Source organism: Macaca nemestrina, chromosome 17 (assembly GCF_043159975.1).
Source record: "Macaca nemestrina isolate mMacNem1 chromosome 17, mMacNem.hap1, whole genome shotgun sequence".
Taxonomy (NCBI): Eukaryota; Metazoa; Chordata; class Mammalia; order Primates; family Cercopithecidae; genus Macaca; species Macaca nemestrina.
This window is the reverse complement of record NC_092141.1, coordinates 89,240,329-89,478,338: the sequence shown is the minus strand read 5'-3', so window position 1 is coordinate 89,478,338 and position 238,010 is coordinate 89,240,329. Positions and strand designations below refer to the sequence as shown.

At 52.0% G+C, this 238,010-nt stretch overlaps 3 protein-coding genes across 8 annotated transcripts; 1 reads left to right on the top strand and 2 right to left on the bottom strand.

Annotated features, from left to right (window-relative positions):
• The first annotated feature begins 5,447 nt into the window (after positions 1-5,447).
• On the top strand, positions 5,448-11,290 carry LOC105469278 (neuronal pentraxin 1). Its single transcript, XM_011720140.2, has 5 exons — positions 5,448-6,043; positions 6,331-6,538; positions 8,555-8,799; positions 10,066-10,245; positions 10,938-11,290. The coding sequence occupies exons 1-5, from the start codon at positions 5,600-5,602 to the stop codon at positions 11,157-11,159; spliced, it is 1,299 nt and encodes a 432-aa protein (XP_011718442.1). The 5' UTR covers positions 5,448-5,599; the 3' UTR covers positions 11,160-11,290.
• A 36,249-nt stretch (positions 11,291-47,539) lies between these two features.
• LOC105469277 (endonuclease V) lies at positions 47,540-66,787 on the bottom strand. 3 transcript variants are annotated; one of them, XM_024788948.2, is made up of 10 exons: positions 66,627-66,787; positions 66,051-66,222; positions 60,112-60,246; positions 59,829-59,868; positions 58,287-58,399; positions 56,472-56,540; positions 55,951-56,079; positions 52,537-52,601; positions 51,422-51,483; positions 47,540-51,212 (listed from the first exon to the last, which is right to left on the bottom strand). In XM_024788948.2, the coding sequence occupies exons 1-10, from the start codon at positions 66,785-66,787 to the stop codon at positions 51,136-51,138; spliced, it is 1,023 nt and encodes a 340-aa protein (XP_024644716.2). In that variant the 3' UTR covers positions 47,540-51,135. The 3 variants fall into 3 exon arrangements, with proteins under 3 accessions (XP_024644716.2, XP_011718440.2, XP_011718441.2); XM_011720138.3 differs by having other exon boundaries at positions 47,544-51,483; XM_011720139.3 differs by lacking the exons at positions 47,540-51,212; positions 51,422-51,483 and adding an exon at positions 51,510-51,994.
• Positions 66,788-88,593: 21,806 nt separating this feature from the next.
• On the bottom strand, positions 88,594-222,658 carry LOC105469385 (ring finger protein 213). Of its 4 annotated transcripts, none has more exons than XM_071081789.1 (69): positions 222,529-222,658; positions 219,531-219,665; positions 214,642-214,805; positions 203,849-203,995; positions 194,501-195,049; positions 194,118-194,240; positions 193,009-193,187; positions 192,183-192,341; positions 191,044-191,246; positions 187,872-188,155; positions 187,071-187,321; positions 184,315-184,512; positions 175,385-175,607; positions 174,680-174,735; positions 172,484-172,637; positions 168,717-168,872; positions 166,768-166,857; positions 164,719-164,841; positions 158,181-158,361; positions 155,366-155,539; positions 154,881-155,030; positions 150,741-151,366; positions 149,084-149,249; positions 146,967-147,184; positions 145,617-145,757; positions 145,346-145,510; positions 142,619-143,774; positions 138,857-139,050; positions 138,182-138,340; positions 133,909-137,520; positions 132,286-132,422; positions 131,799-131,894; positions 130,059-130,177; positions 128,830-128,949; positions 128,239-128,384; positions 127,736-127,883; positions 127,329-127,464; positions 123,917-124,108; positions 122,267-122,412; positions 120,640-120,794; positions 119,214-119,426; positions 118,740-118,921; positions 117,968-118,088; positions 114,658-114,758; positions 114,363-114,545; positions 112,836-113,005; positions 112,640-112,739; positions 110,535-110,646; positions 109,768-109,981; positions 109,337-109,527; positions 107,990-108,112; positions 106,650-106,760; positions 105,981-106,223; positions 105,562-105,643; positions 104,743-104,777; positions 102,809-102,903; positions 101,567-101,723; positions 100,505-100,685; positions 99,167-99,258; positions 98,316-98,567; positions 97,067-97,199; positions 96,578-96,661; positions 95,712-95,892; positions 95,247-95,448; positions 93,748-93,825; positions 92,994-93,188; positions 92,446-92,535; positions 92,173-92,351; positions 88,594-89,592 (listed from the first exon to the last, which is right to left on the bottom strand). In XM_071081789.1, the coding sequence occupies exons 2-69, from the start codon at positions 219,625-219,627 to the stop codon at positions 89,439-89,441; spliced, it is 15,747 nt and encodes a 5,248-aa protein (XP_070937890.1). In that variant the 5' UTR covers positions 219,628-219,665; positions 222,529-222,658; the 3' UTR covers positions 88,594-89,438. The 4 variants fall into 4 exon arrangements, with proteins under 4 accessions (XP_070937890.1, XP_070937891.1, XP_070937889.1 ...); XM_071081790.1 differs by lacking the exon at positions 222,529-222,658 and adding an exon at positions 221,927-222,168; XM_071081788.1 differs by lacking the exon at positions 222,529-222,658 and having other exon boundaries at positions 219,531-219,920.
• Between the last annotated feature and the right edge of the window lie 15,352 nt (positions 222,659-238,010).

Genomic DNA, 238,010 nt, shown 5'->3' with positions numbered 1-238,010 from the left:
GAAGCTCCTGAGCCTGGGATCCACAGCCCCACCTGCCCTGCCCACTCACTGGACGTGGGTGGCTGGGGCACCATCCCCTCAGGGCTCCTCTCCTGGAGCTCTTTTCCTTGCAGCTCCTGTGCTGGGCAGAGATAAAGTGGCCATGGAGTGCAAAGGCCAGGGCTTGGCCCCAGCTCTGCCTTCGCTGGGCGACGGTGCGACCTTGGCTTCTCTGGGCTTCCCTCTCAGGTGAGCGAGGACTAGAGCCCAGCTGTGCCTTTGAAAGGCACATGCGTGAATGTGGACAGAGGACTCGGAAAGGTCCAAACTGTGTTTGTAAGACACAGTTAGGTTACCACTGCAGGGGTGCCATGTAGAGGACAGAGGGGAAGGCTTGGGTGGGGTACCTCCCTCAGCAGAGCCAGGGAGCAGGGACCTGTCCCTTATCACACAGAGCTGCTGGGCGGGGCTGTCAGGAGTGACTCCAAGGCACAGGTGGGCCGAGGCTGTGACTCAGAGGCCCCGTGGGGCTCGCTGCTGTCAGAGTAGTCCCACACCCACCCCTGTGGGTCCAGGGGTGCCTCAGTTGGGGGGAGGGTCACGTGGCCTGACTCTGTCCTGAGGACTGGGCTGCCAGAGGTCCCTGTGCCTTCTCCCCTGGTGTGGCCAGAAGCCCCCTCCTCTGCCCAGGACAACCTGTGGATGCTGTCCCCCCACACCTCGTGTGAGGCACAGAACCACAGAGAACGGTGCACATATTGCACATGGACAGCCCAATGAACGGTCACAAGACAAACGCCCCAGGAGATCAGCACCCAGATAGAGAAACAAGACGCCGGTACCCTGGGAGCTGCCGAAAACTCAGATGCAGATGACAATGACGTTGAACATCTCAGGGAATGCCCCCCACACTAAAAACCCCAGCCACTCACCTCACCGCAGACTGTCGCCCATCCTAGACCAGCTGCCAATGCAATGCATCTCCAAGGGGTACAGCCTGTCCTCCAGAGGGGCATGTACCTAACCCTTGGCTGAGGCACTGTGTCCCAGGGCCATGATCATGCTCCCCGAGGGCTACTGCTTCTCTTCTGTGGGTGGAGGACCAGGGCCTCTCCCACCCCACCATACCCTCCCCTCTCAGCCTCACCCCTCCAGAGGCAGCGTGGAACTTCATGCAGGAAGGGTTGAGGCAAGTGGGGGCAGGGAAAGGTCCCTCTGCCTAGCACTCCTCAGTGCCCTCAGGCCCTCCCAGCATTCTCCCAGCACCTACCCATTGCTCACCCTCCTTCCTGCTCACGGTGGAGGTTCCAGACAAGCTCAAGGCACAGCCTGGAAGATGAGAGGCCGGGGAGATGCGGCAGGATGAGTAAGGGGCGCTGGCACCCACCAGGCTCAGGCACACCCCTGCATGAGCTTCCACCGTCCACTGAGTAAAGACCCTTGATGGGCACTGAGGTCCTCCTAATACCTCCCAACCTACCCGGCTAGCCTTCTTTTTTATTTTATTTTATTTTATTTTATTTTATTTTATTTTATTTTTTTGAGACAGAATCTTGCTCTGTCGTCCAGGCTGGAGTGCAGTGGCACGATCTCGGCTCACTGCAGCGTCAAACTCCCAAGCTCAAACAATCCTCCCACTTCAGTCCCCAGAGTAGTTGGGACTACAGGTGCATCCCACCATGCCTAGCTAATTTTTGTAGAGACGAGATTTTGCCATGTTGTCCAGGCTGGTCTCGAACCCCTGGACTCAAGAGATCCACCCACCTCAGCCTCCCAAAGTGCTAGGATTCAAGGCGTGAGCCCTTGCACCCGGCCTGTCTAGTCTTCTTATGCCTGCCCACTCTCTCCATACTGGCCACTAGCCAGAGCCTCTCCTGGACACCTGCTCCCTTTGCCTTCTCTACATTCGCCCTCCCACTACCAACTAACGTCTGCAGGCCTCTCCATGCCCTTCCACCAGGAGTGTGCTGAGCCCGCCAGTATGCACTGATGGTTGCATTTGCAGGAATTTTGCAAAGTTTGCAAAAAGGTCGATGGTTAAACACAGCCACCATTAAATTTTAAACTAAGTAAACTTATAATTAAATAAATTATATTTAAAATTGGCAATAAATATTACAAACTCATCACTTTCTAATTATTTTGTTATATTGAACTATTGTCTATATATATATATATATTTTTTTTTTTTTTTTTTTTTGAGACAGAGTCTTGCTCTGTTATCCAGGCTGGAGTGCAGTGATTCAATCTCAGCTCACTGAAAACTTCCGCCTCCCAGGTTCATGTGATTCTCCTGCCTCAACCTCCCAAGTAGCTGGGATTACAGATATGTGCCACCACACCTGACTGATTTTTCTATTTTTGGTAGAGACGGGGTTTCACTGCATTGGCCAGGCTAGTCTCGAACTCCTGACCTCAGGTGACCCAGCTTGGCCTCCCAAAGTGCTGGGATTACAGGCATGAGCCACCACAACCGGCCTTGTCTATGCTTTTGAGGTGTATTCGAATCTATTGCACTATCATGGCGGGAGTAGTATAACATATACTATTGTGCTAGGCTGGGTGCTGTGGCTCACACCTGTAGTCCCAAGACCAAGGCAAGAGGAGTTCAACCATCTCTACGAAAAAAAAAAAAAAATTAACTGAAGTGTGGTGGTGCAGGAAGTATCGCTTGAGCCCAAGAGGTCGAGGCTGCAGTTACCTGTGATCGTGCCACTGCACTCCAGCCTGGGCAACAGAGCAAGACCCTGTCTCAAAAACAAAACAACAGTGTGCTAGTGTTCATGGTTTCCCAATGAGTGAGGTCGTGTCACAGGCAGCCTCAAATGCACCCAGCTGGGAGTATTACGGGATCGCCTCCCTCACCCCAGCTGCATCTGGGGTGTGGGACTCAGGCAGGGCCGGGATCACTGGCTGTTCACAACACCATCCCCCCTCTTCTGACCTGGCAGCCAGACACCCCGATGAGTTCGGGCAGGGCGGCCCTTAGTTTTCTTGCTCCCTCCCTCTCAGATACTTGCAGAACACTAGGGAGGCCGAGGGAACCCTAAATACGAACCTCAGCTTGTCCAGGGTCTTGTGATGGAGAAATGTGGCGTGGTGGCCCTCGCGTGTGTGTGCAGGCGCCTGCAGGTGTCCCGCCCAGCGCCTCCTGCACGATAGTTGCAGGCTGGACCCGAGGGTCCCGGCCCATCCACCGTGGTCTCCTCCCCGGTGCCCCTCAGTACCCAGAGGTCCCGCTTGCCCCAGACATTGCCCCAGGCTCCCCTCCCTTTCTGACGCCATTGTGCCAAGGTGCCAGGCCGCTGAGGTCTGGAACCCCGGCGGAAAAGCCAGGGTCCCTGGCTTGGGTGGCCGGAAAGGCTCCGCAGCTGCTGGGGATAGAGACGCCGGGCCAGGCTAAGGGCTCCCGCCCCGTCTAAACAGCCTGCCCTGGGGAGGGCCAGGCTCCTCTCCCCCGCCCACGCGCTCTCGGCAGGGTCCGGCTCCAGGCCTGGCGGGCGCGGCCTCCCTACCGGACGCGTGCGGGAGGGCGGCCAGGCTAAAGCGCTGGGGCCAGGAGGGCACCCGCCGGGCTGCTGCCTACGGGAGTTGGGGCAGAAGCCGCCGCGCCCGCGCGCGGGTAATTTCTCCCGAGGTGCGTTCCAGCCCGTAGAGCTGCTGGCGCAGACCCCGTGTGGGGACCAGCAAGGCTAACCCCTCCCGCACCCTGTGGTCGGCAGAGCACGCGAGGGGCCGCGAGCCGCGTGGGTTTGGGGGCGCCGTGGCAGGCGAGCGGGGCCGGCAGAGCGGGAACCCGCACACGCTCCGCGCGGAGCCGGGGACAGGCGCGTGCGGGCCGCGGGGTCCCTCTGGCGCCAGGAAGCGGCGGCCGAAGGACACAAGAGCTCGCAGCCCAGGCTCAGGGAGGCCTAAAGGCTGAGACGCTGAATGCAGACGGCGGGAGCTCGGGGGCTGGGGGGTGGGAAGAGGTCGCTGTTGCTCAAAAAAGTCTCCATCGAGCCGGCCTCTGCTCCCGCCTGCCGGGCGGACCCCCGATCCCTGCACCCAGGGCTGCCCGTGGGTCTGTGCGGGCTGGGGACCCCCTCCCGACACCCAGCCCACGGCTGCGCGCAGGGAAAGGCTGCAGAACGCAGGGACCACGGAAGCCGGGGGCGGCGGGGAGGGGTCGGTCAGGTGGCCCCCGGCTCTAGCCCGGCCCGGCAGTCTCGGAGCCTGTTTCCTTCTCTGTACCACGGGAACGTGGACGGAGGGATTTGCGAGGCTTTGACCGCACTAATCGCCGCGGGGCGGGGCGGCGGCGCCAGCCCTGGTCCTGAGCCCCCAGCCTGGCGTGGGAACCCGGACGGGGATCTCGGGAGCAGAGTCCCGCGGTCCAGAAGGCGCGAGCGCGCGGGTGCCGGGTGGGGTGTCTGAACGAGCGCGGAGCTTCTCAGGTGGACGCCCCCAGCCACCTCTGGGACCCTTCCTGCTGGCCTTCGAGCCTGAGAAGTGGGCGCGGCTGGACGGAAGGGAAACAGCCCCCCACGCACAGGTGGACACCCGGGGATACCGGGCGCGCGCGGCGCCTGGCAAGGGGAAGCTGCTGGGGACGCGGGCGGCTGCTCCCGCGGGGCCGCCTTCCGAAGCGCCGCTGGCTCCGCGCCTTCCCGAGGCCGCTACGAACGTCCAGCGCCGGCGACGCCACCTGCCCGCGATCGGCCGGCTCCGCGGACAGGAAAGGCTCGATCCGCTAGGGCGACCTCCGAGAAGTCCCCAGCGCCCCTCCCGCACGGAGTGGGGGCTGAGAGACCCTGGGGACGGGGCCGGGTCCACAGAGCCCAGGAGCTGGGGGAGGGGAGGCGCCGGGGGCCCCGAGCTGTGGGAAGTCCCTGGACCCAGGCTGCCGGGCGGCTTCTCAACAGCACACGGACATCTAAGAAACGCGGAGCGGCCCGGTGACCCCCGCTCTGGACTTAGTGGCGCCGCGAGGCTCCACTCCGGGCCTCTGACCACCGGGCACTCGGGTGTTGATCTGGGTCCTTGGGGACCCAGCCCGGCTCCAAACGCCCCCGGCCCGAGGGTGTTCAGAGCAGCCAGGAGGGCCGAACCGAATTCTGTCTCCCGGACCCGCGGTGGTTTCCCGCCCGCCTGGAGCCCCGTCGGAGGTTCGGGGACACCACGCAGGTGGTCCATCCTCGAGTCCCGGCCGGAGCCCGACCTCCTTCCCCCTGAGCTCTCGGAGCCTTCGGGGCAGCGGCGCCGGCCCAGACGGGGGCGGGGGAGGAGGGGGCTGCGGCAGCGCCCAGAAGGGCGAGGGGACGCGAGCGGAGGCAGCCCCGGTGGCGCGCTCGTGAGACCCCCGCCGCGCCGCGGGCCCGGGCCGCAGACAATTAAAGCGGGATTCCTCCCCCGCTGACGTCGGCGGCGCGAGGCCCCTCCCGCGGCGGCATAAAAGGCGCGGGCTCCGCAGCGCAGGCGGCAGTGGGGGCCTGACAGCGCGGCGGTGTGGACCGCGCGGCCGAAGAGCGCGGCGCCCAGAGCGCGGTCCGCTCGCGGAGCCACAGCCCGAGCCGGGTGCCAGTCGGAGCCGAGCCCCAGCCGAGCCGAGCCGGGCCCGGAGCGCCCGGTGCCCGCAGCCATGCTGGCCGGCCGCGCCGCGCGCACCTGTGCGCTGCTCGCCCTCTGCCTCCTGGGCGCCGGGGCCCAGGATTTCGGGCCGACGCGCTTCATCTGCACCTCGGTGCCTGTGGACGCCGACATGTGCGCCGCGTCCGTGGCCGCCGGCGGCGCCGAGGAGCTCCGGAGCAGCGTGCTGCAGCTCCGCGAGACCGTGCTGCAGCAGAAGGAGACCATCCTGAGCCAGAAGGAGACCATCCGCGAGCTGACCGCCAAGCTGGGCCGCTGCGAGAGCCAGAGCACGCTGGACCCCGGAGCCGGCGAGGCCCGGGCGGGCGGCGGCCGCAAGCAGCCCGGCTCGGGCAAGAACACCATGGGCGACCTGTCCCGGACACCGGCCGCCGAGACGCTCAGCCAACTCGGGCAAACTTTGCAATCGCTCAAAACCCGCCTGGAGAACCTCGAGGTCCGCGCGCGCCCTCCGGCTCCGGTTCCCCCTCCGGCTCGCTCGCCCCTCTGCCCTACCCTACCTCGTTCCCTACCCGGCCAAGCATCCCCCACCCCCGCCTCAGTAGCGCGCGGGTGCCCGGCCGGTGCCTCCCCGCACCTGCGAGGCCCCGCGGCGGCCACTCGCCCCAGCTCCCTGCCAGGCCGCCCCCGCAGTCGCCCTGAGGGGACCGCGCCGCGGGCCTTCCAGCACGGTCCCCGCGCCTCGCCTAATGGTGTGGTTTCCCCCGCCCTTGCACCCCGCAGCAGTACAGCCGCCTCAATTCCTCCAGCCAGACCAACAGCCTCAAGGATCTGCTGCAGAGCAAGATCGATGAGCTGGAGAGGCAGGTGCTGTCCCGGGTGAACACCCTGGAGGAGGGCAAGGGGGGCCCCAGGAACGACACCGAGGAGAGGGTCAAGATCGAGACCGCCCTGACCTCCCTGCACCAGAGGATCAGCGAGCTCGAAAAAGGTACTGGGGCCAGGGGGAGCCGTGCTGCCTGCCCCCGCCTGCTTGCCCGACCCTGCCTCTGTCCTGATCCCTAACAGCCCAGCTCTGCACTGTGCAAGCCCCAAGCCGCCCCCCTAACTCCGACCCCTGCAGCCCTTTCTCATCCACCGCACCCCTTCCCAGGTTCTGGGCTTCTCGTCGGTGTTTCTAGCAGGGCTGGGTACCCCGGGCTGGGGCTGTCTCTAGGAAAAGGGAGCAGAGGAAGGGATTGCATAGTGCCCCCTCCCCCATCCAGACACACTCACACACTCGCTGGATTTTTCAAGTCTGATTTGTTTAATCCTCAGTAACTTTGCACAGTGGCTGTTGCTGGCCCAAACCCTCCCTGCTTAAGAAAGGCTCTCTGTCACTGGTCCCCAGCCTCAGCAGACAGCAGGGTACAGGCTGGGGCTGGGTGCTCTGGGTCCCCCGGCCACTGAGGCTAAGCAGGTTTCTTCCCAGCTACCATGCCCCTGGTGTCCTCTCAGGGTCTCCCGCTCCTCCCCACTTCTGCCCTGAACCCTTACCCTGAGGTTTTCTCTTCTGAGTGACCCAAGCCCTGGCATCTTTCAAACCCCTGAGGTTTCTCAGTCACCAACTCAGGCCAGTCGGCCTGTCACCCGGGGCTCCTCAAACAAGGTTGTAAAAGAGGGGGGGTGCCCAGTGCAGAGCAGGGCCATGTGACCCTGCTCAGACCGCAAAATGTGCCGGACAGATTTAAACAGTGCCATCTTAAGGCTTGTTATGTAACTGAAAAACAGATCAGAAGAAGGAAGGACCTCAGGAGGGAGGGAGAGGGAAGGAGGGGAGATTGGGGAATGAAAAACACACCAGAGAAAGGCCAGGGGCTGGGTCCCTCCCCGTCCCCCATTGCAGGCCTCAATGGGTGGGGGGAGCCGTGGGGGTGCTGCACTGAGGGGGCTTGCCCTGCTCTGCTCCTTGCCAGTTGGTTTAGAGGAGGGGTGGTTGCTGGCCGGGCAGGATGCCTTCTAGAAATAATTTTTGGCCTGGGGAACTGGTTTCTTTATGGGCTTCCTGGGAGAACCACGGCCGCTCACCCAGGGGTTGGCCAGGGGGTGTGCGTTCCTGGGCTCTGGGCCTGGTACTGGTGCCCATTGCTGGCTAAGAATGTTTTGCCTGGAGTCAGTCACACCATACCCAGGGTGCCACAGTATATGGATGGGCTGTGGGGGCTGGCGCTTACTGGAGAAGTGGCCGGCAGGGAAGGGGGAAGATGGGCCTTGTGGAAGGGGAGGCCACCAGGCCTGGAACCTGAGCTATGAGGATGCTTGCTCACCTGAGAGTGTGGCGGCATCCCAGAGCAGTCACCTTGGGGAGCCCTGGCTCCCGGAGTGCTCCCAGCTCCTTGCTGAGTTCCAGGCAGAGTCCCTGGAAGGGCCTTGGAGGTTGGGAGCTGCCCAGCCTCACACCCTAGAGGCATTGGTGGGTCCGATGCACGTCTGGCCTGGAGGGAAGTGTGTGGGCATCAGGGCCTGGCTGCTGGGTGGGGAGGCAGGAGCAGAGCCCGGATCAAGCGAGGAGGGGCTCTGCGCCCCACCCCGTCCTGGAATCAGGTCGGTTACTCTCAGGGTAGCTAGCCTCGTTCCTTCTCTGCAGCCACCCCTGCTCCTTGGGTTGACTGGGTATGCCCTCGCTTGGCGGCTGTCCCCATTCCCTTCTCACGCCCACCACGCAGCCCAGTGTAGATGCAGCAGCCCACCAGGCGCTGCACCCCACCCCCACCTCCGCAGGGATGCCAGTGTGTGGGAGTGACAGCCGGCCAGACCCGGAGTGCGGAGAGCTTGGGTCAGCTCTTTACGGATGGCCCTGTGCCTTGGGGCAAAGTACTTGACCTGGGACGCCACCCACTCTGCGTCTCCAGAATGGAGACCGGAGCCTGCCGTGGCCACATCACAGAGCTTGGTGGGGACCGAACTCAACTCAGACACCGATAAGCACTTCACGCAGGTGCAGATGTCAGGACTGTGTCCTCCGCAGGTCAGAAAGACAACCGCCCTGGAGACAAGTTCCAGCTCACGTTCCCGCTGCGGACCAACTATATGTATGCCAAGGTGAAGAAGAGCCTGCCAGAGATGTACGCCTTCACTGTCTGCATGTGGCTCAAGTCCAGCGCCGCGCCAGGGGTGGGCACGCCCTTCTCCTATGCTGTGCCCGGCCAGGCCAACGAGCTGGTCCTCATTGAGTGGGGCAACAACCCCATGGAGATCCTCATCAATGACAAGGTAGAGCACCCCCCGGCTCACAGGATGGCAGCGCGAGGCCCCAGGGCCCCAGCTGATGTCGCATGCTAGGACGGGGCTATGGTGGCCTCAGATGTTGATGGGACCCCAAGGAAAGTGTTTGCCAGCTGGTACTGAGGGAGGGGGAGAGTGAAGACCAAGAGAAGTGGAAGGAGCACCCTCACCTGTGCTGGGAGAGCAGGGAGAGCTGGACCTTCCCAGTTGCCACCTGGGGTGGGTATGGGAGAAGGCAGAGAATGATCCATGGGGCCTGGCCCTGCCTGATGATATGGTCTGGACTCCTCCACCAGCTGGTCTTGGAACTGGCTTTGCTCCTTCATAGCAGGGGCCCAGGGATGCTCTAGGCTGATGAGGGGGCCTTAGAGATTTTGCCTGAGTCCAAGTCTATCCCACTCAGCCCCCTAACTCTTGGGAGGAGGACAGGTCTGTGTGACCCCTTGGAAGAGGACAGCACGGGTGGCCTTTCCCTCTAGTGAACCTTCTCCATCCTCCCCTGTTAGCTATGAAACTAGCTGCCAGCTTTCAAACTGCCTCGGCTGCAGGCCAGCAGTGGTAGTCAGTGGCTAAAACCAGGGCTGGGAAGTGGATTCCACGTCCTTGTTCCTGTTGCTCTTCCCCACAAAGGGCTGTGCCGTTCTGGGCCACCTTTCCCCAAGCAAAAAGGGTGTGAAGTTTCTTTCCTCGCTGCTGGACTGTCATCCTTCCCCCCTGGAATGGCAGCAGGAGAGTGAAATTCCAGGTCGGAGGCTGGTCTCAGCTTTAAAAGGCGTCGTACTCCATGACATCTCTCAGATCCTCGGCAAAGGCTTGCCGTGTTGTAGAGCGAGAGGGTGTAACAGCTAGAGATGGGATGTTGGAAGAGAGAGGAGAGGCCAGCAAGCAGGCTGCACAGGTGTCTCACGGAGGCCTGAGAGGCAGCAGTGAACTCAGACACCAGGGACAGCTCTCCCTCCAAGGGCTTGTTGTGTAGACTAGCAAAGAGGGAGGAGGGTGAGTAGGAGTGAAGACTGTGCAACCACATGGCCCTTGGGGGTTCCCTTGGTAGAGCATTACATTTCCTGTGTGATTCTGTACCCCACTCCCAGGCGGGGCTGATGGACGCTGAAGTCTGGGGCAGTAGGTGCTGTGAGAATTCAATAATAGTTCTTGATATTTACTTTGCAAGTAGAGATAGGAACAACTGAGGCAGTGAAGATTACGGACTCTGGGCTGTACCCACCAGCCGGCATCTGTCATTCTCCTTCCCAGGTGGCCAAGCTGCCTTTTGTCATCAACGATGGCAAGTGGCACCACATCTGCGTCACCTGGACCACCCGGGACGGGGTCTGGGAGGCCTACCAGGACGGCACGCAGGGTGGCAGTGGCGAGAACTTGGCACCCTATCACCCCATCAAGCCCCAGGGCGTGCTGGTGCTGGGCCAGGAGCAGGTACTGTGCTGGATGTGGTGGGGAAAGGGAGAGAGCTCCGGAACCAGAGGCTGGGAAGGGGAAGAGGAGCAAGGAGGGAGAGAGGTGGCTGGAGAAGTGGTTCCCCTGAGAAGCAGCCTGGGGATCAGGCTGGGCAAGGCCTGTGCCCTGGGTGGACTCGCGCTTGAACTTCCTGAGGGAGTGAGCTTTGGTTTCAACGCTCTCATAGCTGCAGCAACATTTTCTTTGGCATGGGAAGGCCAATTCTGCTTTTAGTGATGAATAATTTAGTTCCCGTGAAGTGGTTTGTCTCCCGTTGGGCATCTAGGAGGGAGACGAAGGGATGGAGAATCTGGGATGTCCATCCCTGTTGAGCAGCTTTAGATGGCATGGAGTGATGTCTGGGCAGGGACCCCCACGCCCTGCTGCTATAGTGGTCCGTGGCTGAGGGACCAGCTGCAGGAGGGGCAGAGTCCCCCCAGGAGAAGCTCCAGGGCAGAGGTGGTCGGTGCCATCCCTTTTCTTGGGTCCTCTCAGGGGAGGGACGGATGTAGGGCTGGAGAGTCGGGGACAGGGAGACGAAACGGCACTCAGGAGTGGCCGTGAGAGTCCGTGATGGGGCAGGCACAGAGGCGCTCAGACCCCTGGCCTCGGGATGGGCCCTCAGATCACCTGGCGACCTCTCTACCCTCATCCTCTGTTTTTCTCCAAAGGACACTCTGGGTGGTGGGTTTGATGCCACCCAGGCATTTGTGGGTGAGCTGGCCCACTTCAACATCTGGGACCGCAAGCTGACCCCCGGGGAGGTCTACAACCTGGCCACCTGCAGCACCAAGGCACTGTCCGGCAATGTCATCGCCTGGGCCGAGTCCCACATTGAGATCTACGGTGGAGCCACCAAGTGGACCTTCGAGGCCTGTCGCCAGATCAACTGAGCGCGGCAGGCCAGGCTGAGCCCGCCTGCCCTCACCCCCTGCTTGTGCGGCGATGATCTGTTTCGTGCGTCTCTTCTCTCCCTTTTCCCTAGGAATGAACCGAGGCCGTCGCCCCTGCACATGCACACGCACACAGCCTGGTTTTGTCCTCATGCACACGAAGCAGCCCCTGCTCCCATCTGTCCCTGAGGAAGCCCCACTTCTCTGTAGGAGCCTGGACTCTCTCAGGCGGGCCCCGTTCACAGCTAAAGTGGGCGCTGCGACGTTTTGAACGAGGCAGAAGTAGGTGAGAGCATCTGTGTGTGTGTGTCTACATGTGTGTGTCTACATGTGTGCGTGTGCGTGGCTGGGGGAGGCCTTTTCTTAGAGGACGTACTTCATTTCCTTCTTTCTTTTGTCTTTGGAAAAATCTCATGATGAAAACTCGTATTTGCCAACTTTGTTAGCTGCGTGTGTGCCTTGGGGTTGCTGCAACCTCAGTACACGCATTTGTCTTTGTTTGCAAACCTTTTTCAGAGCGACATATCTTTATATTGATGTAATAAATGCCTTTTAGTGCGTTGTCAAAGGCCAGGGGCGGGGTCTCTCTACAGAGAACTTTTACTTTGTAATGGAAGTGAATTGTCTCTGAAGGGTGAAGGCGGGCTGTCCTGGGATGTACCCTGTACTCTCCCGTGGAGGAGAGGGGATGGCTGAGGACACTGGCCCTTACCCCAGAGCCAGGCAGCATCCATCCCTGCTGTTTGCATCTGAGAGAAGCACAGGGCCTGGGAGGCCGGCCTGAGTGCCCAGCTCAGTCTGCTCTGCCCCAGGAAGGCCTTGCCCTCGGCCTTCCCACCTGCTCAGATCCTGCAAGGCTGGGGTCTGCCCCTTCTTTCTTGCCTCTGGAGCTGTGCTACTTCAGCCCGGACAGCCCTGAGAGAGGAGCCTCCCACCCACAGCCCAGGAAGCCAGGCCCCAGGGCCCCTCTCCTTTGGCCTCCGGCAGTGCAGACCAAAGGAGACCTTTTAAGGAAAGAAGCTGTGTTTCGCTGAAGACCTGGCCACGTGGGACCACTGGGACTTCAACCCAGCCCGTTGGTGGGAAGGTCCTCTTCGGGGACCTTTGACAGCCATATCCCTCCCAGCACACCAGGTGCCAGGTGAGCTGGTTCAGACCCCTCCAAAGGTACTCCGGAGACCTCACACGTGGAGCCAGGCCTGGCCAGGGTAGGGGCCTGAAACCCACTCCTCCATCTCACGGGGCTCACGGCCTACAGCAGCCTGCAAGCTGACACTGGCCGGTGACACTGACACCTGACCAGTGTCCAGAACCTTTGCCTTTTTTTGTTCCCCGTGAAAAGCAACATGGACATTTCCTTCTAGTCCTTCCAAGGAGGGGAGAGAAGTATGTGTGCGTGTGTGTGTATGTGTGTGTGTGTGTTTGTGTGTGTGTGCACTGAGTGAGAAAGAGAGCAGGCTCGGGAGACCCTGCCCAGGGTAGGGGAGCTTCCTGCTTTGCATCATTTGGTGGTCGCACGCCCCGAGGGCACCCCGACTCTGTCTCCAGGAGTCTCATCAGCAAGCGGCTGACAAGTCTTTCTAGAAATTCTACTGCACTGCCTGGCTCAGCTGCAGCTGCAGACATTTCTGCAGGAGGAGCAGGTGTTTCTGTCTTCTGTTCCTTCTAGGGCCACCTGTCCCCTTAAACACAGGTCCACGTTGTGTCAAGAACCTAGCATCTGTGTGTGTCTGTCAGTGTCTCTGTGTCAGTGTTCTCGTGGGTGTCTGCACGGTACCCGGCCGCCGTTCTGCAATGCATCACTCCCGCGGAGGGGGTGCAGATCAGGCGCCGCGCTGCGCGTTGTTGTTCAACAGTAGCTTTTTCTTAGATAATCGTGCTTCATCAGCGCCTGTCGGGTTGTGGCATCCTTGGATCTGCAGGGATCTTCTCTGTTTGCATGTTCCTCGGGGTGGCGTGTTCCTTGCTCCCTGGGTCCGACGTGTGTTCCCGCACCTGCATGGACTGCCCTGGTTCTGTGTTGTGTGCCGAGTGCCGCCCAGTGTTCTGTGACCACCCGTGTATCTACTGAAAATGGCTGGGTAAGCAAGCCAAGGGTGTTGGAGGAGGTCAAGAGAGAGCTCAGTTTCCCTCTCCCCCTCCCCAAACACACCAAGAAGCATTTTTAAGGTGTAGGTTGAGAACAAGCCTAAAGGATTCCCGTAGCTGGGAGCCAGCGAGAGAGCTTGGAGTCGCCTCTCTAGACCAGATCTAGCCCCACCCTCACTCCAGCCATCTCGGAGCCCTTGTGCAGGCAACACCCAGTGCGGGCTATGTGGGGTGCTCCCCTGCCAGCACCTCCCACCAGCCCCACCCCTGCCGATCTACTGGACCGCAGACCACCTTCTGCCCCCGTGGGCCAGGTGGGAGCTGTCCGTTCAGGACCACGAGCCATCCTCTGCCCTGACTAGCGAGGGGCAGAGCACACCCCAGTGCTTACGCCTCCACCCCTGCAGCCTCCTGGCCTGCTCACCTTCCTCACCCCTCCTCTGACCCACCCATGGTGCCAGGGCCGAAGCTGACCTTTAGCTCCCCCCCGCCCCTTGCTAGGGTCTGAGCCAAGCCCCTCGACTCCCTCACTGTGTTGACACTTGGCACTTTGCTGGCCCCGAGAAAGGTCGATGACACAGCCGCAAATCTAATCCACGTAGTTCCCATCTACTCCTTAATCTGATTGATGTTCCCTCTTGCACTGAATAATACATGCCTCTCTCAGGTAAGCCATTTTATAAAACAAGAAGATAAAAAGCACTGTTGAGGCAGTGTTTGCTTTTGCCGAGCTGGTGTCCGACAGCTCCCTGGGTGTCTGGGGTGGGAGAGCTGTTGACAGAAGCTCTCCGGGCCCTCAGGGGCTTAGATCCCACTTGAGTCGTAAGCCTTCTTGCTTTTGATAACACAGTATTATTTCTCTTACTGTAGAAGAAAAAGTTTATTACCAAACAAGAGTATTTTTATGAAAGAAAAGGACAAACCTATAAATTAACTCAACCTATTTCTCCCTTGAAAATACTTTCAGGCTCCACCAAAATGTAGAACTGAAAGCATGTATTTTGGAAGAAAGAGATACATTTTGTATGCTTTCTTTTCCTTTTGTAGATTCCCAGTTTATTTTCTAAGACTGCAAAGATCACTTTGTCACCAGCCCTGGGACCTGAGACCAAGGGGGTGTCTTGTGGGCAGTGAGGGGGTGAGGAGAGGCTGGCATGAGGTTCAGTCATTCCAGTGAGCTCCAAAGAGGGGCCACCTGTTCTCAAAAGCATGTTGAGGACCAGGAGGTAAAACTGGCCATTTACGGTGAACTTGTGTCTTGGAGCTGACTTACTAAGTAGAATGAGCCGAGGATTTGAATGTCAGTTCCAACCTTGATAGAAGCAGCTTGGGTTACATGTGGTTCACATTAAGAGGATAGAATCCTTTGGAATCTTATGGCAACCAAATGTGGCTTGACGAAGTCATGGTTTCATCTCTTAAACACAGTGTGTAAATGTGTTCAACTACCGATGGGAAATGTATTACTTCTGTACACAGTGGACTGAAGCGCAATTTGTTGAAAGGGAACAAGTCATTGAAGAGAAAAAAAAAAAAAAAAGCCCAATACTTAGAGTCCCAATTTTGTCTTATTTGCCAAAAAAAGAAAAAAAAAAAAGCAAACCCCCTAGAGTTGATATTGTTATAATGTATATACTGTATAATATGAAAGAGAATCGATGTATCTTACTTTTTCATTATTTGCTAACCAAAGCTGTACATTTTTCATATGATCTGCAGCCTTTTGGGTATCAAATGGGTCAAAACCATGGGACCTGCCACCTCCCATCAGCAATTCTGGAAATGCACTATTTCTACTGGTATTCTTGCTTTTTTTTTTTTTTTCATTTTTCTTGCTGAAATGACATGAATTGTTGAGTTTATTTTTACACAGTAAAGAGTGGAGAAAGACTGTGGTCTCCTTAGAACGTCTCTTCTTTTCCGAGGCTTGCCAATGCCACCTCCCCCTGCAGCCACCCCTCTTCCCCAGCCAGGTGCAGGTGACCCTCACCCGCAGGGGGTGTGTGCCTCACTTGTGCATTGCCCTGTGCCCTTTAACAACCCCACACCATCTGGTGACCCTGGATGTTGCATGGAGGGGTCTCCATTTCACAGGGGCAGCTGACAGAGGCAGAGAGTGGCTCAGTGATTCCCCAACTCAGTGAGGCGGCTCGGCCTGGGATATAGGGTCATTCCCCATTCTCTGTCCTCTCCTGGGTGGACTCGCGGTCCATAGCAGGGTCCGGGGTCGAGGTGGCCCAGGCTTGTGCCGAGGCAACTCTGGCAGTCCTCTGCCCCAGCCTGCTAGCAGGTACTTAGCCACGTCTGGTTGCCTTCCCGCTTTGAGAGTCCCAGGAACCTTCCCTGCACTTGTGTGAGAGTGTCTGAGAGTGTCCCTACAAAGGGATAGATGGCCTCAGGAACGCTGGGCCTCGGGCTGAGCTTACCTCCCTGTCCCCCTTGTGGACCTGGCTTGACTCTGGATGTGTTTAGAGCTTGCGAGCTGTTGCCTCCAAGGGACAGAGTGACCAGGACCCAAGTGCCCTGGGGTGAGTGATTCTAACACACAACCTGAAGTCAGGGGACATGGAGCCAAAATCACCTGCCCAGTGGTTTGGTTGGTGCCCCCCACCTCACACACACACACAGATGCGTGCGCGCGCGCACACACACACACACACACACATACACACACACACACACTGGGTTGGCAGAAGTGACTGGTCACTCTGGCTTCCTATTGGCATCGCCTGGGGATTCCCCGCCCAGTGCTCTGGTGTTCCCTGGCCAGGAGTCAGGAGTGGGGGTTTGGTGGGTGTGAGCGAGCCACCTGTCACCTGTGGAGGGAGAAGGTTTGGCCTCAGCAAAGCAGGCAGGGAAGCCCCTGTATCCCTGCAGGAAGAGCCTTGGTCAAGAGAGAGAGGCCCTGCCAGGCGGGAGGCCCCTGGCCTGTGTTCCCAGAGCCATTCTCGCTGGGTGGTGTTCACCCCAGGGTGCACGCTCATGGTTGGGCCCAGGATTATGCCAATTCCAGCGGCTCCAATGGACACACCACCTCATACCTCCCACTCAAGAAAGTGCAGAGTTATGTCTGTGATAACGTCACGCATACATTTCTAACTTCTATGTGAGAGTGCATTCAAACACTTAGGTTCTTTAACTATCATTAGATGCGAAGTACTTTCTGCACTTCTCACACCTGATTTTGGCTCATCCATGAATGCCTTCAGGGGGCCGTGGAGCTAAGAACAGCTGCTTGGAAGGAAGCCACGGGCCTTGCAGCTCGGTGGAGAGAGGTGGGAGTCTGGGCAGTGGGACATGGGCGCAAGAGGTCAAAGCCAGAGGGTGTCTTGGAAGTCATTGACTTCAGCAGCCTCTCGGGTGCCTGAAACTGTTCTCGGCTTGCACACTTCTGGTGATGTGGAGCTCATTACCCCAGAGAGGCATTCTGTCCTATTTTCAGACAGCTCTGACTATTGACAAGTTTTCTTTTGCGCTCCTGTCTCTTCTTTTTCTGACATTTCGTGCTTGGTTCCTTGCATTGAGCTACAGCTCCTGCCCATCTGTCCTGACACGGGAAGACGGGGATCCCTGAGTCTTCACCAGTTCTGCCCCACACAGCAGCCTCCTCAAAGTGCGCTGGGCCAGGGGCGGCACCTGCATGGCAGGTACTTCTGTCCCTGTCCCTGTGGAGAGGGAGATGGTACGTCCAAGACCTGTAAGACGTCAGGGCCTTGAGGGTCTGGGCTTTGAAGAACCTTGAGGGTCGTCTAGTCCAGCTCCCCCACTGTTCAGATGAGGGGACTGAGGCCCAGAGGGGCTGTGTGGCTCGTTCAGAGTTGCGCAGCTTAACATCCAGGAATCAGAACCCGGGATTCCTGACGCCCAGCTCAGTGCTCTCACCTGCCTGGCTAAACAGCAGGGTCCTGAGCTGTGCTGTGGGGCTGGTAGTACTCTCTCTCAGGGCTGTGAAGATGGGACGAGGAGCTGTATGCACAAAGCCTGGTATGAGCAGGTACAATTGGGGGCAGACCCCCTACTTTGTGCCATACCAGGATACCCTCCTCCAGCTTTGTCTCCTGAAGGCCGGACACCTCCCCTCACTGCCCACGGCCCTTCCCCATGCATCAGTCCCTCCTGGGACGTCAAAGACCCAAGGGGAGCTGGGAAATGTTGCCTTCAGGTTGGACCATGGGGCACCCCACCTGCAGCCCCTGGACCCCAGTGCCCCCCATGTCATTCACACCAGGAAGCTCAGGATGTCTGGGGGTCCCCTTCTCAGCTCCTGAAGGCTGCATCCCCCACCCCCATGTGGGACTGCAGGGCACCTGTCCTCGGATCTCTCCCTCCCCACCCACTGAGCTGCTCCAGGACTTGTCAAATCCCCCACCCAAGCCCCCTAAGCAGCAGCAGGGGAAGCTGGACCAAGCCCTGGAAGGTTTGGGGATGTGGCTTGAAGTGGCCCCCTGCAAATGCAAGGCCTCTGGAAGCCCCTGCATTTATCCTGGGAAAGGGCCTCTGGCTCCAGGTCCCCCAGCTGCCCTCTTCCTGTTTTTGGTGCTCCAGGAAGCCGGACACATGCCCAGCTGTGGGCTCCTGGAGCAGAGGCATCCCAGTTGAGGGAGTCCTGGCCTGCTTTCTCCCTGTGCCCATTACCTGTGAGGTAGCCGGGGGTGGGCTTATCCCCAGCAGCACCCTTTCGCTGGCACACAAGCTCCTTCAGCTCGAGGAGGTGGCTGCTCACACACCCACACTCACCCACAGCTAAGTCCCTGTGGCCTCGGCTTGCTGAGACGTCTGCCCCACGGCCTGAATGTCCTTCCTCTTCCAGATGCTCAATGCCTGGCCTGGGGTGCTCCCTGGAAATGCCACAGACTCTCCCTCTGCACTCACTGGTCACACATTACTGTCATATTGGATTTTTAAATAAATGTTTCTAACAGTTTAACTCTTAAAACCTGGAAATTGGCTGGGCATGGAAGCACATGCCTATAATCCCAGCACTTTGGGAGGCCGAGGTTGGAGGATCACTTGAATCCAGGAGTCCAAGACCAACCTGGGCAACATAGTGAGACCCCCATCTCTACAAAAAGTTTTAAAAAGCTGGGAGTGGTGACCTGTGCCTGAAGTCCTACCTACTGGGGAGGCTGAGGTGGGAGGATCCCTTGAGCCTGGGAGGTGGAGGCTACAGTGAGCCATGATCCCACCACTGTACTCCAACCTAGGTGACATAGCAAGTCCCTGTGTCAAAAAAAAAAAAATGCCCCCACATTGGTTTGTTATGGTTTGAACTGTGTCCCCCGGAAATACAGCTCCAAGTCCTAACCATGGTGCCTGTGAATTTTACTGTATTTGGAAACAGGGTCTTTGCAGATGTGTTGTCTTTATAAGAAAAGGAGAGGCCGGGTATGGTGGCTCACACCTGTAATCCCAGCAGTTTGGGAGGCCAAGGCAGTTAGATCACCTGAGATCCGGAGTTCGAGACCAGCCTGGCCAACATGGTGAAACCCCATCTCTACTAAAACTACAAAAATTAACTGGGTATGGTGGCACATACCTGTAATCCCAGCTACTTGGGAGGCTGAGGCAGGAGAATTGCTTGAACCCAGGAGGCAGAGGTTGCAGTGAGTCAAGATTGCACCATTGCACTCCAGCCAGGGTGACAAGAGCGAAACTCCATCTAAAAAATTTTTTAAAAAAATAAAAAGAAAAGAAGAAGAAGAGACACAGAGGAAGAGGGACAGCCTGTGATGATGGAGTCAGAGGCTGGAGGGATGCAGCCGCAAGCTGAGGAGTGTTGGAGTGACAGAGTGAGACCCTGTCTCAAAAATGAAAACAGCCGGGCGCAGTGGCTCAAGCCTGTAATCCCAGCACTTTGGGAGGCCGAGATGGGCGGATCACGAGGTCAGGAGATCGAGACCATCCTGGCTAACACGGTGAAACCCCGTCTCTACTAAAAAATACAAAAAAAAACTAGCCGGGCGAGGTGGCGGACGCCTGTAGTCCCGGCTACTCGGGAGGCTGAGGCAGGAGAATGGCGGGAACCCGGGAGGCGGAGCTTGCAGTGAGCTGAGATCCGGCCACAGCACTCCAGCCTGGGTGACAGAGCGAGACTCCGTCTCAAAAAAAAAAAAAAAAAAAATGAAAACAAATCTGAAAATCCTTTTGTCTCACAGCTCCTCTAAGAAGGACACTTACATTCCTGAGACTGACCTGGTCACATGTGGAGTGGGCAGTGGCCTCCCAAGCCTCCATCTTCCCCACCCCACCCCAGCACAGAACAATAGGTTAGGGCCAGGTGTGGTGGCTCACGTCTGTAATCCCAGCACTTTGGGAAGCTGAGGCAGGCGGATCACTTGTGGTCAGCAGCTCGAGACCAGTCTGGCCAACATGGTGAAATCTCATCTCTACTAAAAATACAAAAATTAGCCAGGTGTGGTGGTGGGTGCCTGTAATCCCAGCTATTCCAGAGGCTGAGGCAGGAGAATCACTTGAACCTGAGAGGCAGAGGTTGCAATGAGCTGAGATTGTACCATTGCACTCCAGTCTGGGCAACAGAGCTAGACTCCGTCTTAAAAAAAAAAAAAAAAATTAGAACAACAGGGTAGGATCAGATGGCCTATGGGGTCCCTTCAGGCTCTCTCTGGTGCCCAAGGGCTGGCCTCCAACTCATGAGGACCCGTGGCATCCCTCTGTGGAGGCCACCAACCCTCCCTGCGCCAGCCCCCTCCTCCCTGCTGGCCCTGGAACTCGGCCCTGACACACCATTGGTCTGGTGGGCCTAGGATGTGCCTTCGCCAGACTTTTCCTCAATGGTGACTTCCCCACTGGAGACCCTGTTGCCCTTCCTCAAACCTCAGGCCAGACTCCTGCCCACTGACCACAGTGTGTTTAAGGTCTGGACTCCAGTGGTGGGCCAAGGTCAGGCTGTCTCCCGGAAGTTTCTCAGCTACCATGTAAATGGGGTTGAGGCAGGTGCTTGTGGCGGGGTCTCCACACTGGAGGTCAGTAGCCCCTGCCAGGATCCCCTCAGCATTCTCCCACTAGGGACAGTGGAGGGACTGGCCGAGAGGGCAGGTGCAGGAGACGAAGTGCCCCGGTCCCAGCCTTGGAGACATGCAGTCATTTGCGCCCATCCCAAGCAACTGCCTGGGCCAGGCGTCCAGCGGCTGGCCAGCAGCCGAAGAGGAGGGGCCTCCGGAGGCCGGCTGCAGCCCAGAGTCCGTGAAGGCAAGTTGCGGGGGGCGGGTATGAGTCTGCGTGCTCGTGTGCCTGTAAGACATTGCCAAAGAAGCCGTCTGTCCCCTGCTTGATTTCTGTGCTTCCCAATTCAGGCCAAGGTGGGGGCCATCTGCTAAAGTGGGCACAGAAAACATATTTTCACTGTGCAGAAAATTGGCTTCCAAGGAGAGGCTGTGCTCAGCACAGAACCAGCCGGGAGCAGTGCAGGCAGACAAAGCGGGGGCTGCTGCAGAACCCGGGGCAGGGCCTGCCCCTCCACACACTTCCCTCTGCTCCCAGCTCCCCAGTGGCTAGGCTCCAGCCTGCTGGACCACCCAGCACCTCCGATGCATCAAGCCCCTTCTTGGGGGCCCGTGCATGGGTACTGCGTGTGGGGGCTGCTGCCCCTCTTTCATTTATTTATTTATTTGTTTATTGAGATGGAATCTTACTCTGTTGCCCAGGCTGGAGTGCAGTGGTGTGATCTCGGTTCACTGCAACCTCCACCTCCCAGGTTCAAGCGATTCTCTTGCCTCAGCCTCCTGAGTAGCTGGGATTAGAGATGGGGTTTCGCCATGTTGGTCAGGCTGGTCTCAAACTCTTGACCTCAGGTGATCCACCCACCTCAGCCTTCCAAAGTGCTGGGATTATAGGTGTGGGCCACTGTGCCTGGCCTCCCTCTTTCTTTCAAACGCTCCTCTTCTAATGAGACATAATTCACAAACAATGCAATTCACCTATGGAAAGTGTGTAATTCCACGGCTTTTGGTATAGTACAGTACTAATTTTTTAAAATTGTGGTAAATATGAATAACACCAAATTTACCATGTTAACCATTTTTAAGTGTACAATTGAGTGGCATTCAGGACATTCACAATGTTGTGCAACCATCACCACCGTCTATTTCCAAAACTTTTTCATTACTGCAGACACTCTGTCCCCATGAAGCAATAACTAAGTCCCCGTTCCACCCCAAAGCCCAGCCCCTGGGAACCTCTACTTTACTTTCTCTCCTTACGAGTTTGCCTGCTCTGGGCGCCTCACAGCAGTGGAATCCTACAGTCTGCCCAGGTGCCTGACTTCTGTCACTTGGCATCGTGTTGCCAAGGTCCATCCGTGCTGCAATGAGCTCAGGTGTTTCTTCTTCTTTTTTTTTGTTTTTGAGACGGAGTCTCACTCTGTCGCCCAGGCTGGAGTGCAGTGGTGCAATCTTGGCTCACTGTAAACTCTGCCTCCTGGGTTCACGCCATTCTCCTGCCTCAGCCTCCCGAGTAGCTGGGACTACATGTACCCGCCACCACACCCAGCTAATTTTTTGTATTTTTAGTAGAGACGGGGTTTCACCATGTTAGCCAGGATGGTCTCTATCTCCTGACCTCGTGATCCGGCCGCCTCAGCCTCCCAAAGTGCTGGGATTACAGGCATGAGCCACCGCGCCAGTGTTTCATTCCTTCCCACAGCGGAATAAGATTCCTGTGTGTACACAAACCGCGTGTTGTTTATCCATTCCTCTGCTGAGGGACACCTGGGTCATGTCCAGCTTTTGCTTTTGTGAATAATGCTGCTAAGAACATGGGTGCCAGTGTCTGTTGGCGTCCTTGCTTTTGAGTATATACTCAGAAGTGGAATTGCTGGATCATATGAGAATTCTATGTTTAGCTTTTTGAGGAGCTGCCAAACTGTTTTCCATTCCCAGCAGCAGTGTACAGAAGTCCGATTTCTCCGCATCGTCGCCAACACTTGTGATTCTCTGGTTTTAGACGGTAGCCGTCCTAATGGGTGTTAACTGGTTCTTCATTGTGGTATGTTTGTTGTTGTTGTTTTCTTTGTTTTTGGGATGGAATCTTACTCTGTCACCCAGGCTGGAGTACAGTGGTGTGATCCCAGCTCACTGCAACCTCCCACTCCTGGGTTCAGATTCTCCTGCTTCAGCCTCCTGAGTAGCTGCGATTACAGGCGCCTGCCACCATACCTGGCTAATTTTTGTATTTTGAGTAGAGACATGTTGGCCAGGCTTGTCTCGAACTCCTGACCTCGTGATCCACCCACTTCAGCCTTCCAGGGTGCTGGGATTACAGGCGTGAGCCACCGCACCCAGCTAATTTTTTTGTATTTTTAGTAGAGACGGGGTTTCACCATGTTGGCCAGGTTGGTCTCGAACTCCTGACCTCGTGATCCACCCACCTCAGCCTCCCAGGGTGCTGGGGTTACAGGTGTGAGCTGCCGCGCCCAGCCTCTCACTGTGGTCTTGATGTGCATTTCCCCGGTGGTGAGGGATGGTGAGGATTTTTCATGTGCTCGTTGGCCATTCGTGTGTCTCCTTGTGAGAAATGTCTGTTCACATCCTTGGCCTTTTGGATCAGGTTTGTAGTTGATGAATTTGCAGAAGCCCTTTATATAGTCTGAATATTAATCCCTTATCTGGTAGATAATTTGCGAGTATTTTCTCGCATCCTATGGGTTGTCTTTTCACTTTATTGATAGTGTCCTTAGATGCACAGAAGGCTTTCATTGGGATGAGGTCTGATCTATATTCCTTTTATTTCCTGTGCTTTTGATGTTGTGTCCAGGAAATCATTTGCTTCACTAAATCCTGCTCATCCCTGACCCGCGCCCCCTAGTATAAAATAGTCCTCCTGGCCATTCTGTCCTGTCACACCTGACCTTCCTTTCCAGGGCGAGCCATGCTCTCTGGGTCTGTTCAGCCCCGTCTCTCCACTCGGGGTTCTGTCCTGTCGCACCTGACCTTCCTTTCCAGGGCAAGCCACGCTCTCTGGGTGTGTACAGCCCTGTCTCTCCACTCGGGATTCTGTCCTGTCGCACCTGACCTTCCTTTCCAGGGCGAGCCGCGCTCTCTGGGTCTGCACAGCCCCGTCTCTCCACTGGGGATATGCACCCCGCAGGCAGAGGCCTTGTCTATTTTGTTCCTCATAGAAATCCCTTCTGGCTTGAACATTCTTGGCTCTGGGTTTTGCTCTTCAGAATTTTCGTTCTCTAAGAATCACAGAATGTTAGCGCAGATGTAGAAAGAAGAAAAAAACAGGAATGCTCTTTGCAATAAGAACGGACTGCTTCACATCCAAGGGAATCCGCATGACTCTTACACCCCAGGGGTGTTTTTGGATCTTCTGGATCTGAGAGGCGATCTCTACCCTCTCCCTTGCCTTCAGGGGTCCAGGCTGGAAGGAGAAGGTGAAGGGCAGAGAGTGCTGAACTGCTTGGACAAAACGTGAAAGGGTTTTCTCAGACATCCTGGGAGAGAGGAGGTGAGAGCCCATGGAACCAGAAGTTAGGGGAAGAAAAGAGGTGATGGGGTCAAGAAGGGCAGAGAGAGACAGCTGAGGTCACAGCTGGGGTCACAGGGAGATGCCCCAGGTTGTCACCGGTAAAGTGCTGTCCCCATTACTCCAAACAACAGCAAATGCCTGCTGCCCAGACGGCCCGTGAGAACGATGCTTCACAGGAATGAAGGAACTAGGTTGTGTCTAGCTTAGACCACCCACTGAGTCCCCCTTGGAAGTTGGAAGTGCACAGGGAGCCAGCAGGGGGAATGGGGATCCTCCCTGACCCTGGGCTTCCACCACACGGGTGGAATATGTCACCCCAAATCCATGCCCACCCAGAACCTGTGACTAGGGCTTTCTTTGGAAATAGGGTCTTTGCAACTGTAATCAAGTTAAGATGAGGTCAGGCTGGATTGGGTTGGGCCCTAAGTCCAGTGATTGGGGCCCTGATGAGAAGAGGAGAGGACACAGCCGCACGCTTGGGAAGGACACCGCAGGACGACAGAGGCAGAAGTTGCAGTGATGTCTCTGAACCAAGGGACACCAAGGATTGCCAGCAGCCACCAGAAGCAAAATGGGAGGCGTGAAACAGACTCTCCCTCCGAGCCTCCAGAGGGAACCAGCCCTGCTGACCGCTTGACTGTGGACTTCTGCCTTCCAGAACTGCCAGAGGATGAGTTCCGAGGCACCTAGTTGGTGATATTTGTTTCGGCAGCCCAGGACAGTGGAGCATCCTTAGGCCGGGGGAATGGGGAGTACTAGGCGGCTGACTGGGCTGGCCGTGGGGTCTGTCTCCAGTTGAGGGCTGATCCTGTTTCAAGAAGGGGCCAGACCCACTTCGGGTGGGGCAGAGGCCAGGGTCGGAGCTCTCCAGGGCTCCGGGGTGTCCAGGCTGCTGGCCCCTCGGCACCTGGCGGTAGAAAGGGGAGGCCTAGGGGCTGTCTGGTCCAAGCCTCGTGTGCATTCTGCACCCACCAGCAGCCAGCTTTGGTCTTGGAGCAGAACCAACGGCCCACAGTGGGGTCACTGACACCAAAGAACATCTGAGGAGCCCTGTGGGAACCATACGACCCCAGGAAAAATGCACCAGCATTTCACCCACTCTCCCTGTTGTGGGAATTCGGTGGTAGATGGGCAGAGGGACCAGAAGACCCTAGGGTTCCAGTAGGTGGAAAGGTGGAAAGGAAAGGGGCAGTAAGAGCCACCAAGGGGACAGTGCGGGGATGGAGAGACAGTGGCAAGGCCACAGGGCTGGACTCAGCCACATGGGTCCCTGAGGCGGAGGCTCCAGGCAGGGACCCGGTGACCATGAAGGGTCCGAAGGAGGAAACTGCTCAGCCACACAGGAAACCAGTTTGTCAGGAATAGTGTGGACAAGAAAGGCAGTGGCAGGTGAGTCAGAGGCAGCTGAAGGTCAGGTGACACCCAGGTCTTGAAAAAGAGAAGAGCCACCTGCCCTGGCATCACTAGTCACTGGCCTGGAGGCAATTTCATGGCTAAGCTATGTCATTGAACACCAACACCAGACAAGACCGCTGTGTGCCCGAGATGGAGCAAGATACACAGGATCATGTCGGAGCATAGGCAGAACACAAGCATCAGCTGGACCTCAAGGATCACCAAACCACCCTGTCCTGGCTAATTTGAGTGACCGCTGCTGCTTGATCAATTTCAGCTTCAGCTGCGCTTTGTTCTTCCTGCCTTCTAGATAAAAGTTATCAAGACACCCAGCTGTGGAGTCAGCCCTGCTGCCTTTAGCCTCTCCCAACTCCTCCTCCTCCCTCCATGTTCTCCCAACACGAGGAGCCTTGTGGGTCCTTCCTAACACCCTCTCACAGCAACCAGTCAATAAACGTGGCTTGATTTCACTGCAGCGCGTTCCTGGGGTCTTTGGTTGGATGGTGATGGACACTTTGGTTTTATTCTGAACGATAATGAAAGCCACTGGGTGGCTGTGAGCAGAGGAGAAGTGGAAGTGATTTTGGAGACACTTTCTGGGGAGTAGCCAGGAGGCTGTGTCTGGGGGTGGAGGTGAAGGCAGCTGCGGAAGATCCTCTGTGGCTCTCGGGGTGGGGCGGGCAGGAGGAGAACACGCAGATGGCCTCTCTGTGCCAGAACTGCTTTCCAGGAGCTTCTGACAGGAGAGGGCAGTTGCAGAGAGCTGGACAGGGCTGTTGCTCCAGCAGCTCCAGGCAGCCTGGCGAGGCTGAGCAGCCAGCCAAGAAGGGAAGAGGCGCCCACTGCCACTGCCACTGCCACCCCAACTCCCTCTGGGCAGAGGAGCCGCCACACTCAAGCTAGCCTTTAAGACAAGAGTTGAAGGAAAAGGCAAAATCAACCCGGCTCTGCAGGCACCAAGGAGCCAGGACACGTGAAGGCTGTGCAATCCATTCCCCAGATGTCTGATGTGGGCGGCAGCATGAAAGGCTGCTTGGAGGGGCGGTGAGGTCATTCCCACAATTCTGGAGAAGGGTCAGGGGACTGTGTGCTCAGCAGGTGGTGCTGAGGGGCCAGACTTGTGGATCGCTGACAGCTGGGTCAGAGGGGGTGCTCACCGGGAGGGGTGTCCCCGACCACCCACCCCAGTTCACACTGCTTCTGGCTTGTGCCCAGGAGAACAAGCTAGCCTTCCAGGGGGCCAGGGCGACAGTGGGCATCCTCGTGCTGCCTGCTACGGTGAGACACGTGGGACACGTGTGTAGGCGCCTCTCCTCCTTTGATTACTAGTGCTGGGGGGGCTCCCCAGAGGTCCCCAGGAAGTGCAGAGGGAAAGGCTTGGCATCCATCCTTGCTGCCTCTCTCCTCCACCAGACTGCTTCCCCTCCTTCTCCCAGGACCTGGCCGCACCTGGAGGGTGGAGCCCTCCATTGGGCCCGCTTGCTCGAACTCCCCTTCCTCCCCTGCACTAGTAGGCCCCTCAGGCCTCCTGGGGACACTCTCCCCCAATCCCCCACCTCACCCCCTCACTCCTGACCTAGAAGAAGGTCAGAAGAATTTGGTACCATGGAAAGGAACATGGGGCATGGAGCACTTGAGGACACTCCCGGGACCCCCTCTGCAGTGGAAGGTGGAGCTTTGGGGCTAGAGGCTACAACAGCACCAGCCAGCTCAGTGCACATTTGTCTGAGTCCTGAGTCCCCGTGTTGCTGTGAATGTGCTGAAAGGGTGAGGCAGGGATGTGCTGTTAGGGAGGAAAGGGAACTCTTTGTGAGTCACATTTCAGACGCCTCCATTCCCATTCATACATTAGGGTCTGTGGGGGACTGGGGCACGTCAATATATTGTTAGACAAAAAATGTATATGCAATATAAATGCATTAAGAAAAAAAGACTCGAGGAAACTATTCTTAAATGTTAATAGTGGTTCTATGTGGCAGTGGGATCGGATTTTTATACAGTACTTTCATGTTTTCCAAATTTTCTACACCAAGCACGTGTTAGTTATATAATTTAAAACTTAATTATTTATTTTTAAACCAAATTCTCCAGCCAACTGTGCTTTTCTCCAGTTGCAGTAACTTTCCTTTCAGTCAGGTTTCTGGGTGAATTCAAAGAACAAGGCGGCCTCCCAAGCCCACATCATGTCACGTTCATATTTTCATTATTCCTTCGTTGGGCCGGCTCTGTGGAGGCCGAGCGCTGGGGCTGGGGTGAGAATGGTGTCCCTGTACTTAGGGAGTTTCCAGCTAGCGGCCTTCTCCGGCTTCTCAACCCATCCCCTTCCCTGTCCACCGAGGTCGGGCTCTGACGGGAGCGGGCCGCCCCCTGCCTGATAGGTGTGGCCTAGGGAACCTGGGCTGCCCAATCGCCCTCCTCCTTTCCCCTGCGGCAGACCCCAGCTCTCAGCTTGGGGGGCAGGGAGGCCGAAGGGGCCTGTTAAACGCTGGGTGCTGGGAAGCCGCCCCCTCCAGGGAGCCCTCCGGACCTCAGGCCAGGGCTGGAAGCGAGGTGAGGCTGGAGACCAGGGAAAATGGGCGGCCGGGGGCGGCGCGCATCTCGGTAAGGAGCCGGGCGGCGGGGGAAAGAAGCTCCGGGAGGGCGGCCGTGGCTTCTCCGCCTCCAGGGCGGCGGGCCGGGGCGGGTGTCAGAAGGCTCTGATTGGGCTTTCTGCGGCCCCGCTTCCACCGCCCCCAAACTCCCCAAGAGCTGCGGACAGCAGCAGAGCGCCCGCGACACAGGGGCGCGCCGCGCGGGAGCGGAGGAAAAGCTGGGGCCAATGCCCGAGCGCAGAGGCGCCGCCGCGCGGGCTCCGGGAACGCGGACGCAGGGCGGGGTTGCCACGGCAACGCAGGCAGAAGCGCGGCGATTGGCGGAGCCGCGGAGAGGCGGGACTCGGGAGGCGTCTCGCGAGTGTTAGGCTTCGCGGGCTTCCGGCCGGTGCTGGCCGCGGGGACGGACGAGTCTAGGCTTCCGGCCTGGGCCGTGTGGGTTTTCCCATCTCCTCGCGTTTCTGGGCGCCAGGCACTAGGCGGGCCGGCCGGGCTGGCGCGAGGCCGCTGGCGGGGAGAGTGCCCGGCGACGGCCCCGAAGCAGCCCTGGAGGTGGTAGCCGGGGACGCCGAGGTCAGGGAGGAGACCAATCCGAGCGCGGCCCGTCGGGGCCCTGTCCCCTCTCCCGCCTCGTCCGGTCCCGTCGGGCCGCCTTTAAATGCCCGGCGCCTCGCACCTGCTAACAAAACGGCCTTTAAATGCCCGGCGCCTCGCACCTGCTAACAAAACGAGCTCCTGCTGTTCCCCAGCTCCGTAAATGGCGCCCCTGGCCCTCCCCAGTTCTCAGGCAGAGCCTTTGCGGCCTCCCTGACCCCTAACACCCCGCATCCAGCCCGGCAGTATGTCCTGTTGGCTGTGCCTTCGAAATTTACCCAGACCTGACCTCTCTTCTCCCACCTCTGCCACCGCCCTGCTCTGAGCCGTCTTTTCCCGCCGAGATGACTGCAGTAACCTCTCAGCTGGGTCTCCCCGCCGCCACCTTCCCCTCCCGAGTCTCCTCAACACAGGAGCCTGAGCGATCTCGGAAAGTACAGGAGGTCATGCCCCAGTGTGGTTCCACTTCCCTGGGTTTAAGTCAAGGTCCTCACCGTGCCTTCCGGCCTCCCTGGTCTCTGTGCCGTGGACTTCGGTCCTCCCTGCTCCGTCCTGCCTCAGGGCCTTTGCACCTGCTGTTCCCGCGGCCTGAAACGCTCCTCCCCTGAAATCTGTGACTCTCACTTAGTGAAGCGACCACCTATTAAAAACCGTGCCCCCTTCCTACACAGATGCCTCTGTCATACGGGGTTACATCCCCATAAACCCATCATAGGTTAAAGCGTTGTAAGGCAATTTACGGTGTGTTTATCCGGATGTAATCCCATCCGTAAGCGGAGTATACTGAATGTGTATGGCGTTTGCACCACGGCAAAGCCAAAATGTAAATCAAACTCGAAGTCCAGGGCGGCCTGTGGCCTGTACTCCCTTGCTTTCCCTCCCCAGCTCTTAGCGCCATCCAACATCGTTGATAATGTAATTTGATGTGTATTGTCTGAAAGCACCAAGACGGCACAGTTTCTCTCTTACTCAGATCCCAGTGGCTGCTCGGTAAACACTGTAGACTGAGGGGGTGTATAGGAGTCTTTTCCTCTCCCTCTTCCTCCTCCTCAGGAATGGGTGAAGATGAAGTCCTGTAAGGCAGGAGCTGGATCAAAGAAATGTCCCTGGTCTTGTCTGTGTGCAGGCTGTTGTTTGAGGACTCTGCTCCAGTTCTAGCAGCGATCGGTGGCTCCCTTAGGTGACTCTCCAGAAGGAAGGGTGCCAGCATGGACTGGTGCCTGCTTGCCAGATGCCCCGAACAGCTCATTCCTCAGGAGGCCAGGGGCGCCTCAGGAAGTCCTGTCAGATGCAGTCACTCTCAGAACCCTCTGGGCTGAAAGATGTCATTGATTTATGCTGGCAGTCCTGTGCAGCACTGTGCTAGGTGTTAAATTGACTGAAGAACACCTGCTATTACCCTCAAGGCCCCTTAGTCTGGTGGGAGGGAATGATGGGGAAGAGGCCGTGTGGAAGGCACAGAGAAGGAGAAGAGTGGGATCAATTTCCAGGGTGGGGTCTCTGGAAGTCTTCTCAGGGGTCCCCGGGGGGCATTTCTGCCTACAGCAGCAGGTGTAAGGTGTGAGCCATGGATGGGAAGGGAAGGAGCCAGCCATTGTTGATCGATTCCTCCGTGCTAGATGTGGCTCTAGATGTCAAGCTCACATTTACACAATTAGCCTTCCTTTACAGAGCAGAAAACAGGCTCAGAAAGCCCCTGACCCAGATTACACCGCTAGTAAATTCAGGATTCAGGTCTTCAGTTGAGCTCTTCGTGGCCGGGAAGCCCGTGCTTTTCCCAGGGCGCGATGCCACTTTCCAGGCTGGAAGCCAGACAAGTATCCGGGGCTGCCTGGAATTGCATGCAAATGTCCGGACAGCCGGCTTCCTCGTGGGCCCTGGCACTGGCAGAGGAGCTCTTTGCCGGGCATGTGGCTTGGGCAGGCCAGGGCAGCCATCTGCCAGCCAGCCTTGTGGGGAGGAGGCCATAGGCCACCCTGCAACCAGATGCTCCTGGGCCAGTCCTGGGCCCCCAAAGGCACTTCCTTCAGGAGACAGAGTCACCTGGCTCCTCTCTTCCCTCTCATCCAGTTCCAAAGTCAGGGGTTCCAGGGCTGTGTCAGCAAGGGGCCATTCTGACCACTGTCCTTCTGTCATGGAGCATTGTGGCCAGGGATGGACATCTGGTCTGCATTGACCCCCATGGCCAGGACATCTGTGGCCCCACGGAACTCAGTGGCAAGGAGAGTCGGCAGCAGGGAAAGGCCACGCTCTGCAGTGTGCCTGCCAGGTGGCAGAGGATCCCTGACACAGCCCAGCTGGCATCTGCCCTTGCCACTGAGGCTTCCTGAGGGCAGCCCCCAAGGGTCCTGCCATGCAAGGGCTCCCCTTCTGCCAGGCAGTGGCTGCTTAGACTGAGGGAGGGAGGAGCTGGGAGTTGACCATGACTGATGGTGCCAGGCCGGTGGGATCTGGAGCCCACAGATGGTGGAGGATGGGGCACAGCTCCCACCCCTTGCCTGTGACGTGCCCTGCCGGTGGGCAGAGCCATCCAGCCTGCTCTGTAGGAGTTGGAGATACAGACTGGCAGAGGGAGAAGCAGAAGAGACAGCGTCATTTTACAGAAGGGAAAGCTGAGACCCTGAGTGGGGGTGGATATGCATGGATGCCCCGTGGGCTTCTCGTGTTTACTCCTCGGCACAGGGCCCTGTTTTTCAATGGAGGAATTAGGGCTTGAAGGAAATGAAGTGATGTTTCCAGGGTCCCCTGGCTAAGCCAGTTATCTGGTCCTGGCCGGTGCAAATCTGAGAGGGGGACTAAGCAAGCCCTCAGGCCAGATCCCGGGTTTGCTCCCTCAGCCACAGCAGGGAAGAGTTGACCTGAGGCAGCAGGCCCAGGATCGAGGGTGATGCTCCTCCCAGAAGCAAGACGTGGTGAGGTCCCAGATGGGCTGGGAAGGTGGCATGAGGGCTTGATTCAAGGGAGCCTGCTGGCTGGCCTCCAATATCCACCTGGGAACAGCCCCCCAGGTGTGCCCCTTGAGCTGCTAACCCCTAATCTGGCCACCCCCCAACTCGCTCCTCAGCACTCCAGTGGTCAGGGTGTCCCCTTCCCTGCTCCCTCCCTGCCCCTCCTCTTGGCAGCAGCAACCGAGGCCTCCAGCAGGCCAGAGGTCTTCCCACAGTCTCCTGGGCTTCCTGCCCAAGGCAGGGGCTGATCTCTCAGGGATGGGTGGGACTTCCGGCTGTGCCGTCGGCAGTTCCTGGCTGTATCAGTTAGCTTTGACTGTGTAACACATCACCCCGAAACCTAGAGGCTTCACACGACTACCATCTCTTATGCCTCACAGATCCCTGGGTTGCCTGACCAGTTCTGGTGTGGGTTTCCCTGCTCAGGGGGCAGCTCCCTGAGCCCGGAGCCCTTCTGCAGAGCTGCCACCTGCAGTCTGCATGCCGGTTCTCACCACACTGTGTCCCCGCCCTTCCAGCCCATGGAGTCACACATCGCCACCCAGCCCCCAAGGACACACTCGTGGAACCCCCAGCCAGGCGTCCAGACTAAGCCACCAGGGTGGCTCCTCTCAGCCCCACTCCTGACCAAAGCTTCCTGCCTATCAAGCGTGGGGACCACCTGCAGGCATCTCTGTCCTCAGTGCCACTCCGGATGCAGAGGGGAGCCTCCACCTTCCCTGGCATTGTCACCGTCAGCCTTAACAATAGTTTGACTTGGTTAAGCTCCTCCAAGGGCCAGGGAGGCCAGGCTGGGGCAGGAAGGAGCAGCCTGCACCAGGTAACTGTGACAGAGCAGACAGCCAATGGGCAGAAGAGAGGTGCCCTCTGTCGAGACCAGAGAAGGCGTCATGGGGTGAGGAAGGGTCTGATCCCAAGGTAGGAGGAAGCATCCTGGGTCCCAGGGTCCCTTGAGCAATCTGCATTGTAAGGGAGGGTCCCTCTGGGGCCAGGAGATACATCAGGCAGTGGTGGAAAGACTGCATTTGGGGGCCAGATCTGAAGGGCCCTGGAAGCCAGGCTGAGTCGTCTGCCTTTGCGAGCGATGGGGAAGCGTTGACGGGCTTTGAGCCCGAGCCTGCCAGGAGCACAGCGGAGCTTCAGGAAGCAGCTTTCCAGTAAGTGCCGGGAGCCTTCTTGGAAGCAGGCAGAGGATGAATTATAAATAAACAAACCAGAACCCTGCAGCGGCGTGGGCCGGGTGGGAAGAGGGGAGAGACCGGAGGCAGGGCCTCACTTAGGTGCTAAGGCAGCCCCTCGCCTGGCCGCCACCAGCCTTCCCACCCTGCCCTGCACCCCGGCCTCGGGGACTCAACGGCCTCCCTGCTCGGGGCATTGGCAGGGACCTCAGGCTTCTAGGGCCAACTTTGGCCAGGCTGCAGAGGGGAGGCCTAGTGTAGACCCCCTCTGTGGGATTGGGAGGCCCCCCTGCCTCTCACAACTCCAGGGGTGCAGGCCCAAGTCTCTCTCACACCAAAACAGGCCCCGTGGCCACTCATCCGTGTGGGAGGTGTCTCACCAAATGTTTGAAGGGGAAAAAAAATCCCATTTTCTAAGGTGTTTTTTTCCTTTCTATTTTTTGATTATTTTTCTAGATGACTTCATTTCTAAGAAGGGGGTAGTGGAGAGAAGGAGGACAGGGGGAGGGAGGACTTGGGCCCTGAGGAGGCCGCTGGGGACCGGAGCAGCGTGGGGGAAGGAGAGCGAGAGGCAGGCCCAGGGAAAGCCCAGGCCTCTTCAGTCTGGGGAATGGGGGGCTGGTGTGACTCAAGCCCAGGTGTGTCCCAAACCCAGGTGTGTCCCGAGCCCAGGTGTGACTCGAGCCCAGGTGTGACCCAAACCCAGGTGTGTCCTGAGCCCAGGTGTGACCCAAGCCCAGGTGTGTCCCAAACCCAGGTGTGTCCCGAGCCCAGGTGCGTCCCGAGCCCAGGTATGACCCGAGCCCAGGTATGTCCAGAGCCCAGGTGTGTCCAGAGCCCAGGTGTGACTCGAGCCCAGGTGTGACCCAAACCCAGGTGTGTCCTGAGCCCAGGTGTGACCCAAGCCCAGGTGTGTCCCGAGCCCAGGTATGACCCGAGCCCAGGTGTGTCCCAAACCCAGGTGTGTCCCGAGCCCAGGTGTGACTCGAGCCCAGGTGTGACCCAAACCCAGGTGTGTCCTGAGCCCAGGTGTGTCCCAAACCCAGGTGTGTCCTGAGCCCAGGTGTGACCCAATCCCAGGTGTGTCCCGAGCCCAGGTATGACCCGAGCCCAGGTGTGTCCAGACCCCAGGTATATCCTGAGCCCAGGTATGTTTGGAGCCCAGATGTGACCCAAGCGCAGGTGTGTCCCAAGCCCAGGGGCCTCCAGTGCTGGCTGTGAGCCCATCTCCCTCCTGATCTCCCACGGGCCTGCTGACCACCTGCGCTCCCACGAGGCCCTGTGGGGAGGTCGGCTCTCCTCCAGCAGGAGGGGAAGGGTTTTCAGGCCTTCACCCCAGATTTCTGGCGTGTGATGCCCCCACCCCCAACCTGTCCCAGTGGCAGAGCTGAGAGCAGTTCCCCATCCCATACACCACCTGGAACCGGCAGAACCTACTCTGGCCGGCTTAATGGAACCCAGTACAGGATATTAGGAGGCTCATAGAACCTTCCAGAGAGCCTCGGCAGCCACACAGCCAGGAACAATGGCCCGACCGTGCAGTCTCCCCCACCGGGCATGGACCCAGCAGCCCACACCTACTATTCTGAAAGCCAGGGCCCCACCACCATCCCCACTGGTCAAGGTGTTCTGGAGGCATCAGCTTCCTGGCATTGCGCACCTCTGAGGCCAAGGCTGGCAGGGGTGAGTGGAGCTGGCTCCTGTGCCTGGGCTGAGGCTGCAAGGGAGGCAGGCCCAAGCACAGGACAGTGCTCACAAGGTGGTGGCCACCCCAGCACTCCCTGAGCCCTCGAAAGACTTTCCCAACCCCAATGCCCAGCAGTCTGCCGGGCTGGAGAGACAGGGAGGGAGGCTGTGTCCCTCTCCTGGGGCTGCCATAACAAATGACCATCACCTTGAAATCAACCGACATTTATTCTCTAACAGGTTTGGAGACCAGACTTCCAAAACCCTTCTGGAGGCTCTGGGGGGTCCCTGTCCCAGGCTGCTTTCCCAGCTTCCATGGGTGCTGGGGACCTCGGCACTCCTTGGCCTGTGGATGCATCTCTCCCACCTCTACCTTCCCCTGTGGGCCTCAAATCTCCCTCTGCCTTTCTCTTTTGAGGACACTTGTCATTGGATTTGGGGTCAACCCTTCATGCAGGGTTATTTTATCTTGAAATCTTTAACTTTATTCCATCTGCAAAGACTAATTCCAAAAAAGGTCACATTTTGAGGTTCTGGGTGGACACCTCTTTTTGGGACCACCATTCGGGGCCCTACCACGGGCATGAGAAATGGGCACAGGACAGGCAGAGGGGGAGGGAGGAGGAGAAGAGGGAAGGACATGGGTGTTGGCTGGGACTGCTGGGGCAGGAGGAGCCAACTGCCTTGGGACTGTCGTCCTGGACGTGGGGTTGTCTGTCCTCTTACGCCTGGGCCTGCTCGCCACTGCCAGATGGTGTTTCCCACCACCCTGGCCTCCTCACCATTGCCTGGCATGTCCCAGTTCTAGATGCCATGAGCGCCCCACTCCACCCTCCAACAGCTTCCAGACCCCCTCCGAGCCTCAGAGTCCTGGGTTCTCCTGAGTCCCACAGGCAAGAGAAGCTGCCCCATTCATCCCACCCAAGCCAGCCTCTTTCTTGGGTCACTGAAAGGAGAGTAAGCCCCACCATCCCCTCATCTCCCAACTCCCCATAGCCCAAGACTCTTCTTTCTCCTCCCCAAATCTCCTCCTGTGGTGTTTAAGCCATTTCTTCTGACGAGGCTCCCAGGGACGGAGACCTGTCAAGGTGCACGGGGCCATGGGTCAGACTGGGGCATGAAAATGTCTGCACACACTCTGATGTTCCTGTAGTCTCGCCTTTGAGGGAGACCCAAATTCCATTTCAGGGATGAGGAGAGAGGTTTAATACCTTGCTCCAGAGTTCACAAAGACAAACCTGGACTTGAACCTGAAATGACTAACTCCAGCTGTGACTGTTTTCTCTGATTCCACCACAGGGGCTCAGTCCCATGAGGAATACTGTCCCTGCTGAAATCCTTCTGGGGACAGGGAACTCGCCACCTCACAAAACACGGGCTAAGGCCAGGTGCGGTGGTTCATGCTTGTAATCCCAACACTTTGGGAGGCCAAGGTGGGAGGACTGTTTGAAGCCAGGAGTTCGAGACCAGCCTGAGCAACATCTCAAGACGCTCTACTATATATGTGTGTGTGTACACACACACACACACTAGCTGGGCGTGGTGGCACACACCTGTAGTCACAGCTACTTGGGAGGCTGAGGCAGGAGGATTGCTTGAACCTAGGAGGTCAAGACCAGCCTAGGCAACATAGTGAGACCCCGTCCCTACTTTTTTTTTTTTTTTTTTAATTAGCTGGGTGTGGTGGCATGTGCCTATGGTTCCAGATACTTGGGAGGCTGAGGCAGGAGGGTTGCTTGAGCCCAGGAGGTTGAGGCTGCCACGAGGCGAGATCGCACCACTGCACTCCAGCCTGGGCGACAGAGTGAGACCCCATCTCAAGAAAAAACAAAATAAAACAAAACAAACGAACGAAAAAAACTGTGGGCTCTACCAATAGTCCCAAATGCCAAGAAAGCTTCCTTCATGGAGGGAAAGCCCTTCTCTCTCCATGGAACTCAGCCCACTGGCCTTGGCGATGGGCAGCGCTCCTGGCATGCAAGTCTTCTCCAAGACAAATTCTCTTTTCTTAGCCCGCCCTTAAAAAGTAGGGCTCTGGGCTCCTCCCCCCAGGAGGGTTTCTCTCCTCCCAGGAGGGTTTCTCTCCCCCCAGGAGGGTGTCTCCCCCCAGGAGGGTTTCTCTCCCCCCAGGAGGGTTTCTCTCCCCCTAGGAGGGTTTCCGGCCCAATCTGCAACGTCAAGTACCCGCCGTGTCTTTGGGTTGTGAGGCAGCTGGGGAGGGTGACTTTGGACAGGTGTCCCGGGCACTGTGCCCCAGTCAGGTGCAACTAAGGGATGGGCTGTGCCTACTTTGGAGGTGACAGAATCTGTCTGCCTAGGGCCACAGTCCAAAGGTGAGGCCCTTTTGGGGTGCCTGTCGTGGCATCCGGTCATCAGCCACCTTGGCCCCTGCAAGCTGGGGCTACCCATGGGCACTCCTGAACAAGGCCTGAGAGGGACCTGCCAGTGTCCGGGAGCCACTCTGCCAAGACTCAGGGGCGATGTCATACTTTGGAAAAGAAAAAGGAAAAAAAATAAAAGGCAACCACCAACAAACTGAGAGGCTGAGTCACAGCCAGGCGGAGGCATCTGTCAAATCCAAGAGAGCCATGGTGGGGATGGGGGCCCCCTTAGGCTTGGAGGGGGAAGGGGTACAGAGGGGCCACCTGCCCCGCTTTCCTGCACTTTTGGAGGCACCAGGCAGCCTCTCCTGGAAGACATGTGCCCTTCCAGTGGGGTGCTCTGGTCAGGGAGTCCAAGGGGTTGAGCAGACCTTGGGCTCAAATTCCAGCTCAGCCATTCATCGGCCCCTAGCCGGGGCCAGCCACCCCAGCTTGCTCAGCCTCAGTCTCCTCTTCTGTCTAGTGGACATAAGGGTGGCTCTCAGAATTCTTGTGCCAATTACAGAAGAGCTGAGTGCTCAGAGCACCCTCCGGCATAGGACAGGGACCGAGCACAGACAACCGTGCCCTGTTTGCTGCCATCAGGAAAGAAAAGCCCCTCACCCCCGGAGCAGAGATGCTGGAGGGTTTGTCCGTGGGGTCCTCCTCTCTGCTTCAGGCCCTCCTGACACCCCAACAAATCAGCTTCCAAAGCTGTTGCTGGCCTTGGGCTGTTTCCTTGCCAACTCTCCCATACTCCCTCCTTCCTCGGGTCCCAGTACTCCTGAGGGGACTTGGATAGTGTGATGGGCTTTGGGGGCAGCAGGGGCAGGGCAGGATCTTCTACCCCGACCAGCATCCTGCCCAGTCTGGCAGGTCCCCTCACCATGGGGCTCCTGCTGTGGCCAGGCAGGGCCTGAGGAAAGCTGGCAGGCTCCGAAGTGGCCTTACTTAACACACAGCATGGCCCCAGCCTTTCCGGGAGCCACAGTCTTGGAGCAAGGGGCGGAGGTGTAGCCCACGTGCCCCGGATCAGTCTGGCAGGGTATGCTGGCGTCCCCTGAAAGGAGGCCCCTGCAGATGGCAGGCATCTGTGCGTGGAGGACGCCTTCATCCTGCCAAGGCACAGGGCTCCGGAGCGGGAAGGCACCCTCCAGACCATCCACACACACTCCTGGGGCCCGAGGCCTGGAGAAGGAAGGGACTTGCCCAGGGCCACCTGGCCAGGGGTGACAGGTCTCCCAGCTCTGATCAGGACCTCTAAGGCTCTGCATCCTCCAAGGCTGAGCCCAGGTCCCCTGAGCCTCTGGTCCAGGAACCCGCTGCACGGGCCTCTCCCCAACCCTGGAGCCCATGTGATCCCAGCCCCCCTCCCTCTGATGGCTCCCGGCTCCCCCACCGGCGGCGGGTGCCTGCCTGTCCCGCCCCCGCGCTCCCGGCGGGGAGGGGTTCCTATGGCACCCCTTCCCCCGCACACACTTAGCTCACTGGCAGCCCATCTGCCCCGAGACGGCAGCAGCAGATGCTTGGATGCACAGCGGTGCCTGCAACTTGGTCGGCCCAGCGCTTGTGGCGGGTGTGCACGCTGCCAGCCAAGGTGGGGGCCTGGGCCCTGAAATGCCCACCCAGCTGGGGCAGAGGCCCCTCATCCAAGGCCAGGCTATAGAAAGATTAGGACACCCAGGTGCTTGCCAGTGCTGGGGACAGGGTGTCGGCAGAGCTGGAGTCAGAGCTGCCCTTGCAGCCCCTCCCCACCAGCTGCACCCTCACCTCCCTGACTCCCTGGGGAAGGCCCAAAGCATGCAGATTCTGCTCCCAGGCCCCAGCCACAAGGAGGAGGCTGGTGGGCACCACCCCACAGGGGCTGCCACTGCCCGAAGTGCATGCCAAGGTTGGTGGCAGAGGGTCTGGAGCTTCCCAGCAGCACAGAGAGTTAGACCCTCAGCTGGGACTCAGAGAGCAAGCCCCTTACCCTTAGCCTGCCTGAGCACCTCAGGCTCTGGTACCCCAGACCCACCCTCCAGGTTCTGCTCAGAGCCCTTCCTCTCTCTCCTGACTTCTCACTCCCACGAATGGGGGTGGGGGGCAGAGCTGGGTGCTAGGAGGTGGTGGCCACGGCCCCTGGATGCACATGGCCAGTGGGTGGATAGGCCTGGTTTCCATGGCAGCAGCCTCCAGCCCTGGGTTGGAAGAGGAGGGTGCTGAGGCCCCCAGAACCTGACCTTTGGCCGGGCTCTCCCCACGCCCTCCCCTGCTGCAGCAGCAGGGCTTTTCATGTGTGGGTCCCCAGCTGGGCCTAGGAGGGCGAGCCCAGCATGGGGCAGGGGCCTAGGGGGCCATGCACTGGTGGCTGCAGTGCCCCCAGTGATATGGGGGTGGCACCACCTCCAATAAAACAGAAGACTCTGGCTAAGCCTGGAGCCCTGGGGACTTGGGCTTGACACTGGGTGGAACGTCCTGATTCCAGAAAGAATGAGAGCATCGCCAGGATCTGCTCCCAGGGCTGTTCACAGCCTCCAGCCCGGAGTCCCGGGTAAGAGGTGTGGGGAGGTGAAAGAGGCCTCAAGACAGGAGCGGTACAGCCTGCGGGGCGGAGTGAAGGGGGCACCTCGTCTCCTTAGGACCCCAGTAGCCGAGCCCCCAGAAGCGTCTGAAAGCCACAGACTCCCAAGGAGCGGGCAGCCTCCCCTCCTCCCGGCACCCCCGCGGTGTGAGCTGCAGACACACAGGCACACCCGCACACATGCGCACGCCCCCGGGCCGCCTCTGCTCCCCTCGCGGCTCGCGTTTGTTTTGCTCAGGCAGGGCTGGAATGGGGACACGCTGCACTCTCGCAATTGGCAGTTTCCTCCAAGCCCCCCATGGAGGTGCCATATGTCTGCATCATGAATAGGCTTGAGGATCCGTGCCATGGCCTGGGGGGCTGGGAAGAGGCAGCTGCCAATCACCCTCAAGTAGGCAAGGGGAGGGGGCTACCAGAGGGGCAGGGTGGGGGCACAGGCACAGGCAAAGGCCAGGGGACAGGGTGGGGCCAGGGCTTGGTCACTGGTTCTCACCAGGGTGGGACACATCCCAGGTGACCCAAGGGCCTTTGCTGAAGACAAAGCAAAACGCAAAAAGTCCTGGGCTTTGACCTTGATAAGTGACCAAAGTCCCTGAATCCTGCCCCTCGGCCTCTGGCCCATCCATGTGCCAGCCGTCAGCCCAAGCCACCTCCTCCAGGATGCCTCCCTCCTCCCTGCGCCTCTGCGCTGGCATGTGCACCCTGTGAGCCTTCACCAGTGAGGCGGATCCAAGGCCTCCCTTGCAGGGAGGAGGACGAGGAACCAGGTTCAGCCAGCACCAATAGGGGCCACACTGTTAATTCCCACAACACTCCGAGAACTGGGGATTATTATCTCCATTTTATAGATAAGAAAACAGGTTCAGCAAGGTTTTACTAAACTGTTTCAAGATCTCCCAGTGCAGCGACGGCAGAGCCGGATTCTGCTCAGGTCCCGACAGTGCACGGTCAATGGTTCCTTGCCTCAAGCCTGGAGCAGCCCCGTCCCCTGCTGTGCCTGGGCACCCTCTGCCTGGTGGCCACCCACCCTGCCCCTCGTCTAGGGGACCTGGTTCCTCCTCCTCCACCTCCCAGCTCGGTGATGCACTCTCTGTCCTGCCCCCACCCCCTCACTCCCACTTAGATGAACTCTTCTCTCCTCCTCCCAGCTCTGCGACGCTGCACCCCACCCCCACCTTTAGAATGAACTGTCCTCCCTGTCCTGAGATGCTGTTACCCACCTTGCTCACTGCAGAGACCACATGAGACAGGGTCACCTGTCTGCAGTCTGCACGTGTGTCCCTCCCTAACCCCAGCCCTCAGTCACCTCTCCCACCCGTGCCCGGTCCAGGTCTGACATGCAGGTGACTGTGGAATGAATGAATGGACACAGGCAGGTACAGGCAAGAGTGGTGAGCCGAGCCTGCGAGGCATGGCCGCAGAAGCCTCCGCCAGTGCAGCCGCAGCCAGCGTCACACTGTCCCTGTGGGGTGGAGGGGCCGCCCCGCTCCGGACTCCACAGGTCCTTTCTCTCATTCCTGGCCCTGCTGGACGCAGCAACGGTGGGTCGGACGAGCTGCTCTGGGTTAATTGGCTCTCTCTTCCTGCCAGCATGATGGATCCTGCTTGACATTTCCCCAGATAGTTACTTGATAACCAAGTAATTTGTCATGGAGACCTCGTTATATGCCAACTGGGTCCCCTAAGCCGTTAGCGTCTGTGCCCCAGAAACAAGATTGGCAAGTTAATAATGGAGCCTTAATCACGCTGTTCCCTGCTGGCACTGGAATAGAATTACCTGGAGACAAGATGGGACGCTGTTGCTCTCCTTGGGCCTTGGAGATGAAGCTTCATGAGAGATCCTGAAGCCACTGACCCTTCTTGAGAGGGTCCCCTGACCTCGGTGTTCTCAACCAGGTGTTCCTTCTCCTGGCAAGAGTGCCATTCTGCTGAGAAGTCCCCCTCTACAAGGTGCTCTGAGGCTGGTTCAGGCTCTAGCTCTGCGCTGGGCACTTGGCCCCCCGGCCCCAGGCCATACTGAGGGGTTCAGGGGAAGACGTGACTCAAGCCTGGCCAGCCAACAAGTGTCAGTCTTGGGCCTTGGCTGGGGCCGCTGGGGCCGCTGGGACAGCAGGGCTCACTCTGCCGAGGATTGTTATGTGGGTGAGGAAGCAATGTTGGGCTGATGAGGGAGCAGCCTCCCGGAGAGGAGGGGAGCCAGGGCCAGGCCGCGCAGGGCAGTGCTGCCTCCTGGAGTGAACTAACGAGGTCCCAGCTTTGCTTAAGTTGGTTTTTGTCACATGTAACCTGGAGAGTTCTGATTATACACAAGAGATCACCACTCAGACATCCAGCTGCTGCAACTCCAGGATTCAAGCTGTCTGCCAGGGCTACATGGAGGAGCCCCCTGGGGAGGAAGACCACGTGGTACACAGAGGCAAGGCCTGGGAGAGACGGCCTGGGCTGGGACGAGGGCTGGGATCGGCAATCTTGAGGAGGGCCTGGGGTCTGCTCCCCAGGTGGTCTTGGGCAGGAATGGAGGGGAAGCCTGGTGGAAGCTGAAGAGGAGTGAGGCTGGAGGAGAGGCTCCAGCCCCAGCCTTGACTTCAGCACCAAGGACAGCAGCAGCGCAGTCCCCTACAGTGAGGCATGCCCGGCGCAGTCCCCTACAGTGAGGCGGGCCCGGCGCAGCCTGGCCTGGATGTTTTTAATTTTAAAAATCTTTTATTTAAAAGTAAATAGGGATGGAGATGGGGTTTCACTATGTTGTCAAGTTGGTCTCGAACTACTGGGCTCAAGCAATTCTCCCGCCTCAGCCTCCCAAAGTGTTGGGATTACAGGCGTGAGCCACTGTGCCCAGATGGGCTGGATGTCTTTAATGAACCAAAAGGAGGTTTATACTTCCATGGCAGGGTTTGGGATAAATAAGTAATGGGTACACAGAATATCCACCCAATCCCCTAAATGAGGCAGTTATTAAGTCCAGGAAAAATAAGAGGTTGTACAAGAAAGGAAATGTAATTACAATACATTACTCAGCTGGGAAGAGTGTATGCTGAGAAATAATAGTGCATACATTGAATTCGGATTCAATCAAAAGGAGAAGCTGGTGGGAGAGTGTGGGGGGGCATGTGTGAGAGAACAAGCCTTCAGCCGCCATCGTGGGAAGGACATGGGTAAATTTCTCAATCTGAAAAGGAGAAAAAAAAAAAAGCAGCAGCAGCAGGAACATGAGCATGGCTATTCAGAAGTAAATACCAAAAAGAATCAGCTACAATCACATAAAAGTTTGCCTCTGAGAAGGGGGAATCAGGAAAGAGGTGCTGGTTTTTCATCAGAAGCCTTGTATTGTTCGATTATTCAAACTGTCAATTTATGATGTTGATTAAAAGCATACATGAAATGTAGGCCAGGAGCGGTGGCTCACGTCTGTAATCCCAGCACTTTGGGAGGCTGAGGCAGGTGGATCATTGAGGTCAGGAGATCGAGAACAGCCTGGCCAACATGGTGAAACCCTGTCTCTACTAAAAATACAAAAATTAGCTGGGTGTGGTGGCGCGCCTGTAATCCAAGCTATTCAGGAGGTTGAGGGAGGAGAATCACTCGAACCCAGGAGGTAGACATTGCAGTGAGCCAAGATTGCGCCGCTGCACTCCAACCTCAGTGACAGAGCAAGACTCCATCTCAAACAACAAAAAATACATGAATGTAAGTAACTAAAAAACAAAACCAAAAGTTCTCAAGCTGCTCCCTGCTCCCAGCTCTCTGTCAGGCCCACACAACTCCAGGGTAGGGCCCCGAGGCCTGTCCTGTCTTCCTGGATTCTGCACCTCCTCCCCTGGCCCTCTCGGCTCTCCTGTGCTCCCTTCATACTCCTCTCTGGGCTGCTCTGGGTCTATCTGCAGATCTGTCCTGGTCCTCCTCCCTCCTGCCTTAGCCTCCCTCCCACCTTGCCTGCCTCTTTCTGCACTTTACTCCCTTTTGGGTTCTGCCCATGGCAATCAGAGGGGAAGGGGTGCCTGTCCCTGGGGGAGGAGCCCAGCCCTATCTACAGGGCCTGTGGCACCCGCAATAGCTGTCAGCTGGCTGCTTTAGCCGCACCCGCAACTGGCCCCACACCAGCCGTCCATGGTGGTAGGACACCTCCTGCTTGCCGGGGAGGTGAATCGGGGATAGCAGGCGGCGCTCCATCATCTCCATGACACCTCGCCTAATTACACCGCGTGCTATTCATTTGGATGTCAGCGCTGCCGCATGGCTTTGCCCTTAATTAATAATTTGGTAAAACTCCACTCGGGGCCTGGCCAGGGAAGTTCAGCAGGGACTGTTAAGGCTGGGCTGCCGCCAGGGTTGGGGGCCAGGCTGGTGAGCACCTCCCCCACTAGCAAGTGTGGGCTCCCCCAAGCATTCCCAGGTAGCACCCCTCCACCCAGAGTTCCTGTTTGAAAGACCAGAGCCTGGGGGGTGACAGGGGTGGGTGAGGGGTGTCTGCAGCTTGGGCACTGTCCCTGGAGGAGAGGGTGACTCAGGCCTCAGGGCACCTGTCAGATACACCTTCCTGCCCCAAACACCATGGCTTATTCTAAAAGCATTGGCAATCCATCCCACTGATAAGGAAAGAGGCTCAGAGAGGTGAAGTGGCTTACCCAAGCACACACAGCACACAAGTACAGAGGCCTTGGTCTGGAACCCAGGGCCCTGGTTGCCTGTACACAGCCACTTCCACCAGGACAAGGAGCCCCAGGCCAGGCCCTTCAGGGACTCTTCCGCAGAGGAGGCAGGCACAGGCCCTGGGGTGGGCGTGTACCAGCCACTGGGGTGTGAGGGGCAAGGCTGGCTCTCCTGGAGCCCATGCTGCCCTTGGCCCTGGAGGACAAGGTCCCCATGAGAGGTGCGTGGCTCAGGTCAGATGCTGTGCAAGGGGCCAAGATCCAGCTCAGATCCAGATTCAAACAGTCCAATGCCTGTGGCCAGAGTAGGGGTGGGGCTTGGGACAGCTAGGACCACCAGAGGGGCCCCTCCCTGGGGCCTGACCTTGGCCAGATCCTCAAGGACCACTCCAGTCCTGGTGTGTCTTCTGATCCTGAGTGCCATAGGAGAGGGGACGCAGGACCGGCTGGGGTCTCAGAGGCTCCAAAGGCCAGGCCCATGCGATTCTTAGAGTGTCTCCCTCCCAGCCTCCAGGCAGGGTGGGGGCCTGGGAAAGGGACACAGAGGCCCACAAGTGAACAGGAAAATCTATTTGGATCCGACTTGAATTATTAAGTGGTTCAAGAATATTCTTAGCTCTGGGACGGCTGTGGTCTGTAGAGACGGACTTTACCACGGCCCTATTTTTAAAGTTCTGTGGATAGGAGTCGAGACGCCACTGAACTTAGAGCCCCCCAGCACGCCCCTCTGCCTGCTGCCAGGGAGTAGGATGGGGACTGGGCAGGGGGGCACATGCCAACCCTGCAGGGGAAGGGCGTGTGACGCAGGGACGGGAAGTTGGGGTTCCCTCACGTACCAGGTGCCCAGGTCCACCCCTGCCCAGCCCCTGGCCCGTGAACCTGCTCCCCCAATTCTAGCCCCCCTTGACCCGCACACCCTGTTTCCCCTGCTTCAATCCCCTGCACTCTACTCCCCCAAACCTGCCCCCCTCCCCCAGAGCAGCCTTAGGGAAAGGGGCTGGGCCAGCTCAGGGCTGTCACTGTACATCCCCAAGGTGGGCTGGCATCTCAGCAAGCTGCTTTTGACTGAAGGAAAAAGAATCAAGCTTTTCAAGAATTCAAATTAGTTTTATTCAAAGGTCTTACTGAGAATCCTAGACCCAGGCCCCAGCCCAGGAGCAGCCTTAGAGAGGTCCTGTCTGACTGCCCAGCTCAGTGTCTCGGCCCACTGCTTGGATGCGGGGGCTGGGGCTCAGGACCTGCACAGTCAATTCCATCCAGCTGGCTCCGAAGTTACATGACAGCAGAATCACACCAAGGCTTGGGTGTAAGAGCACTTCTGGTTACAGATTACAGAAGCATAATCGCTAACCTCGGCCAACATTTTCTCACGTGCAGGAAGAGCCAAGGACCAGGGCCCTTCATCTTTTAAGGAATACAGTGACTCAGGCAAAAGACGTGGGGCCACGTGTTCTTTCCTGTTTTGTTTTCAAAGCGTCCCTCTGGAGAGCCGCAGTGTCACCGAGTCAGGGCCCACGGAAATGAGCACACACTTAGGGTTGCTGCTGACACGCCCTGCCTCTCCTCACGCGGTTCATGTGGCCATCAGCCAGGGCTGAGGACCCCTGGCACGCACCTGCACCCCAAATGGACTACAGATGCCGCTTCCATTTCAACTCTCACCCCTTTAGGGTTCAGAGCTCCACACCCACTTAACCCCAAGCCAGTGGCAAAGCTTCCTGAGAGGCCGGGAACTGCCAGACGTGAGTTCCACACCACCTCTGCCATCCTCCTGAGACCCTGCTTCCCCAAAGACAGGCCTTACTGAGGACTTGGTGGGGTGCTGTTCAGGAACTGCCCAGTCTTTGGGGAGGGGGTGCTGGCTGTCTGTGTGGGGAGAGCCTGGGAAAGGCATGCAGGCGGATGTGGTTGGAGCCCTGACTCTCTGAATCTTGGGCCTAGGTGAGTCCTCAGCAGGTGCCCTGCACTCCCGGTCCCCTTTCCCAGCCAGGTCACTGCTCAGCATCTGCATGGTCAAGGAAGACTCCCCCAAAACCATGCACAGCCAGACGGCCCAAGCTAAAAGAAGATGCCAGTGACTAAAAGCAGGAGTGAAGTCAGGGACGTTCTCAGAGACCTCACACACATCAAGAAAATCCCGTGAACAACAGTATGCCAACAGATTAGATAACATGGATGAAATGGAAAAATTCCTAGAAACACACAAGCTAGCAACTGACTCAAGGATAGACAATCCGAACAATCTATAACAAATACATAGACTGACTCAGAATCAAAACTCTCCCAAAGACCCGAGACCAGATAGGCTCACTGGCAAATTCTACCAAAGGTTCTAACAAGAATTAACACCCATCTCTCTCTTCTAAAAAAACAGAGGAGGGAACACTTCCTAGCCCAATCTATGAGGCTAATATTATCCTGATATCAAAACCAGAGGAAGACATCATAAGAAAACGCCAGACCAATATCCCTTATAAATACGGATGTAAAAATCCGCACCAAAATACAAGTAAATCACATTCAGCAGCAGTCAATGGATTATACACCATGACCGAGTTGGATGTATTCCAGAAACGGAAACTGGCTCAACATATGAAAATCAATCAATGTAACACCTCACACTAACAGAAGAATACAGGATCTTTTCAACAGAGGCCAGAAAAGCATTTGACAAAATCCAGTACCCTTTAAGGATAAAAACACTTCATGAATTAGAACTAGAAGGGGACGTCTTCAGCTGGATAAAGAGCATCCTTGAAAATCTAACAGCTCACATCATATATAGTGGTGAAAGACTGAAAACTTTTCCTTAAGATCAGGAACAAGACAAAGGTATGTGCTGTCACCACTGTGTTCAACAACGTGCTAGAGATTCCAGCCAGAGCAATTAGGCAAGAAAAAGAAAGAAAAGGCATTCAGATTGGAAAGCAGGAAGTAAAAATAGGCCAGGCACGGTGGCTCACGCCTGTAATCTCAGCACTTTTGGAGGCCGAGGTAGGAAGAAAGCTTGAGCCCAGGAGTTGGAGACCAGCCTGGGTTAACATGGTGAGACCCTGTCTTCACAAAAAAAATCTTAAAAAATTAGGCCGGGTGCGGGGACTCACGCCTGTAATCTCACCACTTTGGGAGGCTGAGGCAGGTGAATCACGAGGTCAGGAGATTGAGACCATCCTGGCTAACAGTGAAACCCCGTCTCTACTGAAAAAACAAAACAAAACAAAACAAAAAATTAGCCAGGCGTGGTGGTGGGTGTCTGTAGTTCCAGCTACTCGGGAGGCTGAGGCAGGAGAATGGTGTGAACCCAGGAGGTGGAGCTTGCAGTGAGCCAAGATCGTGCCACTGCACTCCAGCCTGGGCGACACAGCAAGACTCCGTCTCAAAAAAAAATAATTAGCCAGGCATGGTGGCACATGCTTGTAGTCCCAGCTACTCTGGAGGCTGAGCCAGGAGGATTACTTGAGCCCACGAGGTCGAGGTTGCAGTGAGCTGTAATCACGCCCCTGCACTCCAGCCTTGGCAACAGAGCAAGAACCTGTCTCAACAACAACAAAGCAAAATGGTCTGGGACAACTGGCTACTCACAGGTATGACATAGGACCTGCTCCCTCACACCATACCCAAATTCAAGTCAAAATGGATCAAAGACGTAAAGGTAAGCACTAAAACTATACCTGTCTTAGAAGGAAATGTAGGTGTAAATCTTCATGGCCTTGAATTAGTCAATGGCTTCTTAAATATAACATCAAAAGCATAAGCAACAAAAGAGATTAATGGACTTCATCAAATTTAAAAACTTTCATGCATCAAAGGACACTATCAAGAAAATGATGACAACCCACAGGAGAAAGTATTTGAAAACTACAGAAGTGATCAATATCTAGGATTCAGAACATATAAAGAACTTCTGCAACTCAAGAAGATGACAACCCAATTTTAAAGATGGGCAAAGGATTTGAATAGATGCTTTGCTCACGAGGATATACAAATGGTGACTAAGACATGAGAAGGCGCTCACCATCGTGAGCCATTAGGAAATGCAAATCAAGCGCACAATGAAATACCACATTTTTATTTTAGTTTAGTTTTTATTTTTTTTGGAGACAGGGTCTCATTGTCACCCAGGCTGGAATGCAGTGGCGCAATCACGGTTCACTGCAACCTCGACCTCCTGGGCTTCAGGGATTCTCCCACCTCAACCTCCCGAGTAGCTGTGATTATAGAAGTGCATCACCATGCCCGGTTAATTTTTTAGTTTTCTGTAGAGATGAGGTCTCACTATGTTGCCCAGCCTGGTCTCAAATCTCAAACTCCTGGGCTTAAGTGATCCTCTTGTCATAGCCTTCCAAAGTGCTGGGATTACAGGCATGAACCACCGTGCCCAGCCGAAATACCAGCTTCTACTCCATGGAATGGCTAGAATCTAAATGGCAGCTAATAGCAAGTGGTGGCGAGGGTGTGGAGAACTTGGAACCCTTGGGCATTGCTGGTGGGAATGTGAACTGATGGAGCTGCTACGGAAAAGTCTGGCAGTTTCACAGAAAGTTAAACACAGGGTTACCACATGACCCAGAAATTCTACTCCTAAGTATATACCCAAGGCAGCTGAATACATGTTTACACAAAAGCTCGTACATCAGTCTTCCCTGAAGCATTATTCACAACAGCTCTGAATGGAAAAAACCCAAATATCCACCAAGTTCAACAAAATGTTTATCCTGATCCACACGATGGAATATGACTCAGCCGTAAAGAAGAACGAGGTTCTGACACCTGGCACAAGACGCAGGCGCACCTTGAAAACATTAGGCCGAGAGAAGGCCCCCGTCGCCAGCATCGGCTCTGTCCACTCTTTGCCTGAGGAGCCCCGTTTTTCCAAGGACCATGCAGTGGTCTCACCTATGCCTCAGTGGGCCTGGGGGCCAGCATGAGGGTCCCCAAAGCGATGCCTAAGCCCTGGACTCATGGGCAATGATGCAGGACCTCGGATTCCGTCCCCCAACCCGGGCGGCGTGCCCCAGGACCACGGCTGTGCTCGGGTGGTGTTACCCCCGGGAGAACCCTGCCCGGCCTGCTGGTGCCGGTGACATTCAGAGATTTTAGGGGGACACCTCTGGAGGCTGTCCACAGCCCTGCTCTCCCTCCCATCCAGACAGGACTCCACGGGGGTGCTGGGAGGCAGATCCTTGCCAAAGCTGCTAGGTGGGCAGACGCCCTCCCCTCTGACCACTGATGCCTCGTTCCTGGGCCCAGCCTGGTGCTGGACTCCACCACCCCATGCCTCATTTATCAGGAGTGTACTGAGTGTCCACCGCTGGGCAAGAGACCTCACGCGTATCCCCACCTTTAAACCCCAACGCTTCTGAAGCAGGTGTTCACGTTCCCGGTGAGGAAACAGGTTCCAGGTAGACACAGCTGCGGCTCTCAGCTCATCAGGTGCTGCCCTGGACTCTCCCAAGTGGACCTTCAGTGCCCACCAGACAGACACATCTAGACCGGTCTGGACCCCACGCGTGGCTGTCCCTGGGGCCCACATGGCTCCACGGCTGACACCTCTCAACTTGAGCTAGAGGTAGACAGGGTCCACACAACCTCAAAGCCGGCCTTGCCTGCTGTCAACTCCACACCTCTCCCACCTCAAGGACTCTCTGGGGACACTCTCCCCACACTGGCCCAATTCCAAGGCCCTTCCTGTCTGTCTCCCTTCCCAAGGCAAGTGGAAAGGGAGGGCCGTGAGCCATCCCCATCCACTAGCTGCTGCCCCTTTGGGTGCGAAGGGCAGAGATCCCTCTGCCACAGTGAGAGGAGCCTCGGTCCACTGGTGGGGTCCTCAACGAAAGCTAGATCCCCGACAGGCCCAAGTGCCCAGGGCTGGGTGAGGCCAGTCCGGGTCCACTGACACCCTGAGGCATGGAGGGCCTGAGGGGCTGTGCTGGGGCTCCCTCTCGCCCCACACTGCTCATCTGGTCTGGCCAGCATTGCTGACGGACAGCAGCCGGAACAGGCCACCTAGTTCCCGCTCTCTCCTGTGTCCCTGTGACTTCAGGCACAACACCCAGGTGCCCACAGAGCCCCCAGTATCTGCGCCTCCCAGCCCCACTTGTCCTGGAGTGGGTCTACTTCTTATAGAAATTTCTAGAATAGAGTCTGCTCCATCAAGGAAGGGCAGCTCCACAGCCTGGGCCTCTTTTCCGGAGCCTCTGTCCCTGCAGCCCAGCCCTCCAAAGCAGCTTTCGAGTGAGAGCAGGCGGGTGGGGCTGGCACTTCCAGGCCCTGCGTGCTGCTGCCTGTGCACCTGTCCCCTCAACTGTGCACCTGTCCCAGGCCCAGGCTCGCACTGCTCCTCAGGAACACCAGGACAGCACCGTCTCGGAGGGGCATGGCGGGGCGCCAGAGACCCGCCCTCCCTGGATTCTTGTCCCAAGCTGTCAAATCATGATCACCGGCCTCTTCTTGTAGAGCTCAGGTGAATGGCAGGAAAGGATTCCAGGAACTTCTTCATGCTCTGTGGCAGATTCCAGCGTCCTCAGGGAGCCTGGGGTCTGGAGGCCAGCCGGCATGTCAAGGGTTGGGGGGTGCTTGGGAGGCGCCCAGGGGCTGGGGCCGGGCTGCAGGTGGGCCGTCCCCTTTGCCCCCACTCCTCAGCTGGCACCTCTAGCCCACACCAAGAGGAGAGGAAGTGGCCAGACAGGGGCCCAGGGCTGCTTTCCCACAGTGGAGACAGTTTTGAGGTTGTGCCTCTGGGGCAAGGCAGGCAGGGACAGAGGACAGCGATAAACTCTCAGAGCCTGTGGGGGAAGGAGCCACCCCCTGATCCTAGCCCCGCTGGGCGCAGAACCTGGCACCCAACCCCTCAGACACCAGTGACTCCCTGTCTGGCCTCCCACCCCGCAGCCCAGACTGTCTGTGTGTGCTGCCCCCACCCTCAGCCCCCTCTAGGCTGAGACGAGGCTCTCTGCTCCCTCTTCCCAGGGCAGGCTGGAGGATGGCCAGGACTGGGGTCAGGGGGCATGGCAGGCAGTGGGTGGGTGCTAAAGCCCAGCTACCCCAGCTAGGACCCCTCCCATGCCAGGGCAGAGATGGTTCAGTATGGCTGGGGCTGGGGACCTGCCTTAAAAATGAACCCTGATTCTGCGAGTAAACCTTACAGTAAAGAGATCAACAGAAATAAATAATCAAACAAACAAATAAGTAAAATAAAAAAATGAACCCTGAGAAGAAAAAAAAAGAGCAAGCAAGTCCTATCTATCGAAAGCGGCGGGCAAAGCAGAGGCTGCAGGGCTTGTGCAGGCTGTAGTCTGACTCCCCTTTGTGGGCTCCAGGAAAGCGTCTCGTGCACTCTCAGGGTCTGGTACTTGCCCCCGTAGAGATCTGTCCTCTGAGCACCGTGACCACAGCTGAGCAGCCGATGACGGGGCGAAGAGGGGCTGTGGTCACCTCTACCCCACCTGGCACTGGGCTGTGCTGCGGCGTCCCCCAGGGGCGGTGCGGTCAGCCTGTCTCTGGGGACTGGGTACTCTACCTGCGGCTGAGGTGAGGTTCCCCTAAGTCCCTAGACCACCCCCAGGGGTGGTCAGTGTCCTGAGGCCAGAACGAGGTGGCCAGTGGCCTTCGTGTCTTCATGGCGCCCAGTTCCACCCTACTGCCAGTCCTTGCCCTCCTGCTCCTGGGAACTTGGCCTTGGGGCTGTCCTGGGGCCTGGGCTGTGGTCCTGTGGGGGCCGGCCCTCCCCTGACGACTCTCCAGAGTCTCCTCTGGGGCATGCCACTGGCCTCTGCGTTGGGCTCCTGGTGATGACATTGAGAAAGGGACAGCATCAGACGCTAGCGCCCACCTGACACCCCCTCACACCGCAGATGGGGTCTGGAAACTGTGGCTGGCCTGGACACTCAGGGCCTGCTACAGCCCAGCGCATTGGGCCGGGTAGGGCATGCTGCTCAGACAGAGCTTGCATTCAAGCTGGCCAGTCCCCAACTCTGGGAGAGCTTGGGGGTCCCTGCCACCTGCTCCTTCAGTTCTCAAAGCAGCCTAGGGAGGCCTGGGAACAGTCCCTGGCTTCGAGGGAAAATGAGCACAGAGGAACCGCAGCCCTTCAGTAACTAATCGTGGGTGAGGGCATGGTGAATCCCAGGCCTGGGGCCTCCTGCGATCTTTGCCCAGGGAGTGGGGGTGTCCTCTCAGCCTGGAGGCTCAGATGCAGGGCCTGGAATCCAAACTGCCCACTCCAAGAGGAGAACAAGTGGCCAGACTGAATTCGGCTTTACTCCTTATCAGCGCTCAGCATCCCAGGTTCCTCATCTGTAAAGTGGGGTCACAGTACCTGTCTCACAACAAGGTTGCTAGCAGGATCAAATCATCTGCAATAGTTTTAAGACAAACCCTTGCACTGTTAGCTGTGACTGTGCCAGGCACACTGTCACTCTAACAAGAACCAGCGGGACAAGAATATCTCGACAATGAGGAAGCTGAGGCTTGAGGAGTGCAAACACCACAGCTGGCTATGCAGGGCTGGGTCATGTCTGACTCCGAGGCCACACCTTTTCTGCAGCACCCATATCCTGGTACCTCACAGGCTAAGTGGACTGAGGAAGGCTGAGGATAGTCCCAGGACTTTGGGTGGAAGCAGTGTTGTTTCTGGAGAGTTCCCATGAGAATAGGAGTCCACCCTACTCCACTCTCCTCCCTCTTTGAAGACCTCTCCTGTGGCCCCTGCATGCCCTGGCCCCGCACTGTCTGTTCTGAGCCACAGTATTGCAACAGACAGAGGCTGAGCCACCAGACACAGCCTATGCAGGTGTCGGAAATGCCCCTTTAGTGCCCCAGCCTCCTCTGGTGCTCACCTCGGTGTGGGTGGCCTGGGGAGTCCCAGCGACTTGCGGATGTGCTCTCGGGAGCAGATGTCAGCCTGGAGGAGACAGACGTGCTGCTAGGTGCTGAGCTGGCCTGTGGACCAGTTTCCCACCAGGAGCTGCTGGTGGCAATGCCTCCATCCCCCATAGAAGCCCATTCAGGACACACAGGTCACAGCCAGCTTTTCAGGCTCAGGAGCAGCGGCCCTGTTGGCGAGTGTGTGACAGGCATGCCTGGAACTTTGGGGTCAAAGCCCTGCAATGGCAGCTCTCACACCGAGCTGGGCAGTCCCTGACGGGCCTGAGTAGCTGGTGAGTGGACAGGCTAAGCAAGCGGGTCCTGGGCCTCCTCCCCACCAGTGGCAGTTGGAGCTGCTCAGCCTTCACTGGTTTCCAGCCTGTGCTTCCCTGTAGGCTGTGTGCAAGCTGAGGCTTCCCTGCTAACACTTGCTTCTCTGGGGACTCCGAGCCCAGCTGGTCTGTCCCCTCCCTGACGAGATCAGCAGTAACCCCTGTCGTACCTCCAGAATCACCAGGACAAAAGAGGGCGGTGGGCCACAGGCTGAGATGACGGCAGACCCCAGCAGGGTCTCACAGCAAGGTTGCTAGCAGGATCTAGCAACCTGAACAGGGCTCAGGTCTGAGTGGGAACTCCTGAGGGCATGGGGGGTCTGGCCCTGGGAAGTCCCCCTGATCCCAGCTCAGATGGGCTTAGATTAGCTTCAGGGCTGCACGACTCATGGACAGCAAGGGCTAATCCCCCAGCCTGCTCCTGCTTCTATTCATGAGGGAAGAGGGGCAGTGGTAGGCGGGGCCAGCACCTCTCACCTTGCCCTGGAGTGGCCCAGCCTGGCCTGGCAGGAGAGCCTGGACCTGGCAACCAGGAGCACAGCAGCGCCTGTGACCACGGGGCCACCAAGACAGCTCGGGGAGGAGCCAGGGAGAGAGCAGACCAACACTAACCCTGTCTGTGCTCTCCCAGAACCTTCTGGAACAGAGTCAGGAGGGGAGCCTGTTGAGAGGCGAGTGACCTCAGGAAGGAAACGGACCCAGAGACAGAGCCAGCCCTGCAGGACTCGACCGTCGGCTCCCGCCCAGCAGTGAGAAGCTGCGGGCCCCTGGTGCGGAACAGCTGCATATCCCATCTGGCTGTAGCTTTCCTTCCTCTGGAGGGGGGGCCCAGGATTCGGCAGGCTCTTCGCCAGTGCTAGGCACAGATCCTTGTTCTGTTTCTAGATGCTCAAGGTACTCACAGGCCAGGTGTCCCCTCCCTTGCAAGGACGGGCCACTGTCCTACTCTGGGGCGTGCTGAGGTGGAAAAAGGTCTAGGAGCTCCAGGAACTGTGTTGTCTGTAGCAGCACGACCTAAAGTTCCTGGGGCTGAAGGCCTGGGAGACAGTTTATTGGGTTCTCTCTTGGAAGACCACACGGCTGAGCTGGAATGGAGGAAGAAAGGCCTCTTTCCTGGGGGCTGGGGACACAGCTCACGGGCTTGAGAGTCCACACACCTGTGCCCTGAGCAAAGCCCTGCAAGGCTGCGGAGTCCGCTCAGATGCCACCACTAGGCACAGCTCCCCAGGGCGAGGGCCACTGTGGTATGCGGGCTGCTGCTGCCCCCTGGAGGCCACACTGCGCGCCAGCAGCCGGAAGGCACCGGCCCCATGGTGGTGGCCTGGGGGTTTTCCACTGGTGCTGCTGCTGCCCCAGCACAGGCTGCGGGGCAAGCAGTGGGGGTAAGACGGGGAAGCGGCAGACACCAGGGAGGCTCCAGAGCTGGGCTGCTGGAAGCAGCGTGGCTTGTGCAGACCCGCGTCCCTACCTCCACCCCATAGCCTCCACAGCACGCACAGCGGCCACCTAAAAAGGCCAACCTGCGGGCATCCCGCTGCCAACTCAGCCATCCAAGTCCCTGTGGGTGACGTCTGACACCCTGGAGCACCCCAAGATGCTCATGGGCTCCCGCCCACTCTGTACTTCACTGCCCTGGCTCCAGCCACACCTTCCTGCTGTTTCTTTTTGTTTTTTTGGAAAGTTTTTTTGAGATAAGGTCTTGCTCTGTCACCCAGGCTGGAGTGCAGTGGCCCAATCACGGCACACTGCAGCCTCGACCTCCTGGGCTCAGGTGATCCCTCCCGCCTCAGCCTCCTGAGTAGCAGAGACCACAGGCGCGTACCACCACACTTGGGTAATTTGTTTCTACATTTTTTTTGTAGAGATGGGGTCTCACTATGTGGTGTAGGGTGCCCTCAAACTCCTGGGCTCAAGTGATCCTCCCACCTCTGTCTCCCAAAGTGTTGGGGTTACAGGCGTGAGCCACCCTCCGGGCCCCCCGTTTCTTGAGCACATCAAACTCCTTCCTGCCCAGGGCGGCCCTTCCCCTAGCGGGTCTCTTCTAAGACTGACTTTTCTTTCTTTCTTTTTTTTTTTTTTTTTTGAGACGGAGTCTCGCTGTGTCGCCCAGGCTGGCGTGCAGTGGCCGGATCTCAGCTCACTGCAAGCTCCGCCTCCCGGGTTTACGCCGTTCTCCTGCCTCAGCCTCCTGAGTAGCTGGAACTACAGGCGCCCGCCACCTCGCCCGGCTAGTTTTTTTGTATTTTTTAGTAGAGACGGGGTTTCACCGTGTTAGCCGGGATCGTCTCTCGATCTCCTGGCCTCGTGATCCGCCCGTCTCGGCCTCCCAAAGTGCTGGGATTACAGGCTTGAGCCACCGCGCCCGGCCAAGACTGACTTTTCTTGTACCCTCACTCTGTGGGCTTCTCTGGGACAGGATCCACCCGTGTCTTGTGGTCCCCTGGTCCTATCGAAGCTGGCTGTGGGCATCTCGTGCCAGCTGTCTCTCCCCTGGCCCGCAGGCTGAGTCCTTTCTCAGCTGAGCTGACCGTTTCAGCAGAGTTCTCACCCTTCCCGGGGGACCGAACAGCAGTTCTGGTGCTGGGTTCTGGTGCAGGCATACCCGAGGCCCCAGACCAGCATCTCTGGGGCCCGCACAGCTTTCCTGCAGAAGCCTCCCGGCTCAAGTTCAGCTGCTCCCTCTGGGACCTGAGGGGCTGGCTGGGAATTGGCAGGACACCTCACCACCGGAGCTAACATCACTGATTCTCCAGGCTGGCCCGTATCTGGGTGCAGGAGGCTCAGAGAGGCTGGGAGGCTGAGCGCATGGGGCACAGGGCCTGGGGATGAACTCTTGGGAGCCCTGCACCCTCCGGTCTACTGTTCTGACTGCAGGGCCTGGCGCAGGCCAACCAAGCTCTCCAGCGAGGTGTCTGTGACCTGTCCTTGGCCCAGGAACCCCTGTCCTCACGTCACTGCACTCTGACCCCAGCTGAGCTGCTGGCGAGCCCTGAACAGCAGGTGGTAGGAAGCAGAGGCGCCTGTGCTGCCTCCCCACATCCCCGGCCCACCCACCTGGCGCACGGGCTCTGGGATCCGGAACCTGCAGCAGCAGCAAGTCAGGCGCACAGCTGCCTCCAGGCTCATCTTGTGGCCCACGGAGATGTAGAGGGGCCTGGTGCTGCGGTCGTGGCTCCTCAGGGCCTGTGACAAGGAAGGTGAGGGCTGTCCTGTGGGCTGGGCCACTGGGACCAAGGTCAGGACAGCCTCAGCGGCTGGAGCTCTGACAAAATGTCCTGGGGGCAGGAGGGAAGGTGAAGGGGGCAGTGCTCTCAGGGGCCAGGGCCTGCCCATCCTCAGGGCACCTTCCTACTGCTTGTCCCTGGGGCAGGGTGGGCTCCCTCAGCACAGCTGGAGGAAATAAACACAGATATCACACCCCGGGCTCAGTCAGAGGCAGGAGGATGGACGGACGGGCAGGTGGGGGGTTGATGTGGGTAAGTGTGAGGGCACGCGTGTCTGCATGCACCTGTGTCTGCCTGCAAACGATCCCCTACCCCGGGGCTTTGGAGGGGCTCAGGGTCCTGGCCACTCACCATTCCCAGGACAGTCCCAGAGTCTCCCAGCAGAGGGAACGAGTCTCCTCGAGTCTGCAGGAGTCGGATCTGGAAAACGGGAGAAAAAAAAATGGGGAAAAAAATCCTCTTTTCTTGATGAAGGGCTGAAGGCAAGTCTCTTTATTTTATTTTTTGAGACGGAGTCTCGCACTGTTGCCAGGCTGGAGTACAGTGGCGCGATCCTCGCTCACTGCAAGCTCCGCCTCCCGGGTTCAAGCAATTCTCCTGCCTCAGCCTCCCGAGTAGCTGGGACTGGGACTACAGGCGCCCATCACCACGCCTGGCTAATTTTTTGTATTTTTAGTAGAGACGGGGTTCCGCCGTGTTAGACAGGATGGTCTCGATCTCCTGATCTCGTGATCCACCCACCTCGGCCTCCCAAAGTGCTGGGATTACAGGCGTGAGCCACCGTGACAGGCCCAAGTCTCTTTATTTTAAAAACCCAGTCACTGGGCCAGGACAGGGAAGGGGACTGATTTTGGAGGTGAGCTGCGGCCCAGGCAAAGCAGCACCACCTGAGATGCCACTGAGCGTGCAGGCGGTGACGTGGTCTCGCCCGAGCTGAGAGTGCTGCCCAAAAGACCCTGTCCAAACCTGATGACGCGGCTTAGAACAAGGGCAGCAATCTGCCCAGGGCCGCTGTGCCAGGCTGGCAGCCACACAGGTGCCGCCACTGCCCAGTGACCAGTGCTGAGCCCGCTTCCTTCCTGTGGCTTGTCTCCTGCTTTGGGCACATTTGACTCAGCTCAACAGGCTGGTATTTCTGGAGGCAGTGGACTGGATCATTGAGTGGATCTAAGGTCCCCATCAACTCAACAGATTTTTATTAAGCAACTGCTCCATGCAGGCGCCTGAGAGCTGGGAGGAATGAGAGATGCAGTCTCTGTTCAGAATCTGCCATCCAGTCAAACAGCTGAGGGTGTCACCAGCTCCCTCCACTGCAAGTGTCTCACTCCCAGTGCCAACATGGGGTCCCAGAGGAGAGTGTCTCACTCCCAGTGCCAACATGGGGTCCCAGAGGAGAGTGTCTCACTCCCAGTGCCAACATGGGGTCCCAGAGGAGAGTGTCTCACTCCCAGTGCCAACATGGGGTCCCAGAGGAGAGTGTCTCACTCCCAGTGCCAACATGGGGTCCCAGAGGAGGACGGTGCAGGGGAAGGTGGGGTAGGAAGTGTGGGTGGCAGCTCCAGGCAGGCCTTGGTGGGAGGGGGGCCTGGAGGCTGGTGTACCTGAGCACGCAGGGGAGGAGACGGGGTCTGGGGCGAGGTGGGGTGGGAAAAGCACCAAGTGCACCCGGGACAGCCTGGAAGCCCATCCTGTCCCCAGTAACTGGGGGACTCAGCCCTACTTGGTGTGCCACGGTGGCTCAGAGGCGAGGGGACCAGAGAGGCAGGCACACCCAAGAGGCAGAAGAGGAGCTGAGCGCGCCCTCGGCTGAGACAGGCACGGCAGCGCCCGGAGGACAGAGTGCGCCCTCGGCTGAGACAGGCACGGCAGCGCCCGGAGGACAGAGAGCGCCCTCGGCTGAGACAGGCACGGCAGCGCCCGGAGGACAGAGAGCGCCCTCGGCTGAGACAGGCACGGCAGCGCCAGGAGGACAGAGCGCGCCCTCGGCTGAGACAGGCACGGCAGCGCCCGGAGGAAAGCAGGTCTTCCTTATTCCAGGCCACAAGCTAGGGACGAGGAGGGCAGCGTCTGCAGGCAAGGGCTGGTCCAGAAGCGTCCTCGTGCCCAGGGCCACGGCAGCCCCGCCACTGAGCTGCCCGGCATGGCCTGCAGCAGGCTCCTCCTCACCTTCTCCTTGTGCAGGGCGTTGTTCTCCAGCCCATCCACCTGCAGAAGTTTCTTGGCCACCCCAACGCAAGGCAGGTCTGTAAGGACGCCAAGGTGGCAGGCCACCCCAAAACCTGCCAGGGAGAAAGGAGGGTGGGGCTGGGGAGGTGGGGCTGGGGCCTGGCACAGGGATTCAGGACAAGCCAGAGTCTCACCAAAAGCTTCCCTAAGTGAGCAGAGGTCTGTGGACGGGCAGAGGGCTGGGGAAACCAGACCTAAGTCCCAAGCTGACCTGCGCCAAGGCCCCCTGTGCCCGATTTCCTGGGTGCCAGGCCAGAGAGGAAGCCTCCTTCCCTCTGTCACGGTCAGTGCCAGGGCCAGCACCTCACTGGCATGCTGGGATACTGCAGCCCAGCTCTCCAGTCATTTCCTGAACCTCCCGGCCTCCTCTTCCCTCGACGGTGGCCTGCCAGCGCTGGCATGAGCTCTCCGGTCATTTCCTGTGCCTCCCGGCCTCCTCTTCCCTCGACGGTGGCCTGCCAGCGCTGGCATGAGCTCTCCGGTCATTTCCTGTGCCTCCCGGCCTCCTCTTCCCTCAACGGTGGCTTGCCAGCGCTGGCACTAGCATGTGGGTCGGCACATGACCACCCTTTGGCTCTGCACCCATGTGCGAGGGCAGCAGCCCGGGCCCAATTACACTTGCTGGCCAGGAAGCTCCAACGTCACCCCTCCTGGGCCCTCTCTGGGTGCTGCTGTGCCGCCTTCAGCTCTGTATGTGGGGGTAAAAGAGCCCATCTCCCTTGGCTGGGCGCGGTGACTCACGCCTGTAGTCCCAGCACTTTGGGAGGCTGAGGCAGGCGGATCACGAGGTCAGGAGATCGAGACCATCCTGGCTAACACGTGAAACCCCGTCTCTCCTAAAAACACACAAAAAATTAGCCGGGCATGGTGGCGGCGCCTGTAGTCCCAGTTACTGAGACGCTGAGGCAGGAGAATGGCATGAACCTGGGAGGTGGAGCTTGCAGTGAGCCGAGATCACTGCAAGTGCCACCACGCTCCAGCCTGGGCGACAGAGTGAGACTCTGTCTCAAAAAGAAAAAAAAGGGCCCATCTCCCTAGGCCAAGGTTTCCGGCATCAGTGGGGGCCTGGGTGCACCTGTCTAGTTGTGGATAAGGGCCTGACGGGCCATGCAGTGTGGGTGGCTGGCAGGGAGCGTGGCTGGCAGGGAAGGCTACTCTGAGCCCGGGCCCTGGGACATCTTTTGGTGATCAGGTCAGAACTGGATAGTGGCACCTGGAGATGAGCCAGTGCAGGGCACTGTAGGGAAGGCAGGAGCGCGCAGGAAAGAGGGGAGGGGTGAAGCAAAGACAGTCCTTTTCTGGCAGGGTTGGAGGAGGGGGGCAGAGCACACTGTGAGTCCCTGTTGCGCCCAGAAAGGAGCCGCTGGAGGGGCTGGCGGCAAAGGCCGAGGGGCCGGCGTTTTGTGTCGGGGGTGACAGAGGCGCCCTCTCCCCCATCTCTTCCCCACAGTGCCTTCCCGGGACCTCCGAGAGCAGGATTACCTCGGTGGTGGAGCACCCCGTTTCCATCCACAAGAAGGACCTATGGAGCCATGGGGAGAGTCACAGTCAGCTGAGCTGGCCCTCGGCACTCAGGACAGGGCCATCCCTGGGGCAAGAAGGGGGCACTGTCTCTGGGGTCCAGCTTTTTAGAAACCCTCATTCCTCTCTTCCAGGAAGCTCACGAGTCTCTCCCGGCCACTTCGGTGGTGGCGACCTGCAACCGCCTTCCCTCCCCCGGGGGGAAGGAGGGATCTTTCTCTTGTCCTAGGGATGAGACACCTGCCTGGGGCATGAGGCCCGGCTCCTTCTCCCGCAGCTGCTGCACCAGCTCCAGCAAGAAGGGCACCTCTCGGAAGGCCAGGAAGCCCGACACGTAGGGGGCTGTGAGGCTGACCATGCGGCTCTCCTCGTACACCACCTGCCACCAGGCACGCAGCTCAGTGGGCAGCACAGCCCTCGGCCACCTGCCCTGCAGCCACTCCCTCCATGCTGCACCCCCGCCACCCCGCTCTTCATCCTTCCCTCTCCCTTACCTCACCCTCATGGCTCCCCTTCCCTGCCTCACCTACGAGACGATGGGTTTGGCATAAGGAACTAGATGATGTACCCTGCAAATTGGTGGTGGGCAGTACCCCCCGTGACCTGGTCCATATGAGAACCCCCCACCCCAGACCTGGTCAACTGGAGGAGCCCCTCCCACCCCTGGGACCTGGTCCGTATGAGGAGCCCCAACTCCCAGACCTGGTGTGTTACAGTAGGAGCCCTGGGACATGGTCTGTAGGAGGATTCCCTGGTCCGTATGAGCAGCCCCCCGGGACCTGGTCCATAGGAGGAGCCCCCTGGAACCTGGTCCATACGAGAAATCCCGTCCCAAGACCTGGTCCATAGGAGGAGCCCCTCCACCCCCGGACCTGGTCTGTAGGAGGATTCCCTGGGATCTGGCCCATACGAGGAGCCTCTGGGACCCGGTCTGTAGCAGGATTCCCTGGGATCTGGTCCTTAGGAGCCCCCCGGGACCTAGTCTCCATCAGAAGCAAGGCTAAGGTTGCTGGCTGCATCACCTCTGCCTGCCCCTTGCTTTCCTGGTGTCTCCTCCTTTGTGTATTGAAGCGGACGCCCTGCCCCACCCCTCCATGGGTTGTTGGAGGCTTAAAGAAGACACAGTGTTGGCCAAGACTGGTGGCTCACACCTGTAATCCCAGCAATTTGGGAGGCCGAGGCAGATGGATCACCTGAGGTTGGGAGTTCGAGACCCGCCTGACCAACATGGAGAAACCCCATGTCTACTAAAAATACAAAATTAGTCGGGTGTGGTGGCACATGCCTGTAATCCCAGCTACTTGGGAGGCTGAGGCAGGAGAATCGCTTGAACCCAGGAGGCAGAGGCTGTAGTTTAGAGCACAACATGGCAGGCCTGAGTCTCCTAACCTTGTGTTTTCCTTAGTCACACTAGCCTTAATGTGGGGACGCGTTTCCCACTGTATCACATTCTCCAGACCTGTCTACCTTCCTGCAATTTTGTTCCTGAATCCCCCACATCTCTTGGTGACAGCTTTCAAATCACAACTTCCACTCCTCACTTGTGGCTGGATCAATAATTAAACACATCAAAGAAAACGGAGTGCTCCGTATTAGCACCGAGGGCTGGGGCTCGTTCTCTCGACATCTTTATCAACGACTCAATGGGGAAACTGATCAAATCTGCCCATGACCCAAAGTGGGGAGGGTCCATTCTGATAACAGAATCTAGCTGGATCACTGACATCCCCACAGAGCAAAGTCACTTTGCACAGTGACACGTGGAATTAAAGTGTGGCCTGAGTTCCCACAGCAGGCGGGGGCTGCTTACGTCTCAATCTCTCTCATAATGCTATAATTCAGGTGACGTTATGGGGTGACTATGATTTGTAATCAGTACGCTAATGACACTGAGGCTGTGGAGGAGAACGTCATTCTCAGGACAGGCCTGCTGATGTCTTCTGAGCTGAGCTGTCACAATCGCGGGGATGTATGGTACACACACACACAGCATGCACACGTGCCAGAGAGACTATTCCAGAGCAGCAACAGCTGCACGTAAGTAGAAGGAATACAGCTGTCCGATGCATCCTTTTTCAGTTTTTGGGGATGTATGTACATTTTCAAGTTAAAAATCTGGGAAAAGAAAAATCACTGTATGATTAGTGTGGGGGGCAGGTCTGGATGACCAGCAATCTCAACATAAGCCAGTGACCTGGTGCCCCTCAAAAGTTACCAGTGTTTCCAGCTGCACCGACGGAAATGGCGTGGGTGAGTGGAAGGTCTAGGGACTTGGGTAGACCACATCCGAGTTCCTGCATTTGATTCTGAGTGCCAGATGGAAAGATGGACCCTGTGAACAGAGGGCATGACCAGAGGGCCACTGGCCAGTGAAGAAGCTGGACGTCATCACAGCCTCTTGGGACCATGTGGTCAAGGAGCACGCAGCTGTTTCCAGCAGCGGAAGGGCTGACAAGCAGAAGGCAGGGAAGATCCATTCTGTTTTGCTACCTGAAGGCAGAACTGATCGATGGGAATCACAGACAAGCAGGGGTGAGCTCCCTGCAGAGCCCGTGGAGCAGCACACACTAGCCAACACTCAGCGTCTGGCATGGAACAGGCTCCGCCGGGAGGCCTGTGGAGCAGCACACACCAGCCATGGCTCAGAGTCTGGCACAGAACGGGCTCCACCATCGTTTGTCAGGGATGCTAAGGACAGTGTTCTTCATGGTGGGAAAAGCAGGCCAGTGGTTCTCCAACCCAGCTCTGCTTCAGAATCACAGGAAAGCTTATTTTAAAAAGCAGATTCCCAGGCCATACTCTGGGAGAGTTTTTCCCCCAGTAAGTGGGGTAGGGCTCTGGAATCTGTTTTTTGTTTTCTTTTTTTAGACAGAGTCTTCCTCTGTCACTCTGGCCGGAGTGCAGGGGCGCAATCTCGGCTCACTGCAGGCTCCGCCTCCCGGGTTCAAGCCATTCTCCTGCCTCAGCCTCCCGAGTGGCTGGGACTACAGGCGCCCGCCACCACGCCTGGCTAATTTGTTTGTATTTTTAGTAGAGGCGGGGTTTCGCCATGTTAACCAGGATGGTCTCGATCTCCTGACCTTGTGATCCGCCTGCCTCAGTCTCCCAAAGTGCTGGGATTACAGGCCTGAGTGACCGTACTCGGCCTGTTTTTTTTTTTTTTTTCTAACAGCTTTACTGAGATACAATTGACATACCATAAAGTTAACTTGTTTAAAACATACAATGCAATGGTTTTGGTATTTACAGAGTTGTGCAATATCACTATAATCTAACTTTAGAACATCTTCCTTAACCTCTAAATAAACCTCACACCCATCAGCAGTCACTTCCCATCTATCCTACCCCAAGTTCAAGGCCCAGGGATCCACCTTCTGTCTTTGTGGATGTGCCTATGGAATCTGTTTCTCAACCCACTTCCGGGTGATTCTGCTTCTGCAGGTCCACGGTCGGGCATTCAGGAACCAGTGGACCAGACTGTTCCAAGATCCCTTCCTAGTCTAAGCTTTCATAGCCGGAACAATGAATACCGACGAAGTAGCAGGTGCTTTGCTTGGTGCTGGGGTTATAAAAGAAGTATGGTACAGCCCTATCCTTGAGAACCTACAGTCACTGGGAAAAACGGAATCATAAATGACTAACTTGAATACAATGTGAGAAGTGCTACGACAGCATGGGCATTAAAAAGAGGCTCAGGATGCAGATAAAAGGGTGATTAATTCACCGCCAGGGAAAGTTGGAGGGGGAAGGGAATGCTGTGTTAATTGCTTTCCATGCATTTCATATACGGCTCATCACAATTCTGTGGGCTGGATATTAATACCACTATCATCCTTAAGTCAGAAAAAAGGAGACAGAGGCCTAGAGGGCAAAGTGGGGAGTGGCAGAGCTGGGTGTGAGCATGAGCAGTCAGGACCCTAAGACTGTGCCCCCACTCCCAATGCTAGCCTACGAAATGGCCAGGGGTCCCCTTACGGTAGGGATTGCTGAACATCCCAATCTTAGCACACAGGAGGCACTCAGTACAGTTTTGCTTAGTTTGGACTGAAAAGGGCCTCCCAAGTAAAGCACAAAGCCATGGAAGCAGGAAGACGTTTGTCATCTTCGGGAGCCCCAGAGGAGCAAGGCGAGTGGCGCCAAGAGGCTTCGGAGCTGTTGACTCTTATGTGAATCATGAGCCCACTGTCCATTCACACACATATCTATTGAAGGAAGAGTCCAGCATCTTCTGCATGCTACCCACGGTGGGCAAAGCAACATGGTTTCTACCATCACGGAGTTTATATTCCAGTAGGGAAGACAGGGCAGTTCCATTCCAGCAAGACAAGAGGAAGCAGAGGGTTGCTATGGTCTAAGTGTTGGTGTCCTCCCCAAATTCATATGTTGAAATTATAACCCACAGGTTACGGTATTATGAGGTGTGGCCTCTAGGGAGGTGAGTGGATCACCATGTGAGAACGTGGTTAAGAAGCTGGCCCTGTGCAACCTGGAAGAGTGCTGGCACCACAATCCAATTGCGCTGGCACCCTGATCTCCAGCCTCCAGCCTCCAGCCTCCAGAACTGTGGGAAATAAATTCCTGCGGTGGGTAAGCCACCTAGTCTAAGGTATTCTATTACAGTAGCCCAGACAGACTAAGACATGGTGCTGGGGGACAACTCCTGGTCTTGTGGGATGAGAGGGAGCTTAGTGGAGGAAGTCATGTCTAAACTGAGCCCGAAGAGATGAGTAGGAGTTAGCCAGATGGAAACCCTTCCAGGAGAGGAAACATTACTGCAGAGGTCAGGCCGCCAAACCCAGCGTGGCACACGTGTGAAGGATTCAAAGTGGGCTGTAGGGGGTGCGAAGAACTGAGAATGGTGGTGAGGGCTGAGCCTCCAGCGTCACATTAAATCATGCAGGTGACAGGTCATAACGGGCCTTGAAGTCATAGTCAATGAGAGTGAACTTCATTCACCATGAGGTCATGAGAATGGCACTTTGATGTTCTAAGAGGACTTGTGGGCTGGGTGTGGTGGTTCACACCTGTAATCTCAGCACTTGGGGAGGCGAAGGTGGGAGAATCCCTTGAGCCCAGGAGCTGAAGACCACCCTGGACAACATAGTGAGACCCTGTCTCTACAAAAACTGAAAAAATAAGCTGAGTGTGTTGGCTCACACCTGTGGTCCTAGCTACTCAGGCTCAGGTGGGAGGATCACGTGAGTCCAGGAGGCTGAGATTAGATCTTGGCAGTGAACCAAGATTATGCCACTGCACTTCAGCCTGGGACACAGAGAAGGGGAAGGGAAGGGAAAAGGAAAGGGAAAGGGAGGGGAGGACAGGACTTGTTGCTTTTGAGGAAAATACCTGTTTTTTGGGAAAATCGGTCTGCTGGCAGTATGGAAAATAAACCACTGAGGAGGAACACTTGAGCCAGGGCACCCATGAAAATGCTGCTCAGGAACCCACGGGAGTGACGGTGGCACAGCCAGGGAAGAAGCAGAGGAGAAACAGACAAGGGGATAGATTCCAGCGCCATCTAAGAGGCAGGAAAAAAGGGAGCTAGTGTGCAACTGGACGTGAGAGGAAGGGAGGGGCCCAGCAGGACACAGATTTCCAGCTTGGGCAACTGAGGGTGTGGTGTCCAGGTCACTGAGATGAGGAACCCAAGATAACAATCAGACTTGGAGATAAAGCTCATGAGCTGATTCTTAACAGTCACAGAATTCCTTTAATTTTTGCCTTTTTTTCCCTTCCCAAACTCCCCAGACTATTTTTTTTTTTAATTGAGATGGAGTTTCGCTCTTGCTGCCCAGGCTGGAGTGCAAAGGCATGATCTCGGGTCACCGCAACCTTCGCCTCCCCGGTTCAAGCGATTTTCGCGCCTCAGCCTCCCGAGTAGCTGGGATTACAGGCATGCGCCACCACGCCCGGCTAATTTTGTATTTTTAGTAGAGATGCGGTTTCTCCATGTTGGTCAGGCTGGTCTCGAACTCCCGACCTCAGGTGATTCGCCCATCTCGGCCTCCCAAAGTGCTGGGATTACAGGTGTCTGCCACCGAGCCCGGCCAACTCACCAGACTATTAATGACATCCTACAAAACGAGAAGCCGGGTTCTAGGCTTGCACTGCTCCCTGCCCCGGAGATCCCACGCCCGAGCCCATTGAGGGGCCCGCCTCGAGCTCGGCGTCCTCCCAGGTTACCTCGAGCTCAGGGTAGCTGAGCACCACCAGGGAGGCACAAGCGCGGACACTGTCCCCTTTCACGAAGGACACGTCAACGCCCCCGACCCTCCGCAGACCCGAGAAGGCGAGGTCTCGCTGCCACGCCTCGGTGTCCCTGTCTACGACGCGGGCCTTCAGCCGAGCTTGCTCCCTGGGAGGACAGAAGCAAAAGCGTCAAACTTGGTCGGGGCCACACCCCCGACTCTGCCTCCTCCACCCGTGCGGCTGCAGCGGCCAGAGCGTCTCTGCCGGGTCTTCTCCGCTTCAGGGGAAAGCAAGGGACACACCGGCAAAGCCACAGTCCCTAGGAGCCCAGGCGGCGGAGACCCGGCAAGGCGCAGCCCAGGCAAACGGACCGGAAAAGAGAACCGCGCCCACCCCGCGGACTACAACTGCTGAGGCCCCGCCCCTGCCGCGCCGGAAGCTGGGCCGTGCTTGGGGGGCTCGGGCGGCGGCCGCCCTGACTCCACAGCCTGAAGACTACGAGCTCGGAGGGACCGCGAAGGGCCACGCGGCCTCGGCCCTCGCCTCCTGCGCGTCGCCCGACAGCATTACCGTTTCCACAGTGACAGCGTTTCCTCCGGCGGCCATTCCGCCGCCTCCTGGGCCATGGTTTCGTCCCGAGCACCCTTCTGCACGTCACTTCCGGAGGCGAGTAGCGCAAGCGCCATCCGCCCTCGTTGCCATGGAGACGCTTGCGCTTTCCCGGGTCGCATTTCCCGCCCGGGTCCTCAGACGTTCCTGGCCGCTGGGTGAGCTCCTGCGTGACGCACACGCACGCTCACGGCTTCACGTTGCCCCGCGGCGCCGCGCGCGATATCGACTCGGACCCCGAGAGGCCGTCCGCCCCGTTTTCAGCGGATAGCTGGGGCCAGGTAAGTGACCGCGCGAGGACCCGGGATCCCGGTGACGTCCGTCCCGCCTCTGCTGTCCCCGCCGCGAGCGCTGCGCTCTGCAGGGCACCTCTGCGCTTGGAAAAGGGTGGTCCTGCACTGCGGGTCCCACTCCTCGGCCCGGTCAGCGTCCGCCTTTGCCGAACCCCGAAAGGTTTCACCAGGTCCAGGACGGCCCGGCGGTTGCCTCAGGAGCACTTACTGGGCGCCTGTCGTTGACGCCCCCCACCTCGATGGCAGCTCAGGGGTGTTCGCAAGCTTTTGAGGGCAGGTGTCGTGTCTTTAAATTCCTCACAGCCTAGCGGGCTGAACTCACGGGAGGGCTGCAAACTTGTGCTGGGTTTCATCTGGGTTGGACCTTGCTGGGCAGAAAACTTCCCCTACCAGACAAAGTACGGGCGACCTTGGAGATCTTGATTCTTACCTCGTGCTCCTCAATTGAACTAGCTGGGTTCAGTGCTCTCGCTGTGCCAGGTGTTGTGCGAAGTACTGTGAGGGAGAATATTTATTTGTGGGGAGCCGGCTTTAAACCGGTGGTTGGGAAAGGCCCGAGAGGCGATACTGGAGACACCTGAAGAAGGGTGAGTGAAAGAGCGTGGCGGGTGAATGGAACAGCTTTTGCATGAAGGTCCAGGGGTGGGAACGAGGTTGGTGTATTTGAAGCACGGAAAGGCAGCCAGTGAAACTGAAGTGTAGCAATTTAACCCGTGGTTTTGTATTCTACTGGGAGGATTCAGAAAGGTGCGTGTGTATGTGTGTGTGTGTATATATAAACGTCAAGGATGTTAGGTTTTGAAGGGAACGTGAAAGTTGAAGGATGACGCACGGAGAGTGGAGAGTGCAGGCGGCTCTGCAGCAACACAGGTACATTGCAGACACCTGTGGGGGGCCGGCTTCACGCCAGAGCCCGCCAGCGATTACAGGCTGGGGTAGTCATAGGCCTGCGGGAGGGGTCTACAGTATGGCTTGCTGCCCGGGAAGATGTTGATAACGTGTTCCCAGGATGAGGTGGTTCCGGCGGAATGTGGTGTTTCTGGCACTTTGTCCCAGCAGAATATGTTAAGAGCCAGGCTGTTTGTCATGGCTCCAACCCCCGTGGAATGTTTCACTTTGACCAAGGTCTGCAAAATGGAAGGGGGCTTAGAAAATGGCGCAGTTTGGACTAACAAAGGGGAAAATATAGACGACGAAATTAGACTCTAAATAGAGTTTGAGGCTCAGGAAAGGCTTTACACAGCTTTAGGAACTGACAAGGCTTTGAAAGCAGGGTCAGTTTTCAACGAATGAGCGTCGCCCACTGCACCCCGCGCACCCTGGTCTGCTGCTGCGACATCTTTCCCACCAGAACACTGACAGATATTTCACAGATAAGGAAACTGAAGCTTAGAGAGCTGGAGCCGCTTGCCCACGGCCGTAGAGCTGGCAAATGGGAGAGCCGGGACCCACATTCAGACCCGTCTGAGCTGGGCTGTGTGTCGGCTTTGTTGGGTTCCAGAGTGGTCGGGGGAAGGAGCCCTTGGATTTGGTAATTAGGGGTCACTCATGGACCCGTGGTGATGGGGCAAAGATCGTGGGTTCTGAGGAGGTGGCTGTCTCCTGGGTTGAGGTTCTCTTGCACTTCAGGGCACAGGTAGTAGTGGTCATGAAGGAATACTGGGGAAGGTAGTGTAGCAGGACGAGCCGCAGACAAAACTCCTCAGACACTGAGTTAAGGAAGGGCTTTATTCAGCGGGAAGCTTTGGCAAGACTCACGTCTCCAACAGCTGAGCTCCCTGAGTGAGCAATTCCTGTCCCTTTTAAGGGCTCACAACTCTGAGGAGGTCCATGTGAGAGGGTCGTGAGCGATTGAGCAAGCACGGGGTACGTAACTGGGGGCTGCATGCACCGGTAATCAGATTGGAACAGAACAGGACAGGGATTGTCACAGTGCTTTTCTATACAATGTCTGTAATCCATAGATAACGTAACCAGTTAGGTCAGGGGTCGATCTTTAACTACCAGGCCCAGGGCGCGGTGCTGGGCTGTCTGCCTGTGGATTTCATTTCTGCCTTTTAGTTTTTACTTCTTTCTTTGGAGGCAGAAATTGGGCATAAGACAATGTGAGGGGTGGTCTCCTCCCTTATTCCCCCACTTTGAGAGTCTCACTCATTTTATTAGTGGGAGTTCTCACCTTCATTTTCACTGCCTATGTCTTTCTGCATGACAGATCGATAGTGATTCATGTAGCACACTTGCGCTGAAGCACTCTGGTGAACTAGAGTAGCGATGAAGCCTTTTACCATTTGAATGAGTACAGGTAGTAAATAAGGGATTAGTAAGCAGGTTCCTATACTACTATAATTTTTATAACGTGAGTTTTAAATCCTCTTAGCGCTGGGAACCATTTTTAAACATGGCCTCAGTGTCAAATCCGTGCCACACTTGTACAGGCACATGCGCCAGTTTCGTCATGTCTTTAACTGTCTTTGACTACTTGCGCCGATCATCTGTGTGCAGGCAGCAGTTAGTAAAGTTAAATTTTCCACAGACTTCTCCTTCAGCTGCTAGCAAGGAGTCGAGAGCCAATCTGTTTTGATAGATAGCATTTCTCATCTGAGGTTTTTTTTTTTTTTTTTTTTTGAGACGGAGTCTCGCTCTGCCGCCCAGGCTGGAGTGCAGTGGCCGGATCTCAGCTCACTGCAAGCTCCGCCTCCCGGGTTCACGCCATTCTCCGGCCTCAGCCTCCCGAGTAGCTGGGACTACAGGCGCCCGCCACCACGCCCGGCTAATTTTCTTGTTTTTTTTTTTTTTTTTTTTTTTTTTTTTTTTTGAGACGGAGTCTCGCTCTGTCGCCCAGGCTGGAGTGCAGTGGCCAGGTCTCAGCTCACTGCAAGCTCCGCCTCCCGGGTTCACGCCATTCTCCTGCCTCAGCCTCCGGAGTAGCTGGGACTACAGGCGCCCGCCACCTCGCCCGGCTAGTTTTTTGTATTTTTAGTAGAGACGGGGTTTCACCATGTTAGCCAGGATGGTCTCGATCTCCTGACCTTGTGATCCGCCCGTCTCGGCCTCCCAAAGTGCTGGGATTACAGGCTTGAGCCACCGCGCCCGGCCATTTTCTTGTATTTTTAGTAGAGACGGGGTTTCACCGTGTTAGCCAGGATGGTCTCGATCTCCTGACCTCGTGATCCGCCCGTCTCGGCCTCCCAAAGTGCTGGGATTACAGGCTTGAGCCACCGCGCCCGGCCTCTCATCTGAGTTTCTTGCCAGGCCCGAATAGTCAAGGCTCTGCTGGTTTTATTAGTGATGATTTCTAAGACAGCTTGTTAACCGTATGATTCAGTTGAGCACGTAAATGGGGGTCCGGTATCCTCATGAGCTGTCTTGTGCCTAAGTAGCAGGCCTGTAATATTGTATGATTTTCTCAAGGGGCCGTTTATTACTGTTTTTTATATTTTTTAATAGCTATGCTTCTCTTTTCGCGGGAGGCATAGACAGAGAAGCTCAGGAGTTCGCCTGTCCTCATGGGCAGTAGGAAGAAAGATGGTTTAATAGTGCCAATACCATAACTACCTGCCCACTGGTCAAGTAATTTGGTGTAAGCTCTATGCCCACATATCTAGTATAATCCAGTGGGGGCTGTCCAGTCCCGGTGGGACTCCGGGTGGGTCCACACGGTTCGCAACTTTGGGCATTTACTAAATGGATTTTTCTTAGTATGGTGTGAACTCCACTAGGTGGCTGTTTTTGTAGTACTATTACACAGTTTTTGCCCAAGGCAACTGTGTCTTCCCACAAGAAGGGTGGAGTCCTTTCCTACTCTTGCCATACAGTGTTGTCTAATGATTGAGGCTTTTAGGACCTAGAAGTTATCAGGGTGATTTTTTTTAAGCTGGGAATTCATTAGGAACTGTGTCTGTAGGTACTAATTCTCAGGCTTCCCATGGCCATTGATCTCCTATTACAGTTCTTCCACATACATAACATGAATTGACATTGAGAGACTGGGCTATATGCTCGGCTAATTGCAAAAGCAAATTTCTGTTTTTCCTAGAATTTCCGGTACTGGTACATTCAATTCATCGTAGAAGATTTGAAATAGTGGCTCAGGAGAGCGTTTATAAACTTCTCAAACCACGATATTTACTTGAAGATCCAGTCCAGCCCCATCAATTTTTAGGGTTACACGTTCCTCTTTTTTCTAGTGAGGATTAAGGGGGTTGGTTATTACTAGTTCTAAGGGGTTACACTGACCACTAGTATGGCTACTTTTCCCTTTCTGAAGGTGGACAGGATTTTTTAAATTTTTTATCCAAGTAGCCTAAATGACACAAGACCAGTATCCACATTTATTTTTATACAGTCCTAATTTATCATAAATGTACTTATTTTCTGCCATATAGCCTCTTTTGTAATTAAGAGAACCACATGCTATTTTTAACTTACTACTATTAATGACAGCACAGGCGTCAAATTTCAAGGTGACTTGTTTGGGCACCTCTTTTTTTGTTTGTTTGTTTTGGCTAACACTTTACTTGTATCATTTATGAGCCCCCACCAGTCTTCAGTTCTTAATCTTATTTTAAAAACTGTGGTCATGGGAGGCTCAGATGGGTCATAACACACATCAGGTTGGTCATTTCCTGGGCTACATATTATACAAATAAGTTCTTTTTAGAGTTCCAGTACACTTATAATAACCGTAAAATAATAGGACCTTAGCAACCTTTTGTCCTACCTCAGTGATTTCCATAGCAACCTTTTGTCCTACCTCAGTGACTTCCATAGCAACCTTTTGTCCTACCTCAGTGACTTCCATAGCAACCTTTTGTCCTACCTCAGTGACTTGATGTATACACTGGGAACAGCCTTCAGTCTGAGGAAGGTCAGTTGAAGTCCTTGTTGTACAAGTCCAAATTTTAAGGAAATGAGTCCCACGATTAGTTTCCTCATGCTTCGGCCTTGCGTGGACCAGTCAGCTTCCGGGCGTGACTGGAGCAGGGCTTGTCGTCTTCTTCAGAGTCACTTTGCAGGGGTTGGCAAAGCTGCTCCCGTCCACGTACCACTCACAGTCTACTGATACTCAAGGATGGTCTCGGAGGTTGGGCCTGCTAGAATAAACTGAGTCCAACACCTCTACACAGTTACGTTCAACTGGGCTCTCTGATACTGGGAGCAAGGTGGTGGGGTTTAGGGTGTTGCAAACTTCAGTAGTTATGCGGGGATTTTCACACAGCAAACTTTTGTACTTGGTTAATCTAGCGTTTGTTAACCAATGATGTCCTTTGGTAGTCATTAAAGTTACCACAGCATGGGGGGGCCTTTGTATTCAGGTTTTGCCCGAGGGTTAGTTTATCTGCTTCTTGTGCTAACAGGGCTGTTGCTGCCAGGGCCCTTAGACATGGGGGACCAGCCTTCAGAAACCCCGTCTAGTTGTTTGAGAGATAGGCCACTGGCCTTGGCCAGGGCCCCACAGTCTGGGTTAAAACTCCAACTGCCTTTTTTTTTTTTTCCTTTTTGACACAGAGTGTGAAAAGTTTTGTGAGGTGAGGTAGCCCCAGGGCTGGGGCCGACCTGAGTTTTTCTTTTAACTCATGAAAAGCTCGTTGCTGTTGGTTGTAATAGATGTAGTTTATCCAATCTACATTTTTGTTGTCACCTACTAAAATATTGACTTATATCCTGTAGCTATTTGATTTCAAGTTTAAATTAATCTGGTATTCCTTGTGGGGCTCCAATTGCATCTAAATAGATGTGAGAGTCTAAAGACCCATAAGGGGCTTCTCTCGCTTTACAATGTCTTATTTTTTCTCCCTCTGGTTGATGAAATGCCAGGGTGAAAGGGATCGCGAAATGGACTAAAGCACAAGTGCCACTCCAGTTATTCAGCAGAGTGCCCAGTAAAGGTCCACCACAACGCCACCACACATCCGCTCGGGAATGAACAAGGGCTGACTGATTGATAAGCTCTTGAAAATTCTTAAGCTCATCCCATCTCTTCAGGTCTCCAAGGAACGCTAAGTTTCCTCCCTGTCGTGAGAGACACAAAGTGAACTTAGTGTTGGGAGATGGAAGCTGGATGGCCCTCAGGGGCTGACCCGCAGGGTGCCGGACTTTGGGGTATAGCAGAGAGAGCTTGGCATGACTTATCACTCCAGACTGTAGAATCCTGGAAAAGAACTATCATGCAGCCTACACCTGGTCAACTGGAGGACCACCTTAGTGGAAGGGGGACAGTCTGGGCCTCTGGCCTGCCACGTGCACAAACATAACAATTGTTTTTGTTTAACGTACAGATGGAATATTTGATCCATTTTAACCAGGATCTTTAAATGATCCATTTAAAGAGCAAGGGGCAGTCCATCCTTGCTCTTTAGTGGTCCACAGAATGTTGGACCAACTATGGCATGAAAGCTCTACATTGGGGAACCAGACTCCTGGCTGACACTGGAGTCTTTATCGAAATTTCTCTGGATTAAATGGTCTTAATTTACTAATGTCCAGTCTGAGGACAGTCAAGAGGGACAGAAGTACTTTTCTGATGTAGAGAGCTGTCTTTGACTTGGCAAGTCCCCACAGCATTAAATGCAATAGTTTGAGGCAAAATTGACTTGGTTATGTTAATAGCTAGATGGTCAGCAATAGAGTGCAGAAAGAAGAAGAGTAATAGAATAGATGAAAAGAGTTAGATTTTTCTTTTTTTTTTTTTTCTTTTTTTTTTGAGACGGAGTCTTGCTCTGTCACCCAGGCTGGAGTGCAGTGGCCGGATCTCAGCTCACTGCAAGCTCCGCCTCCCGGGTTTACGCCATTCTCCTGCCTCAGCCTCCCGAGTAGCTGGGACTACAGGCGCCCGCCACCGCGCCCGGCTAGTTTTTTGTATTTTTAGTAGAGACGGGGTTTCACCGTGTTAGCCAGGATGGTCTCGATCTCCTGACCTTGTGATCCGCCCGCCTCGGCCTCCCAAAGTGCTGGGATTACAGGCTTGAGCCACCGCGCCCGGCCAAGAGTTAGATTTTTCTTAGCTTTAGTTCGGTAGGGTTTTCCCCTGAGACTGTGGCCCACGACTCTGGAGGGGGTGCTTTCTTGACTCAGGTGTGATGAGTCCATCCTTTTTTGGCTGTACAAACAGCAGTCTAGGTGGTTAGCAGCACAAGGTAGGGTCCTTCCTAGGCTGGCTTGAGTTTCCTTTCTTTTCACCCTTTGATGAGAACACGATCTTCAGGCTGGTGCTGGTTTACCGGAAATTCTAGGGGTAGTACCTGTGCTAAAAGACTTTTAGTTTTGAGGGAAAGCAAAGTGGAAGATAAACCAAGTATATAGTTTCTAAGAAATTGACCTTTTGTTTTAAATGTGGGGACATCAACAGTGGACTTTATAGTCTTTGGTGCCTTCTTACTGAGAAATTACCACCTAATTTTATTAGTTTTTGGACCAAAGAAGCCGAACACCTTTTTATATTTGACAATGCTTTCTGTATGATTTTTATACCAGACGAGCTAAATTTTACCTTTATATTAGTGTGTTATTAATGTTAAACTTAGTTTTAATAAAACCTTGTAGACATTTATGCAGTTTTTAATGTTTGACTGTAAGGTAAGATTTTTTACTCTTTTTAACCTTTTCTAATTTTTGCTAAAGAGCAGGTTGGTGCTTTGAGAAAAATCTGTTATGCTTTTATTTCGATGTCCAGTTTACACAAAAACTGGATGATACCTCTTTAGCCATTGTTTACACACAGAATTTTCTTTCCAATTAACATTTTAAAACTTGATTAAACCTTTAAAACAAAACATACATATTTTTAATCTTCTAATGTAGGTAAAAATTTATGTTCTTATGCCTCCTCATAATCCTTTTACCAAAGACATATTTTACTTTCCTTATACACCTTGCACATAAACTTTTTTTTTTTTAGTAGTTTTACATTCAGGCGGCCTAGTTACTTTTAAATTATACAACATTTCTTGCATAAATTCTTTTCTATAACTTTTTTCTTTCACGACTTTCGCAGACAATTCTTCAACATGCCTCAACTTTTTGACTTATTAGAAACGTTTCTTTCTTTTTTTTATTTTTTTAATTTTTTTTTTTTTTTTTGAGACGGAGTCTCGCTCTGTCACCCAGGCTGGAGTGCAGTGGCCAGATCTCAGCTCACTGCAAGCTCCGCCTCCCGGGTTCCCGCCATTCTCCTGCCTCAGCCTCCCGAGTAGCTGGGACCACAGGCGCCGCCACCTCGCCCGGCTAATTTTTTGTGTTTTTAGTAGAGACGAGGTTTCGCCGTGTTAGCCAGGATGGTCTCGATCTCCTGACCTAGTGATCCGCCCGTCTCGGCCTCCCAAAGTGCTGGGATTACAGGCTTGAGCCACCGCGCCTGGCCTTATTTTTTTAATTTTGAGACGGAGTCTCACTCTGTCGCCCAGGCTGGAGTGCAGTGGCGCAAACTCAGCTCATTGCAAGCTCCGCCCCCTGGGTTCACGCCATTCTCCTGCCTCAGCCTCCTGAGTAGCTGGGACTACAGGCGTCCACCCCCACACCTGGCTAATTTTTTGTATTTTTAGTAGAGACGGGGTTTCACCGTGTTAGCCAGGATGGTCTCGATCTCCTGACCTCGTGATCTGCCTGCCTCGGCCTCCCAAAGTGCTGGGATTACAGGCATGAGCCACTGTGACTGGCCTAGAAACATTTCTTTAAACAACAAGTTAATGTCTCACGTGTCCATGTGAAGAGACCACCAAACAGGCTTTGTGTGAGCAACAAGGCTGTTTATTTCACCTGGGTGCAGGCGGGCTGAGTCCAAAAAGAGAGTCAGCAAAGGATGGTGGGATTATCATTAGTTCTTGTAGGTTTTGGGACAGTCGGTGGAGTTAGGAGCAATGTTTTTGTGGGCAGGGGGTGGATCTCACAAAATACATTCTCAAGGGTGGGGAGAATTACAAAGAACCTTCTTAAGGGTGAGGGAGATTACAAAGTACATTGATCAGTTAAGGTGGGGCAGAAACAAATCACAATGATGAAATGTCATCAGTTAAGGCTATTTTCACTTCTTTTGTGGATCTTCAGTTGCTTTAGGCCATCTGGATGGATAGTGCAGGTCACTGGGGATATGATGGCTTAGCTTGGGCTCAGAGGCCTGACATTCTGTCTTCTTATATTAATAAGAAAAATAAAATAGTGGTAGAGTGTTGGGGTGGCAAAATTTTTTGGGGGTGGTATGGAGAGATAATGAGTAATGTTTCTTAGGGCTGCTTCAGGCGGTATTAGGGGCGGAGTGGGAACCTACAGTGGGAGCGATTCAACTGAAGAAAGATTTTGGGGTAAGGAGTGATATTGTGGGGTTGTTAGAAGGAGCATTTGTTGTATAGAATTATTGGTGATGGCCTGGATGTGGTTTTGTATGAATTGAGAAACTAAATGAAAGACACAAGGTCCGAATAAAAGAAGGAGAAAAATAGGTATTCAAGGACTAAGAATTGGGAGTACCCAGGACGTCCAATTAGAGAGTGTCCTAGGGGATTCAACGTTATTGTTTGCTTGGTTGGCGAGTTTTTGGGCTCTATCCTTGAGTTTTTTTATGTTGTCATATACCAGGCCAGGTTGATTTAGGTAAAAACAACATTCTTCATTTAAAAATATACAAAGTCCTCCTTTTTCAGCAGTGAGTAAATCGAGGCCTTGGTGGTTCTGGAGGACAACTGCAGCTAAAGAGTCCACCTGGGCTTGGAGAACAGACAAAGTTCATGATACATCTGTAATGCTAGCAGAGAAGTCATTCGAGAGGCTGCGGAATGTTGTGGCAGTGATTGAGAGGCCTGCTGTTCCAGTTCCAAGTGCCATAGTGGAGGCAGAAAGTCCTAGACCCACAAGTAAAGGGATTAGTGGGATGACTCTTTTTTGTCATGTTGATGTCATGAGGGGGACAGGCAGTTGTTCGTTCCCATCTGCAAACTGGGTTGGGGGGTTAAGGAAGTCTACAGTACATGTGCCCGGCCAGTTGGCAGGCAGGCAGGCACATGCAGGTGGAAGAGCCACATAAAAAGAAGGGACCTTGTGCCAGGCAGAACTGGAAATGTAATGTGAAAAGGTGAGAGAGGGTACTGACAGAGGAGTCCTGCACCCCAAATCCTAGAGCTCCAGCAAGGGCAGCAGCCGTTAGAGGTTGTCATGGGGACGGATGGTGCACCTCATAGAGGGAGGGGTTCGGTTCTCATGGTGTACAAGAAAGCGCAGAGTATCTACGAGTAGCCTTTCACTACTATGCATGGGGCTGGGTATCAGCCAGCAAGAGGAGGGGCCAGGAGGAGATTCAGATGAGCAGGGGGAGGGTAGCCAAGGATGGAGTGAGATGCAGGGTAGGTCTCTTCCTAGACAATAGTGACTGCCAGTGTTTTTGAGTTTGTCAGTAATGACAGAGGGCTTATCAGTCATGTGAAGCTGGAATGCTCCCATGTGTTTGGTAATGTGTGTGGCTGGGTTCTGGAGATAAAGAGTAAAGGAACATTTGGACAGTGGAAGGTTGCCTAAAGGGATTCCAGCAGGCTGTTGTCGGGAGATACATAAAGGAGCGGCAACAGGGATAGTTGTGTGGTTGGGGTCCAAATATGGAGGGGGGTGGAATTGACATAAGGAGAAAGGTGCTATAGGTAGGTGCGGAGAAGGATGGCAGCTTGTTGGTGTGAAATGTCTGGGGAGTTCTCACCAGATCTGTCTAGAAAGTAAAGAAGTTCCTCAGGCGGGTAAAGATGAGGGCTGTTGAAGGAGATTCGGAGGTGCAGGAAGACAGGAGAGGTAGCCCAGTCGGCCTGTAGAGTGGGGATGACTGTAAAAGCAGGAGGAAAGGGAAATGCATAGCCAACAATTCTTTGCTAGAGAAGGGTTGGAGGCAGTGAGGAGAGAGTGGGCAAGATTGATAGGATGCTGGAGGTAATGAGGTAGAGGGTGGCATAAGAATGGGAATGAGGGCCGGGCGCGGTGGCTCAAGCCTGTAATCCCAGCACTTTGGGAGGCCGAGACGGGCGGATCACGAGGTCAGGAGATCGAGACCATCCTGGCTAACACGGTGAAACCCCGTCTCTACTAAAAAAATACAAAAAAAACTAGCCGGGCGAGGTGACGGGCGCCTGTAGTCCTAGTTACTCGGGAGGCTGAGGCAGAAGAATGGCGTAAACCTGGGAGGCGGAGCTTGCAGTGAGCTGAGATCCAGCCACTGCGCTCCAGCCTGGGCAACAGAGCGAGACCCCTCAAAAAAAAAAAAAAAAAAAAAGAATGGGAATGAGAATAAGAGTGAGTATAAAAGTAAGAATGGGACTTCATCAGGGTGAAAGTTTTGGAGCGTACTTTGTCACTGAAGATCTTCTATTCACTTAAAGAGAGACTTAAGGGTGGCAGTTTGAGGTAAAACCAGGCGCCACTGAATACAAGAGCCTGAGAAACTGCTTGGCTGATTTGACTAATAAAGGCCTGTCCGTTATCGGATTGTATAGAGGTGGGAAGGCCAAATTGAGGAATTATATCTGACAGAATAGAAGAAATGACCGCGGTGGCCTTCTTAGACCCTGTGGGAAAGGCCTCTACCCATCCAGTGAAAGTGTCTACCCAGACCAAGAGGTATTTTAGTTTCCTGACTCGGGGCATGTGAGTATAGTCAATTTGCCAGTCCTAGGCAGGGACAAATCCCCAAGCTTGATGTATGGGGAAGGGAGGGGGCCTGAACAATCCCTGAGGAGTAGTAGAATAGCAGATGGAACACTGAGAAGTGATTTCCTTGAGGACAGATTTCCACGATGGAAAGGAAATGAGAGCTTCTAAGAGGTGGGCTAGTGGCTTGTAACCTACATGGAAGAGGTTATGAAATGACGACAGAATAGAATGGGCCTGTGAGACTGGAAGGAGATATTTTCTTTGGTCCAAGAAATATTTGCCTTGTGTGGGAAGAGATAGGTGGAAGTTTCAGCGGGGGAGTAGGTGGGAGTGGTCAGATGAGGAGAAAAAGTGCCATGAGAGATAGAAGGTGGAATGCTAGCTGCTTTTTTAGCTATCTTATCAGCATAAGCATTGTCCTGAGCAATGGGATCTGGAGCCTTTTGATGACCTTTGCAGTGAATGACTCCAACTTTCTTTGGAAGTAAAGCGGCCTTGAGAAGAGTTTTCATTAAAGAGGCATTAATGATGAAGGACCCTTGCATAGTGAGGAAACTTCTTTCTGCCTGTATAACAGCACGGTGGTGCAGGATATGGAAGGCATATTTAGAGTCAGTATAAATATTGACTCGTAGTCCCTTTGCAAGAGTGAGGGCCTGAGTTAAGGCAATGAGTTTGGCTTGCTGAGAGGTAGTGGAGGCGGGCAGAGCGGTAGCCTCAGTGATCGATGTGGAAGATACTATAGCATAGCCTGCCTTTGCTGGTGTATGGTGATTAGGCCTGGTGGAACTGCCATCAATAAACTAAATATGATCAGGGTAAGGAACAGGAAAGAAGGAAATATGGAGAAATTGAGTGAACGCCAGTTAGATTAGAGAGATACAGTCATGGGGGTCAGGTGTGGTAGCAGGAATAATGTGGGGGGCTAGCCTAAAACACTAAGGTCAAGTTGTTTGGACAGAAAGGCTACAGGGCGCGATCCCGGCTCTTGTGTAAGAATTTTGACTGCACAGCCCTGCACTTCAGCTGTGTGTAATGAAAAGGGTTGGGATGAGTTAGGGAGAACCAGTGTGGGGGCAGCTTCTAGGGCTGTTTTTTAAGGAACGGAAAGAGGAGTGGCGAAAGGATTTGGGATCTATGGGGTCAGCTAGGTTTGCTTTTGGGAGTTTACGTAATGGTTTACTCAGGATGGTGAAACTAGGTATCCAAAGGTGGAAGTAACTAACCATGCCTAGGAAGGAAAGGAGTTGTTGTTTTGTAGAAGGGGTTTGGGTTTGGGAGATTAACCGGACACGATCAGCAGGGAGAGCACTTGTGTTTTCATGAAGAATTATGCCGAGATAGGTAACAGATGAGGAAGAAATTTGGGCTTGGCTGAAGTAATGGGGGCTGTCCGTGAAGCCTTGTGGCAATACAGCCCAGGTAATTTGCTGAGCCTGATGGGTGTCAGGGTCAGTCCAAGTGAAAGCAAAGAGAGGCTGGGATGAAGGGTACAAAGAAATAGTAAAGAAAGCATGTTTGAAATCCAGAACTTCTAGAATACTGGGTTGTGGAGAGGTTGTAGAGGGAGGTATTGAGGATAGGAGAGTATATGGGTTTGGCACCATGGGGTGGACAGGCAAGACAATTTGGTTGATAAGGTGCAGATCGTGAACTAACCTGTAAGACCTGTCTGGTTTTAGGACAGTTAAAATGGGGGAATTGTAAGGAGAGTTTATAGGCTTTAAAAGGCCATGTTGTAGCAGGTGAGTGATAACAGGCTTTAATCCTTTTAAAGCATGCTGTGGGATGGGATATTGGCATTGAGCGGGGTAAGGGTGATTAGGTTTTAATGGGATGGTAAGGGGTGACTGATCGGTCGCCAAGGAGGGAGTAGAGGTGTCCTATACTTGTGGTTTAAGGGGGGGAGATATAAGGGGAAGATGTGAAGGGGGCTTTGAACTGGGGCAAAAGGCAGCAATGAGGTGTGGCTGTAGCCCAGGAGTAGTCAGGGAAGCAGATAATTTAGTTAAAATGTTTCGACTTAATAAGGGAGCTGGGCAGGTAGGGATAACTAAAAAGGAGTGCAGAAAAGAATGTTGTCCAAGTTGGCACCAGAGTTGGGGAGTTTTAAGAGATTTAGAAGCCTGGCCGTCAATACCCACAATAGTTATGGAGGCAAGGGAAACAGGCCCTTGAAAAGAAGGTAATGTGGAGTGGGTAGCCTTCGTATTAATTAACAAGGGGACGGACTTCCCCTCCACTGTGAGAGTAACCCGAAGCTCAGAGTCCGTGATGGTCCAGGAGGCTTCTGAGGCGAGGGGGCAGCGTCAGTCTTCAGCCGCTAAGCTGAGAAAATCTGGGAAGGAGTCAGTCAGAGAGCCTTGGGCCAGAGTTCCAGGGGCTCTGGGAATGGCTGCCGGGTGAGTTGGACAGTCCAATTTCTGGTGGGGTCCCGCACAGATGGGACATGGCTTAGGAGAATCCTGGGCTGTAGGCATTCCTTGGCCCAGGGGACAGATTTCCAGCACTTGCAGCAAGCTCCTGGGGGAGGAGGTTCTGGAGGAATCCCTGGCAGCTGTGGTTCAGGCGTTTGGAGTTCTTGTGTGCTGGAGATGTGACTGGGGTTTATCTCACAGTGGAGGCAAGGAATTGCAACTCAGAAATACGTTGCTACTTGGCTGCCTCTACTTTATTATTGTACACCTTCAAGGCGAGGTTAATTGAGTCCTGTTGTGGGGTTTGAGGGCTGGAATCTAATGTTTGGAGCTTTTTTCTAATGTCAGGAGCTGATTGGGTGATAAAATGCATATTAAGAATAAGGCAGCCTTCTGGCCCCTCTGGGTCTAGGGCGGTGAAGCGTCTAAGGGCTGCTGCTAAGCGGCCATGAACTGGGCTGCGTTTTCATCTTTACCTTTACCTAAAGAGGTAGTTTACGTTTGTCATAGTTAACAGCTTTGTAAGCTGCCTTTTTAAGCCCTTCAACTAGGCAGGAAACCATGTAATCTCACGTAGCTATACCTGGGGAATCTGCCTGATAGTTCCATTGGGGATCCTCTCGGGGAGCTGCTCTAATGCCTTCCTGGACTCTGGCTCATGAAGCCGGTGGTTATCAGCATGAGACTGGGCTAGAGAAAAAACTCTTTCCCGTTTATCTGGGAAGAGGGTAGAAGTCAGGATGACATTTAAGTCACTCCAGGTTAAATTGTAGGACAGAGTTAGATATTGGAATTCCTGTATATATTTAGTGGGGTCTGATGAGAAAGAGCCTAAATGCTGGCTGATTTGGGGAAGGTCTGATAGAGAAAAAGGCACATGTACCCTGACTGTGCCTTCAGCTCCAGCCACCTCTGTAAGAGGAAACTGTTGGGCAGATGGGGAAGGGGTAGTCGCAGAACGAAACTGTAAACCAGACCAGGTGTGAGGAGGGGAGGTGAGAGAAGGATTATAGGGTGGGAGAGCAGAGGCTGAGGAAGAATTGGGGTCTGGCTTGGCCTGGCGAGGAGCAGCCTGGGGAGACGGGGAGAGGTCAGATGAGTCCGTAGAAAAGAAGAATTCAGAGGACTCAGAGCTTGGGGTGGAGACTGAAGGAACAGACAGAAGAGAAAGAAGAAAGATTTGGGACAAGTCTCATTGGGGGCAGAGACTAGGGAGGGACCAGTGTGTAAAAGAATGCCAGGACGTCAGGCACCTCAGACCATTTGCCCATTTTTTAACAAAAATTATCCAGATCTTGTAGGATAGACAAATCGGAAGTGCCATTCTCTGGCCACTTGGAACTACTGTCGAGTTTGTAATGGGGCCAAGCGGTATTGCAGAAGAAAATAAGACGCTTAGATTTTAGGTCAGGCGAGAGTTGAAGAGGTTTTAAGTTATCGAGAACACAGGCTAAGGGAGAAGGAGGAGGAATGGAGGATGGAAGGTGGCCCATAGTGAAGGAGGCAAGTTTAAAAAGGGTAGAGACACAGAGAAGGGAGGTTGGGAGCAGCCCTGGGCTGCAATGTGGGTGAGCAGCCAAAGCAGGCATCCCCACAATTGACTTGCCACCAAGGGAGTGTGGGTGAATGACCAAGGCAGGCGTCCCCGTGGAGATCAGACACCATTGCAACGTGGGTGAATAATCAGAGGGGCATCCCCCGCAATGATTAAACACCAAGGGAAGGCTGCCTTCCCGAGTCCGTGACTGGCGCCGGAGTTTTGGGTCCACGGATAAAATGTGTCTCCTTTGTCTCTACCAGAAAATGAAAGGAATTGAAATTAAGGGAGAGATTGAAGGGTGGTGCCAAGATTGAAAGGAGAAAGAGGTTGAGAGATAGAGAGGTTGGAGAAGAGAGTAAAATGAGGTTGCTTATCCAATTTAAAATCGGTGAGATGTTCCTTGGGCTGGTTGGTCAGAGGACTCGAGGTCGTGGGTGGATCTCTTCACGGAGTGAGGGTGAGGACAGGGGACTGGTCTCCCGAAGGAGTCCCACTGACCAGGGTCTTCAGCACCAAATGTCTAACGAGTCCATGTGAAGAGACCACCAAACAGGCTTTGTGTGAGCAACAAGGCTGTTTATTTCACCTGGGTGCAGGCGAGCTGAGTCCAAAAAGAGAGTCAGCAAAGGATGGTGGGATTATCATTAGTTCTTACAGGTTTTGGGATAGGCGGTGGAGTTAGGAGCAATGTTTTGCGTGCAGGGGGTGGATCTCACAAAGTACATTCTCAAGGGTGGGGGAGATTATAAAGAACCTTCTTAAGGGTGGGGGAGATTATAAAGTACATTGATCAGTTAGGGTGGGGCAGAAACAAATCACAATGGTGGAATGTCATCAGTTAAGGCTATTTTCATTTCTTTTGTGGATCTTCAATTGCATCAGGCCATCTGGATGGATAGTGCAGGTCACTGGGGATATGATGGCTTAGCTTGGGCTCAGAGGCCTGACAATTTATTTCAGGACAAGAATTTACCATATAATAATCTTTTTACATAAATTCTGATCCCCCTTTTTTTTCCTTTTTTTTTTTTCCGAAGATGATAACCATTCTTTTCCAAAGCCAACTTCTTTTACATTTGTGAACTAGACTAAGGCCACAAGATTAGAAGTTACTATAATACATGTTACACTGTTCACTTTTAGCAAACTTTACTTTTGTTGAAAACCTTGTAAGTTTGGGATTTTAATTATCCTTTGCTATTAATAAGACTTTGTTTTGTCCAAATTATCTTAGAATTGGTATAGATGGCTTTTTGTTTGTTTGTTTAGTTACCTGGGTGGAACCATCAATCCTCCTGCCCTGAAGGGAGTTCCTCCTAGGTCTGGTTGGACCTTTGTACAGTAATTAAGATTTAGATCCCCCGTTAGGAAACCTGCTGGGTTAAGGGAATTTTCAGTGGTTAATGTTAAATCATCTTTTTTTTTTTTCCTAACAGAATAACCCCATACTTTAAGATTTCTGACTTAGTAAGCTACTTTTTTCATTTTTTGATTTAGGATAGTTCTGAACCGAACTAGTGAGGTGTGTTCACAATGAGGTTTCCTCTAAAAGTTATTTTTCTACTTTTTTATGTTAGCAAAGCAGTTGCCGCTGCAGATTGAATGCATTTGGGCCATCCGCGGGTTACTGGGTTAAGGATTTTTGATCTGAAGGCTACAGGTTATCAGTGGCCTCAGTGCTTTCGGGATATGCCCTTGTTTACACTGACAACAAAGTGGTATTGAAGTGTTATAGGGTTACAGAGAATACCTTGGATTATCAATTACAGGTTTTAAATTTATCTTGGCTTTTAAAGGAATAGGGTACACTGTATTTTCTTAACTACTTGTATATCTGTCTCTCTTTATTCTTTTTCTCTTTGACTTTGTCTCTCTTTGACTTTCCTTTTGCCTCTGTCTCTTCCTCTCTGTCTCTGTCTCCTTGTCTCCCTCTGTCTCTCTGTCTCTTCCTCTCTCTCTTTGCCTCTTCTCCTCTCTCTCTCCTCTCTCTCTCCTCTCTCTCTCTGCTGGTCTTTCCTTGCCTCTGCCAGCTGCTTATGCTGCTATTCTCTCAACCTCTGTGGGAGGGGTCTAAAACCAGCTGTAACCAAGTGTCTATGTACGGGAACTGGTCTGGGTGCCCTGGCTTACAGGTTACTTTGTGTTACACCTTTGAAACAAGGGACCTGTCCAGGCTTCCTTCTGATGGCCAACCCACCTGTAATGCTGGCCAGTCTATCTTACACAAAGTTTTAAGTTTTCCTGGTGTCATAGTACTCCATAGTCTCCCTTACATCCTTTCTTGAAAATTTTCAACATAGTTCCTAGTGGGGTGGGCTTACTTTGTGCCTCACCCATGTCTCCTCGAGACAAAACACCATACTGACACCAGAAAACAAAGAACAGGTAAAAAGGGCACACACACACTTTTACAGTTTATGCCAAACCAGAATCAAAACCAAAATCAGAGTGTCAGGAAATCGAAGCCAGGTCAAAACCAAAACCAAAGTATCAAGCAATCCAAGTCAAGTCAAAAACCAAAACCAAAGTGCTGATAAAGGCACACCATGGGTAATCAGGCCACGCTTCCACTCAAATGGAGTGGGCAAGTTCCCAAGACTGGTCCCGTCAAGCAGTTCAAACCAAGTCAAAACCAAAACCAAAACCAAAGTGCCGATAAAGGCACGCCATGGGTGATCAGGCCACGCGTCCACTCAAATGGAGTAGGCAAGTTCCAAAGACCAGTCTTACCAAGTTTTAGATGTCTAGACTCCAAGTGCCCATTCCTTCCCGGTGTTCAGCCACTGTGTTGATCCTCCACGGGGGCCTGCAACGCACTGCTCTGACGAGGTGTCCCACCGGGGCAAATGCCTACCCAGGAACGCTCTCAGGATCCGCGTCACTCGAGCTGGTCGGAGTCCCCCGCAGGGATTTTCCACAGGGCAGGCTTAAGCCGTCTAAGGAGCTGCCTTGACCATCCGCCAATCGCCTCGCTTCCCGGTCAGGGAAACAAGAAATGTAGCAGGACAAACTGCAGACAAAACTCCTCAGACACCGAGTTAAAGAAGGAAGGGCTTTATTCAGCTGGGAGCTTCGGCAAGACTTACATCTCCAACAACTGAGCTCCCCGAGTGAGCAATTCCTGTCCCTTTTAAGGGCTCACAACTCTGAGGGGGTCCATGTGAGAGGGTCGTGATCGATTGAGCAAGCAGGGGGTACGTAACTGGGGGCTGCATGCACCAGTAATCAGATCAGAACAGGACAGGGATTTTCACAGTGCTTTTCTATACAGTGTCTGTAATCTATAGATAACATAACCAATTAGGTCAGGGGTCGATCTTTACCAGGCCCAGGGTGCCACGCTGGGCTGTCTGCCTGTGGATTTCATTTCTGCCTTTCAGTTTTTACTTCTTTCTTTGGAGGCAGAAATTGGGCATAAGACAATATGAGGGGTGGTCTCTTCCCTTAGTAGGACCCTTTTAGTAAGTTTAGGTGTGAGGGGAGGTGCAGTAGGGCTGAAGGTGTTTTTTATGGGCTGTGGAGCACCTGAGCAGGGGCAGCCTGGTGGAGCACTTGCTGGACCCAGGGCCTCTCCTCCAGCCTCTCCAGCTTCCCTCTGCTTCAGCCCCAGGTTGCCTCCCCATACACCCTCACCTCCTCAAAAGGGCTGTCCTACAGCGAGGGTGATTAGGTGTGACTTTTGACCAAAGTTGCTCTCTTGGGGAAAATGCACTTTCCTGGTGCTTGTTTTTCCAGCTGGAAACAGGATTCATAATGCTAATGGTTGAACTTAATGAATGAACGTGATGGGATGAGAATAATGCAGAATACAATATAAATGCTAATCATGGCTTGTATTGTTATTCAGCTCAAGGCTCAGGTTTTCTCTGGCCACCTCCTCAGTTATGTAACCTTATTACACTTCACACTTTATGTATCAAATCAGAGGTGTTTTCCTTAAGCACATTAGTGCATGTGGGCATGGCTAGACTTGGGTGGCTTTACCTACTTGGCCCTGAGCTGACATTTTCTTCCCAATATTTATCACTGGAAGTTTGTTTCTAAATTGGAATTGCCTGAATATATAGGAATAACTGAAATAGCTCATACCCGTCTCAGCTAACACACGACAAAGTCTTGTAACTATTAATGAAAGGTAAATAATTTGCACACACAATAATGTCCTTATGTGATTTTATTTTATTCTTTTTTTGAGACAGGGTCTCACTCTGTCACCCAGGTTGGAGTGCAGCGGTGCGATCATAGCTCACTGCAGCCTCAAACTCCCAGGCTCAAGCAATCCTCACACCTCAGCCTCCCAAGTAGCTGGGATTACAGGTGTGCACACTCGACTAATATTTTCACAGTCAGGTCTTGAAGAGGATATAATCAGTTGTGAAGATTTTTAGGTAAATCACCACCAAGGTAGGGCTGAAAGCAGAAAGAACTCTGCAGCAGGGAACTGTCCAGGGAAGCGGGTATGAGCCGGAGTGAGGATGAATAAAGGGTTGGGAGGGGGAAGGTCAGGGTCGGTGATGAGGCATCCATGGCGGAAACAGAAACTGCAGGGTGAGGTGAGGCTGGCGCAGGGCAGACAAAGCGAGTGTTCCCGTGCAGGCCAGCATGCCTCTTCTTCTCGCCTGGAAGAGCCTTTCCTTTTTGGAAGAGAAAATGCAATTTTCCCCCTAAAGGGGCATTTTTAGCACTCAAACGTAAGTGGGCTCCTGGAAGGCTTACTGTTTATCTCTCACCCCACAAGTGGACTCATGAGTGAAGTTAGTTAGCTCCTACCTGTACTCCTGTTAGCTGCAGCCCTGCTGTTTCCAGTGAAGTCATTTTAGGCAGGGCACAGGGGACTCCTCTCTGAGGCTGAGCTGTAAGCATTTCAGTCCCAGACTGGCTCCAGGGAGTGGCGCTCAGCTCCACTGTGGAGTCGCCGGGCTGCTGTCATCTTGTCCAGAGGAAAAGTTTACCATCTCGCATTCGACGGCAGAGCGTGCTTTCTGTCTGAACAGTCTGGACATACTTCTTCATGGGTGCTTCTAAAGGACATTTCCACAAACAACAGAAACGATTCCCAAAAGCCTCGTTGATGTCTATGTGCCATAAATAGAAGCTCTGCCCCCAGAGAGGAGGGTTCTTTAGCAGCAAAACTCTGGTTTATTAAGACAGGTATGACAAGTAAAATAAAATTCACTTTGTTTTGCCTCTGCTAGGCCAGTATATTTATGTACAAACAACATAATGCAAGATATGACAGTTAAGGCTTTGAAGCACAGCGTACAAAATGAAACAGTTTAAAACTCTTCATAAAAATGGGAAAAATTCCCAGGCCAAAGGAAAAACAAAAGCCTTAACAGAAAGAGGCTGACAGTGGACTCCCTGCTGCTGAGGTGTGGCCAAGCGAGTCTGGGTGTGAGCTGCCACCTCACGGCCAGCCCTGAGGTATCAAAGGAGCTCCGAGTGCAAGTTTGAAGACTTCAGCAGGCCAGCCCCTGGCCCCCACACCCGCTCACAGGCAGTCGGAATGCAGATCTCGGTGGCAGGTGGCTCTGCACAGTCCAGAATGATAAAACAATCACGGATGACTAAATGCCAGGGACTGTGTAAGTCAGTTCCTGCCTGCAGTCTGGGTCACTCTGCCCTTCATCAGACCCTGTGGCGGCACCATCACAGTGAGGAGAACGGAGCACAGCTCCTTCCGTGCCTCCTGCCAGCGCTGCGCAAGGTGTGCATGGCTGAGTCCTGAACAAGCATTTTCTATTTTTGTAGCTCTCACTCCTTGGGCCCAATTTCAAGTTAAGTCGTTAACTCGTTTAGAATGAATATTAAGGATACTGCCTCTAACTTATCAACAGCTGTGCTGAGCTGTCTAGGAAGAGAAATTAGTCCAGAGAGGTTCTAAGTATCAAAGCAGATTTTGGAAAGAAAAAAGGCAACACTTCAGTGAGAAAAGCAGCACGAGATCCGGACCCGGGGACTCTTCCCTCTTTCGGAAATGTAACTGATTTTGATGTGCTGAGTCTCAGTTTTTATGCCATGGCCGAGAACCACACAAAGGACTACATACTCACACAAGCGAGAGCACGCTGAGACTGCATGTTTATTTGGCATAATGCCACAAAAACTCCCCAAAGAACTGCCAGAACCAGGCCTGTGACCGAGTTTACAGTCATCTAGTTTTCTCTTACAATTTCAAAATATTAGATCAGAAGAATCTTTGGTGATTAGTCCACTCTCCATTTTAAGCATGAGGAAACCAAGGCCCTGATGGTGTCCCTGGTCCAAGTCCAGTGCTTTTCACAGTGAGGCTTTTGGCTCTGACCCTCTGAAATCAGTCTGTGACTCATTGGGAGGGCGTGGGTCAGATCTGGTTAGTTTGATCTTAAGGCACTCACAAAATGCCCTGATTTTTCTTGTCTTTGTGAGAAGACGAAAAACAGTCTGGCAGTTTTTCACATCATCTTGGAAACCCAGAAGTCTATGTACAATACTCAGAATTTAAGGGAATAGAAGAAAGAAGAAAATGAGATTTTCTTCTGTGAGTACAGAGTTAGAAAAAAAGGGGTGGGCAGTGCCAGAGGCGAGCGGGCACAGATCATTGCTGCGAGTGTGGCTGAGCTACTTGTCTCTTGGAATGTAAACAATATTGGTTTATTTCCAATTTCATCTAATCTTCATTGTCATCTCCCAATGAACAGTACTCATGAGAAAGTTTCAGAAGATGTACACACATGGTCCAGAAACAGCTCGGCCTTCAAAAAGCTGTCAGCTCATGTAGCACGCCTTGGTCTTGAATTCGGTACTATGCTGACAGCTTTCCTTCTGAATGCAAAAGCACCAGTCCGTGATGAAGTCCACACCGCAGGAGAGGAGAGAGGAGCCTTCTCTCCCACGTCATCCGAAGACAGCTGAGGAAATAATTCTATCTCATTTGTCGATCCCGTTTCAGCACAGCAGCTGTTTTCCACACTGAGACACAGCTGGCGAGCAGTATCTTTTCTGGGAACTGAGATTCCATTTCAGGAAGAATTTCATTTTCTTTAGTTTCCATGTAACTTACCAGAGTGTCTCTCAGGCTGAAAAACGAAAGAATAAGAGAGCATTTAAAACAGTCTCCTCAGCACAGTGGCTCATGTATTGTAAGCCCAGCACTGTGGGAGGCTGAGGTGGGTGGATCACTGGAGCTCAGGAGTTCAAGACCAGCCTGGGCAACATGGCGAAACCCTGTCTCTAGCAAAAGTACAAAAATTAGCTGGGCATGTGGTTGTGTATGCCTATAGTCCTAGCTACTTAGGAGGCTGAGGTGGGAGGATCACTTGAGCCCAGGAGGTAGAGGCTGCAGCGAGCCGAGATTGCACGACTGCACTCCAGCCTGGGCCACAGTGAGATCCTATCTCAAAATAAAAAAAAAAAAAAGTCTCCCATATAACATAAGGGGACCAGTCAGTCCCCTCATGTCAGTTTTTCCTGTTGTCATCAGCAGAACCAAAATGCTCATTAAGACTTAAAATCCTAGGCTGGGCGCAGTGGCTCACACCTGTAATCCTAGCACTTCGGGAGGCTGAGGCGGGTGGATCACTTGAAGTCAGGAGTTCCAGACCAGCCTAGCCAACATGGAGAAACTAAAAATACAAAAATTAGCCAGGCATGGCGGCGGGTGCCTGTAATCCCAGCTACTTGGGAGGCCGAGGCAGGAGAATCACTTGAACCCGGGAGGTGGTGGTTGCAGTGAGCTGAGATCGCACCACTGCACTCCAGCCTGGGCGACAGAGCGAGACTCCGTCTCAAAAACAAAAAAACAAAACAACAACCAAAAAAAACAAATCCTGAGGAGCAGTTTAAGGTCAATCACCTGAGTTCCTGAACTGAGACTAGCATCCTGGGTTGAAGGCTCTGGTTCCTGACTGCTGCTTCCCACATGCAGTACACAAACACGATAGAAGCCCGCGGAGCACCCTGTGCCGGCCCCTTCATGTGACTTTAGGCCCTCTAGCAAGGTGATGTTTATTTATAGGGTTGCTAAACAAGGCCTCACCATTCAAAAAACCTTGTATTCTATCACATGTTTTTCATTAACAAAAGATGGGAAATTCTCTAGGAAGGGGATCTTTTTTATGTACATGAAAAGTACAGGCTAGTAAAGACTTATTGAATAGGTTCAAATAACATACATGTATATAGGTATATGCCACATAGCATAATGGAGGAAAATAACAAATAGGAAACATATTGGTGAGGAAGACTGGAGTTTGATGATCTAGTCAGGAAAACGTCAAGTTAAATCCTTCACACCTAAACTGGTGAACAAGTGTGTGAAAGCACAAAAAGAGAGAGGACAGGCCGGGTGCGGTGGCTCACACCTGTAATCCCAGCACTTTGGGAGGCTGAGGCGGGCAGATCACTTGAGGTCAGGAGTTCGAGACCAGCCTAGTCAACATGGTGAAACCCGTCTCTACTAAAAATACAACGAAATTAGCTGGGCAGGCACATGCCTGTAGTCCCAGCTACTCAGGAGGCTGAGGCAGGAGAATCGCTTGAACCCAAGAGGCAGAGGTTGCAGTGAGCTGAGATCATACCATTGCACTCCAGCCTGGGTGAGGGTGAGACACTGTCTCAAAAAATGAAAAATAAATAAAGGCAATTCAGAGGATGATATACAAATGGCTGATGAATATAAAAAACGTGTTCAGCCTCACGGTAAATGGGAAAATACAAGTGAAAATGAGATAGCATTTTGGCCATTAGATTGGCAACATTGTAAAACATGGATAATATCCAATGTTGAGTATTCTCATACACTTTTTTTTTTTTTTTTTGAGACGAAGTCTCCCTCTGTTGCCCAGGCTGGATTGTGGAGTGCAGTGGTGCGATCTCGGCTCACTGCAATCTCCACCTCCCAGGTTAAAGCAATTCTCCTGCCTCAGCCTCCTGACGAGGTGGGACTACAGGGGAGTGCCACCACGCCCGGCTAATTTTTGTGTTTTCACCATGTTGGCCAGGCTGGTCTTGAACTCCTGACCTCAGGTGATCCACCCACCTCAGCCTCCCAAAGTGCTAGGATTGCAGGGTAAGCCTCCACTCCCGGCCTAGTATCAGATTTAAAATGTACCTCTCTTTGACATGGTCTACTTGTAAAAATTAGAATATATGACTTGTAGGCTGGGTGTGGTGGCTCACGCCTTTTCATTCTAGCACTTCGAGAGGCCGAGGCAGGCAGATCACTTGAGGCCAGGAGTTCAAGACCAGCCTGGCTAACATAGTGAAACTCTGTCTCTACTAAAAATATAAAAATTAGCCAGGCATGTTAGTACACACACGTAGTCCCAGCTACTTAGGAGGCTGAGGCACGAGAATCACTTGAACCCAGGAGGCGGAGGTTGCAGTGAGCCAAGGTTGCAGTGAGTTGAGATTGCTCCACCACACTCCAGCCTGGGTAACAGAGCAAGACTCTTGTCTGAAAAACTTGTGTACTTGCTTAAAGAAAACCCAGCAGAGATTAAAACCAAAAAGCTAGTCCTAAGGTGCCCCGGTAATGGCAAAAAGCAGGAAATGGGATCTTGTGGTAAGAAAATAACTACTTTTGTGTCTATGGAAGATCACAGGAGAGACGGCAGAACATTGTGTCTGCCCCACCCCACAGGTGTGCAAATCCATACCTCCACTTAGGGTTGAAGCTCCCCTCAGTTTGGGGGTTCTTTAGTTTCAAGATGATCATTTCGTGCAGCTCCAGCAGGAAGGCGTCTAGGCCAATCTGATTTAGGAATGTGCTGAGGAGCTTAGCATCGTCTGCGTTCAGATCTGCTTTGTATCTTGAACTGATTTCCCCAAATGGCTCCTAAAACGACGGAAGAGCAAATGAAGCATTAAAGACTGCAGGGAGAAGGGAGCGCAGTCCCTCTGTCCGGCGGAGAGGAAGAGACCAGACTTACTTTCTGCAGCCGCAGCAGCTGTTCAGACTTATGAGCAGACAGGAACTGCCAGAGGGCAATGGTGTGTTTTAACTGGCATCTGTCTAAGGCCTGCAGAAGGAACAGAATTCCTGAATGAGGGCTGAGGTCTCACACCCCCACTCATGCCATGTGCCAGGGAGCCTGAGTGCTCTCCACACAGGCATTCTTCTCTTCGTTCTGCCCTGTACTAATGTGATCTCCCTCCTTGTGAAGGCCATCTCTGTCCTATCTACCTTCCCTCCTGTGGCACCTCAGAGTCCACTCACATCACACAGTTTGCAGGGGCCTCATGTACTCGGTCACATTTGGGCTCTATCTAGACTGCTGGCATTTCTAGCATGTGTCTGTCTCTGCTGTCCCTGGTGTGTCCTGTTTACGCTGGACTGACTGGGTGAGCGGTTGTTCTTGTCTCCCCGTCCTTTTCAGGAGCACCTAGAGTGGCACTCCCTGAATGCTCCTATCCCTCGCAGGAAGCAGGAGACGAGGGTGAGGGGCTGTGCTGATTTCTTTTTTGGCGTGAGACCCACCTTTGACACGTGAGTCGTCTGATCACCCATTCTCAGGACGTCTTGAATATACATATTCAGGTGCATGTTTGGATCCCCACCAGCTGTGCTCAGAAACCCCAGAGTGACTTCTACGACGGACAGCGCTTCACAGGCATCGCTGTAGGACTGCAGCTGTCCACTGATGGCACTAATGACCGAGCTGGGGAGGGAGTCCTGGGAAATGAAAAGCAGGGAGGGATGTCTGTGGGCTGGGTTTCTGGTGTCTCACCCCCTGGTAAGAGAGCTGAGCCCCTTCACTGCCCAAGCCACGTGTGGGGTCAGCTAACAGGTGACACTTGGGCGCACTGTGTACAGGCAGTTTTCCAGACTTTCCATAGAAATAGATACAAGGGCAGTGAATCTTCAAACAACCCTGGAGGCCACGGAGACACACAGGTCTACCTATCAATACTGGCATGCAGAGAGCAGGAACAAACTGGTTCCATGGACTTTCCGCTTCAGCAGGCATGGCCATGACATCATTTCTGAGAATCAAACCCACAAGATGTCAATCTGCTTTTACTCTACAAGAAAACCTGCTGATTTGCTGTCTTGCTTGCCCTCCGCAAAGAGCACTGGGCTCTTAAGGAGCACCCTGGGGTCCTCAGGGAGGCCGCAGAAACTGCGGCTCACAGCAAACACCCGGGGCAAGGCTGGAGTAGGCCTAACATGGAGGAAAACACACTGAGAAGGCAGAAAGCCCCACGCAAAGGATAAGGTTTATCGGGATCACCTGCGCCATTTTGTTCTTGATGTCCATAAAGAGATGTTCGTAGTTCCAGTCGTGTCTGTATACCAGAGTGGGTATTCCCTAAATTGAGAAAGAAAAAAGGTTTTTAAAATTAAATCCATTGTGGACATTTCCATCAGATGACAAACAGAATCTGCGGCCGGAACTCCAGCGTAGTGCCGCACTGCCCAGTGTATCCCTCGGCAAAGAGCGCCCCCTGTCATTAACCCACCATCTATGGAAATAGGAACACAACCGGGAATCCAGCGAGCCCCCACGGCCAATTACATGACAAGATATTGGCACGTCATCGTGGCCGGCTTCGCCACAGGACGTGCTAGGGCAACAGGCATCTGTGCATATCCCATTCATTTATTCATTCAGTCACTAAAGGCACAGACCATGCACAGGCAATCACTCTGCCAGAGGACACGGCTGTGAGAATGAATGAAAAACAGCCATGGGCTCTCACAGTTCCTGGCCTAGTTGCAGGTGGTACCGTACATAAGTACAGTAGATTTGACTGTAGCTGGAAGGAACAAGTGCTGTCCAGGTGAAAGAGCAGAGATGGGAAATTGCCTGCCGTGTGGCTCCAGTGCGTGAGGTCACGGGATGCAGTGCAGGGAAATGGGCTACGTGGCTGGAGGCAGGGCTGGAAGGTTGGGCTAGGCTGAGCTACAGGGCCTCCCATACCAGACAACAGTGTCTGCTTTATCCCGTATGCCGTGAGAGGCCAGGCAGGGCCATCTGGCACAGAAAGAAGAAAGGCAGATGTGGGTTTTGGGCCATGGACTGAAGAACCTGGAGGTGGGGACCAGTTAGGAGTGGCTAGCAGTCCAACTTACAGGATGCTTTTAACTGCAGAGTGGGCTTTGGCAGTCAGGTGAGGACACACAGAAGGCACAGCTAATCGCACCTGCTGGCAGGTTACCCATGGAGGCTGAAGGAGGAGGGGCTGTGGGGGTGGTAGTGCCATTAACTGATAGAAAAACCTAGATGATGAGGCCATCAAGACCTCAACAGTCAGCCAGGTGCGGTGCCTCACACCTGTAATCCCAGCACTTTGGGAGGCCAAGGTGGTGGCTGGATACCTCGAGCCCAAGAGTTCGAGACCAGCTGGGCAACGTGGTGAAGCCCCATCTCTACCAAAAAATACACAAATTAACTGGGCGTGGTGGTGCACACCTGTGGTCTCAGCTACTTGGGAAGCCGAGGTGGGAGGATCGCTTGAGCCCAGAGATGGAGGGGGGTTGCAGTGAGCCAAGACGGCACCACTGCCCTGCAGCCTGGGCGACAGAGTGAGACCCTGTTTCAAAAAAAAAAAAAAAAAGACTTCAACAGTCCCTTGGGGGACTGAGGTGCAGATGGCCCTGGAGGAGAGCCCTGCAGACCAGACTGCGGGGTGAGGTGCTTCTTCCCTCTTGTGAGAAACACACCAAGGGCTGCTTGTTCACAACAGACACACCGACCAAATGAGCAGCAGTGGCGGGAGTCAGCCCTACCTTGAGGCTCAGCCGGGGCTTGCCCTGGAGGAAGCGGCTGACGATCTGCCGCTGAATCTTCTCCAGGTCGAACTCCTGCAGGGTCTCTCTGCCCTGCTCCACCTGGTACTGGCAGTTGGAGAGAATCAGTGGAGTCAGGTCCCGCTCTACTTCGTAACTGATGACATGCAGGTCAGTGACATCGGCGGCATCCACGGAATAGCTGAGGGGCAGAAAGACAGCGTTCAGCGTCCAGGCTGGGCTTGCGGGCCGAGGGCTCCACATTGCAGGGAGCTGGCTCCTACTTGATTTCTCACAGTTGGAGCAGAGGAAAACCATGCCCAAGTATGGGGTGGGTCGCTGGTGAGGGCGGCTGAAGGAGTGAGTGTCTGTTAGGGAAGGGGCTGAAGCTTGCTTATGTCTGCCCACTGGGCTCAGGGACCCCAGGCTGAGCAGGCACCATTTCCTGTTGGCTCGTGCACACACCTATTGTTTCCCTCGGAGAGTTTTTCCACCGCGTAGACAGTTTCATTGTGTAGGCGAATCAAGTAGCTGACAAGAGCGGTAGCACAGAGGCCCAGGCCCCGTCGGCGCGGCAAGAGGATCTCAAAATCAGCGTCCAGATCCAAGTCAGTGCTGCAATAGTCTTTGGGTAGGTTGATCTCGCCTTTAAACGACAGGATTATTCTTAAGCAGAGAGGAGTTCCTACCCTCACAGAATCCAGGCGTGGGGAGGAGGGTGCAGAAGCCATCAGCTCCACAGAGAGCTGGGTCTCGGTTCTGCCCCCAAATACTGATAGAGTTTCAAATGCTTTCAGCTCCCTTTTGATGTCATATTTAGGGACTGAAGAGGACTGAGGGTTTATTTTCCTGACACGTTATTTTACTTATCCAGACACCACCATCAAAAGAGACACACGTTAAGCATTAACACAGTGCTGGCTGGGCGTGGTGGCTCACGCTTGTAATTCTAGCACTTTGGGAGGCCGAGGCAGGTGGACTGCCTGAGCTCAGGAGTTTGAGACCAGCCTGCACAACATGGTGAAACCCCATCTCTACTAAAATATAAAAAAAAAAAAAATTAGCTGGGCGTGGTGGCATGTGCCTGTAATCCCAGCTACTCTGGAGGCTGAGGCAGGAGAATTGCTTGAATCCGGGAGGCGGAGAGATTGCAGTGAGCCGAGATGGAGCCACTGCACTCCAGCCTGGCAACATAGTGAGACTCCATCTCAAAAACAAAAAAACAAACACAATTCTGTGTGTTGACAGGGATGGGCCGAGTCAGGCTGGTGAGAGCCTTCAGACCAGGCTCTCCTGGAATGCTTAGTGGTACAGAGGGACAGGACACTAACCGTTCGTCTCAAGCGATCTCCTCAGTTTGTTCCATGTTGAGAGGAAGATTGTGATTCTCTTCTGAAGTAGCTGCCTCAGCCCCTCTGTTGAACAGAATACTTTTTAAGAACCGTGACAGCGCCCCCCCTGCAAGGGCCAGACCACCCTAGTTACATGCTCTGCCGAGAGCCCGTCTTTGCTGCTTTGCACAGTCATGAGCACGTCTGAGGTGCTGTTTGAAGCGGTGAGCCGAGTTTGAGGAGCTAAAGAGGGAGGCGCTTTTCAGCTCTGGTGAAGGTTTCTAATATGTTTTTGGGGTTCAAGCACCCTTTACCGCATGCTGAGAGCTTAGGCTGTAGAGCCTCCATCAGTACCTCCCCACCCCCAGCTTAGGCTGTAGAGCCCCCGTCAGCACCTCCTCCCTCCTCCCCACCCTGTCCCCCTATGCAGTGATCCTTTCGAACCACCAGACGCGGGACAGTCCTGGTCTTGTCAGAGCAGAGCCACACCTGAGCTGTGGCTGCTGAGGAAGCCTCTGATGGAGCTGTATTCAACTTGCGGGACGTTCTGGAACCGCTTCACTAGACCTTTTTGCAGGGCCAAAATCTCAGGCAGGAACTTTACCAGCCTCAGCTCTGCTTCCTGGAGAAGGGAAGACCACCCGGTAACAATTTTTATTTACCTAAAAAATGTTATTGGGGATACAGACTTTGAGACTGGCTGGGAGACTTGTATTTGTAGCTTCATCTGGTCAGTGTCATTTCCTGTGATACAGCATGGAGCTTGAAAATGGGAAAAGGTCCTCCCATTCTTCCCACAAGTCTATGGACAGTGCAGTGTGTCAGAAATGGAGGACGGAGAAGAGGGAGCCCAGGCTCTATGGAGCTGACGCATCAGCGGCGTCCACCAAAGGCTGATGAAGGAAATCTGTCCCTTGGGCCCATGGTGCGGAGAGAAGCTGCTGAAAGAAGAGACCCAGAGCTTCGGCAGCGAGGGCTGGCCTTATTCCTGGGTGTCCTCCCGAAGACCTAGGGTCTAAGCATCTTTGATGTAATGAAACTGCATCTCAGAGAGACCACAGCATTGATAGGAAGTCCTTCCTGTCATTGTGAACTAATACTCCTCAACTGACCAACAGAAGTTTCCAAATCATCATCCTTGCGAGACAGCAAATACTAGTCCATGGAGAGAAATGATTAGACAGTCTATTGTAGAAAATGAAACTGCAAATGGATGAAAGTTAGAAAAGTACATTTCTAATTCCAGCAAATGCGACCAGTACACTTGACTGCTCCCCAGTACCCCACCACCGCCAGCGCACACCCACTCACTCCCATCTTCCATCTACGCCTTGATGCTTGGGCGCAGGGAGGAGTTTTGTTTGATCTGCCCATGCTCCGGCACTGCGGACAGAGAGGAACCCAGCGGCTGGGAAAGAGCTGCATCCTTTTCTGTCTGGCTGAGTGATGAGGGGAGGTCCTCTCCTAGCCTCCAGCTTCCCCACAGGTCACTGCTAATCCCAACCTGGGTATGTATTTCGTCTGGGACTTTATGCTTCTGGCAATCGTATGGTTTGATATGTATGAAAATCTCTAGCCCTGAGTCTCCTACATTCTATTCAAAATCAAATAATTGAAATAGACTGTTAAGATGTTCTGTCTTTAGGAATGATTATACTATGTAAAAGCCCAGGGCCTTCAGGTCTCCTGGGGAACTCTGCACCGAAAAAGGGAAGGAGCCACAGTGAGCCAGACATACCTTCTGCAGGAAATGCCAGAGGATGGGCACTCTTTCTTTGCCATTTTTCTGTTCCACAATGTGCTGGAGGTACTCAACTGTAATTCTTTTTCTGCAGCTCCAAATCTTAGAGCAATGGACCACACTTTTCCGGGGCAGGTGGGGCAGGAAGGTCACTGGGTCACCATATATTATTTTGGCCACAGGGTTAGAGCTGATACGCTTATCTTGGCTGATGAGAATATTCATGGTGGGAAGGGTTTTATCTAGATGCTGGATGGAGAAAATGAAACAGAATTCTGGAAGTGAGGTATTGCTACAAACAGATTGGAACACCCAGTAACTCCACCGGTGGGTGTCTGCATATTAGGGCATTTATCCCCTGCTCTGAGCATGTAATCAGGTATTCCCTTTGATCTAATTTCAGTGTTCTTTGTTTATAGATGTATGTCTCCCCAAACAGAATGAGATTCAGAAATCTATATTACTCTTAGTAACATTCTGGCTGCTAGACGAGTAATTAATCTATGATTGTCAGTTCATTTTTAGTGGGTATATATATGTGATAGTTTATTTCTCTACCTTGTACATTACATTCTGCTGTAAAAAGTAATGGAGAGAAAAGTACTGCCTGCACTTGCTGGATTCCCGGGAATTCCTCGGACTGGCTTCATGACCAGCTGCAGGAGGGAAAAGCACTTGGGGACAGGAGGAGGACGGAGTGACTTGAGGTGGGGAGCATCAGAATCTGGGGCTCAGCCAAAGGTTCTTGCTGGCACCGCTATGAGGGGCAACAGGCTTGGAGCATTCAGCAGACGCCGGGACCCTTCCTTTCTGGACAGAGCAGCAACACAGCTATCCTTACTGCTCACCTCCAGTTCAGGAGAAATCACAGCTGCGATTTCCTTTTCCCAGTTGTTCCTCATTTCTTTGGTTGACAATCTTGTGTCAAAATTTAAAAACCCTACAAAAAAACTCCAAATGTGTAGGTTACCCAAGGCACAAAGAACACAGCAGTCTGCGTATAATAAACACTAAATAAGTGTTTAATAGAAATACTCATTTTGAGGTAAGAGATTTCTAAATTAAGTATTTTGAAATAGTTCCTGCTGTTACCACCAACTTAATGACCTTTTGAAGATAACGTCAATCTCTAAAAATTCCTCTACCCTACATAATTGTAATCTTAGAACCATTTTGAAAAAAATTACTGAAAGAACAGAACTGAAGCTCCAAAACCCAGGGCATGGTAACGGTGGCCGGGCCACCGCCAGCCATCCTAGCTGCTGCCGCCCAAGCCCTGAGGCCGACCACACAGATGCGGAGTGCTGCGGAACCCTCCGCCTGCTTCCGGGATTCTGTCATTTCATCGGTGTGACTGGGTGCGCTCACCTCGCTGAAATCCCACCAGAATAAGAGGCTTAAAATAAAATCAGATTGTTCAAAATGGAAAATAAATAGGAAGGCCAGTTTCGGGCAAAGAAGTAGCTGAGGTGGGAGCAGATTTTCTTGTCGTGCGGCAGGACTTATTGCTATTATTGTTGTTATTTTAAATTAATATTGTCCTCACAGTGGTAATTGTGATTTTTGCAGATTAGCAAAAGAAAATCACTTTTAATTCCACCACTCACAGATAACCATTTTACTAAGTTGTCTTATAGACCTTCTCTTTCTGTATGAATTTAAATTTTTCAAATAGAAAGTTAGCTCGGTGAATACAATATTTTATAGCTTTCTTTTTTTTACATAACTGTGGACATATAAACATTTAATCAGCACACAACTGTGATGGTGATTGATCCTTTGACACACATGCTCTGTGTGGACAACACGTGCTTCCAGCGTGGCAGGGGAATGGCCTACGGGGCTGAGTTCAGCACTGAAGACTGCCCATATATGCACACTGAACACTTGTGTGCAGACGCTCCCGAATACTGCAGGTCTTAGCCAGGCAGGGGTGAATGGAGAGAACAGAGCAGCTCCTTCCAGCCTCTGGGCAAGCAAAGTGCTTCCTTTTTCCAGCTCCAGGCATCGCCTTCCCTAGACACGGTTTTCTCTGTGTGTTCTCTCATTCTCTCCAGCAACAGCACAGACAGAGCTCAGACTGGCTGCGTGTGGGGTGGCCCGCAAGAGAGCGAGCCTGCTTCTGCTGTCGTCGTGCTGTGTGATCCCCGCCCAGCCCCTGCCTCTGCCCCTGCCCCTTTCCTCACTTTTGCCAGAGAGCTGGTGCTGCTCTTGGAGAAGCCTGCGCAAGACGAGGTGGACCACACTGATGGTCTCGTCGGCACTGTGTCCCAGCATCTTGGTCAACTGCTCCAGGTCCTTCAGGATGTGCTGCTGCAGAAAGCCTTTTGGATCCCTCACTGGAGGCTTAATGATGTTTATCAGAGCCTGTGGGGGCAACGGAACAGAGCGTTTAGCGGGATCTGGTTTGTAGAGAAGATGGTGAGCCTGTAGAGGCCATGGGGAGTGGAGCACCAGCACAGAGGCGGAAGGCGGTTTCTAAGATGAAAACTGTGGAGTGATCCACACGTGATTCGAACAGGTGAAAGGAAGGCTAGCAAGCGGAGCAGCTGCTGGCTTTTCTGTTATTACAGTGAGATAAAGAATCTTCAGATTGTACTGTTGGCCATCTTGGTTATACAGTGTGTTCTTTCTTCCCTAGAGCTACAATGAAGACACAGGTAAAATAATGAAGATGTCAGCCTCTCTACTCCCAGATGTGGACCAAAGACACAGAGCGTTAATTTGACATGGATAGGCCGGGCGCGGTGGCTCAAGCCTGTAATCCCAGCACTTTGGGAGGCCGAGGCGGGCGGATCACAAGGTCAGGAGATCGAGACCACAGTGAAACCCCGTCTCTACTAAAAATACAAAAAATTAGCCGGGCGCGGTGGCGGGCGCCTGTAGTCCTAGCTACTCAGGAGGCTGAGGCAGGAGAATGGCGTGAACCCAGGAGGCGGAGCTTGCAGTGAGCCGAGATCGCGCCACTGCACTCCAGCCTGGGCAACAGCGTGAGACTCCGTCTCAAAAAAAAAAAAAAAAATTGACATGGATTGTATATAATCTGGGGAGTAGTTCCCCCATATACCATCATGTGCCACAGGGGGAAACATGGAGATGTGTAACCTGGATATTTCTTTGTAGACGAATGAGCTTCAAAATGCATAGATGGCAGCTAGGACTTGAGACAAAAGGACTCCCCGGGAAGAAGCAAAAGCTGGTTCTTCCTAGAGTAACTCAGCACATCATTTGGCAGCACCGGGTTATACCTGGGAACTCTGGGAAGCTCCCAGAAGCAGAGCCAAGTGAGTGAGTAGCCGGATAAGGATGAAGACCACTGGGGGCAGCCCTCGGTCACACGTCACCACGTCTCTCTGCTGCGGGTCACCTAGCACGTGGCCGGTCTGCGTTCTGTCTGTGCTGTTGCTGGAAAGAATGAGAGAACACAGGCTGAGGCTGGCCACTTTGGCAGGCTGCACATTCTCAGCACTCGGAGTGAGGCTCACAGCTGAGAAGAGAGTTATGTCAGAAGCACTTGCTGTTCCACTAAGCCTGGACCATGATCCTAACAGTCTCTCTCACGACAGACTCGCCTGTCCGGCGGACCAGACCCCACCGCGTTCTCAGCACCAAGTGGCTGCGCTTGTGTGGTATTGATGCTGATCCCCAGGCAGGGTGTTAGGATGCAGGCCTGGACCAGTCTTTTCCACTGAAGCCTTTGTCGGGAGAGGAGTGGTTGGGCTAAGAACAGCTAGAGTGTGGGAGGACAGTCGGCATCCTATGGGTGTCCATATTGTTCTCATTTCCCCAAAGGAAAAACTAGGATCCAAAGTCCAGCAGACAGGAGATGCAGTGTGGCGGATACTTTCAATGGCAAAACTATTAGAGGTTGGAGGACACTGTGATAGTTTCTTAAGCTGTGACTGCAGGGAACAGTCAGAATGTGAAGCCCCCATGCAGGTCCCACTCACTCTCTGAAAGGAGCAGTTAGAACCACACTCATCCCAGCATGGGATTGTGGGGTTGGATTTGTATCTGGATTCTGAAGTCTGGTATTTCATAAGACTATGTCTCCTTCATTTTTCTCAAAAAGTAAAAAATGGAGGAAGCTAAGATTGCTAGCAAGTGAGATGGCATCTGCTGAGACAGACGGATGCCCAGGTTTTGGTCCTGCAGACATAGATGTCCCCATGAGTTAGATCATCTGTTTATGTCATGCATATTTCTACAGAGGCCACACCCAAGGCCCAAAAGGAAGACATCTGTATTCATATTAACAGGTATGAAAGTGTAGCCTGCTTTGCATTTCAGGTCCCAGGGAGCCAACAACAGATCAGAAGCCTCCCTGCTGTGTGACTGCTGGGACTTTGGCATTGCTATTCAGTATGACACAGGTCCACGTGTACTGGAGTAATTAGTACTATCTTGAGTATCACTTTATCAGCTGGAATAAAAACAGCCCAACACCCCAAGGTTTGAGTACTTAGGAAATACAATCCTGACCCACATACCTGACCAGGTTAAAGCCGTCCTGAGGTCTGTGATTAATGCCTCCAATCGGCGCATGGCAGTCAATGCAGGTGCTCTGTTCCATCGGCTTGCCACACTACGGTGAAGACAGAGGGCACTCGGAACCACTTCTGGAGCAGTACCATTTTATACACAAGCGCCATCATGCAAATGAACACCTCCTTATCACTGGCGAACGTGAGCACCCTTGGATTGTCTGTTCCGGTGTGTGCTTGTTTCGGGTGGGTGGAGAGCCCATGGGGACAGGGTAGGTCCTCACTAATGTTGCACATGGGCAAATTGGAACTGTTTTTTTTTTTTTTTTTTTTTTTTTTTTTTTAAAAATAAGTGGGACAATTTAAGCTTTATTCCCAGAGTGATACTTTATAGACAAATATATAAAATTCAACCTTCCTTTCTCATATTCAGCACTTTTTCTATTCCTCCATCTATCACACTAGCCTGTAGCACTTCATGATCTAATACCAAGAATACTAGAATAGCTTCCAAACTGACTTCCTTATATCCATTTGGACTTTTTCATATATTTATTTTTATGAGACAGAGCCTTGCTCTGTCCTCCAGGCTGGAGTGCAGTGGCACCATCACGGCTCACTACAGCCTTGACCTCCTCAGGCTCAAGCAATCCCCCTACCTTAGCCTCCCAAGTAGCAAGGACCACATGCATGCATGCATGCACCACCATGCCCTGCTGATGCTTTGTGTTTTTTGTAGAGACAGGGTTTCAACGTGTTGCCCAGGCCGGTCTCAAACTCCTGGGCTCTAGCAATCCACCTGCCTCAGCCTCCCGAAGTGCTGGGATTACAGGTGTGACATACCACACCTGGCTTGGACTTTTTTATTTAAAAAAGTCCAATCATATAATCTACTTCCAAAGGCTCATTTTTCAAAATCAGATATTGTGCTACTGTATACTGAAAGTCACAGCTGATAACACACCAAACCAGTCACAGAATTTCAGAGCTGGGATCATTCTTGGATAGAATCTATTTCAGTCTCATTTCTTGGACAAGGAAGTGATTGAAGCTCAGAAAAGTGTATGTATCAGTTTTTCTCCCTCTGTGTCTCTTATATATGTTATTTAAATGACATGTATCAGGCTGGGCACAGTGGCTCATAATCCCAACACTTTGGGGGGCCGAGACAGGAGGATCACTTGAGCCCAGGAGTTCAATGTTGATTGTGAGCAATGATCATGTCACTGCACTCCCGCCTGGGCAAGAGGGCCAGACACTGTCTCAACCAACTAACTAAACAGCACAAATAACTACCACGTATCAGCTCAACCCACCAGCCTCTTGCTCTGCAAGTACAGATACCATGTATGGAGGGCTCTGGGCTAGATGCTTGGGAATCCAGAGAGGAAACATCAACAGTTCTTCCCCATGGCGCACAGTCTACACGAGGCTTTTTCCTTTGGCATCTGGACCACACCTCCTCTGAGGGCTAATAATGCAGCCTGTGGTCCAGGCAACACCTTGCCATTCTATCAAGAAAAGGCTCACTGAGCCCATGCTGCAGTGGCTAGAAAGAATGGCTAGCAGCAGTTCCCAACCAGTAGCAATTTTCTTTCTCAGGGGACCTTTGTCAATATCTGGTTTTAGCTGTCACACTGGGAGGAGGGGGTGCTCCTGGCATCCAGGGACTCAAGGTCAGGCATACTGCCAGACAGCCTGCAGTGCACAGGACAGCTGGCACCACAGAGCCATGTCCACAGTGCTGAGGCTGAGAAGCCCAGGGCTAGAAACCCTTAGCGCCATTGATGTTGCCCTGCTCAGAGCACCCTGGGCAGTCCTCGGTGAGCCCGTGCTCTCCTGGAAGGCCGAGAGCCTCACTCTCCTCCCCCATGATCCCCTTCCTCCAACCCAGGAGTGCACGCCACCCCTCCAACCCTATCTTAAATACCGAGACTCACCTCTCCCACGGAGCAAGGATGGCCGTTGGGACAAGCTGTGAAGAGAACAGGACACACATTGGCTGATGAGGTTTCACCGAATGACCCACATTGAAAAGGGAAAGCTAACTACTCTCTGGCCCTGACCAAAATATGAGAATGAGTGTCCAGAGCACCCCACACTAATTTGTTAAATTATATGACACCTGCCTGAAGCTTAATAAATGTATGTTGTCAGTGAAAAATGTCTGAGTCTAATTTTATGAAGTAAAAAGCAATTAGAATATAGGCCACACCAGCAGTACTTTTGGAGGCGAGGTGGACAGGATTCTAGACCTTTCTATTCTCTGTGGGTTTTTTTTTGTCATGAGCATATTTTATAACAACTTTAAAAACTAGTTTTAAAATATTTACTGAGGCAACAGCAAAATTTACATGTCATGGGTTATATGAGTCAGTCTCCCAGTTCTATATTTCATATATTTCAGAAGAGCTATCTTTGTGTCAAAAACTTTGTTTTGTGATGGGCCTTTGAATGTGTCTCTGATGTGGTTCCCAGTCCTCCCTACTCCCAAAATGGCCTATTCCAGAAAACAAAAGTGCATCACAGAGCGCCTTTTGCACACAACAAAGAAATGAAATGGTTTGGATCATCTAGCCAGCAGAGTGCCAGCTCCTTCAAGCCATTCATCTTCTGCAGATGCCACGGGTAGAATGCAGGTGGTTTTGAACCCTGAGTCACAAACCACATGGACCCCAAGTCGAACCCACTGCTTCATAGCATCTGGACACCCTTTGAAGCTGAGAGGAGTGTGGGGTCATCCAGACCCCAACACTTACTGTACCAGTGGACTCCCTCCAGACCCTTCCACCTCCGAGCTTGAGCCAGCAAGTCTTCAGGCATGGTTGGAAGAAAAGCATGCTGAAAAACAAGAAAACACAGATAGCGCTAAATAAGTGAGCTTGTCGCCTGGGTGCTGCTGCTCAGCAGGAGGCCTGGAGGAAGAAAGGGAACTCTGCTTTCCTTCTACTGGACTTCTGAAGCGATCTGTGAAGAAAAGAGAACAGCTCCCTGTGAAATAACAAAGGGCAAGGCAAGTCTGTCACTATCTTGTGTGCTCAAGAATCAAGTGACACAAAGGCAGAGAACTGAGGAGATAAAGATGCTCAAGGGTTCCCACGGCTGCAGCTCAGTCTCTACAGTGACAAGCTCTGGGGGTGTTCCGGTGAAGGCTGATGGAATTGTGGCCTACTCTTACCGCCATGTTGGCTGGGGAGAAGGCCAGATTCTTTAGGGGTTCCAAGACTTTATTCTGTCCACACAGAAGGATGGCTGCAGCATGAATGGCCATTTCTGTCACTGTTCCCTGAAGGTGGTTGTCACTGGGGCCCACCCTCAACAATGGCAGAGAATTGTCCACGAGCGATGTTGCAAAATGGCTGATCTCAGGAGGTGAGAGGATCTTGCATTCGCCAATGAATTTGCTCACAGCTTCACATTGCTGACAGGAAAAAAAACTTAACATTAAGATATATCAAAGAATATTGTGTGAACTGCTCTTAGGCATACACTGACACCAGATATACATCAAATATCGAGGTAAATATGGAGAAATCACCACCATTTGAGGGGGAGATTGCAGAGAAGAGAATTGTGCATATACAAACACAGCATCCACATATGTAAGCATTAATTTTGACATTCTATTTTGTTTTACATTATCTTTTATTCTTGGCTTTAGTTTTCATTATAATTCTACAAGCTTTGGGTTAAACAGAAAATAGTTCCTCCACATAACAAGGTTGAAAGTCTCTATCCTAGATAAAAAAAAATTATGGCATGATTTGTGTTGATAAGTTTCATTCTATTGAATAAAGTCCCTCCAAACACTGAGACTTTGAACACAGCCCTGCAGGCGGTTACTCACCTCTGGCGTGGGGTGGAGGCTTGCATTGTGGGATCTATACAAAATAGCCACCTCTCTAAACAGTGTTAACAGGAAGTAGGCTGACTGCTGGCTTTGGGGGGTCTTGCAGGCCTGCAAAATCAAGGGTATCAAGTGAGAATTTAAAAGCTCAACAGATTTCTTTTTTTTTTTTTGAGATGGAGTCTTGCTCTGTCACCCAGGCTGGAGTGCAGTGGCACGATCCCAGCTCACTGCAACCTCTGCCTCTCGGGTTCAAGCGATTCTCCTAACTCAGTCTCCCGAGTAGCTGGGACTACAGGCGCCCACCACCATGCCCAGCGAATTTTTTTTTCTTTTCTTTTAGTAGAGATGGGGTTTCACCATGTTTGCCAGGCTGGTCTGAAACTCCTGATCTTGTGATCTGCTCGCCTTGGCTTCCCAAAGTGCTGGGATTATAGGATTGAGACCCGCCCCCACCGCCCCAGCCCGCCAGATCTACCTAAGGGCCAGAGGCCCGCGAAGTTTGCCTGTGAAAAGAAAAGTGTCTCAGCCCTCAACCCACTCCTTGGGGAAGGCGCCTTTTCAACCCACCCACCGGGTAAGGAGCCTGTTCAACCCACCCCTTGGGGAAGGAGCCTTTTCCAGGCCTGGACACCTGGGGTCATGCCCCACATAGGCCATCTTCTGGCGAGCAACTTTTGGGCTACAAAGTTCCTGAAATACTCTCAGATTAAACTCAATGCATATTTAGCAGCCAGCTTAATGACAGAAGCAACGGAATCACCATCTGTTCTTCTGACTCCTTCACTGGTCTTAGAAACTTCTCCTGAGCAGAAAGAGGATTTTCTATTTCCTCTTTTCCTGGCACAGGGACTCAAAAAGGAAGCAAGACCAGACCAATTTAAAGGTTAGATTCTAAAAACATCTTTATATTTTTTAACTTCCCACACTACACCAACATATGTATTTTTATTAAACACACAAGCATATCTGAACTATGAATACATATAGATGTGAATTTGCTATTAATAGTTGTGTCAGCATCTTTGTTTTCCAGCAGGGTCTCAAAGGAAGTAATGGACATAAATCAAAAGATGCTGCTGATGGCCTTGGCAGATCAGCAAGACACAGCAAATCTGTCAACCCAGCTCAGCTGCCGTAGCTGTCCTGTTCCAGCCACTGGTTCACACACATCGGACAGGTGCACCCTGGAGGCCGTGGGCACGTGACTTCCAATACAGTGTCACATGATGGGCCACGTCAGTGGTCCACCACCCTGCATCATTTGACATAAACCAGGGAACACGCAGGCCCCAAGGGATGCCACCTGGTATCAGAGAGAAGCCACGGGCCCACCCTACCTTCAGAGCAGTCTCAATGCCCAGCGGCTTGCACTCGAGGACAGCTTTGGCCACAGCATCACGGAGAGCCTTGTATTCATCGCCGTACACCAGGTACCTATCCATCTGGCCTGGGTGGTCCTTCTGCAGCCCCAGGAATATAGGGGTTAGTTGGGGGTGAACGATGGGAGGAATGTTTTGCAAAGAACCGTATTAATGGGTGCAGGAACCTGGTGACCGATCATTCGAGGTTTAAAGGCAGCCGAGCTGGGATTCCCCGACCTGGCCTGAGGCAGGAGTCTGGTGCCGTCTTCACAGGGAGCTTCCTCTGCAGTAGAGGAAGAGGCGCGAGTGCAGGGAACGCCTGCCGATGGCAGTGCTACCTGGGGAGGTGCTTGCTTCTTCCATTCATGGCATCGCACCACACACCTGAGGCCGGGTGGCTCAAGTCATGTCAACTCTAAACCCCAGGTGGTCAAACAATGCCAGGGTTCTTAGTACCATTTTTGTATCCCCAGGACAATAAGAATTTGTTAATTTCTGGGCATCTGGAAAGGACCACTGAGAGGCTTTGAAGCCTTTTTTTGTTTTTGTTTTTTTGGGACAGAGCCTCACTCTGTCGCCCAGGCTGGAGTACAGTGGTGCAGTCTCAGCTCACTGCAACCTCTGCCTCCCAGATTCGAGCAATTATCCTGCCTCAGCCTCCCAAGTAGCTGGGATTACAAGCACCCACCACCACATCCAGCTAATTTTTTTTTAAGTAGAGACGAAGTTTCACCATGTTGGCCAGGCTGGTCTTGACGAACTCCTGACCTCAAGTGATCTGCCCACCTCGGCCTCCCAAAGTGCTGGAATTTCAGGTGTGAGCCACTGCGCCCAGCCTAGCCTTGAAGCCTCTTATGTGATTATATTCCTAGTTCTTGCTCTTGCCTGCCAGAGGTAAAAAGGTCACACCTTGCAAGCTGAACTACATTTAAGTTCACCTTAAATGTAGCTGAACTTTTGTGGCCTTTTGTGCCACAAAATGTTCTACTTTCCTTGAAATTCAATGAGAAGTGATGCCTAAGAAGCTCTGAGGTGAGTGCCCTTACCTTGGCCCTACAGCAGGTGGTGTAACATGATCATAAGCTGGGGCAAATCAGCTAAAGCACAGACACAAAGGACTAGACAGACAAGCGCAGGTTTCTTTCCTGGCTCTGGGGATTCCGAGGGCAGGCGGAACGCAGAAGCAGTGGCACCATCCCTGCGTGTGAGGGTGGGGTGTGGGGGTGTGTTGGTGGGTGGTGTGAGGGTGGGGTGGTGTGTGGGTTTGGGGTGTATGGGGCTCTGGGGGTGCATGTTTGTGGGCTGCCGGGCCCCACTTCTCACCTGCTGCTCAATGACTTGCTTGGGGAACACCCACTGGCACGGATGGTCGGGCTTGGAGAGGCCCTGCACGAACTCCATCCCGCGCTGGCTGCTGAGCTTCCGCACCAGGTACACCCGGTGCCAGTCGTTTTCCACCTGGGTGCAGAAGTGCTTGACTTGCCGCAGGTAGCACTGCTTCTCCTCGGCCATCCCTGAGAGGCCAACGAGAAAGTGGGTGAGCAGCTGGTGACTTAGGGCATTTATTGTAGGACACAAGGCCAACCAGAGGGCACAGGACCTACCCACAGGCATTCACAGAAACACGTCCAGAGGAGAGGGGACGTGGAAAAGCCCAGTCATAGTCTATTCTAAGAACTAGTTTCCCATACTTCCTGAATTTCTAAATGACGGAGTCTTTAAACCCAAAGTAAAGCAAGGCAGAGAAGGCTTGCCTGGGCCTCCCTCAGGCTGCGAGAGGAAATCTGAAGCTCTGTCCAGGCAGAGGCGGATCCGGGCCACCTCTTGCAGGTATTCAACTGAGGCCTCGTTGGCCGGCTCTCGGCCATGTCTTACTGGAGAATACGTGTTAAGGAAACGACCTTCCTCTCTTAGGTGGGTCAGTTCATCATTTCTGGAGCAAGCACTGGTCTTCTCACGTATTGAATCCTGAGGGACAAGCAACAAGAAAGAAAAGGATATTATTCTTTTCAACATGGACGCCCCAAGCTTCTACAGTTGCCAGTGTGACTGTGGAAAATGAAGGAAAGAAGGATAAAGAATGTTGTTGTAGGTTTCAGTGTAAATTTCTTGACTCACGGAAACCTAATATCCCTTTTTATTTTAAGGGCAAGAAGGAGGGGAAAAGTGAGGGGAAAAATTTTTTTCCTCACAGGAAAATAATTATATAATCTAATTTATGTACATTGTGAAAATTTTGGATATAAAAATATGAAGATTAAAAAAATCCACAATGTCCCCACTCAGTGATAACCACTGTTAACTTTGGTGGTATATTCTCCTAGACTTCTGTTTTGTATGTATATGCACATAAATGCCAATATATACATTGCTGAAGGCAGAAGCAGTGTCTTGGAAACCTTTCTTCTTTTCTGCAAGGAACAGAGCATTTGTTAATTATACTGACTAAAATTATATTCTGTAAATTTTAAACCATGTGGTTCAGTTTCCAAAAGAAATTCAGGGAAGAGAGTTCGCTTACCTCCAGGCAGTTGATGAAGAGCATGTACAGTTCAGTTTTATCTTCAATTATGAATGCTTTCTTTTTTAACAGGGTCAAGTAATCCTGAATATAATCTTTTACATCATCGAAGCTGCAGAAAGAGAAATATTATTCCTGGCTTTCTCAGATCTGGAGACACACCGTACTAAAAAAAGAGCATCTATCTATCACTCATCTGTCCTGTGTGTGTGTATAAACATATATACATATATGTAGTTTCTAAGATTTTATGGAAAACCTTTTAGCATAATACTGGAGGAGTATAAAACTCACATTTTAGACCAGCTGTCCTCAAACTTTGGTTTCAGGACCCTTTTGTAGTCTTAAAAATTGAGAACCTCAAAGAGCTTTTATGTGAGTTATATTATCAATATGTATGATAGGAATTATGAGACATTAAAAACAAAAGGCTTCAAAAATATACATTCATTTAAAATAACAGAAAAGCTGTTACATGTTAAGTAACATTTAACATATTTTCCAAAACATGAATCAGTGAGAAGAGTGGCTTGGTCTTCCATTCCTGCACTGGCCCTGAGGCCTGGCTCCTGGAAGTCAGCGGCCTGCCTGCCCTGCTTCTGCTCCCCATCGCTGCGCCATATCGGAGAATATGAGGAAAATCTGTCCTCATACACTCGGAATAGTGAGGAACATTTTAATAGTTTTTGCAGATCATTGTGGATATTATTCCTTAATGCTGTGCCAACAGTGATAAATGGTCATGTCTAAAGGTTAATTGCAATGTGGAGCCTAAAACTGTATCAATGCATTTTTCAGTCAATTACGTTAAAATCAAAAAGTCTGCCCATACTTTAAAGAGAATTTTTTCTTTTTTGACCCACAGATTTCGTGACATCAAGCATTGGTCATTTGGAAAATACTGGTTCACTGGGCTGTGCAAGTCTTGTAAAGGTTGACACATTTTTATTCTGCGTTTAAAAAAAAAATCCATATTCATTAATATCACCACAAATTGCCCCAAAATATCTTTAAGTATTCGAAAGCTCGCAGGCTCATAGTGAAGAATATAAGCTTTTCAGAATTTCAATTTCAGCTTAAGAGCTTGAATGTTATCATCACCAACCAACATTGTCAGTTGTTTGGCTGAGGCCGGCTCGCTTTGCTGATTTCCAGGAGAGGCCGACCCAGCCCTGGACACCTGCATCGTGTGCATCCTTCCTCCCGGCATGAGTGGCGCTCCGTGAACACGGCAGCCGGCTGATAACTCAGGGCTTGTCATGAGTGATTTTCTGCGAGGCAACTGTCTACTCCAGTGCGTAGTGGGAGTGTTTTTTGTGCGCTTCCCATTTCCACAAAACATTAAGAAATCAAATCCTCAAGAGTCAAGATTTAGTAAAACGAATGAAACTGGCATGAAGAAGAAAGGCACGTGTGCATGGCGGTGACGAAAACAATGTCTACAGCTGCTGTGCGTTCATGCGAGGGGCCGGCAGTCTCACCCGCCACCGCTTTTGTAACATCATAAGCATCAACATGTGTTTTAAAAAGGGCAAATTTATCTTATAATCTGATTTTTAAAATAGTTTTAACCTCAGAGACCCACCTCACACCCAAGGGTCCATACCAACACTTTGAGAACTGCAATATTAGATCAATACAAGTACCACAGGTGATACTATTCTTGGATGTCAACATCCTTTCACAAGGAAATAGAGCCCATGGTCAGGGGAATAGAAACTTAGAAGACATCTAGGACATTCAGGGTGAGCAGGATTCTAAGCTACCATCCGAAAAATCAGAAAGCTGGGCCACTGTGGAACCAGGCTCAGCCCACAGATTCTGCCCTCTTGAGTTGTGTCCTTCACACCACCGTGGTCCCTTCACGGCACTGTTGGCTTCTTGCTAGATGTGTGCTTGTGGGAATACTAAACTCATGTGCCTACATGTGACAATGTCAGAATACACAGCCAGTACAAGTAACCAGGTCGTGTCTCACCGAAAAAGCTCCCCAAGATCATGTACTACCTACTAGTCACGACGAGAAGACTTGGTAACAAAGAGAACGCCACAATGAAGAGAAAAAGGCAGGGCTTTCTAGAAGCAAGTCTCCATGTTGTTCTTACCTGTACTTCAAAAGCAGTTTCAGTATCACTGAGCGGATGACAGGAGTCTTATCCACAACATCATTGAATGGAGAGAGAGATTTTGTGTGTTCACGGCGTCCTTAAACCAGAAAGAGAAAGGCAGCTCACTGCATGAGACATGCAGAAGTGAGATGAAGAAGTGAGCTGCTAGGTTTACAGGAAGAAAGCAACCTACTCTGGGGAGCGTCTCTTAAGAGCTCCTTTTGGACGAAGAGGAGAGAGAGCAGGCTCTCAATCACTTCCTTCTCAGGCGGAGCGTTGTCCTTGAAGCACATGGTGGACACCAGGTCTACGAAGAAGCTGTTGCACATCTGCCGGAAGTGGGCATGCTTTTCAATGACTTCCCTTAGAACACGAGAAAGAGAAGACAGGTGGATGGTGTTTCCCAAATGCCTCCTTACAGAAGGACTTGAGATTTCACAGCATTTCACTTTTTTTTTTTTTTTTTGAGATGGAGTTTCACTCGTTGCCCAGGCTGGAGTGCAGTGGCGTGATCTCGGCTCACTGCAACCTCCACCTCCCAGGTTCAAGTGATTCTCCTGCCTTAGCCTCTCAAGTAGCTGGGATCACAGGCACGCACCACTACACCTGATTAATTTTGTATTTTTAGTAGAGATGGGTTTCACCATGTTGGCCAGGCTGGTTTTGAACTCTTGACCTCAGGTGATCCACATGCCTCGGCCTCCCAGAGTGTTGAGATTACAGGCGTGAGCCACCACGCCTGGCCAGCATTTCACTTTTAAATTGAAAGATTCAAGTCACTCCTCTCACCCGTTAGAGCTAGTCTTCAGCATTTCAACAGATGATATTTAGATGCATCCCTTTCTAGAAACACTTTGATCATTTGGACCAGCCACCAGTACCCTTCAATATCGCAAAGTATGTCAACCCCATCCACTGGGCTTGCCTGGTGCTCCACTTTTAGGAGGCCTGAGAAGGGAGGGAAGGGGAAGGAAAGAAAACCAACCACTCACAGAGCAGGGCTGAGGCCTGCTGAGTCCAGAGAGGTAGAGCTGCTTTTAACCACCTCCAAAAAGCTAGACAAGGAGTGGGTTGGTTCTCAGGTCAGTAACTGTGAATGATACGGATGCATTAAGACCAGTGGTGTCGGCCAGGTGTGGTGGCTCATGCCTGTAATCCCAGCACTTTGGGAGGCCAAGGCGGGTGGATCACCTGAGGTCAGGAGTTCGAGACCAGCCTGGCCAACATGGTGAAACCCCGTCTCTACTAAAAATACAAAAATTAGCTGGGCATGGTGGTGCATGCCTGTAATCCCAGCTACTTGGGAGGCTGAGGCAGGAGAATTGCCTGAACCTAGGAGGTAAAGGTAGCAGTGAGCTGAGATCATGCCACTGCACTCCAGCCTGGGCAAGAGAGTGAGACTCTTTATCTCCAAAAGAAAAAAAGTGGCATCTAAATTCCTTGGGCCTCTGGTGGGGACCTTTGTTATGACTTTCTGGCTTAGTTCCTCTGTATTTGCTGTTTCTCAAATCTATATGTATATCTCTTGGGGAAGAATAATCTTGAGATACTAAATATTTATGAAAGTACATAACAGTGGCATCTCTTTCGATAGTTCTCTGAGGTCAGGTTTTCTACCAAATGAAGGTTAATAGAGTTCATATTTCTGAATATTGTGTTTGCCAAAAAAGGAAAATTAAAAAAAAAAAAGGATGCTTTCTTGAAAGAAGGGGTGTTTTACCTGTGCCTTTGGGAAACAGTTGGAGAGAAATTGTCTGGCAAGTCAGTTAAACAGTAGGGGCACATCATCTGCCCTGGGGCAAACCAGGCCCTGAGGCAGCGCAGGCAGTACACGTGGTCACAGGGCAGGCAGACAGGGTCCTGTGCATCTCCCAGGCAGATGGGGCACGGCTGGACCCCAAACCTAGAATCCAAGAAGGGCAGTCAGTTCTGAAGCAGAGAAACCGGCCAGAAGAAGTGAAAACCACGAAAGGTTCAGAATTCTCGCCTTCACAGATCCAAACCTAAGGTCTCACCTGCTGAGGGTCTTGCTGGCTCTCTCCTTGCATTCACAGAGGGTGCTCATCACGGCCTCAAAAGGCCTGTGCATCTTGACGTCGGAGTTCTCTCGAAGACACTGAAGAAAGGCGGTGACAGGAGTCATTAGCAGTGGGGAGGGCTGAGGGCAGCCAGGGGCCGGGTCAGGCAACAGAGGGAACACCACATCCTGAGTCAGGGCTGTGACGCATGCCACATGCGTGTGAGGTGCGAGGCCTTTGTGATTCTGTGTTTAGCACTTGAACTCTGAATGCCCTTTTTGTGATTATGCTGCTTGTCAGGGAACTACATTCTCAAGTTACGATTTTCCCTCTTCTTTTTCTTTTAAGGTCTCCTTCCCTCCCACTATTAAGAGATTTCATACTCTAAGTAATAATAATGACCATCTGTATACCCCCCACCAAGCTTTAAGAAATCTCAGCATTTTTTGAATATTTGCTTTAGATCATTTTGTAAACATTTTTAATTTTTTAAAATTTTCTTTCAGCCTCCCAAGCTGCTGGGATAATTTTTTTTTTTTAGAGAAACAAAACATTATACATAATTACAATTTCACATCCCTCCCTCCCTCTCCAGAGGTATCTACATTTCTAGATTTCTACTGTTAGGATAACTGTAAGCATGTCTTAACATGGGGTTGAATGTTATTCTGAATGTTTTAAAACTTGGTGTCAGTGATACCACACTGTATTGAGGCTTCTGAAACTCATTCTCTTCATGATACCTTAGGTCCAGATCACTCCTGTACCCACGGATGAAGATACCAGTTACCCGTCTGCTGGTTAATGGGCATTTAGATTTTTTCCAATTCCTGACAGTCCTGTATTCAACATTCTTGCATATGTCTGAGAGCGAATAAGTTTCTCTAGGATATAGTTGGAAGTGGAAACACTGTTTTTTAGGCAACATACATCTTCAAAGGCAATACACATCATCACTGTACAAGACAGTTTAATGGCTGTGCTTACGGAATTTGATGGGCAGGCATGATGTTGGTATAGACATCTTAATATTATGTCTACCTTGGGCATTGTGAGCTCAAGGAGAGTACCTTTCTGTTCCAAGTTTGACAACGGTCTTTCTTTCTAAATAATTTTATCAAATGCTTTCTCTCTACATTTTGAAATGATCATTTAGAGTTTATCTTTTAATTTATACAACTGATAACATTTACAGATTTTTTTCTTTATTTCGAGCCACCCTTGAATTCCTGGGATAAATCTTACTTGGAAGTGATGTGTGTATTTTCAATATCCTAATAACTTTGTCAGTCAACAACCCAATTCAAAAATGGGCAAAGGACTTGAATGGACATTTCTCCAGAGAAGACAGCAAATGCCCAACAAGCATATGAAGGATGCTCACCATAACTAGTCATTAGGGAAATGCAAATAAAAACCACAATGAGTTATCACTGTGGCCATCATGAAAAAATCAGATAGTAACAGGTGTTGGCCATGATGTGGAGAAATTCAGACCCTGGTGCATGGCTGGTGGGGATGTAAGATGCTGCAGTCACTGTGGAAAATAATACAGTGCTTCTTCATAAAGTTAAACATAGAGTTATCAAATGATCCAGGAATTCCTCTTCAAGGTATATGTCCAAAAGAACTAAAAGCCAGGCATGCCTGCAGTCCCACCCATGCCATCCTGCAGCAGTTCCATCGACAACTTCCTGCCCAGCTGAGGGAGCCAGCCTCACGGTGAAGGGCAGGGCTTTCCCCCAAGCCTCTTGTTTCAAATGGTCCCAAGGGGCTGCCCTTCAGCTGGGGCTGGGGAGGGATACAAGTCAGGCTTCCAGCATGAAAACTAACGAGGTAAGGTCTTTGGCTGTGGTTACGTGCACAGAGATCTGACTGGAAGGAAATAAACCAGAAACCCAGTAAGTTTCTGAGGCCATTTTATCACCAAAAAAACCTCCCCATGGTCCTAACCACCTAAATCCTGTAAGCGTGTGGGCAGGCAGGGGTCAGCTCCTTTACCTTCGGGTTTATGGGCACCTGGCCCTTAGGACCCACGCTGGACCTGGCTGAAAGCTCTGTGCATCTCCCAGAGGTCCAGGGCGTGATGAGGAGACTTGGAGAGGCTGCATGCTGTGTGGGTGTGGGGAGAGGGCGGCATGGGGGCCACCGGCTGCGTCCTATGACCCTCTCTCCACCTTTTCCTTTATCAAAGGAACTCCCAAGTTCCACCTGGCACATGACCACGCCACGAAAAACAACTCAGCTTCTTACAGCTCGGTAAGGCCGAGTGCCCAAGTTGAAGATCATGAGACATGAGCTGGCGTGGTGTGTGCGTGTCCGGGGTTGGGCTCTTAAGGAAAACGGCCTCTCCACCTCCCCTGCTTTTTGTCCCACAGGCTGTGACGCCAGGCCACAGGGTGGAAGCTGAACATTAGGGACACCAAAGGGACAAGACAGAAGGAACTTGGGCACCTGACTCTGTGCCAGTCTCCAGGAGCTGGTACCTTAGCCTTGGGCTGCTCACACCTGTCCTGGGTGGGAAATCAGCTGATACTGTGTCTCAGTCGCTGATGTTCTGATAGGTCAGAGTTGACACATCCAGCATCTGTGCTGGCCTCCTTTTAGTAAACCTTCCTGTGCTCCAAACATCGGACAGCCAGCGCTGCCTCTTCCAGACCCCCTGGCAGTGAGGGCTCTGGATGCGCTCGTGTGAAGGTCAGGGGTGCGGGTGAGGCAGAGGCCGAGGCCGTGTTTGGCTGAATGGCTGTTGGTGCTGGACACCAGTGCATGGCCACAGAGGTGCATCACCGGAGGGGCACAGGCTTTCTTCTGCAGGAGACCACCCCACATTAGCAGCTTTATGAAGGGCATGGTGGTTTCCCGTTCCTTGGTTCTGTTGACAGCACTGTTTTGAAGACCCCAACCCCAGTGGCATTCTCTGACATCCTTGTCTCCATGACTGTGACAATGGTAACAGCTCCCACAGGCGGCCGGGTAGTGGTCTGTTCTGGGATCACTCCGAAGGCCAGGTTATCCCTCCCAAAGGTTTCACAAGCATGTTCCCTGTGTCAGCCCCTTTCTGCACAGTTCCTGGAATCGCTTCTAAATGACACACTCTGACTTAGCAATCAGCAGAGGGTAAATAATTAAACAATTAAACATGGAAAATGTAATGGCTTAGTGATGAAATCACCTTCCTTTGCACATCTAGACAAAATGGTCAGAGCCAAAGAGCGTCTCCCGGCTGCGGGTCAGTGTCAGCGCTGTTCTTCCTTCTGGAAAAGGGTGGATCCGTGCGTGTGCTGAGGCCAGCCCAGGTACTCACCTTGTCTAGTAAGAAGACGTGCTCGGTCACCAGCCTGCATAACTCGGGGACCCGGCTCTCGGTTCCTAGGAGCACATGCTCCACAAAGAGTGCGGTGGAGAAAATCCGACTCCATTGGGCTCTGTCAAAAGAGTGCGTCACTCACTCAGCTCCCACCAAGGAACCCAAAAGTAAAACGAGGAGTGAGACGGGAGAGGAGATGAGGACCCAGGGTCCAGGCCCGGCGGCTAGGATTACAAGCAAGCCCTGTGTGACACACTTCCTGGCCCGCCCCCAGCTCACGCCCTCAGACGCTCAGCTGGGACTCGGTGTCCCACTCGATGCCTCTGCACGGGGTACTGCCACAACCTGCTCACTGCACGGTCCTGCGCCTGCCAAGTCCCACCTCGCCTTGACAGCCCCTCACAGGAACTGTCTCCTTAGGGAAGTGGACTCTGGCCCTGAGGGCCTGTCCTGCTCCGTGCGCCTCCCTGCGCTGGGTGTCCTTTCTATCACAGCATTCCTCACACGGTGTCACAGTATCCCACTTGTCTTTCTACGGCCTCAGTACACAGTGAGCTCCCTGAATGCGCAGCTGCCTCTCGTGTCTCCAGCACCCTAATGGGATGCCTGGCACTCGCTAAGGGTTCGGCAAACGTGAAGTGAGTGAGGACAGAGCCCCTCCCACGGCTGGAGCACCTGTCAGTCTTTCTCATGGACATGCCCGGCACTTGGCAGGCTCCTGGTGAGCACGTGCCAGATGAAGCAGTGTGTGAGGGCTCCTGGGTCTCACCTGACTTCCCTGATGACAGCCTGGGCCAGGCTCCCACTGCCTTGCATGTGCCCGTCGGAACAGATGAGCTCCAGTGGCACAGAAAGATTCTTCACCAACTGTAGCCACGCCTGGGGACTGGGCTTCAGGGTGTCTCTCGTCAGCGTCTCCGTGCAGGCCATCGCGGCAAACGCGTCCAGGGTCTGGGGAGACAGACGGCAGGGCGTGGCTGAGCGTTGCCCTTCCCACCAGCCCACCAGAGGCCCTGGCTGTTAGCTGCGTGTATACTTGTGTCCCAGGCTTGCATACGAATCTTTCGTTGTCTAGGATGTGGGAAGCATCAGCGAGATGTGTTCTTAACATCTCTGAATTAAGCTGAGGTACGTGCCTTGTGAAGAAATCTCCCACTAGGAACACAGCCCCCAAAGCTCTCCACTCCGAGGGGAGTTGGAAGCACCCCGCGGCTTGCTCAGGGCAGGCGGAGGAGGGCCATACCATCTCACATCCAGCCAGCTCATGGTTCCGAGGGGCTTCTGTCAGGCTGTGGAGAACCTGAGGGTAGATGGTCAGGATCCTGGAGAAGTTCTGCAGCCGGCTTCTGAAACGCTGGTAGGCGAGGTGTACCCACGGTAAGGAAACCTCTTCCTCCGGCGCTTCTGACGCCGCTTTCAGTTCCCTAATGCAGGACCACAGAGCCATCTGCAGAAACTGGGATTCAAAAAACTTTTAGAATAGATTTTTAAATTACAAAAATGGTACGTTTTCCCCGTGGAAAATCAGAACTATTGGAAAACTATAAAAGAGGATATTAGAAACCATGCATGCTATTCTGTCTCGTTTGCTTCTGTCCAATTTTCTATCTGCCTCTCCTCCCACGTTAAGGTCACTGTGTCTTCTGAGCTTTTTGCCACTGAACATGACATCATGACTTCCTCTATGACTGAGTATACTTGTATACTTGAAAAACATGGTTTTAACAGCAGCTCAATAACCCATCCTATGGCCATACTTTAATTTGCCCACCCTGTATTTCTGGACAATTAAATTATTTTTAGAAGCAAAGCTGAAAAGGACATCCCTGTAACCAAATACTTGTCCACGTCTCCAGGAGTTTCCTCAGGACAGAGTCAGCAGTTCAGATCAGATGAGGTTCTCAACTGCTCTGTCAGGCAGCCCTGCAGGGCGCCCGCTGTGCACACTACTGTCAGCGTGTGGCCTGGCCCTTTCTTTGCAGCACTGGCCAGCAGCTGTCCTTTTTTAAAAACAGCTTTGCAAAATGAATACTTAAACATGATATCTAAAAACTGTTGTGTTGATTTGCTATTATTAGTAAGGCTAAGCAATTTTTCAAATGTTTCCTGGATGTTGATATGCTTAATGATATGATTATAAAATTGCTGTTTTATAACGTTTACCCATTTTTTAAAACTTAGGGTATTTTCTTATTGATTCCTAAGAATATTAACCTGTAGTCATATTGGCTGTAAGGATGTTCTTCAATTGTCACTTTCCTTTTTTATGTACTGAAGTTTAAAATTTTTAGGTAGTCAAAAGTATGACTTTCTATTGAATTTCACTTATTTGTTCTTACCCTGTAGAGTTAATTACATATTTACCTTAATTTTTTCAAGAGAAATTTAACACTTAAAAAGAAGACATGTCAGGGAAATTGGAGGTCTTCTCGTGTTCCCGGAGAGCTCTATCTTTTAGGAGCCCCTGGGTGGTGGGCTGAGGGTGCAGCACTGAACATTGAGAGGAGACTGGACGGCCCCTTCACCCACCAGCGCCCTTTGCAGACCATGTTCTGTTCCCAGACTTCACAGCACCAGCTCCAGGCAGCTAAAGAAACGTCCTGTGTCTGCATCCAGTCCCCATCGTGCAAGCTCTACACCTGACCCTTAGCCAGTATCTAAACATCTACCTCTAACTCCTCCTCCGTTGCCACACGCATGGTCAAGAGAATGAAGTCCTTCGAGTAACACTGAAGAAGTTCCTGCTGCGGCTCTCCATGGAGCTGGGCGAGAAACCTGCCCAGAGGAGTCTGCTGAAAGATGTCCACGAACTTCTTTGGCAGTCCTGCAGAGAGGAAACCAAGGAGTGGCCTGGAGTGCGTCTAAGTCATGACACTCCTCTGCCTCCAGGTTGCTCTGGAGTGAAGGGGAATAGGGGACGCCTTGTCGAATGGGAGCTCGTAGACAAAGGGGCACCAACTGCCTGATTTTGTAGGGAACTGAAGGAATAGTCACTGTCTAGACATTTAGGATATTTTTCTTTTTCTTTTTTTTTTTGGAGATGGAGTCTCACTCTGTTGCCCAGGCTGGAGTGCCGTAGGTAGCATGATCTCGGCTCACTGCAACCTCCGCCTTCTAGGTTCAAGTGATTCTCCTGCTTCAGCCTACCAAGTAGCTGGGATTACAGGCGCGCACCACCACACCCAGCTAAATGTTTGTATTTTTAGTAGAGGCAGTGTTTCGCCATATTGGTCAGGCTGGTCTCGAACTCCTGACCTTGGGTGATCCGCCAGCCTTGGCCTCCCAAAGTATTGTGAACCACTGCGTCTGGCCTAGGATATTTTTCCATTGGAATAAAATAAAAGAAGGTGGAAGCCATGTCAAATTTAAGTCAGAAACAGCCAAAGAGAAAAACCTGAGAAAGAATGAGTTGTATGTTGCATGGCTATAGATCACAGCATGTTTCAGGAACCCCCAGGTCCAAGTAAATCAGGAATGAGTGGGCTGCTCTTCAGGGGCTGGGGTCACAGACCATGCAAGATGGAAAGATCTGGCTTCTAGTGGGCGGGGTGCGGCCCCTAATTCGCATGCTGTCATAGAAAAGCAGGGTCAGTGGGGTATTGTCCTGAGAAAAGAATATGCTCATGAGGAGAGACTGCTTTGAGTTTGTTCAGAAAAAGTGGCAGAATGGTAACCTAGAAAAAAGGCCACCTTGAGTCTTCCAAGTGGTCAATAAGTAAACGTGGAAGAGATTACTGCATGTATGAAAGACGGCTTTTGCAAAAGTGTTGCGTTGTCCTTGGTTTTTCTGGACTATGGCAAACCCTCTGGCATCTGGCAGCAGAGTCCAGCACTGTGTCTGGGCTGTGACTCCTGATGGGGCAACTGGGAGTAGGGGATACTCCAGGCGCTCGTGCCTTCTGAGAACGCCTGCCCTGGGGGCATCTCCTGAGTCCAGTGCCCCAGTCTGAGAAGGCCCAGAATGGGAGTGACCAGCTGGTAGAGGTGACAGTCCTCCTGTTGCCAGAACATACCCCATTTCACCAAATACCTGGCCATCACGGCACTAAAAACCATTTCACAGGCTCCCGCTGCCATAGGACCGAAAGGTTCTGGTCCTGCCAGGGCCTCTCACTCCTTCAACAGAAACTTTAAAATGACACAGTGACATAAATTGGATGCTACTGTACAAACGTGTGAAAACTAAAATCTCCAAAATTCACCTTGCGATGGTAGCCACGCATCTGCTTTTCACTGTCAGGCAGTCCCTTTGTGATTCACCTGTGCTGAATCTGACCTGTCTTGAGGTAGCCTCACCTTCTGCGTCTGTGATGTACTGAGCCTGGACCCACAGCTCCTCCAGATAGTCCTTGATTCTCCAGCTGAAAGGTACGTTGTTGGAAGCGTTCTCGGAAAGGTTCATGTAGTTCTGCACCATGATGTAGGCCATCTCACCTTTATGTCTGCAGTAAGGCGAGTGACGTTACAAAGAGGGTTTGTGAGACGTCACTCAAAACACAAGACAAGACCCGCCACTGATGCCAGCTCCTCTCAGGCCTCAACAACAAGGGGGCCAACAGGCCAGGCCGACAGCGCTGATTTCACAGCCCGGGGTGTCTATTAGGACAGATCTAGGGAACTAGCTTATGCAATCTTTGTGTTACAGGCAAAACAAAAACAAACCAAGGCTGGCAGGGGTCAAGTGTGTTGCCCAAAATCTCCAGCAGAACCAAGTCTTCTGGTTCCTGAGCCTGTCTGTCTTTGATAACTTGTAACACAGAGCACAACTTGTTAGACAGTCTTTGTTTCATGAACACAGCAGCGCCTTGTCTTTTAAATAAGTGTTTCCACTGGAATTCAAATTCCATTCTTTTTCTCTTTCTCTCTTTTCTTTCTCTCTCCCTCCTTCTCCCTTTTTTTTTTTTTTGAGATAGGGTCTCACTCTGTCACCCAGGCTGGAGTGCAGTGAGCGGTGTGATCATATCTCACCTCAAACTCCTGGGCTCAAGCAATCCTCCCGCCTCAGCTTCTACAGTAGCTAGGACTACAGGTGCGCACCACATTATGCCTAATTTTTAAATTTTTTGTAGTGACGGGGTCTCACTATGTTGCCCAAGCTGGTCTTGAACCCCTGGGCTCAAGCAACTTTCCTGCCTCAGCCTACTAAATTGCTGGGGTTATAGGCATGAGTCACTGAGCCTGGGCACGTTTATTTCTATATTCTTTATTAATCTGTATCCAGAATTGAAGCCCCTGAAAGCTGAAGTGGAAGCTGTTGGGAGCTGAGCCTCGGCCCCACAGCATCAGACCTGGAGAGGGGGGTGGGGGCTGTGCAGGTCCACCAGGGAATGAGGGACGGGGGAGGGAGCACAGATCACAGGGGGAAGCAGCACAGATCGCGGGGCTGTTCTAAGCGCAGCTTCTCCATGCCATACCACACTGGGTCTGGCTAGAACCAGTGCTCTGAAAGCAGGGAAATGAGGAGGGTGGAGATAAAAATGTCTTGGAGCTTCATAAAGTTCCTATTCTTCTTTTTTGAGACAGAGTCTTGCTCTGTCACCAGGCTGGAGTGCAGTGGTGCAATCTCAGCTCACTGCAACCTCCGCCTCCCAGGTTCAAGTGATTCTCCTGCCTCAGCCTCTCAAATAGCTGGGACTACAGGCACGCACCACCACGCCCAGCTAATTTTTGTATTTTTAGTAGAGACCGGGTTTCACCATGTTGGCCAGGATGGTCTCGATCTCTTGACCTTGTGATCCACCTGCCTCGGCCTCCCAAAGTGCTGGGATTACAGGCGTGGGCCACCGCGCCCGGCCGAACTTCCTATTGTTACTGCAGAAAGCGCCCACATCAACGTTGCTCTGGAGTTGAGGGGGCTGCGCTTCACCCAGCACTTGGGAGAGCACATTAGGGTCCTGCTGTGTTCTGATAGTTTCTCTCCCCAGGGAAAGAAAGCCTTCCGCTCACCTGGCATTATTCATCACAAGAGGAATGTTCAGAAGCTTCATGTCACTGAAAATAAACATCCAAAGGTCTCTTGCCCAGGGCGGAGTATCTGGCCTAGTCAGTAGCTCAAGGTTGCCGTCTCTGTCGATGAACGATATCATGCTCGCCAGCAGAGGGGTGACAGCACCTTGGACCCGCTTCCAGAGGGTGTGCCTGCAGCACAGGAGAGAGACTGGCCACCACGGCTCAGAGGAACCACAATGGCGGTTGGCCATCTTTTGACATTGCGTTCCTTCTTGAGCATGAACAAAACAACTAGTCTACTAATTACCACACTACAGAGATGGCAGGAACTTGACATTTTCATCATTTTTAAGTCCTAGAAAACAGACTCATAAAAATATCTAAGATGAGAGGCAGAACTGGAATGGAACTTAATTCTACATCTAATCAACTGTCATTAGGTGACTGGAAGGGTGAAGTAGTGTTTGATTTTTATTTTTAAAACATATATGTGAGACAGGGTCTCACTCTGTCACCCAGACTGCAGTGCAGTGGCACAATCATAGATCGTTGTAACCTTGAATACCGGGGCTTAAACGATCCTCCCACCTCAGCCGTGCAAGTAGACAGGGCCGCCACGCCCAGGGACACCACCTCCAGATAATTTTTAATTTTATTTTTTTGTTGGGATGGGGTCTCACTATGTTGCCCTGGCTGGCTGGTCTGAAACTCCTGGCCCAAGTAATCCTCCCATCTCAGCCTTCCAAAGTATTGGGATTATAGGTGTGAGCCACTGCACCTATCTGCTTTATTTTTTGCAAAGCTGCATAATTTTTGTATGTAACTATTTTTCAGAACAAGTCATCGAGGTTCTCTAAATAAATAAAATTATGACAATCCATTTGGAAAAAATAAATATTTTACAAATCTGATGTGGATAGACTATAATACAGATGAAGAGACCAAAATAAATTTGTCCCAGATCAAACTAAACAAGAAGGCACATGTTTATCTGGAATTAAGTATTTGTTCCTGTTGATATTTTTGTACACTAGATCTGGGTGTCTGATAGACAGACAGGTGGATGGATAGATGGGCTGATGGACTGATGGGTGGATGGACAGGCAGGCGGATGGATGGATGAATGCACAGACAGGCAGACAGATAATTGGTTAACTACAAGACATTTTGTTGTTATATATATTTTGTTGTATATATTTACATGTAACAATAAAAACTCTATTTCAAAATTCTTGTGTAAAGGATAAGAATTAAAAGGTGACCGGGCGTGGTGGCTCACATCTAATCCCACCACGCTGGGAGACTAAGGTGGGCGGATCACCTGAGGTCAGGAGTTCGAGACCAGCCTGGCCAACATGGTGAAATCCCACCTCTACTAAAAACACAAAAATTACAGGCATGGTGGCAGGTGCCTGTAATCCGAGCTACTCAGGAGGCTGAGGCAGCAGAATCACTTGAACCCGGGAGGCAGAAGTTGCAGTGAGCCAAGATCGTGACACTGCACTCCAGCCTGAGGGACAAGAGTGAGACTCCATCTCAAAAAAACAAAAGACAAATAAAAACCACAAGGTAATTAATGTTGGGGGAAAATCAAAGCCTCTCTTTTGAAGAGAATAAAAAGAAATACTTATATTTTAAAAATATATAGTACACAGGATCCTGGCAAGAATTTTAAAATGTCTACTGGGAAAACAAAGCATCCCAGTGACCAGAAGGAGAAAAGAGCCAACTGGGAAAAGTCGCAGAACACAAAAGGCAGAAGGAAAACCCAAGCGCTGGGAGAGGCGGGAGCAGCTGAGCCTGGTTCCTGTATCTGGAGTTGCTGAGCCTGATTCTGCTGTATCTGGACAGGCAGGCAGAGTTCGGGACACAAAGGACTCTCAGGATTTGTGCTGTTTAATCCCAAGAGGACAAATGACTCCAGTCCCCCAGAACACAGGGGAGGTGAACTGAGGTAGTCAGGGCGCTGCTGGCCCTGGGGCAGGTGAGCTGAGGGTGCGGGTCTGGCCACCACTCAGCGGCTACGCAGGCCTCACGGTGACCACGGAATGTGACGAAGCCAGACCTAGTGCTGCATGAACAGCGAGCGGGGAAGAGCAGACTGAGGAGGTTCAGTGACTCAGGGCTGGTCCCGGGAAGTGGAGTCAGGGATTAAAAGCATCAACAGGCTGGGTGCTGTGGCTCACGCCTGTCATCCCAGCACTTTGGGAGGCTGAGGCAAGCGGATCACCTGGGGTCAGGAGTTTGAGACTAGCCTGGCCAACATGGTGAAATCACGCCTCTACTAAATTAGCTGGGTGTGGTGGTGGGTGCCGATAGTCTCAGCTACTCAGGAGGCTGAGGCAGGAGAATCGCCTGAAACCCAGGAGATGGAAGTTGCAATGAGTTGGATCACATCACTGCACTCCAGCCTGGGTGACAGAGTAAGACTCTGTCTCAAAAAAAAAAAAAAAAAAAAAGCATCAATAGAGTACACAAGGAGGAACCGAGGGAAATGAAAATATTTCTGTCTCCTAAAATCCCTTCAGAAGGCGTGACAAGGAAAGAAACGAAGGATAACTAGAGAAAAAGTAGAATCAGAAAATCTCTGGTCATAAGGAAGGTGTACATAAGCCCCCATTCCCATTCACCCCACTTCTTCCTCCCTGAGCCCTCATTCCCGTTCACCCTGCTGCTTCCTCACGTTCCCTCCTGCAGATCACACCTGGCCGTAGGCCCAAAGCGAACCCATCACTGGCGCAGAAGCTTGAATCTGGAAGGGACTCATGGAGGAGGTCCGCTGTCTTTTAGAGATGAGAAAGCTGGGCCCAGATAACAAAGTCACTGGTTTCTTAGGCTGTCAGGCAGGAGGTCTGAGAGTCTGTCTTAGAGGCCCTCCGTCTGGGGCCCAGAGCACCCCTCCTTCCTCCACAACACACGGCCACATCCAGGATAATCAAGGTTCATCCCATGGGTGACAGAAAAATAACCATGGCAGTGAATGGTGCTGCTGGGTCCTGGTTTTGCTGTTACCATTCTTCAAACAGCAGGACTGGGGAAATACCGCCTGTCCCCTGCCTGCTCTGCACATCATTTCAACTTCATAACTGAAAACAGTAGCCTTTCTATGGTTAACAACATAAACGTTAGTAAATGTTCTACTCTAAGAACAGATATGCTTCTTAAAAGTTTTTAGTATGCAAAACTGTAAACACAGAAAAGTTGAGGAAGAGTCCAGCACCGGCCATTTGGCCACTGTCCAGACCTACTGTGTGCTTCTTGGGGAAAAAAATTACAGCTTTGAATGGCTGAGAAGTTTAGAAAGAAACAGCTCAGTCCCCATGGCTCGGATGGAGAGACGATGCCCGCAGGCAGGTCCCCATGCTGCCACCAGATTGGAGTCACTCCCTCCTTCCTTTAGTCACAGTACCTGAATGTGCCCGCCTCCTGGAGGGCGTCCTGGTTGCAGGCTTCTCTCGCCACCCACTCCAGAGTGTGCAACTGGCTCTCTTCTTGCGTCTTTAAAAGGACATTGAGGCGCATCTTGGATACCCGCAAGAAACAGGCTGTACAATGGCAGAGACAGACGTTCAGCATGGCCGTGGCTGGGCTGTTGGCTCTGGAGTGCTTCTGACCCACCCGCCCCAGGAAGGGAAGTCCTTTGGCCAGGCCAATTCTAGAGCAAAATCTGAGAGATGCTCTTAGATTCCCACTGTGTCACTGCTTCTGCTGAGCCATGGAAACCTGAGAGGGTCCCCAACACGCAGTGAAATGATGCCCACTCCTCAGGAAGAGCCCACGTGGGGGCAGGGGCAAGAGGGGTGGGGAGGCTCATACCGTGGCACGTGCTGTCCTCGTTTAAGAGGTCCAGGAGGAGCACCACCCTCCGCATATTGCGCGTGCAGCTCTCGTTCTGGTCTCTGAGCATGCCCACGGCGCTCTGCACACAGCTCCTCAGCAGCCTGGTGGTGTCCAGGATCGACACCTATTGGTGGAGACGGTTAGGTTGCCCGTTTCTACCACTTACACGGTGGGTAAAAGCCAAACCACCCATATGCGATGAGGGTCTCGATGCAGCAAACAGCACAGGGCGGCGGTCCTCATGGACAAAGAAGGACACCAACCCCCATCCCCCACCAAACTGCCGGTGCAGATGCCCTTGACCCCCAGTAACCCCCAGTAACCAGCAACAAGACCGTCGCTGTGTGAGGAAAGTGGGGCGCCATCCTCACGCCCGCACAGCAGTGGCGGCTCCTCTAGCTCCCAGTGCAAAAGCATAAAGAGGCAGCTCGGAAGCGTCACCAGCAGCACAAGGGGAGGTCCCAAGAACCAGAACTTACGTCACTGCCTCCGAGTTCAGAGGTTTCCTTTCCCACCTTCTCAGAACCTTCTGTTTCCATGGCCTCCTCTGCCACCTCCCCTGACGTGCTGGCCTCCGTTTCCATCGCCTCCTCACGGCCGTCTTCTGCCCGGTGTTCCAAGCCCACTGCAGTCAAAGCAAACGTGATTGCGTTACTGCTCAGAAAGTGGCATGGGGACTGGCAGTGGCGCCATCTGGGAGTCTGTGTGCTTAGGCTCCAGGTGCAGGCTTCCCTGGCCCCCGCTCTGGTGATGGGTCCGCAGATGAGAAATCACGGTCACGAAGATCAACCCCCAAGGCAGCCCCTTCCAGCCTGGGCTCTGGCGTGTTCTAGGCGTTCACTTCCATGACTGGCCTGATCACAGAGCTCTACCTCAGCCTGTGGTAAGCGCACCTGCTCGGCCCTATGGTGCGATGATGAGCTACCAGTCAGTTCTGCACATGTCCCCGAGCTCCTGCTGAGGGACGACACATGGTGGCCCTGCTCCTAGTGCCATGTGCATGTCATGCTCCACACCTACCATTTGCCCTTCCACCACCCACTCCCCAGAGGCTCCGCCTCATGACTCACACTCAGGCAAGTCTCCGGGCGCGAACAGCTGGCTGATGGTGACACTCTGCAGCCTGGTCATATCTGAAACCATGAGGGTGGATCTCCGGAGGTCATCGATGTGGACAGACTGCCACAGCCCTGTGAAGAGTGAAGCCACCCACAACCGTCTCGTGTCTTTCCCGGCTGCTGCTCAGCCCTAAGCAGGAACACTGCACACCCTGGCTTGTCGTTACCTTGCTGCAAAATGAATGACTGGCACCCTGAAGCCGAAACCCTGGAATGGGCCTGCACAGAAACCCCCGACCCTATACTACACAAGACCCGATGCTACGCACATCAACAACTTCAACATAAACAGCAACGGTAAGACCTGCAATGGCAGGTGTGGGAAGCACGCGTGGATAAGGCCTGTGGTTCTTTCACCCGTGCATTGTTGTATTTGCTGTATCACAGTTAGTGAGGGGTGGGGGACACTGGCAAGGTCTGCCTTCCATTCTCCAGGAAATGATTCGAGTAAACTTACTTTCGTGTTTCTGGAATACCAACTTTTCTATGTCATAAATAGCGGATGACCATTCCTTGGAAAAAGATCTGAAGATAGCCCGACGCCCGCCACTCTCCCTCCCCGCCAAACAGGCATATCGGTGCGTTCCTGACAGTGTACGTCGGGAGTCAGGGGTCTCCGCTCTGTGTGACCCGCATGCTAAGAGGCGAGGAGCTTGCCTACAGTCAGTCCAGGACAGGCTGCACACAGCCTCCCGTCCCAGGATTCACGTTTTCACAGTAATCAGTGGTAAGAAATCTAATTGCATCTGGAAAGAATCCTCTTGAAGTTAACAATAATATTCTAATTTCAGACTTTTACAACGCAGAACCAAATGAGAAACAGTTCCAACATTACTTAAATAAATACGCTGACTGGGCTGGGTGCGGTGCCTCACGCCGGTAATCCCGGCACTTTGGGAGGCTGAGGTGAGCGGATTTTGGGTCAACAGATCGAGACCATCTAGGCCAACATGGTGAAACTCCATCACTACTAAAAATACAAAAATTAGCCGGGCGTGGTGGTGCATGCCTGTAATCCCAGCTACTTGGGAGGCTGAGGCAGGAGAATCGCTTGAACCCGGGAGGTGGAGGTTGTAGTGGCTGGAGCCACTGCACTCCAGCCTGGCAACAGAGCAAGACTCTGTCTCAAAAAATAAATAAAAATAAATAAATAAATACATTGACTGATGTTCTGATCTCACCTCCATGGAAGCCCACATAAGCTGTTCCTCTTCCCATCCGGGACAGTTTTGTGATGAAATAGACGAAGATACGGTCCTCGTTTTCTTGTATTTTGTTGATTTCATTTATAGCAGAATACCTATTTAAAGAGAGAAAAAAGAATACCTATTTTAAAAACAAACACACACAAAAAAACAAGCACCTAAATAAAGCAAAGTTGTGCGGCTGCGGAAGGGTGTTCTCTGAGCTGTTGGTCTGGTCTCACAGCCACCCGTTCCGAGGAGTTTTACATAAACTTCAGACTCCTGTGATTGTGGTTTCTTCTCTCACAGGGAGATGAGAAATCTTCTCTTAGCAGGCTCGTTTTCTTCCCCGTTCCTGTGTCCTCTGCTTTGAAGTGGCATTCTTTTATTTTTATTTATTTATTTATTTATTTATTTTGAGACGGAGTTTCACTCTTGTTGCCCAGGCTGGAGTGCAATGGCACGATCTCAGCTCACAGCAACCCCCGCTTCCTCAGCTCAAGCGATTCTCCTGCCTCAGCCTCCCAAGTAGCTGGGATTACAGGCATGCACCACCATGCCCGGCTAATTTTGTATTTTTTTAGTAGAGACAGGGTTTCTCCATGTTGGTCAGGCTGGTCTCGAACTCCTGACCTCAGGTGATCTGCCCGCCTCAGCCTCCCAAAGTGCTGGGATTACAGGCATGAGCCACCACACCCGGCGTGGCATTCCTTTATTGACCAGAAACCCTATCTTGTGCTCCTCAATGGGCCTGCCCCGGTGCAACTAAGGGTGAGGCCAGCTGAACTGTCCATTCCTTCTTTTCTCTTAAGCCACGGGGGTCTTGCTGTGTTGCCCAGGCTGGTCTCAAACCCCTGGCCTCAAACGATCCTCCTGCCTCTGCTTCCCAAGTAGCTGGGATTACAGGAAACAGCCCCTGTACCCAGTGGACCTTTCCATTTCAACAAAGAGTTCTGTGCGCAATGCCATTCCCTTCAGATGACCAATGGCCAAAGCCAGTTTCTTGTTGAGATCTGAGCCGCAAAATGAAATATGGCATCCAATGCTTCAAAAAGGTCCAGAAATCACTTTTACTTTAAGTGTTAAAGGCACAAAGTTAATTCTAAGAGCGTCAGACTTCCCCTACAAATACTTACAAAAACATCCAATAAATAGGAATAAAAGCATTTACCTACTGTTATTTCCTTCGAACTTGAAATAAATTCAAATTGTATAATTCAAAATTAATGATGACTAAAACATGTCTACAAACACAGGCTTCAAAGGTGTCCTTTTATAGCTTGTTAATGCTCCATTATTTACACTTCTCACATTTCACTTTTTTTGTGGGGAGGACAGGCTCTCGCTCTGGCCCCCAGGCTGGACTGCAGTGGTGGGATCCCAGTTCACTGCAGCCCTGACTTCCCAGGCTCAAGTGATTCTCCCACCTCAGCCTTCTGAGCAGCTGGGACTAGAGGTGCGCTGTGGAAGGCTAATTATTTTATTTTTTTAGTAATGAGGTCTTGCTCTGTTGCCCGGGCCCATTCCGCTATTTTTGTAATGTTATTAGCCTTTTCGCTTTGTCTCTCTTCAGTTTCCCTAATCCCCACTTGGGAGAATAAGGCGGGGGAAGAATTGTTCTTATTTTTATTTCTATATTGATTACGATACTATACTGTTTTCAAGGAAGAAATTCTCTAGGACCTCCTACGTTTTGGGTTTTTTACATAGTTTCTGAAAAAAATACTAAAAACGTACTTAGCTGAGGCAATGAGCTGGGCACTATGGATTCCATCTTCAAAATCTGTCTGAATAATGAGGATTTTACATTTGGCTGTATTCGTTAAACAGTTTCTGAAAGAAAAGGGAGGTTATTCAAGCGAGTTCTCTGTCTTAAAAAATGGGTAACAAAATTCCCCCAAGTGATGAGAAACATAAAGGCTACAAAGAAACAGCGACTCAGGTGGGATTTTCTTCTGTAAGAACAGATAGTCCAGGGGAGAAAACCCAATGAATGTCTCCTAACGAGGTCCGAGGACGATGCTTTCGGAGGAAGCATGTCAGGCCAGACACCGCGTTGCAGAAGATGACGCAGATGAGAGGGACACTGGGAGAAATTTAACAAGGATCCATTTCACAGTCACGTGACTGCGGCACTCATTAACCAGCGCTGGCACCACTGCCAGGCAGAAGCCACACGGCCACGGCTGGGGAGGGAGAGGGCAGGGAAGGCAGGGAACCTCACCGGACTTCTTTGAGGAATGAGATCTCCATGTCAAACCGCTGCAGCCACAGGAGTGTGAGTTTCGAAGCCCTGCCTGTGACTTCTGATTCTAAAATTTCACAGTCATGACTTGTTAGCAGCCTGGAGAAAGTGGTGATCTACAAAGTTAGGAAATGCAAATTACTTGCCAGAATTCAAGGAAAGGTTGCAAGTCTGCTGCTGGGTTTAGACAGATCCCAGAAACTTGCTGATGTTCAGCGCAGTGCAGTTGCCACGCGACGGCACAGAATCCAAACCCAAAGGAGTTTCCCAAAACAAGGCAGCACTGGGGCCAGGAGGCCCTACAGGGCCAAAGGCTTTGGAGAGACGACCCCACCCTGCCCTGAGGGTGCCTTCTTCTCCTCCCCAGAGGCCCATGCCTCTGCCTGCTTGGTCACTACTTGAGATTCCCATGATCCCTTAGGGCTCAGCACAAATGCCATTTTCTGTTATAATCCGACTTCATGCTTTCAGATGGAGTTCGTGGTTGGTACCGCCCCTTCCCCCAGATGTCATTCTCCTGCCCCACAGGCCACTCCCCCATCACAGTGCAAGCGGAAAAGTTCCTCAAGACCTGCCTCCCAGCCTAGCCTCACCACTGAGCTCAGATTCCTACGTCCAACTGCACGATGCATCAAAACCTGTCCCCAGTGGACATCATCACTGGCCCCCCAAAACCTGCTGTCCATTCCTGGGTTATCTGTCATGATGCAGCAATGTCCACTCATCTAAGAATGAGTCCAGGGAGCCACCGTGGACCCCTCCGCCCCCCACACCCTTGCTCGGTGGTAGTGTTGGCCCTGCCAAATGGCCTCCTAAGTACCTCTCGGTTCCATCTGCTCCTCTCCTTTGTACCGTTCCAGCAGCCTCCCCACTGGCCTGTCTTTCCCACGACAGCCTTTCATCAGACTCCCTTCACCCAGCTAGGGAGACACACGTGCCTCCAGCGCCCGCTCCGTAGGGCTGAGATGTGGCTCCGCAGGGCCACTGAGGCCCTCCAGCAGTTCTCTCTGACTGCACCGCATCGCCCCATCTCAGCACTCACAGCCTGGAACCCTAAGCGCTGTCAGCGGCTCTGCCCACAGAAGGCCCTCAGCCTACAGTCCCTTCCCCGCCATTCTTCCCCATCAGCGAGGGGCCTCTCCTAGGGAACATCTCATCCGAGCTGGCATCCTGGTCTGCAGTGCTCCCTGCTGCCTCTAAGCACAGCATTTATCATATGATATTGATGGCATCTGATCATGTACTGGTCTCTCCACACTCCCTAATGCTAACAAAGGACAAGAGCTGCAGAGTCATCTCTGCATCCCCAGTGCCCTCGGCCCGGTCCTGGAACATGGTACTTCATTTGTTGGTGTGAACATCGTGTGTGGTGCTGTTACCGGCATGGCGCACTGCACAGACCCAGGCACTCAGCACCTGGTTAACTGGACCTACATAGATACTTGGCTCTCCCCACACTTACCACGGAGGAGAGCCCAGCGTCTCAGCATCTGCCTGCAGGATCCCTAGCCACTGCTGGGGGAGGAATCTTGAATCCTGACGCTAGGGATTTAGGACTCTCGGGTGACAGAGGATAGGGTACGAGTGCAGAAAGACAATCACCTCTGTGAAGATGGCATGGCGCTCCAGGTCTGTCGTGTGCAGGTGCATCTGAAGGAAATCTGCAAAGGAGTTGTGCCTCTGTCTGTAGAAGTACTCCTGTGACAGCGACTTCCCTGGGAACGAGCCCAGCGAGGAGGCGCTCAGCCGGACCACGGCATCGGGCGTAGCGCAGTTCAGCAGGATCAGTCTGGCCTCCTCAGCCACCTTCTGGTAAAGTTCCTCCGTCAAGGCCTCTCTATGACCCTGCCTCTCTATGACCTGCAGCACCACAGAGGCGCAGGCGTCCGAGTGGTAGCCGATGAAGACGTCAGAGGGGCTGTACTTGTGCCTGTTCAGGAAATGCTCTGCTTTGACATCGATGAACTTCTCCACCCACGCACGGAGCTCCTCCACGACGCTCTTCTGCCATTTCTCCAGCACCGTGTTGATGTCCAGATAGTGCTTCTCCAGCCGGTTAATGAGGGGGATGGGAAAGTGTTTGTACACGATGTCTTTCTCTTCAATGACGATCAGGCGGAAGTTGGGGTGAACCCGACATTTGACGCGGTGGGTCCCCAGACCGAGGTCCACGTACTTCTGGCCGCCGAGGTGGACGTAGTACTGGTTGAGCGCGTCGTAGAGGCTCTCGTAGAGGTTCTGCAGGTTGAGGAGCACCACCATCTTGCCTGTTTCCATGCAGATCTTCACACGATTGATGTTTCTGCAGATCTGGGTGTACTCCTGGTCCTTGGGGAAACCAGAACCAAAAATGATCTCCGGCTGCTGGTCCTCCTTGAAGAACGTCTGCTGCAGGATCTGCAGTGCCACGTAGTTTTTGGTCAGCAAGAGTAAGTAGCGGGACTCAGCATCTTCCAGCTGTCCACCCGGGACCTTCTGAGAAGGCCCAAAGATGTTCTGTTTGATCAGCTGCAGGGGACTCACTTCCTCTGAGCACTTGGCCTCAGGCAAATTGGCCAGGAAGATGTCTAACGCGTGGATGTCATCCTTGCCACTGAAGTTCCTAAGGACAGCCTGTGCAATGTCTTGCGGGGAAGGCTTTCTATTTGAAGCCTTCGCTGCAGCAAAGACCATTTTGATGAGGCTGTAGTAGTCACGAAGCCCGAAGAATTCCTTGTCCTGGTTCTCACACACCGTTTCGTAGGCTTTGGCAAAGGACGCAAAGTACCCTTGGATTCGGTCCTGGATGAGGCTGTCTGAGGAGCAGATGCCCTTGGCACTGTCTATGAGCTCTCGCTTGTTGGGGCTGCCGCGTGACACGAAAATGCCCCGGTTCATCTTGGCAGGGTCAAGGGCCCAGTTGGAGATGCCCACAAAGCCAACCTTTTTGTGGGGGGCGGGATCGTCTTCAATGCATCCGTCTTCCAGCAGCGGGTGCAGAGTCTTCAGGGGCATTTTGGGCGAGTCTTCCGCCAGCCCCACCTCATCTAACACCACCACGGAGACATACTGCTGCAGGTCCTTCCCCTGCTGAAAGCGGGCACACTGCCGGAAGGTGCCAATGATGCCCTGTGGGGTGGAGTGCGGGCTGCACTGGAACGACACCAGGTGGACCTGCTTCAGGCTGCGGAAGAGATCTGAGTAGGCGGCCGGGCCCTGCATGGCGTCGGCCACGATGGTCTTGGCGAGGGACTTGGAGCTGCCGGGCTTCCCCACCAGGAAGAGGGGAATCTTCAGCTCGATGCAGATGACCATCATGAAGACGTTCTCCTTCAAGGCCAAGTTCTTGGCGATGGTTTTCCTCAGAGGTACGCCGTCCAGAAAAAGATCCTGTGCCCGCGTTATTTCGTCCAGAAGCAGCCTGCTGTCGTCATATGGTTTCGGAAAGAACCTGGCGATGGCCTTCCGATATGAGTCTTTCTTTTCTAAAGAGGCGTGGTAACACACCCCGATGGCCAGCATCAACGACCAGAGGACGGGATCTCTCTCAAGTTGATTTTTGCTGACGCTGGACTTGGAGAGAAAGGAACTCAGCTGCGCTAAGAGCATCGCACTGTGCTCGTGGAACCATCTGAAAACTTTCACACAGCGCTCCACGTCCCTGAGGCTGACAAAGCCACACTCATCTTCTCTTTTCCTCATGAAACCCTGAGAGGCGCAGAGGACTTCTGTGATCACGCGAGTCTCGTTTTCATCTAGGCTGATGGAGTCAACCAGTCTCTGGACAATCTGCTGGATGTAGAGCTTTTCAGCAGCGTCACTCAGTTGTCCAAAGTCCCACACCAGAGGAATCAGGCTCGGGGGCAGAGCGTGGACTCGGTACACCAGCTGCCTCAGAGGAATGGAGCCCAGCTTGTCGGCCGTCTCCTCCGCACTCACCCTGTAGCCCAAACCAGCTGACTCCAAACGGCAGATCATCTCCTCAGAGTGCTTCCGGTACGGGTTGCAGGCGGCTATAATATGCAGGCCAGAGTCCCTAGCCAGGGGCTGGCCGTCCACCGTACGATCACACAGGACTTCTTTGATACAGCTTACAGCTTCCGTGGTGTTGGCTTCATCAAAAAACAAGATGGTGTCCAACTGATGTTGATCCTTATTGGCGAAGGCCACATTTTCAGCCTCCCTGACTCTGGAGTAGATCATGTCTGCGGTTGTTCCTCCATGCACCTTGACCAGCTTGATGGTGTCAGCATCGGCACCAGCACGCCGCAGGTCGCTAAGGAATTTAATAAGCCTGGTTTTGCCACAGCCAGTTTCTCCCATGATGATAACCGGGATCCCACACCGGAACCGCATCTCAATGGCAAGGATCTTAAGCATATTGTCTGTCGTGAGCTCATACGTTTCGTCCGGGTCAATGGCCCAGCGGATCCCTAAGGTCAGGCAGAGCCTCTCAAGTTTCTCGTGTCTGGGCAGTTTATCAAAGTCGACATTGAAGGGCACCCTCTGGAGCAGCAGCCCCTGATACAGGTCCATGGTCATGACATCTCTCTTGATGACCTTCCCAGTCAAGTGATTGATGGCGTCGACACTGCCCTTGCTGTTGGGCTGCAGATAGAAGCCGATGAACGTCATGGTGGTGCGGTCGTCATTGAAGAAAACGTATGGGTGAGGCTCCGACTCCCACCTCTTCCGGAGAGAGAAGGGTGCTAGATCTTCTTCCTTAACCCCATCCATGGTGACCATGTGCTTCCCCGGGCTTTGGTCAGAGGTATGGAGTGTTGGTGTGGCAAAATCTCTTGCCATAAAGATCATGAAGGTCACCACAAAGTTCTTGAAGCCTCTCAGTGTGTCGCCAATAAAACTCGGATTGCAGAAGAGAGACGCCTCGCAATCTCTGAGCTGATAATTCAGGAACCGAGCAAAGTTCCGAAGCTCTGACCAGGATGGGTTTATTACTCCGCAGTAAATCAGGAAATGCTGGAGGCATTCCTCCGGGGTGCCTTCGACAGAGCCTTCCTGATACTCAAACATGTCTAGGTCTTGGTTTTGATGGAATCGTCTTAAATATTGGTAAGGTCTTTGGAAAGTTTCGCTGCAGAACTCCCACTGATCCATCCCAGGCTCTGTGTCACTCCTCTGAGGACTCAGCTCCATGTCTATCACCTCTTTGGGAGGCCTGCAGGTGACTTTTGGGAAGATGTCAAGAAAACTGAACTGGGGGACACGTGTACGCTGGAAAGGAGAGACATGAATGAAATGGTTACAAGAAAACTTTCTAAGAAATGCTTTTGTGTCTTAACCCTCCACGTTATCTATATTGGATGGACCTTTATGAAAAATGCACTGAAAATATGTAGTTTTCTGTATACTCTTTTTTTACACAGAATATCTTTCGCACATTAAGTACGGCATTGTTGTGGGAGCTGCATTCTGAGCCAGGAAATCACTTTCTAGCCCAGCTTCCTAAAACTAAGTTTCTCCACTAAGCATACATGTGTATGTATGGGAGTGAACATAAAACTCTCTTTTGCTAAGAAATTTTTACGACAAACATCTCCTTCCCATCTTAGCTGGCATTAGGAAAGATGACTTCTTTCAGCAGATGAATTTACTACATTCAGAGTGCAGCTGGGATTCAGACCGGGCATACAGCATGAAGCCTGAATTGAACAGACAAATTGAAGACACTGCTAATTAACAGAAGAGTACTTTTATCCCAGACATGATTAAAACATGAGTTTAAAGATGGGCTTTTCTTTACTAACACCACACTCAGCTGCTGCAGTATGCAAGGCAAAGCTATGGAGTCACCTAAACACATCGCTACATTTCAGTAAGACCAGAGGGACCCCAGGACCCCCAACACCAGGTGAAAATGCCCCACAGTACAGACCAGCTTTGAAGACCTCCTCGACGGCACTGACGTCCTCCTTTCCAGGATTTCAATGATATACAAATGGCAGGGGTTCCGAAGCCACATTTTCCCGTTTATATCCATTAAGTATTGTAAAATGAGGAGCTTGAAAAGAAACACCCAAATTCCAGTCTGCACCTAAGGACAGAATAGCACGAGGTGTAAACACACAACACGATGGTGAGTTCTCCCAACTCCAAGGACCCCCCTTATTTTGCTCTTTGTCACGATGATCTTGATGGTCGACATCAACAGTTCAGCCAGCAACGGCCCACGTCTCCGAGGGCAGCCCCGTAAGATCCTAATACTGTATTTCCCTGTACCCTTTCTATGTCTAGACACACAAACACGCCGTTTTACAACTGCCTTCAGGATTCAGAACAGCCATATGCAGCCTAGGAGCCGCCGTGTGTCCCACGAAGCCCGTGTGTGTGGTGGGCTTTACGTCTAGGTTTGTGTAAGCGCACACCGTGACGCTCACACAGGAGGAAATTGCCTGACAACACACGTCTCAGAGCGTGTTCCCGCTGTTGAGCTTCATAGGACTGTGCGTGTGGAAACGAGGAATTCTTATACATGGGAAGGAGTCACGCAGGGACTTGGGGACCACGTCTTTACTGATGTGGCCATCAGCTGATGCTGGAGGGCACTTACTGAGGAGGTCACGTCCAAATGAAAGAGCACGGGGACCTTCTGATACTGCGCGTCCAGGAAGGGCAGGAGGGCACCCAGGACTTGGCTCTCATCCACCTGAGGGTCGATCAGTCGAATCGTTTTCAGAGGCACCTTTTTCCTGTTTAACTGTATCTTTAGCTTGTCGTGCAACCTCTTCACGTAGAGAGACTTTCCTGTAACATTAAAATATAGAAATTAGGGCTGGGCGCGGCAGCTCACACCTGTAACCTGGCACTTTGGGAGGCCGAGGCAGGGGACTCACTTGAGGTCAGGAGTTCGAAACCAGCCTGGCCAACATAGTGAAATCCCGTCCCTACTGAAAAAACAAAAAAATTAGCCAGGCTGGCCGGGCGCGGTGGCTCAAACCTGTAATCCCAGCACTTTGGGAGGCCGAGACGGGCGGATCACGAGGTCAGGAGATCGAGACCATCCTGGCTAACACGGTGAAACCCCGTCTCTATTAAGAAATACAAAAAACTAGCCGGGCGAGGTGGCGGGCGCCTGTAGTCCCAACTACTCGGGAGGCTGAGGCTGGAGAATGGCGTGAACCTGGGAGGCGGAGCTTGCAGTGAGCTGAGATCCGGCCACTGCACTCCAGCCTGGGTGACAGAGCGAGACTCCGTCTCAAAAAAAAAAAAAAAAAAAAAAAAAATCAGCCAGGCGTGGTGGCGGGCACCTGTAATCCCAGCTACTCAGGAGGCTGAGGCAGGAGAATAGCTTGAACTCAGGAGGCAGAGGTTGTAGTGAGCAGAGATCACGCCACTGTACTCCAGCCTGGGCGACAGAGCGAGACTCTGTCTAAAAAAATAAATAAATAAATTATATATATATATATAAAATATATATTTATATATACTTGTATATATAATTTATATAAATATATAAATATATATTATATATAAATAAATATAAATATAAATATATATAAATATATAAATATTATATTTATATATTTGTATATATAATTTATATAAATATAAATATATATTATATGTAAACAAATATATGTAAATATAATATATTATATATAAAATATATTATATATTATATATAAAATATATTATATGGCCGGGCACGGTGGCTCAAGCCTGTAATCCCAGCACTTTGGGAGGCCGAGACGGGCGGATCACGAGGTCAGGAGATCGAGACCATCCTGGCTAACCCGGTGAAACCCCGTCTCTACTAAAAAATACAAAAAACTAGCCGGGCGAGGCAGCGGGCGCCTGTAGTCCCAGCTACTCGGGAGGCTGAGGCAGGAGAATGGCGTGAACCCGGGAGGCGGAGCTTGCAGTGAGCTGAGATCCGGCCACTGCACTCCAGCCTGGGCGACAGAGTGAGACTCCGTCTCAAAAAAAAAAAAAAAATATATATATATATATATAATATAATATATATTATATATAATATATAAATATAAATAAATATATATTATATATAAATATATACAAATTTATATATAATATATAAATATATTAAAAATACATATATTTATATATTATATAAAAATATATAAATATATATATTTTTATATATTATATTTAAATATATTATATACAAATATATATATAAATTTATATATATTATATATAAATTAGGTCCCAGGGCTAGGACAAAAAGAGAATCTAGAAAGATCCACTAGAAGTTAACTTCTCTTTGTATAAAATTCAAAACTGCTGCAACATCACATCAGATTGAAGAATACGCTCTCGAATCTTCACATTTCCCAGGCGTTACCTACTCATTCTCCTGACCACCTCCTGCCTCCACATGACAGCAGGCAAAGCACCGTCCTGCGCCACTTAACACTAGGAACACATTCTGGAAAACGCACTGTGAAATGACTCTGTCGCTGTGAACACCACACAGTGTGCGTGCAGAAACCCAGACACTACAGCCGACCACACACCTGAGCTAGGTGGAATAGCCCATTGTCCCTGGGCTGCAAACCATGACAGCATAGAGGCATCCTACGTACAGTGGGGAGCTGTGACACAGGGGCAAATATCTGAATATCTGAACGTATTCAGGCCAAGCAGGGTGGCTCGGGCCTGTAATGCCAGCACTGTGGGAGGCCGAGGCAGTTGATCACTCAAGGTCAGGAGTTTGAGACCAGCCTGGTCAACATGGCAAAACCCCATCTCTACTAAAAACTAGTCAGGTGTGGTGGCAGGTGCCTGTAATCCCAGCTACTCGGGAGGCTGAGGCAGGAGAATCACTTGAACCTAGGAGGCAAAGGCCACAGTGAGCCAAGATCATGCCACCGCACTCCAGCCTGAGTGACAGAGTAAGACTCCATCTCAAAAATAAAAATAAAAACATCTAAATGTAGAAAAGGTACAGTAAAAATATGGTATTATAATCTTTTGTTCTTTCTTTCTTTCTTTCCCTTTTTTTAAAAGACCAAGGTCTTGCCCTGTTGCCTAGGCTGGAGTGCAGCAGCACAACTGCAGCTCACCACAGCCTCGACCTCTTGGGCTCAAGTGATCCTCCCGCCTCGGCCTTCCTAGCTGGGATCCCTAGCTGGGATCACAAGCACACACCACCATGCCTGGCTAATTTTTAAAGTACAGTTTTATAATTTTATGGGATTGTGGTCATATATGTGGTCTGCTGTTGACTGAAATTCCATTATGCGTCACATGACTAGCTAATGAAAGTCACAGCAAAAGCAGAGGTTTCATCAGGGAGGGGAAGAGTAATGTTCATCCCAACAGGATGGGGTACTGCTGATAGGATAAAGTCAACAGAACAGAAGCTACTATTTCTTTTTAAGGGAAACAAGATGGCACACGAAGGGTGGGTCAAGAGACACGGCTTTCTTTTCAAGTAGAGCAGTTCTACCCTCCTCGCTCACATGACCAACATCAACCCCAAAGAGGCCAGTGGCATTTAAGGGGAGAAGAAGTAAACTTCAGGCCGGGCGCGGTGGCTCACACCTGTAATCCCAGCACTTTGGGAGGCTGAGGCGGGTGGATCACCTGAGGTCAGGAGTTTGAGACCAGACAAGCCAACATGGTAAAATCCTGTCTCTACTAAAAATACAAAAACTAGGCCGGGCACGGTGGCTCATGCCTGTAATCCCAGCACTTTGGGAGGCTGAGGAGGGCGGATCATGAGGTCAAAAGATCGAGACCATCCTGGCCAGCACGGTGAAGCCCCATATTTACTAAAAATAAAAAAATTAGCTGGGTGAACTGGCGTGTGCCTGTAGTCCCAGCTACTCGGGAGGCTGAGGCAAGAAAATCACTTGAATCTGAGAGGTGCAGATCACGCCACTGTACTCCAGCCTGGGTGACAGAGTGAGACTCTGTCTCAAAAAAAAAAAAAAAGCAAAAATTAGCCAGGCATGGTGGTGGGCACCTGTAATCCTAGATACTCAGGAGGCTGAAGCAGGGTAATCACTTGAACCCAGAAAACGGAGGTTGCAGTGAGCTGAGATCACGCCACTGCACTCCAGCCTGCTGACAGAGCAAGACGCCATCTCATAAGAAAAAAAGTACACTGCAGAGATGTTTGCTGAGAGGAGGAAGGGAATGGGGCGCCCAGGGAATGCCCACTGTGGGAGACCAGGTGACCAGGGTGCCTGGTTCTGACACAGACCCTGATTGACACCCACAGATGAATCACACCCTCCCTGAGCCTCGGTTTCTCCACCCTCAGACAGGCTTCATGTGCTGGAGGGGGAAGGGCCCCGGGCAGTCCCTGGGAGACGGGGCCCGCCCACCCTGCCGCTCTCCTTACCAACACCTGCTCGCTCGGAGGCCACGATCCCAACACACAGGCGGTCCTTGAACACGGCCGCCGCCGACAGGCTCTGCTTCGGGACCCGGTAGTGATCTGCCAGGTAGGCTTGGATGGCCTCGAGGGGTGCCTGGGGGGTGATGAAGACCTTGTGCTGGCTGAAGGCAGAGGGGAGGTAGCAGTGCTCCCAGTCCCCATCGCAGACCATGACGAGCTGGTAGTCTTCGCGGTGCTGCTGCGTGCACAGTTTCTGGAAGAGCTCCTCGGCTTGACGCGCCACCTCGTAGCTCAGCTGATCTGCGAACAGCAGGCTGTAGACCTTGTGCCCCGGGGAGCCCGGGGTCAGGCAGCGGCGCAGCAGCAGTGCCACCTCCTCAAAGGTGGTTGCCGGGGTGCAGAGCAGCACCTCATCGTAGGTGGGCAGGGGCTGGCTCGGGGTTTGCATGTAGACAGCCAGGGCGGCTGGCAACACCTCCGAGTGGCCACACACAACCAAGTTGGGCTGGCCGACTTGCAGACCTCTCGGGAGATGCCGCTCCACGGGAGACCCACCCATCCCCGCCAGGTGAGCCAGACAGCGGCCAAGGGTCTCTAGGTCGAGGCAGTCGGGCAGGAAGGCAGGAAGGCACTCCATGGACTGCTCCATGATGACCCTTAGCTTGTCCGCCAGGCTGAACTCCGAGAAGAGCATCAGTGGGAGCTCTTCCGTGACTGTCCTCACACGGTACCTGGCGGCCTCACTCTCGCACCCCACAGAGGCCCTTAAGACATCCATCAGGGTGCAGTTGCTTTTGATGAAGGACAGCATCGTTAGAGCAGCGTCACTGGGAGGCTGCTTCCTGAGCTCAGTGCTCAGGGAAACCAGCTGCTCTGCCGTGTAGAAGTTCAGGTAGAAGTGCTCCGTCCGCTTCTGGGTCACGAATTTCTTCCAGCTGTCAAGGAAGTGCTCCATCTGCCTGCAGAGGGCTGCCAGCAGCTCAGTGACATCTCCACCCTCCACCAGCTCCGTCACCAGCTCCAAGCCAAAGTTCATTCGGATGGACACACCCTGCTTGGGGGAGCAGTAGGCCTTGGCGGTCCAGGTCCTGAACAGCATATTCCCAGCAGAGCGCAGGTCGATGAAGGCCTGGCTGAGCCTCTGCACGCTGCAGAAGACCTGGAGACGAAGAACCACGAGGTTGGCTCACAGAGCCACGTGAGAGGGCGACACGCTGCTCTGCAACAGCACACAGGCCTCCCTGTCCACGGGCCCACTGCATGATCTGCGCTCACAAGGCCGCCCTCCTCATCTACACAACCCACCCGAGAAGATGGCTCTCTATGAGGAAAAGAGTCATTGTAGAGATAAACAGTATCATTTGTTTTAATTTGTTTTAATTTTTTTTTTTTGAGATGGAGTCTCGCACTGTCGCCCAGTGGAGTGCAGTGACGCGATCTCGGCTCCCTGCCCGCTCCGCCTCCTGGGTTCACGCCATTCTCCTGCCTCAGCCTCCCAAGTAGCTGGGACCACAGGCACCCGCCACCACGCCCAGCTAAATTTTTTGTATTTTTAGTAGAGATGGGGTTTCACCGTGTTAGCCAAGATGGTCTCGATCTCCTGAACTCGTGATCCGCCCACCCCAGCCTCCCAAAGTGCTGTGATTACAGGCGTGAGCCACCGCACCCGGCCTAATTATTATTTTTATTAAGATGGAGTCTCACTCTGTCGCCCAGGCTGGAGTGCGATGGCGTGATCTCGGCTCACTGCAAGCTGCTCTGCCTCCCGGGTTCACGCCATTCTCCTGCCTCAGTCTCCTGAGCAGCTGGGATTACTGGCACCTGTCACCATGCATTTTTGTATTTTTGGTAGAGACGGGGTTTCACCATATGGGCCAGGCTGGTCTCAAACTCCTGACCTCAAGTGATAGGCCCGCCTCGGGCTCCCAAAGTGCTGGGATTACAGGTGTGAGCCAAAAGTGCTGGGATTACAGGTGTGAGCCATGGTGCCCAGGCTGTTTTAATTTTTTTTAATTATCTTTTCTTAATTGGGAAAAAAAAAACTTCATACTTTTTGAGACAGGGTCTCGCTATGTTGCCCAGGCTGGTCATGAACTTCTGGGCTAAAATGATCCTCTCACCTTGGCCTCCCAAAGTGCTGGGATTACAGGTGTGAGCCAAAAGTGCTGGGATTACAGGTGTGAGCCAAAAGTGCTGGGATTACAGGTGTGAGCCACCGCGCCCGGCAGAGATAAAGGATACCATTTGTAAAGTACAAATCAACTTTAAAGAAAGCACCCATAATAAAATTGAGAGACTGTTACATAAACCAGTACACCATTCTCCATATGATTACTTCTGTTCTGTCCATCTAAATCTTAGTTATTTGGATTCTTGCCGATTTACAGAGTGAGAGAGGCAATTCAAGTGTCTTTCTAAGGGCTATCTGCTGGTGACCGACCTCCTTCTCAGCGCAGTGGACAGGCTGCCAGCTTGCAGTGTTCATCCTGCAGGTCGTAAGGAGGGACTAACCCAGGGGCCCGCCCACCTTAAGACCTCTCTCTGGGGCCACAGACTGGAGTTCCATGCACCCTGCAAATGTGCCAGCTCTCCTCTCCATGGGCCTAAGAGCAGAGCCCTTCTTATCAGGCAAATCCCAAGTCAAACCCTTTCCGTGTTCTTGGGGGTACCCAGCCCCCACGGATGAGATGACGCCACCAGCTTAGCGCCGCTGCAAAGATGCGCCCTCACCTCTGAAAACCTCTCCACTTCCGTGTTGTTATGATCCTTCTTGCCAGACATCAGCATCAACTTGTTCAAAAGCTCCTTCAGCTCCTCTAAACAGTACTCCCGTGGCTCCTCGTGGCTGCCAGGGCTCCCAGGAAGGACCAAGTGCAGAACCGTGTCTGGGGAAATCTGTGAAGAGCACAGGTGAGAAGTCGCTTTCCTGGGGGCAGAGGCCCTGGACTGGCAGCAGCCCGCAGACAGGCGGCAGCTGCACCGAGGGGTGGGGACCGCTCACCTTTTGGCCACCTTTGGGTGCGTGGATCACATACATGCCTCTTTGGTTGATGGCCGTGGCCAGGGTCAGGGATGAGAGTTCCACAGACCCATGACTCTCCTTCACAGTCTTCAGCCACTCCAGGTTCCTGGCAGAGTCACACTGTGGGGACAAAAGGAGAGAACACAGGCCACAGTTGGAGAGAGCATCTTGCCCTTCTCCCTCCTGCGGTCAGCCTCCCGCCTCTGCCTCGCTGCACAGCCTTCTCCCCACGCTTCCGCAGGGCTCAGGACGCAGTCACCCACCCAGCGCCCCGGCTGGACCAGGTGCGGTGCCACCCTGACAACGTGATGTGTCACTCAGTGCTGCTTTGTACTCGCTGTTCACCCACATTTCCTCTAGTGCCTGGTGTCCCGGCTGGCACGTGGGGGCACTTGGCTTATATTTGTGGAGGAGTAGAAGGGAATGAGCAGCTGCCCGTCTGCCTCTCCACCAGACGCCATCATTCTGCCAGGTCCCCAGTGCAGAGAACCCTCAGGGAGTGACGCTGGAAGCAATGGCTGTGGGAGTCCCAAGTCCTCAGTGTCCTTCTGTGGCCCCCAAGTACAGTAAGAGGAGTTCAGGAAAAATGACAACAGAGGGTTTTGTTTGGAAACTCTCCTGAGTTTCTAGCAGAAACATGAACATAGCTTTACCTGCCCTTCCATATGTCACTTCTTCCTCCACCCACATGCAGAGCATACCTAGATATGGTATCTAGTTAAGCTGCATAAGTCAATTCAGACCCTGCTACAGGAAGTTTACTTAAATTTAAATGTTTACTTTTTTCTTTCCTTTTCTTGTTTTTTGAGACAGAGTCTCACTTTGTCGCTCAGGCTGGAGTGCAGTGGTGCGATCTCAGCTCACTGCTATCTCCGCCTCCCGAGTTCAAGCAACTCTCCTGTCTCAGCCTCCAGAGTAGCTGGGATTACAGGCGCACACCACCACGCCGGGCTAATTGTAAATGCTTACTTTTTTCTGATAAAATATTATATCAATTATAGAAAATAACAAAAAATAACAGAATAAAATGACAATTACAACCATTCAGAGAAAACTCCTGGCAACATTTCAGCATATTTCCTTTCTGTCTTTTTTCCATATGTGTTTTGCACCTTAGAGATTACTATGTGTCATGTCATTTTGTATCCTGCTTTCTAAGTAACAAGATGGTGAATTTCCATTTAGGAAGAACAGCTTTTCAAATATCATTGAAAATGGCTGTGTACAAACCTACCACCCAGGTGTACCACCGTTTGCAGTCACTCCCCTAATGTTGCTAAGCCACGCTGTATTCAATGTAATCTGCATTAGAGCCAGAATAAGACTCACCAGTTTCCTGGGCAGGTACTGGTCATTGTCCAGAGCCTTCCACAGCTCTTTCAGATGCTTCATGAATGCATCGAAGCCCACCCTGGGGTCCAGCTTAAACAGCAGGGATGCGTAGCCCTGCACGGCGTCATGGAAACAGGCCACCCGGTCCACGTCAATGTCATTCTCCCCCGCTGAGATGGAGGCCAGGTCCACAAACACCTTCAGCTCGTTGATGCCTGGGGAAGAGAAGAGGGGAGGTCAGCGTGGGACTATTCCGTGATAGCACAAGACTCGGTCTTGGGCAGTAATCCTTACTGAAGCTGAAATGGATATTTCATAAATTTTTAAGGTTCTGTCCACTTTCTGCTTTCAGTAAGAGTCCAGAACACCTAATCTTTTGTAGTGTTTTTTTTTTTTTGAGACAGAGTCTCACTCTGTCACCCAGGCTGGAGTGTAGTGACACGATCTCAGCTCACTGCAACCTCCGCCTTCCAGGTTCAAGTGATTTTCCTGCCTCAGCCTCCCGTGTAGCTGGGATTACAGGCGTCCACCACCACGCCTGGCTAATTTTTTGTATTTTTAGTAGAGACAGGGTTTCGCCATGTTGGTCAGGCTGGTCTCCAACTCCTGACCTCAGGTGATCCACCCGCCTTGGCCTCCCAAAATGCTGGGATTACAGGTGTGAGCCACCACGCCCAGCCTATAGTGTTTGTTAATACCACTAAACAATCTCTCGCCGTTCCTCAGTAACTTCGGTGTCCCAGGCACTGTACTGCGCTTTTGTGTACCCTGTTTCCTTCAATCCACACAACAGTACCATTTAAACAAAAAGAAACCAAGGCTCAGCTGTAAATAACATGTTCACAATTAACTACGAAACACTCAGATCATTCCCCTCGGATAAATCACTCATCAAAGGATGTGTATCAGCGTGGACCAAAGAGTCCACCGTTGAAAGCGGGAGCTCTCCCAAGAGAGCCAGAGCCTGCGATCCAGCAGGTGGTGGCCCCCAGACCCCCCAGCACACCTGCACTGCTGCCTGTGCCCCTCCTGCCTCCTCTGCCTCTTCCTCTCTCCTCCGCCAACATCTAAGCCACAGAACTGAAGAGGCTGCCAAGAAATGCACAGCCTCGATGGAGAGGTTGTGAGAAAAATCTGTGGGGCCGGGAGTGGTGGCTCACACCTGTACTTGCTCACACCTGCACTTTGGGAGGCCAAGATGGGTGGATCACCTGAGGTCAGGAGTTTGAGATCAGCCTGGCCAACATGGTGAGACCCCATCTCTACTAAAAATACAAAAAATTAGCTGGGTGTCGTGGCGGGTGCCTGTAACCCCAGCTACTCAGGAGGCTGAGACAGGAAAATCGCTTGAATCCAGGAGGTGGAGGTTGCAGTGAGCCAAGATCACACCACTGAACTCCAGTGTGGGCAACAAGAGTGAAACTCCGTCTAAAAAAAAAAAAAAAAAAAAAAAAGGCTGGCACAGTGCCTCATATCCGTAATCCCAGCACTTTGGGAGGCCGAGGCAGGCGGATCACAAGGTCAGGAGATCAAGACCATCCTGGCTAACACAGTGAAACCCTGTCTGTACTAAAAATACAAAAAATTAGCTGGGCGTGATGGCGAGTGCCTGTAGTCCCAGCTACTCAGGAGGCTGAGTCAGGAGAATGGTGTGAACCTGGGAGGCAGAGGTTGCAGTGAGCCGAGATCACACCACTGCACTCCAGCCTGGAGGACACAGCGAGACTCCGTCTCAAAAAAAAAAAAAAAAAAAAAAAAAAAAAAAAACAACTCTGTGGGCAAGAGCTCCCCTTGTCCTCCAGTAAAAAATATACTGGAAGAAAAAGCTGAAGGGAGGCAAGATTTTAAGGAAAAGGAACCTGAGTCATTTACAGCATCCGAAGTGGCGGGGTGTGGCAAAGTGAGTGGCTTTTACACCAGCACAAGGAGATACTGTACCGATGTGAACTCTGTGAGCAATGCCCATCTCCCTAAAACATGCAGGCAATGTCTTTCTGGCCTTCACATAGCCCTTGGCCAAAGGGAGGTATTGCCGAAGAGTTTAGGAACGCCACACAGTGCGCCATCTGAAAACTTTCTCCAGACTTCCAGGCAACCCCAAAGGCTGATTTTACCTCCAAGAGCCTCCCGGACCCAGCGGATGAACTCCTTCCTCAGGGACAGAGCCTTCAGCCCCTCGCACCGGGCCTCGCTGATGTCCTGGAGCAGCTTTTTGGCCCGGATGAGCTCCTGGTTGATTTGGTCCAGGGTTTCATGGCCAAAATTGTCAAAGTCATCAGTCTGCAAGAAAAAGCTCTACTGTGGACTGGAACTCATGAACCAGAACCCCAGAATCTGTGAGCTGCAAGCACCGACCATCGCAGCAGCCCCACCCTCCCTCAATGCCTAGACTTGCCATGGCTGTGACAACAGGCACACCGAGCTCTTACCCTTGAATTGGATGATCTAACCCCCACGGCTGTTTCTCCCTGATCAAGAGTAACTGTGATTCCTGGGAACCTGACATTCCACTTAGCATTTTATGTGGACTGTAAAATCAGTTCCTCACATAACCCCGCCAGGTAACTACTGTTGCTTTTTCTGCTTTATCAGTAAAGACCCAGAGCAGCTGCTTCCTCAAGGACATGCACTAGGGTTCAAGTGTAAATGGGTGTGAGTCCAGATTTTTTTTTTTTTTTGAGATGGAGTCTCGCTCTGTCGTCCAGGCTGGAGTGCAATGGCACTATCTCGGCTCACTGCAACCTCTGCCTCCCCGGTTCAAGCGATTGTCCTGCCTCAGCCTTTCCAGTAGCTGAGATTACAGGCGCCTGACACCACGCCCGGCTAATTTTTGTATTTTTAGTAGAGACGGGGTTTCACCATGTTGGTCAGGCTGGTCTCAAACTCCTGACCTCAGGTGATCTGCCCACCTCAGCCTCCCAAAGTGCTGGATTACAGGCGTGAGCCCCTGTGCCCGGCTGTGATTCCAGCTTTTATGCTAAATTCTAATCGTTATCTCATTCTACCTGAAAACACAAACAGCGAAAGACTCAGCCGGGCGCGGTGGCTCACGCCTGTAATCCCAGCACTTTGGGAGGCCGAGGCGGGCGGATCACGAGGTCAGGAGATCGAGACCATCCTGGCTAACACGGTGAAACCCTGTCTCTACTAAAAAAAATACCAAAAAAATTAGCCTGGCGAGGTGGCGGGCGCCTGTGGTCCCAGCTACTCAGGAGGCAGAGGCAGGAGAATGGCGTGAACCCAGGAGGCGGAGCTTGCGGTGAGCTGAGATCGCGCCACTGCACTCCAGCCTGGGGGACAGAGCAAGACTCTGTCTCAAAAAATAAAATAAAATAAAATAAAAAGCAAAAGACTCACCTCTTATAAGACTCTAACAGAAACAACTGATTTACGGCTTTTGGGTGGAACTGGGAGACGCAGCTGGGCCGTCGACAAAGTGGTTTTCTTTTTGGCTTCTGTAACCTGAAGAGAGCCTATGACCCTTTACAAATGCCTGGTTATGAAAAGAGGAATGCTGCCCTTTCCTGAGTTCTTGATCTTCATACTGACCCAAGAAAACTCCCTCTGGCTAAGGTAGGGAGTTTATTTATAAACAAAGGTAAAAACAAAGCCCTTGGGATATTCAGGCCTCAAGTACCACACACACAGGAACCCCTGACGGAAGCTCTAAGTCATCCACCCCGCTTTTCAAAGCCACAAAGCCCAAGCTTCCTGAAGAGCCTGAGGCAGGATGCTCCTCCAAACCCCCACAGTCCCTAGCAAATAACTTACAAAATTTAGTAAAGTGTTGAGAACACTGAAGTCACCGGTCAGTCCCAAGCTCTCTTTGACCTGCAAGATGACCTTGGCTGCGTGGACAGCCTGGTGCAGGTGATGGTATTCCTTGATCTGTTCGACTCGCTCCTTGATCCAATCACGTTGGCCCTGGTGGTCCACAGTGCACATGATCTTAAGTTCTGAAGCCAGGTCCGTGTATTTATTCACAAAGTCCTTGAAGATGACATCAATCTCTGCAAGGGTGACCTCTCCTGACTTTAGATCCTGGTACAGTTTAATGAACTTTCTGTAAGAAGGCTGATACAAATAGTCGTACACCTCTTCAAGCTCAAGGATGTGCTTTTCTGATTCTTCTTCGGGCTCGCTCAGCAACTCTGCGGCTTCCTGTTCTTCCCGAGGCTCACTCAGCGGCTCTGCGGCTTTCCGCCAAAAGATCTGGAAGATGTGGCTGTCTCTGAGCAAGTCTATCTTTCCAGCCATTTCTCGGACCTGAGAGCTCAGGTGGTAATGCGTTTCCCTCTGTGAGTTTGAGGAGGTGGGCGGTCTCACCGTCACGGCTTCGTTTAATCTTTTACTGCTGAGGTCTTGTGAGTGTCTTGTTGCAAGTTCTCCAAAGTCCACTTTAGAAACCAAAAGAAAATGTCAGAAGTCAAAGCTCTAATCATGATTCCATTTGATTTCGCCTTCCTAAGACTTACTCTCCTCACTTCTCTGCGTGAACTCAAGAGCACACAGCTGCTAGGATTTCTTTCTTGGGAAGAGTTCACAGGTCTTCCCCTCCCGGCTTGGCCTTGTTAACCAATATTCATGATAAAGAAAGCATCATAACTTCTGGGTAAAGATGGCCATGTGAAAACACGCATCTATTTACTCTCTTTGCCAAACCCCACTCCGATGACAGAATATAAATTGTATTTAAAAAGTCATAAACTAGTTGGGCGCAGTGGCTCACACCTGTAATCCCAGCATGTTGGGACGCTGAGGCAGGAGGATCAGCTGAGGTCAGGAGTTCATGACCAGCCTAGCCAACATGGCGAAACCCAGTCTCTACTAAAAATACAAAAATTAGCCAGGTGTGGTGGAGTACACCTGTAATCCCAGCTACTCAGGAGGCCGAGGCAGGAGAATCACTTGAACCTGGGAGGCGGAGGTTGTAGTGAGCCGAGATTGCGCCACAGCACTCCAGCCTGGGTGACAGAGTGAGACTCCGTCTCAGAAAAATACAAAAAGTCATAAACTGACAAGGACAGGAGGAGGAATAGTGAACAGGATAACAGGAACAGAATTTTAGAAGCTGAGAACGAGCTGCACCCGTGGTAAATGACATATGAGGCCTGACAGCATGGAGTCCTGGGGCCACAGTGGGCAGTGCTGAGAGCTGAGCATTTTATGTCACAGGATTCCCAAAAAGCAGACACACGTTGTGCAGGTCACTGCAAACTGGGAGGTGGTGATGAAATAAGGAAGACTGGGTTCAAAGTCTGTTTAAGACACGGTCCAGGCCGGGCACAGTGGCTCACGCCTGTAATCCCAGCACTTTGGGAGGCTGAGGCGGGTGGATCACTTGAGGTCAGGAGTTCGAGACCAGCCTGGCCAACATGGCAAAATCCTATCTCCACTAAAAATACAAAAAATTAGCCGGACGTGGTGGTGGATGCCTGTAATCCCAGCTACTAGGGAGGCTGAGACACAAGAATCACTTGAACCCAGGAAGCGGAGGTTGCAGTGAGCCGAGACTGCACCACTGTACTCCAGCCTGGACAACAGGGCAAGACTGTGTCTCAAAAAAGAAAAAAAAAGACGTGGTCCATCCAGCACACTGTCACCCCAATGCCCTGACACAGCAGGTGGACCCCCTCCTTCACCCCAGCAGCCAACAGATGCTTTATTTTCTAGAAAAGATAATGCAGAGGGGCGTGTGGACTGGAGGCCACAGATATATGTCAGAAAAAAGGGCATTTCTAGACACATCCCCTTTCTCAGGAAACTAACAGAAGACATGAATTATCCAAACTCAGGGGGAAGGAGGAGGGGGCGTGAAGCACAGGGGACAGAGGGAGGTGGCAGAGAACCACACTGAGAACACAGGCCATAGGAGGACTGCACGTAGGATGCCGAGGCCCGCCAGCCCGCTTCTCTCTCGACTCCCGGAAACCTGGCAGCCAGGCCCACATCCTCCAGACAGGAGACAGAAGACCTCAGGAGACAGGCCAACTTCCAGGCCGAACCACGGCACCCCACGGCAGCACCCCGCAGAGGGCCACCCCACTTTTGAGGGCTTTCTCTTAAACACAGACAAACAAGAATGTCCAGACCTAGGAGGAAAATCAAAATAAATCAACAAGTGAAAGGAACCTGGAGGAAGCAGCACATGATGCAAGGAAAAGCAAAACCTCCAAAACAAAACTGTGGATAACCCAGCAGGGAAGATACTGCAACGTGAACAAGAACAGGATAGAATTTAAAAAGGATCATTCTGAGAAAAAGAATTCCTTTACATTAAATATATATACAGGAAAGCTGACACGAAAATGTTAGCAGAAAGTTTGGTTCTGAATAAATCTCTCAAGACCAGAGCGAAAAACCGGTGGAAAACTGGAGAGAAAAATGATGACAGTTAGATGACCATCCAGGAGGTCCTGTATCCAATCAACAGGAATTCCAGCAAGAGAAGAAAAAATTAAATCATTCAAGGGAATTTCCCAGAACTCAAGGACTTTGACGTCTAGATTTGAAAGACCTACCTATTAATACCCAATAGAGGGGACTGAAAATATTTCATTTTGGGGGGATACAGTCCCACTCTGTCACCCAAGCTGGAGTGTAGTGGCATGATTTCGGCTCACTGCAGCCTTGACCTCCCAGGTTCAAATGATCCTCCTGCCTCAGCCTCCCAAGTAGTTGGGACTACAGGCATGCACCACTGTGTCTGGCTAAATTTTTTTTTTTTTTTTTTAGAGATGGGATCTTGCTGTGTTGCCCAGACTGGTCTTAAACTCCTGGGCTCAAGCAATCCTCCTGCCTTGGCCTGCCGAAGTGCTGAGATTACAGGTGGGAGCCAACAGGCCCCGCCTCCATGGAACATAGATCCAGGCCAAGACATGTTATTATTTCAGAATATGAGTAACAGAAAGAGTTCAAGAGCTTCAAGAAAGAGAAAACAGGTCACATACGAAGGATGTGTAATGGGCACCGCATTGGGTTTCTCCATACATAGCCATGCTGTGGAGGCAGTGACGGCACAGCACATTGAAACTTCAGAAGGAAAATGACTTCCAGTCTGTAATTCTAGACCTAACCAAGTGACTGACCTAGGAAGAGGACATCTTTAGGCATGCAAGGATTCGAGGGTTTAACCTCTTACACCCCCTTTGCTCAGGAAGCCAGTGAGGGTGTGCTCTGCCAACAGAGGAAGCAAGAGAGAGAGGGGGGCGGGGTTGCGGGAACCCCGTCTAACCCAGGCCAGAGGCAAAGGCTCCCTAGGAGGTAGAGGGAGACTCCACCCTACGTCTGCAGCCCAGGGTTTGCAGGTTCCTTCTCAAAGGTCAAACCAGTGATCTTCAAGGAAATTCAGACACTCGGCAGAGATTGGGATGAATTAGAAATGAATACAATGAAAACAGCATATCATTAACACGATGAAAACGGCATTTGACAGGAAATGTAATTCTGTGGAAAACAGAGAGCTTGTGCAAAACGTGGAAAATGATCACGGTTTCTTTCGTGGTTCACTTCTGATCCGTATAGGTCCTGATGATTTAACCCTAAACAATGATGCGACTCCACTGTGAGAAAACAGGGAGCAACAGGAGGTGGAAAGGTGATGTGTGCAGGGCACAGGCCAGAAATGCATGGCTCTAAGCCCTTATCTTCCGCAGCGGGTGTCAGCAGCTCATGCTGATGCCGGAAAAATCAAGGAGACATTTAAGCATGTTATTTGGAAATGTGGACATAAATACCAAAAAGAAGAATCTAAAAGAGGTGAAAGCGATCCCCCAGCAAATGCAAATTAAAAAAAAAAAATTTTAAAGCATTCTCTCCAAAATAAAGGTCTGCTACTGCGATCCATTCTTACTGTGTTCTCCTCTAACCCTTTGAGAGCCCTCAACTTTGTTCACTTCTTAGGAATACCACCTTGTATTAGGTGTTTCACATTCCCACACATCTTCAGGAGACTATCAACACATCTTTTCTCTTTCTCTAGAAATAACAGTTCCTCCATTCTCCAATTCAGTGCTTCCTCCATAGTACATTTGTCATCCTGGGGTGAAACACTTTTTTCCTCTGGAAAACAAGAACAATAATAAAGTAACCCAGTACAGCAAACAGATGCCAGTTTCCATGGCAACGCTTTGAACGTGCCCCACCTTCCCCGCCACCAGGACAAGGACTAGGACAGTTTTGCGCATAGCCACTTTTTCCAGATGGCCATTATTTTATCACTTTCCTGTGATGTTCTTGAGAATTATAAACCACTCCTATCAACTTACGAGCAAGAAGAGATACTCATCATCAAGGCTAAGATGATCATCTCCTTTACAAAAATGCACACGCAAACACATCTTCAAGCTACTTAATGCCTCAGGAGCCTGAAGTGCGTATCTCGACTTGATGCTTACTCAGTTGCCAGATGTCAAGAAACTGATTCTTGTGCTTTATAATCAGCTCCAGTTGTCCAACTAAAATCGTTCCATTTCGGAGGTCACCAGCAATTTTCGTGAACACCGAGTCAGCAGCACCCATCAACTTCTTGCCATCCTCTGTAATATTTGCTAGTATTTCCTCATTGGTTCCTGAACAGATGAACAACATAGTTAAAACAGTGTGCTGTGCTCCCCACCTCCCACCTCATTGCCAATAGCATGGGAATTCCAAATAACCTCTTGTTCTGCCCCCACTTCCTCAAACACAGGCAACAGCTAGCCAGTGTCTCCAGATACGCCAGTCCCTCCACTCCCCTCTGCTTTCCCCCACGACGGTTAGGTCTTGCCCAGATTCATCCCCTGAACAACTTCTTTGTCCATGAAGCAGACTCCCTCAATGGCCAAAATCAGCTGGGAGACACATTTCTCAGGTTAAAACTCATGTCCCCTTCAGCATATGGATGGACTGACTTCCTTTTTTTTTTTTTTTTTTTTTTTTTTGACAGGGTCTCACTCTATCACCCAGGCTTGAGTGCAGTGGCACAACCATAGCCCACTGTAACCTCAATCTCTGACTTTCCTGCCTCAGCCTCCCGAGTAGCTAGGAATACAGGTGCATACCACAAAGGCTGGTAAACTTTCAAACATTTTTGTAGAGACAATGTGAGATAATTTTTTGTCTCACTTTGTCACCCAGACTGGTCTCAAACTCCTGGGCTCAAGACATCCTCCCGCCTTGGCCTCCCAAAGCATTAGGATTATACGCATGAATCCCCTCACCTGGCCTGAATATATTTTTTAAATAGAATACGCAGAATCTTCTTTAAAAAGCCCCCACCCTAGGAATATCTACAGCAGAAGAAACTGCATCGGGGATGTAGACATACCTAGCAAAGCATATCAAGATGGTCTTAGGGAGACATTTTCATAGCATATGCAAAGAGAGAAACAGCCACGTGATAACTTTATACTCTGTAATCTTCATTATCTTGTAAAATCTTGGAATTGATTTTATGACAAATTTAGAGGGCAGAATTTTTATGTATGTTTAGTTTAACCACAGAGGATTTCTCTCCCAGTAATATTAGAGCCATACAGTAGTAGGAGAAGAGGAAGCTTATCTGCACCATAACATACAAATATAGTAGCTTTATTAATCATTGCAGAAACTTGGAAGCAACCAAGATGCCTTTCATTAGGTGAACGGGTAAGCAAATTGTAGCACATCCATACAATGGAATATTATTCAGTAGTAAAAGGAAGTTAGCTCTCAAGCCATGAAAAGACATGGAGGAAACGTAAATACATATTACTAAGTGAAGGAAGCCAGTCTAAAGGCGACATCCTATAAGATTCCGACTATAGGACGTTCTGGAAAAGACTAAAGGAAATGGAGGGGGTGTGGGTGCGGGAGCACAGGGGATTTCGTAGGGCAGCGCAACTATTCTGTACGATACTGGAATGGTGGACACAGGCCATGGTTTATCCAAACCCCAGAGAATGGACAACATCAGGAATGAACACTACTGTAAACTATGGACTTTAGTTAATAACAATGTATCAATATTGGCTTGTCAGCTGTAACAAAAGCTGCATGTTAATACCAGGGTACTGCCTGTGTGATGGTGGGGGAGACAGATGAGAACTCTGTGGTTTCTGCTCAATTTTTCTTTACACATAAAAGTGCTCTAAAAATTTCTATCCAACTTATAAACAGGCTGAGCATGGTGGTGCAGGCCTGGAGTAGCAGCCACTTGGGAGGCTGAGGCAGGAAGATCACTTGAGCCTGGGAGGTCGGGGCTTACAGTGAGCGGTGATGGCATCACTGCACTACATGTAACTTGGGCAACAGAGAAGACCTTGTTTTAAAAATAAATCAATTGCCGGGCACAGTGGCTCACCTCTGTAATCCCAGCTACTTGGGAGGCTGAGGCAGGAGAATCGCTTGAACCCGGGAGGCAGAGGTTGCAGTGAGCTGAGATCCACCACTGCGCTCCAGCCCAGGTGAGAGAGCGAGACTCCATTTCAAAAATAAATAAATAAACAAACAAACATACGCAAATACACAAAAATGATCTTTTTAAGAGAGTAGCTTTCACTTATGCACTCCCATATCAATTCAGTTATTTGCTCCCCACAACTTCCCGGATCCGTAGGAAGCTCAGCATTGATTTTGGCTGATCCACATCTGGTGCCCTCTCACTAAAAGAGAGGAATCTAAGGTCTCACACATCAACTGGACTCTAATGTTTTTAGGATGGAATGTCTCTCTCCCTCCTTGATCACAAAACACCTGGGGCAGAGGGGGCTGGGTGGGAAATCAGACAGCCCAGTACTTCACTTTCTGTTGAGGTCATCAGTGTTGGCTTGGACATTCTACATTGATCTCCAAATAAGCAAGACATACCTGGGTCTGGATTTTAGTTTTTACTACTTATAATCTTTTAGACCTTAGGTAAGTCACAATGCATTCTCCAGTTGTTTCCTGATCTGAAAATTAGGGGCCTTAAAGGGGACTTTCAGAAGGGCTGTTTCAAGGGCACTGGGCCAGTACAGTCACTAGGGTGCAGCAAGCATTCAATGAATAGTGGCTGTTAGCATTAGTCATTATTTACAACGCAAGACACTCTGAGCCTTCCAAAGTCTCTCTGTCCAAACTGCAGCCTTTGTCTAACGTCAGCCCATCCCAATTCAGTATCATCATGTAAAATCTTCTGCCTCCCACCTTTCCCAGAGTCAGACAGGCACCACCTTCACTGAGCTCATGTTCCCAGCACTCCCGCAAACATACCACACAATTTGAAGAGATGCTTGACATCTGCCCATGTGAGCAGATGTTTTAAAATGTCATCCAAGTTGTCCACGGCTTCCCCATTGTTCCTAGGCCAGGACTTAGTGATCACAGCAGACAAGAGGGTACCAAATTTCTGCAGATTATAGCAAGAGAGCCCCCGAAGGATACTGGTCTGAGACTATAAGAAAATTCATAAAAAAGGGACAATTAGAAGTTTTTCATTAGTTTGTTTTGAAATAACAAAAGCAAATTACCTACTCAATAGCATTTCAGAAACCTACTGTAACTTGTTTTATAAGGCCACAAAAAGAGCAAGATAGTGAAACACTTCACATTTCTTAGAAGAATTTCATTTCCTTGTATACTGCCTCCTTAAGTGTCCAGCACCAGAGATTTGAAGACACACACACAAACACACACCAACACCAGTCACCCTCCTTCCTTCTGGCTAACTGCCAGTTTCTATATGTTCTTTGCACTCTCATATCATGAAAAACACCAAAAGTGAATAAACCCTTGATATAGCATATATTTTATGTTTCTAAATGTAATTCTTTTAAAAAGCTGCCTACAAACAACATATACATTTTCATTCTCTTTTTAATTCTCCTCCGAGAAACAATATTTTTCTTCCTTAGGTTCAAAGTCTCTGCAAAACGTTTCAGTAATTAGTAAAAACCACAAGGTTAATTTATAATAGATACTTTCTGACATTTAAAAGGATAAAAGCTTATCCAGCCACATGTTACAGAAACTATACACCATGATCAAGTACAATTTATCTCAGAGATGAAAGGTTGATTTAACATCAAATATCAGTTAATAACAATAGGAAAATATCACGTGATCATTTCAGTAGATATGGAAAAAGCATTTGACAAAATCCAACTCTCTTCTATGATTAAAGGAAAAAAAAAAAAAACCATTCAACAAATGAGGAGCAGAAAGGAACTTCCACAAAGGGCATCTATGAAAAGCTCACGTTGACATCACACCTGGTGGCAAAAGACTCAAAGCTTCTCCTAAGATCAGGAACAAGACAAGGATGTCCACTTTCACCACTTTCATTCAAAGTTGTACTGGAGGTTCTAGCCAGGGCAGTTATGCAAGAGAAAGAAATAAAAGGCATCCAGATTGGAAGACGTGGAACTCTATTCACAGATAATTATGATCTTATGTATAGAAAATTTAATTCTCTTTCTCTCACACACACACACACACACACACACACGCACGCAATTTGAGCTACCAAATGAGCTCAGCAATGTTGTAGGATACAAGACACACGGAGCACTGTGTGTCTAGACACCAGCAAGGAACAATCTGGAAATGGAATTCAGAAAACAATTCCAATTACAATAGCACCCCCCCCCAAAAAAAAGTACTTAGAAATTTAACAAGTGCAAAATTTAAGCTATGAAAAATACAAAACATTGTTAAAAGAAATTGGCCAGGCATGTAATCCCAGAACTCTGGGAGGCCAAGGCGGGTGGATCACCTGAGGTCAGGAGTTTGAGACCAGCCTGACCAATATGGTGAAACCCTGTCTCTACTAAAAATCCAAAAATTAGCCGGGTGTGGTGGTGGGCACCTGTAGTCCCAGTTACTTGCGCACTCCAGCCTGGGCGACAGAGCAAGACTCCGTCTAAACAGGAAAAAAAAAAAAAAAAGATCTAATTGAATGAAATAAATCTGACCTAACCTTGTTAAAATGGCAATGCTGGCTGGGTACAGTGGCTCACGCCTGTAATCCCAGCACTTTGGGAGGCAGAGGCTGGTGGATCATGAGGTCAGGAGATCAAGACCATCTTGGCTAACACAGTGAAACCCCATCTCTACTAAAAATACAAAAAAAAAGTTAGCTGGGCATGGCAGCAGGCACCTGTAGTCCCAGCTACTCAGGAGGCTGAGGCAGGAGAATGGCATGAACCCGGGAGGCAGAGCTTGCAGTGAGCCAATATCATGCCACTGCACTCCAGCCTGGGTGACAGAGTAAGACTCTGTATCAAAAAAAAAAAAAGACAGGCAATGCTCTCCAAAGTGATCTATACTTTGAATACCAGCCCTATCAGAATCCCAGCTGACTTCCTTGTCAATGGAAACTGACATACTGATTCTAAAATTCTTATGAAATTGCAAGGGACCCAAAATAGCCAAAACAATCTTGAAAAATAAGAACAAAAAAAAAAATACGAACTCACATGTCCCAATTTCAAAACTTACTAGAAAGCAATGGTAGTCCAAACGGTGTGGTACTGACACAAGGATACGAAAGCAGATCAATACATAGAATTGAAAATCTAGAAATAAATCCATACATGTATGGTCAACAGATTTTTGACAAGAGTGCCAACATCACTCAACAGGGAATGTAGAGTCCTTTCAACAAACGCTGGAACAACTGGATGTCCACATGCAAAAGAATGAAACAGAACCCTTACCTCACACCATATACACCATATACAAAAAGGAACTCAAAATGGATCAAAGGCCTAAATGTAAGAGCTAAAACTATCAAACATTTAGAGATAAATAAACACAGGAGTAAATCTTCACAACCTAGGATTTGGCAAAGGACTCTTTGACACCAACGGTACAAGCAACAAAAGAAAAAACAGATATGCCCAAATTCTTCAAAATTAAAGACTCTGTGCTTCAAAAGAAACCATCAAGAACATGAAAAAACAACACATAGAATGGGAGAAAATACTTGCAATCAGATATCTGACAAGGGACTTGTATATAGAATACAGACTCCCAACTCTATAATAAAAAGACAACCCAATTAAAAAATGAGCAAAAGAGGTGAGGTGCAGTGGCTCATGCCTTCAATCCCAACACTTTGGGAGGCCAAGGAGGGAGGATCATGTGAGCCCAGGAGTTCAAGACCAGCCTGGGCAACATCTCAAGACCCTGTCTCTACAAAAAAAAGAGAGTCTCACTGTGTCGCCCAGGCTGGAGTGCAGTGGCACAATCTCAGCTCACTGCAACCTCTGCCTCATAGGTTCAAGCGATTCTCTGGCCTCAGCCTCCCAAGCAGCTGGGACTACAGGCACATGCCACCACGCCCGGCTAATTTTTTGTATTTTTAGTAGAGACCGGGTTTCCCTGTGTTAGCCAGGATGGTCTCGATCTCCTGACCTCGTGATCCACCTGCCTCAGTCTCCCAAAGTGCTGGGATTACAGGTGTGAGACACCGCGCCTGGCCCACAAATTTTTTTTTTAATTAGCTGAATATGGTGGCACATGCCTGTAGTCCCAGCTACTTGGGAGGCTGAAGTAGGAGGACCACTTCAGCCCAGGAGGTTGAGGCTGCAATGAACCACGATTGTGCCATTGCATTCCAGCCTGGGTGACACAGCAAGACCTTTCCTCCAAAAAAAAAAAAAAAAAAAAAAAAAAAAAATTGGGGATGGGGGCAAAAGATCTCAATAAACATTTCTCCAAAGAAGATACAAACAAATCCAATAAGCATATGAAAAGATGCTTGATATCATTAGTTATCAGAGAAATGCAGTTAAAAACCACAATGAGGCTGGGCATGGTGGCTCACACCTGTAATTCCAGCACTTTGGGAGGCCAAGGCAGGCAGATCACGAGGTCAAGAGATCGAGACCATCCTGGCCCACATGGTGAAACCCCGTCTCTACCAAAAATACAAAAATTATCTGGGCATGGTGGTGCACGGCTGTAATCCCAGCTACTCGGGAAGCTGAGGCAGGAGAATTGCTTGAACCCAGGAGGTGGAGGGGTTGCAGGGAGCCAAGATCACGGCACTGCATTCCAGCCTGGGTAACAGAGCAAGACTCCATCTCAAAAAATAAACAAAAACCACAAGGAGATACCACTTCGTACCCACTAGGATGGCTAGAATCAAAAAGTTAGATAATACATGTTGGTGAGGATATGGAGAACCCGGAAGCCTCCTATGCTGCTGGAGGGATTGAAAATGGTCCAGCTGCTGTGGGACTCGGCCCGACAGTTCTTTAAACAATTAAACATGGAGTTACCATATGATTTAGCAATTCCACATCGAGGTATACACCCAGGAGAAATGAAGACATATACCCACACATAAACATGTACACTAACATTTGTATCAACAGATTTATAATAGCCAAAGAAGCAACCTAGATGGCCATCAATGGACAAGTGGATAAACAGGGAATAGTATTTGGCCATGGAAAGAAACGAAATACAGGTTGAGCATTCCTAATCCCAAAATCCAAAATACTCTAAAATCCAAACTTTTTGAGTATAATGATGCCACAAATGAAAAATTCAACATACAAATACTTAACACAAACTTTGTTTCATGCACAAAATTGTTTAAAATACTGTATAAAATTACCTTCAGACTATGTGCATAAGATGTACATGAAACAAGTGAATTTTGTGGTTAGACTCTGGGTCCCATCCGGAAGACATCTCATTATGTAAATACAAATATTCCAAAATTTGAAAACATCTGAAATCTAAAACAGTTCTGGTCTCAAGCATTTTGGGCAAGGAATACTTAACATATACTGACACATGCTACAATATGGATGGACTTTGGTTGTTGTTGCTTTTTGAGACAGGGTCTTGCTCTGTCCCCCAGGTTGAAGTGCAAGTGTGATCATGGCTCACTGCTGCCTTAACCTTCTGGGCCTAAGGGAGCCTCCCACCTCAGCCTCCGAAGCAGCTGGGACCATAGGTGAGCCCTGCCATGCCTGGCTAATTGTTTTTGTTGTTTAGTTTTTATAGAGACAGGGTCTTACTCTGTCACCCACGCTTGTCTTGAACTCCTGGGCTCCCAAAGTGCTGTGATTACAGGTGTGAGCAACCATGTCCAGCCTGTATGGACTTTTAAAACATTATGCTCAGCCAGGTGCGGTGGCTCACACCTGTAATCCCAGCACTTTGGGAGGCCACGGCGGGTAGATCACCTGAGGTCGGGAGTTCGAGACTAGCCTGACCAACGTGGAGAAACCCTGTCTCTTCTAAAAATACAAAATTAGCCAAGTGTGGTGGCACATTGTTCTTTAAACAATTAAAAGACTCTTTAAACAAAAAGAAGCTGTAATTCCAGCTACTTGGGAGGCTGAGGCAGGAGAATCACTTGAACCCGGGAGGCAGAGGTTGCAGTGAGCCAAGATCGCACCATTGCATTCCAGCCTGAGCAAAAAGAGTGAAACTCTGTCTCAAAAAAGAACCAGGCCGGGCGCGGTGGCTCAAGCCTGTATTCCCAGCACTTTGGGAGGCCGAGACGGGTGGATCACGAGGTCAGGAGATTGAGACCATCCTGGCGAACACGGTGAAACCCCATCTCTACTAAAAAGTACAAAGAAACTAGCTGGGCGAGGTGGTGGGCACCTGTAGTCCCAGCTACTCGGGAGGCTGAGGCAGGAGAATGGCGTAAACCCGGGAGGCGGAGCTTGCAGTGAGCTGAGATCAGGCCACTGCACTCCAGCCTACGCGACAGAGCAAGACTCTGTCTCAAAAAAAAAAAAACAAAAAAAACCAGCAACAAAAACCATTATGCTCAGTGAAATAAGCCATACCCAAAAGGCCACATACATGATTCCATTCATATTACAGTCCAGAACAGAGAAAGCCACAGACGCCATTGTTTATGCTCAGCAATTGTTTATGGCTGCAGAGGGGAGTGGGTGGCTGGAGGGGAGGAGGAGGATGATGGCTAAAGGGGACAGGGTTTCTTTTTGAAGTGATGAAAATGCTCTGTCGTTGACTGTGGTGATGACTGTACATATCCGTGACTACCCCAAAACCTGCTGAACTGGAACTTTTCACGGATGAACCGTATGGCATATGAACGATTTCTCAACCGTGTTAACAAAAAAGGGAAAGGAAAACCTTATCAAAGGTATCACTCACTTAAAAAATTAGAACCCCTTGGTCCCCGGAATTCGATGACCTCAATGTTTCCGGACTGTCCCTGCGGAAGCAAGGCTGTGCTTGCACGGGGGGTTAAGTGTCCAGTTAGGAAATGTGAGTGGGGAGAGCCATGGCCAGCAGGGAGCTTCTTCGTGTGGCATTGCCTGGGAGACTTCCTGGGAGACAGGGGGGCACAATCTCTTCCCCTTTGCAGAAAACAGCTAAATAAATTGATACCATTTTCCATTTCACATATTTTGCTTCCACAAATGTTCTGTCAACCTTTGGAGTCTTTTCCCACATACCTACTGAGCAAGTGTTAACAATCAAGCAAACCAGCAGGCACAACGGTAACGGGGCCATCTGAGGAGCGGCCTGCAAGCCCGTTTGACTTGTGCCACACGCGCACGGCCGTGATTCTGTACAGAACACCTGCAGGATGGCGTGAGCAGCAGGGACCGTGCAGCACACCGAGGAACCCGGAGAGAACCGGACTTCAGCGCCATCGCCCTGGGCAAGGGAGGAGGGTGCCCACTTCCCAATCTCTGAGTTGGCAAAGGAGCTGAGACCCAGCAGGTGCTTCATAGCCCTTAGCTGGGTCATGGCAGAACACAGCTGTGAGCCCGAATCCATTTCCCTGAGAGGAGAGGTTATTCACCTGGCAGGCTGAGCTCACGGCTTCAATGATGCATTTCTCGAAGGTCTTGGCCACACTGTCCTCTAAGCCTTCGCTGTCCCAGTGACTACTGCAGTAGGCAGTGATCTGGGAGAGGGGCTTCTCCTGCAAAAATCGAAGGGGGGTTTCAGAGCTTTTGGATGCAGTGCTCCAGTATTCTATGGGATCAAAGTGCTTTCATCATCTTTACTTTCCCACTGTTATACCGTTTCCCCCAATTTTAAGCTTCTCCCCACCCATGCAAAGCATGTCCTTCCTGCCCCCCACCAGTGGACCAAAGGCTAAAATTTAAAAAAGAGTCTCTTTTCCCAGTCTGCAGAAAAAGCACCTGGCTTGCAAAAACAGGTAAGTTATGAGAAATAGGTCATTTTTCCTGGTTTCTGTTTTCCCTCCAAAGATCCATTTAATAGTTTCATACAGGCTGGGCACGGTGGCTCACGCCTGTAATCCCAGCACTTTGGGAGGCCGAGGTGGGTGGATCACGAGGTCAGGAGATCGAGACCATCCTGGCTAACACGGTGAAACCCCATCTCTACAAAAAATACAAAAAATTAGCCGGGCGTGGTGGCAGGCGCCTGTAGTCCCAGCTACTCGGGAGACTGAGGCAGGAGAATGGTGTGAACCTGGGAGGCGGAGCTTGCAGTGGGCCGAGATCCCGCCATTGCACTCCAGCCTGGGCGACAGAGCGTGACTCCGTCTCAAATAAATAAATACCAAAAAAAAAGTTACATATAAAACTCTCGTATCACATAAAAGCTAATTTTCCTTGAGCCTCAGGCCTTAATTCAGCACGAGGGGCATGTCTGCGTGTTTTCCACTTGTGTTTCATGAGGTTCCTGTCACCAACAGGCCACTCAGACTTGCTGCCTGTGGGCAGGCTTGGCCCCTCCTATGCTCGGGGCCCCATTGAGGGAGGCAGGAGGCAGATAAATCCTATGCAGACAGGGGGCGGGTCCCTGGCAAAACCCCACCTTTGAATCGAAAAGCCTGAAACCCATGGCCCAAAGTGAGAACCTCTCGGCCTGTGTGCGTGCTCTCTCCCCATTGGTTCTTGCAGAGAAATGTCTTTTTACCAATAGAATGTTGCTTTTTCCAAAACTACCTATGGCCCACCCTGCCCCCTATCTTGTGCCTATAAAGACCCCAGACTTGGTAGCGAGAGAGAAGTAGCTTGACTGGAGACAGGGACTTGACTTCAGCAGGATGGCTGGACTTCGGAGGAGAGACGGTTTAACTTTGGAAAGACGTCCTGACTTCAGGAAAGAGCCAGCCAGAGGTAGCTGGACCAGAGGAAGATTCCCCACCTGACCCATCCCCTCTCCAGCTCCCCTCTCCACGGAGAGTCATTTCCATTGCTTAATAAAATTCTTTGCCTTCACCATCCTCCAAGTGTCCAGGTGACCTCATTCTTCTTGGATGCTGGACGAGAGCTCAGGGCCCACTGAGTATGGGTACCTAAAAGAGGCTCTCACATTGGCCCTTTGCCCTTGATGGCAGAGGGCAGCCACCCTAGGCAACACGACAAGGGGCCCACTGAGCTGATAACACACCACCGTCCATAGACGGCAGAGCTAAGAGAGCACCTGCCCTCTGGAGCTTCGGGGGTTGCAGGCACCTCAACCTGGGCACTGCTGCAGGGCCCGCACGGAGCTTGCGCTTGCCAGCTCCCAAAGCAGCTGGCCAGATGCCACCCTTGCCCACGTGCTCCCTCCCACAAGGGGTTGAGCACAGCGGGCCAAGTAAACACAGCATCCCCATCGCAAGTCCAACAAAGGGGTCAGGAAAAATCTTGCACCCCCATGATGGTGAGATCCTGGGCCCTTGTTCCTCTCTGTCCTCTCAGTAAGACTCCAAAGCGCTCTTCTGGGGACAGACTGTAAGGGCTGGATCAGAAACAGAAACACAGAGCTGTGATTCGCCCGTCCCTGCCCACGAGCGGCACCGCTGAGATCTCTTGGCTGTCGCTAATGGTCTGGGGTTCTCCAGCTTGCCTTCACGCCCTGGAAAAGAATGTCCCCCAACTTCTCCTACCTGTTTGAGCCTCCATTCCATGTCTTCCAGCAACGACTCCTTCCAGCCATGCTCCACGGGGAAGTGGATTTCCACCAGCCGCCTCCAGACCTGCAAAACCCAAACACAGGTCACACCCACGCTCACGACTAAACGCCACAGCACGCTCCCATGAAGGGAGAAAGGCAGCATTACGGCAATACAGAGAGCGCGGGACTACGCGAACGCCAGGGCTCTCCTCAACCTTCGTCAACAGTGAGCCGTGCTAGTGGCAGGTCACAGCAGCCCAGGATGGCTTTCTAGAATCCGAGACCCAACCACGGGCCACTACTGGTCTTCCTACTGCACAACTGGCTTTTTATTCTGAAAGGATTTATCTCTAACATTATACTTTGAAAATTTTTGAACTTTCAAAAAGGTCACAAGAATAGCACACCACCACCCACATTCATTCAACTCCAGACCCGAGCTGTTCGCGTTTCACACAGCTGCTTTCACTTTTCCTCTCCCCTCCTTGTTCTCTCTTCGGACTCTCCGTATAAATTAGCATTTTCTCTCCCAAACCGTTAGAAAGCAAGTTGCAGGCATCATGGCGTCTTGCCACTACATACCTGGGCAGGGTCTCACAAGACTCTAGCCCTTCTCTGCACAACTCTAGTGCAGGTTTCCCACTCAGGACGTGCAACGTGGAGAGGAGGACGCTGCCCCCAGGAAGTGGTCTCCACCCCAGTTCCTCTCGTGCTCCAGCTCCTGTCCTGACTGGATCCTAGATCCTCCTGGGACACATACTGTACTTCCTTATCACATCTCTTCTCTGCATTTACTTATCACATCTCTTTTCTAGAAGAGTTCCCTGGTCATTTTTTTTTCTTTTTTCTTTTAACAGGTTGACAGTTTTGAAAAGATCAGGCCAACTGTTTTGTAGACTGTCTTTTGACCTGATTTGTCTCGTAATTTCCCCATGATTTGTTTCAGATTAAAATATTTTTGGCAGGGACACTATGAGGTTGAACCACATGAAAATGCACTGTAAAAAAATACTTTAAGAGATAGGGTCTCGCTCCGTCACCTGGGTTGGAGTGCAGTGGTGCAGTCATAGCTCACTGCAACCCTGACCTCCCGGGTTCAAGCCATCCTTCCACCTAGGCTTCCTAAAGAGCTGGGGTTACAGGCATCAGCCACCGTGCCCAGCCAAAAATGAAAATGAACTTTTCTCAGGTCAGGCATGTTCGAATATCCGTCACCTCCACCACCACCATTATCTCCATAATCTCCACCACCGTCACCTCCACCACCACCACCACAATCACCACCGTCACCACCATCACCTCCACCACCATCACCACCACCACCACAATCACCACCATCACCTCCACCACCATCACCATCACCTCCACCACCACCATCACCTCCACCACCACCACCATCACCACCATCATCACCATCACCTCCACCACCACCATCACCTCCACCACCACCACCATCACCACCATCATCACCATCACCTCCACCACCACCATCACCTCCACCACCACCACCATCACCACCATCATCACCATCACCTCCACCACCACCATCACCACCATCATCACCATCACCTCCACCACCATCACCTCCACCACCACCGCCTCCATTACCACCATCATCACCATCACCTCCCCTTCACCATCTCCATGACCATCATCACCACCATCACCTTCACCATCATCACCTCTATCATCACCATCACCACAGGGACGGTGCCCAGCCAGCGGACACCAGGCAGTGCAGCAGCACTTTGCACCTGGCATCTGTCTGCCTCAGAGTCACCCCGCCGGGTAGACCGGAGCAACTCCATTTTGTAGATGAAGAACCAAGGCTCAGGTGAAGGCCAACTGCCCCTGGCCAGCAGCCTATACCCCATGATTTGAGGCCACAAGGAATCACGATCACTCACATCCCTACCCAGAAGCCTTTGGCCAAACGCTTACCTCAATTTCCTTGTGGTATGTGAAGGAGACACCTGAATATACGAGCATGTTATTTGTAAAAACTTCTCGGAGCCACCTTTTCGTAGCAGTAAGGGTCCCTTGGAAGACTGTTTGGACTGAATTATTTCCAGTTTCATCTCCCTGTCCTGCAGAATCCTGTTGTCACACAAGAGGGAGAGTCAGTCATCCTCGGCTGTGGACTCAGGTTCCCGGCAAGACGCTGCCCCCACTCCTCTGCTCCCTGCTGGCACAGGCCGCTCAAGGAGTGGCTACGATGGAGGGACCACAGACCTTGGCAGAAGCCCATATTCCCAAAGCACCTCCATTCCCCAGGGTTTTCTGGGTTCACCCTGAACGTGGGTGATACGGGAGAAAAGAGGGAGGGAGGAAATGGCATCTGGGTGTTCCCCTGAAAGCCCAGGCAGCCTCGGTCCTGCCAACGAGCAGGTTCCCAGGATGTGACTAGGACACTGAGGGGGAAAAGCACACCCCAGAGAGGGTCCTTGCAGACTCCCAGGCCTGCTCCTTAGACACAGGAGACAGCCAGGCTCCTGACCCAGAGGTAAACCTGGGTCCCCTTCCCACTGTGCTCCCAACACGCCCTCCCACTACCTCCACGCCAGACCCACCAGACCCGAGGGCAAACCGCTCTTCCCCTGGGCTCGAAGCCTCCTGTAATGCCTCCCTTCTCTCCCCTGCCTTCTTCTTCCTCCCTCTCCTTCCTCCTCCCTCCCTCCCCCTCCTCCTCGTCCTCCCCAGAAGCACATTTCCCAGGAAGCTCCTCCCTCCCTCCCCCGCCTCCTCGTCCTCCCCAGAAGCACATTTCCCAGGAAGCATACAGATCAGGGGTCGGGGCCCCCTCCTGGGAGGAGCCCCATAGTCCTGGACTAACGCATGGTCTTTTTCTCTTTCTTCTTTTGAGACAGAGCCTCGCTCTGTCACCCAGGCTGGAGCACAGCGGCGCAATCTCAGCTCACTGCAACCTCCACCTCCTGGGTCCAAGTGATTCTCCTGCTTCAGCCTCCCAAGTAGCTGGGATTACAAGTGCATGCCACCACACCTGGCTAATTTTTGTATTTTTTAGTAGAGACGGGGTTTCACCACGTTGGCCAGGCTGATATCGAACGCCTGACCTCTGGTTATCCGCCTGCTTTGGCCTTCCAAAGTGCTGGGATTACAGGTGTGAGCTACCACACCCGGCCAAGCGTGTGATCTTTTTTTTAAGCACAACCCTGCACATTGTGCAAGTATATCAGGAGTCACAGAACCTGGATGCGCTCAGGCACTCACTGGAAGCACCGAGAGGCCCACGCCTTGAGGCAGCAGAGATGTGCTGGGCAAGTGGACAGGGCTGCTGCTGGACGGGGCTGCCCGAGAGTGGGAGAGAGGAAGAGCCCACAGCAGGCAGGGAACACAGCGTCACTAGCTCTGGGAAGGGCCAAGACAGGAAGATACAGGCAGGAGCTTTCAAAGCATGAAAGAGGGGCCAGGATGCAGGTGCTGCCATGAAAGAGAAAGAGAGAGCCTGCAGAGGGGGCTGGGTGCGGGGATGACTACAGCACAGCACGCAGGGGAAGGGGGCTGGCAGAAAACAAAACAGGCACTGCTGAGGGTTCCCCCAATGGCACAGCTCCTTCCAGAACAATCCCCCAATGGCACAGCTCCTTCCAGAACAATCCCCCAATGGCACAGCTCCTTCCAGAACAATCCCCCAATGGCACAGCTCCTTCCAGAACACTCCCCCAATGGCACAGCTCCTTCCAGAACACTCCCCCAATGGCACAGCTCCTTCCAGAACAATCCAGCAGCACAGGGCTGGGCAGCGATGGCCAGTAACAACAAACTTAACGATTGCTCAATCCAGAGCCTGACATGGGCACCTTGTTCTCCCAAGTGTCTGTCAACCCTGGAGCCTTCACAGCAGCACTCACCCAAAAGTTTCTTCGGCGCGCATCATGTATTTTTGCTTTGTTTAATTTTAGTATTTGCAAAGGTTTTTTTGTTTGTTTGCTTTTATGGCACAGGTAGAGAGTATTTTGTCCATAATATGGATTCAGCTTATCTGAGATACCAGCCAACATTCAAGACAGTTATTTCTGTAGAAAATATACCCTAAGTAACTGACAAATTCCTTAAACACAGTTTCTGTGGAAGTTGGCAGCTGCCAGTGGCGGTTTAAATAGCAGCCCCTCCGGAGAACGTGATCATCTCACCAATAATATTTATTCTTAAACTGTGTCTGTGGTACTTTAACACAAGAAAACTGAAGGGAAGGAAGTTAAAATATACACTTAATTGTTTTCTCTCACTAACATCACAGTTCTAACTTGAAGTAAGATTTAAAAAAAATGATCGGCCGGGTGCGGTGGCTCACGCCTGTAATCCCAGCACTTTGGGAGGCTGAGGCAGGCAGATCACCTGAGGTCAGGAGTTCGAGGCCAGCCTGACCAACATGGAGAAATCCCATCTCGACTAAAAATACAGAATTAGCCGGGTATAGTGGCACATGCCTGTAATCCCAGCTACTTGGGAGGCTGAGGCAGGAGAATCGCTTGAACCCGGGAGGCAGAGGTTGTAGTGAGCCAAGATCACGCCATTGCACTACAGCCTGGGCAACAAGAGCAAAACTCCGTCTCAAAAAGAGAAAAAAAAAAAAAAAAAGATTGTGCCGGGTGCAGTGGCTCAGGTCTGCAATCCCAGTACTTTGGGAGGCCAAGGCAGGCGGATCACGTGAGGTCAGGCGTTCAAGACCAGCCTGGCCAACATGGTGAAAGCCCATCTCTACTAAAAATACAAAAATTAGCTGGCTGTGGTGGTGGGTGCCTGTAGTCCCAGCCACTTGGGAGGCGGAGGCAGGAGAATCACTTGAACCCAGGAGACGGAGACTGCAGTGAGCCAAGATCACGCCATTGCACTCCCGCCTGGGCAACAAGAGCGAAACTCCATCTCAAAAAAACAAACACACACAAACAAATGACCAGTCTAAACATTAAATCTGACATCGCTTTCGAACTGAAGCTCATGAACTCAAACGGGTGAAAGCTGCAGAGACGAGAAAGAAGGAATTGCTGATGCTGCGACCACACAGAGCCCAGAGACATGACTCTGATCCCTGAGACCACACAGACCGAGCTCAGAGACCTACGGCTGAGTGGGGAAAGTCGGAGGCAGAAGGGTCAAAGCTGGAAGACAGGGGAAACTGATCCACGGGAGGTCACAACAGTGGCTTTCTTCGGGAGGGAGGAGCTGGGTCGTTCTGCTGTTGGACCTGGGACGCGGCATGCAGCGGGGGACAGATGTGTGACACTATGGCCTTTGTCACCATATTCAAGCTACAATGTAAAGAAGGTGGGAAAGACCATGTTTGGACATGTATTTTTTGGGAGGAAAATGGTCCGCATAGTTGTCTGCAAACAACAGAATCAAGAAAAAAGAAAAGGCATCTTCTCTGCGAGGCATTGCCTGGTCTCCAGCCCCGACGCCAGCTCTCTGGTTTCCCCACGGCCAGCTGGTGGCCACACTTAACTCCCTGCCTCCCTCCCATGAGAGCCCAAGGAGGCAGAAGGGCAGACCCTGGCCCACTGACAGCCCCACACCCAGAACAGAACCCAACATCAAGCAGGTGCACAAGAAATGTCCACTGCTGGAATCCACCACTCCATCTCATCCCAGCACCTCGGAATCAGACTGTTTCCTTTCCAGATTGAGGCTGCTTGAAATTCCACACCTGTCCCCGGTGTGATACTCTGTGTGTTGACTCCACTCACCACCAGAGATAGAAGTATAATCATCCTGCAGACAATCTCGGCAGACAAGGCTGGCGGCTCATAAAACTCATGTGTCTTTGTGCTGTTGCAGACGGCTTCATGCAGCTTCAGACACACCGTCAGGTAGGATGGTGACAAGGCCTCCTCGGGAATCCTGCCCCGCAAAGAGTTAAGAGAAATCCCGGCCAGGATTTAGGAGAAGTCAGAAAATGGTAACTATTGATGACGAGCCCCTTCCTTTAAAATAACTAACAACAGGGCATTTGTTTGACCTTATCTAGGTTAACGTCTGGAAAATCACAATCAGTCCTGAACTTGTGACTAAGATAAAAAAAGAACGAAAATCTTCTTGTTTTGTCTCTGTAGTCTCAACTGTTCTAACCAAAGCAAGTCCAAACACTCCTCAGTGCGTTCTGGGATGTGAAAAAAGCAAAGAGATGTGTATTACTAGACATTAAAATACGACATAAATTTGAAAAAATATTCAGAAAGAAACAGAAAGGAGGGAGGAAGAGAAAGAAACAGAAGAAGAGCGTGCAGCCTGTGTGAAATTGGCTCCAGCTCTGCCGGACCTGGGTTTTGTGTTTTCTGAGGGACACATGGACAGAGCAGGGACAGAGCAGGGACTGAGGAGGAGCCTTAGGAGGGACTCAGGAGGAGCCTTAGGAGAAAGCTTAGGAGGGACTCGGGAGGGACTCAGGAGGAGCCTTAGGAGGGACTCAGGAGGGACTTGGGAGGGACTCGGGAGGGACTCGGGAGGGACTTGGGAGGGACTCGGGAGGGACTCGGGAGGGGACTTGGGAGGGACTCGGGAGGGACTCGGGAGGGACTCGGGAGGGACTTGGGAGGGACTCGGGAGGGACTCGGGAGGGGACTTGGGAGGGACTCGGGAGGGACTCGGGAGGGACTCGGGAGGGACTCGGGAGGGACTCAGGAGGAGTCGTAGGAAGGACTCGGGAGGGGACTCAGGAGGGACTTAGGAGGAGCCTTAGGAGGGACTCGGGAGGGACTCAGGAGGGACTTAAGAGGACACTTAGGAGGAGCTTAAGAGGAGAGTTGATAGAGGGGCTGGAAAGGCGGTATAAGAAAGGACTCCCTGGGCTGAGGCTGTGACACACAGCGGTGGGGAGGTAGAGAGCTTGTGGGGGGGATCCTGAAGTCACAGGTGCTGGATAAACATCAGCAGAGACGTGAACAAAGGAGGTGAACGGAGACTGGAAGTGCCCAAACCGCTCAGGAACAGCTCAGACAACACGCATCCCATTGCTCGCTGGGACATTTCAGTGGTCCTGCATTCTGTCTGCTGACCCCTCACGGTATCAGAGGTCACAAATTTGCAGGAGCAAATGATTTTGGAAAATTATATAAAGCTACCTTTGATTTTTATCTTAAACTGACGAAGTATTAAAAAAATGCAAAACACCCACCATGCATATGCAGTACCATGACCATTTACAAGTAAGGGAAAAATGTATAGGAAAAAAGACTGGAGGGAGATAAACCCAAATCTTAGCAGCTGATATCTGTTATTTCTCTTAAAAAAAAAAAAAAAAAAAAAAAAACAGAGGGCCAGGCGTGGTGGCTCATGCCTGTAATCCCAGCACTTTCGGAGGCTGAGACAGGTGGATCACCTGAGGTCAGGAGTTCGAGACCAGCCTGTCCAACATGGTGAAACTCTGTCTCTGCTAAAAATACAAAAATTAGCTGGGCGTGGTGGCACGTGCCTGTAATCCCAGCTCCTCAGGAGGCTGAGAAAGGAGAATCACTTGAACCCGGGAAGCAGAGGTTGCAGTGAGCCAAGATCACGCCATTGCACTCCAGCTTGGGCAACAAGAATGAGACTCCATCTCAAACAAACAAAACTTAGCTGGGCGTGGTGGGTGTGCCTGTAATCCCAGCTACTCAGGAGGCTGAGCTGGGAGAATCACTTGAACCAGGAGATAGAGGTTGTAGTGAGGTGAGATCACGTCACTACACTCCAGCCTGGGCAACAGAGTGAGACTCTGTCTAAAAAAAAACAAAAAAAAAAACAAAAAAAGACGACTACATTAATAACCTGAGAAGAGAAGTGGATCACATATTAATTTATGACGTTGCTGTTACAACAGCCAATGTGGGGCGCGGCCAATCGTAAGGGTCACAGAAGCCCCTGGGGGTCTCATGTGAGGGACAGACTGCATTGTGCTTCCCACTTACTTGTCCTGGTAAGTGTCCAGGAGGTGCAACAGCATTTTTAAAATGTTCAGAACATCCTAAGGCAGAGAAAAAAAAAAAGGGACAGAAGATTGAATCACAATGCCATTGTCATTGCTAAAACAGAGCTGAACAAAATCCAACATCAGTATGGTATACATTGTTTCCTTCCTACAAACAAATTTTAAGGTGCTCACATACTAATCTTACCTCTTTTATAGATAAAACTCAGGCTTTAAACTTATACCATTTTCTCCACCAAAAAATGTGAAAGGAAAAATGGCAGCTATGAAGTACATCACATGAGACCTTCTTTTTTTTTTTTGAGACGGAGTCTTGCTCTGTCGCCCAGGCTGGACTACAGTGGCGCTATCTCGGCTCACTGCAAGCTCCGCATCCCGGGTTCACACCATTCTCCTGCCTCAGCCTCCCGAGTAGCTGGGACTACACGTGCCCACCACCACGCCTGGCTAATTTTTTTGTATTTTTAATAGAGATGGGGTTTCACTGTGTTAGCCAGGATGGTCTCGGTCTCCTGACCTTGTCATCTGCCCGCCTCGGCCTCCCAAAGTGCTGGGATTACAGGCGTGAGCCACCGCGCCCGGCCCACTGTCTGTTTTTTAGGAATAGGAATCCTGACCTCTCCATGTTTAGTATCTAGTCTGCTTTCGCTAAGCCAGGACTCCAGAGCCAACTTCAGAAACAAACCTGCATATTCCAGGAGGAGATTTTCTGAAGTCCCCGCAGGCGGTAGTAAGTTCCTAGAAAACAGTCCAGGACATGAGCAGGAAAATGACCCAGGTGCTCAATGAAGTTTTCCATATACGGAACCAGGTGACTCAGAGGTAGCAGACTAAACCAGGATCGGAAGAGGGGCTCATCCACGCTCAGCAAATGCTTATTCTGGCTCATAAACCGAAGTAAGAAGCTCCTGCACGAGAGAAATCAGGACGGAGAAAAGAGACGCCGTGAGATCAGTGAGGGAAGATGGAGGAAACCCACGCTGGAGGGACAGAAACAGTCCCAATTTCAAAAATGATTTAAATACTCCTTGGGGCCGGGCGTGGTGGCTCACACCTGAATCCCAAGGCCGACTTGGGAGGATCACTTGAGCCCAGGAGCTTGAAACCAGCCTGGGAAACCTAGTGAGGCCCTGTCTCTACTTTAATAAATAAAATAAAGGCTATGTGGAAAACAAAAATATGCAGTGAATCAAATGAAAAGTACAGAACATCCTATTGAGAATTAACTTAATGGCTGGGCACGGTGGCTCACGCCTGAATCCCAGCACTTTGGGAGGCTGAGGCGGGTGGATCAGTTGAGGTTAGGAGTTTGTGACCAGCCTGGCCGACATGGTGAAACTGCGTCTCTACTAAAAATACAAAAATTAGCCAGGCATGGTGGTGGGAGCCTATAATCCCAGCCACTCAGGAGGCTGAGGCAGAAGAATCGCTTGAGCCCTGGAGGCGGAGATTGCAGTAAACTGAGATCACGCCACTGCACTCCAGCCTGGGCAACAGAGTGAGACTCTGTCTCAAAAAAAAAAAAAAAAAAAAAAAAAAAAGAGAGAGAGAAAAGGAGAATTAACTTAATATATAATTCAGAATACAGAATAAGAATTCACTGCTGGCTATTCTGGGCACACTCCTATGGGGTAGCCCTGTTCCACAAGAAGCAGTAATATTAAAAAAAAAAAAGTAATAAAATCAGGCTGGGCACAGTGGCTCACATCTGTAATCCCAGCACTTTGGGAGGCTGAGGCAGGCGGATCACCTGAGGTTGGGAGTTCGAGACCAGCCTGACCAACATGGAGAAATCCCATCTCTGCTAAAAATGCTAAATTAGACAGGTGTGGTGGCGCACACCTGCAATCCCAGCTACTTGGGAGGCTGAGGCAGAAGAATCACTTGAACCCGGGAGGTGGAGGTTGTGGTGAGCCGAGATCATGCCATTGCATTCCAGCCTGGGCAACAAGAGCAAAACTCTGTCTCAAAAAAAAAAAAAAAGGTAATAAAATCAAAAAGAAAAAAAAAAAAGAAGAGTTCACTGCTGGCTGCAGTGGCTCATGCCTGTAATTCCCACAATTCGGGAGGCCAAAGTAGGAGGATGGATAGCTTGAGGCCAGCAGTTTGAGATCAGCCTGGGCAACATAGCAAGATTCCATTGCTATAAATAAATAAATAAATAAATAAATAAATAAATAAAATTCACTGAGATGGATGAACCTTGACAACGCTATGCTCAGTGAAATAAGCCAGACATGAAAGGACAAATCCTGTGTGATTCCACTCATGTGAGGTCCCCAGAGAAGTCAAAATCCTAGAGAGAGAGAGGAGAACAGTGGTTACCAGGAGGAGGGGGAGTGGGGAGGTTGTTTCATGGGGACGGAGTTTCAGCTGGGGAAGCTGAGTTCTGGAGGTGGACGGTGCTGATGGCTGCATGACGGTGTGAATGTACTTAGTGCCAGGGAACTGTGCCCTGAAAAGGAGTTAACATGGTAAACTGGAGATTATGTATATTTTACAATAAAAAGGTAATATCCCAATAATTAAGCCTCTTAATTATTAAGTTTTTTTTGAAATGGAGTCTCACTCTGTCGCCCAGGCTGGAGTGCAGTGGCGCGATCTCGGCTTACTGCAAGCTCCGCTTCCTGGGCTCACGCCATTCTCCTGCCTCATCCTCCCAAGTAGCTGGGACTACAGGTGCCCGCCACCATGCCTGGCTAATTTTTTGTATTTTTAGTAGAGACAGGGTTTCACCGTGTTAGCCAGGATGGTTTTGATCTCCCGACCTCATGATCCACCTGCCTCAGCCTCCCAAAGTGCTGGGATTACAGGCGTGAGCCACCGCGCCCGACCAAACCTCTATTATTAATGAGTATCCAGGATCAAAGAGCCCAAGTGTGCTCAGCGAAGGCCCTTAAATAATGCTTCTGGAACACAGTACTGGAGACCCAAAATGTTGACAATGGGAAAGAAAGAAAGCAAGGTTCCCCAGAAGTAACAGAAGTTATGAAAAACATATCAATAAAGGTTCACTGCATACTAAAGGCCACTTTTACCTGAAAGACTGATCTTTAGGAACAATGCTACTGTAGACTTTTCAAGAGATTTAAAGATAAGTACATAAAAATAGCAATAATAATAAAAGGTACTCTATATGTCTACTATATCTAGCCTTTCTAGGTAAATATGGACCATCCATGGGTCTGACTATATTGATTGTTTTCTCTCTTGATCGTCTGGTGGCCTCTTCTGTTATCAGGGGCTGAGTTAATAGTTTAGATGAATTACAGCTTTGTTGTAGCTTTAATTAGAATTGGTTCCCAAGGGCTGGCCAGGCACAGTGGGTGGCTCATGCCTGTAATCCCAGCACTTTGGGAGGCTGAGGCAGGCAGATCACTTGAGGCCAGGAGTTCAAGACCAGCCTGGCCAACATGGCAAAACCCATCTCCACTAAAAATACAAAAATTGGCCGGGCGCGGTGGCTCAAGCCTGTAATCCCAGCACTTTGGGAGGCCGAGACGGGCGGATCACGAGGTCGGGAGATCGAGACCATCCTGGCTAACACGGTGAAACCCCGTCTCTACTAAAAAATACAAAAAACTAGCTGGGCGAGGTGGCGGGCGCCTGTAGTCCCAGCTACTCGGGAGGCTGAGGCAGGAGAATGGCGGGAACCCGGGAGGCGGAGCTTGCAGTGAGCTGAGATCCGGCCACAGCACTCCAGCCTGGGCGACAGAGCGAGACTCTGCCTCAAAAAAAAAAAAAAAAAAATACAAAAATTAGCCCCATGTGATATGTGATTACATGCACCTGTAGTCCCAGCTACTTGGGAGGCTGAGGCACAAGAATCACTTGAACCTGGGAGGCGGAGGTTGCAGTGACCAGAGATCATGCCACTGCACTCCAGCCTGAGAGAGAGAGAGAGAGAGAGAGAGAGAGAAAGAGAGAGAGACAGAGACAGAGACAGAGACAGAGACAGAGAAAAGAATTGGTTTCCAAAGGCTTTTACACTAAAGGCAAGACCATAACACTGCCTTTAGCAGAAGTTGAGATCCAGGGGCGCAGAGCAACTGCTTCATTTTTTCTGCTGTCCCCAGTCTTCGGCATTTGGCAGGCTCTGAGCATCATGCTTTACAAGGGGGCATCTCTTTCCGTTCTCCAGCCACTTTCCCAACTGCATAGTCACTGTCTTGTTCTCACTGCAAGGCCCAGAATGCTGCAGTCATTACCTCTGCTCTCCTGCCCTATCTTCAGACCTTAGCAGATTCTGTGTGGCCCACACCTCCAGGCTGGGGAAGGAGGAATTTCCAGAGCTCTCTCATCAATAGGACTTACTAACGTGTTAACTGCCTGCCTCTCCAGTTAGAATGCAAGTTCCATGCGGCCAGGAGCCGCTGTCTGTTTTGAGCAGTGCTGTACACCCTGTGCCTTGAGTAGTACTTCCTGGCACAAGGAAGGTACTCTTCAAGTATTCGTCCAGTGAGTGAATGAATACATTCTAGCACATTAATAAGAGAAAGACCATTTCTTTTTTTTTTTTTTTTTTTTTGAGACGGAGTCTCGCTCTGTCGCCCAGCCCAGGCTGGAGTGCAGTGGCGCGATCTCGGCTCACTGCAAGCTCCGCCTCCCGGGTTCACGCCATTCTCCTGCCTCAGCCTCCCGAGTAGCTGGGACTACAGGTGCCCACAACCGCGCCCGGCTAATTTTTTGTATTTTTAGTAGAGACGGGGTTTCACCGTGGTCTCGATCTCCTGACCTTGTGATCCGCCCGCCTCGGCCTCCCAAAGTGCTGGGATTACAGGCGTGAGCCACCGCGCCCAGCGAGAAAGACCATTTCAAGGCCAAAATAATCTATTTTGCTTAGAAGGGTTAACCTGTGGTCATTATGACAGTTCTATTAAATAACCCAGTATTCAGTATTTCATAGAGATTATACTTAAAGAGAAAGTTTGCGGTTACCTGTCAGGAATCTGAAAATACAGATGCTTTTATTTCAACTTCTAGGGAATCTGGACTTCTACCACTGCAGCCTTGACCTCCCCGGCTCAGGCGATCCTCCCATGTAAGCCTCCCAAGTGGCTGGGAGTACAGGTATACCAGAACATGCCCAACTCTTTTCTTTGTTTTTTGTAAAGATCGGGTTCTCCTACATTGCCCAGGCTGGTCTTGAACTCCTGGCCTCAAGCGATCCTCCTGTCTGGGCCTCCCAAACTACTGGAATTATAGGCATGAGCCACCAAGCCCAGCTGCTTTTATTATTTTTAAACTGACACATAATAATGGTACATATTTATGGGGAACAGTGTTATATTTCCATATATGTATATAATACGTACTATATACAAATGTTTGTATATATTATGCAGCGTATGCATATAGAGAATACATTTTGTGCACTGTATATACATATAAATATATGTCTACAATGTACACTATGTACAATGTATACAGTCTGTAATCTGTACAAATATGTGTATACAACATATATGTATACAATGTGTAATGTGTAAAAATCAGGGTAATTAGCATATCTATCTCAAACACTTGTGTTGCAAACATTCAAACTCCACTCTTCTAGCTATTTGAAAAACATAATAAATTGTAAATTACAGTCGTTCCATACTGCTCTAGGACCCTAGAACTTATTCGTCCTATCTAGCCATATTTTTGTATCCACTAGCCAACCTTTGGCTAGCCCTCTCCCCATCCTTCCTTGCCTCTCATAACTACTATTCTACTCTCTCCTTCTAGAAGATCAACTCTTTTCACATCCACGTATGAGTGGGAACGTGCAGTATTTATCTTTCTGTGCCTGGCTTATTTCACTTAACGTCATCTCCTCCAAGCTCATCCATGTTGCCACGAAAGACAGAATTTCATTCTTTTTGGTGGCCAAAGAGTATTCTCTTGTGTATACAGAAAACACTCTCTTCATCCACTCATCTGCAGGTGGATACTCAGGTGGATTCCATATCATGGCTATTGAGTGTCACAATAAATATAGGAGTGCAGCTATCTCTTCAACATACCGATTTCCTTTACTTTGGATGTATCCCCAGCCGTACGATTGCTGGATCATACGGTAGTTCGATTTGTGGTTTTTTGAGGAACCTTTATACTGTTCTCCACAGTGGCAGTACTAATTTACATTCCTACATTGTGTAAGAGTTTCTCTTTCCCACATACTCACGGGCATTTATTTTTTGTCTTTTTGATCACAGCTATTCTAACTTGGGTAAGAACATATCTCATTGGGGTTTTGATTTGCATTTCCCTAATTTAATGATGCTGATCATTTTTTCATATACCTGTTGGTCAGCTGTGTGTCTTCTTTTGAGACGACTACTCAACTCATTTGTCCATTTTAAAATCTAACTTTTTCTGTTCACTTGTTTGAGTTCCTTAAATTCCCCTACCCGACGCGTAGATGGCAACTATTTTCTCCCATTCCGTAGACTGTCTCTTCACTCTGTTGATAGTTTCCTTTGCGGCGCAGAAGCTTTTTGATTTGATGTAATCGCATTTATCTCACTTCACTTTGTTGCCTGTACTTTTAAGGACTTCTCCATAATTTTTCTCCAATCTTTGCCCAGACCTAGGCAATACCATTCTAGACATGGGAACGGGCAAAGATTTCATGACAAAGACACCAAAAGCAATCACAAGAAAGGCAAAAATTGACAAATGAGAACTAATTAAACTGAGGAGCTTTTGCACAGCAAAAGAAACTATCCACAGAGTAAACAGATGACCCACAGAATGGGAGAAAATTTTTGCAAAATATGCGTCTGACACAGGCGTAATATCCAGCATCTGTAAGGAACATACACACATTTACAAGAAAAAAAAAAAAAAACACTAAAAAGTGGGCAAAGGACATGAACAGACACTTTGCACAAGAAGACATACATATGGCTAACAGGCATATGAAAAAAGTTCAGCCGGGCACGGTGGCTCACGCCTGTAATCCAGGCACTTTGGCAGGTCGAGGCGGGTGGATCACGGGGTCAGGAGATCGAGACCATCCAGGCTAACACAGTGAAACCCCATCTCTACTAAAAATACAAAAAAATTAGCCGGGCGTGGTGGTAGGCACCTGTAGTCCCAGCTACTCAGGCGGGAGAATGGCATGAACCCGGGAGGCGGAGCTTGCAGTGAGCCGAGATCACACCACTGCACTCCAGCCTGGGCGATAGAGCAAGACTCCATCTCAAGAAAAAAAAAAGCTCAACATCACTGATCATTAGAGAAACGCAGATGAAAATCACAATGAGGACGGGCGCGGTGGCTCACACCTGCAATCCCAGCACTTTGGGAGGCCAAAGTGGGTGGATCACTTGAGGTCCGGAGTTTGAGACCAGCCTGGCCAACATGGTGAAACCCCGTCTCTACTAAAAATACAAAAATTAGCCAGGCAAGGTGGGGCGCCTGTGGTGCCAGCTACCCAGGAGACTGAGGCGGGAGAATCACTTGAACCTGGGAGGGAGAGGTTACAGTGAGCCAAGATTGTGCCACTGCAATCCAGCCTGGGTGATAAAGCGAGACTCCATCTCAAACAAAACAAAACAAAACAAAACAAAACACAATGAGGCCAGGCGTGGTGGCTCATGCCTGTAATCCTAGTACTTTGGGAGGCCGAGGCAGGTGGATCACTTGAGGTCAAGAGTTCAAGATCAGCCTGGTCAACATGGTGAAACTCCGTCTCTACTAAAAATACAAAAATTAGCCGGGTATGGTGGCGCACACCTCTAATCCCAGCAGAATCGCTTGTGCCCGGGAGGCGCAGGCTGCAGAGAGCTGAGATCATGCCACTGCACTCCAGCCTGGGTGACAGAGCCAGACTCTGTCTCTAAAAAAAAAAAAAAATACAGTGAGATACCATCTTAACACCAGTCAGAGTGGCTGCTATTAAAAGGTCAAAAATTAAAAGATGCTGGAGAAGTTGCAGAGCAAAAGGAATGCTTATGCACTGTTAGTGGGAGTGTAAATTAGTTCAACCATTGTGGAAAACAATGTGGTAATTCCACAAATGCCATTCACACCAGCAATCCCATGACTGAGTATGTAACAAAAACAATGTAAATCGCTCACTTATAAACAAACACGCCCATGTATGTTCACTGCAGCACAACTCACAGTAGCAAAGACATGGAATCAAACTAAATGCGCATCAATGGTGGACTGGATAAAGAAAATGTGGTACATACACACCATGGAATACTATGCAGCCCTGAAAAAGAATGAGATCAGCTCCTTTGCAGGAACATGGATGGAGTTGGAGGCCATTATCCTTAGCAAATTAACTCGAACAGAAAATCAAATACCACATGTTCTTGCTTACAAGTGGGAGCTAAATGATGAGAACACAGGGACACAGAGAGGGGAACAACACACACTGGGGTTTATCGGAGGGGGAGGATGGGAAGAGGGAGAGGATCGGGAAACATAACTAATGGGTACTAGGCTTAATATTTGGGTCATGAAATAATCTGTACAAAAAAAACACATAACACAAGTTTATCTATGTAACAAACCTGCACATGTACTCCTGAACTTAAAAATTTAAAAATAAATAAATAAACAAACTTTTTCTGGTAATATTTTCTTGGGCTAAAGGGGAGGTCATTATGTTTGGATCAGAGGTCAGGATTATATATATTGCCAATATTCCTCTCCTATAAGCCTGCATTATGCAAAGGTATAAATGGCTTAGAGTTCGCAATGCCTTTGACCTAGCAGTTCCACTTATAGGGATCTATCTCAGTGAAGCCATTGGACAGAGAAAGCTAAGGATGCTTATGAAAGCACGCTGACAAAACGAAACTGCACAAACAACCACACATCCCATAACAGAGAACTGGCTCAATACAAGGCTGACACTCTCTCTGGCTGGAAGGCTAAGCAATGTTTATCTTAATAACATAGATAGGGATTTGCTGACAGAAAAAAAGTTGTCCACAAAATACTGTTAAGAGGAAAAATCAGGTTGTAAGCCAGAATAAATAACACATCATTTGTTGTTGCTCTTTTGAGTACATAAAACACCCACGAATCCATATTTGGACAAAACCAGAAACAGGTATGCCTCTGTGCTAACAATGGCTATCTCTGGGGTTACAGGTTGTTTCTGTATTCTTGATAGTTCGTTTGTTTGTTTGCTTGTTTGTTTGTTTGTTTTAGACAGAGTCTCATGCTGTTGCCCAGGCTACAGTGCAGTGGCACAATCCCAGCTCACTGCAACCTCCAACTCCCGGGTTCAAGTGACTCTCCTGCCTCAGGCTCCTGAGTAGCTGGGATTACAAGCACATGACACCATGCCTGGCTTTTTTTTTTTTTTTTTTTTGGTATTTTTAGTAGAGACAGGTTTTCACCATGTTGGCCAGGCTGGTCTTGAACTCCTGACCTCAGGTGATCCACCCGCCTCGGCCTCCCAAAGTGCTGGGACTACAGGCGTGAGCCACTGTGCCCGGCCTATTCTTGAGAGTTTTGATGTCATAAAATGTTAAAAGAACGTGTGTTACTTCTGTCATTAGAAACAGGAACGGAGTCACTACAGAGCCCACCGGGACTCCGGGCGCACGGCGTAGGAGCCATTCTTCCCAGATTCATGTAGATAAGCACTACCCTACCACTTACGTATCTTGCGTTTGTTCCCGGAACTGTGAGAAAGAGATTCCCTCCAGAGCGGCCCAGGTGTCCTCAGGCTGGCTCCAGGCGTCCTTGTGCCGCGGAGCCAGTTCCATACAGCAGTGCAGGACAGGCAGGGTGCCCAGCCAGTGGTACATACTTTTGTCCATGCATCTTTGGCACAGGTTCACCAGGTACAGCCGCCAGCTGGAAGGGAATAAAGATCCCGCGGTGAGCTGAGTTGGCCAGGGAGTCGTCTCCCTGGGGGTCTGGAGTCCCAACGGTGAGCAAACACCACGCACACAGAGCAGGAGGAGCAACGCACGTGGCAGAGCAGAGTTTAACTCGCGGAGGAGCCACAGAGTAACTCGCACAGGAGACACGGCTTCCCTCAGCCCCCAGCCTAGGGCGTCAGGTCCTTCACGGGCCCTTGCTGAATCCCCACAACAAACTCCCAGGACGGGGAGCAATCTCAGAGGCAGAGGTCCTGGCTAAGTAGTCAATGCAGGGTCCTGCCTGACAGAGCCGGCATTTGAACCCAGGCCATCTGGCAACAGTAAATCTAAATATAAAGCAACTTGTAAAATTTATTTTCATTGTTTAGAGACAGTCTCACTCTGTCATCAAGGCAGTGTGGTGGTGCGATCGTTACAACCTCGAACTCTTGGGCTTGAGGGATCCTCCTGCCTCAGTCTCTCAGGTGCTGGAATTACAGGTGCACCACCACACCCAGCTACTTTTTTTTTCTTTTTTTTTTTGAAACAGAGTCTCACTCTGTTGCCCAGGCTGGAGTGCAATGGCACAATCTCAGCTCACTGCAACCTCCACCTCCTGGGTTCAAGCAATTCTCCTGTCTCAGCCTCCTGAGTAAGTGGGACTATAGGTGCCCGCCAACATGCCTGGCTAATTTTTTGTATTTGTATTTTTAGTAGAGATAGGGTTTCACCATGTTGGCTGGTTAAATTTTTTATTTTAATTTTTGTTTCCCAGGCTGATCCTGAACTTCTGGGCTCAAGCAATCCCTCCTGCCTCAGCCTCCCAAAGCACTGGGATTACAGGTGTGAGCCATAATGCCCGGCCAAAACAACTTTTTTTTTTTTTTTCTGAGACGAAGTCTTGCTCTGTCGCCCAGGCTGGAGTGCAATGGCATGATCTCAGCTCACTGCAACCTCCGCCTCCCGGTTCAAGCAATTCTCCTACCTCGGTCTCCTGAGTAGCTGAGATTACAGGCATGCATCACTACGCCCAGCTAATTTTTGCATTTTTAGTAGAGACAGGGTTTCACCATGTTGGTCAGGCTGGTCTCCAACTCCTGACCTTGTGATCCGCCTGTCTTGACCTCCCAAAGTGCTGGGATTTCAGGCATGAGCCACCACGCCCGGCCCCAAAACAACTTTTTAAATGTAAGGGGTGGGCCCATGAACAATACATGGTGAATCTGCTACAGTCAAAACATATTAATGATTCCTCATACTTTAAACATTGGCACTAACTTTGTACATTGCCTTGCCACCATTCCTCCTCTTTGTCAAAATGCGCAGTGTTTATCTGGGTGTTTTATATTTGTAAAACCAGGCCAGGCACAGTGGCTCATGCCTATAATCCCAACGCTTTGGGAGGCCGAGGCAGGTGGATCACTTCAACTCAGGAGTTCAAGACCACCGGGGCAACATGGCGAAACCCTGTCTCTACAATAAATACAAAAATTAGCTGCAAGTGGTGGTGTGCATCTGTAGTCCCAGCTGTTCAGGAGGCTGAGGCGGGAGGACCACCTGAGTCTGTGAGGTTGACGCTGCAGTGAGCCGTGACTGCTCCACTGCACTCCAGCCTGGGGGGACAGAGTAAGACACTGTCTCAAAACAACAAATAAATAAATGTGTAAAACCAAGAGGCAGATGTCGTGATAAGACATGCTGGTCAGGAAAGGCTACCTCATGTCATTCCCAGTTCAAATCAACACACACAGAATGCTGGGAGACTGTGACCATCAGAGCTCAGTGGGGTCTGAGCAGGTCTTCCCACCAAGTCAAAGGCCATCACCTTCTCACCACCAAACATTTCAGGCCCGGGACAGTCACGCTGTTTCCTAAACTAGACACGGCACAGGCAGGGGCATCGGGAGAACATTCACACTGCTTCTGCAGATATCCTTGAGGGGATATGTTCAGGCCGGCATCGTGCCACAACCTCCTAAATGCGTGCACACAGACGCTGCTCATGGTATGACACAAAGCTTCAAAAACCAGGGCATTCAGTCCAGGCGCGGTGGCTCATGCCTACAATCCTAGCACTTTGGGAGGCCGAGGTGGGTGGACCACTTGAGGTCAGGAGTTCGAGACCAGCCTGGCCAAAATGGCGAAAACCCTTCTCTACTAAAAATACAAAAATTAGCCGTGTGCGGTCGTGTGCACCTGTCGTACCTGCTACTAAGGAGGCTGAAGCAGCAGAATTGCCTGAACCTAGGAGGCGGAGGCTGCAGTGAGCCAAGATTGCGCCACTTACTCTAGCCTGGGTCACAAAGTGAGACGCTGTCTAGGGAAAACAAACAAACAAAAAAGCAGGGTATTCAACCAAAGACAGAATATAATAAAAATAAGATAGATGCTAGGAAAAACTACTGCCACGACCACAGTGAGTGGTAAAATCACGGGTGGTTTTATTTCTTCCCTGTGTGCTTTCAGTCACTCTAGTCAACCCCTTATTTTTGCAATCAGAGAAAATCATTATAATAGCTATAAAAACATTTTAACAAAAAATAATAATACCTCTGAGATGTCCCAAGGATGTGGCTTAGGTCACTGTGAAGCTCATCTGGTGAGCTGGCATCCGAGGACAGGAGGTGACACACTGAGGTCAGGTTGTCTTCTAACTGAAATTTTTCCACTACAAAAAGGACAATGAGGCCCATTTTCAGTTTACTCCTCACTGGGCAGTCTTTAGGGAAAAGGTCTGCGCTTTTTCTCTCCAGAAATGGTGCCATGTGCTTCTGCAGATATTCCCACAGGTCTTTCTTCACCTGATGGTGGGAGAAGAGGAAGATGCATGAACCGTGAACCTGAATTCATCAGAGGTGTCCAGAACCGCCCCAGCACCACAGCTAGGGCAGCAGACCCCATCCGTGCCCCCCACCACACCTGCGGGAGCTACAGGAGCAGCCGCGGTGCAGCCAAGACCCTGGCATGAGGGCTCAGGCAGGGCCCCCGAGGCTCACCAGCGCTCAGCTTCCCTCAGAAACAGCTCCAGGCTGGCCTGAAACCCGCCCAGGCTGCACCGCAGTGAGGGAAAAGGTGCAGTGCGGGAGGGCTCCCCGTTCCTTCCACTCTCCCTCCAAGGCCAGGGGAGGACTCAGGACTGGTGCTGGGGTGGGGTTCAGATTACAACCAGGAAAAGGAGGAAAATGGGGAGGGCGGGGAAATTCCAAGACACGGTGGTAGGAGAAAAGGTCGGAAACTTCCACACATTCCCATCTGCAACCCGGCCCACAGAGTCAAGGGGTCATCCGGCCACTAGCAGGTCAGGTGAGGCTCCTGCCCAGAAGGTAGAGCAGCTGGTGGCCAGCCTAATACCTCTTTCTCCCCGTACTGCAAAGCGGTCCACGGCTGTGCGTGTCCTTCATAAATCATAGGCTGCCGCACGACAAAATAAAACTGCTGGAACTGGGTGAAGAAGTTGTTGAGGTTGATGGTGTCCCAGGTCTGCAGGATGCTGAAGATGCCATCCAGCATGACCGTGGCGGCAATCTGCTTCCCCTTCACCAGGTCCTTCCTCGTGAAGTCTGCGATGTGGTTCATGACTTTCTGAAATTTCCCGGGAGGCCTCATACAAACTATGTCATCGTACTGATGCCAGTCTGAGAGAGACAGAAAGAAGGAGAGTCTACCTAAGACCATCAAAACCCTGGAGACCCAGACGCTGGCCTAGAAGGCTGATCACGACTGGCACAGAGATGGAGTAAACGGGCCAGAGGAAGGGAGGAAGGGAAAAGCAAAAACCTGCACACTGACGACAGCCAGACTCACTCCATCTGGCTTCTTATCTGAGGCCGGCCCCGAGCAAACGGACATCCTAGACGTCCCACAGTGATGAGTGGAAAGCCCCGGGTCGCAAAATGCAGCGGGCCTGAGACTTGCAACGGATGTCTAACTGTGTAGCTCAGCAAACTTGATAAACAACTTCCTTAAACATCATCACAAGGAGGTGGAACGTGTCATACAGAAACCACATCCCTCACTAGCAACTGAGCACTGTCCCGGTCCATCACTGAGCTGGTTTCCTCTGTACTAGGAATGGGACACAGCCCCTGGAGGAAGGTGCAGGCTGCCCAGCAGGCACAGATGGCCTTTGGCATGGTGGCTGGTACAGGGCAAGGGCTGAATTCATGACTGTTCTTAAGCTCCATTGCAAACGATGTGAGTGCAGACCTCATTACAGAGAACCCAGTGAGGTCGACTGTAAAATAATTAGAAAACACAGGAGGTCAATGAGAGAGTCAGAGGCCCCGTGAAGACATACAAACAGAAGTAAAAATCAGGCAGAAACGGGAAGCACCCTCACAGGCCTCCTGAGCCCTCTGCTGTGCTTTGCGGGGGGCGGGGGGCGGGGGGCGGGGGGCGGGGGCCCCACCCGCCGCACAGTTGTGTAGACTGTCAGGCCCACCCACCCCAGCTCTGCACCCCGGGCCCAGCAGGGCTTGCAACTGTTTAGTTCACCTCGGTCATCACCTCCTTGTGGAAGCTTCTGCCGACCTCCAGCTCAAATCCCCTACTACGTGCCTTTTTTTTTGTTTTTTTTGTTTTTTTTGTTTTGAGACGGAGTCTTGCTCTGTTGCCCAGGCTGGAGTGCAGTTGCCGATCTTGGCTCACTGCAAGCTCCGCCTCCCAGGTTCATGCCATTCTCCTGCCTCAGTCTCCTGAGGAGCTGGGACTACAGGGGCCCACCACCATGTTTTGTATTTGTAGTAGAGATGGAGTTTCACCATGTTAGCCAGGATGATCTCGATCTCCTGACCTTGTGATCTGCCTGCCTCGGCCTCCCAAAGTGCTGGGATTACAGGCGTGAGCCACCGCACCCAGCCACCATGCGCCCTTTTAACTGAGCCATCAATGCCATGGCATTTATCAGAGAAGGAATTCCATATTTATATCTATAGAATTCCATATTTAAATATATTTATATATGGAATTACTGGACTAAGGCCTATTCTCTCAAAGCTTAAGTTCTCAGAGTACACTCTCTAGCTAGTAAAAATCACGTTTGGCTGGGCACGGTGGCTCACGTCTTAATCCCAGCAATTTGGGAGGCTAAGATGGGCGGATTGCTTGAGCCCACGAGTTTGAGACCAGACTGGGCAACATAGCAAGACCAGTCTCTCCAAAAAAAAATACGAAAAATTAGCCAGGCATGGTGGCACACGCCTGTAGGCCCAGCTACTTGGGGGACTGAGGGGGAGGATCAGTTGAGCTCTGGGGGTTGAGGCTGTAGTGAGCTGAGATCGTGCCATTGCACTCCAGCCTGGGTGACAGAGCGAGATCCTGTCTCAAAAAAAAAAAAATATGTTTACAAAAACAAAAAAATAAATACTTTATAAAGTTCTTAGGACTTCTGTCTTTGTCCAAGGTGGAATGACAGGGACTAAATTTACATTCTCCCGTATCTGCCTAAAGCAACATATGAACAACATAAACAGTAAAACAACCATTTTCAAGACACCGGACAGCGGGGGGCAGGGAGCAGAAAGCAACAACCAGTTGACCCCAGCTCACTTCCTTGAGTTTCAGTGTCACTGTGCAGGGAGGGGGGAGCCAGGGGAAGCCCAGGACCCCCCAGCTGAGGAGGCAGTGCTGGGAGTCCAGGTGACCAAGAGAGCCCAAGTTTATAGACAGAGAACTCAGGCGGGGGACCCCTGAGAGAGGCATGGAGGGGCACAGAGGGCTCTGCGAGAAGGGGAGCGCCCGCGTCTATGGACAGGTGGGCGGAGCGGCTGACAGGCTGGGGATGGCAGCCGGCAGGAGCCTGCAGACGGGGCTCTGGGCGTCATCTCCAGTCAACCATCTGAAAATCTCGAGAGAAGTGACAAGTCCCAGTGGCCTCCTGGTCACTGCACTTGTCCCTGACCCAGCTTCCAGGCCTTTGCTGCCCCTCTGTTCCCAGTCGCAGCCCTTCTTCTGGCTTCGTGTTCTCTCCTTTCCCTTAATTAAAAATGCTTTCCGGCCGGGCGCAGGGGCTCACACCTGTAATCCCAACACTTTGGGAGGCCAAGACCGGCAGATCACCTGAGCTCAAGACCAGCTGGCCAACATGGTGAACCCCCGTCTCTACTAAAAATGCAAAAGTTAGCCGAGGGTGGTGGCAGGCTCCTGTAATCCCAGCTACTCGGGAGACTGACGCAGGAGAACTGCTTCACCCCGGGAAGTGGAGGTTGCAGTGAGCCGAGATTGCACCACTGCACTCCAGCCTGAGCGATAGACTCCATCTCAAAATACAAACAAACAAAAAAATCTGCAAGTGAGTGGGTAAGTCACACTGAGCTCAAAGGAGAAGCCAACATATCTTTAACCAACCAGGGACACAACCCAAAGTCAGTGTCACTGAACCTCGAGGCTGGGGAGGGGCCATTGCGGAGCAGAGGCCCTCACTGCCCAGGCAAAGTCTGTGGTCTCCAGAGAGACACGCCCAGTACTGCAGGGCTGGCACCTGCACTCTGGAAGGGTGAGCAGACAGCCTCCTGCCACGACTTACCTCCTGAGCCCAAAAGTGAAGATTTTATGAACAGACAGCGGTTGACGTGCTCGCCCTCCTTCTGCTGGCGCTTGTAGATGAACTCAAACTCAGCAGAGCCCTTGTTATTACAAATGACGTACTTGTAAGGAATGTATTTATCTAGGTATTTCTTGGAAATGACGGCGCTGCCTTCAACAAGAATGCCATCACGATGTAAGTCTCTGGGAATGAACAGGATACAGTTGGTTATCCAAAATTCCCATCCCGGAAATTTTAGTTCTTCTCAAACACAGCATGGAGTGCAAAGCTACAAATTGATGTGGACTAAGAGGAGGCTTCTAGAACAAGAAAATAAACCCTGGCAAAGCTGGGTTCCGCGGCCCATGCCTGAAATCCCAACACCATGGGAGGCTGAGGTGGGAGGACTTCTCGAGTTCAGAGGTCAAGGCTGCATTGACCTGTGATCCCACCACTGCAGTCCAGCCTGGGTGACAGAGCAAGATTCTGTCTTGGATAAACAAAGCTGGGCACGGTGGCCCAGGAGATTGAGGCTGCAGTGAGTCATGATTGTACTCCCGCCTAGGCAACAGAGCAAGATCCCCTCTCTAAAAAAACAGTGTAATAAAGAAAGATTACTTTTAAAAAAAAAAAAAAAAAAAAAAAGGTCCATGATGGAATGTGACACAGAAATGCATGGCCAGGAAGAGCTGTCTGAAATAGTCATCTTCCAAAAGCCAAAGGATGTCGTCAACTCACTTGATAAAAATTATTTAAAGGCTGGACGCAGTGGCTCATGCCTGTAATCCCAGCACTTTGGGAGGCCTAGGCAGGCGGATCACCTGAGGTCAGGAGTTTGAGACTAGCCTGGCCAGCATTTAGTAGAAACTCCATCTCTACTAAAAATACAAAAATTAGCCGGGCATGGTGGCGGGCGCCTGTAATCCCAACTACTTGGGAGGCTGAGGCATGAGAATCGTTTGAACCCAGGAGGCAGAGGCTGCAGTGAGCCGAGATCGCGCCACTGCACTCCAGCCTGGGTGACACAGCAAGACTCTGTCTCAAAAAAAAAAAAAAAATTTTTTTTTAAATACATGTCACAGATTAGGCATCCTATGCCTTGCCTGAGGGATTCCTCCCAAGCCTACAGACACGCGCACCTGGTGCAGTGCAGCTCACAGACATTCCTGCTCCATTTCGGCTCGCCGAGTTCTTCTCCGCCTCTGATGAAGACTTTATGGTGGTCGGGATTGAATGAGAAATGATTAGAGATGATGGCGTGGAAGTACACGGTGACTCCTCTGCCCGGGCTCAGCGTCCTGGTGGAAAACCAAAACAGAAATCTGATTCCTGCGAGATCTGTCCACCCGTCATGTACATGCACGCACATGCACACACACATGTGCACACGGGTACACGCACATGTACACACAAGCACATGCACACGTGCGCACACACATCCGTGCACGTGCACAAGCACGAACACACGCACATGCACACACATGCACATGCACACATGTGCACACACACACACACACGCACATGGTCCTTGTGTTCCTAATGCACACTATCACACCCTAGCAAAAATGCAAGCACATCCATGTCTGACACACGACCCCCTGTGGGGTTGTCTCTTCCCTGTCTCCAAAATGGAGGAAGAAGAGGTGGCCAATCCCTGCCCATCTCTGAAGTGTTGCGGGCAGTGGCAAGAGGCACCAGCAGGTGTCCGAGCCAGAACAGCCCCTCTCCTGAGTTCCAAAAGGCCCACGCGGGCTCCAGGACCCCAGGGGCTATTAGGAAACAAGAAACTGGCACAGGTGCCCGCCCCTGTCCACCTCCTAAGTGGTTCCCTTTTCCCCCAAAGTTAAACTTGCCAAAACAGTTGACTAGAGGGCAGCCTGGATATCCCCTGGGAGCTGTGCAGGGAGAGGGTGTGCCGGGCTCTCAGGCAGGGTCTCCTTTGCTCCCCTGCGGGGTCATCCCTACCTTGCCTTCACTTCCTGGACACCCGCTTTCTGGTTTTTTTGTTCCTTCTCCTTTTTCGCAGCAGCTGCACTTTTGTTCTTCCCCTCTGGCTTCTTGGGGTCTTCAGGCTCCCCTTGCTCATTTTTACCGACTTTTTCTCCAGCAGTAGCCGTCTCGTCCTTGGTCTTGGTCTCAGCTTCCTGGAACAAGGAACCAAACCCCGACCTTCAAGGCTGGCCTCCACATTTTCTTTTTCTTTTTTTTTTTTTTTGAGACAGAGTCTCGCTCTTATTCCCCAGGCTGGAGTGCAGTACTGCAGTCTCAGCAGCTCACTGCAACCTCCACCTCCCAGGCTCAAGCAATTCTCCTGCCACAGCCTCCCGAGTAGCTGGGACTACAGGCACACAACACCATGGCTGGCTAATTTTTGTATTTTTAGTAGAGACGGGGTTTTACCATGTTGGCCAGACTGGTCTTAAACTCCTGACCTCAGGTGATGCACCCGCCTGGGCCTCCCAAGTGCTGGGATTACAGGTGTGAGCCACCGCGCCCGGCCCAGCCTCCACATCGACCCCTACAGGGGATGCTTCTCACAGCGGACTGAGTGACCACAACCCTTCCCTGCTTGGGACCTTCCAGTGCCGTTGGGGTCACTAATCACAGCCTCCAGAGGCGCCACTCTCCATCCTCATTGGTGGCCTCTCCTCCCCCAACTCCTCCTGGGAGCACTGGTGTCCCTGCTGCTCTGGGAACAGGCCCACCCCACACTACCCCAGGGCCTCTCACATGACCTTCCCATTGTCTGGGACACATCCCAGACACCTCCGGGACCATCCCTCACCACCTCCTCAGAGAGGCCTTGCCCGGCCACTCGGGCTGTGGGGGGCCACGGTACCTCGGGGCCCACCCCAGTGCCCTCTCCCCTCCCTCCCTCCACGCTCTTCTCACTGCTGAGGTCGGTTTCCTGACTCTCTCTCCTCCAGAAGGTGAGCACTCCGAAGGCCAGGGCTTTGTCTGAATCACGGCTATATCCCCAGCACTTAAATATTCACTGAATAATTAAATGAAAGAGGGGCAGCCGTGGGCAGGACAAGGGCCTCCTGGAGCCGGCAGGCAGGAAGGAGACGCACCTGGCAGTGTGTTTTGGAAGCAGCAGTGGTTGTTGGCGGCTGTTTCATTCCCTGGATCTTCTCTTTCATTTCCTTCCCAGCCCCTTTAACTGCATTGGCTGGCTCAGCTGCAGCATCAACTGCCTGCAAGACCCCAAACACCAGAGCCAAGGTGACCAAATGGACCAGGGTGACTCGGACATGGTTTAAGGGTCAGTAGCTGCCACAAGCCTAGGGACAGGAGGGGCCGGCGTCCCGGGTGGAGGGCAGCCCTCCCACTCCACCCAGGGAGAAGGGCCCAGAGGACACCCTCCCTGGCAGGGAAGCAACGCCAGCACCTTGCAGCAGAGCCCAGGTGCCGAGGGCTCAGTGCCACTCCCGGCCATCTCTCTCGGATGACTCACCGTAGAGGCTGGGGTCCCCGCCTGCTGCCTGGTGGTCTGCGGTTCTGTCCCGGGCTCAGAGCTGCCCCCTTTCAACTCAGGCAACAGGAGCTCCTGGGCAGCATCTTCATTCCCAGAACGGCCTTCACCAGCAGAGGTGGGGGGACCGGCCCCCTCCTGGGACAGGCCTCTGCCCCCAGAGGGGATGGAAGCGTCCTTGTCCTCCCCTTCTGTGTGGTCCTGGGGTTGGCGGCTGCTCTGAGCCTCACCTCCTGTGGCCACTCCTGCTTCTCCCAAAGCCTGAGCCTGCAGGGGGCTGTCACCAACCTTGGTGGGCACGAAGGGACCGTCACCCTCCAGTGGTATGGTGGCTGTGCCCGGGGGCTGGCTCGGCTGGCCAGTCGGGCCACTCTGCTGGGCTTGGCTGTGGGGCCGGGCTGCGTCCTGAGGCTCCGGGTTTGAAAGCAAAGTCAGATGACAGGGGCTGGCAGGAGACAAGGGCAAGGAATCCAGCTCTGAGGAAGCGGAGTTGTTCAGATTCTTTTTCTTCTTCCTTTTCTTCTTTTTGCTCTAAACAGAAAGACAGACACTCACTTTACTTCTTAGATTTAGTGTACTCTAGCCCACGTTTCCCTCCAACTTTCTCTCCCATTTCTCAGCTACATCAAGCTTCGCTCAACCAAAGTGCCTAACACCTGTTAGATCTGCAATTACCTGGAAAGAATGAAATTAAGAAACAAAAGTTGGGGATGGGCAGGGTCAGGAGCAAGTGGCCTTGAAGTGCTTTTACCACACTCAGCACGGTCACGGCCAGGCGGAGACCCTCACACGGGCTCACTGTTTATTGGGCATCCACGGACATGGATATTTATTTATTTATTTGAGACAAGGTCTCCCTCTGTCACCCAGGCTGGAGTGCAGTGGTGCAACCCCGGCTCACTGTAGCCTCAACCTCCTGGGCTCAAGTGATCCTCCCACCTCAGCCTCCTGAGTAGCTGGGACTACAGGTGAGCATCACTGCACCCAGCTAATTTTTTGTTTGTTTTGTGTAGAAACGGGGTTTCGTCATGTTGCCCAAGCTGGTTTTGAACTCTGGGACTCAGGCGATCTGCCCACCTCGGCCTCCCGAAATCCTGGAGTTACAGGCGTGAACCACCATTCCCAGCTGGTTTTAAAAAATGCTTTGTAGAGACAGAGTCTCACTATGTTGCCCAGGCTGGTCTCCAACACCTAGGCTCAGGCCTCCCAAAGTGTGGGAGTACACACGTGAGCCACCGTGCCTGGCCTGGTTTTGAACATTAGGAAGCACACACAGGCTTTCCACATTTTATGCACCTCTATAAAAATATTTCGTACACAAAATTTGAAATGAGAAGGAGGAGACTGAAAAATGAGTAGCAGCTGCCTCCGCACCCTCAGCAGGCACAGCCAGGCTCGAAGGCACATCCAGGTTCAGGGGTACCGTCCCCACCTTGGAACCAGGACTGCAGCTGGTGGGAGGAGGCTGCCAGGACCCTGGGACCCCGCAGGCATCTCCCAGGGGATGGTGCTCAGGGGTGCGTGCTGATCGGGTCACTAAAGGAAAGTGACTTGCAGATCCCCTGAAACCTGGTGGTGTGTGATGAGGGCCCCGAACTGCCAGGCAGCAGGTGTGAACCTGTGCCCACTCCACACCCCCCACCTCCTGCACCCACACGCCCGGGAAGACCCGCACACACTGAGGTGCAGCCCAGGGGCTAATCTACCCTCTCCTCAGCAACTGGTAGTGAGGGGACTAGGAAGGGCCACAGGGTCCCGTCACTGCCACTTCAGGAGCCCCTCGGCTGATGGCTGGCCCCTGTGTGGCCCCAGGAGGAGGCTGCGTTCCCACCCGCCCAGGGCATGGCGAAGCAGCAGCTGGACAGGGCTGTGCCCCAGGGCTTCCAGGAGGCCAGGCTGACACTGCAAGGCCTTCTCTCTCACACACGACCGCACTTCCTGCCAGAACCAGGGCCAGAAATTCTGATTTTCTCCTCCTTTTTAAATTCAGAGGAAACCCACGCTCAGTGTACACAAAGCACAGGAGGCCCCCCCCGCCCCCCGCCACCTGCCCCCCGACCCGTAACATCTCCCCAGGCCACAGTTCGGCTCTAGCCTCCTGCTCGGCCTGCATCCCTGATGCCGACCCCAGACCACCAACCCACCACACCGCTGAGAGCACCTGGTCCCGTTCCTGGGAGCAAGCACCACCCCTAAAATGACACACTTGGAGCGTTTGGGTGCAGACAGGGAAGACTCACTCCCAGCGCAGCGTGACTCTAAAATGGCGCTTCATTGAGATCTGGCCACTGCACTCCAAGCTGGGCGACAGAGTGAGACTCCATCTCAAATATTGAAAAAAAAATAGGTCGGGCGTGTTGGCTCAGGCCTGTAATCCCAGCACTTTGGGGAGGCCGAGGCAGGCAGATCACTGGAGGTCAAGAGATTGCAACCAGCCTGGCCAACATGGTGAAATCCCCCGTCTTTACTAAAAATACAAAAAATTAGCTGGACGTGGTGGCAGGCGCCTGTAATCCCAGCTACTTGGGAGGCTGAGGCAGGAGAATTGCTTGAACCTGGGAGGCAGAGTTTGCAGTGAGCCGAGATTAAGCCACTGCACTCCATCCCGAGCAATAGAGCAAGACTCCATCTCAAAAAAAAAAAAAAAAAAGCACCTGCAGAAGCAACCGCAGCAGAAGAGTCCGGGGCTGGGGCCCAGCACTGGAGAGTGGCGTCATCAGGGCAGGTGTCAGCCTCTGAATGACAGGCTGGTCAGCTGCCGGGGACCTGCTGAAAGGGGGAAGCAAGAGGCCGTCAAGAAACAGGCAGGTGCTGCACAACCCCTCACTGCAGGCACCCATCGGCCTCAGTATGCTGAGGAGACCTGGCAGGTGGGGTCCGAGCCCTGAAGACAGCCTAGCCTCGGAGAGGCGATGACACCGTCCCTGCCCGGCCAGCTGCCTGGTGCCTCTGGGGCTGCCACGCAGTGATGTCTGGGCTGGGTTTAGAGGGCCTGCCTGAGTTCCCATCCAGCTCACCCCATGCCACACTGGCTGGGCAACCCCAGGTGGGTCACTGAGCCACCGTGGGTCTCAGTTTCCCCATCTTTAAAGTGGAGACAGCAGATGTCTCCACATCACAGCATCACTGAGGGTGACCAAATGGGACGAAGCACACAGAGAGTTGTAGGACACTGCCTGGCACACGCAAGGCCCCCATCGGTGATGCTGTGGTCACGGTCACTGTCCACACACAGCAGGTGTTTGTGGCCACCTGGTGACAGCACAGGATGGCCTATCCTGGGGGATGGTCCCTTGGCTCTCCCTGTTCTCGGCCGCATGGTTTCAGTACCATCAGCTTTACTCCAGCCCCAGGGGCAGCTCTTGTGCGTGGGCTGATGTCAACCACTGCGGTCTATCATCCTGGCCACAGGGACCCACTGGGGGATTGGCCCGTGAGCCAATCAGAGCCAATGAGATTTGAGGAAGCGCTTCCTCTCTCCAGAGGAATCACTCACCAGAGGAGGCGCTCTCTTGTCCCCTGAATGACAGAGTAGCAGGTGGATCACGGGGAAGCCACTGTGTGGCACGAGGGAGTGACGGGAAACAGCTGGTGAGAGGCTCGGTGGGGGAGCCATGTCCGGAAGGCAGAGCAGACAGGGCCAGAGATGCCTGCACCAAGCCTCGCCTGCAGCCTCGGGGCTCATCAGGTGTGTCCATAATAAACTCCCTCAATGGGATTAGCCAGGTGGAGCTGGGCTTTCCATTATTTGAAATGGAGTCTCACTCTGTCATCCAGGCTGGAGCGTAGTGGCATAATCTCAGCTCACTGCAACCTGTTTCCTGGGTTCATGCAATTCTCCTGCCTCAGCCTCCTGCGTAGCTGGGATTACAGGCTCAGGCCACCACGCCCAGCTAATTTTTGTTCTGTTTTTGGTTTCTGTTTTGTTTTGTTTTTTTGAGATGAAGTTTCGCTCTTGTTGCCCAGGCTGGAGTGCAATGGCATGATCTGAGCCCATTGCAACCTCTACCTCCCAGGTTCAAGGGATTATCCTGCCTCAGCCTCCCGAGTAGCTGGGATTACAGGCACCTGCCATCATGCCTAGCTTTTTTTTTTTTTTTTTTGTATTTTTGTACAGACGGGGTTTCACCATGTTGGCCAGGCTGGTCTTGAACTGACCTCAGGTGATCCACCCTCTTCGGCCTCCCAAAGTGCTGGGATTACAGGCGTGAGCTACCGTGCCTGGCCATAATTTTCGTATTTTTAGTACAGATGGGGTTTCACCATGTTGGCCAGCTGGTCTTGAACTCTGACCTCAGGTGATCCACCCACCTCGGCCTCCCAAAGTGCTGCAAGTACATGTGTAAGCCACTGTGCCTGGCCATAACCCAAAGATTTCTAATGGTTAAAATAATCAAACCTCAAATTAAGTTATTCCCTAACTATGAAAGTTGAAAATAAGCCAAGGTCATGGATGCTCTAGCAGCTTCAACGACATAATCAGGCTCTGGCAAAAACTAAGAATCCTCAGGCTCTGGACTGCTGAGTCACAGCTGGGAACAGGAGGAGCCCACTGAGGCAGGCCCCTGACCACCCCCCACCTCCCAACCAGCATGGAAGACGCAGGCCCCCTACTGCTTCTTTCCTTGATGTAGCAAAGGGCTCAGACCTTAGGAACAACTGCCAGCAGCCTTCCCCAGGGCCTGCCTTGCAGGAGGAGTGGCCAGCCAGGAATAAAGAGCAGCAGCAGCAGCATGCGGAGGTTGGGCAGAGCCCAGGGAGGCTGGAGGCAGGGGCCAGGCCTTACTCCCTCTGCTCACAACATGGGGCTGCGGAAAAACTGCAGTAAACACAGAGGCAACTGCAGGAGAGATCCTTGGAGGGACCATGATCCAGTTCCTGGAAGACCACTGCCCTCAAGCCGCCAGCCCAGACCCTCTTTTCTGTAGAAACAAAACCGACCATCTGACATAATCGCACCTGCAGGCGGGGCTGAGGTCTCGGAGGAGCAGCCCCAGGCTCACCCCTCTCAGCTGTTCCCCTGTGAACTGCCGCCTGGCCCTGAATTGGGGACCGCTTACTTCTCGGTGAGGACTGGCCAAGTGCCCCGGTAGGGGCCCTGCGCTGCTGGTGCCTCCTGCTGTCTGCTTTTCCACTGAACAGTTTCATGGTCTTCTTTGACCCAGAATCTCCAACTATATAAATCATAGTGGTATTTATAATTTTAGCGGGGGGTGAGGCTTAGAAGTATTTACAGAATTTTATAAATATCCCCCTATATTTTCTAGACCTTTTAAGATGCTGTTTTACATTAAAATATTGAATCAGGCCAGGCACGGTGGCTCACACCTGTAATCCCAGCACTTTAAGAGGACAAGGCAGGCGGATCACCTGAGGTCAGGAGTTTGAGACCAGCCTGGCCAACATGGCGAAACTCCATCTCTACTAAAAATACAAAAATGAGCCGGGCATGGTGGCGCATGCCTGTAACCCCAGCTACTCTAGAGGCTGAGGCAGGAGAATCGCTTGAACCCAGGAGGCGGAGGTTGCAGGGAGCCGAGATCATGCCACTGCACTCCAGCCTGGGGGACAGAGGGAGAATCTGTCTCAAAAATAAATAAATAAAAAATAAAGTGCACAGGGGACGCTGTGGGTTATGTGCCGATGGCACGCCGTTTCATATCTAGGACTGGGCATCCTCAGATTTTGGTGTCCTCCAGGGTCCTGGAACCGATCCCCTGTGGGTAACGAGAGACCACTGTGTATTTCAGTGTGACTACAAGATGAGTATGAGCGGGACATGTGTGTGTTGGGGGGTGTGTGAGTGGGGTGTGTGTGTGTGTGTGTTGGGGCGTGTGTATGAGTGGTTTGTGTGTTGGGTGTGTGTGGTGTGAGTGGGGTGTGTCTTGGGGTGTGTGTGAGTGGTGTGAGTGGGGTATGTATGTGTTGGGGTGTGTGTGTGAGTGGGGTATGTGTGTGTTGGGGTGTGTGGGGGTGTGTGTGAGTGGGGTGTGTGTGTTGGAGGTGAGTGGGGTGTGTGTGTGTGCTGGGTGTGTGTGAGTGGTGTGAGTGGGGTATGTATCTGTGTTGGGGTGTGTGTGTTCAGGGTGAGTGGGTTGTGTGTGTGTGTGTTGGGTGTGTGAGTGGTGTGAGTGGGATGTGTGTGTATTTGGGGGGGTGTGAGTGGCGTGAGTGGGGTATGTGTGTGTTGGGGGTAAGTTGTGTGAGATATGTGTGTGGTGGGTATGTGAGTGATGTCAGTGGGGTGTGTGTGTTGGAGGTGTATGAGTGGTGTGAGTGGGGTGTGTGTTGGGGGTGTGAGTGGTGTGAATGGGATGTGTGTGTTGGGGGTGTGTGTGTGGTGTGAGTGGGGTATGTGTGTCTTGGGGTGTGTGTGAGTGGTGTGAGTGGGGTATGTATGTGTTGGGGTGTGTGTGTGAGTGGGGTATATGTGTGTTGGGGTGTGTGGGGGTGTGTGTGTGAGTGGGGTGTGTGTGTTGGAGTGGGGTGTGTGTGTGTGCTGGGTGTGTGTGAGTGGTGTGAGTGGGGTATGTGTGTGTTGGGGTGTGTGGGGGGGTGTGTGTGAGTGGGGTGTGTGTGTTGGAGGTGAGTGGGGTGTGTGTGTGTTGGGTGTGTGTGAGTGGTGTGAGTGGGGTATGTATCTGTGTTGGGGTGTGTGTGTTCGGGGTGAGTGGGTTGTGTGTGTGTGTTGGGTGTGTGAGTGGTGTGAGTGGGATGTGTGTGTATTTGGGGGGGTGTGAGTGGTGTGAGTGGTGTGTGTGTGTGTTGGGGGTAAGTGATGTGAGTGGGATATGTGTGTGGTGGGTATGTGAGTGATGTCAGTGGGGTGTGTGTGTTGGAGGTGTATGAGTGGTGTGAGTGGGGTGTGTGTTGGGGGTGTGAGTGGTGTGAATGGGATGTGTGTGTATTGGGGGTGAGTGGTGTGAGTGGGATATGTGTGTGGTGGGTATGTGAGTGGTGTGAGTGGGGTGTGTGTGTTGGGTGTGTGTGTTGGGGGTGTGTGAGTGGTGTGAGTGGGGTGTATGTGTTGGGGGTATGAGTGGTGTGAGTGGGGTGTATGTGTGTTGTGAGTGGTGTGAGTGGGATGTGTGTGTTGGGGGTGTGTGAGTGGTGTGAGTGGGGTGTGTGTGTGATATGAGTGGGGTGTGTGTGTGGTGTGAGTGGGGTGTGTGTGTTGGGGGGGTTTGTGGGGGTTTGTGAGTGGGGTGAGTGGGGTGTGTGTATTGTACCCAAATGCTGAGCCCATGGTTCAGACACCCCACTTTCCACACCCGTGTGTACACCGTGACCAACACGCTCCGGTCCGCACATGCCGTGCATCACTCCAGCTCACAACTCATGCTCCGTGCGCATCCCCAGGTTGTGCCTGTTACTCCACGGGAATGTTTCCACCCGTGTACGTTGACAGTTTTACTATAAATTTCCCATCCATTTCTCCTCCTTCTCACATCCGTTAAGTATCTTCTCCAATTGATAGTTTAAAATCTTTCTGTCAGCTTCCAAAACTACAAAACCAGGCTGGGGTGGTGGTTTATGCCTGTAATCCCCTGCACTTTGGGAGGCTGAGGTGGGAGAATCGCTTGAGCCCAGGGGTTTCAGACCAGCCTGGGTAACACAGCAAGACCCCATCTCTACCAAAAATTTAAAAAATTAACTGGGCGTGGTGGTGCACGCCTGTAGTCCCAGCTACTCGGGAGGCTGAGGCACGAGGATTGCTTGAGCCCAGGAAGTCAAGGCTGCAATGAGCTATGATTTTGCCACAGCACTCCAGCCTGGGACACAGGGCGAGACCCTGTCTCAAAACAAAAACAAAAACCACCAAACCCATTCAGAGCTGTACTACTGTTACACATTAATTAGTTGGTTAAGTTCCTGTGTCACTCTGGGTGACAGCAGACATCTCTGCAGTGCTAAACCTTCCATGTTCTCTCTGGGGAAGGGTCCACCTCTCCAGGGGCTTCACTGTCTGCTGAGCCCCAGAGCCTTCTCCTCGCCAGGCCTATGAATCCGTCCTTTATTTTACAAGCTGCTTCTCATATTTTTGTTGCTATTGAGAATGAGCTCTCCACCCACACCGTGCCTTAGGTCTGAGTAAGTCCAGCCCCATGTGGACGCTGCCTGCATTTCCCAAGAGCTGCAGGAGCGGGCTCACGGCCAAGCCCCAGGCCACAGAGGGAAGAGCACGCCTGCCTCGAACGTTTCTGCGTACACCTGAGACCTAGGACCCACCGCAGGTGGTGGATGCTCAGTAAATCGCTGTTCAATGAACACGTGACCATGTGGATGGGCCGGGGGGAGCGGCGCAGGGAAGGCGGGGAGTGTCGCCCTCTGTAAAACAGTAATAAACTTCACAAATATCACTCTTCAAGGTACGAAGCTCCCTTGCTTTTCCCCAAAAGCCAAAGTTTCATTACATGTGTTAGCTAATTTCATTCTCGATATTATTAGCGAGTCCTGTAATACTTCTAAATGCTATAGAAAAAGTCAGGATTTTGGACAGGCACGGTGGCTCACGTCTGTAATCCCAGCACTTTGGAAGGCCGAGGTGGGTGGATAATTTGAGGCCAGGAGTTCAAGACTAGCCTGGCCAACATGGTGAAACCCCGTCTCTACTAAAAATACACACAAAAAAGTAGCCGGACGTGGTGGCGGGCGCCTGTAGTCCCAGTTACTCAGGAGGGAGAGGCAGGAGAATCGCTTGAACCCGGGAGGCGGAGGTTGCAGTGAGCTGAGATCGTGCCACTGCACTCCAGCCTGGGCAACAGAGCGAGACTCCGTCTCATAAAAAGGAAAGAAAGAAAGAAAAAGTCAGGATTTCAACTTCCAGAAACCAGAGACTAAACTGATCAGGGTTTCCACTACACCCCCATGCGGCGAGCGCCATCCAAGACCTTGTGTTCAGGCAGAGGCCTGGTCCGGCCCCCGCCTGCCTGGGCCCGGCCCTCTCAGCCCCTCAGGCTCCCCTCCTGCTGTCTATGATGAAGCCTGTGTTGCCAGTGGACCTTTAGCCAAGTGAGTGCAACCAGGTTAAGTTTCTCCAGGTGTCCAAGGGGACAGCTGCATGGAGTAAAAAGGCGAGTGGAAGGATGGGGGCCAGAAGGGCAAGCACAACAAAGCGGAAATTCACCGCTAGCAAAATGTCCTCAGAGTCACAAGAGCCAAGCCTGAATCAGCGTTGCTCTGTCACAGCCCAAGGGTGACCTGAGAACGCCAGTCCTGGGCAGCCTTCCTTGGCTGGCGGGGACTCCAGGGCCGGAAGCGCGAGGTGGCTGTGCCGGCATGCACGGGGCGGGGCGGGGAGCGTACTGCCCAACTGTTGACTCAGACTACCTGCTCACAGTCTGCAGAAGGCACGCCGGCGGCCTCAAGCGGGGCTGCGTCCTGCTTCCTTCTCTTGCGGGGTATGGCATGAGCAGCTTCCCACTCATCGGATATGAGGTCTACAGTAGCATCTACCAAAAACTCTGACGCAGCTCCCTGTTGAAACACGACCCCCTTCAGACAGGGCAGGGCTGTGCACCCCACGCACAGCTCTAGCAGACTCCCAAAGACCCCACCTCAGGGGTCACCTCCTCTCAGAAAGGCCCAGGCAGGGACATCCACGTGTGGGCACTGACCAGCTCCCCAGCACCCTCTGCATCCAGGGCCCACGGGCAGGAGGGTGTGGGGACACCAAGAAGCAGCTCCTGCAGACGTGCAGGGCAAATCCACGTAAGAGAAGAACTGCCCACACCAGAGGTGGCACCCTGCCAGGCTCCAGGGACCCTGCCAGGCTCACAGCACCCTGCCAAGCTCCCAGCACCCTACCAGGTTCCTGGCGCCCCTGGGCCTCCACACGAATGCCTTGGCTTGTGCTCAGAGCACAGATGCACTGCAGAGACCAACTCAGAAGCTACAGGCAGGCCCGGGCACCCCAGGTCCAGCCAGGCCAGGCCTCCTGAACCCCTAGAGCCAGAGGCGGGCAGTCTGGCCCCGCAGCGGGCATGCTCATCCGGCACCTCCCTCCCACACCGGGCATCACCAGGAGACCTCACAGCAAGACGCCCAGCAGGAAGCTGAGGAAGGGAAGCTCCAGCAGGAGCTTCGAACCCAAATGGCCCCGGCTGCAGCAGAGTCTCCTCCTCCCTCACCGCAGGAAGTACAACCCAGCAGCCAAGCCCAGCAGCCTCTCCAGAGGAAGAATCCACAAAGGGCACCCGGTTAGTCGGCAACCAGCGGCCACCAAGGGAGAGACCAAGTGGAGAACGGCTGTGCCAAGGGACAGGAGCGGGCCCCTCTCTGCACCCTCTCCCTCTCCACCCACCCCATGACTGCGGGTAAAGACTGACCACCTGACTCTGCTGCGGGGTGAGGCTGGCCACGAAGCTCGCTGGGGCCACCTCCCTTGGCTCCGGGCACCCTCCTCACCATGGTTAGAATGCAGCGTCTGTGCTTAGAGAACCGTTCTCTAGAACGCGTACACCGCTCTCAGCTTCAGAATTCAACAGGTTCCCCGTGGGATTGGGAAAACACACAAAAGCCCCTGTAAGCTCGTCACCAGAGACACCCCAGCGGAGTTCACCTGTGCATTCACTCTGAACTTCTCTCATGTGTGGATATGTGTATATTTAGCCGTTTTTTTTTTTGTTTTTTTGTTTTTTTTTTTGAGACAGAGTCTCACTGTCACCCAGGCTGGAGTGCAGTGGCTCAATCTCGGCTCACTGCAACCTCTGCGTCCTGGGTTCAAGTGATTCCCCTGCCTCAACCTCCCAAGTAGCTGGGCTTACAGGCAAGCACCAGCACACTCAGCTAATTTTTGTATTTTTAGTAGAGAGGGGGTTTCCCCATGTTGGTCAGGCTGGTCTCAAACTCCTGACCTCAAGTGATCCACGCGCCTCAGCCTCCCAAAGTGCTGGGATTACAGGTGAGAAGCCACCACCCCTGGCCCTAGTTCCCATTTTCTTCACCCCAGAAGGAAACCCCACAGCAATGACTCCCTACTCCCCACTCCTCCCAGCCAACCACTAATCTGTGTTCTGTCTCCATGGGTGAGTCTATCGTGGATATTTCGCATCAATGGGATCATACATGGCCTCTTGTATCTGGCTTCTTTCATTTAGCATGTTTTTGAGGTCCATCCACACTGCAGCACGGATCCATATAATATTCTTTTTTTTTTTTTTTTTTTGGAGACTGAGTCTCGCTCTGTTGACAGACTAGAGTGCAGTGGTGCGATCTCAGCTCACTGCAACCTCCACCTCCCAGGTTCAAGTGATTCTCCTGCCTCAGCCTCCTGAGTAGCTGGGACTACAGGCATGTGTCCCCATGCCCACCTAAATTTTTTTTGTATTTTTAGTAGAGACGGGGTTTCACCATGTTGGCCAGGATGTTCTTGATCTCCTGACCTCATGATCCACCCACCTCAGCCTCCCAAAGGGCTGGGATGACAGGCGTGAGCCACCGCGCCCAGCCTAGGATAATTTTATGTGTAACTTTTGGATCAACTGCCTTGCTGTTTCCTTAGTGGCTGCAGCATCTGACATTTCCACCCACACTGTACAACACTTCCAACTTCTCCACATCCTCATCAACACTTCTTACTTTCCTTCCTTCCTTCTTTCTCTTTTTGATGCAGGATCTCACAGTCACCCTGTGAGCCACTGCATCCGGCCTCTTTTTTTGTTCCCTTGTTCATGTTGGTTTTCTCTTGTTCAAGATTCCCTAGTAAATGTCTTCATTCTTATCACACCTTCAGTGTCAACTCTACATTTTACAAATTCAAGCAGATTCCACTAATAAAAAAATTTTAAAACGTTAAAAAAAATAAATAAATAAATAATAGGCCAGGCACGGTGGCTCACACCTCTAATCCCAGCATTTTGGGAGGCTGAGGCGGGCAGATCACCTGAAGTCAGGGGTTCAAGACCAGCCTGACCAAGATGGAGAAACCCTGTTCTACTAAAAATACAATATCAGCCGGGCGTGGTGGTGCACACCTGTAATCCCAGCTACTTGGGAGGCTGATGCAGGAGAATCGCTTGAACCCGGGAGGTGGAGGCAGCTGTGAGCCGAGATCACGCCATTGCACTACAGCCTGGGCAACAGGAGCGAAACTCTTCTCAAAAATAAATAAATAAATAAATAAATAAATAAATAAATAAATAAAACAAAAAATAAAAGTAAAAATAAATAAATAATAAATTCTCTGTTCCTTTAGCTTGTTGCCAATTAGTGGTTTGATAGCAATTTCCTTAAACACCCACAGCCAAAACATGGGGAAAAAAAAACAAAACTGGCCAGGCGCAGTGGCTCACACCTGTAATCCCAGTGCTTTGGGAGGCCGAGGCAGGTGGATCACAAGGTCAGGAGATCGAGACCCTCCTGGCTAACACGGTGAAATCCCGTCTCTACTAAAAATACAAAAAATTAGCAGGGCGTGGTGGCTCACACCTGTAGTCCCAGCTACTCGGGAGGCTGAGGTAGGAGAATCGGTTGAACCTGGGAGGCAGAGCTTGCAGTGAGCTGAGACTGCACCACTGCACTCCAGCCTGGGCGACAGAGCGAGACTCCGTCTCAAAAAACAAACAAACAAACAAAAAAAAAACTCTCTCAGTCTTTGTAGACTGGCCCTGAGTTGGGGCACCCCTCCCACACTTAGCCTTCCTTCTGGCCTGCCCCGAGGTCTTCTCAGGTCTTTTTTGAGCAGGTGTCCTGCTTGAGCATTTGTGTGGCTTTCTAGATTCCTCATTATTCATAGGAACTTCTCAAAATTTTATTCCCCCAAGTAACTCAATTCTTAGCTTTTCCTGTCTTTAGACGGGTTTATTGTTTGCCCCAGATGGCAAACGATTTATTCATTTGTCTTCAATGTTTTCAAGGAACACCGTCCACATTGCCACTTCTCCACTCTGACGGAGTTCCAAATTAGGTATAAAAAAGGAGTTACCCAAATTTTCTGCATCCCATGTGGTCCAGGCTTGGGGGTGGCCTTGGCCACTCTGGAAGGGATTACTCTCCAAGGGAATGACACAAGCACACACACACCGCACTCACACACACCCCACTCACACCCCAACACACATACCCCACTCTCCCCACTCACACACACCCCAACACACACACACCCCACTCACACACACCCCAACACACACACACCGCACTCACACACACCCCAACACACACCCCCCCAACACACACACACACACTGCACTCACACACACCCCAACACACACACACACCGCACTCACACACACCCCAACACACACCCCCCAACACACACACACACCGCACTCACACACACCCCAACACACACCCCCCAACACACACACACACACCGCACTCACACACACCCCAACACACACCCCAACACACACACACACACTGCACTCACACACACCCCACCACACACCCCCCCAACACACACACACACACCGCACTCACACACACCCCAACACACACACCGCACTCACACACACCCCAACACACACCCCCCAACACACACACACACACCAAACTCACACACACCCCCAACACACACACACACACCGCACTCACACACACCCCAACACACACACCCCCAACACACACACACACACCGCACTCACACACACCCCAACACACACCCCCCAACACACACACACACACCACACTCACACACACCCCAACACACACACACACCGAACTCACACACACCCCAACACACACACCCCCAACACACACACACACCGCACTCACACACACCCCAACACACACACCGAACTCACACACACCCCAACACACACCCCCCCAACACACACACACACCGCACTCACACACACCCCAACACACACCCCCCCAACACACACACGCACACCGCACTCACACACACCCCAACACACACACACAGGGCACTCACACACACCCCAACACACACACACACCGCACTCACACACACTCCAACACACACCCCCCCAACACACACACACCCCGCACTCACACACACCCCAACACACACACACACCGCACTCACACACACCCCAACACACACCCCAACACACATACCCCCAACACACACACACCGCACTCACACACACCCCAACACACACACCGCACTCACACACACCCCAACACACACACCCCCAACACACACACACACCGCACTCACACACACCCCAACACACACACCCCCAACACACACACACACCGCACTCACACACACCCCAACACACACACCCCCAACACACACACACACCGCACTCACACACACCCCAACACACACACACACCGCACTCACACACACCCCAACACACACCCCCCCAACACACACACACACCACACTCACACACACCCCAACACACACCCCCCAACACACACACACACCGCACTAACACACACCCCAACACACACCCCCCAACACACACACACACACCGCACTCACACCCCAACACACACCCCCCAACACACACACACCGCACTCACACACACCCCAACACACACACACCCCACTCACACCCCAACACACATATCCCACTCTCCCCACTCACACACACCCCAACACATACATATCCCACTCACACACACCCCAACACACACACACCCCACTCACACCCCAACACACATACCCCACTCTCCCCACTCACACACACCCCAACACACACACACACCCCACCCACACACCCCAACACATACATATCCCACTCACCCCACTCACACACACCCCAACACACACACACCCCACTCTCCTCTCTCACACACACCCCAACACACACACACCCCACTCACACACACCCCAACACATACATATCCCACTCACCCCACTCACACACACCCCAACACACACACACCCCACTCACACCCCAACACACATACCCCACTCTCCCCACTCACACACACCCCAACACACACACCCCACTCACACACACCCCAACACATACATATCCCACTCACCCCACTCACACACACCCCAACATGTACACACACACCCCACTCACACACACCCCAACACACACACACCCCACTCACACACACCCCAACACATACATATCCCACTCACCCCACTCACACACACCCCAACATGTACACACATGCCACTCACCTCGCTCACACTCCCAACACACACATCCCCAACACACACACCCTCCACTCACACACCCCCAACTCACATACCCTAACACACACACAACCCCAACACACACACCCCACTCACACACCCCAACACACATACCCCAACACACACACACCGCACTCACACACACCCCAACACACACACCCCACTCACACACCCCAACACACATACCCCAACACACACACACCGCACTCACACACACCCCAACACACACACCCCACTCACACACCCCAACACACATACCCCAACACACATACCCCAACACACACACACCGCACTCACACACACCCCAACACACACACCCCACTCACACACCCCACTCACACACCCCCAACACACACACACCCCACTCACACACACCCCAACACGCACACATACCACTCACCTCGCTCACACACTCCCAACACACACATCCCCAACACACACACACCCCACACACCCCAACACACATATCCCAACATACACACACCCCACAACACACACACAGCCCACTCACACACCCCAACACACAATCCCACTCACCTCACTCACACACTCCCAACACACACACACACCCCACCCACACACCCAACTCACATACCCCAGCACACACATCCAACACACACACATATCCCACTCACCCCACTCATACACACCCCAGCATGAACACACATCCCACTTACCCCACTCACACACCCCCAACTCACATACCCAAACACACACACCACAACACACACACCCCCCTCACACACACAAACATACACACCCCACTCACACCACTCACACACCCCAACACACACACACCACTCACACACCCCCAACACATACACACCCCCAATACACATACCACTTACACACCCCCAACACATACACACCCCCAATACACATACCACTAACACACCCCCAACACACACACCCCACTCACACACACACCAACATACACACACCCCACTCACACCACTCACACATCCCAACACACACACACCCCACTCACATCACTCACCCCCAACACACACACACCACTCACACATCCCCAACACATACACACCCCCAGTACACATACCACTTACACACCCCCAACACACGTGTGAGCAATAAAGCTTTTTAATCACCTGGGTGCAGGTGGGCTGAGTCCGAAAACAGAGTCAGCGAAGGGAGATAGGCATCGGGCTGTTTTATAAGATTTGGGTGGGTGGTGGAAAATTACATTCAAAGGGGGTTGTTGTTCTCTGATGGGCAGGGTTGGGGGTCACAAGGTGCTCAGTGAGGGAGCTTTTGAGACAGGAGAAGGAATTTCACAAGGTAATGTCATCACTTAAGGCAGGGACTGGCCATTTTCACTTCTTTTGTGATTCTTCACTTGCTTCAGGCCATCTGGATGTGTTCGTGCAGGTCACGGGGATAGGATGGCTTAGCTTGGGCTCAGAGGCCTGACAACACACACACCCCACTCACACACCCCTAACATACACATACCCCATTCACACTACTCACACACCCCCAACACACATACACCCCACTCACCCCACTCACACACCCCCAACACACACACACCCCTCACCCCACTCACACACCCCCAACATACACATACCCCACTCACACTACTCACACACCCCCAACACACACACACCCCACTCACCCCACTCACACACCCCCAACACACACACACCCCACTCACCCCACTCACACACCCCCAACACACACACACCCCACTCACCCCACTCACACACCCCCAACACACACACACCCCACTCACCCCACTCACACACCCCCAACACACACACACCCCACTCACCCCACTCACACACCCCCAACACACACACACCCCACTCACCCCACTCACACACCCCCAACACACACACACCCCACTCACCCCACTCACACACCCCCAACACACACACACCCCACTCACCCCACTCACACACCCCCAACACACACATACCCCACTCACACTACTCACACACCCCCAACACACACACACCCCACTCACCCCACTCACACACCCCCAACACACACACATTCCACTCACCCCACTCACACACCCCCAACACACACACACCCCACTCACCCCACTCACACACCCCCAACATATACATACCCCACTCACACTATTCACACACCCCCAACACACACACACCCCTCACCCCACTCACACACCCCCAACACACACACACCCCACTCACCCCACTCACACACCCCCAACACACACACACCCCTCACCCCACTCACACACCCCCAACACACATACACCCCACTCACCCCACTCACACACCCCCAACACACACACACCCCTCACCCCACTCACACACCCCCAACACACACATACCCCTCACCCCACTCACACACCCCCAACATACACATACCCCACTCACCCCACTCACACACCCCCAACACACACACACCCCACTCACCCCCTCACACACCCCCAACACACACATACCCCACTCACACTACTCACACACCCCCAACACACACACACCCCATTCACCCCACTCACACACCAATACACACACATTCCACTCACACTGCTCACACACCCCCAACACACACACCCCTAACACACACACCCCTCACCCCACTCACACACCCCCAACATACACATACCCCACTCACACTACTCACACACCCCCAACACACACACACCCCACTCACCCCACTCACACACCCCCAACACACACACACCCCACTCACCCCACTCACACACCCCCAACACACACACACCCCACTCACCCCACTCACATACCCCCAACACACACACACCCCTCACCCCACTCACACACCCCCAACACACACACACCCTACTCACCCCACTCACACACCCCCAACACACACACACCCCCCTCACCCCACTCACACACCCCCAACACACACACACCCCACTCACCCCACTCACACACCCCCAACACACACATACCCCACTCACACTATTCACACACCCCCAACATACACATACCCCACTCACACTACTCACACACCCCCAACACACACACACCCTACTCACCCCACTCACACACCCCCAACACACACACACCCCACTCACCCCACTCACACACCCCCAACACACACACATTCCACTCACCCCACTCACACACCCCCAACACACACACACCCCACTCACCCCACTCACACACCCCCAACATACACATACCCCACTCACACTACTCACACACCCCCAACACACACACCCCCATTCACCCCACTCACCAATACACACACATTCCACTCACACTGCTCACACACCCCCAACACACACACACCTAACACACACACCCCTCACCCCACTCACACACCCCCAACATACACATACCCCACTCACACTACTCACACACCCCCAACACACACACACCCCACTCACCCCACTCACACACCCCCAACACACACACACCCCTCACCCCACTCACACACCCCCAACACACACACACCCTACTCACCCCACTCACACACCCCCAACACACACACACCCCACTCACCCCACTCACACACCCCCAACACACACACATTCCACTCACCCCACTCACACACCCCCAACACACACACACCCCACTCACCCCACTCACACACCCCCAACATACACATACCCCACTCACACTACTCACACACCCCCAACACACACACCCCCATTCACCCCACTCACCAATACACACACATTCCACTCACACTGCTCACACACCCCCAACACACACACACCTAACACACCCCTCACACACCCTCAACACACACCTCTCACGAACCCCAACACACACATTCCACTCACACCGCTCACACACCCCCAACACACACCCCCAACACACACACACACACCTCTCACACACCCCCAACACACACGTCCCATTCACCCCACTCACACCCCCCCAACACACACCCCACAGACCACAGCACTGCAGCTGCATCACTCCCCACCACAGCCCAATCATGGAGTGCCACCTACAAGGAACAACAGACAAAAAGCCAACCCCAGCGCCGACACAGAAAAACAGCTTAGCTTCCCCTTCTCAGTGCCCAGCAAGAAACCTGGGAGCTGACACTGCCCTCTGGGTCTTCCCAGGCTGCGCTAGAGCCCAGGAGAATGGTTCTCTTCCAGCCATTCTCCTTGAACATATCCAGGACGCTCCCCTCGAAAGCCTCCCCTAGCAGCTCCAACTGGGGATCTCACCAAGGACGCATTCTCTTGGTGTCTAACACACCTAAGGGGCTGTTGGAGGCCATAGGGAGCCGAAAGATGGCTCAGCCACACCCTTCCAAGAAGGGCAACCTGCCAGCCAGCACATTTCCAGAGCACCCGCCCCACACCCAAAGCTTCAAAGTCCCTCTGGGCATGCATCCTCAATGCAGAGGCCTACAGAAGCACAAGACACACACCCAGCAATGCTCAGGTCCCTGCCCTGAAGCTGCAAGGCACCTCTGAGCTTGCACCCTCAATGCAAAGAGACCCACAGAAGCTTGGGACACAGATACACACAGCAGAAGCTCAGGCCCCACCCCCCAGTCACAGCTTCTGGGAGACACATGTGTATTGGGTCTGGTAGAAAGAGAAAGAAGGTGCAGGCCGGGGGCAGTGGCTCATGCCTGTAATCCCAGCACTTTGGGAGGCCGAGGTGGGTGGATCACCTGAGGTCAGGAGTTTGAGACTAGCCTGACCAACATGGTGAAACCCCCGTCTCTACTAAGTACAAAAAATTAGCCAGGCATGGTGGTGCGTGCCTGTAGTCCCAGCTACTTGGGAGGCTGAGGCAGAAGAATCGCTTGAACCCGGGAGGTGGAGGCTGCAGTGAGCTGAGATTGCACCACTGAACTCCAGCCTGGGCGACAAGAGTGAAACTCTGTCTCAAAAAAAAAAAAAAAGAAAAGAAAAGAAAAAGAAGGTGGAGGCCCCAAGGGGTCTGGAACCCACAGACTCCAGCCAGAGACAAATCAGGTGCAGAAGGGGCGGCTCTGCTGCTGCCCTGTGGGCAGGTTCAGTGGGCTGGGCTGTGGTGGCATTTTCAGGGGCCAGCTGGGCAGCTGTGCAGTGAGATGATCCTGGGCAGAGTGAGCAGCGGGGAGCCAGGGGCGGGGCACTCACTTCTTGGATGGTCCAGGAGCCATCGGAACCGGGCTCATCAGGGTTTTCTTGCCAACTGTCTGAGCCCGGGGACAAGCATGGGCCCCCTTCCTCCTCCAGCTCCTGCCCACACTCCATTTCGCCCTCCGGGGCTGACGCCATTGTGGAGTTATTGTTCTCAGAATCTGTAACGGCAGACGAAGGAAGGGTCAAACCTCAGAGAGAAGCAAGTGAATGTTAGGAAGGAAAAACTGGCATCCTTCCCGCTAGTGCAGAGAGATTCACCCTGCTCTCCCTCCGAGGTCCCGCACTGGCCTGCTGACGTGAGCAGGGTAGGGGTTCTGCTCCAGGTGGGGAGGAGGGAACCAGGGACCCCAGTCTCAGCACAAGGGGTGAATCAGACAGAAAGACCGCAGTGTCCTAGCATCCAACCCCTCCCTCCCAATGTCCAGAGCAGTGGATTCACCTGACTCTGTACTAGGATGTCAGCACACCTCGGGCACCTCTGAAACAGAGCCTGTTACGCTTTCCTCCCCTACTGTAGACATTCCTCCTGTCTTCCCCAGGGTGGGCACTCTCCCAGCGGTGGCCCAGGGGTCTCCCACTGCTTCCCTTGTCCTGGCACTAAGGCGTCTGCCTGCCCAGCTGCTCTGCCTCCAGATTCTCACCCATGCAGAGCTGCCACGCAGACAGCGTGGAGCACCCACTCCGCCGGCCCCGCACTCACTCTAGCCTTCGCTGTGGTGTAGACGTGCCTTGTCCGTCCCCACCAAAACTCATGTTGACATCTGATCCCCAGTGTGCCAGTGCTGGGAGGCAGGGCCGGGGGAGGTCTGCGGGTCATGAGGGCGAATCCCTCATGAATGGCTTGATGCCGTTTGCAGTCATGGGTTCTCACTCTCTCGAGAGACTGGTTTACTCCCCTCGGGAATGGATTAGCACCCGCCAGAGTGGGTTGTTACGAAGCCAAGATGCCCCATCAGGCTTCATCGGCATCCCCGTCGGCCTACTCTGCCATGTTGTGACACGGCACAAAAGCCCTCACCAGAAGCCAGGGCCAGGCCCTGAACTTCTCAGTCTGCAGAACTGTGAGCTAAATAAACCTCTTTTTCCTTTTTCTTTTTTAATTTAATTTAATTTTATTTTTTTGAGACAGAGTCTTGCTCTGTCACCCAGGCTGGAGTGCAGTGGTACAATCTCAGCTCACTGCAACCTCTGCCTCCTGGGTTCAAGTGATTCTCCTGCCTCAGCCTCCCGAGTAGCTGGGACTACAGGTACACACCACCACACCTAGCTAAGTTTTGTATTTTTAGTAGACATGAGTTTTCAACATATTGGCCAGGATGGTCTCTCTCTCTCTTTTTTTTTTTTTTTTTTTTTTTTTTTTTTTGAGACGGAGTCTTGCTCTGTAGCCCGGGCTGGAGTGCAGTGGCCGGATCTCAGCTCACTGCAAGCTCCGCCTCCCGGGTTTAGGCCATTCTCCTGCCTCAGCCTCCGGAGTAGCTGGGACTACAGGCGCCCGCCACCTCGCCCGGCTAGTTTTTTGTATTTTTAGTAGAGACGGGGTTTCACGGTGTTAGCCAGGATGGTCTCGATCTCCTGACCTCGTGATCCGCCCGTCTCGGCCTCCCAAAGTGCTGGGATTACAGGCTTGAGCCACCGCGCCCGGCCTTTTTTTTTTTTTTTTGAGATGGAGTCTCACTCTTGTCACCCAGGCTGGAGTGCAATGGTGTGATCTCGGCTCACCGCAACTTCTGTCTCCTGGGTTCAAGCAATTCTTGTGCCTCAGCCTCCCAAGAAGCTGGGATTACGGGCATGAGACACCACACCCAGATAATTTTTGCATTTTTAGTAGAGACAGGGTTTCACCACGTTGGCCAGGCTGGTCTCGAACTCCTAACCTCAGGTGATCCACCCACCTCAGCCTCCCAAAGTGCTGGAGGCACTTTTAACTTCTTTCAAAAACTTTTTCTTTGCATTTACAACTTGGCTAACCATTTGGTGCAAGAGGCCTAGCTATCAGCCTATCTCAGCTTTCAACATGCCTTCCTCAAGAAGTTTAATCATGTCTAACTCTTGATTTAAAGTGAGAGGCATGAGGCCAGGTGTGGTGTGGGTGGCTCACACCTGTAATCCCAGCACTTTGAGAGGCCAAGGTGGGTGGATCACTTGAGGTCAGGAGTTTGAGACCAACCTGGCCAACATGGTGAAACGCCGTCTCTACTAAAAATATAAAAAATAGCTGAAGGTGGTGCTTCACGCCTGTAATCCCAGCTACTTGGGAGGCTGAGGCAGGAACATCGCTTGAACCTGGGAGATGGAGGTTGCAGTGAGCTGAAATGGCACCACTGCCTCCAGCCTGGGTGACAGAGCAAGACTCTGTCTCAAAACAATGGAATAGAATTTTAAAAAATAAAGTGAGAGGCGTGAGACTCTTCTTTTCACTTGTGCACTTAGAGGCCACTGTAAGGCTGTTTCTTTTCTTTTCTTTTCTTTTCTTTTCTTTTGAGACAGGATCTCACTCTGTCACCCAGGCTGGAATGTAGTGGGACAATCATGGCTTACTGCAGCTTCGACTTCCCAGGCTCAAGTGATCCTCCTGCTCCAGCTAATTCTTGTTTTTTGGTTTTTTTTTGAGATGGGGCTTCACCATGTTGCCTAGGCTGATCTCAAACTCCTGGTCTCAAGCAATCTACTCACCTCGGCCTCCCAAAGTGCTGGGATTACAGGTGTGAGCCACGATGCCTAGCAAGGTGGGCCACCTTTTGATCTACCTTTTGATCCATGTTTCAGCAACCAAACAAAGACTCAGAGCCCTTCCTAACTCTACTAGCTGCAACATGAAATGCACAATCTCTGCTAGTGGCCCCACACTAACAAACTCAACCTGATCCAACTTTATATCATTTGGAACTCAATGTCTCCAGCCTGGCCAGGGGCTTCCCATGTCCCCATCCCAACTTCAAGGATCCCATCCTTTGCCACCCAATGTCCTCACTTTTTTTTTTCTTTTTATACAGAGATAGAGTCTTTCTACATTGCCCAGGCTGGTCTCAAACTCCTAGGCTCAAGTGATCCCTCCACCTCGGCCTGTAAAAATGCTGCGGTTATAGTTGTGAACTACGGCATCTGGCTTAAGTGCCCCCGCTTTAACAGTAGACACCCTGCATGGCTGAGAGCTCAGCTTTCGTTGTAACTCAGCTAATCGCATGAGAGCTGGTGCTCGATTTTCTACAATTTCAACCCTACAGGAGAGAAGATTCTGACCCAGGGCACGCTAACAAACTCTCAGATCATTTATGCAGAACTGCAGCCCAGACATCGAATCCCTGAGTTCATCCTTTTCACCACTTTCTCAGCGATGCTGGGGGCAACCAGCCAGCATCATTGCATTTCTTGGTTTTCGATAAATGTTCAAAAGCATCATGTAGAGAGTCACCAAATTCCTGGCCTCTTACGAGTGGTGAGTTAGGAGTCTCAAGTGCATTTGCTTTGCATGCCTCTAGAAACAGTCATGCTGCGTACTACCAGTTCTCGCAGCACTATTATTAATAGAAGTAGAGCCCTTAGGCCGCGCGGTGGCTCACACCTGTAATCCCAGCACTTTGCAAGGCCAAGGCAGGGGGATCACGTGAGGTCAAGAGTTCAAGACCAGCCTGGCCAACATGGTGAAACCCTGTCTGTACTAAAAATACAAAAATTAGCCAGGCGTGGTGGTGGGCGCCTGTAGTTCCAGCTACTTGGGAGGCTGAGGCAGAAGAATCACTAGAACCTGGGAGGCAGAGGTTGCAGTGAGCCAAGATCATGCCACTGCACTCCAGCCAGAGCAACAAGAGCAAAAAAAACTCCCTCTAAAAACAAAAAAAGAACGCGGAAGGACTGGGGTTCACACCCTGACCCCTAAACTTGAAGGACAACATCGGAGAGACCCCGTGGCAAAAAGCTAGGCAAAGACTGAAAGAGGGGAAGGGTGGTGCAAAGGTCTTGTGGTGGAAGCACACCTAGTGTATCCAGGAAGGGCCAGGAGGTGGTAGGCTCTGGGGGCAGGAGAGGGAGCCAAGAGGAATGGGGTGGGCAGCCGTCTATGTAGGACCTTGTGGCCACCATCAGGGCTCCTGCTGCTCCTGAGTTACAGTGGTGGTGGAGGCGGATCTTGGAAGGGGTCTGTGGTTTGACTATCTGCTGTGCTGAGCGTAAGCAGGAAGGCAGCGTGGAGGCGGGGAGACCAGCAGGGCCCTCTGCATGTGGGGCATGGAGGAAGGAGAGGGCCCAAGGGTGGTGGGTCCCACAGGTGGAATATGGAGGTGCCCTCATCATTGGAGGTAGGGCTGGGCTTTGGACACAGACAGGCTGAATGTCTGGGGCTGCCAGTTATAGGGTTGGTATTTAAAGCCTTAGAGGAGGGGAACCAGTCTGAGGTCCCAGAAGCCAACAAAATTGAGGATGGACTCAAGACGGTCAGCAGGCAAGGCCCGCCTGACACTGCCCTGCTCCTGCCTCTCCACTGGCCTCCCGAGTCAGGGAGGTGCCTGGGCAGGTCCTGGGGCCCCCTCACGGCCCTTCAAAAATGAACCCAGGCAGAGCTCTCAACCCCTGCAAAGCCTCGAACTCTGCTTCCCTGCAGCATCCTCTGAAACCCTCTACCAAGCCTTCAGCTCAGCCCGACACTTCTCATTCCCTGGGGGAGGAAGAACCGGGAGCTCTCCAGGAAATGAAACTGAAACTTTTCAAAAGCACCAGGAACCCCTAGCAAAGACACCGACAAAACTTCTTGAGAGTTCTGTAGCCACAGAGGATCTCGGCCCCACCTGGGCTGCCTGCTGCCCAGGGTTTTCATTTCCTGGAAGGGAGGCGAGACATCTCCGGGGGTCCCCACCGCCCCAGCCTCCACCAGCACCCCGGGACCTCACCTGCTATGGGGGCTGCAGGAGGCAGCCTCTCTCCACACTGGCTGCAGAATCTGGGGGCTTCCTCCTTGGAGACATGATGGCACGAAGGACACTCCATGCGTCCTGCTGGGACGACTCAACACCCGCGCTGGTGCCCTGCAGATCCAGAAGCAAGAGCAGGAGTCGCTGGCAGCCCGCTATATACCAGCCTCCTGTCACGTGACCACAGCTTCGGTTTCATTTTCCGGGAAAGTGGAATCACAGCAGCCCAGCTGGTCCCCTGGTTAATCGAAACCCAACAGCAGCAGAGGCCAAGCCCAGCCCCTCCCCGCTCTCTGCTGCCCTCTTGGCTCTCAAGCTTTTGCAGTCTCTGCCCCGGTCCCTCACTCAGTCAGCCCAGAACCATTCCTGCTGCTGAGGACATGGGTTGGGCCGGGTGGGGACAGGGGATGCTCCAGACAGGCTGGGCAGCCACGTGCTGTTCAGCAGGGTACCACGGTCTGCCCTGAGCAAGGTGCTCAGCCTCCTGATGCTTCACCCTCCTCATCCTCCAAAGAAGACTAGAGCACCTGCCCCACAAGTGATGGGGCCTGAGCAGGAAGCCCAGAGCTACTGGGCTGGCAGTCAGATTCCTAGGAATGGGGGGAGGCTGCCGTCCACGAAGCTCCCCACTCTGCATTGACCACCTGCCCTTAGAACAGCCTCTGTGGTGGGTGGCATCAAACCAAGGTGATGGTCACAGCGAGTCCAGACCAAGACTCAGGCCAGCATCCCCGGCCTCCAGGGTCACTTCTTGCATCCAGGGTGAGAGTGGAGATGGCATTTGGGCTCTTGGCCACCTAATAGTGCAGGACCTGACTCTCTCCCTCCCCAGTAAGAGGCCCCAGGGCACACTGGTCCACCCACCCCCTTCTTCTGATGGCTTCGAACCAAAGAACTCCACTGGGGCAGTGGCCGGAGCGGCAGCTGAGTGGTGCCTTCAGCAGCAGGAGGACACTCAGGCCCCCTCCCTGCCCTGGCCCTGCCCTCTCCTCCCACTGAGTCTCCATCACAGGGTGGGCTGATTCAGGCCGGGCCTGAACGCGGGACAGAAGCACTGGGTGTTGGTTCCCTGGCTTCACCTGTGTGGGAGACTAATCTATGCCACTCCAAAACAGACTCTGTGGTCAATTTTGAGATGGCTATTCAGAGAAACCGCAGAGTCAGGAGCAGTTCTGGGAAGCTGGCCTTTTGTAAAAGGCTATAAAGGAAATCCACATCATGAAACAGCAGACTGGAGCAGAAGCTCTCTCTGAGGCCCCGTTATCTGCCTAGAGGGATCTCGGAGCGGTCCCAGGGACACACTAGAGGAGTGCCTGCGGCCTCACCAGTTCCTCTGAGAGCAGCTCCCAGATCACTTGAGTGATTATCTGCACACGACAGCCCTGTACACCTCCCCTCTCCAGCCCCAAGCTCCCGTCCCAATGCCATAAATAAAACATCAATCATCTGTCGTCTGCAGTCTTCTCTTTGATGAGGTTCCCAATAAGTGTATGGGACAATTTGCATCTCTTCTTCAGGTCTGCTGCCCTTTTATTCCAGAGACTAAAATTCTCTCTCCTTCAGAGCAGAAGGAAAGTTTAAAACTCCCCTTCCCCTGCCACATACAAGCCCTGGCCCCCACCGAACCTCCTCCCCTCCACACTCCACCTGAAGCAACCACCACTGGGCACTCCCTCCCTCAAACACCTTCGATGACTCCCCACCGCCCAGGCCTCTTTCTTTCCACCCGAAGTGTTTCCTTCTCCAATGCTACACTGGGGAACCATAGACCAGAAAACTCGAAAAATCCTCCATAAAGCATCTTCTTCTTCTTCTTCTTTTTTTTTTTTTTTTTTTTTTTTTTACAGTTTCACTGGTCACCCAGGCTGGAGTGCAGTGGGCAATCTCAAATCACTGCAACCTCTGCCTCTGGGTTCTAGCGATTCTCCTGCCTCAGTCTCCCAAGTAGGTGGAATTACAGCCATGCGCCACCACACCTGGCTAATTTTTTGTGTTTTTAGTAGAGAAGGGGTTTCAGGTTGGCCAGGCTGGTCTGGAACTCCTGACCTCAGGTGATCCGCCCGCCTTGGCTTCCCAAAGTTTTGGTATTACAAGCATGAGCCACTGCGCCGGCCCCCTAAAGCATCTAATTGTTCCGTCTGCCCTAGGGGCCGAAAGACACAAGAGAGCGCCCCAGGCACCCAACACTGCTGCATTCAATACGCTTCCTGTCTTTTCTCTGCCATTTTTCCCCAAGCACAGACACTGCCTCCCAAATCAAAGCCCATCCCCCCAACCACAACCAAAGTCAACAAGGTGGGGGCAGGGAGAGGTCACCACCATGTTTGCACAGCTCCTTCCCCTCCCGGCCTAGACTCCCCCAGGACCCGGCCCACCGGCTTGCAGGCAGCCATCCGGGAGGGCTGCCCACTCCGGCCTTGAACCCCGCGCTCGGGCGACTTCGCCAAGTCGGGAGGACGCTGCGCGGTGCGGTCCGGAAGGGGCGATGCCTCCCTCGTAAAAGTTAGGAATCTGTTTTTGCAACTTCACTTTTCCGTTGTTGCAATTCGTGCAGGCGCAGGATTCCCGGGCGGAGCTGCAGGCCCCGGTCCGGCTGTCCCCGTCCACTACCCGCCCGTGCCCCGGCCACTTCCCGGGGGCAGCACCGCCGGGGCGCAAAGGCTCCTCCGCGCCCCGGGATGGGCGGGTCGGAAGCGCTCTGCGCTCCGGGGATGTCGCCGGGGTCCCATGGGTGCCTGCTGCCCCCACCCCGGCCCCTCCCGCAGCCGGGAAACAGGGTCGGTGGGCGCCGCGGGCGGGGCTGGACCGGGCACCCCGGCGGCGAAACCGAAACTTGGAGCCGGCAGGAAGAGGCGGTCGGGAGGGGCATCCGGACGCAGGCGCCGCTCCCCGGGACCGGGTCAGCCCGCCCACCCGCGGGGCCCACTGCACCCTAGCCCGCTCCCCGCCCCGGGAGACTCTCCGCGTCCGCTCGCACCTGCGGCCCCCGAGCTCGCCGCCTGCCGCGCGCTGTCGCCCCTCGGGTCACGGGGCCCTGGGCCCGCCCTGCCCGCCGCCGCTGGGCCCGCGCAGGCGTGTGCGGAATTCCCCGCCGGTGGCGCCTCCCAGTGACTCCGCGCCCCCAGCCCCCGGGAGGCGCCTCGGGCCGCTGCGCGCCGGGGACAGGCGCGGGAGGGGCCTAGGTTCCCGCCAGGCGTGGGGCGCATGCGGGTCTCCCGGAAGCCCAGACCCCGGGCGGGCCTGAGCAGTGGAGTGGGCCCGGACAGGTGCGCCCCCTGCCCCGGCGCCCAGCACCTCGGACAGTGTCCGCGGCCCGGCAGAGCGGGCGGTCAGCCTGGAAGCCGCCCAGAGGGCGCCTGGCGGGTGCAGTGGAGGTCGTCAGCGCGCTGCGTGGGGGCCTTTGCGTATTAAGGGACCTCCGCGGCCCCGCGCAGAGCGCGCTCTGTCACTGATGACGGAGGGGCCACACCGGCCGGCGCCATCCCCCGTGCCTCAGTTTCCTCATTTGTGAGGCTCACGGTGTAACCAGGGACCTCCGTTTTAAAATCGCCCACTTTCTTTTTCTTCCTTCCCCTCTCACCCCTTCATCCCGTCCCTCTCTGGACACTGCGCCTCTCTGCGCATTCCAGAGGGGATCCTCATCCTGAAACAATTTCCGGCGCGGAGCCCCAGCTGAATCCTCCTGCTTAGGGGGGTCGCCAACAATTAGTCCAACATCCTCGCCAGCCACCCCTCCTAACCGACAACTGCCCACGACAGCCATGGGAACAAGACACACAGACCCTGCCCCTACCCCACTCCCCACGGCGCCCATGGCAAGTTTCGCTAGAAGAACCCGATGGCAGCCTGGGCAACATAGAGAGACTCCATCTCTACAAAAAATCATTTTAAAAAATTAGCTGGCCGCGGTGGTGCACCTGTAGAGGCTGAGGCAAGAGGATCGTTTGAGCTCCAGGCTGCAGTGAGCCGTGATCATACCACTGCACTCCAGCCTGGACGACAAAGTGAGATCTTGCCTCAAAAATGAACAAACACAAAAACCTGAGGGTAAATTTTTAATTTTAAGATCTTTGTGTTTTGGAGATAGAGTCTCACTCTATACTCCAGGCTGGAGTGCAGTGTGCGATCTTGGCTCACTGCAACCTCCACCTCCCAGTTCAAGCGATTCTCATGCCTCAGCCTCCAGTAGCTGGGATTACAAGCACCCGCCACAACGCCTGGCTCATTTTTGTAATTTTAGTAGAGAGACGGGGTTTCTCCATGTTGGCCAGGCTGGTCTCAGACTCCTGACCTCAGGTGATCCACCTGCCTTGGCCTCCCAAAGTGCTGGAATTACAGGCATGAGCCACCGCACCCAGCCAAGGTGACACTTTAGAACGCTAGTTGGGCATCTTCTCACTTTACTGGGTCTCCGATTAAAACCTGCTTTTTCCTCCCACCAATCCTGACTGCACCACTGCACTCCAGCCTGAGCGAAAGAATGAGACTTTGTCTCTAAACAGTTAATTTCAACTGTTTCTTTTGACTTTTTCAATATGACTAGTCAAAATGTTTAAATGACTTGCATGGCTCACATTGGTGGCTTGTATGATTTTTCTGTGGGACAGTGCTGTCTCCGTGATCGCAGTCTGTCTCTACCAGCTGCTGCAGCAAGTACACGTAAGCCCTTGGAGCTTTGCCTCTTGCCCATGTAACAGTGCTGGGCCGGAATGCTGCTCAGCAGGGTGCCCTCCTCCGCTCTGCCATTTTCACCCCATGGCTTTGGAGGGCACCCAAAAAATCATCCCCATCCCAGGCAGCAGAAAGCGGGAAGGAGGCTGGAGGGGGAGGTTGTTATTGGCTGGGTTTAGAAATGGCACACACGCTTCTCACACTTCATGTGCTGCGTATGCTTGCCAGGCTGTTGAGACATAGGACCCCAGACCAGAGGGGTTAAACATGTGGATGAAAAGAGTCAAACTCTGTAAAATATTTGAAGAGATTTATTCTGAGCCAAATATAAGTGGCCATGGTTTCACTCACGTCCGTGTGAAGAGACCATCAAACAGACCTTGTGCGAGCAATAAAGCTTTTTTTTTTTTTTTTTTTTTTTTTGAGGCGGAGTTTCACTCTTGTTGCCGAGGCTGGAGTGCAATGGCACGATCTCGGCTCACCACAACCTCCGCCTCCCAGGCTCAAGCAATTCTCCTGCCTCAGCCTCCCTAGTAGCTGGGATTATAGGCATGCGCCACCACGCCCAGCTAATTTTGTATTTTTAGTAGAGACGGGGTTTCTCCATGTTGGTCAGGCTGGTCTCGAACTCCCGACCTCAGGTGATCCACCTGCCTCAGCCTTCCAAAGTGCTGGGATTACAGGTGTGAGCCACTGCGCCCGGCCTGCAATAAAGCTTTTTAATCACCTAGGTGCAGCCGGGAGGAGTCCGAAAAGACAGTCAGTGAAGGGAGATGGGGTGGGGCCGTTTTATAGGATATGGGTAGGTGGCTGAAAATTACGGTCAAAGGAGGTGTTCTCTGACGGGCAGGGGTGGGGTCACAAGGTGCTCAGTGAGCCAGGATGAGCCAGGAGAAGGAATTTCACAGGGTAATGTCGTCAGTTAAGGCAGGAACAGGCCATTTTCACTTCTTTGGTGATTCTTCAGTTACTTCAGGCCATCTGGATGTATACGTGAAGGTCACAGGGGATAAGATGGCTTAGCTTGGGCTCGGAGGCCTGACCCATAGCCTGTGGCACAGCCCTCAGGCAGTCCTGACAACATGTGCCCAAGGTGGTTAGGTGCAGCTTGGTTTGTACATTTTAGGGAAGCATGAGACATCAATCAAATGCATTTGAGAAATACACTGATTTGGTCCAGAAAGGCAGGAAAATTTGAAGCGGTGGGGGCAGGAGACTTCCGGGCTGTAGGTAAATTTAAACATTTTCTAGTTTACAATTGGTTGAGTTTGTCTAAAGACCCGGGATTAATAGCAAGGAAATGTTCAGGTTAAGATAAAACACTGTGGAGACCAAAGTTTTTTTGAAGTCTCATAGTGCCTGCCTTTACAGACAAATATGGACAAATGTAATGTTTCCTATTCAAACCTTTAAAAGGTGCGAGAGTCTCAGTTAATCTCTGCAGGATTTGGAGGGCCTGGATGAAAAAGATCTAGCTTTATTCACAGAGATTCTTTACAGATGCAAATTTTCCCCCACAAAGGACAGCTTTGCAGGGCCATTTCAAAATATGGCAAAGAAACATGTTTCCAGGTAAAACATTTTGATTTTCTTCTTTGTCACGTAATGTTATGCCAGAGTCAGATTGGAAAGTAAGTCCCGAGGCTGCCTCCTTTGGAGAGGCCAGTCAGAAACTCGAAAGAATGCTCCCGTTTGTCTCTCACTTATCTACGACCTGGAAGACTTTCCAAAGTTGTTCGGCCTTTCCAGTGTGCATCTTACATAGATTGAGGTCTCATGTCTCCCTAAAATGTATAAAACCAAGCTGTGCCCTGACCACCTTGGACACATGTCGTCAGGACCTCCTGGGGCTGTGTCACAGGCAGGTGTCCTCAACCTTGGCCAAATAAACTTTCTAAATTAACTGAGACTTGTCTCAGGTATTTGGGGTTCACACGAAATATAGGATTAAATTAAATCCATCTGAGAATGTTTGGTTTGTAAGGCATGATTCCCTGATGCCTTAGATAGGAATTTGGGCAAGATAAAAAAAATCAGAAATTAGTCTTCAAACAGCAGAAATGTACCATCTCACAGCTCTGGCGGCCAGAAGCCCAAGATCAGGGTGTTGGCAGCACTGGGTCCTGCTGAGGCTATAAGGGAGTATCCGTTTCAGGCCTCACTCCTGGCTCCTGGTGATCACTGGTGCGGGCTGAATTAAAAGTCCTGAACCTCTTTGACAGAGACTAACAGACCCTCTTCTGGCTATAAAACAACAACAATTTTTTTTTTCTTTTTTTTTTTTTTTCAGATGGAGTCTCGCTCTGTCACCCAGGCTGGAGTGCAGAGGCGCGATATCGGCTCACTGCAAGTTCCACCTTCAGGGTTCACGCCATTATCCTACCTCAGCCTCCCGAGTAGCTGGGACTACAGGCACCCGCCACCACGCCCGGCTAATTTTTTTGTATTTTTTACTAGAGACAGGGTTTCACCGTGTTAGCCAGGATGGTCTCAATCTCCTGACCTCGTGATCTGCCTGCCTCGGCCTCCCAAAGTGCTGGGATTACAGGCATGAGCCACCGCGCCCAGCCAACAACAAAATTTTTAAGTCCCAGCCACAGCAGGACAGAGGCTGGCCCTGTCCCACCTGCTTCCCAGCCCCAGCCCTCTTATTAATCATCACCAGTGTCAGGCCTCTGAGCCCAAGCCTGCACATATTCATCCAGATGGCCTGAAGCAAATGAAGAATCACAAAAGAAGTGAAAATGGCCAGTTCCTGCCTTAACTGATGACATTACCTTGTGAAATTCCTTCTCCTGGCTCATCCTGGCTCAAAAGCTCCCCCACTGAGTACCTTGTGACCCCCAACCCTGCCAGCCAGAGAGCAACCCCTTTTGACTATAATTTTCCACTACCTATCCAAATCCTATAAAACAGCCCCACCCCTGTCTCCCTTCGCTGACTCTCTTTTTGGACTCAGCCCGCCTGCACCCAGGTGAAATAAATAGCCTTGTTGCTCACACAAAGCCTGTTTGGTGGTCTCTTCACACGGACACGCGGGAAAACTAGGTCCTATCAAAGACTGAGGATGCCTCCACTAACGGTACCCACCCGGCACCTGGTCTTGTTTCTGTGGTTCTGACTGGCCTCCTGAGGATGTGCACGTCGGGGACTTGTACCCTACATGTCACCTTTTTATGTATAGGGCCTGATTATAATGCATTTAAATGTGAAGTCTTTTTCCCAAAGTGAACATGGGTCATATGTTGCTGTATTTTCCACACATGTAAGCCTAATGCCCATGCATATGCGACTCCTTTATGACTACTCATAGCCCCTCCTGTAACCTACTGAGCACCTATACTTGGCCAACCCTTTCAGAGTAAATTCCTGTCTTACTCCTCCCTTCCTCAAAGTGCCAGCCACGCTTCCCAGGCTACAAGAAGAGCCTCCGGCCGGGCACGGTGGCTCACGCCTGTAATCCCAGCACTTTGAGAGGCCAAGGGCGGCGGATCACGAGGTCAGGAGATCCAGACCATCCTGGCTAATATGGTGAAACCCCGTCTTTACTAAAAAAAAAAAAAATACAAAAAATTAGCCAGGCATGGTGGCGGGTGCCTGTAGTCCCAGCTACTGGGGAGGCTGAGGCAGAAGAATGGCGTGAACCCAGAAGGTGGAGCTTGCAGTGAGCCGAGATTGTGCCACTACACTCCAGCCTGGGCAACAGAGCAAGACTCCATCTCAAAAAAAAAAAGAGCCTCAGGCCGGGCGCGGTGGCTCAAGCCTGTAATCCCAGTACTTTGGGAGGCCGAGGCAGGTGGATCACGAAGTCAGGAGATCGAGACCATCCTGGCTAACATGGTGAAACCCCGTCTCTACTAAAAATACAAAAAACTAGCCGGGCGTGGTGGCGGGCGCCTGTAGTCCCAGCTACTCAGAGGCTGAGGCAGGAGAATGGCGTAAACCCGGGAGGCGGAGCTTGCAGTGAGCCGAGATCGCGCCACTGCACTCCAGCCTGGGTGACACAGCAAGACTCCGTCTCAAAAAAAAAAAAAAAAAAAAAAAGAGCCTCTGGCCGGGCTCAGTGGCTCACGCCTGTAATCCCAGCACTTTGGGAGGCCAAAGCGGACGGATCACAAGCGGATCACAAGGTCAGGAGTTCAAGACCAGCCTGGCCAACATGGTGAAACCCCGTCTCTACTAAAAATACAAAAAAATTAGCTGGGCATGGTGGTGTGTGCCTGTAATCCGAGCTACTCGGGAGGCTGAGGCAGAATTGCTTGAACCAGGACCCAGGAGGTAGAGCTTGCAGTGAAGCGAGATCATGCCACTGCATTCCAGTCTGGGCTACAGAGGGAGACTCCGTCTCAAAAAAATAAATAAATAAACCTCCTTGCAGGCTGCAACCCTTTATGAGAAACAAGTTCTCCTTTATTAATGTTTGAACCTCGACGTTCTTCAGCTGACAGTTGCTAGAGTTCCTTGGCTTGACCCTGTGTCATGAGATCTCTGCCTTCACGTTCACAGCACATGCTCCACGTATATCGATGAACAAATTTCCCTTTATAAAAACACCACTTCCAGCCTGGGCAACATGGCAAAACCCTGTCTCTATACAAAATTTAAAAATTTGGCTGGGCGCAGTGGCTCATCCCCGTAATCTCAACACTTTGGGAGGCTGAGGCGGGCAGATCACTTGCGATCAGGAGTTCGAGACCAGCCTGGTCAACATGGTGAAACCCCATGTCTACTAAAAATACAAAAATTAGCTGGGCATGATGGGGCACGCCTGCAATCCCAGCTACTCTGGAGGCTGAGGCAGGAGAATTGCTTGAGCCCGGGAGGCAGAGGTTGCAGTGAGCCAAGATCACACTACTACACTCCTGCCTGGGGCACAGAGTGACATTCTGTCTCAAAAATAAATACATACATAAAGACTAAAAATAAAAATTTGCCCTGCATGGTGGCTCATGCCTGTGGTCCCAGCTACTTGAGAGGCTGAGGCAGGAGGATCACTTGAGCCAGAGAGCCGACTGCAGTGGTCAAGCCACCGCAATCCAGCCTGGACAAGAGTGAGACCCTGTCTCAAAACCAAAAACAAGAAGTCACCGCTTATATGGGATTAGGCCCACCCTACTCCAGTATGGCCTCATTTTAACTTGAACTAATTACATCTGCAACAACTCTATTTTCTTTTTTCTCTTTCTTTTTGAGATGGGGTCTTACTCTATTGCCCAGGCTGGAGTGCAGTGACACACTCATGGCTCACTGCAGCCTCGACCCCCCCAGGCTCAAGTGATTCTCCTGCCTCAGCGTCCAGAGTACCTGGGACTACAGGCCTCCCAAGTGCAGAGAATTCTTTTTTAAACTTGTACACAACATACAATTGTTTGGTCTTTGTGTTCACTCAAATAGCATCTTAAGATGGGTATCATTCTGCAACTTGGTTTTTTCCACCCCAAATTCAGTGTTACAACTTAAAGCTTCATCTCATTTCGCTTTTTTTTTTTTTTTTTTTTTTTGAGACAGAGTCTCACTCTGTCACAGAGGTCAGCTAATTTTTGTATTTTTAGTAGACAGGGTTTTGCCATGTTGGCCAGGCTGGTCTTGAACTCCTGACCTTAAGTGACCCACCCACCTCGGCCTCCCAAAGTGCTGGGATTACAGGTGTGAGCCCCCACACCTGGCCTTCACCTCATTTCTTTTAATTGCTGTGCAATATTCCATGGTATCCTACAGTCAAGACGTTACTGAATTCAGAGACACCCAGTTTTCTTCCCACTTCTTCCTGCTTCCTGGAAGGCTGACTCAAGCATGTTTGAGTAGATTCTGAGAAGCATGAGTGCTGAGTCATAGGTGGTGTGCAGATTTATGAAACTGATAGTGCCTAGTGCCCGCCAGAGTTTGTTTACCTTCACCCATCCCTGTGAATGAACCATGTCTAGGTTCAAGCATGGATGCCCTTGGTATGTGGGTGCAAGCCAAACGTGGACTGTTGCCCCTTCCAGCCCTGGCAGGGAGGCCCAGCGAGCACAGCTTTGGGACAGGTTCACTTTATGTAGAAAGAGAAGCTGCCTGAAGTCACAAATGACATAGATTGGAGGGCAGGGGTGAACAGTTCTCTTGTGGATGAGAGAGGGCCAGGCATGGTGGCTCACACCTTAATTCCAGCACTTTAGGTTGAAGCCAGAGTATCGCTTGAGCCCAGGAGTTTGAGACCAGCCTGGGAAACAAAGTGAGACCCCGTCTCTATAAAAAAAATTAATAAATTAGCCTGGCGCGGTGGCATGTGTCTGTGGTCCCAGCCACACCAGAGGTTGAGGCAAGAGGATTGCTTGAGCCCAGGAGCTGAAGACCAGCCTGGGGAACACAGTGAGAAGAAAGGGAGGAAGGGAGGAAGAAAGGGAGAAAGGGAAGAAAAAAAGGAAAGGAAGGAAGAAAGAAAAGTAAAAGAAGGAAAGAAAGAAGGAAGAAAAGGAAGGGAGCAAGAGAGGAAAGGAAAGAAGGAAAGAAAGAGGAAGGAAGGAAGGGAGGGAGGGAGGGAAAGAGGGAAAGGAAAGAAGGAAAGGAAGGAAAGGAAGGAAAGGAAGGAAGGAAAATGGGAGGCGAGGCACCTGGAAGAGTCATGCGGATGAACACGCTCCAGTGTCCGCTCCAATGTCCAGTGGGGAGCCCCGCAGCCAGCAGCCCTGGTTACAGCGGCTGTCTCCTTGCTGTGCTGACACTGGCCGGGACTGCCTGGGCAGAACGAGGCTCAGCAGGGCAGGCCACATTCCTCTTGAAGAAAGTGCAGGGAGAACACACCTCTAGGTTGCCACAGGCCTCCAGGGATTTACCCCCAGACTCAATCAAAGCATTCATAAAAATACAAACATGCAGGCGGTCCTCATCTGCTCAGGCTGCCGTGACAGATCACCCCCGCCTGCGGGGCTTAACACAGACATTCATTTTCTCCTGGTTCTGGAGGCTGGGGTCCTTGTGAGGCCTTTCTTCCTGGCAGGCGCGTGGCCTGGTCCTTGCTGTGTCCTCTCGTGGCGTTCCCTGGGGCGAGGGTGCAGAGAACCAGCTCTCTGGCATCTCTTCTCATAAGGACACTAAAGCTATCAGTTCAGGGCCCACCTTTATGACATTCATTAAACCCTAGTTACCCCTAAAAGCCCTATTTCCAAACGCAGTCACATAGAGGGCGAAGCCTTCAACTTAAGGGTCTTAAGGGGGCACGATCCCGTCTCTAATCCAAGCACACGTTGAACAGCGGGCTAAGTCCATTATGATGCATATATAGACCGAAATACCAAGCAGACATTAAAAACCATGTGTTCTAATGCTATTTATTATCACAATAAATAACTCACTGCAAACGACTGCATGAAAAACGTGGGTTCCAGAGCACCATGTATAAAATGATCCCATTTATGTAAACTGTAAACATACATCCACACGCTGATGGACAGGCACGTTTGGGGAGGGGTCTGGAGTGATCACCCAAGTGGATGGGGTTGGGGGTGGTTTCCTGTATGTTTTACAATAAGCATTTATGACTTTTACAAAATCACCAAAGCTATCACTTTCTCCATTTACAAAACAGAATTATTTGTACATAGAGACTTGACGTCATTTGGCACACCTTGCCTTTCTCCTGGGGGCACAGATGCCGCAAACAGGAGCAGACCCACCTCCCAGACTCCCGCCTGCCCCGTCCCTCCCCTGCAGGTGGCACTGGTGGGCCAGGAAGGTGCTGCGGGCCCCAGGACGCCTCGCACAGCCCAGGCCAGAAACCTGTGGCCCTGCTTCCTCGCACAGTCTGTCATTCTAGAAGACTCTCTCCAAACCACTCTTCCAAAGAGGGTCATGCCAGGGAACAGCAGCGAGGTCATTTTCCAGTCATCCCGCAGGAAGCCACTGAGCCGATGTTATGCCCAGACCGTTTATTCCCCGAAGAAGACCACCAGAGTCCAGAGTCAAAGCTAAGCAGCAAGGATCTTTATTACAGGTTCGAACCTGGAACTCTCCCTCGCTCGTGAAACGAGACGGGCAGGAGAGCTCCCCCACTCAGCTCCGAACAATGTTATATAGTCTAAGAAAAGTGGGCATAGAGTTATTATACAAATCAGATATATGATTGGCTAGTGTTTGAACAAGACGATTTGGCTAACTATGATTGGTTCCTGCCATTTCTGATATTTTGGTTCAAACTTTGAGGCGGGAGAGCAGATTTATGGCAGCAAGAGTTTATCTTACTTAAACACGTCTTGTGACCTTGCCTCAGAACTTACAAAATCTCTGGTATGTGCAAAACAAAATCTCTGGTACGTGCAGAAAACCAGGTACTCACAGAACTTACGAAATCTCTGGTATGTGCAAAGATTAGAGAGCAGAACAAGGGTGTAGCGGGTGGGGGGCGGGTACACATCTATCTTTGTGTCCTTTCATTCCCCCTTCTCATAAGTAACTGGATGTCCAATCTTGGATTTCCAGAGTCTTATAATATAGCCTCACTTTCTGGGTGCAGGAGAGGCTGGTGATGGCTACGGAGGACCATTAGTTGGATGGTATCAAACCTTTCTCTGACAAATTGTAAAATTTTATTTACCACACAGGGGCCTATAGTGAATAGAAGTAGTAAAGACATTAGGGGGCCTAAAAGGGGTGCCAGAAGGGAAAACATTGAAGAGCTCCACCAATTGTTAGCGGCTGTAGTGAATTGTTGCTTTTTCATTTCTAAGCTTAGTTCGTGTAGGCGTTGGACTCTTTCCTGAACTAACCCTGACTCATTTATATAGAAACAGCATTCTTCTTTGAGGAACATACAGGTACCTCCTTTCTCAGCCGTGAGTAAGTCTAAGGCTCTGCGGTTTTGAAGGGTGACCTGTGCTAGGGAGGTGAGCTGCCGCTGAAGGGAGGCAAGGGAATAGGCGGAGTCTTCCATAGCAACAGAGAATTGTTGCAACAGCTTGTCGTTTTCTATCATGGAGTGTTGTAGGGCCCCTCCTGCTAACCCCGCTGCGATGACAGAGGTGGTTAAGGATATTCCGGCAATTAGTGGTAGAAAAACTGCTCGTCTATGTCGCGCAGTTTTAGTTGGGGCGGTCCCTGCCCAGCCTATGAACTCTGCCGGGGTTAGCAGTGTCAGTCGGGGAACTAGGGTAACAGGGATACACAACTGTCCGTCAGAGATGCTTTTGGACAGAGTTTTTAACAGAGTCATATTACACCAGAAGAACACACCAGGGGGAGCATATATGGGACTATTAGGGTATGTAGCCGATTGGTTACAGAGGCTGTTGCTAAATGCCGAATAACAATAGGGGTATTTCTCTTGGTATGGGTCACGGTACAGGGCTACATCGGGTATCGTGACTATCGATGAGTTAAAACCTGTATAGTTTGTGGGAGGGGAGGATAGAGGAACAGCCGTTAATGGTGGTCTTCCTAGGGTTGCACACATAAAGCAAGAGGACAGGTCGCCTAAACCAGTGAGGTTGGCGAATGCTAGCCCTTCCCGTAATAGAGTTAGCCAGGAGAAGGGCTGCAAGTCTTGTGATAGCTTGGTTTCTTGCCTGTGGATTTGTGTGTGGATTAAGGGTTGAATCTGGACTAGACTTCTCCACAGATATAAATGGCTACTGGGCCAGGTACTAGTTGATGAGTAATATACTCCCCCATGTTGTGGGGTTGTCCACCGAGAGTCCCATGGGTCTCTAATTATCCAAGTGTAAGTGACGGGAGACTCAGTTTTGTAAAAATACCACCCTTGTCGTTCTCTCCAGTATCGGACAGAGTGCGTCTTACAGTAGCTATATGGGCAACCTGCACTCTGGTGCCACCAATAATTTTTACAATTATATTCAGTTTGATCATATTCAAAACAGATCATGGGTATTGCTGGTTGGGCAATCTGGAACCTAGTGAAATTGAGGTAAACTATAGTATTACACCCTGAGGGGGGGCAGTCTGCGCTAGCTAGCAGTTTACCTGCTTGGGGGGTTTCCCCGGGGTGAGTTTTGTTCTCATAGAGCCAGAACCTCCAGACATAGGGATTAGACGGCGCAGCAGTGAGGAGAGTCAGATGCATAAGGCATAAAAGCATAGGTAAGCTAGACATGGTTACGGCTATGGGGATGACGGCGCAGGGTTAGCTTTAAGGGATTGTTCTTAGCTTTGTCTATAGTCCATGTAACCGGTGCTTCAGACGGCTCGAGAAGGTCGGATGTTGGGTCCACTGGTTTGACGTGTGTGTAGTGGATCCACGAAGTGATGCCTTCTACTTTGAGAGCGGTGGGAGTAGTCAGGAGTACTTGCAGTGGTCCTTTCCACCTGGGTTGAAGAGTTTCTTGCCGGTGGCGCTTGACTAGGACCCAGTCTCCCGGCTGGAACAGATGAGGCGTCGGTGGAGGTCCTGCCTCGTACAGTTCTCGTAGTCTGGGCCAAATTTCCTGGTGAATTTTCTGTAAGGCTTGTAAGGAGAACAGGAGCTCAGAGACATTTTCAGTTTCAGGTTTGAGTAAGTCATCTTTTAGACTGGGGACCAGGGGTGGGGGTCTGCCATACATGACTTCATATGGTGTGAGGCCTAGTCTGTAAGGGGTATTTCGGGCCCGGAACAGAGCGTAGGGGAGAAGTACTACCCAATTAGCGCCAGTCTCCATGGTCAATTTAGTTAAGGTCTCCTTCAGAGTCCGATTCATCCTTTCTACCTGTCCTGAGCTTTGGGGCCTATAAGCACAATGTAATTTCCAATTTGCCCCCAGAATGGAAGCCAAATCCTGACCTATCTTAGCAACGAAGGCTGGTCCATTGTCTGACCTTATTTGGACGGGAAAGCCATACCTGGGGAGGATTTCTTCCAAAATTTTCTTTGCTACAACCTGAGCAGTTTCTCTCTTAGTTGGGAACGCTTCTGTCCATCCTGAAAAAGTATCTACAAAGACAAGTAAGTACTGATACCCATATTTTCCAGGCTTTATCTCAGTAAAGTCTATTTCCTAATAGATACCAGGCCTAGTTCCTCTACACCTAATTCCTGCGGTGGTCTGGGTTTGGGGGCAAGCGTTGTTTAGTTGGCAGGCTTTGCAATTTGTTGTGACATCGCTGGCCAGTTCAGCTATGCGCCTGATTCTAAACTTGGCGTGCCTGATTAAGTCCATCATTCGCCGGGCACCCAGGTGGGTTGTCCGGTGGATGTGTTCCAACACCTGCCGTCCTAATTTTTCTGGTAGGATGGTTTGGTCATTTATATCAGTCCACCACCCATTTTTAACCTGTTTTAGGGGAAGCGTGTTCATCCATTCGCGATCCTGTTCGGTATAGTCGGGAAAACATGGCAAATTTCGCGGGCCAGGATCGGGGAGCTGGAGCGCGAGGAGCTGACTGGGAGCTTTTGCTATGCTCCTTGCGGTTTGGTCGGCTAAGAAGTTGCCTCGAGCAATTGGCGTAGTTGGTTTCTGATGCCCAGGGCAATGTTCGATAGCCAATTTCTTTGGTTTCCACAAAGCAGTTAATAGAGCTAGGATCTCTTGCTTGTTTTTTATTTCTTTGCCTTCGGCTGTTAATAGTCCCCTTTCTCTGTAGATGGCCCCATGTATGTGCGCAGTAGCGAAAGCATAGCGGCTATCTGTGTATACTGTTAGTTTTTTCTCTGCCCCTAGGGTGAGGGCCTGTGTAAGGGCTATCAGTTCGGCTCTTTGGGTCGATGTCCCTGGAGGCAAGGGTTCCGCCCAGATTACCTCAGTCTCTGACGTTACAGCCGCTCCTGCATACCGCTGGCCTTGGTGGACGTAGCTGCTGCCATCAGTGAACCAGGTGAGTTCTGTGTCGGGGAGCGGATGATCTTGCAGGTCCTCCCGCACCCCATGCACCTGAGCCAGTATCTCAGTGCACTCATGGGACGGGGCGTCCAAGTCTGGATTTGGCAGCAGTGAAACAGGGTTTAAAGAGGTTGGGGGCAGAAAAGTTATTCTGAGGGGGTTTAACAGCAGTCCTTGATAGTGGGTGAGCCAGGCGTTACTCATCCATCGGTCCAGCGGCTGCCGGAGGACGCCTTCAATGGCATGCGGGGTTATAACGCGCAACTCTTGCCCCATGATAAGTTTATCAGCGTCTCGGACCATTAGGGCGGTCGCCGCGATTATCCGGAGGCAGGGTGGCCAGCCAGCAGCCACTGAATCTAATTTTTTTGACAAATAGGCAACTGGCCTCTGCCAGGGGCCTAGGTACTGTGTTAACACGGCTTTTGCAACACCCTTACTTTCATCCACGTATAAGTGGAAGGGCTTGGAGACATCAGGGAGCCCCAGCGCGGGGGCTGATAACAAGGCAGTTTTGATTTGCTGAAAGGCCAGCTCAGCCTCTTCCGTCCAATTGAAGGGCTGCCGTTCCTTTGTTGCCTGGTATAGGGGCTTGGCTAACTCAGCAAATCCGGGTATCCATAACCTACAGAATCCTGCCGACCCCAGGAATTCTCTCACTTGCCGTGTTGACTGGGGTCTAGGGATGCGTAGGACTGTTTCCTTTCGGGCTTTGGTTAGCCAGCGTTGCCCCCCTTTTAATAGGTACCCCAGATAAGTTACCTCCGACTTGCAGATCTGAGCCTTTGTTGCTGAGGCTCGGTAGCCTAGCTCCCCCAGAGTCTTCAGGAGGTCCTCAGTCCCTTGAACACAAGTTTCCGGGGACCTGGCCGCTATTAAGAGATCATCAACATATTGCAAAAGAGTTATTTCAGGGTGTTGCCGCCGGTACTCACCCAGATCTTCATGAAGGGCTTCATCGAACAGGGTTGGCGAGTTCTTGAACCCTTGTGGCAGTCTGGTCCATGTTAGCTGACCGTTGATGCCCCTCTCAGGATCCGTCCATTGAAATGCAAAGAGTTCTTGACTTTTGGGAGCCAGAGGAAGGCTGAAGAAAGCGTCTTTTAGATCAAGAACGGTATACCACTGTTTTTTGGGATATAAGGCACTCAGAAGTGTGTATGGATTGGGCACAGTGGGATGTATGTCCATGACCCTTTTATTAACTTCTCTTAAATCCTGTACTGGCCTGTAGTCCGTACTGTTGGGTTTACGAACAGGTAACAGTGGAGTATTCCAGGATGAGTGGCAAGCCCGTAGGACTCCCTGGTCAAGGAGTCGGCGGATATGGGGCGTAATTCCTTCTCTTGCCTCCAGGGGCATAGGATATTGCCGAACCCGAACCGGGTCCGTCCCTGGCTTAACTTCCACAAATATGGCAGGTCGATGTTTAGCTAGCCCCAAGCCCCCAGTTTCTGCCCACGCTTCAGGGAAACGCTGGAGCCAAGAGTCAATTCCCTGATCGGGGGGCTTTTGCTCTTGATGGAGTCGGTACTCATCTTCTAAGGTGACAGTCAGGATAGATATTGGCCTGTTTTGGGAATCAGTTATCTTGGGCCCTTCTGGCTCAAAGTGGATTTGGGCCCCCATCTTTGTCAGCAAGTCCCTCCCTAGTAGAGGGCAGGGGCTCTCTGGGATGACTAGGAAGGAATGGGAGACTTTTCCCGTTCCTAAGTCTACAGTCCTCTGGGTTGTCCAGGGGTATTTTTTGATGCCTGTGGCCCCGTGCACCCAGGATGTTTTCTTAGATATTTTTCCAATTGGTTTGGTTAGGACTGAGCGTTCCGCCCCAGTATCGACCAAGAAGCGAACTGGGGACCCCTCCACTTGCAAAGTTACCCTGGGTTCGGGGAGGGGGTCCGAACCCCGTCCTCCCTAGTCAGAGTCCTGGGTAACGAGTACGGAGGTAGGGTTAGCTGGTCTCCGTTTCTTTGGGCAGTCTTTAATCCAGTGGCCACGTTCC

Coding starts and splice junctions, on each gene's coding strand:
- LOC105469385 (XM_071081789.1), bottom strand. CDS start 219,627: ATGGAGTGTCCTTCGTGCCATCATGTCTCCAAGGAGGAAGCCCCCAGA. Junction 158,362..164,718: donor CCGTGAGCTCAGCCTGCCAG/GTGAATAACCTC, acceptor ATTTTCTTATAG/TCTCAGACCAGTATCCTTCG. Junction 93,189..93,747: donor TCAAGAACAAAATGGCGCAG/GTGATCCCGATA, acceptor TTCATTTCCCAG/GACTCCCTCCCCAGCTCGGT.
- LOC105469277 (XM_011720138.3), bottom strand. CDS start 66,787: ATGCGACCCGGGAAAGCGCAAGCGTCTCCATGGCAACGAGGGCGGATG. Junction 58,400..59,828: donor CGGGGTGCTCCACCACCGAG/GTAATCCTGCTC, acceptor TCTCCCTGGCAG/GTTTTGGGGTGGCCTGCCAC. Junction 52,602..55,950: donor TCCCAGAGCCCGTGCGCCAG/GTGGGTGGGCCG, acceptor TGTCTCCTCCAG/GCTGACATCTGCTCCCGAGA.
- LOC105469278 (XM_011720140.2), top strand. CDS start 5,600: ATGCTGGCCGGCCGCGCCGCGCGCACCTGTGCGCTGCTCGCCCTCTGC. Junction 8,800..10,065: donor AGATCCTCATCAATGACAAG/GTAGAGCACCCC, acceptor TCTCCTTCCCAG/GTGGCCAAGCTGCCTTTTGT. Junction 10,246..10,937: donor TGGTGCTGGGCCAGGAGCAG/GTACTGTGCTGG, acceptor TTTTCTCCAAAG/GACACTCTGGGTGGTGGGTT.